Raw genomic sequence first — 282,613 nt, forward strand, 5'->3', positions numbered from 1 at the left:
AGCCTGGAAGGCAAGCGAGCAGGGAGTGGATCTACGAGGGATATAAAAGCCGGCTGAATAATTAAAGAGAGGAGCCGCTCCTAGATGAGAACAAAATGAAAGACGCGTGCGATTTGAGCAGAAATGGCCTTTTCACTTCATTACAAGGAGCTGGTGCCCTTATTTGGTTATTAATATTTCCAGCTGAATTAGCCTGAGGTAAAGATGGCTCGAGGGAATGACGAGAGCGCCAAACTGCACTGGCTTCATAGCTATTTATTCCTTGGGAATTAAACTGAAAGGTCAAGTGCCCGGGGTGCCCCCTTGGAACAGTCTTGTGCCAGCCCCGGGAGATGCACCCAGGGACCTAAATTAGGGTTTTTCCGCTCTCCTCCCTCCCCCCCCCTCCCGGGGCTGTGTTTTTGTGTGAAGTCAGTTTGACATATTCACGGTGGCTTTCCGGTGTCACCTAAAGGGAAAGTGTCTCCGTTAGCACCAGGCGTGAACGCTCTCTGGCAGGCGCACGCAGCAGAGGCTGGGGGCTTCTGAACCCTGAAGCCAAATGCTGCCTTGGCTCAGCCTTATTGGGCATAGCGGCGTCACTGGGAGCGTACGTTAGAGCGGGCATTAGCCTTGTCATGCCGGCTTGTTTTAAGCCAGGGCTGGGGAACCAAAGGCCTGGGGGCCAGATGTAGCCCCCAGCTAGCCTGCATCCAGACCCCCCCTCCCCCTCCACACACACAGTCCCCCTGTGGGGCTGGAGCATACAAAAATCTACCAGCCCCCCCCTCCCTCCAGGCTCTGGTGTGTGAGGGGAATGTGGGGAGTGTCTTTCTCCTCAGTCAGGAGACAAATCAGTGGGGTTTCTTCTTTTTTCTTCTTCTTTTTTCTCACTTGTGTGTGGTCCCCGACTGATTCTTCTGTGGGTCAATGACCCCTGACCCAAAAAAGGTCCCTCACCCCCAATTTCAGAAGTGGAGGGAGGCTTCCCTTGGAACAATTTATTTTCCTCCTCTGTTCCCCCCATGAAACTCATGTTGGGGTTCTGCAGTAAAGGAAATGGACTCCAGGTCTCTGATCAGTGGCTGTCACTAAGGCCACGGGGAACATCCCACAGGAAGTCCCTCTTAGCCCTAATTTAGCAGTACAGAGCCTATGACACAGCTGAGAGCAGTTCTGCTTCTGCTCAGTAGATGGCAGCAGTGCGCACCCGAGTACACACGCTCCTCAAGAGGTTACTGGTAGAGCTGGGCCCACGGCCCCATATTCAATCCTGAATTACCACCATCCCACCGCACAGATTCCTGGACTCAGTGTGGCTGGTGATTCCAACCACAAATATAGGGACTCGTCACCCATTTGAATTTGGAGAATGTGTATCTTCGTTCTCACACTGCTCAAAGCTTGGAGGTCTGTCAGTCTGGGGCATCGGCTGATTGTGGCCTCTCTCTAATTTCTGGCAGAGCCAAGAAGTACTGGAACTCATGAGGAAGCCAGGGCTTGGTTTATTCCCAGCCCAGTTTTGCAGACTCAAAGGAGCTAAGCATCTAGTTTACTGAGCACTCCTCCCTATCCCTGATCGAAATTTCTTTCCCTTCTAGCTTCTCTTTTTGCTCCAGCAACCAAGAGCTCAAAAACCCACCCAAGCAAAAGAGAAAAGAAAGATGAAAGCAGACGCACATCAATAAAGGATGAAGGAGCTGGATGCTGCCTATGATCAGATATACATGACTGTATTGTTACAGTATTGATTGTCTAAGACAACCCTTAGGGGTTCCAACGTGCCCCCCCATCCACATAGGGGGTTCTGAAATTTTAATTGAAAAATCATATCAAAAGGATATTTTAAGCCTTTGAAGTCATCATGAAATGGACACAGCAGCTTGTGCGCCTGTCACTGCTGAATCATAGCCCTGTCGCCTTCCAGAGTGGCTGGCACCGTAATATCTGAGCACATCACAAAAGCCATTAGTGAATTTAAACGCACCCCCAGTGCTGGGCACAAGGGTTTCTTCAAAAACGTGGTAGCGGCAGCTTGTCTTCCCGCAGGAAAGAATGGTTTCAAAATACCACTTTGATCTAGGAAAGACGATAAAAACGTTTCAATTAGTACTAAGTAGCAGCTGCCTTTAATGATAAGATAAAGCAAAGGAGTCTTTTGGCTGTGATGACATATGGCCAAGCAGGAAAGCACACGTGTAAAAAGACAAAGACAAAAATCCAAATCAGTTTTTGGAATTCTAAAATGTCAGTCTCCCCAAACTGAACTTTCCCAGGCTGCAGGAACTTTTGACAATATATGTTATTCTAATTTGGACTGAATCCTTATTTCAAAGTGTCCAGTAAAAGGGAAAGCCTGAGTTTTGTCCAGCAGGAGATTAATTTAAAGGCGTTACCTCACACAGGAAGGGAGTTGAGATCTCCTAAAAATAGATCACTGCCCTGGGCAGAAGAGCATCCTCCCCTAGAAGTTCCTCCTCACAAACACACATGAGGCTCTTCTCTATGGTACTGCATGGCTTTCCTTAACACAGTATCTGAGTGCCTCATAATCTAACATTTATCCTCCCAGCACCCTACAAGACAGGGACTATTACAGATGGAGAGCTGAGAAACCGAGTCACAGAGAGACTAAGTGACTTGACCAAGATCATGCAGTGCATCTGTGGCAGAGCAGGGCCAATTCCTAGAGCTCGAGGCTGAGTTGCTGGTTCCTTAAACAAAATGCGCAGCTTTTACTTTGTATTAAGAACAGCCCCGGTTTCCCTTGGTGGTGGGAGCCATGGAGCAAGGGTGTGTGAAGGGTTGAAATTGACCCCCTTTAGACTTAATCAAGTTTCATTTTTATTTATGTAATTTCAGACAGAATCAGTGTTTCCTAGTGTTTGGACAAATTTATCTGGCATGAATGTAACCCCCCAAGAGAGAATTGGAAAATGGACCCAAGTTACTGTATCCTGGGGCATCTGGAAGTTCTTTCCGCATCCCTGATAGTTCTTGCTGCCTTCTCTGATCTCCTGTCTTGCCCTAAAGTCCCGTTCTTCATTTTTCCAGTCTGGTGTTCCTTTAGTTCAGGCCCATGGTTGCAGAGGATTTTTATACAGATCTATATTGTCACTCAGCTGCAGATCTTCCCAGGAAAAGAAGTAACTCCCCAGGAAATGTTCGTGTACATTTTACTTACGTCTACCAACACATATTGCTGACAGAATAAAGGTACTAACATTTAAAGCAGATCAGCAATTCTATGTAGAAGAATGGAAAAGCCACTCTAATGCCAGCAAGTGCTACTTCATTTGTACTCATTCACTATACATAATTACAAATCATTAAAGACACAGCTATCACAGCTCTTAATCTTACCATTATCACGTCTTAGGGCAATGTTCTGAGTCAGTATCTGAGGGATGGTTATGGAGAAAAACTTGATTCTTTAAATGTCAACGTGTCTTATCTTCATTAAAGATGGATTTTCCCTTCAACGTCCAGTTTTGTTTGTGAATCGTTAAGTGCACTTCATTAGAAATTCCCAGCATGTCTCAGTTTTAGAGTCCTGATATTTATTTGCTTTCAGTGGTACTCGAAGTTATCCCCTCTACACACACTCTTGGAAATATAATGGTTTTCAAAGGTAATCACTTATGGAGTAAAATTGCATATACCCGTGGTCACCAACCAGTAGGTCGCGATCTACCGGTAGATCTCAGGGGCTCTAAGAGTAGCTCTTGAGCCCTCTCTGAACTGCGCACCTGCGCAGTACATTTACATTAGATTTCCTCATGTAATGTGGGCGGGGCTTCAAGGAAGGGGCGGGGCAGTAGATCTTCACCTGTTCTGAGACTTAAAAAGTGATCTTGGGTGTAAAAAGGTTGGAGACCACTGGCATATACCAATGCTTGCTTGCTTTCTTTTCTTTCTTTGTCTGTTCCTTTTGCCAGTCCTTTAACATAAGTGACACATCGTTTCTACCCCTTTCGAGTGTCTGGTTTGTCATGTGCACCCTCAAGTTTCACCTCACTTAAAAACTACTTGCTTACAAAATCAGACAGCAACATATAAAAGTGTCAGAGTGCGCTATTCCTGCAAAAAATTACCATACAAAATAAGCCAATTGGAATATAAATAATGTACTTGCATGTCAGTGTATAGCATACAGAGCAGAACAAACAAGTCATTGTCTGTATGAGATTTGAGTTTGCACTGACTTTGCTAGTGCTTCTTATGTAGCCTGTTGTAAAACTAGGCAAACTCTAGATGAGCTGATGTACCTGCAGAAAGACCTCTGCGTACCCTTAAGGGTATGTGTACCAAAGTGGAGAGCCACGGTTGTAACATACAGTGCATTACAGAATAAAGCATACGCATTACTACAGGTTGAACCTCTCTAATCCAGAACTCTCATCCAAAAACATCCGTCATCCGGAATGATTTTCGTTAGCCGAACTTCCACTTTTCATGGTTCCAGACTAGAGAGGTTCGACCTGTACAATCAACACTCATATCCATAACAAAGTCCTCGAACTAAGCGACAGCTGGATAGTTGTATCTATTTGATTTCACCACCTACTTGATTATTTCATGAATCAGAGAGTGAGAGGGGACCACTATGGTCAGCATTTTATTTTAGCAAAGTGTCGTTTTCATTTAGCAATAGGTATTGTCAAGTTAAGCAGTAATTGCATAGCCTTCGAACCAAAGCTTGGCTGACGTTACAGCATTACTGGTTTGACAGATTTGGGCATAGGTGTAATTTTAACTGGTCCGATGAGTTTCAAATGTACATGTTTGATGTCCCCTCCTGGAAGCGGGCAGTGAAGATGAGCTCTGGGGCTATGTCTAGACTGCAGGCTTCTTTCGAAAGAGCCTCTTTCAAAAGATCGCGTCTAGACTGCAGGCGGATCTTTCGAAAGAGAAATCCGCTTTTTCGAAAGAGAGCACCCAGCGAGTCTGGATGCTCTCTTTCGAAGACGGCCTCTTTACATTGAAGAACGCCTTCCTTCGAAAGAGGAACTTTCGAAAGAAGGCGTTCTTCCTCGTGAAACGAGGTTTACCGCCATCGAAAGAAAAGCCGCGTTCTTTCGAAATAATTTCGAAAGAACGCGGCTTGAGTCTGGACGCAGGGGAAGTTTTTTCGGGAAAAGGCTACTTTTCCCGAAAAAACCCCTGAGTCTGGACATGGCCTAGGGTGATTTATACCACAGCTGGATGGCATGGTCCCTAGGGAATCCTATCAGCGGATCCCTCTGACTTGCCCCCTTGTGCAGCAGTTCATCAAGAGGACTGTTACCATCCCTGTGAGTGAGATACCTGCACACGCTCCTTACCAATGGAGCTTGAGGGCATTGATTTACATATGCATCCTCCTTCGCAATGCTTGGCAGGCTACGTGAGAAATAAATTTTCACGTCTTCTGCACAGTAATGAAGAGGTGGCAATATTATCAGAGGCTGATCTCTGCAATCTAGCTGTGAGACTAGTGCTTAGTTCCAAACCAATTAATGAGGGTAGGCATTCTCCCTCTTTGGATATTGAAGGGGTTTTGAATGCGTATGTGATATATTATTACCCATTGCATGTGTGACCGTGGTCACTGGAGGGGCAACACTGAGAATGCTCAGTCAGCGCAGTCTTCAAAGAACAGGGCAGATGATCCCCCAAACGAATGGCTTATTCTATGATTAGATTTCACTAAGCCAATAACCAAGTGGTGTCTGTTACACTTTACTGGGTACCAAACTGAAATGCAGTTTCCTTTAATCCAGCCTTTGGCTCCCACCCAGACAGCCAAGTCTAAGGCCAGGTGTACACAAAAAGAGAGCATCGAATCAAGATACGTAACTCCAGCTACATTAATAACATAGCTGGAGTCGACATACCTTGTGTCGAGTTTCCCCACCGTCCCCACAGCGGGAGGTTGGGAACCAAACGTTCCCATCGGCTTCCCTTACTCCTCGCAGAAGCAGGAGTACCAGCCACTGGGGGTGGGCACACTCTGAGTTTGATTTAGTGAGTCTTAACTAGACTCACTAAATCGAACGCTGGAAGAGTAAATTTGGCAGCATTGATCTTCTGTTTAGTGAGTTCGATTTAGCAAATCTTAATTAGACTCATTAAGTCGAACTCTGGAAGATGGATCGTGGCTGCATCTATGTTCCATTTAGTGAAGACATGGCCTAATATAGTCAGGGTTACTAAACACGTTAATCACTATATATAAAGTTCTACCAATCCAAAGACATAGGGCACATTACCCACCAGCTCAACAATGAATAGTTCAGTTCTTACCCAAAAACACTTTTACAGCCAATTCTTATTAATTAATCTAAGATTTATTAACAAAAAAAGAAAAGTTACTGTGGTTAAAAGATCAATATACAGACAGATACGAATAAAAGTTCTTAGATCAATTTCATAGCAGAGATGGGGAAGCTGCTGATTTGTAGAAATCCCTCTGGAATTAATTAAGAAATTATAGGCCATCCATGCATACAGTTGTCCAAATTCTTCCATAAGAATTTAGGGCTAACCCAGAATAGATCTGGAGTGCTCGGTCTTGCAACTTGAACTTCTCCTGACAAAGTTGAACAGTTCTGAGACAGTAGAGATCAGGCCTAGAAGATCCTTTATAGCTGCAATTCAGCTGATAAGCATCTTGGTAGCAAATGGCCACAGCGGGCGTTCCTTGGATGAGGAATAGGTAATGTACACTGTTGCTTTGAAGTATATCTCTAGTTCCAGGCATACATGGATAACTAGTTGCATTCATTAGTGTAAGGAAATTAACCAAATAGTTCTTATGTTCTTTACCACAAACTTCAAAGAGAAATAAAGACAGTGATACTATTATGCCACACGTTCCATCAAAATGTTAATATCTCTTTTTAATCTCTGAATCAAAAGAATATAGTAATGAAACATTATGAACAGGAACATGGATTTAGCATCTGCAAGCTAATTAGATCACATTGTTAAACTTCTTGTAATATGTAGGTAAAAACAGATAAATACAATTAATATCTACTTCAGATTCTTACAATACAAGCCTAAATTTCAAAAACTCTAGTTTATTTGACACCATTTTGCTAATTAGCTATAAGGAATGGCCCTTTTTAACCATTTCAACACTTTTGTAATACGTCCTTAAAGGTTGCTTTTAGTTCAGCCAGCCTGCTGGTTGCTTAGCCTATACTGGCTCAGCGTCGCACGTGATTTCCAACTTAACCACTGTTTTGGCTAATTAACCGTGTCCCGTGTTTCCTTTTTCATTGTAACTAATGGACTCTTGCACTTGCCATTCTTGCACTTTGGTTGTGGCATCAGAGCATCAAACTGTCTGTCTCACACCCATGTTTTTGTTTGCCTCCAGATTAACATCAATGTTTTCAGCTGTCACAACCATTGATTGATTACAAGCCAGCGGCCTGGCACAGCACAAAGCAGGTGTTGATGCAACACCATGTTACAACCTGTCATTATTTTAAAGGGAGCCATTCCTGTTCTATTTGGAGTGCCCTGAAGAAGCATCAGTATTCAGGGCAAATCGGCGCTCCAATCTTTTTATTTTCTCTAAGGCATTTAGAATCATAACCTTTAAAGTTTTATTACTTCTATCAGTTCTGATGACTGTGGCTAGGTGATACACTATTTCTGCTGCAGTCTGAGCATTATCTTTCCAGCAAAATGTGTTCACTGATCTGAATCACTTACCCTGAAAGACTCCATCTGGTAAAGATCTGCTCAAACAGAACCTCAGCAGTAGCAACAGCTTTGTTTTGTTTTGTTGTTTTTACAGGGTTTGCATTCACAATGACCGAGGCTTATCGATTGCCTCGGGCTGTTTTTGGCCATTGTCCCGTACAATCAATTCGGGGTCAAATCCACAGACCTCCAATTTGTTGGTGTGTCAGTTTTGTTTTTCTCTGGGCAGCAGCAGAACGTAGCAGACTGCACATGCTAGACAGCTTTTTACATATTGCCCGACACCCGGACACCTTGTCAATCTGCCATATTCTTGCAATGTGTTTTTAACAACTCGCTGCCTTTTAAATCACATACTCTTGTAAATAAAAACTCATTGGGTTGCTGTGTTAATCTGCAACTGTAAAAACTACACAGTCTTGTGGCACCTTAGAAGCTAACAAATATATTCAATCATGAGCTATCAAAGCTTTCGAAGCCCGTGATCTAATATATTGGTTCATCTCTATGGTGCCACAGGACTGTGCGTTGTTTTCATATGTAAATAAAGTTAGTTTTACATTGCTGTGGTAGACTCTAAATCCATCAATCACTGGCTTTGGCTACCCGGATTGTTACTTCATCGGGAGTTATATAATCTTGAAGGGAACTCCATTATATTCTGTTGATTCTGTCTGGGCTCAGTTTAGCAGGATCTTGATTTTGTAAGCTGGCCAAATCAATATTTTTCAACTGAGGTGTAAGAACTCCAATGGGAATCTTTGGCCGTCTCCAGAGCAGAGCACCCACCGCTACTGATTTGGCTGCCTGTCCAGGCCATGAATCACACGCCCACTGTGACTCCCAAAATGACTAATAGGCAATCAGGAAAAAAAAAACACGTCTTGAACTACTGCTGCCAATTCATCAAACTTGCCGAGCTGGTTTCCACCCTGTGTCGTGCTCCCATTCCAAGTTGGCGCTCAATAGCAAACTCCACTTGGGGACGGCATTCCAGATACACCTTCTTGCCTGGTTGTGTTTGTCTGAGGCCAGGCCATCGATCTTCATGGAGACGCACAAAGAACATGCACGCAAGTCTCCCTTAATAGGGTACAGCAATAGCAAGGTGCCAGATGTCTGGTTTGCTGTAACATCTGTAGCCTGTAACAACAGTGCCTAATTGGGTAATCTTGCATTTGATACTTTCCCTTCCTTTTTTTGGCTTGATAACAGGAATTGTATTTTGAAGGGCAGCGAGATAATCAAAGGGGACAACCCCATATTATAAGACAAAGCGTTTTACTGCCCCAACCGTAGCCAGCGTAAATTTCTCATGCCACGAATTCCCCTCCACCGCAGGAGTTAATACCTAAGGAGGCTTAAACAACTGGCCTAAGTTTTGAATTCCTGGGCCTATCCAAGGTAGCTGATCGTGCTCTCGGTGACAGCTAACTGCAACTAGTTAACCTGTGACTAGTGAGGTTGGCTCAGTATGGGGGAGGAGGGGCTAACGCAGTGAAGCAGGTAAAGGAGCAGCTTTTCCTGCATAAACTCCAGAGAAAAATTGTAATTCCTAGAAATTACACTGCCTCTTTAGATTTAGAATGTAACCAGCATTTAGAAAATACTCCAGTAACAAAACCATTTTGGAAAACATTAATGCTATGCTTTCCCCTTTAAACATTTTTAAAGGCTTAATGAGGATTTTCAGATCTGATAACCCTTAGTTGGCAAGTTATAACAAAAGTGTATGCCCTGCCACTCTATTTGATCTGATATTACCCATCCATGTTTTCTCCTGGAGGACTCCTACCGTTTAAAAAACTTAAACAAAAGGTACCCCCAATAAATAAAAAAAGATCTTGCCTTATTGCAACCTAGACAAGTAATCTTAAGGCCTTTGTTAGCCTTCACTAAAAGAGTGAGATCACAAGAAGATTAGTTATGAGCAAAATTAATTTGCTGCACAAGAAATAAAAATTAAGACCTTAAAAATAAAGATCACATGGCAGAACATAAAACATGTAAAAACAATAAGGACAAGTAAGTAGACCTGCTATTTCCCAAAGCACAAACAATGAACAATTTAACATACCAAACTGAGTGGGAAATATAGAAAAGGTTATTGAGGTTAGTTAGTTGTGGGGGTGGACGTACAAGCCAAGTGTAAACAAACAGTTGATTGCCACCCGGAAAAAAAAAGAAAAAAAAGAATTAATAACCACACTTTGGCTTAAATTCATTCGGGAACTTATTTTTCTGAAAGGATTAACAAAAACAAAATCAACAACATGAATGATTAAGAACAGTTTATACATACACTTAATATTTTACCTAAACAACTAAAGAATTTTATACTTGCCTTTTTTCTTTTCAGCGAGCCATACCAGGCTGGCTATTTACCATCAGGTTTTCAATGTTCCCTGTTTGCTTTTATCCTAGATCTGAAGGTAGAAAGATTAACTTAAAAAAACCATGTAACTGTGAAGATAAAGTAAATCAAAGAATCTGACTATTAAGGCAAGCTGATTTTTAGGGACATTCTTTTAAATGCCAATTCATCTCACATTCATTCCCTCTTTGATACTCCTACAGTTTTTCCGGAATATTTTGCAGATTGAGTGAAACCGTTTGGATGTGAGCAATTTAAGTGTGTTGAACTGGGCCGCTGCAGCTTTTTAAAGGTAGACAAGCCCTTACCCACTGGCCATGTCCTTTCTATTCTGTACTTGAACTGTTTGCAGGTTTCTTTAAATTCTTTCAATGGTCCCACAGACACAGCATCATTCGCTTCTTCCATACATACTCCCTTTTCTTGGGGTCGGGGAGGTTATATTTCCTCTTATTCACAACGTTACTCTTTTCACTGTGTTGCAAGGTTCTCTCTTGGCAAGTTCCCCTCCATGATATTAACATATTCCATTATTATTATGATGAGAATTTTCTTTCTTGTCGGGGTGTTTGACAGCTCCCATGTTGGAGGCCAGAGGCACTGCTCCCTATAACCTCCCAAATCTTGTTAAATGCCTGGAGTCACAGTCTCTGAGACCAAGAAGTACCAAAGTGTCTTGGACTCATGCCCATGCAGAGACACCAGTGTTAAGCATTAAAGTTGGGGAACAGTCTCAGGCCAACCCAATTTAGGCTGAATCAACAGGGTGTTGGTGTACAAGGAAGGGGATCACACAACAGGATTGTAGCGGTCAGAATTTTCCTCAGGAAAGGGCCCAGGTTACCTGCCATGTCCTCACCAAGCCACTGCAAAACAGGCCTAGAAGATGGAGGAGGCGGCATGAAGAGAAGACTGTGGCCTGGATTCTGAGACGTAGGGAACCAGGTTTGGGGTGGGGGACAGAGCCCCAAGGAGGAGCTGCTGCCAGCCGATGGATTCTACACTCTCCCCTGCATCGGTGAGACCAGGACCTTTCTCTTCTCATCCCCTCGCCTCATCCTAGAGAGACCAGGAAAGACCGTGAATTTGTAGTGACATAGATGGCCAAGAGATGGACCTGAGCTTCCTGATTCCACGCCACAACCACCACCACTCTTGCACCCCTGTTAGAAACAGAACTAGAAGAATTCTCAGTCCTGTCCCTCTCTTTTGCTAGGAGATGGATGCAGGGAAGAGTTGGCCATGGGAGGTGAAAGGAGGAGTGAATTGCTCAGCTCTGAACTGTGCTACCTTGAAGACAGAGAGGAATATGCCAATCAGGTACCGCTCAACCTTGCTGCTTGAACTTCCTCATTTTATGGGGTCATCACTGACACATTGGATGATACTTGTCCAGATTGTTCCATTCAATTAGTCGGGGGGCACTACCAGGACATCACATGGCAATTTTCCCTTCCTCCCCCTCTGTGACCTCACGTTACTGCCTCGCATCATGTGGCACATGTACCATATGGCATTCAGTGACAGAGCTAATGGGGACACCAGCAAGCAACCATACTGATATAGGCACAGCAATGCAAACCAACTCTCTCTCTGGACATAAAACCATTTCGCCCTTCAACCTCCTGAATGGCACCCGCTGAATTTTTCTTGCAAAATAACATGGAGTGAATTTAGCTAAGTTCTTCATGGGTTGCAGCTTGTGACCTTTACAAATGTGCTCCTTGCAATTGCTTCATGAATAATTTCCCTGAATAGTTGCTATTTGTAATTCACCACACAATTGGCCACTCAGGCAATGTCTACACTGCAGCACTATTTCAGGATCCAGAGTATCCCAAAATAGCTATCCTGCGTCTTCGCAGCAAGCCCGTTATTTCAGGCTCGCTATTCCAACATCCCTGTAAACTTCATTCCATGAGGAGTAAGGGACATTTCAGAATAGCGGGTTATTTTGCAATACACAGCGCCAAATTACAAAATAAGCTATTTCAAAATAAGATTGAAATAAGACAAACAATTTGCGTAGCTCAAATTGCGTATCTTATTTCGAACTACGGTGCAGTGTAGACATAGCTTAAGACCCAATGAGAGGATTTCTGCAGCCCCACTGGGTAAACAGAGTCCCAAACCACTCAGGTTTCCTTTTGTCGGTATGCTTCATATTTGTCTGCCGAGTCGATTGAACATCTAACAAAGAGCTTCCCGTGAAAATATTTTCATGGCTGTTTCCTCATATTCAGACTTTTGCTTTCATAAATCATTCTGTGACTAGAAACTTGCTCCAATCCATGTTAGCAAATAGAGTGAAACAAAGCTGCACGTTGTAGCTGAAAGATTACTCACCAACGGCCTGCATTCAAGTGACATTTCACAAGGTTGTGTTCCATCCTGCTATTTCACTAAATTTTCCTTCCAAGCATCATCTGGAAAGATGCTTAGCCTGAAAAACTGACTGTAAAAACAGCATCATCCTATTCAAGATGCACATATTCAGAGCCAGAGCTGTTGACTTAAGTAACAAGAATTGTTGCTATTTCTTTGTTGTTAGCCAACATCACAGCCATGACCAAGGGAGGGGAACCCTTTCCAGATTCACACATCATCCCCGAAACTATTAACAACTTTGTTCCAGGGCTAACTTTGGCTTTTCGTTCTATCAGGAAACAAACTGTGATGCGCAGGGGTAGCAAAGGCAAAATTCACCCTGCAAAATCTTCACTGAAGGTGACTCTCAAGCCGCAGAGGTGAGTTTGACTTTCAGATGCCAGGATGAACGTGCAGGGCTGGCGGTTGGGAAAAAGGCGGGCATATTTGACCTGGGACCAACACAGGAGTTCCTGCATGAAACTCACTTTTCAAAGCAAAACTGTTCCTCGAACAACATGTACTGCATGCAGCACTCAAGTACCCTATGCTGGATAGTTAGTTCACATAGCCCAGTTGTCTAGGAATGCCTGTAGGGTCCATTTAAGGTCAACATGGTCACCTCATACCAGGTCTCACCTGGCTTTGCTACACTGCCTTTCATATTTAAATTTACAGCTCAGCAGAGCTCCTGCCAGGAGCAAATTTGGCCAGGGGGAGGGACCTGAAATGACCTCCCTCACCTCGGGACCAGTCAGGTCCCAAGGGTGCTGGACCAGGGAGGTCCAACCTATATAGCTTCTGACAATTATATCAGACATGGAGGGGGAGACAAAAAGCAACAACAATGAAGAAGCCCAAAGGGCCCCTAATCAGTAAGTCTAGGTCCCCTAGCTGGGCTTCGTACAACACATAGGCCTGGAAGATTTGAACAGGCACATGGAGGAGTTACAGAGGCGCCACCATGTTAGTCTGGAACGTTAAAGACAACACGCAGTCCTGTGGCACTTTAGAGGCTAACTAATATATTAGATCATGAACTTTCATGGGCAAGACCCACGTCATGAGATCGAACATTCGAGCAGCCAGCTTTCAAGACCTGTAGGATCCTTAAGGCCCACATGATGCCTTACAGAGGGGCGGGTCACCTCACACCAGGCCTCACCTGATTCTGCTACCCTACCCTATGTGCGACATCGGATGAAGTGGGCTGTACCCACAAAAGCGCATGATCCAATGCATGTGCTAAATCTCTACAGTGCCACAGGACTGCCCGTTGGTTTTAGAGGAGTTTGACAACATGTTCAGAGCTCCACGTTTGGAATCAGGTCTTGATAATGCTAACGCTAGCGATGGGGCCTGAGGGGTTGTCATGTTATTGGATTCTAAAGATCACTGTTGCACCTATGGGAGGGGCGGTGTTTGCCCCAAAGGTCTGTACAACGGGGGTCATGTGAGATGTTGAATGAAAGCTTATGTTCTACTGATTCTGTATATGCTATTCATGTACTTGTATAATATCTATATGTGGAGTTATAAATATATATGCTGTGTTAATGCTAGAAAATTCTCTAAGAGAGCAATAGGCAAAGAATGTTCAGCCAGTGGCTATGCTAATTAGCAAGGAGACAATGAATCTCTAGGTGCCAATACACACCTGAGGAATGTGACTGATACCTGCAAACCAGCCAGGGCATAATGGCTGCCAGCATGTGAAACAGAGAGAGGTCACTTGACCATGTGACCTGCTCTGGCCAGGAGGATGCCAGGAGAAGTATGTAAGTGCCAGGTGGCACCCTCCATCATGTCTTCAGTTCAGCTCCTAATCCCAGATGCAGCCTTGCAGGGAACAACGAGCCGGAAAGAACCGTGGACCCATCCTGACATAGGATGTACACCAGAGATTTATAAGATAGCTGTTTATAACATCTCTGCTAAGAGCCTGCCTTGAGAACTGGGTAATTTGATGCATGTAATGTATTTTCTTTAGCAGCCTTACTCTCGTGCTTTTCGTTCTTTAGTAATAAACCTTTAGATTGTAGATTCTAAAGGATGGCTCAGCGTGGTCTTGTGGGTGAGATCCCGAGTGCAAATTGACAGGGAACTGTGGCTGGTTTCTTGGGACTGGAAGAACCTGTTCGGGGTAGGTGGGATTGGGTTCTAAAACCCCTCACCTGTGTGCAGGTCCAGGGCTGACTGGGGCACAGGAAGAGCTGGGGTGTCAGAGGGGGGTTTGCTCGTGAAGCTTCTTGCTGGCGAGATTGGCAGCTGAAGCATTCGATGTGACTAGTTTGTGACCTGTTTGGAAAGTCTCCAGTCTGGGGCTGTCAGGAGCCTCGAGTTTTGAGCAATTTGTCCTGAGTGGACACCCTCAGCTGTGCCCAGACCCGAATCGGTCCATCACAGGGGTGCCAAAAACCACCACCTGTAGGAGCACCAGGCAATTTCTGCACATGCTTTTCCTCCCAATTCAGCCACAGCTGCCGCTTTGCCCCCTGTCGATCCTTGGGGTGCCAGCGTAGCTAATCCTAAGCAGAGAATTAGGCTCATTACCCGGCCGGAGAGCACCATCTCTGCCTCTAATTATTTCTGACAGTAACGATCTCATGAACCATGCTACAATATCTAAGTGGCTGCAGTTACTGTGTTACACACAATGCATTTGCTTAATATGATCCTGGACATTAATTTTCTGCCATCAAGCACCCTCGTAGCCACGAGAGAGCTGATTCGCTGAACCATGTGAACACAGAAGGTCTCTGGTTTGCCAGGTGATCCACAACATCAAATGGTTTCAGAATCCCTCTGCCGGATAGTGGCCGGCAATGTCCTTTTGTGTTCTGCAGACGCCAATGCTTCCTGCTGGAGACTGCAACTGTGCCTGTCCCATCCTCAAATGTTTCCAAATGTAGCCGCCAGGTGAAAACAGCGAGGGTGTGCGTTTCCAAGCTGGGGGGATTTTGCCACATGCCTCTAGGGCTGGGGTAGGAAAATACCAACCCACGGGCCGGATCCAGTCTGCCAGGATTAGCCTCGGATGGGCCCCCACCGCTATATTTGCCTGTGCCTCTGCAGGTACCGGTAATTGTATCTCCCATTGGGTGCAGATCACTGCTCCCGGCCAATAGGAGCTGCAGGTAAATGGTGTCCCATCCACAACTCTTCCCGCAGCTCCTATTGGCCGGGAACAGTGATCCGTGGCCAATGGGAGCTGCGATCGCCGGTACTTGCAGAGAAACAGGTAAATATAGCAGTGGGGGCCCAGTAGGAGCTACCCTTGGCAAACCGCCGCTGTTTTACTGCCCACCCCTGCTCTGGAATGAAAACGCTGCTGGGACACAAGAATTTTTTTTCCTTTCATAACTGATGCGGCAAACCCAGAGGCGCCAGGGCTATGAACTGCCAACCTCGCGGTGCGGGGGTTCAACCCTGGCACAAATTAAGCCCTGCCTGCCTCTCCTTAATGTCAGCGAAAGTCGAGTGGTAACATCCGCCAGTCGTCTTTGAAAGCCGCAGGCCAAGACACGTCCTGCAAAGCCTCCGGATCCCAGCCATGGTTAGTGAAAAGCCATAAACCCAAAACAAACTCGGCGGCAGCTGGAGACAGACCAAGACCGAGCCAAGCAGGCTTTGAACAAACGCTCGGGGACGCTCGCTTTAATACAGCAGCAGAGCAGCCATTAGGGGCCATATCACCGCTAAGATCATTCTGTTTCCATAGCAGCCAGATGAACCGGGTGGCCTCGAGGAGCTGTGACCCTCACGTGCTCCTAGAGAAAGGCGCCTGCTGATACGGGGAGCGGAGTGGAGTTTTCAACGAGGGTTGCCAGGTGTCCGGTATTCAACCAGATAGTCCGGTTTTTGCAGCCTCTGTCCAGTAAAAAAATTCAGAAAATACCGGTTATGTGCAATGCCCGGTATTTTTCGCTTTTCCAGCTGGGCGCCCAATGGAAACCTGGCGGGGGCAGGGGCGGGGGGAGTGGCTGGGGAGGCGGGGCCGCGATCGGTGCGGGGAGGTTCATGTAGTCAAAATATATGATGTAGACTGTTGATTGTTTAAAATAAAGTTCCCATTCAGTGGTAAGCATAGTTGTGTGTGGGGGGGGGGAGAGGGGGTTCTCAACACATTTTTAGCACATGTGTTTGGTATTTATGTTTGTTTTTTTTCTTGACAAATTTTTAGCAAGTGTGTTCGGTATTTTTTGGGAAACCATCTGGCAACCCTATCAACAACTTTCATCCAAACTCAGGATTGCGCTGGGGGTGTTCTCATTCATCCGGTTACGGCTACGTCCACACTAGCACCATCAAACTGGGCAGAAACAAAGCTCGGGGACGGGGATCCTCCCTTTCCTTGCAGAAGCCTCCAGAACAAAGACACCAGGGAACAGAGGCCGCCCCATTCAGCCAAACCCCTCAGACCTCTGACAGCATGGGACCGAATCTGCCCTGGTTTGGGATCTGCAAGATGTCACAGTCCCTTATAGGTGACCTGCGAGAGCCATTGGCCTCTTACAACTGCCAGCTTTGTGCATGGCTAATTGCTAATGAAACAGTCAGGATCTCTCCATTCCCAAGGTATATTCCTTGGACTCTCAGAGCCTGTGACCAACTGGACTGCAGGACAGAACAGCATAGGGTACAGACAGTCCCTACATAACGTCCTATGATAGTTATTTATTTGTATAATGCCTAGGAGCCATAGTAATAGGTAGCAGGTTTAAAACAAACAAAAGGCAGTTTTTCTTCACACAGTGCAGAATCAACCCGTGGAACTCCTTGCCAGAGGATGTTGTGAAGACTAGGACTTGAACAGGGTTCAAAAAAGAACTAGATAGATTCGTGAAGGTTAGGCCCATCAATGGCTATTAGCCAGGATGGTAAGAATAGTGTCCCTGGCCTCTGTTTGCTGGAAATGGATGACAAGAGAGGGATCATGTGAGGATTACCTGTTGTGTTCACTCCCTCTGGGACATCTGGCATTGGCCGCTGTCGGCAGGCAGGATACTGGGCTAGATGGACCTTTGGTGACCCAGTCTGGCCGTTATGTTCTAATAGACCAGAGCCCCGCCGTGCTAGGCGCTGCACAACCAGCCAGCCTTTGCACAAGCTAAGTAACTTACTGTATGTTAACATGGAGCAAGTCTTTGGGAGGTGGAACCCTGTGATGTAGAACAGTATCAGCCCGAATCCTGTTCCGCAGCAGCTATTTAAACTCCCAGTACAAAGTCCTGGCTAAACACAAGTGTAAGTCATTCATGTTTTCCTTGGGGAAAGAATAGCCACAATCAGTTCCAGGAGGGAATTCACCAGCACAGCAAATCTGCTTTCAGACAAAAAGCCTCGATCCATTTGGACCAAAACCACCGCCCCATCCACAAACATCAGAGCCAGGATTTCCTACCAAAAGCAAACCACGCTCTAGGTGCTCCGCCTACTCTAGCATCGACGTCCACCAAAGATACTTTTATGAGAGACGAGCCCAGCCCCTCCCACAGGTTTCATCCTGAGCCCACCGCATGCTGGGTGAGGACCTGAGTGTTTAGGCCATGTGGGCGAGTACCATGGGGGGCCGACAGGGTCCACTGAATTTCTACCTCACTGTGGGATCTCAGAGCTTTGGTCTAAGGAGTTCCCTTAGAGTGAGTAAGTGAGGACATCGCAGGCCATACATCCAGCTCCTCAGAAGGCCCTGTGCTTCCTCCCGTGTGCTACAGGCGTGGTGTTTGACAGCGCTAATTGCCCTGGTAGGAGGTCTGTGAATAGCCCTCCTGTTTGGTTTGCCAGCCTCCATCCCTGGTGGTGCTTGGGATAGGACACGTGGTAGCAGCTGTCGGATGGCCCCTTCCCTTCAGAACATGAGCGTTCCTACTTCCAATTGCTCCACTGGTGTTCTACTGCCCTCCCTCCCGGTCTAAGCCAAGCGCCTGGACTCAATGCCTGATCTTTCCAAAGGCCTTAGCTGCATGGGACTCACCATGCCGCTGCTGTGAAACGCCAGGCGCGGGGACCCATTGGTGGCACTGTCCCAGTATATTTCAGCACTGCTCCCTCCACGGCTCTGGCTGTGCTGAGTCATGAAGGTACCTGGAGCAGGACACGACCTCAAAGGCTGGGCTGTCTGCCTCTTGCTCCTAGCAGTTCTGGGAGCTTTCTATTGCTCTCCTCTCCCTCCAGGGCTGTACCTGGAGCACCCAACAGAGACTGGCCAGGCCAGAGAGCGCGTAGACGGGAAAGAATTCACTTGCCACATTTTCACTCCCAATCCCCCCCAGGGAAAACAAATTTCACAGGAACCGGCTCCAGAGGAGCGGCCGTGTTTGTGTAGCCCCAAATGGAGTGGGCCGCCGTTCGTCGGTGTGACTGCCACATGAGTAAATAACAGAACGCCCCCACAGCCTGGGAAACAGGGCCAGGGCAGGGCTGCCTTTGGAGACACTCTACTGAAAGTAGCTCCTCCTCGGCGCCAGCCGAGCACCCACGGCAAGAGGTAGGATGGTCTTGCAGCTGAAGCCTGGCGTCTGTTACCGCCACTGACTTCCTGAGTGACCTTAGGCAAGGCCTTTACAGGCCTGATTTCCACAGCGGGAGCAGAGGGCAGCTGGCACCGCTCCAAATCTTCCTGCGCCCCAGGCCCGCTGGTGCCCGGGCTTTGGGCTTGCCGGTTTAGGCTAAGCTCATCGGGGCTGAGGGAGAAAGGACTGTCCCTTGCGTAGCCAGGGCCAGATCTCCGCTACAACCACCGTGCTCCACCGTGCTACGCCGTTTATGGGTGACCGCCCAGAGACTGATGGGTTGGGTATGGCCTTAGCTGTGCAAGCAGAAGCAGGGTGGGGCCGGAAGCTTCTGGTCCCTCAGAGCACACAAGAGAAGGCGCCGCTTGATCCGACGTTACCCATTTAGTGCCATTCTCCTCACATGCTGGAGCAATTGGAACAAGCTGCTTCGCTGACGCAGCCTGGGCTGTCAAGGCCTTTGTGGGCAAGGCCTGTCAGGGCCGAAGGCTGGTTTTAGCTGGGGGGCAAGAGCTGGGCAGCCGGCAGTCGGAGGGAGGAGAGCCGTGGAAAGGAGGTGGGGGCGGAGAGGATACACAGAAGGGATGAGACTAACAAAGGAGGACAGTTGGCCTAGAAAACACTGAAGGATTAATCAGGGAGAAAAAAAAGACGCTAATTCGGAAGCGCCGCATTCTTGCTGAGCCCTCAATGAAAAGGCACCAACTGAAAGTGTAAAGTCTACTAAGTGCCAGCCAGCAGCTCCTCTGGTGACCTGCCCTCAGGGCCACTTGCAGGGCCTTCTTCCAGGCCCCAAAATGGCAGAGAGTAGACGTAGGGCACTGCCCTGAGCAGAACCCAGCCTTTCATGACCGGCCCCATGGGACTCCAAACAGCTGCTCAGCTCGCGATGCACGGCCCTTGCAGGGCATGAGTTAGCCCTGTGCAGAGTTGATGCATTGGTGAACGCTCACTTACGCCCCCAAACAGGGTGCAAGAGGTGTCGAGGCCTGGGCTGACCCTGTGCAAAACAGCACCCGGGTTTCCAATGCTGGAAACCTGCATCATCTAGCACAGGGGTCTCAAACACCCGGCCCACGGGAGCATTAGTACGGCCTGCTTTACTGTAGAAGCTAGAGGCTCTGCTGTGCTAGGGGGGCTCTTCAAATTGGGGAGACAGTCCCTGGTTTGAAGAGTTTGTCATCCAAGGGACAAGACAAAGGGTGGGAGAAGAGGAATTTCAGGCTCACCACTTACATCTGGGAGCTCAGAGCACCAATAGGTCTGTCACTGACCAAGAGGATCAGAGACAATCCCTTTCCCTAGGCTTCTGACCGCCAGAAGACAGGGTAGACCGGGGTGAAACCCAGGGCACCAGAACACAGGTTGGGTGCTGGACCCAGGGCCACACCACTCCTAAATAGCCAGAAAGGTGAGCCACGAGGGGAGGGGTAATGAGGAGGGAGCAGAGGGTGGGGCCTTGCGGAAACGAGGTGGTGTGGGGGCGGAGCCTCAGTTTGGGAGCCATTGTCCCCCCCCCCCCACACACACACACTTTTAGGGAGTTTCCAACCCCCAATAAATTGCCCTGTCCTCTACCCTCCCCTGAAGCTCTAGCACAGGATGCTGCTGTAGATAGGCCAGACCCAATATGGCCGCTTGAACACGCCCAAGACCAAGCTGCCATTCTTCGGCAAAGCAGAGAGTTGAGCCAAGATGGCCCGAGTCCTACTCGCATGCCTGGAAACTGCCCTTCCTTTCCCCTTGAGTCATACCCCTGGCTCTGCCAGTCCACCCTCCCCACCTCAGTCCTGAGCGTGGCACCAGTCCAGGTCCGGTCCTCCACAGCCCCAACCCGCATTCTGCCAGCTCGGGGGCTGGTTTTACCTGGGGTTACCTGACTGAGATTGGCAGCATGCCAAGGAGTCGGAGAGCAGCTCACGGATGCACCTGCGCCACAGGAAACAGAGCACAGTGGAACAATTAACCAACAGGGCCCATCCCCCTGCCTGCCGGGAGTCCCAGGCCGGATTGTGCAGTTGCTCTAACTGGGATTAGTTTGAGCCCCCTGACTTAGCCTGGTCGGTGAGACATCAGTTTGCATTTTACTTTTCTCTTGTTTCGTAAGCCACCCTGACTGTTCTGCATCATTACGTGTTATCGCCGCAGCCCTAGCTTTCTGGAGATAATAAACTTAAGCTGGAGATGAGTCACCAGGGTGCCTAACAGCATCTTGGGGTGCATTAGGAGGAGCATCGCCAGCAGATCTAGAGAAGTGATTATTCCCCTTTATTTGGCACTGGGGAGGCCATATCTGGAGTATTGTGTCCAATTCTGGGCCCCCGTTACAGAACACACTGGGAAAAGTCCAGCAGAAGGCAACGAAAATGATGAGTGGGTTGGAGCACATGACCTACGAGGAGAGGCTGAGGGATTTGGGCTTGTTTAGGCTGCAGAAGAGAAGAGTGAGGGGGGATTTGGTAGCAGCCTTCAACTCCCTGAAAGGGGGGTTCCAAAGAGGATGGAGAGAGGCTGTTGTCAGTGGTGGCAGATGGCAGAACGAGAAGCAGTGGTCTCAAGTTGCAGTGAGGGAGGTCTAGTTTGGAGATTAGGAAAAACTATTTCCCTAGGCGGGTGGGGAAGCACTGGGATGGGTTCCCTAGGGAGGAGGTGGAATCTCCATCCCTAGAGGTTTCTAAGTCCTGGGCTCATTTAGTTGGGGTTGGTCCTGCTTTGGGCAGGGGCCTGGACGCGATGACTCTTGAGGTCTCTCCCAACCCTAGGATTGTATGTGTCTATGCCCAGGATTCACCCCTGAACTTGGTCTGCTGGTTGAATAATTCACTTCCCCAGGGCAGGTGCTGATGGGGAGCGTGATGTGAATTGGTGAAACGACTGATCTCACAAGCTGACATGGTCCGGTGGGGGCCGGGCAGTAGAAGACACCCCTAGCTGGGACAGCCGGCGATAAGCAATGTCATTCTGCAATTTGATTCATGGGTGGCTGGCTAGGAGCACTCCACCCTGATCCGGCGGGGTGATTTCACAGGCTAGAGTCTGGATGGGATCAGCAGCAATGGATGCTCTTACGGCACCACAACAGCGGAGGCACTCCTGGTTGGATGACCGAGGCCGCACAGCTGCCCAGCAGCCCAGACTGTACCCTGAAGAACGTCACCTTTCTCAGGATCGACGGCGGCACCGTTGTAATGTCACCGCATCCCATGTCATCACCCTTTATGGGCTGCAAAAGGTTTGGGGCCAAGTATGTTTGGGGCTACAAGACCTGGCCAGGGGAAGCAGAGTGAGCGGGGAAGGTGGCCACTCAGAGACCCCACATCCTGTCGTCTATTCCTGTGGATGCTGGCCAGTCTCCCCCCACCATCACAGGGTATCACCAGTGACTCAACCGGTCATTGATTAGGGCTGGTTAATTGGCACCATCGGTGTCAATTTGCATAAAAACATTCCACCCAACTGGTCGCTAAATTATTCACCCGGTGACCACGTTGTAGGTTCCCCCGGCAGCTGAAGATCTGCACGATGCTCGGGCTTGCTGTCCAGCTGGTGGTGTGCCGTGCCAAGCCCCAGCTCCGGTTCTCACGCTGGGATGAGGAGCCACCTCCCGGAGACTGACGGAGCCTCACGTCATGGTGGAAGAGTCACATCTCTGCAAGTGACCCGGGACTCCAGGGGCGCCCCTCCGTGCCAGCGTTCATCTGCATTCCGAGGAGATTCCCTGAGCGACGGCACCTGACCATGACCGCAAGCGACAGGCCTCCTGCGGGAGGATTATGCGCTTATCCAACAAAGCTTTCCTAATAGGCAACTGATCTGAAATGGAGGCAAGGGCTCTGGCTGGCCCTCAACAGGCCTCGGCTGGAGACCTGGGAGGGCGCAACCCCTGTGGGGAGCAGAATTCCAGGTGTAGTTGGGGTCTGACCCCAATCTCCTTATGGAGAGGCCTTGCCAGCTGCTTCTCAAACACGCGGCAAGGTGAGTTGTGTCTGGATTGTGGTGCCCTCGCTGGGAAACACCCTCCCCTTCCTTCTCCATTCAGTCACGTGCCACCCTCTCTAGGGATCCCGCCCTCCACCTCGTTTTAACCCCAGCAGCAGGCAACCTGTCTCCCCTTCTGTTTGCTTCTCAGCCTGGCCTGCAGTCACCTACACCACGGCGTGTCAGTGTACCGCAGCCACGCACGGAGCCAGCAGGGGGAGCTCGCACCCCGGGGCCTCGGGCCCTTTGGAACGGGCACATTCACCGGCTAAGCCAATCCACAAGTGGCAGGATTTGCATGCGTGGCCCTAATAAGCCGCCCCCTGTGCCACGAGGCCAACACGGGCAGGAGTGTGTCCGGGCGGGAGGCACACATTGTCATGGGAGCGCCAACACCCGCTGAGCATCAGGGACCAGAGCTGGTCTTACCTCTCCTCTTGCCATTGTGGGAATGGGCAAAACCCTTTATGTTACCTTCATAGGTGTCTTCCCTCCAGTGACCAACAGAGAAGATGTCCAGAGGACAACAGAAGAGCTCACGTCCATATCTTCCCTCTGTCCTGCCACCTCAAGACCAGGGATCCGGTAGCCCGAGTTCCATCAGCAGCGTACAAAACACCTGCCAGCGCCTCTCCACAGCTGCCACCTGCAGCCTTCTCGGCAGTCACGGCACGCACCGATCTGCCGCCCTTTAATTACCGCCTCTCACATCCGTGCAGGCCTCCGATGGCTCCAGCCTCCTCCCCAGCCTTGTCACACTCCATTCTTCTGCCTCGTGCGCCATGAGTGCTGGAGCGTGAGGCGTAATCAGAGCCGCGCCGCTGTGTGCGTGTACCAGATGCGAGGGGGACATTTTTTTTTAATAATTAATTTTCCATCTGGAGTTGAAGTGATAAGCCTGCTAATCTCCCTCTGACAGCCCAGCGCCGGCGCTGTGTCTCTCCGGCCGGCATCGCCTTCGCCAGCTGCTGAGAACACATGGGATGCTGCTCACCAGACCCAGCGGAGATCGGGGTGCAAGAAGGCTGCCAGGTTTCAGTGCCAACGGCAGGCCAAGATGACTGCCCCATGTCAACGGTTTATCACCAAGCCTGGCTTTGGTGTTTCGGCCACTTCCGCCTCCAGAGCCAGTCCCCTTGGCAGGGCTGGTCCAGCTGAGCTGAACGAGGTTGGGATGAAACGGGGCCACAAGCCCTCTGATTGTGGCCCACCACGGGACTAGCCCTAGTGTACGGGCCAAGACTCTCCCCCCATCCTTCCCCGCTGGGTCAGGTATCAGAAGCCCTCAGGCCCAGAGGCAGCTGCATTTCAGCGGAGTCGCAGGTGTCATGCGAGAGCCAGCCAGCCGAAAGGTGCGATCTAAATGTAAAATGCTCTTGCTTGGAGACCTTCCCGGCCGGCGCGCATCTTCCTCTTGCCTATGCCATGCGATTGTCTCGTCAGTTTCCTCGTCGATATTGCACTCTGTTTCCTCGGGGGAAATCCATTAATCCCTTTTACAGCTGCTTCGCATGCTGAAACCTTTGTAGGGGGCAGTGTTCAAGCAAGAATCCATATGCTCCTGCACCGGGGAGGATGAACCCCTCTCGCTGCGATTAGCATCTATCTGATGAGCTTTTGTGATGACTGACAAATGTACCGGGGGAGCCAAGAGGGGCTGCCGTGTTTCATAGCAGATGAGCGCTAATGAGCAAAGAAATAACTTGTGCGTGAGGCAAGAGGAGATTTACAGCAGGCAGACAAACGCGTCCGGGGCCGCAGCTCTTGGAGGGAAGCGCTTGGAAAGGTGCAATCAAATCCGAGGAAGCAAACTGGAAGAGCGGCAGGATACCGAGGTCCAAGAATGGAGTCGCTGGGGCTGCTGAAAAACACGACGAAGCTGTGTTTGTGGAGCGAGAGGGGCCAGACATTAAAGACACAGCAGCTCAGGACAGATAGAGAAGGCAAGTCAGACCAGAAGAGCAGGGAGTGGTCTGGGAAGGGCCCGAGGGATCTATAGAGTCCTGTAAAGGTAGAGGACTAGAACACAGGAAGGGCTATTTGATTAGCTACAGTGCTAGCCACACACTAAATCCGCAGCGAGACGTGAAACCAGCCAGAATGTTCCTTTTTGCAGAAATCCAGCTATTACTTGAAATCCACGTCAAGCCAAGACAAAGCCACCCTTGCATGCACAGACAGCACCTGGGACTTTTCCCTGCACGCGCCACAGCAAAACCAATAGGTGACCGACCGCCTGTAGGGCAACCGCCTGTAGGGTGATCCCATCCCGGATGGCTACTCTTTGTAAATCTGGCCTCCAAAGGAAGCAACCCAATTGGCCTCTTTGTGCCAAGGCTGAAAGTGACACGGTGCAGCGGTAATTGACCCTTTGCAGAAGGGGACGTTTGCAAGTGAAGGGTTTGCACAGGGGCCGGATTGGAACAAGTGTGTAGAGGGGGCTCTTAGAGCCATTGGACCAAACTGTAAGCCCTGTATGTGATGGAAACCCCTTCCAGGCAGCGATGTGGGTAGCCCCCCACACACTTAGCCCCAGACAGCCTCTAATGGTGGGGGGCGGGGGAGCTACCCACCCTAGAGAAGCAGCAGCCTCTAATGGTGAAATCCCTTTGCAAGCACAGGCTGCCAGAGTGGTAAGAGCTGAGCAAGGTCAATAGAAGCCATTCAGCTCCTCTATGAATCAGGCTCGTTACCTTCACCTACTTCATCCCCAGGGGGACAATCAGCTGCTCTGCTTCCGTCTGTAGTGCCCCCTCCGCCGCCTGCGTTTCTGTGTCACCCCACTGAATTTCATGGGCTCCCGAGACCCCAAAGGGGATGGGCCATTTGCATCGTGGGCTCGCCCCCAGCAGGCTGTCAGAACCGGAGGACCGTGCTGGATGCTTCACTCTTCAAACAGCCAAGGGATGGCTCCAGATTTGAGTCCCAGTTAATCCAAACTGCCTAAGAGGTCCGGGTGGGAGGGTCAGTGGAGTGCTTCTGGTTTCCCCTCCTCTCGTCCCAGCATGAAGCAAAGTCCCTGTTCCAGTCAAGTGGCAGGCGTGTGGGTTTAGTGGCTGAAAGATTAGGAGTTAGAACAGGATTAGAACCCCTGAAAGTTCAGAACGGAGATTACATTTGCAAGAAACCCAAGCATAGGAAGCTATGGAAATTTCCAGCAAAGGCGCTCGAACCACCTCAGTTCTGCTCCCTTAATGACTCACTACCCTATCCTGCCTCGTGTATGTCCACAGCATACAAAGAGAGGTTGCGTTGAAAGCCTGTCAGAAAGGCTGTTTCCTAGCATCCTGACAGATAACCACACAAGAAGCCCAACACACGCACACACGGCTCCCCAGCACAGAGACAACTCAACCCAGCTTGCTCTAGGCTGGCTTGTTGCAGACTGATTGCCTGAGACCCAGATCGCTTGCCTTGCTGCAGAAACTCCTAGCGGAGCAGGAAAAACCCTAGAGCGTAAAGAAATAGCTTGTGATTTGACAAAGAGAAGTTTTCAATGCACCTAGACCTCCCCCAGCATCTAGCCTCAGGATGGCATCAGCAGAATCCCAGCAAAGATCCCCTCTTTCATTATCTACAAGTCTGGGTTGTGTAGTCCACACACACCTCACCACCTGCTTGCTCATCTCAAACGGCTTCATGCAGAAGAACCCTTCTCCTCTCTCTTCTACCTCCTGCTGCTGCTCCCCGGCCTGGCTGGTAGAGCTCCCGCAAGTCAAAAATAGCTCACCAGGGCCTACAACAGCAAGTTCTTAATTCAAGTGAAGGTTCAGACCCTCGGCGGGGGTAACTCCCTAGTGAAGACCCATGGAGCAACACGGATTTATACCGGTCGTGGCTCAGACCAAGTAAGGGTTTTAATCATGTCGTCACTGGTGCTGGACACAAGAGCCACTTAACTGGCTTTCGTCCCACACTCTCCCACACTTTGCTACAGAGCGAGGAACAGAAAGTCAGTCTGCAAGAGACCTGGTGAGCCCCCCTTTTTAGGGACCAGCTCAGGGACCCCTCAACTGATTCACTGTAAATTAGGCAGGAAAATGTCTGTGGGGCCCAGCCGGAAGCTAGCCATACGACTTTGCAAAATGGATTTTAAGGGAGGGCTAACGAAGAGAAGCTTAACGCGGGAAGTCGGGCACCACTGCGGCTTCGGAGAGCCTCGTAGCAAGAATGGAACTGGGCCAAAGCACGTGGGGACCATCAGTGTGTCAATATGAGTGCGACTGTAGCCTGGTCATGGCAATGCAATGGTGCTTCTAAAATGGTCGGCGAGGGCAGCTTCCATCTAGCAAGGCCTGCAGGAGAACTTTGCAGAAGCCACACAGTCCTCTGAGTAAGGAGACCAGGCAGCGGGTGGGAAAAATGGGGACGGGTGGGGGGAGGTGGGTGCCTGTATAAAACAAAGCCCCAAATATCGGAACTGTCTATAACAGGGCTACTCAGCACACAGCCTGCGGGCCACCTGCAGCCCGCGGCCTGTTTGTTTGCGGCCCGCAGTGCGGTTTGGGTTTACGCGGGGCTCAACACGCAGCCCGCGGGTGGACTCCTTTGAACATGGCCTCCACTGGGCACACGCTCCACAACGGCGAGGGGTCTCGCTGGAGGAGTGAGCAGTGAAAGACGCAAGCGGACGGGCTGGCTGGAGCACACGGGTGCAGGGTGTCGATGTTTCTAGCCCCCAGGGAGGAGGTGCTGGGAGCTCCGGGGCAATGGGAAGTACTTCGTATTCATGTCTGCAAGTGCGAAAGAAGTGATTTGCATATATTTGCATATCTATTTGCATGCATATGCCACCACACTTAAGTTGCGGCCCTCGGCATATGCTGTGAGTATCATTGTGGCCCCCAGGGCTCCCAAAGTTGAGTAGCCCTGGGCTATAAAATCAGGGCATTTGGCCACGCTACCTCTGAGGGCCTCCCCCACTGACATTTCCCACGGGGTCTCTTATCACCATGGCTGGATCTACTCTAAGCTCAAACATCCTCCCATTGGCTCAGCTCCCCCAGCAGCACCAACAGCACACTCAGGACCCGGCCCGGCTCGGAGTCCACATGACCCGTCAGAGTTCTCCCGGCCACTGTGTTCCAGATAACACCAGCGCCCACCATCCCGCCATCAAGGCCGGCCCAGGGAGGTGCGCCAGCAGCCATAAGAGTGAAAGCTTTAGCCAAGTCATAAAAGCGTAGGCAAAATCTACAAGCAGCTGGCCCCACGTGCGTTCCCACTGGGATCCTCACCCTGCACCTGCCTTCGGCCATGGTACAGGAACGGGAGAACTGCAGAGTGGTCCTGATGATGCAGACAATGCGGCCCATGGCCCGCCCGGAAGAGAAAGCAACTGCAGAGTGGTCCTGATGATGTAGACTATGTGGCCCATGGCCCGCCTGGAAGAGAAAGCAGCCTGCTGCAGCATTGTTCACATGTCCTGATGGGGCAGACTCAGGCTCCCATTCAAGTGATTCCTGGAGGACAGCCGGCTGCTAGTGTAAAGGAGAAAAGACGAAGACAGGCCCCTTCTCTCCCCGATCTGCGCTTCAGCTGGGCCTTGAGACCAAGTGGAAACCCACTTGCCGTTCAGCTCATACAGCTCCTGGGACCTTCCTGGCACAGTTTACGCTCGGGTAACCTAACGTCTGGAGTCCATTAGGCAGGGTAATTTAACCAGTTCCTAAGCGAATGCCTGCAGGGATCTTCACTAAGTCAATTCCACAGCAGCTGAATTATGGAGGAAACTTGCGTTTGAATTCTAAAGGGGGAACATAATGACTGCTTCGTAGGCAAGCACATTAAAACCGGCCTTGTTCCAGCCGATGGAGATGCAATATCGCCGGCGCACGCCAGGCGGGAACACTTTGGATCCAGTGAGTGCGCTTAATACCTTTCCTGAATAAATTCCATCAATCAACAATCTGCATTCTTGGAAGAGGGGTTTTATTGCGTCATTCAGGCGGAGGCTTTTCAAAAGCAACTGCAAGATTATTTTCTCCCTCCTGCGTTGCTGTTCCGTTTTTGAAAGGACTTGGCAGTTTGGAGGAGAAGGCTGAGCAGGTCTGGGTCATTACATCAAGGATGGATCTGTGAGCATTCCTGCAAACACAAAAGAGCTGCTGGTTCACTTTGCAGGGGGCTGTGACCCACTTAGCCATCACGAATGCTGGTACAAAGGTGTATTCGTGAGTGTGTTCACAGAAGTGTTCTCATGCCCCGTTTGAAAAAAAAAAATCCGTGTTTCAATCATGCTCACAATCAGCACAAACAATTCTGCTTGTTCCAGAGGAACATGAGAACCGGAGGCAGAATTCCTGCTGTGTAAAAAGCTTGTCATCCAATCAGGAGGTAGCAACAATATGCAACTTGGAAAGCCAGTGATGTGACGCAGCTAATGAAGACTCAAAACAGCCACCTTGGGAACAGCGCGTTAGTTAATAGAAGGCTTGGTACTGATTCGAAGTTGTGTAACTATGCACTCTATTCTGAGAATGCCCTGTCCTTGTACTAGGCTTGCTAGTAGATGCTTGTGAGCAGATAAAACACATAAAAGCGCTGTTCCTGGTACACGTAGGAACTGTCAGAGCCAAGAGAAATGCCCTGTTGAGACTTGCCATTGTGCGAGGTACCACTGTTACAGCATGCGAGGGATACAGCAATGCAGGTGTTTTTATCCCCTGAAAAGCAGGAATGAAACAAGATAAGAAATGGAGCAATGACACAGTGCTGTTTTCTGTTCTAAACAAAGGCTGCATAAACAGAAGCTTAACTGAGCTCCCAATTGGAACGGAGCAGCCCTTCTGCAAGACTGTTCTCCAGACCTGGAAATGCATTTGCCTTTCTGCATTGTCTTGGCTTATCTTGGATTCATAAATTGGCTTGGCCACATTACCTGGCATCGAGGATGGAACCCTTGGCTCGGCAAGTGCATAGTATGAAATGTGTTCATGCGTGGAGGGGAAAGGGAGAGGGGGTATCTGGCATGCAACTTCTGCAAAAGCCAGCAGGGAGCCATTGAAAGAGCTGGCGGGACCTGGGTTGCAATAGGACAATAGGTAGGGTTGCCAGATGATTTAATCAAAAATACCGAACACGCCCTTCCCCCCTGCACCCCTCCAAAAAAAACCCGGGGGGGACATTCTGTTGAGAAGAAAAAAGATGGAGACCAAAGTTGTTAAGCAAAAAAAAAATTTTAACTTTAAAAAAAAAAATCAGCATGGCCCCTTTAAGAAGAGGGTTTTTGCCAGTGGCCATTTTGTTTTTCTGTTCCAGCAACAAGTCCCTGCAGAACCAGGTAAGCGGAGGGGGGGCGTCTGGGAGGTCAGGGGGACCGGGGGCTGGGCCGAGTTGCTGAGTGTGTCGTAGGGTTGCCAGGTTTTGTTGGGTGGCCAGGGAAAAAAATCAGAAAATAGCGGACATTTTAGGTGTCCAGAATTTTCTGAATTTTTTTACCAGACAGGAGGCGAAAATACCAGACTGTCCAGGTCAATACCGAACACCTGGCAACCTTACCATTTGGGCAGCCAATGGCAGGCAAGGAACAGATCCATTAAAGTCAGGGGTCACTTGCTAACATATAAAGGCCACTGTCTATGCAAAATAGCTGTTCACCGAGTCCCCCTCACAATGGGTGGTCGATGGCTGCTGCTGTCTCCCAAACAGAAAGCATTTAAAATACAAGCACAGTGCCCACATTCACTACTTTACCCACAAAAACCACACAAGTATGTGAGCAGCGCAAACGGGACGCGCACAGCACCAGCTTTCATCAGACACCTCGCTTGGTCCACTCTGCACAGAATTCGGGGCAAATGCACAACAGTGGGGGCAACGGTTATCTGTGTTTCCTGATTAAAATCCAATAACGCCACAGCTGCCTTGCTACGCAATCCCCCTTTGCAGCCACGTGTCCAAGAAGCTACTTTTCGTGCCCACCCCTGGATCTCAGGCCACGGCCGAGAGAGCGTGTGTGGGACTGTGGCTCGTGTACCCATAGCTTGCATCTACCTCGCTTGCATCCTGGAGTAGAGATACCACGGCAGCACGAACCACACAAGCCCACCCCAAGCCACAGGTAATGGCTCGAGCAGCCCTTTACATGTTAAAAGTGGACTCTTGTCACTCAGGAAACTCCCTCTTCCAACACATCCAACATTCCAAACAGGCTGGGGACTACATTCACCATCCGTAAGGACATAGGGGAGATTTTCACAGGTCAATCGCCAAGGACAATGCTATTACACTTCACGGGGAGAAACCGTTTTCCCTCCCCCCGTCTCCATGGTGCCCACAGTGGCCCTGACCTCTTGTGTGGGTTGGTTGACCTGATGAAATGAACCGATGGGAATGTGCAGGCCATGTTGGGGAAACAGCCCACTAAGAAAAAAGACCAGAGGCCGTGCGGGTGGCCCACGAGGCTGCCAGCTGCACTAACGTGGAGGCCCATGGCTGAAGGAGTCTGCTGTTGGAGGAAGCCTTCTCTAGCGCCTGCTGACCACCAAGGTGACGAAGTCCCTGTCCAATGACACCCAACAGCAGCGCCGTTCCAACACAGCCAGCCTGCCTGCGGTCAGCAAAGGGATGGGACATTTGAACCCCGTCTGTATCTCTGAATACAGTGACCTGCGGACGTTCTGCCTGCACAGCCAAGCCATGCAAGAGGGGCAATGAGTGGGGCTCCATTCACACCCGGGGGAATCACATGTTCCCGCCAGGAGGAGGTTCCTGCTGAACCCAGCTCTGGCAGTTCATGAGCAAACTCTCTTCATCAGGATTGGGCCCTGCTGCACATGCTATTCTCAGTCAATTTCCCTGAACAGACCAGCCAGACCTCCTAGCCTACCTGGAAGTAATTCTGTGCTACCGTGCCCTATGTCTGCTAGGAGCAGGCACCAATACTGAAAGGTCCTGTACTTAAAGCAAAAGACGGATGTGCGTGGTTGGGTTGTCAGCAGAGATCCAGAATCCCAGAGACCTCATAATCTAAAGCAGTGGTCCCCAACCTTTTGAGGTTGTCGGGCGCCAGGGGGCGTGGCCATTCGCCCGCCGGGCGCCAGGGGGTGGGGACACTTGCGCGCCCGGGGCGGCCCCCCCCATAGCTGCATGCCCGGGGGCGGCCCCCCCCATAGCCACGCACCCAGGGCCGGCACCCCCCCCAAGCGCCGTGCGCCCGGGGCCGGCGTTTCCCCCCCCCCCCCCCCGCCAAGCGCCGCGTTGGGGACCACGGATCTAAAGCGTCAGTTTCTTCTTCTTGCCAAGAGATGCTCAGGAATTTGTAAACCTCTTTATATGACCAGTCACTAGATGGGCACCAAGACCCACACTATTAATATGGTTGGTATCTGCAGGCTGAGTTTCACCACCAGCATTCTGCTGTCTCTGCAGCTGAAGATTTCCCATCAATGCCCGTTTCACCAGGTTTCCTCCAAACCTCAGCCCCACACTGGCTAGAAACTCAGCCAGCAGGCCCCTTGGTCAGGTCTCCAAAGTGCTCTGCAAAGCTGAAACAAGGTTCAAGTTTCTTTAGGAAAATCCCACCATGCGCTAGTCAGTATCTGCTGTGGAAATTTGCGAGGGAAATTTTGCCCTCTACATTCAGTTCTAAGAACTCTCCTTTTGATTTCCCTTGATAGTTTTCTCCCTGCATTTCAGCAGATATTTAGGGAGATTGGGCTGGTTGATCTAATAGGACTTTTTCATCTCTCATGCCTATGATTTTATGATATTGCTACCTTTTTTTTTTTAGCTTTAACCAGAGCCCAGAAGTTATGACTCTCTTATCAAAAGCTGTGCACCATGAGAGGGGCTTTTTATTTTATTTTATTTTATTTTTTTGCTTTTGTTTTTTTTTAAATAACACTTCTGGGGAAAAAACCTGCAAAAGATAGAAACCATTCTCCATCTGCAGCTGAATGTGTAAAGAAACCCATCACTGCTCAATGATATATCACATCAGTGACACATCTGCCATGAATAATTCATGCCCATTTATTATGATGTTTTTATTATCCATGTAAAACTCTCCAGCGAGAGGTGCCTTTATTTGCATAGGCTCCAATTTGGATCCCGGCTTTTGTTCCTACTCCAGTGCTAGCAGGGTGGAATTAATCAGTTTCTCCTCTGTGGCTGTTACATCCACTCCACTACCCTCCCCTGGAGGGAGAGGGGAATTCATTCTCTGGGCCTCCTTTCAGTCCTGGGCCTCTTCCCTCCTCAGTCCGTTAATGAACTTGCCAAAGCCTTAAGAAGAAACAGAAGTGGGACCCTTGCTCGTGCTGCCAGAATTCTGCTGCTGGAGGGAAACTAAATTAAAAACAAGTTCTTGTGCCCAGTACTTAGATCTTACAACTTCAAGCTGATTAATTAAACAGCTTCCCACCTCCTGTGCATATTGGCCCCTCATTTTGCAATTACTCCAGTTCTCACATTCTCTGTGAGCATCAGCTAGAGGAGCAAACATTGCCAGGATAACACTTGAAGCAAACCTCAAGCTTCCTTTATGGCAGGAATAATTTTTGTAGGGGGACCACTTTGCAATGTTTATAGTGGTTGTGGGTGGGTCCCGGAAGGGGCGGAGCCTTAGGCAGAAGGGGTGGTTCCCTCTAGGCACTCTTCTAGACTTCGCACCCTCCCCCGCCCCCAGATCCCAATTTGCCTGGGGGCGAGGGAATGTGCGAAGTCTCCTGCCCTGCCAGCATGCTTGATATCTAGAAGGTATCGCCAGCCGTTTTAAACAGCTGGCAGTTCCCTCAGGTGCCCCGTGCCTCTGTCAGAGGGAGGAGACTTCTCGCACTCCCCCACCTCCTGGGTCTCTACTGGCCTGGGGATGGGAGTGCGTCAAGGCAAGCCACAGGCCGGATGAGGGCCACAGGCCGCATCTTGCCCACCCCTGGTTTATGGCAATCTGCTGACCTTGTTTCCAGGAGCAATGTCTCTGGATCCTCCGTAGCACATTCTGCAGCACTGTTAAGCCAGGACTCCCATTAATCTGTCTGGCACAGCTCAGCCCACCAGACTCTCAGCCCATGGCTATAAAGCAAAAGCAGCCGAAAGAGAAGCCAGTGCAAGGAAGTGAGTGTTAGCATCAGACTGGCTACTGAATGCCTCTGCATTCCCCCATAGTCCTTACCCAGAGATGAATCAGGCACTCTGGCTATTTTAGAATTAGAAAAAGTTCAAAAAAGGGCAACAAAAATGATTAAGAGTTCGGAACAGCTGCCATGTGACGAGAGCGTAAAAAGACTGGGACTTTTCATCTTAGAAAAGAGGAGACTAAGGGGGGATATGATAGGGGTCTATAAAATCATGACAGGTGCGGAGAAAGTGAATAAGGAAAAGTTATTTACTTGTTCCCATCACATCAAAATTAGGGGGTCACCAAATGAAATTAAGGGGTAGAAGGTTTAAAACAAACAAAAGGAAGCTTTCCTTCACACAGCGCACAATCTGTGAAACTCCTTGCCAGAGGATGTTGTCAAGGCCAGGACTTGAACAAACTTCAAAAAAGAGTTAGATAAATTAATGGAGAATAGGTCTGTTAGCGAGGATGGGCAGGAATGGTGTCCCTGGACTCTGTCAGAAGCTAGGAATGGGCGACAGGAGGTGTATTTCTTGATTTCATGTTCTGTTCATTGCTTTGGGGACACCTAGCATAATCCACTGTCGGAAGACAAGATTTTGGGCTAGGTGGACCTTTGGTCTGACCCAGTGTGGCCGTTCTTAAGTTCTATGTTCAGGTTCTTGGCGTTGATTCTCCAGCAATGCTCTGGAATCTATATTCCAAACTAAAATGGCATTGGCCATTTAAAAAAAATTCCTGAGGATTAATAACTGGCTACCTCTGTGATTCACCAGATCCTCCCAAACCGCTGAAATCCCCCAACGCAATGGAAAGAAAAGCGATAAGGAAAGTACACAGAGCAAATCAGATAACCAAGCCGGATGGCGCCATTGGACAAACATGCCACATGCCAGTCCGACCAGGCCTTCTGCAGTGGTAATGCTGGAACGGACAGTAAGTCTTAGCACAGTGGCTCTCAGACTGTGGGTCAGGGCCTCAAAGTAGTTCACAACTCTGCTTTAGTGGGGTCAACAGGGCTGGCTTAGACTTGCTGGGGCCCAGGACCGAAGCTGACGCCCGATTCTCGCCATCTGAGGCAGAGGTTTGAGGGCTTCAGCTCTGGGTGGTGGGTTGCCTGGGACTCTCGACCTCCACACGGGGTGGTGAGGTTTGGGCTTTGACCCTCCATCCTGGGCTATGGGACTTACCCAAGGCTATGTTTCTAGCCCCACTTCTGGGGACATGTCGTAAGTTTTATTGTCTGAAAGGGGGCTTGGGGCAATGAAGTTTGAAAGCCCCTGTCTTCGAGAGCTCCATCAGAAATGATGGGTTTGATGCCAGAATTACTGCCTGACTTCAATTAAGCAGGAAGCCTCTTCTGGCCTTCAAGTATATAAATCTACGAGGACAGTGAGGTAGCCGTATATTTAGAAATCATTTGTGATCATCTAATCTGACTTCCTGCAGAACAAAAGGCCAGCGAATTTCACCCCTTTTCTGCAAATGACTTAAGCTCATCTCTTGTGGTTGACCGACAGTGTATTGTTTAGAAAGATTTTTGATTAATGACTTCAAGTGATGGGAAATCCGCTATAGCCCTCGGTAAGTTGTTCCAATGGCTAATTACCCTCAACTGTAAAAAATTGGCTCCTGAATTTCCAATTCTCTGCTTTTGCACACCGGATCTCGTGATGCCTTTGTCCACTAGATTGAAAAGTCATCCGAAATCTTTCCTCAAGTCACATCTTCACCTTCTCTTGAATAACCTAAAGAGATTAAATGTCATTTTTTAAAACTGCCCTTGGCTTACAACTCACTGGAAACTTGAAACCACCGTGAATTTCATTTCCTACACCCCTGTGACTTTCAGCCATGGTGATCACGCAGCTGGGTGCCGGAAGGAAAAGGGTTACCAAACTTATTAGAAGAATTTAAATTCTTATTTAAATGTCTAGTTAACTAACCCTTCTGGTGGCAAATGTAAATCTGGATGTAAATAGCTCCAGTAATTAGTTTTAGTGATTAAAGAGTGTTTGGAGATTGTACAATGCATGGAGTTTTCAATCAGAATGTATAAATTAAAGTTTCTGCCTGCCTTTTAAATATCTGATATGATGCAATTTATATGCAATGAATGTGCCTGTTTTGGCTACCTATGATTCGATAGACTTAAATAAGTTGGCATGTTGTTTTGTTATTGTGTATTAAGCATGGACAAGGTGCAGATACTTATGTAACAGGGCTTTTGCTGGCAGGTGGGGGCTGCTAGAAGAGATGGAGGATTCTGGGATAGGGTTTCATTCCTAAGGAAAAAACAGGTGGATTGTAAGCAGGAAAAAAAGGTTGAGCACCTCTGCCTCATCTTACAACTGGGCTTGTTTATTGTAGGGTCTCATATATTGCAAGGGCAATAGCTTTAAAGTACAGCACAAGGGAAAAGACCACGAGAGCCACAGATGATGGTGGTTCTCTGACCGTAGGCCTGGGGCCTTGGCATGGAAAGAAGGAAACATTTCCATGCAGGGTTATTTTTCTTGTCTTTTAAGGCAGCCGCACTCCTGCGAGAGCTTTGGCTTAGGGGTTTGGAATAGGTTCCATATGGGGAGAGATGAAAAAGACTGGGACTTTTCAGCTTGGAAAAGAGACAACGAAGGGGGGATAAAATGGAGGTCTATAAAATCATGACTGGTTTGAAGAAAGTGTTAGGCACCCTTTCGTATAACACAAGGACCAGAGGGTCACCCAATGAAATTAATAAGCCGCAGGTTTTAAAGAAACAAAGGAAATGCTTCACACATCATACAACCTGTGGACCTCCTTGCCTGGGGATGCTGTGAAGGCCAACAGTACAACTGGGTTCAAAAAACAAATCAGGTAAATTTAAGGAGATTGGTCCACCAATGGTTATTAGCCAAATGGGTTGGGGCACAACCCCATGTTGGGGGGTGTCCCTGACCCTGTGACTACCAGCCATGGCAACACATGACAGGGGAAGGAAGGGGTGAACTGAATCCCCCTGTTGCTCCGCCCCCATCCTACCCTTGCTTCACCCTTCCCACCCACCTGTTCCCAGCACTCCCCAGAGCGGCAGAAGGGCTGGATTCATCCAGCCTGCACCTTCCTGGCTGCTGCTGCTAGGGGCTGTTAGTGCCATCCCTCCCTCCAGTTGCTGGCCAGGACCCTCAGCCTTGGGGGTGCACATGCCCCTGCATGCACCCCCATGTGTCACCTGTGGGACTGCACAACAGTGGACGGATCACTCAATAATCACCTCGTTCATTCATTCCCTCTGAAGCACCTGGTATCGGCTATTGTTGAAAGACAGGATACTGGGCTAGACGGACCATGCCTCTGACCCACACGTGTTGTTCTTATAGTTGCTCCTGGACAGGACCAGCCCTTAAGCACTGAGGCTGTTTTCTGGTCCCCTGGATTGCTGCAGCAGATGCAGCCAGGGCAAGCATCTAAATCAACTCTAGTGGCTTTGCTGTTGCGAGAGCTGGGATTCCCATCACTCCAGCGCATTCATAAAGATTTGTCTCCAGCCCCGGCGGTTCATAAGACATTATTGCTTTGACAACCCAATGTCTCGAGACACTAGGCTAGATCCGTGTGGGAGGCGCTACACATTAACCGGATGTGTCTGTCTCTCCAAGTAGGGAGCGTGGCTTTCCAGGCAGCGGGCTAGGAAAGCTGCACCCCATCGATCCATTCACGCTCCCACCCCAACAGCAGTGCTGAAATAACTTTTCCGGAGTGCAACAGCAAGAAAATGCAGGATGACGCGTGATGGCTGAAAGCGTGGCCTGGCTCCGAGCAAGCCTTGCATAACTCACACCTTCCTCGCGAGTCAGACGTTCTACGCGCTACCTGGGCATGGGGACGTGCTCCCTGGGTTCTGTTCCCAGCTCGGAAACTGATTCCCGTCCAGTGTTGTTTCAATCTCCCTCTGCCTCGTGTCCCAATCCACAAAATAGGGAGGATATTTACCTACCTCGCTCCCTAGGGTGTTGCGAGCTTCATTCATTCATGCTTTAATGGGGCTTTTGCCACTGTAGCGGAGAAGTGTTGTAGAAGGGGAAAGGATTCATTTCCTTCGGAAAACATTTGTAAAAATCCAGGAATGACTAGGTGGATTTTGCAAACAAAATGGTGAAAGGCAGAATGAAGGCAGTTGGGAGTGAGGGGGAACAGCCAAGAAAGAACAAATGTAAAGTCTCCTACAAAGACTACATGGTGCACAACTCGTCTGTGCTATGCTGCATCTGAATTGAACACAAAACAGCAAGAGACAGCAGGCTTCTAGGGATCTAAGGGGTAATTCATTGCAAAAAAAATAGAGCTAAAACAGCACTGGAAACAGGGATGCCAGCCATCATGAATTTATGCAGGACGGTCCTGATGATTAGTATGCACTTATTAGGGGATGCAGGGTGCAGAGTACTGGACAGACTGGAGATTAGGGTTCTTTTCCCAGCTCTGTGACTCATCCACTCGGTGTCTGTCAGTAAGTCACTGCACTGCTCTGTGCCTCAGTTTCCCCATCTCCCAAACTGAGATAACAATAATGACTTCCCTTGCAGTGCAAGTGCTATGCAAGAGGTACGCCTTATTATTATGACAAGGACCCCCCCACAGATCCCGTGAGTTTAGAAGATGAAACAGAAAACAAGGCCGGTTAGAAACTGTGGGCCAAATTAATGCCTGGAGTCAGTGGAGTTACACCTGGAATGAGCATGGCCCCCCTTCATTTCAAAGGGCTGGGCTCCAGGAAGGACCTGGGTTTGTGGTGGAGAAAAGTTGGCAAGACCCGTCACTGAAACAGACTGATAAACCAACTTGGCTTCCACACCAGCTCCCATGCAAGCCCTACAATATAAACACTCCCCTGAAACCCATTAATCCTCCAGTCTGGCTTCTTGCCCAGCTATTATCAGACATTCAGCATTTGTCTTGCTGTCACGGCCTAGCTTGCGTCCTGTGTGCATCCTGGCCGCCACCAATCAATCCCTTCGTTAATTGCATTGTTTCACTTCATTGGGTTTTTTCTTCTTCTTCTTCTACTTTCAAATATTTATGCAGGAGGGTTCTCCGGAGGCTGGAGCCAATTTCCAAACAGGACCCTGTCCCCAGGCAAGAGGAGGCTGGCAGCAGCCGTGGTCGGTGCAGTGCCTCACACACGTCCCCAACAATTCAATTAGAGAATTCCCGTCACCGCGGTGAGGAGTGAGTGCCAGCCGCCTCTTGACTGAGGAAAGGTCACCGCGCCGGGTTACCGCATTTTAAAAGCCCTATTTAGCAGCGCACAACTGCCAAGCCTCTCCGCCTGCCCTGTCCTTGCAGAGCTATTTTAGCGGCTGTCACCTTCTCGCTTTCATCGCAGCACTTGGCTGGGCAGGTGGCCCTCGGGCTGCCAGAACGGGAGGGCGTCACACACAGAGGTCGGGACTGAGCTGTCCAGCGAGAGGGGGATTCAGACACAGGCAACAGGAATAACAAAGGGGTTGGAGAGAACGAAATAGCCTGGGAAACAGGATAATGGTATCATAAGGACGGCCAGGCGGGTCAGACCAAAGGTCCACCCAGCCCAGTCTCCTGGCGGCCGACAGTGGCCAAAGCCGGGTGCCCCAGAGGGAGTGAACAGAACAGGGACTCGTCACGTGATCCCTCCCCGTTGCCCGTTCCCAGTTTTCAGCAAGGCTAAGGACCCCGCCCACCCTGCTTAATAGCCACTAGTGGACCTGTGCTCTATGAATGGATCTAGTTTGGTTTGGAGCCCTGCCTTAGCCCCCGTGGCTCTTTTCCATCTCCAACGTCTGTGCTTTAAGGGAGCTATAATGAACCAGTCAATAATGCTGGGGAAGGATAGTTCCTCCAGCCCCCACAGGGTAAAATCTTGTGCCTTGTCCTGGGATCTCATCACCGGCCCCTCTTCCGCTGGGACTACTTCAACAGCCCCAACCCCGGGCAGCCTCCAAAAAGGACAAAAAGATGAAAGCGACCTGCCCGCCAGCGTTTCGGTCTTTCTCCCCACGTTGACAGGGTGTGAGGCAAGGGATAAGGATGATCAGTGACAGCCCTGACAGTCCAGCATCTCGCCCTCAGAATCAGAGAGGGTGCGCTATTCCGCTGGGATTGGCCCCTTTCCTGGGGACTCTTCAGTACTGGTTTCTAGCCCTGGAAGGTAGCGAGACGGCTGCCCTACTAAATGCCTTCATTGTTCCAGCTAGAACTGACCTGGGCAAAATACGGACCACGAGCCACCGGATCCGGCCCACGGAGTCAGTGGGGAGCCCCAGGCACAGTTCTGTACGCCGCTCGGAAACGTGGCTGCGGGGCGCTTTCTCTTTATGTGTCTGTAGGGGAGGGGGGAAGATTCAGACGCTGCTTTCACCCCCAAGCACAATCCCATTGGCCGGTTTCTGGCCAGAAACTGGCCAATGGGAGCTGCCTGTTTGAATAACAGGTATCCACGAAGCAAAACTCCTCTCCCATCCGGCTCAATTACTCATTCAAGCACATGGCTGAGCAGGCAGGAACATTGTAAGCTCTGCAGGCAGACAGGCTGGTGGGTAAGTCTCCTGGCCAGAGCCTGTCTCTGGCATCCCAGCCCCTCTCTTCCCAAACCCTCTGCCCCCCACTCCTGCCCCGCTACTCCACATGCACCCATACCCCCTCCCTGATCTGGCACCCCAATCTCCTGCCTGAGATCGCAATCCCCTCCTACCCTAAGTCTCATCCCAAAACCCTGCACCCCAGTCCCCTGCCCTGGTCACAACTACCAGTACCTCCTTCACCCAAACTCCATTCTCCCTCCTGCACCCCAATTCCTTACCCCAAGCTTCCTTCTGCACCCAACCTCCATGCCAGATCCCACACCCCCTCCATTAATACCATGGAAGAGTGTGGCCCTCGACCTCTTTCCAAAATCTTGGAGTGGCCTCCCATCAAAAATTATTGCCCACCCCTGATCTAGAAAAGCAATCATTTTTGTAATGTTTCATTAATTTATTGCTATCAAGATTATTTGGCCGTGTAGAGGAGCAGGCCAAAGAGCAAAGATAAGAGGAAAGAGTGAATCGAACTGGACACTTACCTCCCCTCGGAAAAGTCCTGTCGCATTTCATAGGGCTGCATCCAGTAGAGTTCCACAGACAGAAATAATTAAAAACCTATAGAATTAAACAGGTACCAACTTGGGGAGAGGAGGTCTTATAGCCCATGCTCTTTCACCCAGTGGGCAAAATATAACCAAATCTAGTGGCTGAAAACGGAAACTAGAGCAATTCAAATGCAAAATAAGGCATGGATGTTTAACAAGGACTTTAAATCCAGAGTGGACATAGAACGGGAAGGAACCCCAAAAGGTCCTCGAGTCCAGGCTGCTGCATCTGTCTGGAAACATACTCTAGCTCCCGTGGTCGTTCTATGGCTTGATGCCGAAATTACAAGATGAGATCTGTGGACTACGTGATACAGGAGGTCAGCCGAGATGACCACCTTGGCCTTATACTTTATGGAAATGTATAAACCGAAAAGGTTCTGATGTGTTCGAGAGGAGCTTTCTGTGGGGCGGGGGTGGGGCGCCAGCGCGTGAACACACACCGCTCCCGCCCATTGAGTTTTCACATTTTCCAATTTTCAACCCAAAAAATTGTAAAATAGTTGGAGAACGTCCCCTCTCTCCTCCATTGGTTACCCAGCGCTGCTCTCATCACCTGGCGCATCGCCAGCTGTTCTTGCAAGTGTCCAGAAAGCTCCGGCAGGGGAGGAATTTCCTGCCATGCTGTGGTAGAGAGAGCTGCCGTTGTCCCACATGATGATGGTGAAGCCACGAGGGAGATGCGGACCCAGGTCTTCATCCGAGAGGAATCTACAGAATCTTCTTCCTAGCTGGAAATGGAGGGAGGGCACCTTTAGGAAAGCGCTCTCACCCTGGTGCCAAGCCCCGCCCGAGATTTTAAGGTTGCTTTTTTGTTTCCGTGAACAGTACAAAAGCATGATGGATTCGGCCTTGCACCCAGCATGGAACGTGCTGCTTACAAACTCACCTCCAGCTCTATTTCCAGCACGGGCCACCCCGCTGGGGCTGTGGTCTTTGCCCCCGTACTCACCGGCAGCTAGTGTCTGCTTTTCCCAATTCCACCTCTGGACTCCGCTGCTCCAGCCAGCCCCTCTCAATATAAGAAACAGCCAGAAGAGAGACAGCTGGTGTCCTGCAGGGTGAAGCTCTGTTGGGACACAATTGTCTGGCACGGGTCTGAAGCCTGGGGGCCGTTTCTTGAGGTCACATGCCCACGTCTGGCAGCGCTGTTGCTCTGTCTCTGCTGACCTGTTCTCAGGCCAGGGCTGCCAGTGAACACAATGTGTGACTAGTCTGTCTACCAGTTAGAAACGACCCTGCTGCTAGTGAATGACAAGCAGAAAGGGGCCTGATGAGGAGGGCTTTGGAATCGGGATCCAGAATTTGTCCCCTGCAGCCTCAGCTCTCTCCCTTTGAGGCCTGCTTGAGGGGTTTTTAGTCCCCTCACTATATTCGATCCGCCCTCTTTCCCACCCACCCACTCCGAAGACAATGGAAATATGATTGTGAACGGGCACAGTCCTCAGCCCGGGGACTGATCAAGCCGTCAGAGCTATGTTGAGCGACATGAACTGAGGATCTGCCTCCTCAAGCCAGCTGGAGCGCTGGGGCAACTGGCTCCCTGCTCTCCTGTCATGGGCATGCTTCCAGGCAAGATGGCAGAGTCCCAGACCTGCTGGCCACTTGCGTGGTGGTGTGGCTGCCCCCGGGGGACACTCTGCAGGAGAGCTCTCCCCTGCCAGCTCACTGCCCCCCAGTGGCCACTCTTACAACATGTCCTCTCAAACAGCAGCCCCTCCCTTTGCATATTATGGAAAACAGTCCTTATCCGGGGGCTTCCAGTTGTCCTGGCACAACCAACCCTGAGCTTGTTTTAAGTGAGGAGAAAAGGAAGCTGAATACCAAATTAGGTGGCCTTAGCTCTTACCATTACGGAGTTCTTGAACAAATGGACTTGCAGACAGACACAAGCGCTCTAAAATAGAGAGAGAGATGGTGCAGCCTCGCCCCCCTTTGCCTGTCATGCCTGTTTAGATGATAAAATCTTCAAGGAAAAGCCTGACTTTTATTAGGAGGTTTGTACAGCTCCTAGCACAGGTGCCTGGTTCTGACTAGGCCGCTGCTGAAACATAATAAATAATAATAAAAATGAGGTTTGTGATTCAGTCAGAAAGCCCTGACTCACGGCACAATTTTTTTTTTTTTTTTTTTTTTTTTTTTTTTTTTGCTATTGAGTTGTGTAAAATGACAGAAAGGCTGGGAAAATTGTCAACAGTTAATGAATCATTGGAACAGAAAGAGCCTTGGCAGCAGCATCCCAGGCTGGCTCCCTTGGGGATCCCTTTTGAAGATGCTCCCATTTCTCCTCTCAGAGACATTGCTGCATCTCCTTTCTCCTTGTGCAATTGGACGCAGCAGGCTGCAGTGACAATCAGGAGAGTCCCACGGCGCAGCGTGGGGCTGGACGTTAGAAGCCTCCCAGTGTGTCACCAGGGAAGAACTAGTGTCTCCGCTGCAGAGTGACAGCGCGTTGGGGGAAAGAACAAGAGCGTTACCCGCCCCCACCCGCTGCTCTGCTCGCTGTACCCTAGTGCGCTGGCTCACAGGTACCCTAAAGCCAGTGGCTCCGTACCAACTTCCTAACTGTCCCAGTATGTGGAGGTGAAGGGGAGTGTGAGGCACACAACCTCCACGATTGGAGGTGATTCTGGGCACCTCCAAGTTGTTTCTAGCACGAGTGTCCTTCGAGCACTTTTACATCCTAGCAACGCTGCCAGGCTGCCTTGCACTTTAAAGGGCGTTAGCAAAATTGCCAATTTCTCGACTGCTCCGGAGGGAACCGATGCTCTTTTTGTAGCAAGTTGGGGTAATGCCACAGTTTGTTCCTGTGAGAAACGGGGACGGCTTCAGCCTCTTTGACACAAACACCAGAATCTATACTCACAAGCGGGGTGTTCTTGTAGCAGAATGAAAGCTGATCAAAGCCAGTCCCAGAGAATTTTCATTAACAGGCATCCATTGATTCAGATAATCCATCTGGCTGCTGCGTTCTGCACTCTGAAGTGGGGGATGTGTACGGAGCTGATGTGGGTACTGATATTTGTAGTCGGGGCCTACGGCTCAGCTCAGCTGCTCTCTATGGAGAAGGAGCGTGGTAAGAAAAGGGTTCCTTTTCTCTTCTCTCCTCCCTCCTTCCAGCCACACAGCCCCTTCTGCTGCCGCAGCTGCCAAGAAATAACAACATCAGAGGGCGACATCAATATCGCCTCACGCTGAACGTTTACCCAAAATTCAGGCTGAGCGTTGCCAATGTGACAAAGCCCCATTCGCTGCTCAGAAGAGACTAGAGTCTAACTCCGATGGAGGAGGTGATAGAGCACCTCCAGGAGGAAGATGGGAGGGGCTGTACGTGAGAAGAACGAAGGAGGAACAGGCGGGGGACGGTGGGTATGACAGAGGAGACAGCGTATGGGCACCTGGCCAATGAGGTCACGTAACCATAGATGGAAATGTGTTTGTGGGGGGTTTTTCAGGCCTAGTGCAGCCTTTGAGAGGCACTGAGGGCTCACTGGGGATGTCCACTGAGTGGGGAGAGGGGCCTTGAAGTGATCCAACTCCTTCCTCTGGTATCACCCCCTCAAACGCACTGCAAATGGCAGTTATGAACATACATGAGCATCCTCACACCCCTAAGCAAGGGCAGGCCTGCGGCCTGTTGGACTGAGGTGAATGCAGGGCTGGCCTTACTGTGAGGCAAACTGAGGCGGCCACCTTCAGGGGGCCACTAGGACCCAGAGAATTGAGACCTTTCAAAGTTTTGGCCCAAGTGAGGGGCCATGGGGGCATCATTTGAGCTCCCCGCCTCAGGTGCCAAAATGTTATGGGCCGGCCCTGGACAACTGAGGAATGGCTGGAAGGGAGCTGGATTGCCTTAGAAGACCCTTGACTTTGGAAGAAGAAGGGGAGGGCTGGGATGTGCACGAGAGGTTTGGTAACAGCGAGGCTATCGCTCCATACCTATCCGGAGGGTATACAAGAAAACGTGTCGCCCACTTCCCCGGGGGTCACGCCACACTTCCTCTCCTCTCGCTCCCCACACCGAGCTGCAACCCAGCTCCCCACGCAGCGGCGCCGATGGTGCTGCCCTCTAAACGCCTTTTCCGAAGCAAGGAGAAATGTAATTGCTCAGTGCGAGGACGGAGTGCCAGGCCAAAAGGCCTCCTCGCGCTAATAAGATGGGATTCGTTCCTGCCTGAGGGAGGAGTAAAGGGGACAGATTAATGCTGAGGCACAGAATTTATTAAAACACATAATATTCCTAACGAGGCAGATGAATCGCTTATGGACACACTCAAGGTTTCAGAAGAGAGAGCGATTCCCTGAGTATTAATCCAGGGTGTCCTTCGTTCCCTCGCTCACAGCACTGCCCTGCTTTGCTCCGTCAGGCCTTACTGGATCCGTGGGGATTGTACGTGTGATTCTCAGGCAGGTGAGTGATCCACGCCCAGCGACTGGCTCTCTCTTCAAGCCGTGAAACTCCGGCCGGACCTCTCTCCAGGTGCGAGAGCAGAAAGTGGCCAACGCTAGATGGAGCCCTTCTCTGCGAAAGCTGTTACATCCCTGAGAATAGCCCACGGGCGGGGTCAGTTGTCCAACGGGTGTAAATCAGCATCGCTATTGCTTCCCCCCTGCAGAAGAGCAGGACTCACCTTCGCCAGCTCTAGCGATGAAGGAAGAAGAGAACACTCCAAAATCAGAACGTGTCCACCCACCAGCACGACGGGACTCAGAGAGCCCCGGTCACATGAAGAGCTTTCGCTGTCAGTCCCAGAGGCCTCTGCTGTCTGGTTATGGTCAGCACGGAGTGGCTCCCCTTCTCTGCCAAAAACTCCCCACTCCCGTTCCTGGCTTGGAGCAGCAGCTCTCTCCAGCCTTAGCCAGGGGGTCCCACTCCTGGTGCCTCTGACAAGAGGTCATCAGGGTAGCAGATATAGCCGATTCCCCACTTCCCCTTCCCTGCCCTTGGCCCAGCACCCTTCAGGACACCCCACTGTGAACCCAGCACTTGCCCCAACCAGATACCAGGCCTGTCTCTGGAGGAAGATGACACGGTGAGAGCAGAGACTCGTGCACGGCGCACTTGAATAGCTGGCCAAGGATTTGCCAAGAGCAGGAAGAACCCCTCTGACCACAGCTCCAGGAGTCACAGCACATAACCACGATACAGTCAGACACCTTCACAGACCATTTCATAGGGACCTTCCATTGGACGCCCAAGGGTTGCCCAGGAAACCCGTGAAGGGGAGGAATTAGAACTTCAATGGTGGACTCGCCCCCTCCTCAGCCACCAGCCACGATCTGGAAGATAAATCCAAATTGTTCTGTTTTTAGCCTTCACAAGAAGTTACTGCCCGTGCGGCCCCAGCTAACTACTTCCCGGGGGTTCTCTGCTCCCCACGGGGGCTGCGTCCAGGGAAAAGGGCTGCTTGGCCTGTAAGCCCAGAGAGAGGCTTCCACCCGGCAGCCTGTCTGTCCTCTCTTCCTGACCTGACATCAGCCCTGCCTGCTCCTGCCCCGCTGGGCTCCATCCTCAACCCAGAATCACGTATCAAACCTGATCCTCCCTCCTCCCCCTCCTCCCCACACACACACCTCCATTTGCACCCCTGAGCACCTCATCCTTGTATGTTCATGGGCACTTGAGATGTCTCCCACTGGATCCCAACACAGCCCTGGGTGGCCCTGATCCAGGAAAGCATTTAAGTACCTGCTCAGCTTGAGGTCCGCTGAATTCAGCACCCGCCTAGGTATTTTGGGGGAGAGTTTCTCCAAAATAGGATCAAGACAAATGACAATGTCCGCTTTACTGGAGAAGGCCACCGGAAAGCCCTGGGGTGAAAGGAGAAAGTGAGGGTTCAGACTGAGACGCCTGCTTTGGCCATGTTACTTCCTCAACTCTAGCTAACCTGGAGTTACCACTCGGGGCAATCGCTCTTTGATCTCATAGCAGAACAGGCTGCTCCGTCCTTCACCAGAGAGGTGCACTCCACAGTTCTGGAGAAAAAACTCTTAATTAGGGGTTAGATTAAGGTAAAATGGCCACTTCCTTCAATCAGCCAGATTGTGTTAAAAGGAGGCTGGTTCTGTCTCTCTCAATAAGCGATTCCATGGTGCTTTGCCTACCTGCTGCATTCATTGGACGCTTTCACTGATTAAGGCTCTAAACCAACATCATTAGCCCATGTAGCCATTGATTCCGGCTCCGCCGTAACTGTGATTTGATCATTGTTTAATTCCTAATTAGCTTAAGTGACATTCATAATCGGTGTGGCCTTAACAGCACGCCTGTTTCATTGTAAGAGCCGCTGGCTTGTTCTTTTCAGTGACACCCACAAAAGGTACCGGCATGGGGTGCTTCACTCTCCGGGAGGCAGGCGCCCCCTTCTGGTCAGTCTGGGGATTTGCACACCAGGTCAACACCTCTCCCCTGTCTCCTTGCCTGCTGCCCCTTCCTCACCCCAGGAGCTGTTGAGGCCCCCAAAGCTGCTGACTCTGCTGTCTGGCTAAGTCACTGTTATGTGTCTCTTCTGGGGAGGGGAGGGCAGGGTCTCTGCTCACCATAAGGCTCAGAGGGTATGTCTACACTAGCCCCCTAAACTAGGGGGCTAGTGTAGACATACCCAGAGAGTCTGCTTACTCACTGTCCCACCAATGCCACGTCCCCAGTGGCCAGTTGGGAAATCCAAGTCCACCCTGTGCTCTGTGCTCTGGCTCCAGGACCCTCTAGTCAGCCAGGTTCATCCACTTGTGCCCATGAATGATCCCACAGTCCCATGCTTCAATAACAGTGGTGTTCATTCCAGCCACCTGGCCAAACCCCAACTGGGACAGGGTTTTAAAATTCTCCTGGTGCTTCCAGATGGAGCCATTATCCGTCTTGCTCCCCCTCACGGCCATACAGTGTTGCTGAGGCAGAATGGCTTCTGTGCTTCACCCCAGAAGTGACTGCATTTCCCTGGGTTGGGGCAGGGAGGGGCTAAAGGGTTTGGGTTCCAGTGGAAAGAAAGGCATCTTAAAAGACAGAAATATCTGCCTGGCTGATCACCAATGTACCTGTGTGAGGGCAACCACCTTCTCCGTTGACATAAGGCACCAGGTGCCCATTTCCTTCCGGGGTGCCTCAGGCCAGTGGGTACCCCATCACACAATAGCTGCTCTCCTGTGCACCAGAGGGAACACGGGGCCAAAATTGGGGGCAACTGAACTGATGCAAATTGGCACAAAACTCACATCAACCTCAGGCTCCGAAGTGAACGCCTGCTGAGGAGAATTCACTGTCTGCACCTGGCAGGGCCTTCCAAAATGGCTCTGGGCAGGACCGACAGAGAAGAAACCTCTTGCCCAGAGGGAGATTTGCCCTCATGCTATTCCCTGGCCCAGGCATCCCATGACGAAGCCTGCGACCCAGCCTTGCTGACCCTCACCCTCGGAACAGGCCTCGAGAAGTATCATTGTGGGATGGGTGGGGGGCACTGAGGTTAGAAATAAAAGCAGCCCTTCCCAAGGTGAGGCAGCAGGGAATCTGGGGGTGAGAGAGGCAGAGCCAACCTCTGTCAGTGTGGGGCAGAGGGGGGTCGGGGGCAAGAGGGGCAGAGCCAGTGTGGAGCAGAGAGGATTCTGGGGGTGAGAGAGACTGAACCAGCCTCCTTTTAACACAATCCAGCTGATTCCATGCCAGGTTGTTTCAATGATGTTTGTGTCACTAGCTCCAGCTCTTACCAATCTGCAAAGCCTTAATTAAACAGAGCCCCGGCTTTGTGAGCAGCACGCTCTGGAAGGCCTTTCACAAAGGCAGCCATTGGCGTATGAATTCCCTTGAAATAGCTACCCGGCAGCTAGCCCTCGTGTGGGAGTTATCAGCCCCCACACTGACTATGAGCTTTCCTCCCGCTCTCCTGCTTTGACCCCATCCCGGGACAATTTGTTTGTTTGTTGACTCTGGCTGGAAATTGACTTTTATGTAGCAATCTGTCTGGCCCTGCCTCCTTCTACCCCCCCACTCACACGCCCCCCGCATCTGAGAGTATCAAACCCAGCCAGCCCCTCGGGGGGGCCACCAATGCCTTTGTGAGGAGAGCATTTCGCATTCTTATTCTTCTGCTCCCCCAAGAACAAGCGAGCGTGTGAGATGCCAGCGCAAATGCAGCACCTGCCCTCTTCAAACACACAATGCCACAGAGACCTTCGCTCATTAAATCTGCCATCCAAACCCTGTAATGGTGGAAAAGAAAGATGGGAAGCACAGAGATGCACAGAGTCAATTAGATAGACAGACAGACAGGCTGTGTGGGATTAGACAGACAGATAGATAGATGGACAGGCTGTGTGGTTAGATAAACAGACAGACAGACAGATAGATAGATGGACAGGCTGTGTGGTTAGATAAACAGACAGACAGACAGATAGATAGATGGACAGGCTGTGTGGTTAGATAAACAGACAGACAGACAGACAGATAGATAGACAGGCTGTGTGGCGTTAGACAGACAGACAGACAGATAGAGTGTATGAGGATAGATAGATAGATTACACAATGCCTGCACCAGGTGTCAATGGTGAAGCAGCCGAGCAGACAATGTAGTGCAGGCATCAAAGCAGACCAGCAGACTAGCAAGCCAAGTACGCACCCAGAATCCGCACCAGGTTTGTATGACACGCAGAGGCCTGCCACGTGGCCCACCCCGGGAGGAGCCAGGCAGCCAGCCAGGGCAGGAGCAGCCGGGCAGCTACCCCATGGCCTGCCCTGGTCCCCAGGGCAACAGCACAGCACAGACACACTGCCTGGAGGCTTCCCCGGCCGCTCCCATTGGCCAAATTGCAGTCAATGGGCGCATCGGGAGGCGGTGTTCCCGCATTCCCTTCATGTCCAGATCCTGGAGCCCCATTGTGACGGCGCGTTGGGGTTTTCCCGCCTCTTGCACCCCCGTAATGGCACGAACAGACTCCCCCAGCCAGTAGAATAGGGGGAGTTTATTGCTTCTCCAGGATACAGCACAGCACAGATGGAATCTGGCTACAGGAACTGGGGCTAGGCGTCCTCAGTGCCCCCCCTTGAGATGGGGGGTGGCTGGGCCCTACAATCCCAGCCCCCCTCCCTAGCTCCTTCTCCCCTGTTTCCCAGACCAAAACTAACTTTCTTCCAGCCCTGCCCCCAGCCAGGGGTAGCATTCTACCTTCCTTTCTCTCCCTGGGGGGTAGCTGGTTGAGAGACCCTTGCCTAGTGACTCATCCCCTGTCCTGCTGAGCCGTGCTACAGACAGCAGCCAGTGGGGGTCGCCCACAGCCCCAGCATAGCAACCAGCAAGGTACCCCCACTACGTCACACCCATCTCCCCTCACACACACACACACACAAAGGCCCCCGCCAGCTCCTGCACCCTCCCTCCTGGCTCGACTCTCCACACCCAACGGGGCCACCACACCTCCCCGCCCCCCGTACTCTACTCCCCACCCCAGGCCCTGTCTTCACTTTGATTGTGTCCCACTCCAGCTGGACTCAAACCCATGCACAGCCTTTGCTGGGCAGATCAGTGTCAGAAAAGAACCCTGCCCTTTCCTTCTCCGCCTGTCTCCAGCCAACCCACTCTGCAACCAGCCCACAACCCTCCCCCAAAGCCTGCGCTCTCCTCCAGGCCCGGGGAACCAAACCGAGCGGGGCTTTTAGGTGATGAGAGTAGCTTGCTGTTCCTAAACAACACGGACAACGGCAGCAGATTTTTCAGAGAGAGGAAAAACCAAAACCCTCTCCTCTTTCAAAGTCCCATCCGCACTTTGCAGGCAAATGCTCCAGGGAGAAGCAACACCAAATGAGAAATTTCATGCCAAATGGATTGGTTCTGAGGAAGTGAAGGGCGCCCATGTCCGTGTCAGAGCTGAGTTTGCAGCAGAAAGCTCTGCCGTGGCTCCATTTCCTGACTGCTCGGATAGATTAGCGGGGCTTTAGCTAAACCGGCGAGTGACAATGGGATAAATACAATTAGATGAGATCAAACAGATGAGATTGGATAGATTAGATAACATCGAGGGGGATTAGACAGGCAGGGAACGCGCCTCTCTCAAAAGCAGCTCCGTCTGCGAGGCTCGCGGGTGGCTGCGTGTGCAATGGGAATTCTAAGCTCCAACCACACTGCTGATGTATTTGCGTTGCTTTGCTTAAGGGACTCGGTAATTATCGCTGATGGCTGCTTATTAATGTCGGCTGCCCCCTCTCAGCAACAGAAAACAATGTGAAGGTAAACACAGGCTCCTGCCCATGCCGGCAGAATAAGAATCGGGGAGACGCCAGAGAAGATGGCCATGGGGTGATGAGGCATCGTGCTCTCTCTCCCTTCCTGCACTGTGCTTCTCTGGAGGCTGGCTCCCCTCCTCACTTTCGGCTGCCCCGCCAGGGAGCACCCAGACCTGGCTTCTGGCGAGCCAACAAAGGGGAGAAGAAGAAAAGGCCAGGAAAGAGGCAAGAGCCATGTGGAATGTAAGCAGAGGGGATGCGGGAAATCCACAGGCTGGTTCTGCAGGAGCCAAGCAAGCAAGGAGAGGCTAAATAGAGAGCCTGTTGGACTACTCTGCCTGCCCACTCCATCATCAGGGCAGCTGGAGGCGGTGGAGGCTTCTGGGGCAGATTCAGCATCCATCGGGGCTCTTTAACTCTATCTACCACACGGGTGGTTTGTTAAGTAGCTGGAAGGAGGTGACCTGGGGCATGAGTCTGGTTACGGCCCATCTCTAGCACTGGGACTGGACTCGACAAGCTCTCAAGGTCCCTCCCAGTCCTACACTCCTATGGTTCTATCATCAAAACAGCAGACGATCTGGGTTTCCAGCCGCACCTCTGACCTTTCCAGGATGCATCAGAGGGCCCTGTTCAGCCACCCGTATTGACTCTGAGCTGTAGCTTAGCCCATGACGCATCCCACTGATTTATTGGGGCTACCGACAGAGCCAAGTGGGGGCAGGGGTGATCAAATCCAGCCCTGACTGGACAGAATGGGACCCAGAGCCAGAGGCAATGAAGTGTTCTGTGCAGGACAGATGCAGCAGGGGTGTGTTTGCCCCAGTGGATGGGATGGCACAGGTGTGTGCAGGCAGAACCCTCCCGCTTTACCTGATTCTCTCCTCTCTGTATCTGGCTGGGTGCTACCAAGCAATCCAGCAGCTTTCCCAAACTAGGGTTACACCCCCGAGCCCCATCCAGGGACATAACCAGCCAGTGAGAGGGGGTTCGACTGTGACTTCTTCCCCCGCTATCTGGCTTTTCAGTTCTGCGTTCGTTGGGGTGGGAGGGTGAAACTGACAGGGGAAAGGGGGATTTAAGTCATTCAGGGAAAAATCAACTGGGGTCTGCTTCTGATCTCCCTGGCAGCGGCGCAACCAGCAGTAGCAACCCTGACGCCAATGGTGGGACCCAGCTGCAAGCGAGATTAGAATCAAGACGCACCCAGGATCCATACCAAGTTCCTGGGAATCGGGCCCTGTACCTCTCGCAGTCTGGGGGCTGGCCAGCTGCTCAGTTTCTGTCTGTTTTCTGCAGTTTCTCTGTGTGCCCATCGGTCCATCCCGGCTCTGTTTCCACTTGGGCCCCTGACAACTCCTGTTTCATTAGCCACTCTCCATCCTGCCTCTGCTTCACTTCCACGTGACTGGCAGCCTGACTGGCCATCTCCCACACGCCCACCCATCCCTGGGAGTTCCCTGTCACCTCCGTGTCCAAGCACATGAGTTCCTCCTGAACACACATCTCTTCATTTAGTAGCGGGAACTTATTGTGGCTGCGGAGATGGGCCTTTAAAATCTGACAGTGGTAAATCTGCCAGGTGCCCGCTTCACTTTCCAAAGATTCATAGCTTAGTTCTCTAAAGGTCAATTTCATCCATTCAAGTCAATTAGAGGGTAATTTATCGTCTCACTCTTCTGCGACCTCCCAGGCCATATGCTGTTCATCAGCCAGGATCATTCTCCACGAGAAAGTCCCACACAGCCCAAATCCCAAAGAAACTCAGAGCAGGAGGGAGGCCAGGGGAATGGACAGTCACTCATGTCAAAGGAGTATGGCGGGTGGCATGATCACACCACAGCCCAACAGGGGAACGATTGGTTGACTGCTTGGAAAAAGTGTGTGTGGACTGCACAAATGTCAAGGAACTTCCAGCAATGAGAGGGATATGACTGCACCTTCCATATCCCAGCACTGCTCCCAGGGATACCCAGCACTGAGACACCACTGCATCTTCCATATCCCAGCACCGCTCCCAGGGATACCCAGCACTGAGACACCACTGCACCTTCCATATCCCAGCACTGCTCCCAGGGACACCCAGCACTGAGACGTCACTGCACCTTCCATATCCCAGCACTGCTCCCAGGGACACCCAGCACTGAGACACCACTGCATCTTCCATATCCCAGCACTGCTCCCAGGGACACCCAGCACTGAGACACCACTGCATCTTCCATATCCCAGCACTCCTCCCAGGGACACCCAGCACTGAGACGCCGCTGCATCTTCCATATCCCAGCACTGCTCCCAGGGACACCCAGCACTGAGACACCACTGCATCTTCCATATCCCAGCACTGCTCCCAGGGACACCCAGCACTGAGACGCCACTGCACCTTCCATATCCCAGCACTCCTCCCAGGGACACCCAGCACTGAGACGCCACTGCATCTTCCATATCCCAGCACTGCTCCCAGGGACACCCAGCACTGAGACGCCACTGCACCTTCCATATCCCAGCACTGCTCCCAGGGATACCCAGCACTGAGACGCCACTGCATCTTCCATATCCCAGCACTGCTCCCAGGGATACCCAGCACTGAGACGCCACTGCATCTTCCATATCCCAGCACTGCTCCCAGGGATACCCAGCATTGAGACGCCACTGCACCTTCCATATCCCAGCACTGCTCCCAGGGACACCCAGCACTGAGACGCCACTGCACCTTCTACATCACAGCACTGCTCCCAGGGACACCCAGCACTGAGACGCCACTGCACCTTCCATATCCCAGCACTGCTCCCAGGGACAACCAGCACTTAGACGCCACTGCACCTTCCATATCCCAGCACTGCTCCCAGGGATACCCAGCACTGAGACGCCACTGCACCTTCCATATCCCAGCACTGCCCCCAGGAACACCCAGCACTGAGACACCACTGCACCTTCCATATCCCAGCACTGCTCCCAGGGACACCCAGCACTGAGACGCCACTGCATCTTCCATATCCCAGCACTGCTCCCAGGGACACCCAGCACTGAGACGCCACTGCATCTTCCATATCCCAGCACTGCTCCTAGGGACACCCAGCACTGAGACGCCACTGCACCTTCCATATCCCAGCACTGCTCCCAGGGACATCCAGCACTGCATCTTCTATGTCACAGCACATCTTCCAGGAATCCCTGGCACCCCACATCATGTCTAATACATCACATCACATGCCTGGAAACCCCATTAATGAAACACCACCCTCCCATCCTCACTAAACAGCAGCCATGATCTTCCAGCATTGAGTTATAAGTTCATTCTTTCTGCCACCTCATAGTTCAATCAAAGCTGGGTGCTCCACTCAGGGCCACCTGTCTCTGTAGGGCAAGGGGAATTCAGTCTCCACATTCATCCAAGCCAGATCTTACCCTCTTTCCCTCCCCTGCTCCACCTCTGGAGCTCAGGTGTGACCTGAAAGCACTTGTGTGCTCTAAAAATATACCTGAGGAGTCCCGGCCAGCCAGGGAGCAACGCCAGTGGTCTCGTCTGGCACATCGTTGTTCATGCAAAGCGAGAGCTGTGCACCCAGCCAGCTTTGGGGATGAGGAGAGAACATTGTTCAGTGAGCAGGAAGCACTGCCGGCTGATCCAGGCAGACGGAAAAACATCTCCTCAGGAGCCCAGCTTGTTGATTTGGCTTAGCTGCCTGCAGCATTCCAGAAACACCTTGGTCTCGGCTCCCTGCACACATGTGGCCGACCTCATGCTCCTTGCTACCCCCCCATCAGCCTGCCCCATGTGCCAAGACGCTTTGCAGGAAGGAAGGAGAACTCAGAGTTGAGTGAGCGTGGTATTCTTCCATAGAGCATCCAAATGAATACAAAAAAATCGAGTTCCCTTCAAACCAAACACACTTTGCCATCCAAACTCAGAAAGTTCCATTTCCAATTCGCCAACACATTTTGAGCTGCCTTGCTGCTGGATGGGAGGGGGGGGCGGAGTTTTTTATAAGATTAGGCCATTTTGAGTACCAACAATCTGATGCATTCAAAATCAAACCCACTGGTTTCCACTGAAAAGGAAAAACAATCCCCCCCCTCCAAGCTAGTCACTGAATTCAACAAATCGTTTCAGACGCTGAAAAATGCACCCGGTCATACTCCAGAAACCTGGTTGCTGCTCCTAGCTCTGCCACTGACCTCCGGAGTGACCCTGGGCAAGCCGCGTCCCCTCGTCATGCCTCAGTTTCCCCACCTGTAAAACAAGGATAATGATACTGCTCTTCCTTCATAAAAGGCTTTGCGATCTGCAAGCGAAAAGAGCGGCATAAGAGGAAGGTTTCTTACGGTGCTGCCCAGAGGAGCTATGAGCATCACCAAGCCTCTTTCTGGGAGATCACTGCTCTTCTCCCATATGCTATCAAGCTGCCCACCCCCTTTCCAAAAGGCCCACTCCCGCTGCTCCAAAATAGTTGAGATGGAATGCACCTCACCTACTTCAATTGATTCTTCAGCTAGTTTGGTGGGAACCCAGACTGCCCAGTGTGTGTCGAGTCGTCGCTCTGCTCTCCCCCGTTGCCACTGAAACACGGAAGCGGCGAAGATCAGAAGAAGAAAAAAGCTGCTAATCTCACCCTATTTACGACATGACCTGAACCAGGAAGCAATTGCAAGCCTTTGCCCAGAGCAATCCTCACCCACATGCAGAATATGCAGCTGCATGGGGCACCTGAAAATTTGGGGCACTGCTGGGTATTCATGTTCCCCCACCAGCCTCTTCCTACCCCTGTTCTGTGGTGCTGCTTCCTCCGGAGAGGAGCTAGTGAACTTAACAGTGACCAGCCTGCCAGAGCTCTGAGCAGAACTTGGAACCTGGGAAAGATCCATTCTAGGGGGAATGGAGCCATTTACCAAGCATTTGCCAACCGCAGGTACAGTCGGTCAGTTTCGGAATTTACAGGGTGAGCCGACAGGACCTTGGTTTAAAATTTGTTTTAAAAATATTTCATTAGCACATTGCTGAAGGTTATAAACTCACAGCTCTAAGAAATCCTCGTCGCCTCCCGCCAGGCTGCTGTTGGGCACAGGGGCACCAGTTTAATAGTACTGCGTAAGGTCTCACCCATCCCAAGGACAGCCCTGCCCGTGAATTTTGTCTGCAGAACTCACTACACTTAACCAACAGCAATGAATATAAGACCACACGGGATCAGACCCAATGGCCATCTAACCCAGGGCCCTGTCATCCAACAGCAGCCAGAGCCAGGTGCCCCAGAGGGAATGAACAGAACAGGGAGTCAAATGATCCATCCTATCTCCCACTCCCAGAGTCCAGAAACAGACCAACCCTGCCCATCTTGGCTAACAGACATTGATGGATCTGTCCTCCATGGTCTGAGAAAAGAATGGATTTTTTTTCAGTTCTGCACCCCAGCCAGAACATCCAAACCCAGTTCATTTTGTGTCCAAAACAAAACGTTTCATTCCATCCAGAACTAATTTGTTCCTGCAGATTTTTCCCATTTTGGTTCATTGGGGCTTTTCCCCTGGTGTCTGGTTGTTTACAAAAAATCCAGTTATACTTCAAAAGGGTGTTTCAGACCCCAAAGTGGAAACATTTCAAAAGGAAACAATCTGAATTATCTATTTAAAAAATCCTTTTGATGGCAGGGGGCTGAAATGATTTGCCGCAAATTCACAAATAGGCTCATTTGACCCAAAACTGCATTTGTCACCAAAGAAAGTGCTAGTCTCAAGAAAGTCAAACCCCAGCTCCCACGCTCCCTACCCCCATTCCAGAGCAACTCTGGCACTTTTGAATGTGCCGCTCAGTGAGCTACAAAACCAGTTCTGCTGACTCCCCCCTCTGTGTCTTTTGGGGATTGGGTGCACCTCCGAGAGCTCTGGGGTGGGGAACCTCTCTCAAACCCTTTGGGGCCTCGTTGGGTTTGCAAAAAGCTTGTGCAATAGATGATCCTGCAATTTAAAACGTTTTCAAAGGCGATTCCTTCCAACCTCAGCCAAAGAGCCTGGAAGCTCTGTGTATTCAAGGCTGGCTTTTGAAGCCTTGGTTTACTATGGTGAAATTGACAACAGCACCTTAACAAGAATTATTGTTCTGTGACAACCTTCGCCTACAACCTCCTCACAAGTGCCGGCTTAGGTCTTGTACACATAAGACTTTCCCTGCTATTTGCCTGCAGAGGGATGGATTTAGGAGCCATTACAACTTTCCCCTGGCTTTGTTCAGGAGTAAATTCACTAGTAGGTGGGGAAATGGTAAAAGGAGTGTGTTTTCACCAGCAACTGGAGTGAGCAGGTGGAGTCTGTTTGCCACACAAGCAGGTCAGAGCCCAAGATTGTGAGTCAGTCATTGCTCTGACGGTACTTTTATTATTATTAACTAGAAGACTTACCTCCAGTCCTTCAGGACAGGGGGCTGGCAGGGTAGGGGGTGAGGAGGGGCTCAGGGAAGGGACTGGAGGTGTGGCAGGCTTCTTCCCGGGGGCGGCCCAGGGAGGCACCCTGCCTGCCAACTTCTCCCCGAGGCAGAAGGAGGGGCTGTACACCCGCCTTCTGGCTCCTCCCAGGGCCAGCCAGAATGGGAGGGTGCGCATCCTGCCCACAGGCTTCTCCTCAGGGAGCTAAGCCTGGGTGTGGGCGGGGGGCATGTAGGCCAGCCCTGCTGCTGCTCCCTGGTCTCAGAGGTGAGGGAGGGGACCGTGCAGCCCACCCCCAGTGACACTCCCCAGGCTGATCCTGGGCAGGGGGGCATGCAGGCTGCCGGTGGGGACCATGGTGGGCAGGCCGGTGGTGCTGACATGGGCAGGCTATGGCTTCTCTGAGGGGGAGTGTGGACCTTTTCTCCCCTTCCCACCCCCATTCAGTGGGGGGCCCTTTTTCCTCTCCCCCCCCCCCCCAATCTGGTGGCCTTCTCTTCTCCTCACCCGCCCACCATCTGACCCGCCCACCAGCCTTTTCTCCCCCTCCCATCCAGTGCTGCAGACAAGGGCCAAGGAGGAGGGGCTTGGGGCAGAGGGAACACTGACCCAGTCCAGTGACCAGCAAGATGGTGAGCCCCAGTCCCCAGTGGGCACTCTGCAGTACAGCATCCCGCCAGAGGGATCACTTGCTGATTCCATGATCTGTTCCCTCCCTCTGGGGCACCTGGCACTGGCCACTGTGGGCAGACAGGACTCTGGGCTGGACGGACCTTTGTCTGACCCAGTCGGGCCGTTCTTATGTACCAAGCATCCCTGCCTCACAAGGATGTTGTAAGGGTAAATATATTAAACTAGAGGCTCTTGGACGTCTGCAGATGAAAAACACTATAGAAGAGCTAGGTACGAATCTTCCAGCTCCAAAATGCCAGTCACCCTGTGTCATGACCATGAGGGTTAGCCAGCATCCTGGGGCCTAATATGTCCCTTACCTAAACCAGGTAACAGGCAGCCAATAGAAATGTAGGTAGGAATTTCAAACTGGGACAAAGGAATTTTTGTTTTTTTTCCCTCCTTTGTCTCTGGAGTAGTTTCTCTCCTGCTATTGAAGGGGACAGGATGTCTCCCTCTAAGAAAATACTCTTCACGGTCTGTAAGTAGGATAAAGATTAGATAAATCCGTTAGGTTTTATTGTTTTATGGTTTGGGAAATGGGATCTGGTCTGTGCATTTAAAAATGGGTTTTGCTCTCCTTTGTAACTAAGTTCCTGGCCCATGGTAAATGTCTCCTCCGTGGCTGCGTCTAGATTGGCATGATTTTCTGGAAATGCTTTTAACTGAAAAGTTTTCCATTAAAAGCATTTTTGGAACAGAGCCTCTAGATTGGCACGGACGCTTTTCCGCAAAAGCACTTTTTGCGGAAAAGCGTCCGTGCCAATCTAGACGCGCTTTTCCGCAAAAAAGCCTCGATCGCCATTTTCGCCCTCGAGGCTTTTTTGTGGAAAACAAATCTGAGCTGTCTACACTGGCCCTTTTGTGCAAAAATTTTGCGCAAAAGGACTTTTGCCTGAACGGGAGCAGCATAGTATTTCCGCAAGAAGCACTGATTTCTTACAGTAGGAAGTCAGTGCTTTTGCAGAAATTCAAGCGGCCAGGGTAGACAGCTGGCAAGTTGTTACGGAAAAGCGGCTGATTTTCCGGAAAAACTGGCCAGTCTAGACACAGCCCATGAGTATATTATTTTGTTACTGTTCCATCTAGTCATTGTGCTTGCAATAGGAATATTGTGGGGATAATAAAAGTTCTTTCTCTTTTCTTTTTATTAACCTGGTATTGGTTAAGTTTTGTGTCCTGGTTTGTACTTTGGGGGTGAGATTTCCTAAGTAGTCTCTTCCTGGTTGCTTAATTAATATTTGAGTGGTGGCAGTGGCGTTTTAGTCCCAAAATCTAAGATTTTGGGGGGAAGTTTTATACCAAAGCCTGGTAGAGAAGGTTTTGGGGGACTTTTGCTGTCCCCGTCTTCTGCATTTATAGTGCCAGAGTGGGGAGGGAGCCATGACTCCCTGCATGCCATACGTTAGCAGGAAGGCAGAGGTACAAGCCAAACCAAGCTGGCACAGACTGGCACGGAAGGGGAACGGCCCATCAGCACCATTGATTTGGGCAAGGTCACCTTGAATTCAACGGCGTTTTGCCCCATCCACACCAGAAAAGGATTTGGCCTGGAGCCGGTTCATTCAATGTATCATTGATTTGGGCTGTTGTCACAGTCAGCTCACATGCTTGTCCAGCTAATCAAGGGGTGATGACTAGCTATAGGACGGATCGGGCTGTAGGACCATAAGCCTGACAGCTATTTAGGAGCAATGAGTGCGAATTAGGTAGGTAAGTAAAGCAAGACTGGATTGCCGGGGAGCCGACAGGATCGCCAGGCCCCTGGGCAATATGGGGGAGGCCTGGCTCCATGCCCCTGGAAGGGGCGGGGCCTCAGGTGGAAGGGGCGGGGCTAGGGCAACACACACTCCCACCAACCCTCAGAGCCAGCTGGACTTGGGAGCTCATTGCCCAGCGCTCCAGGAGGCGATTTTAGAGAGTCTGAGGGTCTGGCCACTGCTGCTGCCAGGCACTTTGGATGAGCGGGGCTTCGGGGCAACAGTCTCCTTTGCCCCTCCCCACTCCAGGTCGCCATTGGCAGGCCTGCTGTATTTTAAGGTCTACAGGCTAAATTGTGTAAGATTTCAGCTTAGCTATTCTAAGCTCCAGGCTTAAGGAGACTTGGCACATACGTGGGTGGCCTACCCCTGACCCTGTGCCGAAAAAACAACAACATTACTGCAAAGGATGTGCCTGCCAACTGGTAATGGGGTAGAACACTAGACTGCTGCAGTGTACCCACTTAGACTGCGAGAAACCTGATTGTAACATCCCCGGAAGCCCTATTCTGACAGCAGGCTACACGGGAAGCAGGTTGATGTCAAGGTTAATAACATGCTAATGATGAAAAGGGGAACCAAGAACAAGCTATGGACTGTGGGGCACTGAGAACTGCACGGAGCGTGGAGCACAGCTAAGAGAAAGGAGGTTGGCACCCTCATGCATATGCATAAAGTGGTGGGCGGGGTCAGCACTTCAATATTAAAGAGGTTTGCTACTGAGGTTCACGTGGAGAAATCCCAGCAAGACCCATTCGAGGGCACCCTCCCACTGAGATCTGCCAGACTAGCATATCGCTGGGGATGTGAGCATGAATATGTGGGCTCTCCCAGGCTCTATACCTGGATAAGTGAATGTGGCTTACAATACAAACCAGCTGATTTCCTTGTAAATGCAATTGCGGTCACTGTCTTTGTTCTTGTGCATCTAGGAGTCTCCCAATCTAAGAGCCTCACAAAGGACAACTTTCACCCTATTAAACTGGAAACTGTGGCCGCACAGGCCCTGGGCTCACTGTGTTGTAACACCAAGCGATCACTTAATTCACAAATAAATTAAGGCTTCTGAGTAGTGTTTCCTGTGAGCTGAGCACCTGGTCAGCCACAGAGGAGAGATTCAGGTGCCGCCCAGCTCATTAGCAGAGCACCCAGAGCTGGCAGCATGTGTTTATACTGGTGGTACTCATCTACGCATGCCTTGGTGCTGATAAAATTTATTCCACACACACGGAACCCATTAGAGGGAACAATGCTCCTGACCCTCAGAAAGTGAAGTAGGAGAGAAGAGGTGCCTAAGGATGAGACAAAGAGCTTGCTAACCAGAAAAACCAAACTACAGCTGGTGGCAGGAGCAGAGGATGGGACGGGAGGGAGGGGTGAGAGTATGAGCGGGAGGCAGAGAGAATTAAACAGCAATATAGACTGGGAGCAGAGGGTGGGTAAGTGACTGAAGGAGCCCATTCGAGAGGCGAACGGCAGGATTTATGAGCTCTGCTGTAATGACAGGCAGTTAGCCGTGACCATCTTCAATCTTGTCAGCGGGAGGACGAGCGGGGCCGTCTCCGAGTTACAGATTGGCAGATTTAACGCTACCGTTCCAGAGCGTAATCCTAAAATGATATTCCCCCGCGTGCTCTGCTGCACCCAAGAAAGCCACGGAGCCGAGCTGCCCTCTTGCTGGTGCATTAAATGCTCGTTAAGGACACACACCAGCCGCCCCTGCTGATTAAGTGCCCCAGTGCCCACCTCGCTGCGGATAAATAGCACTGCAAGCCACTCGCAGTGGGGGCTGAGGAAGCGCTGAGTAAGACGGGGAGCAGGAGGCTGCAGGCAGCAGCGAGGAATGCAGCACTGGAGTGAGACTCTGGGCACCGAGAGGGAGCTGGCCTCCCAGGATAACGCTGCAGTGGATCAGAGCCTTCTATAGGGTTCCCCCACGGCAGCTGGGGAGCTGTTCACGCTACGGCCAGAGGCTGCCCTCAGGAAGTCAGCATGGCCATGGGGGAGTGAGCACACAGCAGGAGGGGATGTGCCTCAGTTTCCCCCAGGATTGACCAGGAAGTGAATGTGTGGGGACATTTTCAGGGACCCACTGCACCTCTCAGGGTAGAGCAGCATGCAGTGGGGATACGAGGGGCAGGCGGGAGGAGGGGTGTGTGGCACTCGGTCGCCTGCAGGGCGGGGAAGAGGTGAGACAAGTGGAATGAAAGGGGAGGGAAGGGAAGGGCTGGAGGGAGCAGAACCCACTTCAGTTGTTACTCTCCTAAATCACTCCTTGGAGAGGTGGATCTGCCCAGGGTAAAGGGGAGGGGGTGAAGCGAGTCAGCCAGTAACAAAAGAATTGCAGAGGCATAATCAGCTCCAACACTCTGCCTCCTGGGGGTATCAGCCATACCCCTGCAAACCTGGGAGACTCCATGAAACTCTCTCCCAGCCCTCTTTCCCCAGTTTTGGCTGTTGCTGCTTTTGGAGTTAAAATTGGGGGTGAAAAAGTGAGGGATATAGCTATTTTCTACATACCGCAGTCTATTTACTGAGAGTAAAACAGAACCATTCGCTTGTCATGACAGCAGGGCATTAGCTGCTGTTACAGAGAAACTCATACATACCATACAGCCTCGTGGAGACTTTACGTTAGTTCTTTCTTTCTTTCTTTGTTGTTGCCTTTCATCTAAAAATAGAAGTTTGGCAGGTGGGAGGTATCTGCTGGCTCTTTGCCTGGGGCACAATGAAATGCAGAATTGTGGCAGCGGAGAACGGACTGTAAGAAGCCAGAGAGCTGCAAGAAAGAGAAATGGCAGCGAAGTGCGTGGAGAAAGAGGGCCAGGTTTCGGAAGGGAGATAGGTTGCTATGAGGACATCAGGGACACAGAAGAGAAAGCTAGTGAGCAGGCTGCTCCCATAAACAAGCCTTCCAGTCTGGCACCCGGGCTCTTCATGCTCTCTCTCCTCCCACTCTGCCTACCACATCGCACAGTGCTAATGGAACAGGGGCAGGGGGAAACAGCTGCGAGGTGTTATCAGGAAGAGGGAGAAGGTCACGCGTTCTTCAGAAGCACGCACACCGCCTCTCGGTGCTGGTGCCAGGCTGCAGACAGCTCAGTGGCGAGGCAATCACCACTCTGGTCCTCCAGGAGTAGGGTTGCCAGATGGTCTCCCCAAAAATACCGGACACACAGTATTTTGGTCAAAAAAAAAAAAAAAAAAAGAGCGCAGGATAATAAGTACTGCTCCCCCCACCCCTTCTGATGGGCCCAGACTGGCGATCACGGCCCCGTCTCCCAGCTGGGACTCCCAGGCTCCCAGCGCCAATCGGGTGTCCCAGCTGGGGGGCTAGGCCGCGATGGCTGCAGTCGCCACTGTGGGCGCGTCAGAAGCGAGGGGGACTCCCAGCCACTCCCCCCGGCCCCGCTAGGCTTCTGATGCACCAAGAGCAGCGATTGAGGCCCCGCCTCTCAGCCGGGGAGTCCCAGCTGGGAGGCGGGGCCGCAATTGGTGCTGGGAGCCTGTGACTGTGCAGAAGCCTGGTGGGGGCGGGGGAGTCCCAGCCACTCCCCCCGCTCCCACCAGGCTTCTGCCCAATCACAGGCTCCTAGCGCCGATCGTGGCCCCGCCTCCCAGCCACTCCCCCCGCCCCCACCAGGCTTCTGCCCAATCACAGGCTCCTAGCGCCAATCGTGGACCCGCCTTCCAGCCACTCCCCCCGCCCCCACCAGGCTTCTGCCCAATCACAGGCTCCTTGCGCCAATCGTGGCCCCGCCTTCCAGCCACTCCCCCCGCCCCCACCAGGCTTCTGCCCAATCACAGGCTCCTTGCGCCAATCGTGGCCCCGCCTCCCAGCCACTCCCCCCGCCCCCACCAGGCTTCTGCCCAATCACAGGCTCCTAGCGCCAATCGTGGCCCCGCCTCCCAGCCACTCCCCCCGCCCCCACCAGGCTTCTGCCCAATCACAGGCTCCTAGCGCCAATCATGGCCCCGCCTTCCAGCCACTCCTCCCGCCCCCGCCAGGCTTCTGTGCAATCACAGGCTCCCAGTGCCAATCGTGGCCCCGCCTTCCAGCCACTCCCCCCGCCCCCACCAGGCTTCTGCCCAATCACAGGCTCCTAGCGCCAATCATGGCCCCGCCTCCCAGCCGCTCCCCCCGCCCCCACCAGGCTTCTGCACAATCACAGGCTCCTAGCGCCAATCATGGCCCCGCCTTCCAGCCACTCCCCCCGCCCCCGCCAGGCTTCTGCCCAATCACAGGCTCCTTGTGCCAATCGTAGCCCCGCCTCCCAGCCACTCCCCCCGCCCCCACCAGGCTTCTGCCCAATCACAGGCTCCTAGCGCCAATCATGGCCCCGCCTTCCAGCCACTCCCCCCGCCCCCGCCAGGCTTCTGCCCAATCACAGGCTCCTTGTGCCAATCGTAGCCCCGCCTCCCAGCCACTCCCCCCTGCCCACGCCAGGCTTCCCTCCAGTGCGCAGCCGGAAAAATCAGAGAATACCGGACATTGCACATGTCCAGTATTCTCTGATTTTTTTTACCGGACAAAGAGCGCAAATACTGGACTGTCCGGTAGAATGCCGGACACCTGGCAACCCTACCAGGAGCCCTGCTCTCGCCTTGTTTGGGCAGGTGGCAAGTGACGCTGAACACATCGTACAAGGCCAGGCCTGAGGAAAGCCACAGAGCAAATAAACCCCCCACATGTCTTATCGTCCTGTAAATCGACTGAAGGCGCTCCGTGACCAGCCGAGATGCCAGCCCGCTGCAGGGACCCCCTGCAGCCAGCCTGGGGAGCAATCCTGCGCACTTTCCCTTAGCCAGCACGGAAGTACCTGCGCACTTCCCCTGGCGCTCAGAGCGGAGCCTCGCTTCCTACACCGCCTCTAGCACTGCTGCCTGGCACCAGCCTTCCCTCCCCCGACCCAGCTTCCCAGGGGCAATTTACTCCAGCGTTTACCCTCCCTGACAGGCAGGAATTTTATCCTAATGTCCAACCTAAATCCCGCTTGCTGCAATTTAAGTCCATTGCTTCCTGATCGGGACCTTGCTCTTCAGTTGCTCCCACCGATCTCCCAGGGAAGGCTGACGGGAAGGAATATTTGTGTTAGACAACTTTCCCTTATGAAAAAATATGTGGTCAGCCCCCTGCAATGCACGACCTGGGCTCCCCCCAAATGCACCCTGCCAATGCCCCTCTACCCAGACCTGCAGCCCCTCCAGCTAAGCACCCAGCGCCCCTCTGCCCCGAGTTCTCAATACAGGCACCTCACACCATGAGCAGCTCCAGAGAGAGTCCTACCTTGGGGAGAAGTAGAATCGGTTCTCAGAGGGGAATCGGCACGACGCCGCTGTAAAAAGTGGGCCCCAACCTGACAGAGCAGCTTCTGAATTCCCCCGGTGTTGGGGCTCACATAACATGGGTCCAAACCACCCAAGATTTCACCCAGCTCTAGAATCCCTCTCCCGGAGACGTGCCTGGCCAAGGCAAAAGAGACCTGCCTGGTCCTTGTTTAGTCCTCGTGTCTCTCCTAGGATGGTTAAGCTGAAGAGAACATGAACAATAATGAAAACTCTATTATGCAAATATGATCCCATGTTTTACCTCTAGTAGCCCTTGGCATTTCTGAGACATCCTCCATCTCCACCTAGCAATGTCCCCCTAGCGCTACCTGGACGGCAAGCCCCCCCGCGCCATCCAGAGCATGCCCCCCGCCTCCCACACTACCATCCAGAGCGCCCCTCTCCCTGCCCGCTGGGCCATCGGGAGCATGCCGCCCAGGGCTCTAAGGTGGCTTTGGGGCACATTAAAGTCAGTGCAGAGGTTTAGGGGGGTTAATGTGTCATTCTCATGGGGAAAGGGTTATTTGACAGAGGAAGGTTTGGCAGCATTTCCCAAAGACAGTAGATGCCAGGTTCACCTGGTCTCTGCTGGAAGATTGTTCCATAGCCAGATGCCTCAGCAGAGGGGGCTCTGTCCCCGGCTCTCACACCTCGCCTTGGGCTTTGCGAGCTGCCATGCCCAGAGGTAGACTGCCTCCACCACACGAGCAGCCCGCCTCCCGAAGCCTGCGGAAAACATGAAGGAATTAACCCCTCACAGGCCCACACCCAAGGGAGGAAAGCGTAGAGCTCCCTATGCTCCAGGGGGAAACTGAGGCATGGGAAGGGGATGGCAGTGACTCTTTCAGAGTCACTCAGGGAGCCTGCATGAGAGGCAAGATGAGAACCCAGATCCCCTGAGTCCCAACCACAAAGCCACCCCCTTCCTCCCTCGTCATTAAAAGCAGATAAACAAGTAAAATATCCCAGCAGTGAGCGCAGGATACAAACGCACATATGGAGGGTGGGGTTAACGCTCCCAGCCTCTCTCCATATAAATATTTTATATCCCCCCACCCCCGCTTCCTCTCCAACCCATGGGCTCCAGCGCCAAAACCATAACAATCAGCTCTCGTCCCAGACACTCCAGCAAACAATTCTCTCTAATAATCACACACAACAATTTGCGCTGTGAAATACAGCTCTGGATAATTGCACGGCAGACGTAGCCACGGGCTGCAATTACCATGAGCGTTCCCCAGGGAGGCTGGCTGATCTCACAAGTGGGTAAGAGGAAGACAAGTTTTGGGTGCAGACTGGGGGGGTGGGAGGACCACACTAATTTGGGGTCTTTTGTTCCACCTCCACCTCACCGGCAGACGGGGGTGAGGCCAGAGCCCTGAATCCGTCCATGGTAAATAGGAGGCATACAGAGTACAAAGTACATCCTGTCCCACCACGTTTGCTTGGAAAAGGCCTGCAGAATCATCCATTTTGCCTTCCCAGCACCCACAGACACACACAAGGCCGCAGCCACAGCTGCAGTAATTCGGCATCGCTCTGACGTTGGCAGGGGGAGAGCCAGGCAGTTTACACCAGCTCACAATGTGACCAGAGAAGCTACCCGGTGGTCAATGCAAACATGTCCTCCCCAGGAACAGGATGCATGGAGGGCGCGGTGCCCGGAGAGCAGATGCGCCTTTAAAAAGGGCAATGCGGTAGCACCGCCCAGCAGCGAGGAGCCCTGGGGATGGAAATACCATCCCAGCCTCCTAGGCCAGCTCCTCCTGCACATGGGAGCTGCGCCTTCCGGGACAGGCCGGCAGGAGAAGCCATTCACCCACGCTCTCCCCGGCAGGGGCTGTGTCAACCCACAGGGCATGAAAACACCCCGGCTTCCTTTCAAAGGTGCATGTGCCAGCAGCCCAGTGACTGAAACGCCAGGAAGCTAACAGACAAGAGTGAAAACACGGGGAGCAGAGCACCTGGGAGTGGGCAGGGGATGCTTGGAGAGACGCCCCTTCCTGCTCCTTACATACATTTACGCCACAGACGCTGGGCTCAGACCCAGCTCGGCCACTGCCCTGCCTTGCAACCCTGAGCACGTCACTTCCCCTCGCTGGGTCTCTGGTCCTCTCCGCCCGTTGGAGGGGAACAGGTTAAATATGTATGGTTGATATGGTTACCATTTTAATCGGATCGCCATCTTGGACTGACAAAAGGACAACCTGTCCTCCATCTTGGACCCCCTTCTCCCTCAGGCTGTTGGCCTGTCCTCCATCTTGGCCCCCTTTCTCCCTCAGGCATTTGGCCCGTCCTCCATCTTGACCGGCCCTCCTTCTCCCTCAGGCATTTGGCCCGTCCTCCATCTTGGCCCCCCTTCTCTCTCAGGCATTTGGCCCGTCCTCCATCTTGGCCCCCCTTGTCCCTCAGGCATTTGGCCCATCCTCCATCTTGGCCCCCTTTCTCCCTCAGGCATTTGGCCCGTCCTCCATCTTGGCTCCCCTTCTCCCTCAGGCATTTGGCCCGTCCTCCATCTTGACCCTCCTTCTCCCTCAGGCATTTGGCCCGTCCTCCATCTTGGCCCCGCTTCTCTCTCAGGCATTTGGCCCTTCCTCCATCTTGGCTCCTCTTCTCCCTCAGGCATTTGGCCCGTCCTCCATCTTGGCCCCGCTTCTCTCTCAGGCATTTGGCCCTTCCTCCATCTTGGCTCCTCTTCTCCCTCAGGCATTTGGCCCGTCCTCCATCTTGGCCCCCCTTGTCCCTCAGGCATTTGGCCCATCCTCCATCTTGGCCCCCTTTCTCCCTCAGGCATTTGGCCCGTCCTCCATCTTGACCCTCCTTCTCCCTCAGGCATTTGGCCCGTCCTCCATCTTGGCCCCCCTTGTCCCTCAGGCATTTGGCCCATCCTCCATCTTGGCCCCCTTTCTCCCTCAGGCATTTGGCCCGTCCTCCATCTTGGCTCCCCTTCTCCCTCAGGCTGTTGGCCCATCCTCCATCTTGGCCCCCTTTCTCCCTCAGGCATTTGGCCCGTCCTCCATCTTGGCCCTCCTTCTCCCTCAGGCATTTGGCCCGTCCTCCATCTTGGCTCCCCTTCTCCCTCAGGCTGTTGGCCCATCCTCCATCTTGGCCCCCTTTCTCCCTCAGGCTGTTGGCCCGTCCTCCATCTTGGCCCCCTTTCTCCCTCAGGCATTTGGCCCATCCTCCATCTTGACCCTCCTTCTCCCTCAGGCATTTGGCCCGTCCTCCATCTTGGCTCCCCTTGTCCCTCAGGCTGTTGGTGCCTTTTTCCAGTCTGGCACAAAAGGGAGAAGAAGGTGGCAAGGGAAGTGTCATGGGGCAGTAAATCTGCCTAGCACCCAGAAGGCACATGGGGAGGGTGTCCCCAACTGCGCTGGGTCTCTGGCTGCTGTGCAAGCAGCTCATCCCAGTCGTCCCAGAGACCCGCCCGCAGTAACCTGCCTTACTCAGAGCTAGAGCCTGAGGGAGGCACTTTCCTCCACGCACCGTTTATCACATTGGATAAGACAGTCCCGCAGTCAGCAGGCAGGACAGCGCGGTCAACTACCGAAGACTTGGACCAAGGGGAAATCAACTCACCCGTCCTCAGGTTCCTGGAATTCAGTCCCCAGTGTGCTCCCGTTGTCTACAGATCATGATATACTCTTTCCCTCTTATTCTGGCATCCGGTAAGGGCTGGACTCTGGAGTTCACCCCTTGTGCTAACCACTGAGCCATTATTGTTACGTTTGCAGGGAGCCCTAGTTTGTTTGATGTGTTATCCTCAATAAAGACCTAGTTGTTTTCCACCTAACCTGCCGGTGTCTTAACTACGCAACATACCGAGGATAGACGCAGGGGCAGGGAAGGAGGCTGCTGTAGACTGCCCATCTTCTGATAAGTAAATTAGAGATCAAACTGTTTTGGGCTAATACCCCCCGCCCCCCTTACCCATTAGCCTGGCTTGTGCCGTTAGACTCAAAGCTTTTCAGGTGCTAGCTCTTATGCTGTGACCCATCCACCTAGAACAAGACTCAGCTGGGTGGTCGTTACTAAAGGCAACGAGTCAGGGATTTTAACACCCCAAGGGACTGCTGGATCTAGCCTGACTTAGGGCGCGCAGCCTGTCAGGACTGGGGTGCAAACACACATCTCCATGGCAGCCAGCAACCGTAATACAGCCCCTTAACTCGCTCACCATCCGGGCCTGCAGACATGCCGAGACGCTTGAAAGCCTCTCCTGATGTCGCTTTCCCACAGAAGCAACTGCGGCAATGGCCACTGGCCTGTAATGGGATCAGTGTGATGGAAGGACCAGGGCCAATCAGGGGGCGGGAGAGGCAGGAGGGCCATTTAGCCTCAAGCTCAAAGGGGGCATCGAATTTGGACACTTGTTAATTTTTTGACATTTGATCAGGGTTCCCAGATGGTTTAACCAAAAATACCCCCCCCCCAAAAAAAAAACGGAAAAAATTCTGTTGAGAAAAAAAAAGGGGGAAACAAAGTTGTTGAGCAAAAAAAAAAGGACTCCGAGAGTTATTACGCAAATTTAAAAAAAACAGCATGGCCCCTTTAAGAAATACAGGTGGCAGTCTGCCATCTTGTCTTCCTGCTCCAGGCCAGAAAGCACCCGGGATTTTCGCCTCCTGGCTGGGAAAAAAATCAGAAAGTAACGGACACTTGGCAACCCTACATTTGATAAGTTTCTCGGCTTGTTTTTATGTGCATCCCTATCGGACCAAAGTGTGGCCCACTCTCTCAGCTGCCAACTCAAGCGATTACGAGATGTGAAAAAGTCTAGAAACACATTTGTTAAATACAAAAAATCAAATTCTGTCTCTCTCGTTTTTGGTGCCTTCTTCTGTTTTCATTTTTTTAGTTTTATTATGACGCAACAGCTGGCAGTGGCCTGGGCCTCTCTGGACCTCTGAGGGGGCCTTGGGAAGACCAGTGGGTCTGTGTGATCCCCAAGATTATTCAAAGTTGATAATTTTTTTTGTTAAGAAACTAACTTGCTTTCCTGCTTTGCATTGTTCTCATCCCAAACAGTGGGCTTGCCTGCACAGCGAGTCAGCACACGGCAGGGGGAGAGCCCTCTACATTCTCCACACGCTGGACAAAAGCAATGAAAACAAACCAGTCAAGTCCACTTGCCAGTCAAGTCCACTTACTCACCTATTGACCTTAAGGTTAGCAAAACCTTGTTTTATGTAAAATCCAGTTCCGCTCAGTTTCCCTTGACTGTGAGTTTTCAGTGCAGAATCGCACGTACCTGCCTCCATCATCCTCTAGTGGACTCTCCCCCAACCACCCAACTAATTCCCTGGCAACAACTCTTGTTTAAAACATCCTAATGAAATATTTAAGACCTATATCTTAACCCCAGATAGCCTCAGCTACCTTGTTTGCTGCTTCCTATCCACCCCTCAGCCCACACCTTCAGAAAGCCATAGGAGTGATGTCCAGGCATGGCAAACAAAATATTTCCATATTGATGGGTGGGCGCTGGTGCGGGGAGGAGATTTTTAATGCACTACAGATAAAATCTTAACATCCTTGCTTGCCCCTTGCCATAAGCAAGTGAGAAGATGTAACAAGTTCATGCCCTCCAAAGGACGGGGAAGGAGCATTGCAATTGATTCAAGATGCCAGCATGGAAAGTTTCTCTAAGGGGCGCGTGAAAGGAATTTGTTAGTTAGAAAATAAATTTGTGTGATTAGAATGGAAAGGAGAAGAGATCTTTTTGGGGCTTTCTTTACAGATTCCTCCCAGATAGGAGGGGGAGCGGAAGAGAAAGAAAATGTGCCTAAGAAAAATATAATAAAAGCAATTTTTCACTAGTGTATATTTTATGGCTTTTAGTTCTCGGGCCTAGTGAAACATAACAAAGTCCAACCCCTGAAGGGATTGGGTTTAGTTCTGGATGCAGAACATTAGGTCAAATTCTGCTCTCGGTTGCATCTGGGTAACCCCAATGATTTCAGCATGATGATCACCAACTCCAAGCACAAACTCCGGATGACTGACTTGAATGCACCTTTCACTCTCGGACACACTAGGCGGTACAATTAATCTGATGTGTTTCCTAAGGCACTATTGCTCTATGTGATCACCTGCTCGCTTGTAGGGCTGCTGTACCCCCGATGTACATGTCTGTTTTCTGGTTTAAGACATGAACCTAGGCAAATTTGTCTTGTGGTGTAACAGCATCTTGGAATACAGTATTTCCCTGCATAGACAGCAGCTCTCTAGGTAGAAACACCCTTGTGGTGTGCTGTTACATCTGTGTCCAAAACTTGCCTGCTCGTGTAACCACTTCTAGAAATACCCTATTCTCCAGTGTAGCCAGAATTTCTGCTAACAACCTGACCTTGTGTGAAAATCTCCTTTCTTCACAGTAAAACTCCCCCAGGAAAATACAGCTCACCAAGAAGTAGCTCCTTTATATAAGCTTTCTCCACGTGTGCTGAGGAGGGATATGATAGAGGTATATAAAATCATGAGTGGCGTGGAAAGGCTGAATAAAGAAAAGTTATTTATTAGTTCTCATAATAGAAGAACTAGAGGACACCAAATGAAATTAATGGGTAGCAAGTTTAAAACTAATAAAAGAAAGTTTTTCTTCACACAGCACATAGTCAACCTGTGGAACTCCTTGCCAGAGGAGGATATGAAGGCTAGGACTATAACAGAGTTTAAAGAGAAGCTAGATAATTTCATGGAGGTTAGGTCCATAAAAGGCTATTAGACAGGGGATAGAAATGGTGTCCCTGGCCTCTGTTTGTCAGAGGCTGGAGATGGTTGGCAGGAGACAAATCGCTTGATCATTGTCTTCGGTCCACCCCCTCTGGGGCACCTGGTGCTGGCCACTGTCAGCAGACAGGCTACTGGGCTAGATGGACCTTTGGTATGACCCAGTACGGCCTTCTTATGTTCTTATGTGCTTCATTTCCCTGTGCCAAGTCATTTATTTCCTAGATAGATGGACCCTAGACTGGGTGTAAGCAGCTCTATAAGTAGACTCGTCCCTGGGATATAGTGTGCTCCGAATAAAAAAAACAGATTCCAAGCTAGTCACGCCTGATAAGAGTGTGGCTTCCAGAATAATCCAATCTATCTAATACAATCTTAGATTTCTCTGTAGCAACCTTCACCTCTGTACCTATGCATCTGTGTTCCACCCACTCCTTCTGCCATAGCAGATTCTGGCTTATTTCAATACTCTGCGCACTGGCGTTTCTCACGTGTTTCTCGGCTGAGACCAATTCGTTAAAAGAGGACGGGGTACCTGTGGAGGCCTCCAAACCACAGCGCCGGGCTGGAGGAGGCAGGTCACCCATCGCTCTGCCACACAGACTGCTGGAAAGCAGTCGCTGGCCTATTTGCCTATTTTCCCATGTGTGTCCCTCACACGGCACTCGGTAGATGATCTCCTGTGGTCTCTCCCAGCCCCATGATTCTGTGATCGAGCATGCGGTCCTAGTTCAATCACTTCCGCAGACAAGCTCTGGTGTGTACTGCCTGCCCGCTCCTTCCAGACAGTCCCGCCCTCGGAGTGTGGCCAAGATGGGCACAGCTCCACACATGATCGATTATGCAAAATACTTAACAAGCTCATTTTCATATGTGCAAATAATTCACACAGAGCTTACATTTCAACTTCTAAACCATGAGGGACACTTAGTGCAGGGGGATGGTGTCACCTTGTCAGCCCAAGAGCAGGAGGACGGGCAGGACGCCTGTTTACATACAGGGCGGGAACAGAGCAAGCTTCGGATCCTTACTCCCCTTGTAGGAGGAGAGGGCAGTTCTGATACCTCCATGGCCAACTGTGTAGGAGAAAAGGGACACCAGAAGAAGTGGAAGAGACTGGAAGAAACAGAGATCAGAGGCGGGCCTAGTCAATACAGCCCAAAGACAGACTGATCTGCAGCTCCCCCTTTGAATGGCGGTATTGATCCATGGCTTGCATTGTTTTAAAGCCCCAAGGGCTAACTAACACTGAACACAGCTCTATTCATGATTTAAACAGAAGTGGAACATGCATCCTGTGGAGATAACGGTGGAACGGGCAGACACACTCACTCTCACACACACACACACACACACACACACACACACACACACACACAGGGGGTTACAGGCTTCACCTGCTTCTTAGTGTGGGAGGGAAAGACCTGCCCCCCTTTTGGCAGGCTCGGGTGCCAAGGAAAAGGGGGAAGACGTCAGACAACCCTCCCTCACTTCCCGGCCGAGCAGTCGGAAGAGGCTGTCTCATTTCATAGCTCCTGGGTGGATCCCTGATGTAGCTCATACCTTTTACAGTCCACCAGGGCCTCGGCACCAGCTCTGGATTGAGGGCTCCAACACTGAAACAGACAGGGTAGACTAGATAGAGCAACCAGACTGAATAGACAGGCGTAATCGCTCGTACTTGGTGGGAGTGCGGGGTGGGGGGCGGAAGTAAAAGGCAGTCGAGGGAATGTGGGTTTTCAGTGCAGGAATGGAAGACGGACAGACACTCTACACTGTGGGATGATTCCTAAAGTCAATTCTGGGGCTCTGGGCCTCTTATACCCCCCGCCATGGACGGCAGGTGAAGGCTCAGCTAGGCAAGGCAAGCCCCAGCCCCGCCCCTTCCATCCGAGGCCTGCCCCTAGATTCAAGCCCCGCTCACCCCAGCCAGATATTTCCTGGCTACTCAAAGGGCCGGGACTGCCGTGCTGCGGCCCCAGCCCCCTCCCCGGCAGCCAGGGCGTGTAGGAAATGTTGGGAAGGCTGTGCCTTCCCTTGCCTACATCACCAGCCGCCCCTGCCTGCCACTCGTGAGTAACAATCCCACTTCTTGGGTCTCCAGCCCAGCTCTGCGGCCTCGCTACCAGCTGCCTACAAGCACAAGCAGGGCAGGCAAGAACAGCCCGCGTCTGCAGGGTTGGAGAGAGAAAGGAACAAGTCAATGAAGGGGAAGCAGAAGAGAGAACGAAGCATGGAAGGAGAACAGGGCCCCATGCACACACACCACCACAGCGCAAAGTACAAACACCCCAAAGACGCACCAAGGAATTCTACTCAGGCTACACTGCAAGCTCCACAGCCACAGTGCGAGGCATAGATACCTGCCACCGCGATGGAAGGGGGTTTTCCGTGGCTGGAGTTAATCCACCCCTCAGAGAGACACAGAAGAATTCTTCTGTTCACTTCATATTGTCCACACCCGGGCTCAGGTCAGTGTAACGACATCTCTTGGGGAGGTGGCTTTTTCATAGCCGAGCACCATAGCGAGGTGGACTCATGTTTTAGGGGAAGCCCAAGATATACAACGTACCATAGACACACGGCCTTACCCACCCACACACAACCTCAAGCCTAGACACCGTACGCACGCATACAAACGCAACGGATTTAGCCAGACACCCGCCTGCCACACCCCTGTAATCCTCTCCCCGTCTGTGCCAACAGTCGTGGGGATGGCACACAAGACTCCCAGCCATAGGGGTACTGTGACGGACTGGGCCGTGTCTGGGCACAGCTGAGGGCGTCCGCTCAGGGCGAATTGCTCAACTTCGGGGCTCCTTACAGTCCCCAGACTGGTGACCTCTCCAAACAGGCCACAGAGCGCTCCAGCAGCCTCCTGAAGCCTCCCGAGCAAAACCCCTCCGACACCCCAGCAATATCCATGCCTCAGATGGCCCCAGGCCTCATACACAGGTGGGGGGTCCTAGCACCCAATCCCACCTACCCCGAACAAGTTCTGTCCGGTTCCAAGAAACCAGCCACAGATCCCTGGTCAATTTACCCTTTGGACCTTACCTGCAAATCACGCTGGGACAATCCTTTAGCATCTAACAACTAAAGGTTTATTATCACAAGAAAGAAAAGCATGAGAGTAAGGTTGTTAAAGATTAGTATGTTACATGCATCAAAACTCCCAGTCCTCGATGCAGGCTCTGGCAGAGATGTTACAGCTGCTGGTTTAAAAGTCTTTGTTGCACATCCTAGCATCAGGATGGGTTCACAGGTCTTCCGGGCTCTTCGATCCCTGCAATGCTGCCTCTGGGATGAAGTGCTGAGCTGAGAACAAAATGGCATCGACCACATGGCCTCTTTATACCCACTTCCTGGCCTCTTCTGGTATGCAGCAGGTCACCTGGACAGAGGCTAATCTCTGTGTTCCCCGCTGGCTGCTCTCAGGTGACAGCCCCCATTCTTTAGGTGTGTCCTCGGCCCATTGAGAGCCATTGTCCCACAGGGCCTCACTAATTAGCATGTCCACATGCCCAGCCCTGCCCAATGCTTAATCACATTCAGGGAAATCTTCAGTGTCCATACAAGTACATGCTAATAATTGCACACACAGACATTATACAAACACATGAACAGCGTACATAGGATTATCAGATAATAAGCTTCTATTCAATACCTCACATGGCCCCCTTCTATACCATTTTTGAGGCCAACACCCCCACCTATGGGTGCATCAGTGATTTGGCTGCTCCCCTCAAGATCCAGCAACGTGACAGGTACGTGCACACAGCCCTTCCTCACAGCCCCCTCTCTGACACTGCACACCCTTCACACCCGCCCTCTCCTCTCCTACACAGCCTCACGTGCCCCTCTGCTACCACACACGTGCTTCAGCAAAGGGATGTTGTTTTTAATGCTGCTCCCCCCTCCAGCCCTAACCATCCCCCCGCCAGGATCATCACTCTCCAAGCAAAGTGTTCACAGCCCAGTCTCTCTCAGACAGCACGTTCCCACAGCCCTGAGTACGTCAGGATCTTCACAGCCCTCATCAGGGCTTCTTTGTTATTAGCCATGTGAATTATTTATTCTGTCATAATTAACACAACCCTGCTCGGGTCTGCTGCAAATTTCCCTTCCTCTCTCATCAGCAAATACCCCCCCGCCCTTCCAATCCCATATTAAATAAGTGTCGCCGCAGATAAATGGCCCAAAGCACTGAACTTGTTAAAGAAACTGGCTGTGCTCAAACAGCCATGTCGAAAGCCATTCTGGGCTATCCGGGGTCGAACCTGAGCGGTGGCATGGACAGACCACAGTCGAGCCATGGCAGCAAGGTCCGACACGGCAGCTGAAGACTTGGGTGCTCACGTCAGCTGGTTTCCCTCCAGCCCTGCTAGTGAGTAACCAAAGTGTGGTGAGCGAGACACGAGAAGTCATTCTTCCGCTCTACGCTGCGCTGATTAGACCTCAGTTGGAGTATGGTGTCCAGTTCTGGGCACCACATGTCAAGAAAGGTGTGGAGAAATTGGAGAGGGTCCAAAGAAGAGCAACAAGAATGATTAAAGGTCTAGAGAACAGGAGCTATAAGGCAAGGCTGAAGGAATTGGGTTTGTTTAGTTTGGAAAAGAGAAGACAGAGAGGACATGACAGCAGTTTTCAGGTATCTCAAGGAGTGTCACAGGGGGACAGGAAATTGTTCTCCTTGGCCTCTGAGGATAGGACAAGAAGCAATGGGCTTAAACTGCAGAAAGGGAGGTTTAGGTTGGACGTTAGGAAAAACTTCCCAACTGTCAGGGAAGTTAAATACTGGAATAAATTTCCTAGGCAGGTTGTAGAATCTCCATCTCTGGAGATATTTAAGAGAAGGTTAGACAGACACCTGTCAGGGATGATCTAGACCAATGCTTGTTCCTGCCATGAGGGCAGGGGATGGACTCAATGATCTCTCGAGGTCCCTTCCAGTTCTAGTGTTCTAGGATTCTATGATCCCTAGAATAAACATAGGAAGGTCTGAACCAAGGCCAAGTGAAGTCTGGAAAAACTCCCATGGACTTCCATAGGCTTCTGATCAAGTCTTTGTGTTCCATCATAGCAATTTTGGAAAGCAAGAAATCTAGCAGGGCTGTGTCACATTACTGAATTTGAGGGAAGCAGCCAGATCACTGCTGCACCCCTTGGTGGGGGTGTTGGCCCCAAAAATGGTATAAAAGGGGGCCATGTGGGGTGCTGAATAGAAGCTTACTGTCTGCTAATCCTATGTACGCTAGTCATGTGGTTGTATAATGTTTGTGTGTGAAGTTATAAGCATGTACTTTGTATGGATCCTGAATATTTCTCTGCATGTGGTTGAGCATTGGGTAGAGCCCAGCCTATGAACATGCTAATTAACGAGGCCCTGTGGGACAATGGCACTCAATGGGCCAAGGACACACCTCAGGAATGAGGCCTGACACCTAAGGGCTACCAGCAGGGAACACAGGGATAGGCTGCTGGCCAGGTGACCTGCTGCAGCCAAGAGGGGACTAGGAAGGATGTATAAAGATGCCATGTGGCTGACTCCATCTTGGTCTTCAGATCTGCTTCTGACCCCAGATGCGGCCTCACAGGGAATCATGAGCCGGGAAGAACTGTAGACCCATCCTGCTATAGGATGAGCAACAAGGACTTTTAAGCCAGCAGCTATAACATCTCTGCTAGAGCCTGCATCGAGAACTGGGAGATTCGATGCATGTAATGTATGATTCTTTAGCAACCTTACTCTCATGCTTTTCTTTCTGGTAGCAATAAACCTTTAGATGTTAGATGCTAAAGGACTGGCTCAGCGTGATTTGTGGGTAAGATCTGGAGGGTAAATTGACCAGGGATCTGTGGCTGGTTTCTTGGAACCAGACAGAACTTGTTCAGGGTAGGTGGGATTGGGTTCTATGACTCCTTCACCTGTGTATGAGGCCCGGGGCCATCTAGGGCATGGATATTGCTGGGGTGTTGGAGGGGTTTTGCTCGTGAGGTTTCAGGCGGGCAGCTAAAGCGCTCTGTGGGACTGGTTTGTGGCCTGTTTGGAAAGGTCACCAGTCTGGGGGCTGTAAGGAGACCCTAGTTTGAGCAATTTGCCGTGAGCGGACACCCTCAGCTATGCCCAGACCCGGCCCGGTCCGTCACAGGCTGGCGCACTGAGAGGAAGCATGAGAACACATCTGCATGGAAGAGGCTGAAGAATCATAACACATCACAATAAAGGTGCGATAGACTAAAATTCCTCTGGACAGGACTAAGTCAAGGAACTAGTAATAGCCAACATGGGGCCAGGAGGCTCCAAAATTCACAGGTGAGAATAAAACCACTGCAGGAGACAGGAAAAGGAGAAGGGAGCCAGACAAGAATGCACTGGGTTAGTGAAGGTTTTTCAGGGGAAAGACATAGACCACAGGAATGCAGAACAGCTTAGCATTAGGGAGAGGGATAGCTCAGTGGTTTGCGCACTGGCCTGCTGAACCTAGGGTTGTGAGTTCAATCCTCAAGGGGGCCATTTAGGCATCTGGGGCAAATCTGTCAGGAGTGGTATTTGGTCCTGTTATGAGGGCAGGAGATTGGACTTGATAACCTTTCAAGGTCCCTTCCAGCTCCATGAGATAGGTATATCTTCATATGCTCACTGATCCTACATAGTGCAGCTTGCAGGGCTGAGGGAACCTAGGTGGGTCAAGTGAACAAAAAGAGATTTTTAACAAACAAACAGACACAACTGCACAAATCCTAGAGAGAAGGGAGTTCTGTGGATTGGGGGGGGATGAAATTAACAGCTTTAAAAGTGCTGAGTTAGCAGGTTCCTTTCTAAAACTCTGCCCTTAGGAAGGAAAAGAAAGCCAAATGGTTGGACAATGCAGAAGTAATGAAGCCCCGGCACAAATAAAGTATTGATAAAAAGCAGGTGAGGGAATACCTGGAAAAAAGACCATCTATCAGCATGTCTGGGTCGCTAAGGGAATGGCCTAACAAGCTCACTGGTCATTAGCTTTGAAAAATCATGAAGAGCCAGAGAAATACTTTGTCACCAGCTGGAAACAAATGGACGAAGAAAAGTTTGTTCCCTGCAAAGCCCAACTCCTAATGTAACAAAGGAAGTTGGTGCCTTCATTGTGTGTGTTCTTTTTAAAAAGAGACAGTAGAAGAAATTAATATGCCACCAAAACAACCCGTTTCTACCTCCATGTGGGGCATAGGGGCTCCTCTCCAATAACTCTGTGATACTTCCCCAGTAGTGTGCATGGAAGTCACTCCCCATAGACGGCTTCCTTCCTTTCCTAATTATCGCTCCTTAGCAGGGGAGCCGACAGCCACACCGGATCCCTGGGCAAAACGGGCGACTCTGCTCTCCTGGAAGGGGGTGGGGCCTCAGGATGAAGGGGCGGGGCAATCAATCCTCAGCACTGCCCAGACCACCTCCCTAGTCCTCAGTGCCACCTGGATCATGGAGCATGTCTGCCTCCGCCCAGCTCTCAGCACTGCCAGGGGTGCACCACACAGCACTCCGGCAATTATTTAAGGGCCCAGGACTCCGGGCCCTTTGGAATCACCAGACCCCAGGGCAGCTGATCTCTTTGTCCCTCTCTGTCGGCAGGCCTGCTCCTTAGGGTTATCAACAGCAGTCGTGAAGGAAGAGCCAGCTACAGAGCAAGGTCCTGATCTGTCACTGGATCTGTGCAGCAGTGTTCCCTGTACGCTAAGTACTTGGGCGGCCACCCAGGAGAGAATCCAGTGCCGCACAGCTGATTAGCAGAGCGCCCACAGCCGGTAGCCTGTGTTTCTACCGGGGGTGCCCATCTGTACATGCCTTGGTGCACAGAACAAAATGCATTTTGCACTTAGATGGAAACAATTCAAGGGAACATTGGTGTTCAGGTGGCTCCTTACCCCCGCGAAGAGTCAGACTGACCTAAATGGAACTTTGTGCAGGAATCAAGGGTCTGCCTGCATACCGGGGGGTGTCCAAAGAAGCCAGAAAGCAGCAATGCTGTGAAAATCTTGGAAGTGATAGTGGGCATGAGTTGCGATATGACCATGGCGAAGGTGAATGGGATTTAGGGCGGTCTTTGCCAGGGCATCGTAACGCAGCAGTAGGTTGTATGTTGGACTGAACGCAGGTGCAACTGCTTTTGGGCATGGGCCACTGGGAAGAGAAAGTGGAGGGAGTTCAGGAGCAACAGGAACAATGGGGGCTGACTTAAGGGAGGAAAGGTTACCTGAATATGTAATGTGGCACTTGACGGAGCAGCATTGGGGGCTGGGATAAAATCGGAATACATGGCTGTCAGTTGTGTCTGACGAGAACGTTGTTGACATTGGGTGTGTTCTCTTGTGGCTGTCGAGGACAATCTGCCAGGCAGAAGGCCGTGTGCAGATGTCACACAGCCAGGTGGAGGCTCAACACTTAGCACAACATTGGGCCCATTTTTCAATCCGTTTTTGACATCTGTCTTTCTCAAAGCAGTCACCGCCTTGACTGATAGCGGCTCTCCATTCAGGTCTGTCCTTGGCTGCCTCTTCCAAGCTGCCAGTATTTATGGCCCAGCCGCTGCAATTCTGCTTTGGAATGTCTTTGAACCATGTCCACCGACCACCCCTCCTGAGCGCCTCGAATTTCAGCTCCATATAGATGACTCTTTGGGGAAATCGGTCATCACCCAGTCGGATACCTTAACCTGGCCACCCAGGCTGAGGCTGTGTTAATCGTCACCTAAATACTGCTTGGTTTTGCTCTTTCTATGCTAATATTTGACACTGTCTTGCGAGCAGACGTTCAGACTGGCGTGACGACAGCACACGTGCAATGTGTCTGGTTGCTTGAGGAGTTGGCAATAAACTGTCCATGTTTCACACCCAGCCCAAAGGGGTGATACTGCTGCATTGTAGAGGAGCTCTGCAGGCAAATGGATGGTGTGCTAGTTTGGGCTCCTACATCAAAGTCTTCCAAAAGTCTGACTTGCTGCTTGTATGCTGTTAGATATTTCTTAATCCAGGGAACTGCCAAGGGATTGATGAGCTTTAGTTTTGTACCATCCGTGCTGATGAGGGGGCTGACCTACAAGGACAGGCTGAGAAATCTGGGCTTGTTTAGGCTGCAGAAGAGAAGAGTGAGGGGGGATTTGGTAGCAGCCTTCAACTCCCTGAAAGGGGGGTTCCAAAGAAGATGGTGAGAGGCTGTTCTCAGTGAGGGCAGATGGCAGAACGAGGAGCAATGGGCTCAAGTTGCAGTGGGGGAGGTCTAAGTTGGATATTAAGAAAAACAATTTCCCTAGCAGGGTGGGGAAGCACTGGGATGGTTCCCTAGGGAGGGGGTGGCATCTCCATCCCTAGAGGTTTTTAAGTCCCAGCCTGACACAGCCCTAGCTGGGATGATTGAGTTGGGGTTGGTCCTGCTTTGGGCAGGGGGCTGGACTCGATGCCTCCTGAGGTCTCTTCCAGCCCTGGGACTGGATGTCCGAGAGGTGCGAGGAGAGCTTGCTAGGAGAGAGCTTCTGTTTTTTCAAAGTTGATGGTGAAGCCAAACTGTTGAGTTGCCGCTATCAACCTGCCGGGGATACACTGTAGGTCTGGCTCACTCTGGCTAGGTAAAGTGCAGTGAGTGAGAGGGAGTGAGGTAGCCCAGGGATGAAAGGGATGATGTGGGGCGCGACAGCAGGGGAACAGGTGACGGTTCCGAAATGGACAATGCCGGCCCAATTTCGGGAAATACTTTCCAGCAGAGAGATCAGTGAAGGGGAGAAAACCGCACCACTTGGCGCATTAAAAACCAGGTGAAATAAAGCACCAGACATACATTGTGTGGGATAATCCTGCTCCGGCGGAGGAAGGCACTTAAAGTGACCCTTCTCTAAGCCGAATGCCTCTCGTTTGATGAGCCTATGATCTGAGTATCTCTCCAGCGGCTACATCTATTTCTCTGTCAACAGTGCTCATCGCACTCTCTCTCGTTCTATCTTTAGTATCTGTTTATTGATCTCGGGTTTCGGTCTATCCCTCTAATTCTTTTGTGTTTATTTCCGCCTGTCATTCGATGGACTGCCCCGCGCCTGTCCTGCTTTACAGCGTGTGTCTTTTGTCCGCCTGCTGTCTTTGTGCTCCGCTCAGGACTGAGAGCGGTTAACTGTTTGCTGGCCTGCCGTGCACGAGCAGAGGCGAGGAACTGAAGGAGCAAGGAATCAGAGCTGCCTTCTCAGCCCCCGAGGAGGCCCACAAGAGGTGTACGGGCCAGCCACTGTCTTTCCTGGGCCTGTGCAGAGGATGAAGAGAAAGTGTGTCTCCAGCCCATGCGGTGGTGTTTGTGCATACAAGGTAGAGAATCCTCTTTGCCAGAGGAGGTTGTGGTAACCAAGACTAGAACCGGGTTCAAAGCAGAACTAGATAAATGTTTGGAGGTTAGGTCCACCCATGGCTATTAGGCAGGCTAGGCAGGAATGATGCCCTGGCCTCTGTTTGACAGGAGCTGGGAATGGGCGACGGGGGAGGGATCGCTCGATGATTCCCTGTTCTGTTCATTCCCTCTGGGGCATCTGGTGTTGGCCAGTGTCGGCCAACAGGACACTGGGCTAGATAGACCTTTGGTCTGACCCAATATGGCCGTTCTGTTTTAGCTCTGAGCAGGGCTGGCCCAAGCCCCTTTGGTGCCCTGGGCCCAGGCGCACAGCGCTGCCCCCGGGGCACACGGCGCATGCGCTGCCCAGCCCAGCCCGCCGTCACGGGGGGAAGGGTGCTGCTGGCCGGCGCCGCGAGGCCGGCACTGCGGGAGCTGGGTCCACGGCGCCTGATGGCAGCTGTAAGAGATGCCGTGTGCCCCTTCCAGCTGCCATCAGGTGCCCCCCATCAGTTGGCGCCCTGGGCAGCTGCCCGGCTCGCCCATGCCTCAGTCCAGCCCTGGCTCTGAGACACCAGACATGGAACGCCCTAGCAGCGGAGTGTTCACGGTCAGGAGAGGCCCTAGATGAGCTGCCGGCAACTGGCACCCCCACCTCCAAAGCCCTCAACGGCCAGTTTTCTTGGTACCTAGGCCGCCACTCTTCACGGTGTTCGGTTCCGAATGCAAACTCTGCCTGTGAGGTAAGGCCTTACCCCATCAGGAGGTCTCTCCCTCAGACCAAGTCATAACTAAGCGTAAGAGGGGGAAAGGCAGGAGCAAGCAGTAGACAACAAATCATCCTGGGAGAAGGCGGAAGAGGCAGAGAACGACAGAAGGAAGGAAGGAAGGGTAAATAAATGATGAAGGATGGGGTTGCAGCTATAACACTGAATTTCTTGCCTTTCATCCTTCACAGGGGAGCTGGGAAAAAAAATCCCCAAAACATGTCTTAGCCAAGCTCGTTAACGTGCTTCCACAAGCACCTGGCAGGCAGCCGTGCTGTGAGGAGACAAGCAAGGGAGATTTCTAAAATGGGGGAGCCCGCGAAGGTCCCTTTGGAACACACTGCACACTCCCTCGTGACACACTGGGAGTGGTTTTGCAAACTGCCCGTAAAGATTAATTCCCAAGAAGCGAGTCTCCCCGCAATGCATGGGTCTTAGCACATCTCTCGGGGGAGATGTTCACAGTCTCCTTACACTCTCCCCCCGCCTCCGGGAGAGAACAAAGAACGTGTGAAAGAAAAAATCACACAGGCCCTAACACAGAAGAGCACAGAAGCGTTATTCACATGGCCAATTTCCAGTGAAGTCAATGGGATTTACACCCAAGCTGAAAGAGAAGCACGTGTTTAAATGAGGCTCTACACCAGGGCTGGGGAACTTAAGGCCTGGGGGCCGAATGTGGCCCCCCACTTGCCTGGATCCGGCCCCCAAAGCTCAGGGCTCCTGAGCAGTACTGGGGAGCCTGTGCTGGTTCTCCAGCCCCTTTGCTGTCCCGCTGTGGGGCTGGAGCCCACAAAATCTACTAGCCTGGGCCCCCCTAGGCTCTGGGGTGCAAGGGGAATGTGGGGAGAGTCATTCTCCTCAGTCGGGGGCCACCTCAGTGAGGGTCTATTCATTTGGGTTTTTGCTTCTCAATTTTATGCAGCCCCTGACTGATTTGTCTGTGGGCCAGCAGCCACCGGCCCAAAAAAGGTTTCCCGCCCCTGCTCTACACGTAGCGCCGAATAAAGAGAGTGGTCTGGAGTCAACAACGAAGACCGAAAATGACAATTGGCCCCAAAACAACACACCCTAGCTAAGCACCCCACACAAAGGAGTGTTTGAAACACAGTGCTGCAGCCTCATCACTCTCCTTTAAGTCTCTACATTTGGTTTCTGTTGTGGGTTTTCCTACAGCGCCCATTGCTACTGTGTCTACGTATTTCATCTCACGCTATCAAACGTACACAGTGCTTATTCTGGAATATCTGTGCGAGTAACTGTGCTTAGGGCCGAGCATGGCACACAAGTGCATCTCTTCAGCAAACCAAGCTGAAGGATCAGCCTGCTTTCTTACCAAAAATAGAGCACTGTGTGTCACAGATACATACGGTCCCTGTACTCCAGAAAGTCGTATTTCCTGCACATGCGCTTTCATTACTCACAGCCCTCTTTCCAACCACTAGAGGGCAGAAAACAAAAAATTAGCGTACGGTACTTTTTGGTGGGTTGATTTGAGAGCTATCATCAGAGAAGATAGACGTACATGGTATTTCTAAACCCAGGCTGTCAGGGAAACAGAAGGAAGGAGACGAGAAAGTCGGCAGCACTAAAAGCGGTAGCAGATCAGAGATTCAGGCCTTCAATAAAAGGATATTTTCTCAGTTTCATAATTCAGCTTTGCACTGGAAATCATTTAGATTCATCAAAGCCAGACAGCAGTCAGTGCAGCTGTAAAAAGGCATCAAGAACCTTTGCAGGAAGTCCCTTCAGGTACTTCAGAGAGGAGGGAGAGTGCGAAGGTTTCTTTTCTAGCTCGGGGGACAGGTAGTGAGACTGGTTTCTCTGCCCACCAAATCTATGGTGTGAAGCCAGCCCATGCCTTTGACAGCGGATGGACAATGTGTGGAAAGGAGCAGGTGGATTTTGGTCCTCTTTCCAGTGGGCAGGTGTTCATATAATAAAAACCAGCCAGGCCTCAGAGGAGACACCAGCCCTAGCATGATTGATCACCCCTCTCACCCCAAAAGGTGCTTTCAGGGCCCAGCTGGGACATCCAGGCAGGACAGTGTTGGAAGTGGCTGATGCTGTACCTACGCTGTGTCCAGGAGGTCACCAAAATGGCAGCAGGAACAAACATGGAGTTGGATTTGCCCTCTCATCTGACATCCCTCCCGCCCCATCAATGCTGCAAGAGACACATGAGACCTGAACTGGATGGTGGGCAATCTCTGGCAACCCAAGCAAAAAGTGCATGCAGGCTTGTGTAGCTGGGTTGTGTCATTGCGCAAGTACAAGGGTGAAGTCTACATTCTCAGTTTGGATGGACAGAAAGGACAATTCCCTACAAGGTCCTAGGAATGACCTAAGCAGTGGTTGGTGACGAAGTTCAGGATCAGAACTGTGTGGAGAATTCTCAATCTCCTCGGTCTTTCCTTCCATGAGTAAGAACATCAGATACATCTCAAATTTTAGGCCAAAGAAAGAAACAAGGTGTGTGTGGGTGGGAGGAGAGAAGAGCTAATGTTGCAACTGAGTTTTTCCAAAAAGCTTTTGCAGTGCCCTTCACGTCTGACAGAAGCCAACTGTGACAAGAGCGAGGTTCAGGGAACCTTTGCCACCGCTCTGCCCTCAAAAATATTTCCGTAATTGTTTTTTGTAGGCTATTTTTTCCTCCGTTTGTCTTTCACAAAGGGTCGTTTCAACGAGAGCCGCCCGCGGGCACACATCAATTAAGGATACTGACAAGCCAAAGGAAATGTCAAACCATTATTTGCCTCCCAGATATTCCGGACATTTTTGTTTGTCCTAATGGTGGTGTCCCTGCAAGGTCACCATGCTCTGATAGCGTTTGCCATTTTCCACGAGCCACTCACGGTGCCTTAAACAGCAGGAGAGCTGGTCCCATTGCCACCTCAGGCTGTCCCTCCATGGGTGGATATGCTGCCCAAGCAGCGACCTTCAAGTCTAGCTAAGGAAAGGTAGGGAAAGTAGCCATTGCTCCGACTGATCAGTAGGTGCAGGTGTTTGGAGAGAACCCACCAGGCCCTCTTCTGAGAGAACAGTGGCTGCACCAAGCAAAGGTGGTTCGCAGCAGGAAATGAGAGAAAATCTCCAAGCCCTCTGTCCAGAAAGGGAGCTCTGTCCTCTCAGACACTGCCGGGCACTCTGGGAGAGTTGGCACAGTGAGTTTCTGGGAAAAGACCGGGGTGAGAACTGCTTCTTTCACTGAACTGTGGAGTACCCGCACCCATTTAGAAAACGGGGTGAAGAGACAAAGCCCAGGAATGGAGGCATGGGACGAAGGTGTGGGCATGGCTGAGCATGGATTTCAGCACCCTATGCAGGTTGCTCCAGGAAGGAAGGATGATGGATTGCAGTAAAATAGTAAACTTACCGTGGCTGACCTTGGCCCAGCAGGTTCGAGGGCTGGTAATGCAGAACACTGCTTCTAGAGCCTTCCAGCACATCCCGGACTGACTGCAGCCTTGTGTTGTCAGAAGGAAGCTCCCACATCTTCAAAACAGGCCAGCAAAGGTTGCAGAAGCCTCTGGGTTCCTCAGCAGCCCCTCACCGACACAAGCCTCATTCCACCCACTTACCTGCCGGTTGTCTCTCTGGAATTGGCTCCGTGTGCAGAGCAGGGTGATGGATGGATTCAGTTCCACTCCAAGGAGGTGTCTGGCTGCCAAATCAAGCCCCCGGGGGAAGGAGGGGGCGTTGATTTGTGTGTGCGCTCTTGAAAAGGACCGGGAACCGCTCTCAGCTTGGGCAGGTACCAGAGAAGCACTGTAGGCTTCTAAGTGGGTCGGCCAAGCCTCCCTGCCACCTTGAACAACCTCCCCTCCCTTTTCCCGCAGACGGACGCGATGCCAAAAATGACTTTCCAAGGACTTCTGCGACCTGACCGCCAGAGGCTTGTCTCTGTTTATGAAGGGCAGGCCCCGTTCGCTGGACAGGCCGTTTGTCATCACAGGCACTGACACAGGGAGCTAAAACAGAGAGCGGGGAGAGGACAGGGGAGGAATGACGAGCGACTTGGCAGGGAACAGGGTTACCGTGGGGATGAGATCATAGCATTGCCCAGACAGCGGCTGGGGGAGGGACATGACAGCCATGCTAATGCCGACCCTGGCCAGTCACAAAGCTGAGCCCCCCCGGATGTCTTGAATTCCTCAGTGGGAGCTGAAGACTCTCAGGACCTCTCAGGATCAGGCCCTACGAGGGAACGAAAAAGGAGGCCCAAATGCGGAGGGGGATAAAGGGATGGAGAACACGCTGGCTGTGGAGTGAGAGTGGCCTACGGGGACAATGGGGTGAGAAGGATGGTGATGAGGCGGGTGAAGTGTCTCACCAAGGAGATTAGCACTTCCTAATGGTGCTGGAGGAAGCCAGGGTCCCTTTGGCCTAACAATCTTGCCAGATAGTAACAGCCCATGCTCTTGGCACAACGATGCTCAGGCAGTGTGGCTTGGCCTCTGCCACGGATCTGCTGGATGACTTTGGACACGTCCTCTCAAGGCCTCGGTTTCCCTTCCCACCCTTTGCCAGTCTTCTCTGGTTAAATGATCAGCTCCTTGCAGCAGAGACGGTCACTCACCACGGGCATATTCAGCTCTGATCTCAGCTGAGGATTCTGGAACATACTGTAAATAATAATATGACAGCTTTGGGCGGGAGGTACATATTAGCCAATAATTGTGCTCCTGTGACCCTGGACTGGTTGCAGACCATTACCACTAACAGCATCTCTCCCCTGCTGGTGGGGCCCATCCTCTTTCCTCCCTCGCTCCTTTGGATCCTTTTCACTTGCCTTTCCCTCTCTCTTCTGGCCCAAGCAAAGCACTCGGGCTAGTTCCCGTTTGATCCACCCCAAGCGGGTGCCCAGCTCCTGCTGGCTGTAAGCAGCTCTTGGGCTGGATCAACGGTCTCCACAGAAATGGAGAAAGTCTGAGTCACGCGGAGCTTTCTGGGAGTTTCGCTGCGGCGTGTGGAAGCTTGGAGGAGCCGGAGAATAGAAGAGGGCACAAGAGAGCGTCTGGAAATGAACGCGGGTCAGAGAGGTCTCAGCAGGGCTGATGGGAAGAGGATTCTCCACAGGAGCAGGCTGGGAGTCTCACCGCACAGCAGAAGAGAGTAGTGGGAGGAGCAGAGCAGTGAACATAACTCAGCACCTGACACCATGAAGAATCATAGATTCACAGAGCACTAGAGCTGGAAGGGACTTCGAGAGGTCAAGTCCAGTCCCCTGTCCTCACGGCAGGACCAAGCACTGTCTAGGGCATCCCTGATAGAGGTCTATGTAACCTGCTCTTAAATATCTCCAGAGATGGAGATTCCACAACCTCCCTAGGCAATTTATCCCAGTGTTTAACCACCCTGACAGTTAGGAAGTTTTTCCTAATGTCCAACCTAAACCTCCTGTGATGGACCAGGCCAGGTCTGGGCACCACTGAGGGAGAATTGCTCAAACTCAGGGCTCCTTACAGCCCCTGACCAGCGACCTTCCCAAACAGGCCATACACCGAGGAAAACCCCTCAGACACCCCAATTCTCCCTGTGCCACAATCAGCCCCGGGCCTAACACACAGGTGAGGGGTTATAGAACCCAATCTTACCTACCCTGAATGGGTCTTTCCAGTCAGAAAGAACCAGCCACAGTTCCCAATCAATTTACACTCTGGATCTTACCCACAAGACCATGCTGGGCCAATCCTTTAGAATCTAAAATCTAAAGGTTTATTACTAAAGAAAGAAAAGCACGAGAGTAAGGGTGTTAAGGAAAATACATTACATGCATTGAATCACTAAGTTCTCAATGCAGGCTCTTAGCAGAGATGTTATAAACTATTGTCTTAAAAGTCTCTGGTGTCCATCCTATGGCAGGATAGGCCCATGATTCTCGCTGTTCCTCGCAAGGCTGCGTCTGGGACCAGTAGCAAAATTGAAGGCAAGATGGAGTTCGCCTCATGAGGCATTTTATATCCCTCTGGCATCCTCCTAGCTAGAGCAGGTCACACAGTCGAGTGACCTACCTCTGTTTCACATGCCGGCAGCCGTTATGCCCTGGCTGGTTTGCAGGTATCCAGATTTCCAGATGCATTCCTCAGGTGCGTATTGGACTCTGAGAGCCTTGTCCCTGGAGCCTTGCTAATTAGCATAATCACTGACTGGACATCCTTTCCCGTTGCTCTGTCTCCAACAGAATCTTCCAGCATAAGCACAAAGTACATATTTATAACTCCACATACAGATATCATACAAGTACATGGATCGCATATACAGAATCAGTAGAACATAAGCTTTCGTTTGACACCTCACATAGCCCCCTTTGTACAGACTTTGGGGCAAACACACACACCGGGGGTGCAGCAGTGACCTGTCTGATCCCCTTAAAATCCAGTAACGTGACACCTCCCTTGCTGCAGTTTAAGCCCGTTGCTTCTTGTCCTATCCTCAAAAGCCAAGGAGAAAAACTTTTCTCCCTTCTCCTTGTAACACCCTTTTAGGTACTTGAAAACAGCGATCATCCTCTCTCAGTCTCCTCTTTTCTAAACTAAACAAGCCCAATTCTTTCAGTCTTCCCTCATAGGGAAGGTTTTCTAGACCTTTAATGATTTTTGTTGCTCTTTTCTGGCCTTTCTCCAATTTCTCCACATCTTTTTTGAAATGTGGTGCCCAGAACTGGACACAATACTCCAATTGAGATCTAAGCAGCACAGAGTAGAGCGGAAGAATGACTTCCCAACAGTCCTGTTAACGCAGCCCAGAATAAACCATTGCTTTATTTGCAATGGTGTCCCACTATTCACTCATATCCGAGAGCATCTTGGAAACGTGATGGGAGCCACGAGCCTCATGATCCAGTGGACAGGACATTCCCTGCTGGGCCAAGGTCCGTAGCTCAGCTGCAAAGCACCCAGGATACTGGCAGAAGTCACATGCAGTTGTGGAGTGTGGTCGGTGTTTTGACCTGGTAACAGGGAGTTGGAAAGCAGTCAGTCATGCTTCTGCACTGCTGGCTTTTTGAGAAAGCCACAGATCAACTGCACTTTTCAAGGTGGTTTGCAGCCTCCCGTCTCTGAAGGAGGCATTCCACCCCAGGAGAAGTGGGCGCCGCTGTTCTGCTTGGGCATCGATCTACTTTGTAGGGCGTAACGAGTCTCTCTCAAGGCATCACTGTGCAAGCCCAGGGCAGAACAGCAGGAACCGTGAGGGCCACCTGGCCCAGTTCTGTCTCCTAATAACCTAAGAGAAGATTTTCCCAGCCACAGGCAGCCAATGGTTTTCTTAATTGCTTGCATCAACTCCCGCTGGCAGCGCCTCTCCTCCAGTCTCCTCTCCTCTCTCTGGCGGGCTGGGATTGAGACCAAAAGGAAGCAGTTCTCTGGGATCCACGCCCAGCTTGGCCAGTGTTCCCAAACCCTGACCTGCAGCCTCCCCGTCTGTGCCGGGCCTGAGCCCCCCCCAACCAGGACAGCATGGAGGCCCTCAACAGGAGGCAGACCAGTCCTGGCTTAATGCTGACATGCTCGTCCCTGCAGTTCCTGGCTCTCCGTCCAGCTGTGACAACACCCCCGATGGCTCACATGTAGCACTACACGTCTTCTGGCCGGGGGGCCCTCACAAGCAGCACCTGCCGATCATGCCGCGGCACTTTTTGTGGGTCGACAACGAAGATTAGGCTGAGGGTGAGCCACTTCATCCAGATGTACCACAGGAGCGGGGGGCACCAGTTCCTCATGTCTACTGGGGGATGCCTCGTCTTGTGCTTGCCAGCTCTTTCCACCATGCGTGCTCCTTCTCCTTTCTGGGCCCCCTTCTACAGCGCCATCTCCATGGCAACCCCCTGTCCCAGTTCCTCTGCGCAGCTCTCCCTCCAGGCCCCATGGTCTCTCCCTCCTTTCAGTACCTTCCCCTCTCCCCTCATTAGTCCTACTCCACCACCATCCCAAAGTCTTGACCCTACATCCAATGCTCCCCACGCTACTCCACGCAAACCTGCCCCGCCTCCTGGCTGCCAATCCAGCCCTCGCGTCCTCTTACGCTCGTTCCACCAGAGCCAAGACATTGTTAGGATCTGCTCCATGCCGCTGCCTGTTCCATCCCTCCCTCACCCATCTCCCTCAATCCCAACAGCACTGAGATGGAAGCTCAAAGGAGAAGCCGCCGTGGGCGAGTTGACTCAAGAAGTTAAATTCAGCCCCACAAAGCATGACCCATGCTCTAGGTCAGGGGTCTCCAACCTTTATAAGCACGGATCACTTTTTGAATTGAAGTGCAATCCCAGATCCACCTCACACCCAAATCCCCTGGCCCCGACTCCTTTGTGCCCCTTCTCTGAGGCCCAGCCCCTGCTCACGCCATCCTCCCTTCCTTCCCATCCTCTCCCCCTTTCACCAGGCAGGGCAAGAGGGTTGGGGCACAGGCTCTGGTCTTGGGATAAGGGAGTTGGAGTGTGAGAGGGGTGCTGAGCTAAGCCTGGGTTGGGAGTCGGAGGGGGTTTAGGGTGCAGGATCTGTAAGGGAGTTTGGGTCTAGGGGGCTCAGGACTAGGGAAGAGGTTTGGGGTGCAGGAGGGGGTTCGTGACTGGAGCAGGGATTCAGAGCTGGCTCCAGCTGGGCACTGCTTATCTCAGGTGGCTCCTGGGTGGTGGTGCAGTGGGGCTAAGGTTGGCTCACCCCTGACCTGGCCCTGGACCACTCCCAAAAGCAGCCAGCAAACTGCTTCCATCTCAAGTCCTGTTGTGCTCCCTCTCTGCTCTGCGGAGATAGGATTCAGGGTGGAAGAGGGGGCACCTTGACATCGGCACCCCTCTTCTCTCTCCCCTGCCTTGCACAGTAAACAGGAGGCTCCCAGGGTGGGGGGAAACAGCTGTAAGGCAAAGGGCAGGAGATGCGCAGAAGTAGGGGGAGAGGCACTTGATAGCCTCTTGGCCAAACCTGTCAGAGGCTCCAAGATCTACCAGTGGATCCCAATCTACTGGTTGGTGACCACTGCTCTAGGTATTGAGAAAACATGTCCAGTCTCGGACAACATTACCACCAGCAGAATCATCCATCACAGTCAACAGTGCGGGGCCGGAGGCAGAGTATGACTAGATGATGAAGGAGCATGCCTGAAGAAGCGCTCCTCACCCTAAGGCCATGCTGAATGTTTGGAAGATGGCGTGCATACAGATTTGAAAGGGCAGCGCCCTGACACCGTTCTTGGCGGAGCTTGGGAAGTACGGTAAAAGTCAGACGATAACAGGGCGTTTGCCCCGCACTGAGGAAAAAGAGTTAAAACAGCCCTGGGAGAGGGTTGTGGCAAGGAGCCAATCAGGAGAGGTCTGGAGCCAGCCACTCAGAGCTCAGCAGGGCTGTATAAAAAGATGGCTGGCTTGGAGGAGCACATTCTTGCTCCAGCTCTGGGTCCTAGTGTCGCCCCCCCCACAGTCGGGCACCTGAGGTGGCCGCCTCAGTACGCCTCATGGTAAGGCCAGCCCTGCCCTCACACTGCCATGGGGCAGTACCCTGAGGGAAGGCCACTGTGATCTGGGAGGGACACGGGTCCTGATGAGCAGTGGAGAATGGACAAAAAGGATATGAGACGCCGCCAGGGGAGGACGCGCCGAGGCTGGAGTGAGCTCGTTCCCAGAGTGAGCAGCAGGAGGCGCCATGCCGGTGAGTTACAAACTCACTACAGGGACATTTTCCGTGGCACAGCCAACAGCACCTCCAGCAGTGCTGTGCCGTCCCAAGCAGAAGAAAAGTGGCCCTCAGCCAGGTTATGTAACAATGTTTGCATTCAACTGACCCACGGTAACATTTAACAAAACATTCAGTGTTCATTTGCTTATTCAACCTGGCAGAGACAAAATGAGAAACAACAGCTAATTAAAAATATTGATCCACAGCAATCAAAAGCTGTGCAGCTGGCTAGGAGTTAGATCCTCAGCAAACTTGGCTGTTCCAAGCTACACACGCTCCCTGCTTCTTGAGTAAGGAAAGAGCAGGCTTCTAGGTAAATACCATGGCTGGGATTTGAGTCCTGGTGCTAGATTTAGACGTCCTCTGAGATTCCTCACCAGTGGGGGAAGTATTCATATTGTAAATATCCGGCCAGTACGGGGCAGTCGCACATGAAATAACGAACCACTATATGGTACTCGCCTTATTGAAAGAATAAACTCTGCAATTCAATGACATTTGTTCTGTAAATATCCTGGCATATTCTGGAACCTTGCGTATTTTTATACAATGAACAATCACCCAGGATGTCAAAAGTTCTGAACTAAGAGAAATAAATAAAATCAAAACTGGCCATCTTTCTAAACAAGATGACCAATTTCAACCATAAATTGCTAGATTTGACACAGGAATTACCAACCAAAATCCCCCAATCTGTGCAGGACAGGCTATGTGTTTTCAAGTACCTAAAAGGGTGTTAACAGGAGGAAGAAAAATTGTTCTCCTTGACCTCTGAGGACAGGACAAGAAGCAATGGGCTTAAACTGCAGCAAGGGAGGTTTAGGTTGGACATTAGGAAAAACATCCTAACTGTCAGGGTGGTTAAACACTAGAATAAATTGCCTAGGGAGGTTGTGGAATCTCCACCACTGGAGAAATTTAAGAGCAGGGATAATCTAGACAGTGCTTGGTCCTGCCGTGAGGGCAGTGGACTGGACTTGTTGACCTCCTGAGATCCCATTCCAGTTCTAGGATTCTATGAACATAATGACCCCTTCTGGCCTTTGAATCTAAGAAGAAATGAGCAATGCCCACAGGTAAGTCATCATTGGACTCCTACAGACAGGGTGCACACCAGCCGGTTGTTCAGAAGAGCTTGTCAGCCGTGCAGGCTGGTTTTCTACAGACAGTGCAATGAAACAGCCTATATCTGGTCGTGGCACCTGTGCTCTGCTTGGATAGGGGAGAAGCTGCTGAATCCTCATTTCTGGCCAGGAATAAAAACATTCTGTCTCAATTACGAGGTAAACCAAGTGAAAAGCAGCTTGACAGCGCAGTGCCAATGACAGAGCTATGAATAGACTTAACCACCTGCCCAGGAGGCGAGGCACCGCTGTGCCCTTGTACCATGCCAGCCCGTGCCTCTTGCCCTCTACAACTTACAAACTGCCACCCCAGGAGCAGGGAGAGGAGCCAACAACTAAAGTTAAAAACTTGGGTCAGCCCCTTTTGCTCCCAGCTCCATTGAAGTCTGCTACAGGCGTCCTTTGATCAGAGACACTGTGCACCTTGGTGTAAGTGGGCAGTAGGCTGACTCCCCCCAGAGCAGCAGGATCTAGCAGGGATAGACCATGCCCATGGAGTGATGACTGATGTTCCAGGCTGGAGACCGCACTGGCCCCCTCTCACTTCTGCCCATGCAACTAGCCAAGGCAGATCCCTCAATCACCCTTGTGGTGTTCTTCAGGCATGCGGTCTGCGAGGGCTACCCCATCCCGCTCGGCCAGTCTCTCACCTCTCAGCCACCATGACCACAATATTACGGAGATCAAGGCTCCTGCAAAAGCAACAGGTAATCCTTAGAGTGAAGCAGTCCGGTGAATTCGGACCTGACCTAGCTCCAGGAAGGACATAACACCTCATGGCGTGTCCCCCACCTCCTTCATGCTCTCCAGCTCCAGGAGACATAATCAGGCATCTGGTTTTGAGTGAGTTAGGGATCTGCATGAGATAGGGACGGCTGGGACAGGGCAGAGGAAGGGAAGGGAGATAAAGCGGGGGCACAGAGAGGAAGAAAGAGAGGCCTGTTGAATAAAAACATGCATCTCGGGACAGACCCGGGAATAGACTTACCCCACAATTCTCCCCCCACCGTCCACAGTCACCCTCATACTCAGGGCTGAAGGAACCTGGCCAAGTTCTAGGCCTTGAAATCTGAGTCCTCCCAGGAAATGCAGCACACTGAGGGTCTCCTAACCAAGGGAAAGTTACACGTACCCTGATCCAACCCAACCCAGGCTGAATTTCCTTCCTGACACCCCTTAACTACTATGGCAGCAGCTCATTCAAGCCAAGGTTCAGTCGAGCCCGCTATGACTTGCCTCTTCTGCTCTTAGTTCCCACCACATCCAGCTCCAGTGTGGTTGACCAACTGCTCCTGGGCCTGACCTGTGCTCGGACACCTGAGCTCCTCCTGAAGCACGGTGGGTTTGGATTCAATAGAGCAGGTGCCTTGTCAAAGGGGTTAGCCACCACCCTTCGCTGCAAAAGGGCCAGCAAGCCCTTTTTACTAGCCTGACCATGCCACTCCATGTTGGATGTAGGGGGCTCTGCAGAGAGACGGACACTAGTCGCCTTTCTCTACCTGGTGTAAAGGAAAATTCATGCATGGGGTTCAGAATTCCTGGCACTTGGCTGCTGCTGAGTAGGTAAGTTCCCTCTCCCTGTCAGAACAAATTAGGCAGATAGCTGTGGGGGGCGACCGAGGTCTGCTTCCAGCCCGACGTGCCTGATTCTCCATCCATAGGGATATTTGCTGGGTCAGCAGGCCACAATTCCAGCCCCTGTCATCAAACAAGTCGCTGTTTCTTCCCTCGCTCTCTCAGGAAGGAAGACGTCTCTCCCCAGTTCTCTCAAAAGGCTGCACTGGTTCATTTCCCAGGCTATGATCTTGTTGCCCATCACCGTTGTCATGACAACTCATGCTTTGGTCTGGGCAAGGCCCCAAGGCCTGACTTGTGTTCATTTAAATGACTAGAAAGTGCCCCTGACATTTTGAATAGAAGAGACACAGAATGCGCGCACAAGCCATCCCTGGCTGGAAGGACAGCCCTGCAAGCTCCTCTCAAGCGTGAGTGAACTGGGCTATTTTCCAATGTTATTGTCCCAGGGGCAGGCAGAGTCTCCCTCACCTGGGGGTGGGGGGAGGAAGGGCAGTAAGGTTACCCAGTGCCCTCAGCCCAGTTCACTGCAGCATGACTTGGGGATGTCAGCATGGGACATGGTGAGGCTGCCCCATCACATCACAGCGCCATGGCCAGATCCTGCAGCAAGTCAGCATGACAGAGGGCCTGAGCTCTACAACATCCTGGGAAAGAAGCTGACCTCTGCCTGCCTCCAATAAGAGAGGCAGTGTTGACCAATGGGAAGGGCACTGGACTGGGATTCAGGATCCCTGGCTTCAGTTCCTGGCTCTACCACTGGCCCACTGGGTGGCCTTGAGCAAACAACTTCCCTCACCTCGTGACTCGGTTTCCCCAGGTGTGAAGGGGGTTACAATGATCCTGCCCTCCATTGTACACTGCTCTGAGATCTAAACCTAAGAACGGCCATACTGGGTCAGACCAACGGTCTATCTAGTGCGGTATCCTGTCTGCTGACAGTGGCCAATGCCAGATGCCCCAGAGGAAGGGAACACAACAGGTAATCCCCATGTGATCCCTCTCCTGTCACCCAACAGAGCTAGCTGCCATTATTTAGTACCACACCAGGGGCTGGGAAGCCCTGCAGCTGGCAAGAGGAAGAATTGCCTGGCATGGGCATCATGTAGGCTTGCCGGGATCCCCTCGCACCCTGATACAGGGGGTGTACTGTGGGGAAAGGGGGCCTGTTGGGGCAACAGGTCATGCTGAGTGCTACTGAGAGCCAGTGTCACACCAGAATGCCTCTGGCCCCCAACAGCCTGGGAAGCTGTTTATCTGCACATGTAACCCTGCACCCCCCACCCAACAGGCAATCCAGCCTCCCTGCCCATCTCTCTTTTTGAAGGCAAACTGGCTACATATTTGCTGTCATCCTCTTAACTCTCTCGGGGCTCCGCCTCAGGACTTGCCCACACAGAGGAATTAGGCATTACACTGTGTTATGTCCGCTTGCCTGGGGAGCTGGAATGGGGCTTGTTAAATGAGGCTGCTCTCTGTGTGCTACTGCTAAGGGATTTCTATAGAAATCACCTCCCGCTGAAGAGGGGCAGAAGGAAGAATGTTGACAATACACAGACATTTACTGGCCTTGCACAGACTGAGACTAGACAGGTACTGACACCTGAACAATTGTCTTAGCGTCTGCTGGCTGGAGGTGCTTTGGTGAATGCCATACAGTAGACAGGGTAGAATAGTGATAGAAATGTAGCCGTGTTAGTCTGGGGTAGCTGAAACAAAATACAGGACTATGTAGCACTTTAAAGACTAACAAGATGGTTTATTAGATGATGAGCTTTCGTGGGCCAGACCCACTTCCTCAGATCAAATAGTGGAAGAAAATAGTCACAACCATATATACCAAAGGACACAATTAAAAAAAAGTGAACACATATGAAAATGACAAATCACATTTCAGAACAGAAGGGGGATGGGGTGGGGGGAAGGAAGGTAAATGTCTGTGAGTTAATGATATTAGAGGTGGGGAAAGGTAGATGTCTGTGAGCTAATGGTATTAGAGGTGATAATTGGGGAAGCTATCTTTGTAATGGGTAAGTTGGTGTCTTTGTTCAGTCACCGGGTATTTGTTCATACCCACAGTATGCTAATATCTTTATGGCTGACCTAGAACAACGTTTCCTCAATTCCCATCCCCTTTTACCCCTTCTCTACTTACGCTACATCGATGACATCTTTATGAACTGGACGCATGGCCAAGAAACACTGGAGACATTCCACAGAGATTTCAACAACCTACACCCCACCTTCAACCTCAGCCTGGACCATTCCACACGAGAGATCCATTTCCTGGACACCACAGTACAAATCAACAATGGAAAATTAGACACCACACTCTACAGAAAACCCACTGACTCATACAGTTACCTACATGCTTCCAGCTCCCATCCAGCACACACCATACGATCCATCATCTATAGCCAAGCCCTTCGATACAACCGCATCTGCTCTAATCCCACTGACAGAGACCAGAAACTTCAGGATCTCTACCAAGCATTTATAAACCTCAACTACCCACCCGGAGAAATAAAAAAGCAAATTGAAAGAGCCAAACGAATACCTAGAAACCATCTACTACAAGACAAAGACCCAAGAAAACCAACAATAGAACACCACTTGTCATCACCTACAGCCCCCAACTTAAACCTGTCCAACACATTATCAATAAATTACAGCCTATACTGGAACAGGATACTAAACTCCAAGAAGCTCTGGGAGACAGACCCATAGTCTCCTATAGACAACCACCTAACCTCAAGATGATTCTTACCAACAACCACAGGACATACCACACTAATACCAACCCTGGTACTTTCCCTTGCCACAAACCCCGTTGCCAGCTTTGTCCACATATTCACTCTGCTGATACCATTATTGGGCCTAACCAAGTGAGTTATAAGATCAAGAACACATATTCCTGCGCATCCAGAAATATAATTTATGCTATCATGTGCCGAAAGTGTCCGTCTGCTATGTACATTGGACAAACATCTCAGACACTTCGCCAAAGGATTAATGCCCACAAAACAGATATTAGGCAGGATCACAAAGAAAAAACAGTTTCTTGCCATTTCAACCAGAAAGGACACTGTCTCAATGACCTAATTACATGCATCCTACTCGAGAAGACTTTCAAATCTGCACATGAAAGGGAATCCTCTGAACTGTCATTCATGCTAAAATTCGACACTCTCCGCGGGGGGCTGAACAAAGACACCCATTACAAAGATAGCTTCCCCAATTATCACCTCTAATACGATTAGCTCACAGACATCTACCCTTCCCCACCTCTAATATCATTAACTCACAGACATTTACCTTCCTTCCCCCCCCCCCCCCCGCATCCCCCTTCTGTTCTGAAATGTGATTTGTCCTTTTCATATGTGTTCACTTTTTTTTAATTGTATCCTTTGGTATATATGGTTGTGACTATTTTCTTCCACTATTTGATCTGAGGAAGTGGGTCTGGCCCACAAAAGCTCATCATCTAATAAACCAGCCTCTCCCAGCAGGGGGCACTGTGGGGTGTGCTGAGCTATTGCAGTGCCAGCCTCTCCCAGCAGGGGGCACTGTGGAGTGTGCTGAGCTATTGCAGTGCCAGCCTCTCCCAGCAGGGGGCACTGTGGAGTGTGCTGAGCTATTGCAGTGCCAGCCTCTCCCAGCAGGGGGCACTGTGGAGTGTGCTGAGCTATTACAGTGCCAGCCTCTCTCAGCAGGGGGCACTGTGGGGTGTGCTGAGCTATTGCAGTGCCAGCCTCTCTTAGCAGGGGGCACTGTGGGGTGTGCTGAGCTATTGCAGTGCCAGCTTCTCCCAACAGGGGGCACTTTAGGTTACCCTGGCAGTTCAAAGCTCATCTAGTCCTATTCCCCATTAGCAAACAACGAAGCGAAGGCGGACACGGTGCATTTCAAACTGAACTGTTTTCCTAAGCAAGGGGCTGCCTGGAGCTGCATCGGTGCCCTTATTCTTTTCCCTGCAAACCCGCCTCCATCCTGCTCACGGGAAAACCCGAAGGCTGGCGCTGGTTTCATTGACATTCCCCTCGAGCCATTCGTCACCCTGTGATTTCCTGGCAGGATCTGTCCAGAATTCTTCCCATCACCCGCTGGGATAATTTGTCTAAAAGCTTCAAACTTCTCAAGTGGATTCATCTGTTGGATTAAAGAATGGCCAAAATACACTGCTTGACGCTGTCAGCTGCCAGCGCTGGTCTGTCAGGGCTAATGACCCGAGAACTAACTGGAGCAGCTCCCCACAGCCTCTGTCCCAGTGCTGAAACGTCACAGAGCTGTGAGCTAGACCCCACGGGACTGCCCCAGCATCCCTCTATCCCCTAGGCTGGGACAGCTGCTTTGGTGGGGGGAAGGAGGAGGAATGTGCTCGTTTCTTCAGGGAGCTATTTGGGTGGGGGAGGGGGACGGGATCCAAAGTGCAGAGCTCAAACCTTCACCCACATTCCCATCTCAGCCATGCTCGGTCAGGCCTGTGTGCAGTTCTGCGGTTCACAGCACCCTCTTGTGGATCCTTCCCTGCATCCACAGGCCAACCATGTCCAAACCAGCATCGGCGTCTGTTTCTAGGGTAGGGGCAGGCTGTACGGATTTGCCCGCATGTGCAGTGACACCACAAGAGGGGTACACACTGCTGGGTATGCCACACGGCATTTATCTGGGGGCTGCCCTTAAGAAAGGAGCACAAAGACTTGGGGGGAGGGTTACAAGGAGAGGGACAAGCCGTTCTGTGCTCCCTCCTTGGTCTGTTTCATCTCCTTGCCCAGATGCAGCAGCAACAAAAGAAAGCAAAAGCTTCAGTTACTGCTCTTTCCTGAAGCCTAAAGCAGCTGCCAGGCAGGACCAGGGTTAGTAGAAATACCAGGCTATCCAGGGAATAGTTTCCAAGGGTGAGATCGCAGCTGGGATAATAAGAGACCAAGACGCATTCTTGCGATGAGCAAGACACTTCATCTCGCCATGCCTCACTTCACCCAGAAAACAAGGATAAGGATTCCTCACCCCTCCCCATGCGGTCTGTCTTGTCTGATTAGTGTAGAGGTTACTCTGTTTGTACAGCAGCTAGCGCAATGGGGCCTCAGATTCATTTGGGGCCTGTAAGTCCCCAGTGTGGGAAGATCCAGGAACAAGGGAGTCTGATTTGATAGGGTATGATCCAACTGATCTTACTAGGCCCAGCTGATGTCCATCTTTCACCTGGGACAGGATTCACACAAGGCCTTTTGGCTCAGCCTGAGCCTGGATTCTGGGAAGATAGACATAGCTCTCCCTCCATCACGAGGGAATGACGTGGCGGGGAAGAGGTGTGAGAAGTGATCCATTTTCACCTCCCACTTGAAAACTGGTCATGTCACAAGTGTTTGAAAATTGTCTCCACGGTGGATTCAGGGTGAAATGTGGCCTTCCCTGCCAGCAAATGCAGCTTTTCATGGGGAAATCGAACTCCACGGAGCGGCCGGATTAATCGGGAGTTAGCGTGACGGAAATTGACCAGATATTAACCAGTTGGAAGCAGAAACATCGCCCTCTGCCTGGAAAAAGCAGTCCTCTGATCTGCCAGCGTGCAATGGGGCAGTCAGAGGAGTGTACTGTGATGGGGCTGTGCAGCCCCACATGCTAAACGTCCACCCCAGGAAGGGAGACTGACCCCAAACTAGCAGGACAACACTAAAGAGACGATCGGGGGGGATAGATTCCATCTTCTTGCGTTAAGAGCTGGAATTGGGGTCGCAGCAGCAGGAAAGAGGACTCTGCCCCTTCCGGGGCCTCGTTGATTTTTCAGACCCTGTCCTGCTCCTTGTAAGAGGCAGAGGTTGGCATAAATTCCATTAATTTCAGTGAAGGGCTGAACCTCCCGGAGATGCAAATGGCTGCAAAAGCGTGCCTGGCCCGTGAAAGGAGCACGTTGTGTCGGTGCAGCGGAAAGCGTGAATGGGCCGGGTTAACAGATCGTGCTCCCCAGTGGCGTTTCCTCAGAGATTAGCATCACGGGGACAGGTACGTAGCCTTTGCTGTGGCCACCTAACCATCTAAGCGGCCTACAATTTCCAGGCTGGCGCCTGCCTGCAAAAACCCTGTGGGCTACTGTGACTCCGGTCCTCGGGCAATGGCTAATTCAGTGCACTGGGATGACAGTCCACAGCATCCCCATATCGTGATCCTGCAACTCGGAGCAATTTAAGCGTGCAACGGGAGCCTTCGGGGTTCCAGTTCCCAAAAGGCTTCGTTTGTAACCACGCAGGGTGCAGCTGACCCATGCTGCACAGTAGGAATCCTGGGTATCGAAGCAATGAAATGACCCAGCAAGGTTATTAAAGGGGCAACGTAGGCGAAAACACCCGCTGGTGGGCAGAGAAACCGTTTGGAGGTTCCCCTGGATCACAAAGCCACCTCCCTTAAGCAGAGCTGGGGCCCAAGCTCACCGCTGAAGGCCGGGTGGGCTCAGGTGAGGCATTTGGGTTGGGGATCTCCCTGCGGAAGCTCAGGTGCAAATGCATTTTAAGCAGCAAGCTTCCAGGAAAGGCAGAGGCCCTGCACAGCAGCCTCTTGGGACAGAGCAGAGTGGAGGCTGCTACTAGAGGGAGTTGCCTGGCTGCTGTTTGTGACCAAGGAGACAGCTAGTAAATAAACAGAAGACACGAAGAACACCCCAGGGTGAAATCCCAGACCTGGTGAAATCAACGAATATTTTGCCATAGACCTCAAGGCAGGCAACAATTCCACACACATACACCCCGACACTGGGTCCCCGATTCCTCCTGCAAGCGGACCTGCAAAGCTCCCACTGCCCGCGGGTTAGCCAAGGGGAATGCCACGTAGAAAAAACACATGGGCACTGCCAACACCGTACAAGTTACCCCGTCAGGTAAATTGCAGGTAGTTGGATCTTGTATCTCTAGAGCATGTCATTTTAGTATGGCTGGCACATCCAATCAGGATCAGCCAGCCGAAAGAGACAGCAGGGTATTTTTGCACATGAAGGAACAGGTGCTGTCAGCCATACTATTAATGTTGCTCTAGCCCAAATAAAATTCAAGCCGCTGCTGTATCCACCATCCTCTCCTGATCCAGGCTACAGTGAGTCTGACCTGCAGGGGTACACGGGCCTGGCGTTCCATTTCATGGGACCCTAGATTAGGGCTGGTTGGTCATCTAGTCCAACCCCCTGCTCCCAGCAGAACCAACCCCAATTTGCAGACATACGCAGCTCGGGTGGGATTTTTTCCATCGGGTTTTAGCATCGTGAACATATGGACTCATACGCTGGAAACAAGGTATTTACATAACATAGTGTGTGTGTTTGTGTGTGTGTTATAAAAGCAGATACCAAAATACATTAATGAGCATCTGGCTGATGGTTCAGTTTCTCTCCGGTGGCTGTGTAGAAGGACCAGCATTCCCCCGGGGTAATAGAGGGCAGCCCCCGACCAGCCCCATCACAAAAGGGAGAAGAAACAAGTGAAGATCTTGGCCTACATCACTGCTTCTGCACCCCCACGAAGGCAATGTCGGGTCCCAGAAGTGCCCAGAGTCCCACACACAAGGCACGGAGTTAAGAGAGTCCTGATCGCTAAGGCATGGAGGAGGAAAGGCGGCAAGAGGACGGCTGGTGCCCTGCAGAAGCTCGAAGGAAGCGTTAGCGGCAGCGGAAGTCACTCGCGTGGTTTGACTGATCTGCGAGGTCTTGGATTAAGGCAGCAAGGGGAGAGGAGAGAGAAACCAGCGGGAGAGCTACTGGTATCACCTGAATGCTCTCTACTCAGCTCTCAGTCTTACAAGGCAGCGGCAGCACTTCCATGGGCTTCAGTGCAAGTCTCCTAAGGCAGCGGGAGCAACGTGTCCCTGGAAACACCATCTCAGCACTGTGCAGAACGCAGCCATTGCCGACGTCGGGGGCCCTCACTCCTGCCCTTCTGATTTAGCTTGTCCGTCTTCCTCCAGGGGGCTGTCGGAGCTGTCGGAGAAGAACTCCTGGTTGTATTGCTTTGCCCTGGACTCTAGGACGGTGATGCGCTGTTTGAGCTTCAGCTGGGCAGCATTGTACTCAGTCAGGAGCCGGGCAAAGCGGGTGTGCAGCGTGTCCAAGTTGAACTCCAGCCTCTCCAGCTTCTGCTCTGTGCTCTTCCCTTCCATGTCCTCTGCCGCCGCGGACTCGTCCAGAAGCCCTTCCTTGATCAGGATCTCCCGGCCACGCTCCTCCAAGACCCGCTTGGCATCAGGGTACTCGGTCACCGCTTCCATCAGGTCGTCCTTGGACAGGCAGAAGAGATCGGAGTAGCCAAGGCTCCGGATGTTGGCCGTGCGTCGGTTGCCCATTTTGCTCCCTTTGATGTTGAGGATGCTGATTTCACCAAAGCAGCCTCCTGCAGTGAGCAATGCATACTGGGTCACGCCATCGTCCGCCACCACGGCTAGCTTCCCCTCCTTGATGATGTACATCTCCTTGCCTATGTCTCCCTTCCGGCAAATGTAATCGCCAGGGCTGAAAACCTGAGGCCGAAGCTTCAGCACCAGCTCCACCAGCAGGCCAGCCTCACAGTCCTGGAAGATCCTCACCTTCTTCAATGTCTCCAGGTGGACGTTGATGGCAATCTCCGCCCTCAGTTTGTCAGGCAGGTTCTTGAGGACCTCACGCTCATCCACGGCCTTCTTGTTGGTCCAAAGGTAGTCGAACCACTTGATGACCTTGGCCTCCATGTGCTTGCTGACCTTGCGGAACTGCATGTAGTGCTTGACGGCGTCGATTTTGGCCTGGAACTCGGCCCTGGTGGCATTCATGTTGGAGATCATGGAGCCCACATTCCCCACGATGGTGGCGAAGATGAGGACGCCGATGAGGAAGTCAACAATGACGAAGAGGTACTCCTCGTCACTCACAGGGGGCGGGGTCTCCCCGATGGTGGTGAGGGTCAGAGTGGACCAATAGAGGCAGTAGACATACTCCCTGGCAAGATAGCCGTACTCAGGGTCTGTGATGTTGGGGTACACCCAGGTGTCCGTTCCAAGCCCAATAGCCTTGGAAATGGCATAGTAAATGCAGGCATTCCAGTGGATAATGATCAGGATGTAGAGCACCAGGTTGCTAATCCTGAACATATTTGGGTAGCTGGTTCTGGTCTCGGTCCGGTCAAAGAACTCAAACATGCGGGAAAAGCGCAACAGCCGGTTGAAGCGCAGTTCGGGCTGATGTAACCCTACTGCAAAGTAGACCAGGTCTGTTGGCAAAATGGAGAGGACATCCAGCTTGAATTGTAAGGTGGTGATATAATTATCCCGCAACTTCTTTGGATCCCTGACCAGCAGACCCTGTTCCAAGAAACCTAACAGAGAAGCAAGGGGAAGAATTAGCCTGTTTGTTCTACTGGCTTTGGGGTTGCATTCCACCAACATACACGTGAAGCAATTAAAATATTTCTAGTTCCATCTAATCTGCTAACTCTACAAGCCTTTGCCAGCCCTCAAGTGCTTCATCTGGAAAAAGCCACGTACGGGTATTACTGAGGGATTGACTCTGATGACACAGAGATAGGAGGACACTCTGATGTTTCTGCTTGGCATAGAGTGAATTAACTCAGAGTTCTGCGGTGACAGGCAGAAATTGCGCAGCAGCAGCTACATTCTGGGAACATTACATTCTGCCATTTTTCCATTTAGATTACTCATTAACTTAACAGATACCAAACCAAAGACACAGGCTTAAACCTGGGCTTGAATGCTAATGGTAATGTGAGTAATTTGGTACAATTATTCAGCGGTGAAGTTAAAAGCTGTGGATGATGAATCTTTCATTTTGAAACTTCGTCTATTTCACAGAGCTTTTAATGAGATTCTCTCTCCAGGGGCCAGTTCCTGCCAGCTCCCACTAAGTTATGGATTAAGCCAGGGGCTCTCCACTTCTCCAGATGACTGTACCCCTCTCAGGAGTCTGATTTGTCTTGTGTACGCCCAAGTTTCACCCCATTTAAAAGCTACCTGCTGACCAAAATCAGCTATAAAAACACAGAAGTATCACAGTACTGAAAAAATGCTTCCTTCATTTTCACCATGCAATTATAAAATAAATCTATTGCGATTAGGGTTGTAAAAGGTTAAATGGTTAACCAGTTACCCAGTAAACATTAGCCTTGCTGGCATGCATATCTGGTAACTGGTTAACCAGAGGGCCAGCCTGACCGGAGCAGCCCTCCCCACTACCAGCTGCGGGAGCCCACCAGTCCTCCACAGTTAACCAGCTGAACAATTAAAATTGCATTGTTAAACCGGCTAACTTTTTTACTGGGTAGTTACATCCCTCATTGAAATATTAATATTATACAGGTTGAACCTCTGTAAACCAGGACTCTCTGGTCCGGCAACCAGACCATGGATGTTCCAGGCCCAGAGTCATGGTGGAGAGCTGGCGGCTGGGCTGCCTAGTTTAGCAGGAGAGGGAGCGGGTGAGGGGGAACAGCAGGATCGCAGGGGAGCTGGCTGGGAGGCTGGTGGCCAGTCCAGGGCTGGGAGGGTCAGTACCAGGGGGGCCAGAAATGACCTTCCTGGTCCGGCAAAATGCCTCATCCAGAACCAGTCAGGTGCCAAGGGTACCGGACCAGGAAGGCCCAACCTGTACTTACATTTCAGCGTATAGAGCAGTACAAACAAGTCACTGTCTGGCTGGAATTTCAGTTTGTACGGACTCCGCTCGTGCTTTTTTACATGTGCCCAGGCACACTGCTGGGGGAGCGGAGGTACCGCCCGGAAGACCTCTGCCTACCCCTGGGGTTGAAACCCACGAATTCAGCCCCTCCTCATAAAGGAGCCCAACCCAGGCCAGCCACACCCAGCTTCTTATCAGCTCTCCGGTGAAACATTAGAACGGATCCCTTCACATCTAAGCCGCCTCTTCTGCTCACCTGTGCGCAGCCTGATGACAATGTCAGCAATGTAGATGCAGTCCGAGAGGTAGTCCAGCACCAGCCAGTGGATCCAGTAGAACCTCTGGAGGTCATTGAAACAGGCCCTGCAGGAGAAGCACGTGGCAATAACGAGGGGGGGAGGGTATCAAGATGGCGAAACCAGCTAAGCCCCATCCCCCACTCAATGAAGGCTGATGCAGACCAGGAAGTCCCACCGGGCACCGGCCCTTGACAGTCGCCAGCCATTCCCTCGTGCCTCAGAAACGGAGCCCGTCCTGTACTGAGCTAAGCGGTGAGGCTTCTGCCACAGCCTGCCACGTGCACACAGCAGCCTGCCACTCCACACGCCACATTACCCACCCAGCACTGGCATCCCACCAGCTGGAAGTGGCTCTGCCTTTCCAGAGCCACAGCAAAACCGGCATATTTTTGCCCTTGATGCAATAAGGTCGGCTGCTTTGTGCGTGCCCTTCCGTGGCCAGGATGTGTCTGCCTCAGTTTCCCTCCTTGGACTCCTCAAATTCCCAAGGCTTTCACGGGTCCGACAGCCGCCTTTTGGGGGGTCTGGTTTATTAGCATACAGTTCAAAAATAAAACACAGGGGCTGCGTCTAGACTGGCAATTGCTTTTGCGCAAAAACTTACCAGCTGTCTACACTGGCCACTTGAAATTGTGCAAGAGCACTGATGTTCTAATGTAAGAATTCAGTGCTTCTTGCACAAATACTTTGATGCTCCCGCTCAGGGATAAGCCCTCTTGCGTAAGAATACTTGCGCAAGAGGGCCAATGTACACAGGCCCCTTAATTTTTTGCGCAAGAAAGCCCGATGGCTAAAATGGCGAGCGGGGCTTTCTTGCGCAAAATCGCATCTAGACTGGCCACGGATGCTTTTGTGCAAAAGCACTTTTTGCGCAAAAGCATCCGTGCCAATCTAGATGCTCTTTTGTGCAAATGCTTTTAACGGAAAAACTTTTCTGTTAAAAGCATTTGCGCAAAATCATGCCCGTCTAGACGCAGCCAGGATGTTTGTCACCACCAGTTTATGCTGGGCACTGCCCCATCTCCCCAAGTGTTTCTTAACACTCTCAGAGCCACTGGAAAAGACACAAGGCCTACCCTGCTTTCTTGCCTTCTCCCCAAGATTTCCAACCAGAGCTTTCGGCCGGCCACAACTTTGCAACTAGGGATGTAGAATGGTAACTGACGAGCCAGTAAGTATTCGGCTTAGCAGAATGCTTACCAGGTAACCCGTTAACTGGACCTTGTCCAGACTCCGGTAGATGCTAGATCCTAGCCACATCCAATGCCAGGCTGGTTGGCTGGACCCCAGCCATGGTGGGGCAGCAGGTGGGGCAGCGGTAGGCAGGTGGAGTCCCAGTTGCACAGCAAGCAGGCATGGCTCTGACCACCGCCGCACCAGCTGGCAAGATCCACAATCACATCAGGCTGGCAGGGGGGAAGGCCTACCCTGTGTGGCTGGCAGGGGGAGGCGGGACCCCAGCCGTGCCAGAGCAGGGCCTCAGCCCCATCCACTGCAGGTAAGCTGGTCTGCCGTGAGCTGGCCGGCCAATGGTTAACCGGTATAATTTTAATCGTTTAACTGATTAACAGTGTTAACTTCACTCTGCAGTTGCCGCTGGTTCTCCACTGGCCTCTGCTTTTCTCCCTCCCTTCTGATTTAGACACATGAGCCAATTCATCCTGTACCTGGGGAGGCAAATCAGCTGCAGCACAGGTAGGCAGAGCCCTCCTTTCCTCCGTGTCTTTGAAGGAGCCAGCCACCCCCAGGGGGCCACTGCTGGTCTCAGAGATGGGGTCGCCCTAGAAAGCCTCCTAACTCACCTTACCACAAGCAAGCACCAGTTGTAAAGGACGGGCACTGCAATGACAAACAGCCAGCGGTAATACCAGTCTCCAGCCGGATCCACCACAAAGAGTTCCCATTTCTTCCTGAAAGTGGAAACTGGAAACTAAGGCATCCGAGGCTGCATGTGGTTAACAGCAGAGTGAGCATCAGACCGAGCCCCTTCCATCTAACGAGCATTAAGTACCCGCCTGGCTCACTGGCTCAAGGCCTCCTAGCCATCCTTTATAGGAGGTAAAGTGTGCAGATTGGGAAACATGGAGCCTTTAAGTGACTTGCCCAAGGGCACCCAGCAAATCAGTGGCACAGTCAGGAAGCGAACCAAGGTCTTTTGATGTCCAAGTTGCTGTTGCCATCACTGGACAACAAGCCCTTCCATATATAATGTGGGTCTACTAGGTGTCAGTGAGTTCTCTTATTGCCCTCAGTTAGGGCAGAGTGGGAAACGCAGGGCCATGCAATTAGGGGCCTGTGAGATGCCGTGCTCAGGAAAGAGAGAGGCTGCTGTGGCAGCTAATACTGCGGAATCACCATTCTCCTTCTGCTCTGTGCGGCCTGCAACCTGCTCAGAGTCATTGGGGCCAGATGTATGCGCGGCAATGGCCAGATTTCTCTGAGAGGAGACGGGGAGGAGGCAGAAATCCTGCTTCCAAACCAGTAGACTTGTCTCTCCCTCATTCTGTGCCAAGCGAACAAACTCCCCGCAGCTGCTGAGTCCCCCAAAGTCCCTCCCCTGAGCTGTAAAAACAACTCGCCGGCCAGCAAATGTCACCCGTGTCCATTCGGCAGTTACCAGCTCCCTCCCCTGCGCATGCTGCTTCTGCCCCCTTGGAAACCGCCCCCTCCTGGCCTTTTGTCTACAGCTGTGGTTCAGCCCAGCCCAGGCACTGGCAGCAGGAATGCACTGGGCTTTGGGAATGACGCATCTGGCCGGGCCTGCAGCCCAGGGTCACACAAGGTTTTGGTAGGGCCGCAAAGGGGGGCGGGGTGGTTCTACGTGGCTCAAACCAGCCAAGTGTTGGACTTCTGTTGTTTTCAGAGAAAAGGTCGGACTTCTCCTGTGTCTGCCCATCACGTATCTAAGCTCCGATGCCACACCTAGGCTGCTGGCTCCCAGACGGTCCCCAAATGGGCCAGCAGCAGGGGGGGGTTCCAGTGAACCCTAGAATGGACAGAGGTGATGGAACTACAGGTTCGGGGGGTGCTGCCTCACATACACATGGTTTGAAGTGGTTTCCGTCATATACAGCAGGGCTGGGGGAGCCGCTGACCCACAGAAAAATAAGTCAGGGGTCACACACAAGTGAGAAGTCGTGGCCCCTGACTGAGAAAGGGAAAGACACTCCCCACATTCTCCTGACATACCAGAGCCTCGGGGGGGCCAGGCTAGTAGATTTTGTGGGCCTCCCTAGGCTCTGGGGTGGGGCAAAAATGAGGGGTTAAGTGAGCACAACGAGGCTACTGGGAAATAGGGTTGCCAGGTGTCCACTTTTCACCCAGACAGTCCGTCATTCGGGTCCCCCATCAGGTAAAAAAGAAAAGAAAATACTGGATACGTGAAATGTCCGGTATTTCTTGTTTCTCTCTGATGGAAGCCTTCCGGGGACAATTTTTCCCCTGCCGCATCTTGGGAGAGGGGGTGAGGAGTGTGGAGGGGTGTGAGAAGCGTGGGGCCATTTAAAGGCACAGCACCCTTTTTTTTCCCTCAACAGCTTTGGGGAAAATTGTGTTGAGACAAAAAGGGGGAGACCAGTGGGGTTTTTTTGCAGGGCGTCGGTATTTTTTGTTAAACCATCTGGCAACCCTACTGGAAACAGGCTTTGGGCTTGGGCTCTGCGTGGGAGGGAGAGTGCAGGAGTGGACTGGAAGGGGAGCCCTGAGCCTCGTGAGCTAGATCCGGGCAAGCTGGGGGCATGGCCTTCGGTTCCCCACCCCGATATACAGGGTTTATAGTTTCATTGAGCGGTCCTCAGCACCCCCACTGTACCAGTATGGAGGACACCATTTGGCTCCTCCCATTGTGACCTCACACGTATTCACCTGCTGGGTCCCACAGCCCGGAGCATGCCACTTTGCTCTCTGAACCCCTGGCGTTCATCGTGGCGAGGTTAGCCCCTGGGGGAAAGCACTGCCTAAGGATGCCGCAATGCTGCGTCTCGGCATCACATTCAAGACTTAACGTCATGACAGGAAGCGGCTTGATAGCTGTCCTCCACTCGGCAAAGGGAGCGGTCTCCCCCGAGATCGTGTTGGAAATGGGAATCCCTCACTCGGAGACACCCCTGTGCATGCCAAGTGGCTGGGGAACCCACCCTGAATTTTGTGGGACCATCTTGAATTTACAAAGCCTCAAATGGAGGAATGGCCCCAGCTAACTGGCTAGCGCTTCACCACCATCTCGGCCATCACCAGAGTGGCAACCCCCTGTCCGGGGCTTATTCCTGCTGAAGAGCCTCACGCCACAGCAGCGCCCCCTTTTGGAAATACTCCAGTCCCACCGCTCTGCTCGAGTTCTGAGCCTGTGGCCTCGGATAATTAACAAGACCCCCTTAACCTCGCAGGGCAGAACATTTTCTTCTGTGGCTATTAAAGCCTCAGATACGAGCCTTTGATATTTTTCCTCCTAGAGGAAACAATCGTTTCGCAGTGTTCTAATTACCGTCTGTAATGGAGGGGTCCGGCCTAGTGAATGAGCTTTGCCCTTTAATTATAGCGAGGAAGAATAGCCAGGTTATTGGTTTCCACGCTTGATGTGTGTATGCAGAGCAGATGAAAGGACTGGATTTGAAAGCGCCTTTTAGAGACCTCCCCCTTGCCACATGGGCTCTGGCAGAAGGCCTGGGCCACAAACATACTTTCCTCCCTCTCCAGCAGATGATGAAATGAGCCTTGCGAAAACAGCATCCGCTAGGCGACTCACTCGCTTAATCAGAGTCCCCCGGGAACTCCTTCTGCGAGGAGCTACTGCTCTTGAGAGGTAGGTTGGCCCAGCAGCTCCATTGTGGGTTGAGGAGCTGGGAGACTAAAGTTCATCTCAAACTCTGCCTCAAACTTCCAGTTTAGGCCAAAAATACTGGTGCTTCGTGGGGGATCATGAACAGCCACCCTGCCTGCCCATCTTGCTGCATGGAAGTGGAGTCTCAGCTACCCAGGAGGGAGGTCTTGACACAGGAAAGGGGGCCCCAGCATGGAAAAGATAGCTATCTTTGGTTTGCCATCTCCCCTAGCTTCCTCCTTCTAGAGCCATGGTGTCCAACACGCTAGCCACGTGTGGCTGTTTGGCCGGTTGCGTGGGGCTTCAGAACTGGTTGGACACCACAGATCTATAAGATGAGCTTTGAGACCCCATGGACAAAGGCACGGGGGAGGTGCCAGCCGTGAACACCGTGGCAGATTGGAGTCTGTGCTAGACCCTCCACTTCTGAGAGCACAGGAGACTAGACAGAGAGTAAAGGATACGCACCAGCTCTAGAGGCAGGTGTCCACGTGTGGGCAATGGAGAGAGAACTCCTTGCCTACACTGCCCCTACGTGGGCCCTGTGCCAACTTCCAGGCAGTAACTCACTGATACCGAGCTGATCAGAAAAAGAGTTAGCCTGCTAGGTCTGGTCTGCTGACACAGCGCAGCAAGGCGACCCCCCATCACCCCCAGTTCATGCAACGCTCCTGCTCGTATCAATCACTTAGCCCCCCTCCCTGTGGGGAGAGGAGCACGCCGGGTGGGGTAGGGGAAAGGGTCTACCCCTTATGAGAAACATTTGCCTTTCAGCCAAGCGGTTTTAGAGAAGCTACTTTTTGCGTTTGCTGTCCTCGTTGTCTTTGTCCCCTGGGGCGTTGCCGTCTCCCGCAGTCACCGTCTGGAGCTCCGGCCCACGGAAGCGCTCGAGAAACGAGTCCGGCCTCTGCTCCTCCTCGCGCAAGCTCTTGTTAGCCCAGTCTCGGAGCACCACGACCAGCCGGACTATCCTGGCCGGGGAGAGAAGTCAGAGTCAGGGGTCTGTGCAGGGACAGAACCACGCGTATTTCAGAGGCTCTGCGGGGTGGTCCCAAACACAGCTGCCCATTCTAAACCGTGCACCACTGGAACATTCCCCAGGCCAGGAGCATGCACATGTTCTCCAGGGTCCTGGGTGCACTGTCTCAGCATCCCAGCCCTCCACACATCTGGACACGCTTATGGCATGCCAAGCGAACACGTGCAGAAGCCAGCAAGCTTGACATCTAAGATCAAACCCCTTAAAGCAAAAGGGATCCCGTGGGATGCGAAACATCCCCAGCTCCCGCTGAACATAGTGGGATCGGAGGGAGTTCAGCTCCGTGCAGGGTTAGGACATAAGCCAGGAAAATGTCTCCTCTTTAAGGCACGAATGAAAAGAGAAGTAAGAGAATGTTAGAACAGCCAGACTGAGTCAGATCAAAGGCCCACTGAGCCCAGGGCCCTTCCTGCCGACAGTGGCCAATGCCAGATATCCCAAAGGGAATGAACAGAACAGGGAATCATCCAGCGATCCCTCCAGGCACCCATCCCCAGGTTCTGACAAACAGAGGCTACGGGACACCATTCCTGCCCATCCAGGCTAGTAGCCATAGATGGACCTAGTAGCCTCCATGAATTTATCTAGCTCTTTTTTTAACCCTGTTCAAGTCCTGGCTTTCCCAGTATCCTCTGGCGAGGAGTTCCAAAGGTTGATTGTGCATTGTGTGAAAAATATACTTCCTTTTGTTTGTTTTAAATCTGCTACCTATTAATTTCATTTGGTGACCCCTAGTTCTGTTGTTATTGGAGCAAGTACATGATTTTTCCTTGCCTACTTTCTCCACACCGGTAATGATTTTGTCAACCACTATCACATCCCCCCTTAGTCTCCTCTTTTCTAAGCTGAAAAGTCCCAGCCTTTTTCAGCTCTCTACATATGGCAGCCGTTCCAAACCCCTTTGGCATTTTTTTGCCCTTTTCTGAATGTTTTCCAATGCCAAGAAAGCTTTTTTGAGATGAGGCAACCACATCTGCACACCGTATTCAAGATGTGGACGTACCATGGATTTATATGGAGGCAATACAATATTCTGTCTTATCCCAGTGTTTCTTAAAGTGTGTTTCGTGGCATACCAGTGTGCAGACGGAGGTGTGCCATGGAGAGAACAGCATTCAAAATGGCCACCCTTAAAGGGGCAAGCCTCTTTTTTTTTTTTCCCCCCCCCCAACGACTTTTCCCTGGGGGCTTTTTTTATTTCCCCCTCAACAAAAGAATCCTTGGTGTTCCCCATAAAAAAAAATTATTGTTTGGTGTTCCTCAATCTTAAAAAGTTTAAGAAACACCACTCTATCCTTTTTTTTTAAATGATTCCCAGCATTCTGATTGCTGTTTAATGGCAGCTGCCCATTGAGTGGATGTTTCGAGAGAACTCTCCACAATGACTCCAAGATCTCTCTCTCGAGTGGTAATAGCTACCTTAGTCCCCATCATTTTATACGGATAGTTGGGATTACGTACGTTTTGCAATCTACATTATATCGCATTTATCAGCACTACAAGAGCCGCCTTTGCCCAGTGCGATAGCAAAGGATTGGCCAGAGATGATGGATTAACCCTTCACTTTGTAAGCAGAGCAGCTGGGCCCAGTCATGCAAAGCCCTACACAGCCCCTGCAAAGGCAGCGATGGCTGGACAGACCTCAGTCTCATCCCTTCATCCCGCGTGTGGCTACACCCACCTACCTGGAGAGACCTAGCCGCCCTTGCAAGTTAGACTGGCCTGGCTGATCTGCATCGTCCAATGCAGCCACCCTCTGCAGCTCCGAGGAGGTGTCGTCCTCTGCTGACGGGGCCCTGTGGAAGGGAAGGGAGATTGGGGTCATGCGCTGCGTCCACCGCCAGCTACGTCAGATGAGCTAGACCCAGAGGGAATACGAGAAGAGTCTGTCCTCCTGCTTCCCAGGCCTCTGCTTCTGGACCAGAGCGACTTCCTAGGGTGTCCATGTTCATTCAGACCTGGGCTTCTCCATCCTCCAGCCGTGCTAGAGCAAAGCTAACCCAGTGCACCAGCCTGGCAGGGGGGCAGAGGGACGTCCCCTCTGTTACCCCAGCCCTTGGTTTCCTCCACTCAGCCTGGAGAAGTTGCTCCCGCTGGCAATATTTTCCTGATGTTGCTCTCCAAGTACACAAGCCCACCTGGCTTTCTATGGTAAATAGGGTGGAGGACTGCGAGGGCCTGGAATAAAAGTAACCGGGCGGCTTGCATAATGAGATCTAGATTCCCTTTGGATACTCGCCTGGTTTCACCTGCCCTTGGGGTTCGTTTTCCCTTCTAAGGCCCTGATTCTGAGAGGGGGGGTGGTCCAATGGTTAGGGCGCTAGCCTGGTATTTAGGGGACAAGAGTCCTTGCTCCACCATAGATCGGTGGCGTGATCCTGGGTGAGTCACTTAGCCTCTCCATGCCTCAGTTCCCATCTGTACAATAGGGATAACCGCACTGCCCTGCCCCACACAGGTGCGTGGGTAAAGACATTCATGATGAAGTACTCAGATCTGTACTACTAGAGTACTGAGTACAACTAGAGTACTGTTACTACTCTTCCTCCCTGGCTCTTGAGAAAGAGCAGAGGTCCTTGGCTGCTCACAGTTGGCCCCCGCCTCTCTCTGTCAAGCGCACGTTGACCCCATTAAAGAGCTGTTGCTCAGGTCAGGCCTACACTACATGGGAAGGTTGAATTAAGAGACGCAAGCCCAGCTACATTAATTACCTTACTGGAGTCAATGTGCTTTGATTCGAGTTTCCCCACCATCCCCACAGCGGGAGGCTGATGGGGGCAAACACTTCCATCAGCTTCCCTCACAAGGAGCAGGAGTTCCAGGCACTGACAGGGGTGCCTTCGGAGTTTGATTTAGCAGGTCTTTGCTAGACCCACTAAATCAAACTCCAAAAGAGCGACTGTGACAGCGTCGATCTTCTGCGTAGTGAAGACAAGCCCCAGTGATCTCCCTCTATCTTCCACTGGCTTGGCCAACACGCTGACCAGCACAAAGGTGGCCTTCCAGGCCTGCTCAGCCCACTAGCCTTCCAGCACCCCAACCCTCTGCCCTGTTCACTGAAGCCACTTGGACTTCCCTATATTGACTGGGCTTGGTCCACGGATCTCCTGCAGGTCTCTATCAGATCTTCAGCATGTCATTCTCCTTTACTAGCCTCCAAATTCACCTCAAAAAGTAATTAGCACCTTTCTTCCTTCTTGGTCAGCGCCTGTCTGACTAGTCTTATGTCCATATAAAACTACAGGCCTTGGACATTTACATTTTAAGCTCTCCGAATAGTAGTTTGGGGCTGAAAGTTCTCTGCAGAGCAGTTTCCCCCACTCAGCTGGGCCTCACTTTCTTCTCTCCTTTAATTGTTCTTGGTCATCCCTGCAGGTAGGTTGTGAAAAAGTCTAATTTGTAGCCATTTCAATGGGGCCATGCAAGGATCTAACACGTCCTCCCTCAGAACCAGGTGTCCATCTCCACATACACTGTCTTCATATTGACCAGTGGTTCTCCCCACCGTGCCCGAGATGGCCAGGTGCCCCGGGGAAAAGTCGGAGGCCCAACCATTCTCTCACCCTACGGATAGACTGCCCTTCTCGGGCAAGTCATTCCTGTTCCACACAAGCGCCGCCTGACCTGCTGGGGCTGAGTTCAGTCCGCTCCGGATCATCTTCATTGTGGGTTGTCACAGACAGCCTGGGGGGGTGATTGGCAGGCGAACTCTTCAGACCATTGCTATGTCCCGTCATCCTCCATGTGAGGAAGCCGCCGGCCTGAGCCCTGCCCCAGGAGACAGGAAAGAGCAGAAAAGAATGAAGAGCTGAGAGGAATGGCACACACACGTCACACCAGGGACCGGGCTGTCCCCTGCCCTCTGTACACAGCACTCCTGAAAGCATCTTCTGGTGGAAGAGGATGCAGCTAAGAACAAAGACTTTGCTGACCCAGCTCCTACTAAAAAGGAGATCCCCATTCTGCCTCCAGCAGTGGCTTCTACTGGAGGAAGACGGACATTATCCACAATGCATTTCATCACCAGAGGCGTTACTACAAACCTTGGTTGTGGGGCTACATCAGGTCATGGACTATCCATAGGTAGGTTGGGGTTAACCCACAGGGCGGCAAACAGGGAGCTTGGGTTCTCAGCCAAGTATTGTATTTCTGTGCTCACCAGTTTCCCATCCTAATCTAGCACTAGCTACACTTACGACCCTGCCTTTAGGTCATCGTATAAAGGCGCGTGTGTCTCCTGACAAGGCTGCAAGTGCATATGGGTACAGACAGCTCACAGAGGAGAAGTTGTTTCCCCTTGGACCTCAGTACCAATCTTTCCCTATTTCCGCCCATTTTTCTCTTTCTTAAACTTGGCCTCTCTCTTTCCCTCCCTTCCCCATCCCTCTTGCTCCACTCTGCCTCTTCCGTGCCTCCCTCCCTTCCCCCATCTCCAGCTGCCTCCCTCGCGGCCCTCCACCGTGCTGTGCGAGTGGAAAGATGCCCTGGCTCTAGCGCTACTCTTTGCTGCCGTTGCTGGGGCGACAGCATCAACAAGCAAGGCCCTAACAACAGGTGCAAGCTGCAACCTCAGCCAGGTAATGAGGCCCCCCCGGAGGAAGCGTGCAGGAAGGAGCAGCTCTTTCAACCCCTCCCCCTTGGGGATACTCAAAGGTGATGGAGGCAGAAGACTCCAGGCCATGAAGGAAGTCAAACCATCCTGTCAGTTAGAGGAAGCCAAGGGCCAGTCCTGTAGCAGGGGCTGGGACGGCCTGGTGCCTGTTTGCTTACAAAGAAACCTGGCCTGCCGGGCAGTGCAGCCTCTCAGAAGTTTGCCCCGTGAGCTACATGTCTCCTCAGCCATAAGTTCTCCGCTGCATTTGAAATTTAGGCTCCTCGTTAAAACAGGCCTTCTGAACCTCTGGCTGGCAGCCAACACAGCCCTGCTGCAGGGAACAGCTGGGAAACCATCATGGAGACATCTAAACGGAGAGCTCGCCTCACACACACACACACACACACACACACACACGATTCTGGAACTTCCCCGTGGCAGCGATGGCTCATGTGGAAAATAGCACCCGAGAGAGGTTCAGCCCATCCAGTGCCCCACAGACCAGCTCTGTCTTAGACAGTAACAGCTTCTTTATTTCTTGGAAGAAGAGGGAAGATTTTATACTTCTCTAGAGTAATCCCCCATTCCCTTTTACAATGTGCCCGGGGCTACGCGCAGTCCCCTTGTTCACGCAACGTTGTGGCCCCAGGGAGCAGAGATGACCTGGTTGAGGAGACAGCGGTGGGAGAGTAAAATCCGAGCACACCAGCCACGATGCCTGGGGACCCCGCCAGGAGTGCTTGAGCACACTGGTAATACAGCAGCTGAGTCCTCTCCTGCCCTGGCTGTCTTACCTAGCTGTGGCAGCAGCACCTCAAGCACCCCATAGCCATAGACAGCCAGACACTGGGGCCATCAGGCAACTGCAAACATCTGTCCCTGGAGAGAGAACTCACACCACCCACCTCGGCAGACATCCCCAGGCGAGATAAAGGAGCAACCCCAGCAGCACAGAGAGCCTACAGACGTGTGTAGACACACCCGGAAGCCTGGTGCATCTCCTCCAGGAGACAGCGGGAAAGCAATAAACATCCCATCGAGCAGCGAGATCAGGCCGCTCCTGCCATGCCATTAGGTCATTGACGTGATGTTGTGACACAGCATCCTAATGCAATGGTCTCTCTGCAGGGCTAGCCCACCTCTGGTGTCCAAGAAGGACCCATGGAGGGACAGCTGGAGATCCTACAGGGGGTGAAAGGCCCATGGAGACCCTAAAGTGTGACTAGTGCAAAGAGGTTAGCGAAACCACGTCTGCAGGAGCTGGAGCAAAGGAGATTAGGGGATGACTTTGTAAGATTTCCTGCAGGCTGGAGAGTGCAGAGCAGAGAGGAGCCGTTATGCCAAGTCAGGACAGGCAGGTGGGAATGTACCAGGATTTCCTGGGAATTTCTTGGCACGGAATAAAGCTGCTATGTCGGGCAGCCCGCTAACGGCAGGAAAGGGAGCAATAGGGAAGGATTCATGCCCTATTCAAGGAAGGAGAATTCATGCCGAGTGTGCAATTGCTGCCTGAACAATGAGGTGTGGGGAAGAAGGAGCAGGGAGGGTGGGGGGGGGAACTGGTCTAGTATTTCCCCTGCCTTCCTTACTTCAAAAGCCACCTACGCGCCAGCCAATGTAATTACACCCAGCGGGCCACAAAGAGCAGCCATGTTATGAAGCAGACATCACAAGACTGGCAGTCTCCTGTGAATAAGGTTAGTTGCTAAGCCTCCCGTCACCGGAGTAACGGGAGGTGGTGCAGAAGACTGAGCCGCAATCCGAGGTGTAAAGGGGCGCAGGGCTGGGACTGTGGGGAGGGCAGCAGGGCAGGGCTGAGGGGTTTCCTTGGGGCCAGGGGAGCCTGCACTGGGCCAGCAGGGCTGTGCTGCAGGTCAGGAATCCCATTGGATGGCAGAACCTACAGCACCTTACTGCACCTGGCCTCATCCAAACCTGGGCTCTCTGTCCTAGATTTCTACAGCTCACCTCAGCTCTAGGAACGTGGCTGCAGGAGTCCTCGTCCCTGGGGACTCTGATGGGGGAGGGAGGGAGCTCGCGGATGAAAGATCTGCAGCCTCTGCCACTGCTCTCCCCGACCAGTCATGCCAGGAGCGACACTTGTTCCTTAGGACAAGACATTTTGCAAAGGCCCCAGTCGGGCACTTTGGCTTGACTCAGTAATAACTAACGAACGCCGTATATTCACCATGTCACGGGGGCTAAAATCAACAGCATTGTAGGGAAACAAGCTGGAAGACAGAACAAGCCTCGGGACAAGGCAAACACTTGTGGGCTGTTATAAGACAAAGGCAGTGCCGAGCAGAGAGAGATTAGGCCATTCCTGTCATGACATTAAATCATTAATGTGATGTTGTGATGCAGCATCCTAACGCAATTATCTCCCCTCGGGACTAACCCACTACGGGTGACCAAGGAGGATTTATAGAGGGCACATCTTGACATTTTGGGGGCTCCACCCGCCAAGGAGCCGCCAAGGTGCCTGGGGAGTGAAGGACACAGAACGCCAGCAGAAAAACAGTGGCACTCACAGGATGTTAGAGCTCTAGGTAACAGAGCGATGCACGTATGTAGCCTAGGTGGCTCTAAAAGCCTTTTCTCCACATGATCCATTGCCACTCTTCAGATTAAACTGTACTCAGTCCAGTCATGAGAGGCCACAGACCCCAGAAGGACAGAACTGCAGGAGTCAAGCCGAGTGGACCTGCTGGGTAAGCACAATTCACAGGCTGCTGTCACCAAGGTCCGGTCAGAGAGGGAGACTCATGGGAGGGCCCGGGAGAAGGTGACCCAGGTCCTGAGACCTGAGAAGGTGAACTCAGAATCCACAAAGGGGCCACCAGCCCTGTAACCATGACATGAAGGTTTAAATCCAGAACATGTCTGAGCGGAGAGAGGCCCTTGGTGGCTTCCGTGGGAAGAACCAGCTATTCTAACCTCCTGGGGCCTCGGCAGCTGGACAGGCCACACGCCACGGTCCCTGTGACCAGGCCGTGTTAGACGGCAGATCAAACCCCCTCGGCGAGGGGACAGCAGAGCTGAGCAACTGAAACGGCCACTGCTACTCAAGAGAGACCACAGGTCCCCAGTGCGGCCACAGGGCAGAAACCAAACTCAGGGCTCCTACAAGGAAGCCTGATTTCTTCCTGCCCAGCCCCAAGGATGCTCAGCCAATCAGGGGTGGGGGACCTAAGGTCTGGGGGCCGGATGCAACCCTGGCTTGCCTGGATCCAGCCCCTGAGGCTCAGGGCTCCCCACCCAGTATTGGGGAGCCCGCACTGGCGCTCCAGTCCCCCCTGCCACCAGCCACAGCCCCACAGGGCTGGAGCACCCAAAATCTACTAGCCTGGGTACCCCAAGCTCTGGTGTGGGAGGGGAACGTGGGAGGATCTTTCTCCTTCTCCGTCGGGGCCACGCCAGTGAGGGGTTGGTTTTTCTTTTTCTGCTTCTCACTTGTGTGCAGCCCCCAACTGATTTTGATGTGGGTCAGCAGCCCCCGGCCCAGAAAAGGTTCCCCAGCCTGACACTGTTCCCACGTACCCACTACGGGCAAACTCCTGGGTATCCCACTACACTGCAGGAAACGCCAGTGAGAGGTGGGGCAGAGTGGGCACCCCACACCCAATACGGCTGCTGAAAGAGACACTCCCTGGAGAGACAGCCACGCACACCGAAACGCACAAAGACCCGTGGACAACAGCCAGCAGGTTCACATGCTCACGTCCCCTAAGAGGGATGTATTCCCACAACACCCCAGGGTCCTACATTCAGGGGCATCTGGTCATCATTATAGATACAAGGGTCCCACTCGCACAGGCACCATCCGCTAAACAGGACGCGTGTCGATCATACACAGGAAAGACAACTCAAGACACTTCTGCAGGACGCGGAGGGCGGGCGCGCAGGCACACATCTACACAATGCATTGTGAACGGGCATGCTTTGTCTGCAGAGAACACATCTCTACCCCCCGAAGCAGAGGGGCACTGAGGTTCACACCCCCCACCCCGGACATAGGCATACAGGGCGCCATGCATCTGGCGTAGGGACACATCCAGCGACATGGGAAGGGTAGATTCGTGGACTTTAAGGTCAGAAGGGACCGTGATGATCACCTCGTCTGACCTCCAGCACATTGCAGGCTATACAAACCCACTCGCCCACCCCTGTAACAGATTTCTTCTGCTGGCTGAGCTACACAAGTCCTCAAACTGGAATTTAAAGATGTCAAGTTACAGAGATCAACTATTTACACTAACGCTGCAGAGGAAAACCCCCGGATCTCTACCAGTCTGAGCCAGGGGAAATCCCTTCCCACCTCCAGGGGCAAGATGGGGGGGCATAACCCTCTATGGGCCACTCAGGGGCACACACCCAGGGCAGAGCCGAACAAGCCCTTGTACTTACTAGTCAGACGTCCCGTGCAGCGCAGAGGCTAGTGGCAAAACTCAGCATCGGAGCAGCGAACCAGCCCACGCCACTCGCCCCAGTTGGCTCAGCCTCTCCGGTGCGGCGCTGTCGGGCCCCGGCGCTCGCCTCCAGGTTCCTGGCTCGGTGCAAAAGGGGGGGGTTCAGCACACCACCCACCAACGCGTTACCTCCACGGGCAGGCAGGAGCAGACGGGATTCATCACCCCCAGGAACTCGCCGCACCTGCGAGGACTGAACTCAAGACTTGAACGCCACGGGTGGATTTGAAAAGAAACAGTCCTGGCCCTAGTTCCAAGGGGCTGCTTCTCCCCCGGACTCAGGAGCCTGGCCAGTCGCCCGTGGGGCGAGGCGATAGTTTATAGCCAAGAAATGCAGCAAAAACTTTCAGAGGAAAGAGAGTGGGGCAGGCGACCCCCCAACAACAGCGAAAGGGCCTCTGAGCTGGCGTCTCTCTCTCCCCCTGCTACAGCGTGTGCATCCCCTGCAGGCTCCCAAAGCACTAGGTGTACTCCAGGCGTTAATCACAGATGGCTTTGTGTCTGGGGAGCGAAAGGGGAGGAGAGATGAAAGCTCTTCCCCTCCGCTTCGGGTATCACCGGGCTGAGGCTCTGCCACTACCCAGCAAATTCCCACTTGCCCTCCCTCTGCGTCTGGCTGGGCCCCGCACGCCACCCCCCTGGCCTGCCTGGAAAGGCAACAGGGGATATCCAATTCTGCCTTCCGCCTGGCCTCGGGCGGGCGTTTCACAAGGCATTCAAGGAACAGCGTGGCTGGCCCAGAACAGCCGGCAAACCCCTTCCCTTTGGTCGAGGCTCTCCAAGTACTTTACCAACCTTCCTGAAGGAACCCTCCCAGCCAGGCTGAGCCTCCCAAGGAGGGCCGGTGACTCGGCTGGGGTTTCCCGGAGCCGAGGAAGAGAGCGCTGCGTAAGCTCAGACACTGGCCTCTCCCCAGCAGACGCTGGCCCAGTGAACTAGGACGTCCCTCACCTTGTCACGACGAGCCACCGGCGCACAGGGACGGCGGTGATAAGTACAGGATATAAACAGGGGGAGCCGGGGCTAGGACCCCAGAGTCCTGCTTGGCACGGCAGCTCACTCTGGCTCTCATCAATACCACACAGGATACCACAGCCAGCCGTAGCCCGTAGGGAGGGTCTGGACGGTGCTTGGTCCTGCCATGAGGGCAGAGGACTGGACTCAACGACCTCTCAAGGTCCCTTCCCATTCTAAGATTCCCTTTGTGGTTTTGCCCAGATCATGCTACAGCTGTCACTCAGCCTGGGAATCGCAGGAAAAGGCCAATAGTTTAATATCACCTGCCTCCGTCACCGCTCTGCACACATGCATGCCCAGGAAGTGAATTCTGACCCTCTAGATCCGTGGTGTCCAGCACGCTAGCCACATGTGGCCATTTGAGTGTGGCTAGTTCACTATAGTGGCTACGGCTTCAGAACTGGTTGAACACCACGGCACTAGATTATCCGGGAGGCAAGCAGGTTATCAGAAGGACGGAATTGCGTGGGAGACGTGGAATTGCGTGGGAGACGTGGAATTGCATGGAATTGCGTATTTCACGAGGTCCTCTTTTAGGGGCTATTGAATCTGTTTAGAAGTCACTGTAATAAGACAGAGTGGAGTAGGAGGGTGGTTCCATGTGCAACTTAGGGCATCTACAGCCCTGAGACGTATATCGGGGAGGGGTCTTATCCAATCCCCAAGGATGTTAAAATCACCATAAGCTGTAGTGGCTAATCGCTTGGCTAGACCAGTTGGTTGCCACCTCCTGAGCTGCTCTCATGAGTCTCCCAGTATTTGGGGTTTCTCTGGAAGCCCTAGGCTCGTGAGTCATGTGGTTACATGAACATCTCAGCTTCCATAGAAAACCAAACATTTCTGGTCCTTCTGGTTTGTGAGAGCGCCTTGAAAACGTGAAATTCCAGAAGGAAAATGGGAAGAATCGCAAGTGTGTGATTAATCGATCTCGTTATGGGGGGGGTCTAATTCAGGATGTCTGCAGGCCTCACGTTGGCAAGGGTGCTACCGCCCTGCCTTTGCCCACCACGCCCGCCTCAAGCGGGCACAAGTCGGCAGTCCAGGGGACGTCAGCGCCGATGCCACAAAATGGCGCTGGGCGGAGAGGTGGGAACAGGGCAAGCACCCACCAATCACGCTAAACACCTACATTCTGGTCGCATTTCATAGGCTCTTTTCGGCTCTGTGGGAGGAGCTTGAACAGCTGAGACCAGCCCCTCCCCTCAACTCATTTCATGAGTGAAGGAAGACAGCGCCGCACCAGAAACACGCGCAGCTCTGCCACCCCTTCCTCTTAGATTGGCCTGGTTTCCAGCACCCTGTGACCGTAGGAGTCGGACACACACACACCTCAGAGGCCCTACAGACCGTGGAGGACCACTCGGATGCAGTAATACAGTGGAGGAGAGAGAAAAGGGGAACAGACACTGAATCCACCAACACCTGCAGAAGCTCTAGGGAATTCCGGGGGCCTGTTTGTTTCCATTCCCGAGTGGTGGCCAAGCAACTGCCGACACCCTCCAGACAAATGCCCCTGCAGCTTCTCCTTCCCACCAGCCTCCCAAGCATGCCTCAGGGAGACTGAGGCACAGGGGTCAAGGACTCACCTGAAGCCACTGTGGGAATTGTGCGAGCAACTTCCCCAACGCTCTGGGCAACCGTCTCTTCCGGCCGCAGAAAAACTGCTCCACGCCAGGGGTCAGCTGCTCTTCCCGGCCCGGGGCAGCCCACCCGATGCCCTCGGTTCCTTGGCAGGCCTGCTGGGAAAGGGTCAGCAAGAGCAGCGGCGCAGGACTTACCGTGGTTGAACAGACGGCGCCTTCGCCCAGCTGGTGCCCTGTCCCTGAAGGAAAGGATGCCCAGAGGAGGAGGCGGGTGCTCCTCCCCTGGAGGCAGGACTGGCAGAAACCAGCAGCCTCCAGCCATGAACTCCCCTTGGGCCTCTGGTTGTGGGACTTTGTTTCACCACAGGCCCTGCCACGCTCAGGGGACTGGCGCCTGGAGAAACGGCCAGGCTAGAACCCTCGGCCCCAGATCACAGCCCCGCAGCCACTGGGAAACATTCCTGATAGATACGGGGAGCGGGCTCAGAGGCCTCCTGCTGGGGCCAGGCCTAGTGGCTGGAGGAGGAGTCAGAGCCCCGGGGAAGGATCAGAAATGGGGCAGGACCCGGGAGTTGGGGGGCAGGGTTGCCAGGTGTCCAGTTTTAACCAGACAGGCCGGAATTTGAGTTTTCTGTCCAGGAAACAAATTGAGAAAATACTGGACCTAGAAAATGTCCGGTGTTTTCTAATTAGGTACATTTTGGTATTAGTAGGAGTATTTGTGAGCTGCCTGGCTGGTCCACGTGCTTGCACGGCGTGAGTGTGTCTGCCAGCCAGGCCGTTTGCAACTACGCAAGGGAGAGGAGAGGAGGGGAGGGGTAGGGGGGGGAGGGAATCCCTGGGGCCAGACTCGCTTGTGCTTCGCCGGGACCATGCGCGAGACTGGCAGCACCCCAGGATATGAGTGCACCTGGGTCAGCCCCGCTCCCCGCCAGCTGATTCTCTGCCCCGGCTCTACCCCCGGCCAGCCCCGCTCTCCCCGACCCCCTCCTAGCCCGCCCTGCTTCCCGCCAGCTGGCTCTCCCTTCCTCCTCCTCCTCCTCCTCATCTCCCCCGGCCAGCCCCGCTCTCCCCGACCCCCTCCTAGCCCGCCCTGCTTCCCACTGGCTGCCCCCGATCTCTCCCGGCCAGCCCCACTTCCCACCGGCCGGTTCTCTCCCCCTCCTCCTGCTCCTCCCTCTTCTCTCCCAGCCAGCCCCGCTGCCCCTGACCTCCTCTCCCCCCCGCCAACCTTGCTTCCCGCCAGCCGGATTCCCCACCCCACCCCACCTCCTCCTGGCCAGCCCTGCTCCCCTCCCAGCCGGGCCCCCCCTCATCTGAGATCAAGTGTGTCCAGTATTTTTTTTAAACCACCTGGTAACCCTAGTCAGGGGGCAGGGTCCTACATAGCGGGCAGCAGCCCAGCTGTGCCTAGGGTGACGTGACAGCAAATGGGAAAACTCAGGGCGCTTTCAGAGGCTGGGGAGTGCTTAGCGCAGGACTGGGCAAGATACGGCCCGCGGGCCAAATCCAGCCCACCCACCTGTTTGATCTGGCCCCCAGCCCGCCCTGCTGCTCCCCTGCCCCCAGACCAATCAAGACCTGGGGTTGGGTGAGGGCGCAAAGTTATTCACTGTTCAAAGCAGCATGGCATCTAGAGGGAACCGCCCCTTTCCACCCAAAGCCCTGCCCCTTCTGCCTGAAGCCCCGCCCCTTCTGGGATGGATCCAGCCCATGACTACCTCGAGCAGTGACCCACCCACAGAAATAATTGCCCACCCTGGCTTAGCTGTATATATATATATATATCGCCACCCACGTTGTGCAGACGCTTTCTTGTGCCTCGCTTTGGATTCAAGTAGGAAGCCCAGACCAATCAGCGGTCCCCGTATCCCTCCAATCAGGACCTTGGGGGAGCTATCCCTGATGGAGCTCAGGAGTCATGGTCTTTCTGTAAGTTTCTGGGTGGGCACAAGGAAGCAACAGTCCATCGGGACTCCTACAATCCCAGGGTGGAGAGCTGCAGGGAGGGTTACGACCCCGTTTGCCAGGAGGTTGCTTGTACTCGCCAAACGGCACTGGTTTAAAAACACATTTTATTGAGTGATGGTTCCAGATTGATACACACGTGCAATCGGGACCTATGCCGGATACAGAGAAAATCCATATTGCACCCCTGGTGACCGATCAGCCACAGCCAGCTGAGCAGACCGAACAGACCTGATCCTGCACATTGCAGAGCACCCCTGCTCCAAAATGGTTTCCGCAGGAACGTGAAGGTGCTGGACACCCCACCGGATCAGTCTGCAGCCTGTCGCCCGGCTGGGAAAGCGCGGCGCACATCTGCGAAGCCGGGAGCCACCGCTAGAGCACACACATTTCTGGCAGCCTTGAAGCAGCTTCTCTTTAAATTGCAGGTGACTGGAGTGATACTACAGGGGTAGGTCCCTGTGATCCCTGCTGGAATGGGCAGAGCCGATAGTGGCTCCACCCCCAAAAATGGGAGGAGCTGGAGTGGCAGCCCTGCAGGCGGAAATCCAATCACCGCAGAATAACCCAGGCACAAGCACTACAAGATCCCCACCCTGCTCCCTCCCCAGGGTTCCTTAACCTGGAGATGCAGGAACCACATCTAGACTGACAGCCGACCCATCCCCTCATTTCATATCCAGAACAGTCAGCAGATCTCCACTCCAGCTGTAATAAATCTTGACAGTCTCTTCAGCTCAGTCATTGGCCGCAGAGGTAGAATTTGCACCCAGAAATATTTATGGGTTGATTATTTAGGTGCCCATGTATCTGATTTACAGGTCTGGCTACTTGGTACAACGCAAGTCATATAAATCTCTATATACCTGCGCCTGGAAATTCAGTACTTAGCCACCTAAATTGTATCCCCATATATTTATAGGTGGAATAAGAAGCCAGCTTACACCTGGACTGAAACTCTGTCCCAAAATTCAGGTAGATGCATCGTTACACACTGAAGAACTACCCGGAGGTGTCCCCGTTATGGCCAGGAAGTGCTGAGTGCAAGTAAATAATATAAGTACCCATCCGTCATACTATTTTCTGCATGTCTTGCATTAGCGCATTGTCTAGTTAGACAGCAAACACCCCGGGGCAGGGTTCTCGTCTTCGCACACCTCTCGTGTCGGCGCTAGAGAAATAATATCGTGGCACACAACCACCATTGAGAGCGCATGGCAGGGGAGTTAGATGCTCTACGAAAGACACCCGCCAAACTGCAAGTGATCTGCACATGGGAGCTGAAAGGTTCCCGTTGCCGTTCCCAACCCAAAGATTGCCAAGACCCAGGAGGTAACTGGCAGCCATTTCTAGACTCATCACTTGATGGTTTTTTAGCCAATAATGAGTCAATTGTCCTGGTCAGCTTTTCATGGCCACTTCCATTGCTCAGTAGGGGGATGTGTCAATATGTTCAGGACAGTTGTCCCGAATACAGAGCCTAGACAATTCCTTTCTATCCCAGCCCAACCCCATAGCCCTCCTGGGATAGACAGGCTAGAATTGATAGGCTATTCTATTAGCCAACTGGTGCGTGCTGAGTACGAGATCCTAGGTACCCCCCTTTACACATCACCAGACTCCCAGACAACAACACCTGAATACTGACAGCGATCCCACAAACACCTGGAGGTTATCTATGTGCCTGCCACACCAAGTAGACACTGATTGTTTCAACCACCGCAAAGATGCAGCCTTCTCCACACGGGGGTGTAGCAAGTGCTTAGAAGTGCACAGCCAGCCAACAACAATTCTGGGCAGGAGATGTGGAAGTGCCTAGAGAAAACTACGGGGGAACCTTAAGGAGTCAAAGTTTGGGATTTGGCCAGGAGATCAGGGCTGAACTTATCCAAAAAGCAGGGGGATTTCCGATGGCCACAGGTGCCCAGAACTGCCATTTTATCTCTTCCAAAAAAGCATGAAGCGCTGCCTAGCATCTTGGGGTCTGGCTTCAGTGCCGATGCCGGGGGGGAAAAAGAGGGACCTTCTGAACAGCAAGTGCTACTTCTTGAAGTGCCTCGGCTATCCCTGGAGGATTCCCCTCCACATAGGAACCCTTCTCCTCCACGCACGGACCCAACCAAGCTCACCGCACCCTCGTTAATATTTATACAGCACTAGCAATCTGATACACTCACAGCAACATGGCCACGGGACACCCATTCACTAGTTATAAGTGAGCCTTCCCCACCCCTCCCTGGTAGTCACTGGCTGTGCCGGCAAAAGAACCCAGCCCCGCAGTTCTCATACCCCCCTGCCCCCACTCCCCACCTCCGCCAGCATCATAAGTGCAAAGTGGCCGAAGAGCTCCAGTCCTCAGGGAATCTGCAGGAGGAGAAGCAGGCCAAGCACTTTAGGACGCACATGGAGTTGACTGTTGGAAAGTGCATTAGCGAGGATTCGCCCGTCACGCTCCCCCATGGGCGTGCTCTCGGTCTCTCTCCTGGGATGGGCAGGGCCCTCTATCTCCTTAGCCAAAGCCAGGTGTTGATGAGACACGCCGAGACCAGCGCAGAGTAGACCAGAAGCTCCTTCTGCTGCCAGCTGGTACGTTGCTCCTCCAGAGTCTGCACCCTCCCCAAGATCTTGTTCAACTGCCGGAAAAGCAGCCAGGTCAGTCACATGCAGCTGATGAGGGATCAAAGGGTGATCTAAAGGACGCTGGCCCCAGCCTCCACCAGTAGGTGTCTCTGGAGGGCTGGCGCAGCAGCATGGACTCCCAGCTATGCCAGGTCTCTCCCAGCAGGGGATACAGCCCACAGGAGATACAGCCCAGAGAGGCAGCCCTCGTGTGCAAGGGGCCATCATCTGCCCCACACGAACCCAGCAGGCAGTTGCTTAAGGAAGCAAACTGTTAGGGCCAGCAAAGCACCAGGGGCTATTTAATGTCAGTTACTGGAGTCTGCCAGGGGCTCTTTCTAGGATCACGAAAGTACAGGAGCACTGGTTGCAAGAGCAACACTGATCCCAGTGTTTCCTCTTATCGGGGATGCTCACAAGGGCCAGTGTAAGAACACGAGGTGGAGCCCACTACCAATACCTGCTCTCATTGTCCCTGAGGCCGCTTCCCCAGAGCATGTCTACACAGCAGGGCAAAAAGTCGAATTAAGTTACGCAGCGTCAGCGAAACAGCTTCACTCGGCTTTCGGCGCTGTCTACACAGCAGGGAGTCGAAGGAAGAACGCTCTTCCTCCGACTTCCCTTGCTCCTGGTGAAATGCAGGTTACAGGAGTCGGAGTCAGCAGGCCGCCAGCTCGACGGGATTTTGAAATAACGGCTTGCTGTGTAGACGCGCTCCTTGTTATTCCGAAATCACGTCGGTTATTCCAAAATAACATTCCCCCCCCCCCCCCCCGAGTCCAGTAGCAAAACGTCTCCCTCTCACCTGTCTTCTCATGGCCACCATGTCAGTCATACCCAACTCCTCCAGGGAGCTTTCTGAGGCTGCGCCTGCGTCCTGAGAGCTACGAAGAAGGAAAACAAAGAGATGCAAACGGGCAGACAGAGATCCAGAGATGGAATCACGGGCTGGCACAGGGAGCCCGGAAGAGGGGCGGGAAGGGGAACCCACGCTCAAAGCACACCTGGTGGATGGCACAGAGAAGATGCAGCAGATGTGATTGTGGAGATGCAGCATGTCTGTCACCACACCCCGGCCAAGTAACCCTGCCAAGGTGCAGTGGTCAGCGACCCGCATTGCAAACCAGACAGTGCATGCTGCCAGGGGAAGGTTACTCAGCGATGGCTTTACGGTTAAAATCCCAGCACACGGTGCAAGAGAATAGCGCATGTGCCAAATGGCAGTCCCCCATGTGTGCAGTCATTAGATCGGTCCATGCAAACACCAGAACTGAGGCCTCAGCTGGCAGAAACTGACAAGCTCTGTTCAAGTCCATGGATCTACGCTATTTACACCAGCGGAGGACTTGGTCCAGAAAACTGCCATTTCCCCCCCCCACCACCACCACCACCACCCGTAAAGGGGGTGGTGACTGTCTGCCCCAATGCACCGGCCATGGATCTCTGCTAAAAAGAGGGCTCTCTAGTTACTTTCCATGATCCCCACCAGCGATCTCTGTAAGCTGAGCACTTGGAAAGTTGTAAACACCGCCCAGCTGATTAGCAGAGTGCCCGCAGTCAGCAGCATGTGTTTCATGGTGGTGCACATCTGCACATGCTTCAGTGCACATAACAAAATGTATTCCACACACTGGTAGAAACAATTAGCGGGAACACTGATCCCCAGCAAGGTCACTTCACTAGGCTAAGGACCTTCTTGCCCTCAGGAGAGGTCAGTGTCAGTCCTGCCATTGGCCATATGATAGTCAGAAAAAAACTCCAGCTTGTTCTCCCCTATCTGCATTCATTCTTCAGGGCTAGCGGGAATAGTAGCTTTGTCTCAGGAAAGTCAGCAGATAGGACTGAAGGAGACAGACTGGGTAAAAGGGAGCTGCCGTTTGCAGAGTCAACTTTTCTAATGCATTTCGTTGTTATTGTAAAACCAGATTCTCAGCTGATATGAACAGATGCCCTTCCACTGACTTTAACACTCCCATTTACAGAGGCTGGGAGGAGCAGGCCAAAAATGTGGCTTGTGTCATTGACCATATAAACCACAGGTGGGAAAGCTCTGTGGATTTGGTTTGCAGTTTGCTCTCGGGCACATCACCACACTCCAAGACAGTCCAAAGAGGTTTAAGGAACTGGATGGAGGCCGACCAATATTAAACACAATGACAAGAGTTTAAAAAAAAACAACAACAACAACGTGATGGAACATTGCTGATGTCACCCAAAACAGAACATTAACAACTGCAACAACCCAAAGTTTTTGACTAAAATACACACACACACACACACACACTCACCCACCCAGGTAGAGGTAGTCCTCATTATAGTACAGACTGAAAATTGCCTAGAATTCTAAGCTACTTCCCCCCAATGACTCAACTTTCAAGGAAGTCATCCAGCAGATTTTCCAAAAATTTCTGTCTGGTATAGAGCTGGAGCAAATCAGTGCAATCATTTTTTACTCTGTGCAAAATTTAACTTCTCAGACTGGAAATGGTGCATTTGGAACGGAGTCTGGGCTCTTTTTTCTCTGATCCAAACCCTGCTGGTGTTGTTGAGCAAACTGAGACTTCAAAAAGCAAGCCAGGCTGGAAGAACATTAGTCAAGCAGCTGTAAATGTGTGACTGACACTTTGCGTCTATAGATACGGCTTCTCTTTCCCCTCCCTTTCCTCAAAATCATTAGAATATGGAGATTCCGGCCTGGTGACAACACAGATAACTTGTAACTTGTGGGGCTGCATGGCTCGGCTTCACAAGATTCTGAAAGCATGACGGATTCTAGCCCCTGGTGGAGGGAGGCTGCAAAGCTTATAAACTCTGCAGACAAGGAGCTACTGGATCGGAAACCCACGTCAGTGGCATAAGAGCATAGAATCCGTCGCCAAATAGCTCTGGATTTTATCCCCTTTCCCGTCCTGTATCCATTTAATAAACACCAAGTAGGCAGTGTACGTGCGGTGCCCTAGCACTCTCGTTACATTAAGATCATAGCCAGCAGCACACGAAAGTCCCAGGAGGCATTAGGTAATGTGTTACAGTCAAGGGAATTACAGAGGCAGGTAGCCAGATGCCTGGCTCAGGGAATTCCAGGCTGGCTGCACAGCGGGTTTCCCCGTAGGCATGCGAGGAGTATGCAAAGCGGCGTGTAGGCAGAGTCGTGCGGATTCAGGACCGAAGCAGGTCAGACCGAGTCACCTGGGTGGCACTTGGTCTTGAGCAGACTTCTTAACCCGCTGGAAGAGCAGGTGACCCAGGAATCGCACCATCTGGAAGATATTCTGCAGGGAGTAGATCCTGCTGCCCTGGAGGAACAGAGGGCATGGGGGGCCGGGACAGGGCGGTGGGCATGTGTCTGGCCTGCAGGGCATATACCGAATCACAATAGTTATTCCCTTCTGCGCTCGGCTGCATTTCCCCTCCCTTTTATGCACTAGTGCACCGGAGGACCCAGGACGGGGCTGTTTCATGCATCCTTATGATAGCTCCAAGCTGCGCTTAGCAAGGGTACGTCTCACTTCACCCATGTGTCATGGAACAGGCTATTAGGAAACTAGGTAAAAACAATCTTCAAGAACATATGGGAGACAAGTGAGGTCCCAGAGGACTGCAGAAGGGCACCCATAGTACCAGTCTGTTTTTTAAAAGGGGAACAAAGAGGACTCAGGGGCTACGTCCAGACTGGCATGATTTTCCGCAAATGCTTTTAACGGAAAAGTTTTCCGTTAAAAGCATTAGCGGAAAAAGAGCGTCTAGATTGGCACGGACACTTTTCCGCAAAACGTGCTTTTGCGGAAAAGCGTCCGTGCCAATCTAGGCGTGGTTTTACGCAAGAAAGCCCTGATCACCATTTTTGCGATTGGGGCTTTTTTGTGCAAAACAATACACTGGCCCTCTTGCACAAAAGCATTTGCGCAAGAGGGCTTTTGCCCGAATGGGAGCAGCACAGTATTTCCACAAGAACACTGACAGTCTTACATGAGATCGTCAGTGTTCTTGCGGAAATTCAAGCGGCCAGTGTAGACAGCTGGCAAGTTTTTCCGCAAAAGCAGCTACTTTTGCGGAAAAACTTGCCAGTCTAGACGCAGCCAGGAAGTAATAGAATCAATCGGCCAAACTTCAATACTTTAAAAAAAGGCACTGGACCCAATTATTAGATACTGTAATCAGTTCGTAAGCCCCTTCAAGGCATTGGGGCAAACCAGTGGTTTTCTGTCAACCTAGTGGGGACCTTCAGGGGTCTGCTTGTTGGGCTGGCAATATTCAGGATTTCCTTCATTACTTGGATCAGGAAGTAAAGGATCTATTTTTTAAATCTGCAGAACACCCCTGCTGGGCGGGAGTGCAAGCACTTTAGCAGACAGGATTACATTTCAAAATGCCCTGGACAATTAAATTTGACAAGCTGAAATTCAGGAGAGACAAGTGCAAAGTACTGTACTTGGGAAGGGGAAAAAATGCACAGGTACAAAATGGGGCATAAGCTGATGGCATACCAAGGATCCAGAGGTGACATTCAATCAGGCATTCACTAGGAGCCAAGGATGTGATGCTGTTGCAAAAACAACCCTAATACCATGCTGGAGTGTATCGACGGGTGACCAGCAAAGCCACTGCCCCACATGACCTGGCTTGGAGGCCTCAGCTGTTGTGTCATGCCCAGTTTTACACACCGCACTTCAGAAAGACGTGGGCCAACTGGATGGAGACTCCAGGGGAAAGCAGCAAAAACGATGGATGTTTAAAAAAGCTGCCCAAGGAGGAAAGATGAAAATAACTGGACATGTTTAATCTTGAGACTAGCAGGCGGACGGGGAACCTGCTAACACTCTTCAAATATGTTAAGAGTCATAATAAAAAGGACCGGGATGAATTGGGCTCCATGGTCCACGGAAGGCAAGACAAGCAGTGATCAGCAAGGGAGTATTTCGATTGGGTATTAGGAGAACTTTCTAAGTCGAGGGATGGTGAAGCACGGAAGTAGGGAGGCTGTGGAACCCCGTCAATGGAGGTTTGTAAGAACAGGTCGGACACGCTTGTCTGGGGTGGTCTAGGTGAGCTAGGTCTGCTCTTGGCACAGGGGGTGGATTAGGTGTCCTTTCAAGCTCTTCGTTTCCATCGTTCTATGGACACGATACACAACGGGGCACCAGCGTGGAGCGGTGACCCGTCTGCTTGTACCACCACGACTGTGGTAACTGACTAAGCTCCTGCCAACGTCGTTGTCAGGGACGGCCGACCTTGCACACCAGGCCCAGACAGCCCTTGGCGGACGGAGTCAGTGGCCCGAGCTGGCCCTTGGATGGGCGAGTGTAACGCTGGGGCAACCTCTGTGTGTGCCAGTAGGGCAGAGAGGCTCTGGAGCTCAGGAAGGCTTTCAGAGTCGGACTGCATTGCTGGTGAAGGGCGCCAGATCTTTCAGGTCGACGGCGCAAGAGAAGGACCAACCATCATCGTTCAAGACCAATGAGGGAGTTCAGCATGGCCCATCCAGCCTCAGCCGGGCCAGGCCAAGCAGGCACCAGCCACATCTGTCGGCACAAGCGCGGACCAGGCTGGAGCCGAGAGTGCCTCGTACTGAGGATCACACACGAGAGGCTAGGTCATCCAGTGCTGGGATGTGATTGAGAAAGATCATTTCACTAGAACTTGCCCACATGGGCATGGACCCTTCCTTCCATACCACTGCCTGCCAGTTCCCTTAGAGCAGGGGTTCCCCACCTATGAGTCAGGACCCAAATATGAGTCGCCATTACATTTCAAAAGGGTCGCCAAGTGTCTCTCCAGGTGACACTGCCCCCGCCCCTCCCCGTTTTTGAATTGCCTTGGGTCACCAGGTCTTCCTGAATTGTCCAAATGGGTCCCCATGTGGAAAAGGTTGGGAACCGCTGCCTTAGACCAACCAGGACCGTGCCCCTCACCCCAGGAGGGGGCGTGCCGCAGGGTGCAACGGGCCATCTGACCACAATATAGGCGAGGCTGGAGGCTCAGCATGTAAATTTGCCCTGGCAGGTCTCACCAGTCAGGCTTCTGGCTTGTGCCACGCACGGCCATCGGGGGGGTCGCGCTCGGCGCTCTCTCCTTCCGCGGTCTGCCATGGTGGGTCTGTCCAAACACACAAAATGAGAGCATTAGTATTACACCCTGTCAATCATTCCCCTCCGGCAACAATCCCTCGGCAACCCCCATGCGCTGCCACAGGCAGGCAGCAGCAACAATGCAGGGAGTTCCACAGATTCGCTCTGTTGCGGCCACCTTGTCCAAATGTGCCCTCATCACCACATGGACCCGGACTGGGGTCTTTACTCCAACCAAGAGCCTCTGGCGTCAACGGGAGGTTTGCCTGATGGGCTGTGGCACCATTTTCAAATGCAGGCTCTGCCACTGGGTAGCAGCAGGATACTCGATGCCACAGCATCCCAGCCATTACAGTGTGGCACAGAATAGAATGAGGTCATAATTACACAAAGGCAGTCATGTGACCTATTGTGTTTGGATCCCAGAGCGCATCTCCACCCCAGCCTTGCTCCAGTTGGTCTTGCTCCAGGAGAATACACCAGAACGATACATCTAGATGCAAAAATAATATTCCAAGAGACCCCCTTACTGAAGTGGAAAGAATGCGAGTAGAACCTTGCATGAAGTTTGTTTAATCGCTTACATTTCACTTGGCTCAGCCAGCCTACACTGACCTGTTCATGCCTTGGTTTGATCACGAGCTCACCTCTTGCCTTGGCATATGAGGCAGCTTAAAAATATACTATTGTGGAGGGGAGGGGACCAGATGTTGTTAGAACGTATGACTGGGTCAGACCAAATGTCCATGTAGTCCAGTGACCTGTCTGCCAACGGTGGCCAATACCAGGTGCCCCAGAGGGAGTGAACAGAACAGGGACTCATCAAGCGATCCCTCCCCTGTCGCCCATTCCCAACTTCTGACAAACTGGGTAGGGACACCATTCCTGCTTAGCCTGGCTAACAGTCATTGATAGACCCATCCTCAATGAATTTATCTAGTCCTTTTTGGAACCCTGTTAAAGTCCTAGTCTTCACAACATCCTCTAGCAAGGAGTTCCACAGGTTGATTGTGTGCTGCATGAAGAAAAAACTTCCTTTCCAGGGCACAGGGGCTGGGCTATAGGACCTAGGAAGAAGACACTGGGCTATTTCACTATCCCAGGAATTTTTCTTCTGGAGACCGGCTTGTTATGGGTGCCCGCCGCTAGATACAGTACCAATCGCTTGCGTTTCTGGGCGCCTGATCGGGTAGCGGTGTCCTGAAACGGGAGCTCCCCGAATGCCGTAGGCTGGGTGGAGGGGGCCTGAGGCATATGCACAACAATAGAAGGGTGCTGCTGCAGCTGGTCCGACAGGAGAGGCCTTAGACTCATATCCATCATGTCTACAGAGAGGAAAGAGAGGACCGTTAGAAGCATCTGCCTACGCTCCAGAACGTAACAGCGTCACAGTCAGACTTAGGTGGGGGAGAAAGTGATGTCCAGATCCCTGGGAGAAGCAATCGTGTTTCTGAGGCTCCTGATGCAACACACACACACACACACACACACACACACACACACACACACACACACCCCCGACAGCCACTCTCTGCTGAGTCTTTATCCAACACCTCTTCCAGGTTTTCCCATGAAAATCCTGGAATGGATTTCTTTTCTCTGCAGTAACGACTGAGCTGAAAGTGGGGCAAGCTTCATTAGCATGCAGTAGCCAGCCACCCACCGGCACATGGATACACCAGGCCGGAGTTCTGACACCCACACGGACCCGGATCTGAATGGAGAGGGAGGAGCAAAAACTCCTGACTAAAAGTCTCAGCTATGCTAGGACTTTATTTCAAAATAACCCCCCTTAGGCTGAATTGATAAGCAGAGCGTCCATGCTACCACGCCCGTTATTTCAAAGGAACGGGCCACGTGATATGAAACCTGCGCTCCTGCTTTTCATCGGGAGTAACTCTAATTCTGAAATAGCGGGCGTGTGGACACTCCACTGCTGCGATCTCGAAATAATGACTCCGACAGGGCCGGCTTGAGCCATTCCTGCGCCCTGGGCATGCGACGCATGCACAGCTCCGCCCCCAGGCGCATGGTGCATGCGTGGCCCCGCCCCCCCAGCATGCTGCACTCCTTACAGCAGCAATCGGGCACGCGGCGCCTGATGGCAGCTCTAAGGGGCACCGCGCGGCCAGCACCCCTTACAGCTGCCATCAGGTGCCCCGGGCCCCCACCTTAATCCAGCCTTGGACGCTGAGTAATTCAAACTCATTACACCCTAGTGCTTCCTGGGGCTCTAAGTCCAAGTTAGTGTCTCCCTATTAATAGGGCCTGCCTTGGACTAATTGCGAGGCTTCCCCGTAGCGTGGGCATCGTTTGAGGTCGTTAAATCGGGAGTCAGGTTGAATTTGGTAATTCCAAAATAATTCCCTAGTGTAGACAAGGCCCTGCGGGTCTGTAACTTTACAATCTAAACTTAAAGTGATGTCGATGGCATCATGAGCTTTTGTGGGCCCGGCCCACTTCTCCAGATGAGTGGGGCAACAGATGGAGGCCTTTGCATTTGGTGCCCTCTGAGTTCCTGCCCCCCTTATCTGCTCTATGTCCCAAGGGTGCCAGGTCCATCCATTGCCAAGGTGGTGTTGGGTGACCCTAGGTTGAGTGGGTGGGGCTCAGGCCCTTGGCCTCTAGCTCTGGAGGTGGGTGCCTTTTCCACGGTGCTCCTGGAGGAGCCCCCAACATCCCTGCATTCTGGCCCCCCCCTTATCCGTCCTATGCCCTAAGGGTGCCAGGTCCATCCTTTGCTGAGCTCGTGTTGGATGACCCCACATTGGGTGGCGGGACTTGAACCTGCCCATCACCTGCCAGCGACAGCCTCTCTGGGATGTGCATCCGGAAGGAAGGGGGAAGCGCCTCCACATCTCTCTCCTCAGCCAGCAGCCTGGACTCGTCCGCCACCTTCAGCCTGCGGGGCACCTGCATGCGCTGACTGACAGCCTCCAGGAAGCTCTGGTCACACGGGGCTCGGGTCCCCTCCAGGCCCCAAAACGGCCACATGGTCCTTTCATTCCCAGCCTCCCGCTGGCAGCCTGCAAGGTCACACCACACGCTGCTGAAAGAGAGCAAGCGCCATCCTGCCAAGGTGGGCCCCATGACAGATGCCTGCTCGCTAATAACCCCTACCTCGCATACAGTGCCTTACAGTGGTTGCTCTCCAGCATTTTACAAGGGGGCCTACCTGTGAAATGGGGATCGTGACACTGGGGAAACTGAGGCACGGAGCCGTGACTGCCCAAGGTTCCCCAGCAGGCCGACGGCAGAGGTAATCGATACAGCACAGGCAGGAGGTTTTAAGAAGGCAAGCAACGACACAGCCTATGAATGAGCCCGTGGGAAGAAGGGAAATCGATTCCGCCGGTGATTAAAAATGGAAAATCCTGTGGGCTAGAAGTGTGTTCTCTCACACATGACGCCTTCGGCTTTGACAGTCAGGAAACGAGCAGGACCAAACAAAAAACAAGGTGCCCGTGGGAGAAAGCGCCGCGCTTGTGGTACAGCCAGGCAAAAAATGTCCATCAGGCCTGGTTTTGTTTGAGGGAAAACTGGGCTGTCAACCCAACTCAGAATTTCTCATGAAAAGCACCTTCTGGCCACAGAACATTTCAAGATTTTATATAAAAAAAGTATATAAATATAAAACCCCCAAACATCTCTTTGCTCCCCAGCCCACGCAGGTAACAGCTGCAGGAGAGGCCGTATCGCTTTAATGCACTGGGCACTGGGCTGGGACTATTCCCAGCTCTGCCTGAGTGGCCTTTGGCCAGTGATGGCCCCACCCCATGCCTCAGTTTCCCCTCCTGTAATAATAATAATACAGTAATGACACTGGTCTCCCCCTGAGCTCACTTCAGGCTCCCTCTGCTGGGAAGTTGCCACGTGCTTTGCCCAGAGTGAAGAGGCCTGTGCTTTGTGCTCAGCAGCGGGGCTGGACAACGCGGGGGAGGCGAAGAGCCATGCACCAAACTCCCCCATAGGATGGCACCACTCCCAGCCAGGGGGTGCAGCGCGGCCTCTCCCCAACAGCCACGAACCGGGGAGGTTGCGCAGGAGCGAGGATTGTTTGATAGGCCGCACCCTGAGCAACAGGGGGAGAATCACGCTCCTGACGTGGCCCGCACCAGACCGGAACCCATCCCAGCGACCCCGCTGTTGGCCTGCCCGGCCCCTGCACCCCCACAGGTCCCCGGCCCCGCAGAGAGCACTGGGGGGCGGCAGCACTGTCCTGTTTTATGTCCCAAGCTCTGCCCAGGTGCCAAAGGATTCTGGGCGCAGCACCAAGGCGGCTCGGCGCCGGTATGGGAGGGACGCACGCAGCAGTAGCCCAGGGGGCCGAACACGAATGGGCTCTCCCCACTGCCACGAGACAGCAAGAGCCAAGCTCAGGCCACGGGAAGGGTGACTTTGCCTTTGTAGGCTGGCAGGTGTCATTTCAGACCCTGACCAGTCTACTACAAGACCCCCCGCCCCTCCAACTCCTTCAAAAGCCAAACTGGCTGAATCTTTCCCTGCTCAAAACACAGCCCCAGCAAGGAGGAAAACAACCCCAGGGAACCTGCACCAGATGGGTGCTGAAATCAAGAGGCAAAACTGGTGGCAGGCAGTCACCCCCGGCCGGGTCCTGTTACAATCCGTCCCACCGCCCCTCTCCCCCAGTGCGGATCCTGTCCCTGGAACGAGGCAATTCTCTACACACACTTCTCCCCACAAGCTACCAGCATTCGGGCCTGCCCAGGGAAAAGGACAAGGCAGCTAAGCCACAGCCTGGTGTCTTCGCCAGGCCCCAGCTGGGCAGAGAAGCTGGAATCATTCACAAAAATTAGCCCAGCCAGGCCAGAGCGAATGACTCCAGAAAGGAAACAAACTTTGCTCCATCTCTAAAGCCACAACTCCCCCCCTTGGCGTTAGCCAGTTGTATCCCCTTTCCTGCTCCCTGCGGCTTCTGCTTTTTTGCCAGTTTGTTAATGAAACCTACTAACCTATAAACAGCTCTTCTTCCGGGCCCTCTGTAATCAGCTGGAGGGTGATGTCAACCCCACAGGTCCTGAGCCCTCCCATTTTGGCAGCTCAGGCTCCTAGCAAGCAGTGGGATTGGCTGGATGAGGCAGCTGTCCATCATGCTTTTAAAGAGACAGACGGGCTGGTTAATGAGACATGGCAGGTGGCTAATGAGCACCTGTCTTCTGGTCAGTGGGAACAAGAAATCCACTTACCTTGTTGTGCACACAATGTGTTCGGCAGTTTTTCCTCCAGCCTCCTGTCTGGAGAGTTTCAAACAGCAGGAGTCCCTGACTCTGCAAACAGCGAGAGACTTTGCTTTTTGGACACTATTGTGCCTCTCAGGATCAACAGGCATTTTACAAACTTCAGCCTGGCAGTGGGAAGTAAGTCGCTACCTTCTGCCAGATGAGCTGCAGTCCCAGAGCACATCGCCAACGCGGAGTCAATCGGCATGCCTCCTGCTTTAACCACTAGGCCGTTCTCCCTCCCCAAAGGGCTGTGAGACAATGCTCCTCTGTCACTCCCAGGAGACCACCTTCGGTTCTGCGTCAGGAAGTTATTAGCTGGACTGCCCTAGTGCTTAAACACCCCCGTCCGGGAGCAGGGCTTCATGGGGTCAGGAATGGCACAAGCTGAACAAAAAGACAGTCCCTGGGCCCAAAGAGCTTCCAATCAAAGTGTAAGTGTGAAAACCAGGTGGTGAAAACTCCACCGCTCCGGCTGGGGTTTCCCCTTCTGAAGTGACAACCCCCCGTGTGACGTTGTAAGGTGCTTTCCATCTACACCACCCCCACGCAGCCGGGTGTTCCTGCCGACAGGCACCGGGGGCGCTGGCACCAGAGTGCTCTCCGCTCTGACGCTCAGGCCTCATAGATTGGGACCGTGCGTTGGCCAGAGGGCGGCGGTGGAAAAGAAAAGTGCTCTCTGGGGATGGGATGGGGCTGGCGTCTCACCTCTGTGCTGTATCACGGCTCTATTCTGAGAAACGGGGCTGCCCATCTCCCCCACCAACAAACTCTCTGCCAGGCCAGGAAAATCCTTCTCACCAGTATGGAGATCTTGTTAGGAACGAAGGGGCACGGGCCGGTTAAAATATATGTATTTTTAAATGGGATTGGGCTCTTCGAGCTGCCCGGCCCGTTATCAATAGCAGGGTAGAGCGTGGGAACACCAGAGAATGGTACCCTGGATTTCCTGTGCCCTGGTCGCTGCAATGTGGGTGCTTTCTGCACCTTTCCCCCGGAAGATGAACCGGGGTCAGTTTCAGCAGCACCTCTCCGGTCAGTTTCACCTTGAGCAGGGGCATCTCCTTGGATGGGCTCAGCTGTGGCAGGGAAAAGTCCAATCCAAGCAGGCCTAAGGGGGCCTGATGGAGTCCTTGGACCCATCTCGCCCTCAGAGAGCCTCAGCCATGGGCGGAGGGTGTGTAAGTGTAAGAAAAAAACAAAGAAGGGCCCATCCTCAGCACCACATCAGCCTGAGAAGTCCTGAGACATGGGACAGGTGTGGCCGGGTTCAGGGAGCTCTGAGTCCCCTCCCTGGAATCAGAGATCCAGTCCCTGGCCTCGGAGTCCCCACACTGCCTCCGCCCTGCTGTTCACAGGGGAAATCCTCAACGATGCCGAAGCAACTTGGGAGCGTGAGTCCCACCCACGGTCAATGGGCCTGACTGTTCCTACCTGCGTTCTGGGCCCCTGTGGCGAGCCGACCCCACACTCCCCGGCCTGGGACTCTGCTGGAATGCTCCGGGCAGTGGTTCGCATCTAGGCTGTGATGGCGGCAGATCAGTGCTACCCAAGAGCCCTGTGGGCCCTGCTTGAGGGTCAGCTCCATGAGGCACGGGCGCTGTGTCGGTCCCTGTACAGGACGGGCCATCAGAGAGCACCTTCCCTTCTGGGTTTCGCCCCTGCTGCACTGGCAACAGGGAGGCTGCAGGGCAGGGGTGGGCGATCGTTTTTAAGGGGGCGGCCACTTCACGAATTTCAGAGTGGTTGGGGACTGCCCTGGAAGGGGGGGGGGCTTTGGACAGAATGGGCGGGGCTAGGAGGCTTCACATGCTCCCCTGCCCACAGACCCTGACTGACCTGGGAGCAGGGGAGTGGCAGGGCGGCCGCAGGCCGCATCAAACAGCGTGGTGGGCCAGATCCGGCCCATGGACATTGTCTTGCCCACCCCTGCTGTAGGGGATGGTCGAACAAACAAACAAAAGGATGTTTTACTTCACTCGGCGCACAGTCAACCTGTGGAACTCCTTGCCAGAGGATGCGGTGAAGGCTAGAACTTTAACAGGGTTCAAAAAAGAGCTAGATAGATTCATGGAGGTTAGGTCCATCAGTGGCTATTAGCCAGGATAGGTAGAAATGGTGTCCCTAGCCTCTGTTTCTCTAGAGATGGCTGACAGGGAAGAGATCACATGAGGATTCCCTATTATGTTCCCTCTCTCTGGGGCATCTGGTATAGGTCACTGTCAGCAGACAGCATACTGAGCCGGATGGACCCAGTCTGGCCATTCTTATGATGGTCAGCCGGCCAGCCGATCGCTGTGTAGGGACGCCACTAGGCACAAACCAGAAGAGACTGGGCCAATGTTGGGCTGTACCATGGAGGCAGCACTGCTTGTGTTTCCAGCACAGCAGCCTCTGAGCCGTAAGGACCATTTCGAAGATGAATTTCATGCCATTCCTCCTCCCGCAATAAGCACAGTGCCGGCTCCAGCCCTGTAGGCAGAGTTCTTCAGTCCTTTTCAAGCTGAGTTTAGGGGTCACTTTCATCAAGGGGGAGATAGCTCAGTGGTTTGAGCAGTGGCTTGCTAAACCCAGGTTTGTGAGTTCAATCCTTCAGGGGGCCATTTAAGGATCTGGAGCAAATCTATCAGGGATGGTATATGGTCCTACTGTGAGGGCAGGAGACTGGACTGGATGACCTCTCGAGGTCCCTTCCAGCTCTATGAGATAGGTATACCCAAATAAGAAAGCGAGTCCAGAAAAAGCACATGCAGCCCAGAACCTTCATATCTTCTGTGGCTATTTACAGATGGACCCCCTCTAGTGGTGAATTTGGAGCTAAAGACCAGCACAGGAGTGGAGGCTGTAAATAAACTTTGTAGGAAACTTGGTCACATGCATGGACATCCAGCTAACTAAAATCTTGCCAGACTAGAGACGTTCAAGGCTGGTGAAAAATGGTACTTGTGTGATTTCACACTGCTTCCCCTTGCACTGATGTAGTGACTGCACAAGGTAAACAGCTGAACTGGGCCCACAGAGGCATCCTCCCTTGTGAACGGGTCCTGGCTTTTCCAAATAACTTGGTGCCCACAGGTCCAGGCAGGGAAAAATGACAATGCACAGTTTTGACGGTGGTTTTTTTAATAAATAATGTTTTGGCACAGAAATAGACCAAGTTGTACACAATTCAAACCGCAGGGTTCATCACTGTGACTGTAAGAGGGAGAGAGGGAGGAAGAAATTCCCACCTCTCTCTGCTCCTTTTCAAGTTCCGGTGGATCCTGACCTAGCTATAGACCATATGCCATGGCCCACATGTGGACACAGACCCAGAAGGAGAGGGACACAACACACAGAGTGCAAGCAGCTGCCCCGGCACAGAAATAAGATTTTCTCGCACCCTCAGGTTCCTGAGTCAACCTTTCTGCTGTCGGCTGTTTTCCAACATGAAGGGGTAAGAGAACACGGGGTGTGCTTGGACCAGAACCGGGGACAGCTGAGAGGTATATGTAGTGACGGGCATTTCCAACCAGCTAAAATGTCCTTGCCGGTGCTTTTTGGGGGTGGAGGAGTGAGATTTGTGCTCAGTAACATTAATAGGGATGGCAGTGCTGGACACTTCAATACTTGTACAGTGAGACCACCACATCGCGGGGCTGCCAGCGAGAACAAGGTGGGGCACAAGGGAGGGGGCAGGAGCCCCCTTGCTAAGCAAAGCTCCTTGCAGGGAGGTTGCAGAGCCAGCTGGAGGTGCAACCCAGAGAAGCAACTGGATTGCTTACCAGGAGGGCATGCAACAGGCGGACGGGCAGTGTCATTCCCTTAGCAATTCCTTTCATGCCTATCCTGGGGTGGAGCCGGCCCCGGGGCCGAGTGGGGCCGAATAGGCTACACGCACTACACAACTCAGCAGCACTACACCGTCACCAATAAGCCAGTTCTCCTCGAGAAACAACAGAGCCAAATCATTGCTCGGCTCCAGTAAGCAGTCATCAGCTACTCTCCAAAGCAGCGGTGAAAAGGAGACACCATGAAGTGAAATATCAGACCCTGCAAGACCAAATTAGCCTTCCAGGGGAATAGCAACATTTTGGAGTCTCGAAAGCAAATCGAGTTCACTTTCGGCCATTTGTGAGATTGGTGCACGGCCTGGCCATCCTGCCCTAGGCACTTTCTGGCTCCTCTGCCCTAGCCCAGGGTTGCAGATTTTAGAGTCCCAGGGATGCGGGAGAGGTTTAAAGATTTCGGGAAGGTTTACTGTCACTTGTTTTTGTTGGGTTCACTAACCCTTTCCGTTGCTGGGGTTTCTCTCTGGCTTTACTCGCCTCATTGTGCTTCTATGTTCTAAAGACGGGGGGAGAGAAGGAAAGAATTTGGAGGCAGGCAAAAGCCCACAGAGAAACAGTAACAAAAGTGACGGGAGTCAGAGCCAGATTTGCTGCCGGGGCACAAGAATGGAGTTGTGCCCTCAGAAGAGCAGGAATTGGATCCGCCAATTCATTAAGCTGCTCTCTGTAACTACTGATGAGGTTCGGATCTTGAAGCTCCAGCCCCAATAAAAAGTTAGTGGCTAAAAAAACCCAGATCTTTGAAAAAAGATATTTCACCCCCCAAACCTGACCAGTGAGCGTGGCCCGGCCTCTTTAAAAAAAAAAACGCAGACAAAATTCGGAGAGATCCAGGCCTGCCTACTCCCTCGATTTCTGCACATCCCAGGCATTCTGCAATAGGCCCCAGGACAGAGCCCCAGGACAGAGCGGAGGGAGCCGCGCGGGCAAGCGTGGGAGACGGTCTGACAGCGCGTTCTGGTTTTACTTTGTTCACCCTAGAGCTTGGTGCTCAGCTCAGCCCTGAGGGGAAACCCAGACAATCCAACCCGCATCCACACACCAAGGCCCTCCTAAGCCCCCACGGAGAAGAGTGAAATCTTCACGGCCCTCCGCAAGCCCACACGGAATCTTAGAGGGAACCTTCCTAAGCTCCGCCCCTTTACCCTGCATCCACGGATCTCCAAGCACTTTCCGTGCCACGAATTTAGCCGCAAAATGCCCCACAGACACTGTCCCTCAGAAGCACAGAGAGGGTAAGTGACTGTCCCAACATCTGTGACAGGGCTAGAACCCAGAGCTTCTAGCTCCCAGGCCTAGCCTTCAGCACACCTGCCCCACACCACGCAGACGCCACGCGCGCGTGGTCTTCCTTAGCTCTGGTGGTTGCTTACAAAGCCCAGAGTCCTGCGACGATGGGATCTTCCACACAGAGTCACAGCTGCCAAGAGAGGTAGGCGGCGTCTATGAAACACGCCCCCTACTGAAACTGCTTCCTACCCCCACTTTATTCACAAGGGCAGGTTCCCCCACAATTTCCCTCCCCCTTTCCCTCGTTCCTTAGCTCTGTCCGGCCGGCAAGGAGCAGCACAAGATGTTGACGCACGCCCCGGTGGCCTGGCCCAGGTGCGCCCAGCCCTACGGGTGAGTTCCCCAACTCACAAGCCCAGAGCCTTGGCAGCCGCAGCACGGACCACGGCATGGGCCTCAAAGGAGACCAGTCTCCCACTCTCACCGTGCTAGCTGGCAGGCGGGACGGCGGCCGATGGGGAAGGGCCGCTGCGCCGCATCTGCCTCCAGCCTGGTGAGCATGTTGGGCAGTGCCCCCCCGTTGGGCAGATGCTTCGCAGACCGGATGCTGGCGCACGGTGGGACAAGGAAAGGGATGGAGTCTCCCCTCTGTAACGGCATCCGATTTATGGGAAAGGCCCTGGCAGAGGTCGGAGCTGGTGGGGGAGGCGGAATGGGGCAACGCCAAGGAGGAAGAGACACCCCCACCCTTAAAACGGGGAGAGCCTTAAAAACCTGCCAGGACCAGTCTCGGATTTGGCGTCACACAAGGCAACGAGGCAGACCGCCCGCCTGCCTCAGCCACACAGAGACAGGAGGCCCAGGGCAATCCCAGCCAGAGGGCTCGCTCCCTGGAACAGACACGTCACACGGAGCCGGGGGTCACGGAGACACAAGCTCCAGGTGCCCCCGTCCAGAGACATTCTCCTCACAGGCGCTCACCCGTGGGCCACCCCCTGTGGAGAGAAGACACCGGATCACAGAGCATCTCCCCGGCCGCAGGCCCTTCCCTCAGGAAATGACACCCCCTCAGGCGGGCGAGGAGGGAGGAGACAGAGCTCAACGGCATCTGGCCGGGAGAGCGACTACGTTTCACCCCCGCTGTGCAAGGCCGTGCAAGGCGCACGCACGTTTGACACTCCCACGCATGCCCCGGCGAGGAACCGAGGAGAAGTCGATCCCCCCGAGCGTCCCGGTGCCGGCATGTGCATATGTAGGGGGGCGGGGGGTGCCGAGGCAGCAGTGCGGCTGGTTCCAATCAGGATGACCCGAGTGCTCGGTTTTGGATGGAACGCGCTGAGGAGAATCCCCACAGGGCCAGCGGCCACTCTGCTCCTACGGCACTTCTGGGAAAGGGCCGCCTGGCGCGCCGCGGCACGCCCCTCCCCGCGGCTGAGAGTGCCCCGTCGCTCGGGCAGAAGCGCCACTCGGCCCTTGGGAGGCCTTTGCCCCTGCCGCTCCGCTTCCCCCACAAAACGAAACGAGGCGCGGCGGGGATGCAGGGAGAGGGACGCCCCGTGAGCCCTGCCGGGAGACCCCTTTACCCCGCGATCATGGGCACCCAGGAACTACCACCCGCCCGGGTGCCTCTCGGGGGCAGGTCTCTCCACGCAGGAGGGCAGAGCTCGGGGCGCGTGCCATCTGGCAGCAGGGGCTGCTCCCCACGGCCCCCCCGCCTGGCCGCCGGCGCCCCTCCACACGTCGGGGACAGACATTTTTGGTGAGCGAAGAAGGTAAGGCTTTCCCGTGATGGCAGCGTCTGGTAAGAGTGTGAGAGAGATTTACACCGCAAGGAGGGTCCGGGCGCAGGGGGCTGGCACCGCTACTTGCCCACGGCAGGGGCCGCGCCCACGATCTCTTCGTACTTGGGCGGCGGGTCGTTATAGGAGACGCTGGTCTCCTCGCCGCTGCTGCTGCTGCTGCTCTCCGGGTGCCCGGTCACCTCCTCGTAGGAAGGGGGAGGGGTGGCGCTGGACAGTCTGGAGAGGACGGAGACGGAGTGCTCCGGCGGGTAGAGGGTGCCATCCAAGTGGGAGCCGCCCCCGGCCCGGCCGTCGGCAGGCCCCCGGGCGCCCGGCTCGCGCTGGCTCTGGCCTTCCCCCTGGCTGTGAGAGGTCTCTCGGTACACCATGACCCGGGGGAGGCTGCGGCCCGCGCGGCTGGCCAGGTAGCGGTTCTGGGCGTACGAGGGGCGGTGGCGCGTGGCCTTCTGCAGCTGGCACCTCCAGATGATGAACAGGGCGATGACTATGAGCAGCGCCACGCCCAGGAGAGGCACCACCACGTACATGGCGTCCGAGCGCTCCGTGCCCGGCCCCGGGTCCTTGACGGAGTAGACAGAGTTGGTGTAGCCTTTCCAGAACTCCATCTGCAGCAGGGCACAAAGCAGCCCCCGTCAGGCCTTCGCCTCAGAGCGGCGCCCCTCGGCGGGGGGGCGGGGTACAGCCCGGGGCTGCTCCCTCACAGCCCCACCCTCCCCGTGTCGCCGAGGCAGGACCCATGGGGCAGCCGCTGATGCATCATGGGAACCAACGCGCAGGACTCTGGGATCCTGGGCGCATGGCAGCAAGCGGCCCAATGAGAGGCTGAGGGCCCCCGGGCTAGCACCACCTTCTGCCATGGTTAGTCTGGGGGGCAGAGAGCAGGCCAGGAGCACTGGGTGGCCAGAGGCACAGGGCGGCCGGGCCGGGAGCACATGGGGGCCGGAGGCACAGGGCGGCCGGGCCGGGAGCACATGGGGGCCGGAGGCACAGGGCGGCCGGGCCGGGAGCACATGGGGGCCGGAGGCACAGGGCGGCCGGGCCGGGAGCACATGGGGGCCGGAGGCGCAGGGCGGCCGGGCCGGGAGCACATGGGGGCCGGAGGCGCAGGGCGGCCGGGCCGGGAGCACATGGGGGCCGGAGGCACAGGGCGGCCGGGCCGGGAGCACATGGGGGCCGGAGGCACAGGGCGGCCGGGCCGGGAGCACTGGGTGGCCGAAGGCACAGGGCGGCCGGGCCGGGAGCACTGGGGGGCCGGAGGCACAGGGCGGCCGGGCCGGGAGCACATGGGGGCCGGAGGCACAGGGCGGCCGGGCCGGGAGCACATGGGGGCCGGAGGCGCAGGGCGGCCGGGCCGGGAGCACATGGGGGCCGGAGGCGCAGGGCGGCCGGGCCGGGAGCACATGGGGGCAGGAGGCGCAGGGCGGCCGGGCCGGGAGCACATGGGGGCCGGAGGCGCAGGGCGGCCGGGCCGGGAGCACATGGGGGCCGGAGGCGCAGGGCGGCCGGGCCGGGAGCACATGGGGGCCGGAGGCGCAGGGCGGCCGGGCCGGGAGCACATGGGGGCCGGAGGCGCAGGGCGGCCAGGCCAGGAGCACATGGGGGCCGGAGGCGCAGGGCGGCCGGGCCGGGAGCACATGGGGGCCGGAGGCACAGGGCGGCCGGGCCAGGAGCACATGGGGGCCGGAGGCACAGGGCGGCCGGGCCAGGAGCACATGGGGGCCGGAGGCGCAGGGCGGCCGGCCGGGAGCACATGGGGGCCGGAGGCGCAGGGCGGCCGGGCCGGGAGCACATGGGGGCCGGAGGCGCAGGGCGGCCGGCCGGGAGCACATGGGGGCCGGAGGCGCAGGGCGGCTGGGCCGGGAGCACATGGGGGCAGGAGGCGCAGGGTGGCCGGCCGGGAGCACATGGGAGCAGGGAGCACTCAGGAGCACGGGTTGGCTGGGCCGGCAATGCCTTGCCAACCCCACGGCTCCCAGGGCAGACTCACCTGGAGGGGAGCTGGCGCCGCGTGGGAGAGGTGTGTAAGTGAAAGCTGAGCCCAGGTTTCCCGCTGACATCCAGGAAACAAAGCACCGCATGGGCAGGGCGACCCCCCCCCCCCCTTGAGTCATTCCGCTAAGCGGGCTCTGGGCCCCGCCGCCTCCCCCTCACGTACCGTTTTCTCCTTGTTCTCAAACACCTCCTTGACCTCCTCGTAGCTGCAGATCTCCTCTATGCACTCCCGCTCGATGGTGCCCTGGCGGAACTCCTCCAGGAAGCCGTTGGCGCGGGGGAAGCGTCTGAGGACCGAGTGGGCGTGCGTGGCCCCCAGGAACACTGAAACACACAAGGCAGAGAGGCGCTGAGGAGCCCCGCACACCCAGCCCCCCCACAATCCACAGCCTTTGGCATTTAAGGCTGGTGCACTGCAGGGGGGACCTGGCCTGGCTCACACCAGGTTCCCCTCCCCCCCGCACCCATCACAGGAGACAGTCTTAGGCACAGGGATGAGGAACAGGAACCCCCTTGGCTGCATTACCCGTCCCGCCTTCTCAGCACACCGCCCGGCCACGGTGCCTCATGGGAAGGGCCAAGAGGCTCTCTGTGAGCCCAGAGGGAGGGGCGGGGAGGGAAGGACACACACCCACCGTCCCCAGAAGCTGACATTATTTCCCCCTCCCTTTCTCGAACCGGCCCAGGGCACGCTGAGCTCAGGGAAGGTCTCCCCAGCAGCTATGAAGCGCAGGAGCGCCCCAACCACACCTGTGGAGCGCCCCAGGCCAAAGCCAGCCGCTCCCACTCCTCGGCTGTGCCTCTCAGGCTGCCCCCCCCCCCAACGGCTGGATCTATGTCCCCCCTGAACTGCATGTGGTGCGGGCGGGCCCTGGGAGGAGCAGCAGAACTCCATACAAAGAACAGACGCTTTTCAGTGCCGCAAGGGCAAGACAAGCCTGAATGCGGAAGCACCAGCCCCCGAGGAGGCACATGCTGGTCACCCTTGCAGACAAGGGGCTGTTACCAGTGGGCACTATCTAGCCAGGACAGCTGGTTGTCCCTGGGGTTCCAGGTGGGACTCTCACAATGGCACGGCCTTCCATGCTGTGGGCACCAACCACCAGCCAAGGCAGGAGAGCAGGAGAGCAAATTCATGGATAACCCAGATGGCTGGCTCCAATCAGTGGAATCAGTGGAACCTACATGTGCCAAAGCAAGGGGTCCCCTTTACTGGGAGAGGGGCAGGAGGCCACAGGAAGATCATGCAAATGCAAACACCCTTCCTCCCCCCCCCCCCCCCAAGTGCTCAGAAACACCTGGACTCTTCCAAGCAACCCTACTGACCAGCACAGGCCGTGATGTCTCCCTCCCCGCAGGGGTCACCCCACAGGCCAACCTCAGTTCATGGAACCACTCCCCGGTGGCACAAACCTGGGGACCCGATACCAGGGCAGGGACAGACAGGACACTTGACTGACCACTGTAACAACCACATCTGCAAGTTCATGACACAGACACAGGATGCGAAGCAACTTGCACAGAGCCAGCCTGCTACACACCAAGCAAGTTGCTCATCAGCCCAGCAGGCAGCTTGGCCTCAGAGGAAGGCCCATGCTCTCTGCTAATCACAAATGTTCCTTGTCTTTACCCAAGCAAATGGAGATATACCCATCTCACAGAGCTGGACAGGACCTTAAGGGGTCAGGAAGTCCAGTCCCCTGCCCTCACAGCAGGCCCAAGTACCATCCCTCACAGATTCACCTCAGACCCCTACAGGCCTCTCAAGGATTGAGCTCACAACCCTGGGCTTAGCAGGCCAGTGCTCACACCACTGAGCCACCCCCGGGAATAATCTGTGGCCAACCTGGTGGCACATTTCTCCTTATGTCATCATGTGACCTTCATGTTCCTACTTTCAACTAACCGGGCAAGTGGTGTTACGGATTATCCAACTCCGGAGGCAGTGAGATGTATTAGGAATTACAGCCATGCCGTGCCACGCGCTTTTGGTCAGGACAGGACACGCCTGATGGGTTACTGTAGATACTTTCTCCTCCTCCCCCCATTTATTCATCTTTGCTCTAGGGAGAGAATTGATGGAGGAGGAACTGCTGACAGAGGGAGTGTAATGTTGGCAGCTCATGGAAAGGTCCCCATGTCTCAGCTGAGCACTGATAAATACACAGCTGGAAACAGTCGGGCTGACCTGTGCATGAGCGCTGTTAAAATAGGTGTTAGAATTTAACAGCCTGTTTAGACTTCACTGAATGCTTGTGAGTTGCTGCATGCATTGATCTCACTTTACAAGCTAGGGGGCAAAGGCTAGGAGTAATGCGGAATCATTTGCGTGGGAAGATTCTCTGACACCGTAAATCACCAGACAGGAGAGACATTAATCTCAGGCACAGATCACCAACAGAGGGGTTACGTCCTGGCCAAGAGGAAGGCCCATCAACTCCTGATGGTCTACTGTGGGCCATTAAAGAGAACAAAAGATATTTGTTGCTTTGTTCTCCTCCCCGCCCCTGCACATGAAGATGAGTCCCAAAAGTGGATTCCTCCCGTCAGCTGAGTTCACAACTCAGAACACATGGGGCAATAGGAATAAACACACCTAACACAGAAGTACTGGATCTTTATGCTGCTTGGAGTCTGGACTCAAGGGGTGCATCTAGAGTGGCAAGATTTTGCACAAAAGCAGGCACTTTTGCCCAAAAACTTGCCAGCTGTCTACACTGGCCGCTTGAATTTGCACAAGAACACTGACTTTGTAATGTACAAAATCAGTACTTCTTGTGCAAATACTTTCATGCTGCCGCTCAGGAAAAAGCCCTCTTGTGCAAGAATACTTGCTCAAGAGGGCCAGTGTAGACAGGGAAGAACTGTTTTGCGCAAAAAAGCCCCGATGGCTAAAATGGCAATCGGGGCTTTCTTGCACAAAAATCTCGTCTAGACTGGCCACGGATGCTTTTGCGCAAAAGCATCCTTGCAAATCTAGATACTCTTTTGCGGAAATACTTTTAACAGAAAAACTTTTCCGTTAAAAGCATTTCCGCAAAATCATGCCAGTCTAGACGTAGCCAAGATGTTCCAGGCATAAGCAAAAGATCCGTAGAGCTTGGCCCGGGTTAGCCCTAAAGGACATACACAGCTTGCTTTTTATAGAAGCTTCTATTACCTCTTGAAACTTAACATTTTGCAATTCGTCTGTGTATCTATTTCTGCAGTCTGCTTTAATCTTGTAAATAGCTCCTTTCCTTTTTTATTTAAGGAATCTTTAAATAGTTTCTCGGAAGATTCGTTACAAGTGTTGTCGTCAGTGTGAAACCTAAGGTGCCACTGATGTGCGGTAAATGACTGGTCCTTTGGAACTGGGAGTAACCTGAATGCTGCTGTGATTGTTGTCCAGGACCATCACAAAGGTACACTCACCTGGGTGGCAAGATGAGAGCACCCAGGGCGCTGCCTGTGACGGCGCCTAAGGCAGGGGTGGGCTGTACGTGGTCTGCGTTTCGCTAGAGTTAGTCCCTGGTGGACCACTAGCGCTTTATTTACCTGCACGTTCGCAGGTTCAGTAGCTTGCGGCTCCTATTGGCTGTGGATCGCTGGTCCCGGCCAATGGGAGTTGTGAGAAGCAACACAGTCCGGGACGCTGCTGCCTGCAGCTCCCATTGGCTGGGAATGGCGATCTGCGGCCAATGGGAGCTGCGAATGACCGTACCTGCAAACGTGCAGGAAAATAAAGCGTCGGCAGCCACCCTTGGCAAAGTGCGTCCGGCCCGCGGGCCACTTATTAACCACCCCAGCCTAACGAGTTTACTCTTAATAACTGGTTGGTGAAACCTAAGTACAGAATCACAGGCAGCTAGGGGCTTCTGCCCGGCTTCTTAGCAGCCCGCTCTGAGGCTGGTACTCCTGCTCCTGGCACGGATAATGAAGGCCGGTCTGAAGGATGTGAGTCACACGAACTTTTCTCCAGAACACACTTTATTCTGCATCTGCCGTGCTAGAGCAGAGCAACAGACGTACAAAAGCAGGGGCAACGGAGAGACCATTTGACAGGGTCATCAAGGGCCCCGGCTCTCCTAGTTCTTCACGCTTTGCGAAGGAGCTTCCCGGGCCATGGCTGAGGGAGCAGTCCCGAGAGGAGCACTGGCCAGCTGAGCAGGCTCGTACTGAGCAGGACGCAGGGACCGGTTGCTGGCTCGGCCTTGACAGTCATCGGCTCTTGGGCCTTCGTGCGCTGGGTGGATGTTTCCCAGCGCAGTGGTCTATGCTCAAGTCACCGCCTCTCGTTCTGGAAATAGCCTGGCCCCAGCGCCTCCCCCTCCTGCTTCGGCCCAGCCTTTCTTTCAAGAGCGCCCCTCGCTTCCTCCTCCCCAGCTCCTTTGAGACTCCCTCGGCATTTCCTGAAGGGACAAGGCTGTTCCCTCCTTCTCCTGGACCTCAGGATCGCCAGCCACTCTGCAACCCGGCCGCCTGCCCCATTCCCCGCTCTGGGACATCTGCCGTGCTGTACTGGCTTCTAGAATGAAAAACAAACAAACGAGAGCATCGATAAGGGAAGCTGGGGAGAAACTGCCCAGGGACAGAGGAGGGAAAAACCGAAAAACTCCTTTGTCCCAGTTTGAAATTCCTACCTCCATTTCTATTGGCTGCCTGTTACCTGGTTAGGTAATGGACATAGTTAACCAGGCTGCTGGCTTACCCTCATGGTCATGACATGCCAGACCCACAGCAGCCCAGAGCTTCCTGCAACCAAAGTCTTATTTGCAGACTTAAGCTGTGGTTTGTGTTATTTCATCCCCCCCGCTTGCTTCTCCAGCTCCGAGTCCAGGCACACAGCCCTGCTCAGCAACTGCTGGGCACAGCCACCCTGCCAGGGCGCAGCGGCTGACGCGGCCACAGAGGTGCTGGGCAGGGAAGAGGGGATGGCAGGGGCGTGAGAGAGGTGGGCCCTTCCGCCTCCCGCTGGCACCATACACACAGCAAAGCACTGCCTACCTGGCACGGAGCAGCCCTCGTCTCCCGGCTCCTCCAGCCGGCTCGCTCGACCGCTGCTTCCACTCTCGGCTCCGGATCCCGTCACTCACCAAGCCGATCCCTGGGCTCTCCCAACCTGGCTTCAGAGGCAGGGCTCCCCTCCAAGCCCGCAGCCGCCGTGCCGTCCAGCAGCCCGGCGGGCTGCACACCAGACCCAGCAGGAGGATTCAGCGTGGCTCTTTCGAGATCAGATGCGGGGCGTGGACCCAGCTTTAACCCGCTGAAGCACCGGGCCTGGGATCCGGTCGCAGCAGAGCTGGCCGCTTGGCGGTTCATCTGCACACCGGCTGCAGGGTCACCTCCCCGCCCCAGCTGGCCAGCAGTGCCAGTACTCTCCCGTCTGCCCCTACCATGCTCCCAGGGAACCCTCCTCGGAGCCTGCTGGCAACTAAGTCGACCTGTTGCGGAGGCAGCCGACTGTTGCGAACACCGTGCGCAAAGGAGCAGCACAGGGAAGGGCGCCGCGCAGCGTGGAAAGCCGAGCGGCAGGGACCAGCAGGCTGTGGGAAGGGAGTGGGGTTATCAGGCCAGCGAGCTGAGCCTACCCCGGCTCAGGGCCAGGCTGAACCAGACGTGGATGACTGAAAACGCCCTGCTGGCCCGGGGTGCCTGCAGAAGGGACCGGCAATTGGCCCAACTGCTCTTCTGGCCCACGGGCTCCGAGTCTGCCGCCCGGCAACACGCGGCAAAGAGACGTGCAGCAGACAAAGCCGGGCATTGGGCCTCCGCTCCCAGAAGGGGCCAGGACACGGCCCCACCTCTGTCGCCCACGGCCCCACAGACAGGAGGAGCCCGGCAGCCCTTTCTCACCCCCCCAGCAGGAGACCTCTCCACCCCTCCTGGAGGAAGAAGTGTGTGTGGGGGGGGGGGGAACCTCACTTGCTCCCCCGCCCTGGCCCTCAAGGCCCCCGCTGGGAAATACTTACTTGCCATGCTGCCTTGCTCAGACCCTCGGGGCTCTCACCTACCTGTGGGGAAGAAAATGGGAGCATCATGGAGGGCTCCGAGCCTCAGGCCCTCGGCTCCAAGCCTTGGGTCACACCAGTAGCAGGACTGACCCATGGGGAAAGGTGGATTTTTCTGGGGCCCGCGGCAGGTCTCAGCTGAACTCTCCAGACCCACCACCTCTGTGGGAAGCCATGACCCCCCCCCCCCATACCTCCTCCGGGCTCTTTAGGTACACAGAACGGCAGCTGGCCCTTGCCGGCCCACCAAACCCCCCTTAGCCCTCCCCCCCGCACGCCCATTCGGCCTCTGATCCGCCCCAAGATCTCCCCGCTTCGTGACAGGGCCTGTGAGCGCGCGCAAGAAGCAGGCCGCAAGGCCTACAGGGACTCCCATCCATCAGCTCAGGGAATCGTTGTTCCCCAGGGAACACTGGGCCCCACTTCAGCAGGAGAGGCGAGAAACCCGGCCATGGCTTCTGGTCCATCGCATCCCCACACATCTGCCTTGTGCCATCTAGCCTCAGGCTGGCACGCAAAGCGCTTTACAAACCTCTCCCTACTGCAGCAGACTTCTTAGTTCGCTGCCAGGCCACCTCCGGCACCATCTGCCCGAACATCAGCCACCAAACCGCAGGGCCAGTGCCTCCTACCTGGCCAGGAAAGTTCTGTCAGCCGGTCAAAACCACAGCCGGCATTTGGGAGACGTCTGAGAAGCTACGGCCCATCCTGTTGAGGCCAGGCCATTCACTAAAGTTTTGCCAGAGTAGCCCTGTCAGGCAGGGCTGTGAAAAAAATCCAGACCCCTGACGCAGCCCCGCTGTCAAAACCCACCACGTGCTAAGCCAGCACCTTTCCCAGCTGATGTCGGCTGAGGCGGTGCGTCCACCATTCCGGCCAAAGCGCTCTTTGTGCTGCTGCGTTCGCCTTTCGCGTGTAGCCTCTCAACTCCCTCACGCAGCAGGAGCGGAGGGTGCGCAACCACCTCACAGGATCGGGGCCCCTGGACGAGTTTGGACTCTTGGGTGCCTCCAAACCGCGTCCGTCAAACGGAAGATCAGCCAGGCAGAGGGCGAGAAACAAGATTTCTTCCCCCAGACGAAAAAAGCCGATTGGCAGCACACCCTACAGGCCTAAAAACTGCCCCCAGGCCCCGCCAGCCTTCGGGTGAATACACCAGCCACGTGGAGGAGGAAACGCCCCCTCTTCCTGCCACCGAGAGCCCCTGCCCACAGACTGCAAGCTGTTTGGGGCAGGGACCCACCATTCTGCGTTTGTACAGCACCTGGCGCATCGAGGCCCCCAGTAATGAGCCAGGGACAATGTTCCCTCTATTTTTTCCATCCCTGTGAAGAATAAATTGTGTTGTGTGCACCGAGGCATGTGCAGATGTGCACCACCAATCGAGAGACATGCTGGTGGTTACGGGCAGCAGTGGGTGCTCTGCCAATCAGGTGGGTGGCCGCAGAATCTCTCCTGGGCAGCCATCCAAGCATTCAGCTGACTGGGAATGCTGGCCGGGGCCCTAGGCGCCACTGCCACACAAGTTGAGTAACAATCATATAATAATAGTATCCCCAGCTGCTAGGACGAGAGAAAGCTGGGCAGCACTGCTGGGAGGAGGAAGAGGGGGGAGTTCTGCAGCTCCAGCCATGCCTCCTCCAAATGTATTTATTTTTAAGCCCTTTTCCTCCATGAACAGTTCCAGGAGACGCCCCTGCTGTTCGCAGCTTTTCCACGCAGCGGCAGCAGGACCCAGCTGTTGCGTGTTCCGCTGCCGCTCTGCCTACCAACAGCAGCGGCGCATGTGAGACGAGTCCCATTAATGCCGTGGGGCCGGACTCAGAGCAGCGGGGCGGCCGGCAAACTCGAGAAGGCGGCGCTGCATCGGGAAGGCGAGCTCGCTCTACACGAGGAAATCACATGGCGCGGAAGCGTCTGGTGCCCCTCCCCATCCAAGAGGAATTTCCTCTTCACCAGTGGGTCCTTCTGAATCTAGTCTCCTACCGTTCCACTGTGCCCATCTTAAATCCATTGCAGGAACTCCCTTGGCTTTCCACCCCCCGCCCCATCTCAGACCGGCACAGCAGAACAGTGGCACAATTCCATCTAGGGCAGTGGTTCCCAAACTTTTTGGCATCATGCCCTCCTTTTTGATTTTTGAAAAACCCTCATTCCCCCCATAGCAGCAAAATTTGTCGAGCAAAAAAAAAAAAAAAAAGGAACTGAACAGGGCAGCAAAACTTGATGGGGGGCAGGGAGGCTGGGTCGCCTCGTGCCCCCCCCTGGAATTTCTTCACACACCCCAATTTGGGAACCCATGATCTAGGGGCTCTAGTGACACTGCAAACTAGAGGAGTAAAAAAAATGTGCAGCAGAATTTATTTGTTTCCATAATATAAGAACTAGGGGCCACCAAATGAAATTAATGGGCAGCAGGTTTAAAAGAAATAAAGGAAGTTCTTCTGGCAAGGAGTTCCACAGGTTGACAGTGTGAAGAAGAGGTTTACCTATACCTATCTCATAGAACTGGAAGGGACTTTGAGAGGTCATGAGTCCAGTACTCTGCCCTCATGGCTCAAGTGCCATCCCAGATCCCTAAATGGCCCCCTTAAGGACTGAACTCACAATGCTCTGTTTAACAAAGCAATATCCAAACCACTGAGCGATCCCTAGTCCCCTAGGTTGTGAAAGCTAGGACCATAACGGGGTTTAGAAAAAAAGCTAGATAAATTCATGGAGGTTAATACCCATGAATGACTATTAGCCAGGATGGGTAAGGAATGCTGTCCCCAGCTTCTGCTTGTCAGAGGACAGAGATGGCTGGCAGGAGAGAGATGGCTTGATCATTACTGTTTGGTTCCCTTCCTCTGGGACACCTGGTATTGGCCACTGTCGGCAGACAGGACACTGGGCTGCATGGAGCTTTGGTCTGACCTAGTCTGGCCGTTCTTATGAAGGGGCAGAAGAGGAAGAAGAGGAGAAATCAGAAATAAAAGCTACATTCATCTGAAGTCCAGGATTCACAATACTCAGCTCCAGATCAGTCCTTAACAGACAATTTCTAAGCCCAATTACGTTTAATCCCCAGTGCTACAAAGAAACGTCACGTCTCTTCAAAATCCAGGAGCGCAAGCCTTCCAGAAGCACAAAGCATTTGCCCCCCCACTCCAACGGGACAAGCAGTAGTGATCCTTGCACGTAGCCTCTTTTGGGTTATTGCTCACAGTTCTAGCCACATCAATCTATAGTCATACAGAATGCAAGTTTCAGAGGCCTAAAGCACTCAGAAGTCTGTGAAATACTGACTGCAAAACACATGCTGGAATTCAAGCGAGGACGAAGGAAGTAAGAGAACCGGATTTTACGGTCTACTCTCTGACATACCACCGGGGCTAGGAAGAAATGGACCGATATAGATGCTTCCAACACTGGAAATCTTTTCTAAGCTCTGATTAGCCCAAGAGAGGAAACTTTGGTCCCTAAAACACAGGCATGACACCAGCTGAGGACTTGTAACTATCCAATTGGATCTTCTCTGGACTATAAAGTGATCAGTCGCATCAGCTATGATCAGAGGTTACTTTGGTCTGGCTAATTTTTGCTACGTTCAGGTTTTATTAAAAACCAAAGATGTATGTGACAACAGGAGAGGGTTATAGGCAAACCCTCATCCTCTTCAACAATACTTAGAAGAGAGGTGGTTAGAGCAACAATATGCTCTGATTTCAAATGGGCAATTCTCAGACTCATAGAACACTAGAACTGGAAGGGACCTCGAGAGGTCATCAAGTCCAGTCCCCCGTCCCCACGGCAGGGCTGAGCGCCATACATCATCCTTGACAGATGTTTAGCTAAACTGCTCTTCAATATCTCCAGGGATGGAGATTCCACGACCTCCCTAGGCAATTTATTCAGTGTTCAACCACCTGACAGTTGGGAACTTTTTCCTAACGTCCAGCCTAAATCTCCCTTGCTGCAGTTTAAGCCCCTTGCTTCTTGTCCTGTCCTCAGAGGCCAAGGGGAACAATTTTGCTCCCACCTCCTGGTAACACCCTTTTCGGTACTTGAAAGCTGTTATATTCAAGGCTCTGTCTTATATAGGTCTCAATTACTGCCCTAGCCCCACCCCAATTTTCACACTTGCTATCTGGTCACCTTCAAGGTGGTGCCCTATAACTATTATTGTATCCTCACACACGGCAGTGGCAAGAGCTGGGATTAGAAATCAGGAATTTCAGTTTATAAGGCCACAAGGTATCTCTGATGAGCAGCAGTGTACAACCCGCGCCCCCCTCCCCCCCCACCCTCAGAGAAAATACACTCCTACCTGCAGGAATGCATCTGTGCAGGGAAGAAAGCTCATTTTAAGAAGAGTTTATATCTGAAGCTTCATTAGAAGCGTGGGGCAGGGCCAGCAATACTTGCAAGCGGCCAGCTGATGGGATGCAGGTCATGTGAGGAAGGGGCGCGTACACCAAGCATGAAGGAGTACGGCTATTTAATCCAATGGAACAAACAACCTGGTGGATTTGAACTTGAATATCTGTGTCTATACTACACACGATTGTTGTGGGGGTATCATAGCAGCAGGGGACTTGGATTACATAGAAATGCATTTCTATTCCAGGCATGTATTTCACATTTCTAAACACAGCAGCATTACAGGCACCCATACAAAACACAGCATCTGGAACACAAAACACTCCACCTCAGAGAACACTGAAGAGTTAATTTTTTGTTCTGCTTAAGGATGACAAACAAGCGAAGGAACCCAAACCCAGAACCTGGCCTCACCGCCCACCCGATTGGGTCCCCTCCCTCCTTCACCGAACAGTGTTTTCCTCCTCTATAAATACACCATCAATAGGAGGTTGCCATGGCAATGATGAGGAGGCGTGAGGGATACAGCAATGGGGATGCTGATGCAGTCATACGTTCGTGTCTTCCACACCTCACAACCCCGAGCTCCCTCTCCCGCTCCCCGCAACAGTGATGATGCTGAAGGAGGAAACTGTGCTGACAGAATATGGTGTCCTCTGCCTCTAGCAATATGGGCAGCCTGCGCGTGGGTGTGTGGTCTGGGAGAGGGATGCACACAGCGAGCGGTTAGCCAGAACCCCAGGCCCCTTGCCAGCGGAGGAGCGGACCGCGGGATTCCGTAACATGCTGACGTGTGGAAGCACGTCGGTAGGCTGCCGGATTGCCGGGCGTCATCCCGCCAAGGGGGCCAGCTGCTTTGCAAGTTCCAAGAACTATTTTTGTTTTCAAAACCAAGATCAACACATCGGGAAAGGCTGCACAGGCTCCAGTTCCCACAGACCACAAAGCCCCACGGTGGCCAGGACATCCTCACAAGCCCTCAATGGGGCCAGAATTTGTCCCCACACACCAACCCTAGAACTCACTCGGGCTGGAGCGGTCTGCTCGTAAACACCTGTGCATGCCTGTACATACCAGCCCGGCACCTGCCCCTGTCAGCCAAATCCCACAGTATCCCCACTGGAAACACCTTCCCCCACATCCACAGCACCCACACACCCTGGCAAATACACTTTCTCAGCACCCACACATCGTAGCCGATACTTTCCCAGTTCCTTGGAGCTTAGCACTCAAGTGTTGATTTGCTTCACTCTTGCTATTCCCTCGGCTGCCATCCACACCTCCCCTTCCCATCCCAACCCCCCTTTCCTTCCCTGACATTCCTGCCTCCTTCCGGACTCCCAAAGGCAGACTGAACCCCCTTCTCCTCTACTCCAGTGCCCAAAGCCCAATCCCCTAGCCCAGTACGGTCCCTCAACCTCTTCTAGCACACAGACACCCAGCTTTCTGCCCAGTGTCTACTGCGCCCTCCCCCCATTTCACAGCCCTGGACAGTCTCTGGCTCCTAAAACTTCATACTACTCCATGCTAACCTGCTTCCTCCTGCCCCATTTCTTCCCCCATGCCCTCCACTGCCAGTGCACCCACCCCAGACACCCACCTCATTCTTCCTCCATTCCCTCCTCTATCTACACACATCCATACAGACACTCTCCCATCCCATATGGGTCCCCCTTCCCTTAACCCACTGCCCCACTCCAATGGGCTCTCCTCCCTCTGGCTTCCTTCCACACACCCCCTCCACTAGCCATCCCCCCATCCCGTGGGTCCCCTCCCCATAACCTCCCCTCATTCCCCCGCATCCCATGGTGCTCCTCCTCATATCCCCTTCTCCATCCACCCTCCCATCTCATGGGTCCCATCCCCATACCCGCATACCCCCTCCCATCTCATGGGTCCCTTCCCCAAGCCCCCTCCCCATCCACCTGCTATCCCATGGGTCCTCTCCCCAGACCTCCTCCCATCCCATGGGTCCCCTCCCCATTCACACACTCCCATCCCATTCACACACACCCCATCCCATGGGTCCCCTCCCATTCACACCCCCCATCCCATGGGTCCCCTCCCCATTCACACCCCCCATCCCATGGGTCCCCTCCCCATTCACACCCCCCATCCCATGGGTCCCCTCCCCATTCACACCCCCCATCCCATGGGTCCCCTCCCCATTCACCCCCCCATCCCATGGGTCCCCTCCCCATTCACACACCCCCATCCCATTCACACCCCCATCCCATGGGTCCCCTCCCCATTCGCACTCCCCCCATTCACACCCCCCATCCCATGGGTCCCCTCCCCATTCACACACCCCCCATCCCATGGGTCCCCTCCCATTCACACCCCCCATCCCATGGGTCCCCTCCCCATTCACACACCCCCATCCCATTCACACCCCCATCCCATGGGTCCCCTCCCCATTCGCACTCCCCCCATTCACACCCCCCATCCCATGGGTCTCCTCTCCACCCCCCTTCCCGCGACCCCTCCCCTTTTCTTCTAGCCGCCCGCCCCATTCCCCCGCCCCGCCGGTACCTCATGCCCGCCGCAGCTCCGGGCTCCCCGCCCGCCTGCCCGGCGCAGCGCAGCCCAAGCCTGCAGCCACCAGTGCCCGGTGCCCACCCGCGGACACGGGGCGGGGCCGAGCCTCCCGCCCTGCCCAATCACAGAGCATGGGCGGAGCGAGCCGGCGTCTATGGCCAATCACTTCAGCTTTTCAGGCGTGCGCGCGCCGTCTAGCCCACCCAATCAGAAAACGGGAAGGGGGAGGGCTGCGTCTCCAGCTGTATCCAATCATAGCGCAGAAAAGGCGGGCCTTACCGCCTGCTGTGTCCAATCAGAGGGCGGCCTTGGAAGGCAGGGCCGTCTCGCTGCTGGGTGGGCCTGCTCGGCGCCGCAGGGTGCTCTGGGAGTTGTAGTCCAAGCGCTTGGGTCATGCCAGGACGCTGCTGGGAGCGGGCAGGGAGCCGTGGCAGGCGTCTGGGCTCGCTGCCGCTCCCGTGCGCCCCTCACCGCAGTGTCTGGGCCTGGCGCCCCCGGCCGGGGCCTCGCTGTGTGTGCGGCTGCCGAGGGCCGGGCTCCAGCCAGCATCTTCGGACTCCACGTGGGAGCCCAGCCAGGGCCAGCTGCTGGGGTGGTGGGGAAGGGTCCCGGCTGAGATCTAAGCCCTGTGCCAGGGGCTGAACCCAGGCCCTGCCCAGAGAGCCCAGACCTCTTGGACAGGGCACACGAAGACATAGGGAGAGAGGTTGGGTGCAGCATTGTGGTGCCCCGATGGGGCTGCCAGCTGGGCTCTGACCCCAGAAGCATTCCTGCTGCTACCAACAGAGGAGGACTCAACCCAAACCCCTCTCCCTGCAGAAGTCGGTCCCAGTCCCACGGTGCAGCTAATAAAACCTCAGTGACGATGATGGATTGCTGATGATGTTTGGCACTTCTACAGCGACTATCATCTAACGCTCTTACCCTACCAGCAGGGAGGGAATGGGGATAAACTGCCCACAAATAAACTTAGGCTGGAAATTAGACAGCTTAGGTCTAACCATCCCACGAGGGTGGGTCTGGAACAGTGGCCTGAAGAGACTAGTTTAACATGGAGCTTGATATGTTTATGAACAGGACAATATGACGGAGCTGCCAGCAATAGCAGGCAATGGGACCTAATAGCCAAGGAAGCCCTTTCCAATCCTTAGGGTTGCCACCTAGCCAGGTTTTCCCGGGATCATCTCTTGATCATCCCAAGATCATCCCTAGGGGATCAGTATGCTCTGGCAGTTGTCCAGGTGTATGGATTTAGCCCAAGGATCATCCCGTGGGTCCTGGGTTTTGTACCTCAGAGGAGCCAACCCTACCAGTGCTGTGTTCCTAACAGCACAAACAGCCTGTCACTGATGAAATAGGAGTCACATACGACCCCGCTTGATTTTCAGCCTTCGGATGGAGACTGGTGTGCAGGACATGTTGGCGGGGAGAAGCGATTCTCTTTCTGAGGCCCTTACTGTGGAGTGCAGGAGCAGGGGTCCACACAATGGTAGCTAACAACACATTGATTTCAAGGGGAACAGCAAGGTGTTGCTTAAATTGGGGATATCACTGAGGGATGCATAATACAGAGAACATACGCTGCCTTTTGGCTAGAAATCAACATGTTTCCATAGCTGACTCACGCTGGGAGAGGATCCTGGCTGGTAAGCGAGGGAAGAAAAGCTCTGTGAACTCCACTGGGCTTTGCCTAGGCAAGAGGATCATGGAATCTCAAACTCTCCAGTAAAATGCCAAATCAAGTGCAACATTCCTAAGGTCCACTAGGTGTCAGTCGCTGCTAATATTTGAAAGGGGCCTGCGGGCACAGTAATTGGGGTAGTTGTGCACAGTGGGGCTGGAACAATTGTTAGCGTGAGGGTGCTGAGCTGCGCCCGTCCTCCCCACCTGCTGCAGGGCAGAGTGACGATCCTGCCGTGCTCTTCCCATGTCAGTCCCCTACCCACAGCCCTCTCCCCTGTCACACATGCCCGCATCCCAAGGCTAGATGGATTGCCAGAGCGCCATGAACCCCACTGCTAGAGCATCACATGCTTTATTTCACTCGTCAAGCCCAGCTATAAATTACCCCCCCAACACACAGACCGAAACCCTGAGACCACAGCTGAGCATCAGTGTGTCCTCTCCCCACCCCCGCCCCGACCTGTGGGTGCAGACACCCACTTCGATTCAGAGGGAGCAGGTGGGAAGACTGGCTCTGAGCCAGCTCCCAGGGCTCTGTCTGCTCAGGGCTCTTCTTTGAGACCCCTCCCCTGGCTCCCAGCGGGGCTGGTGCAGTAGGACAAGCTGCCCTCAGCGGGCATTGCTCAGGGGAGCGTATGGCCTGAAAGGCGGGACTCCTCCCCCAGCGGACACGTAGCCCAGCCGCCCCGGCTCTCGGTGCTCACCTGGGACAGGTGCGTGGGCCTCTCGCCTCCAGCAGGATCCCCTGGGAGTTTTGCAGCCCCGGGGTTTGAACTGTGCCCCTTGCCGCAGAGACTGGGGAAAGCTTCTGGACACTCCCGCTGGCCCCTCTTCATGCCCACGCTCACCCTGGCGTCGGAGGGCAAGGGCCGGGGTCCCATGGGGCAGCGACTCTGGCAGGCTCCTTTAACAGCAGTGCCAGGGGAGGTGATGGCATTTATCCCCACAGCTGAGTCTTGCCCATGTACACTGGGCACAGGGTGGAGGGGTCATTTCGGACAGAGCTTTATTGGCTGGCTGGGCCCAGCTCTGCCCTGAGGGCAGCCTGCCTCTTCCTGTAACACAGCCTCCCCTGCCTGCTGCTTCCCCTCCTCTGCCTGCCCTTCCTCGCCCCAGCCTTCCTCCTCCTCCTCCTCCTCGCTGTCCGAGTCCTCGTAGAGGCTGATGGTGGCCTGCACGGGGAAGTTCTCCAGCAGCTTCTCCCCCTCGCTGTAGAGGTAATCGAAGGACCTGGATCGGGGCCACAAGAGTCTGAGGGGAAAACAGGCTTGAGAAATACAGGTTCCTTCGCTTCCCCTGGGACAGAGTACGGGGGTGCACGGCCTGCATGGGGCCCGCACTGGGCGAGGAGGGGCTGCCGGGAGGGAGTGAGGGGCCTGGGCACAGCTGCGTGGAGAAGTGGGGCTTACAGAGAAGAGAGGGCAGGGCTGGCCAAGCAGAGGCACTGCAGGGCTAGAGGATGGGACATCAGTTCACTGGGAGCCCCGGATCCCGGCCCTGGTACACGTACCTGACGGGGTGCCGGAACAGCGCCGCCGCCTTGCCGGAGCCGCCATCCGCCAGCGTCCCGCTGCCGCAGGCCTCGGGAAACAAAGCACAGGAATTGGGACGCATGCCTCCAGCAACTGGCCCCAGAGAAGTCTGCCCCCCAGCTACCGGGGGCCAGCCAAGGGCAGTCTGCCCCTCCGCCTCTAAGGGGCACCACTGGGGCGCCTGCCCCCATGCTCTAGGGCAGTGGTTCCCGACCTGTGGCCCATGGACCCCTGGTGCACCTCGACGATAAGGAGGTCATGGAAAGTTTAAAAGTTGGTAAGGATTGGGCCCACTACAATGAGCCCGATCCTTACTTTGATTTTCCCTTTTTTTTCCCCTCCCCCTGGGCTGCGTGCCCGGCAAAGGGCAGAGTGCCGGGGCAGGAGCTGCCCTCAAGAGAGGAATTTTGGGAGGGTAGAAGGGCAGCAGCCATGCGCTCTGGGACAGGACTTGCTTCTCCCATCCCCGGATGCTAAGGGAGCGAGGGGAAAGTGCTTGTGTTCCGTGCATGCCTCTCACACACCAGCCAGAGGAGATCTGCCCCCCAGCCTCCCATGGGATGTGAATGGAGCCTACACAAAGGATCCCATGCATTAGGCTGCCAGGCCGTGCACTCAGCACAGCATTGCTCGGCTCCCGCGCCCCCTCCTTCTCTGCCCCTGCCCCCAAGCGGTCCCCGTGTGCAGCCCAGCGAGCTCGGAGGTCGGAGGTGGAAAGGGCCAGCAGTGCAGCCCAGCGCTAGCTGCAGAAGGGCTGGAGGGGGTCGCCTGGCAGCCAATCACCCTCCCCCAATCCCACGGCCAGGCAGATTCCCACCATCCCGAGTTCCCTTCTCCCGCACGTCCCATCCTGCGAAACAGACTCCAGAGCTGAAGGTCACCCACGGCCACCTCCCTGGGGAGTGCACCAGCGGGGGGAGGCCGCCCGTGGCCGGCCCGCCTCCCCTACGCCTGTGCTGCTCCACGTTCCTGTCCGCAGAGGCGTAGGGCGAGTGCCCGCCCCGCCTCGGACCCGCCCTGAGCCCCAGAGGGACCAGGGGCCGAGCATAGAGAGGGTGAGACTCACTGTGTCCGTCTGGTCCGTGTGCTGCCGGCTCAGGTCCTTTGCAGGGGGGAGCCAGGGTCTCCAGAGCGGTGGGGATCTGCAAAGAGAGACGAGGCGGGTCTGGAGCGGGCCAGTCGGCCGCCTGCTAGTCCGAGGCGCTATCGCACTGAGACGTCCCCGCCGCGGCATCGCACGAGCGCCAAGGCAAACGCAGGCCCGTGAGAACAGGGCGAGGGTATAAAACACCAAACCCGCCCCCCATCCTTCGGACCGAGACCCGCTCACGTCCACACCCAAACGCAGCCCCCGCCCCAGCCCTCCGCCTGCCCCGCCCTGGGACGAGACCCAGCCCCCAGACTGCTCTGAGCCCCACGAGCCCTCTGCTTTGCAGGGCCAAGGGATGGGGGGGGGGCAGGGAGAGCGATGCATTGGGCCCCAGCTAACCCTCCCCCCAAAGTAGAGGTCAGGGGTTAGGAGAATCCCTGCACCCACATCCTGATCCAGTGTCCCAGCCCCCACCCCCCGGGCCTCAGTTTCCCCAACTGGGTGGTGGGGGCCAGGGAGCCTGTTTCTGAGCCCGAAGGGGAGAGAAGCCCAAAGTCCTTATTAACAATGGCAGTCGCCCCATCTGCCCCACCCCCCGCCCCTTTGCCAACAGCGACAAGACGGAGCAAAGGCTCCCCCCTCGGCTGGCCCCGTCTGCTCCGACTCTGCTGCGCCAGCCCCAGAGCGGGCAAGGGGCACCGTGGCCACAAGTTCCTCGTTACCTTCCGCCTTGCTCTCGGCCCTGCACGGGGCGCCCACAGCCCAAGGCACCGGGGGGCCCCCGGAGCCAGCGCAGGAGGGGAGCGTGGACAGGAGCTTCCATGGCGTGAGCTGGCTAGGCACAGCGAGATCTCTCTCTCCGGCCCCTCGGCTTTTCCTCGGAGCCCTTTATAGCCCTCCCGGCCTGGTGTGGGCTGGGGCAGGGGGGAGAGCCGGAGGTCCCAGTGTGCCCCAGTTGAATAAACAGCAGCTCAGCAGGAGGCTGGGGGGGCAGCGTCAGCTCTGGTGGAAAAACAAAACACAGAAGGGAAAAGTTCGACACCATTTGTGAGAAATGCCCCAGGGGGCCAGGGGGCGGGCGGACAATTAATGAGGGTGATTAGGCGCTTTCTCCCCACGGCCATGAGGGCGGGGGCCGGGGGCAGTGACGCGGGGAAGAAATGGGGCTGCGCTGGCTGTCCACGGGACGGCACCGCTCATGGAGAGGGCTGGGGACAGAGCGGGGGCGGAGGGAGGCGAGGGACAGAGGAGAAAGGCCTGAGATTTCTGGGACGTATCAAAGGGGTAGAAAGGACAGTGGGCCTGGCGAGGGCCCGAGGGCCCCATCCTGCTACCACGGAGCCGGTGGGGCAGGCTGGGCCCTGCGGTGCCAGGACAGCCAGAGAACGTGCATTCGGGCCAGGCCGGGTGCCTGTCGCCAGGCGGGTTTGCCGACTGGGCCTAGGTGCAGGGGAGCAGCCCTGCGAGAAAGCGGCGTGTTGGGGGGCTGAGCTGCCTCCCCCACTGCCAGGGTGCCCCTGGGGCAGCACACGGCGGCCAGGCTGCCCAGGCCTGTGTACCTAGCTCTGCAGGGAGCCCGGGGGGCTGCCCCACCACTGGAGCTAGAACTGGGGAACGACAGGCCCCGCTTCTGTCTCGCGCCGTGCGCTCCCAGACCTTCAGGGGGCCAGGCCCGGGCTCTGCAGGGGGACTCTCCCAAGCACTGGGGTGGCTCTGCCCTCCCAGCCGGCCGGGGGGCTGTGCTGCTCTAGGGGCAGCCCTGGGGGTCTCCCCAGAAGAACCTGGTTTGGGCTGGACGTTGCCAGCCAGGGCTGGGGCGTTAGCAGGGGCGCCCTTGGAATTTCCCTGTCAGACGAGCCGCCCATGGGGTGAGCCTCTCCCCCGCCACTAAGCGCCTGCCAGAGCTGCCTTCTCACACTTGCCCCCCACTTCCCTCCCCCTCACTGGCAGTGCTCAGCACGGGTCCGGGCGGCACCACCTCACCCCTGCTCCGCACAGGGGGCCCTGCCCAGGCCATGAGGCAGGGTCCAGCCCGGCCCATGTCCCATCCTCCCCTCAGAGTCCCCCGACTCCTGCAGCACCTCTGCTAATTAGAGCCCCCCAGGGACCCTAACGAAGCTTTAATGGGATTTGTTATGGGCCTCTTATTAACACCGATTGCCACCCTGAGCGGGACCAGCGCCCCCATCCCCCAACATCTCCACCGCCCGGATGGGCCACGGCCCACTCCCGCAGCCCCAGCTTGGGCCCAGGAGGAAGGAGTCGGAGGGAATTTTCCCTGTCGAGTCAGCTCAGCCCAGCCGAGGCCACAGGGAGGGGATTTTGCCACGGCCCCGCGGAAAGCACCAGAATGGCCGGTCGTTGCCAGCGCTGAGACAGCCTCGTGCTGTGTGGGGGGCGCGGTCTCCCCGCTTTATCACAGCTCAGCGGCCCCCACACTACGCCTCTTCCCCACGTGCTGCTCCCCTCGTGGTGCGGGGCACGTGGCGGGAGCAGGAGGCAAAGTGGGGTCCCAGCTTAGCCCCTCTCCCAAACTGCCTTCAAGGTGGGAGAAGGGGAGAAAATAGCAAATGGTCCCGCCCGGCCTCTGCCGTGCGTCCAGCTGTCCCAAATGCTCCGTCTCTGGGAACGAGCACGGCCAGCTTGGCTGGGCCCTTCGGGAGGACACAATTTGTCGCCCTGGGGCTCTCCTTTGCCCCCCATCTGTGGCAGTGGCTAGGCCTTTGCCTGCACGGCAGCTTGGGCAGGGCTGGTTACATCGTCCCATTTGTTTCTCATTTGGGCCAGGAGTCTTAGAATAACAAAGCGTGGGGAGGGTGAAGGCGGCTGCTGAGCGATATTACAGCCACTCCGGCCAGCTCCCCCAGCCTCCTCCCCTCCCCTCTTCTCAGCTCCAGAGAGCCTGGCAACCGCTGGGAACCAGCCTAATCTGAGTGGGCCCCTTGCCTTTGTTATAAGGGGCGGAGGGCTGTTGTTTGTACGCACCGGAGAGACAGACGGACACCAGAAATGGACGCCATGGTGCGGATTTTCTCCCGCTTCCTCCCTCCCCCGGGCTTACAATGCTGAGGGTCGGTGTTTCGGGGCTCTCCAGGCTGTGCGTGCGTTCACGCTCCTCCCTCCGGCTATTGTGGCTCTCACGTGCCAACGCCGTGTGCACGCGCAAAGCAGGGAGACAAAGTGGGGATAACCGCCCTTCCTGCCCTCCCGGGCGTGCTGTGAGGCGCGAGAGGGCGGATCGGGAAACACGGGCCAGCCCTGGAGCAAGGCGAGCGAGCGCTGAGCCGACACGCCGGGCGGGGTCTGGGGACATGCCTGGCCCACTAGCTAGCAGGAGGTTGGGCTCTGTGCGGGCGCTTAGCCATGGCAATCTCCCCCCGAGCTCTTGCTGCTGGCACAAGGTGTCCTGCCATTAGCGGTGGCAGCAGCCCCTCCTTTGCCCTCCCCCTCGTTTCGGATCCCGGGCGGGCGGCTGCCTTTCTGCGTGTTTTCCAGGAGCCCGAGTTGTTATTGTAGGGCTGCTCGGGACACCCTCTCCAGACCGGATGGATGGGCGCGCCGCAGAGGTTGTTTTGGGCCAGCTCCTGCCTGGGTGGGGGCACGCACTCCTAGTACCATTCCCTGGGAGTGCCCGGGGCACCAAAGCCATCATTCCCGGCCCACAGCGCCGACTGCGACGCCCCGCCAATCAGAGCGCGCAGCGCCCGCTGGAGTCAGCAAGAGACACGGGAGCCCAGCATCATCTAGCCCAGTGTTTCACAACCTTTTTTTATAAAGTACCCCTTTTTCAAAAAAATAATATATATATATATATATATATATATGCCCCCAGTACCTACAGTTTTCAGACACACAAAAGTTTTTCTACTATTACAACATATTTGTTTAAACAACTTAATCGTGGTCAGGTGGACGATTCCATTTTTGGGCGCAAAAAGTACAAAAATAACAAAACGCTGTAAAACTTAAAACAACCATTCCGTTTTCTCCAAATGTCGGTTGTGTTGACGTGCCCCCAGACTTCTCTTGAGTACCCGTAAGGGTACTCGTACCACTGATCTGACCCTCTGTGCTAGCCTTGGGCAGCCAGCCCACAAGCGGGCACTGCCACGCCACAGTGGGCCAGTAGGCGGCGCTCTAGAACGGCACGCCTGCCCCACAGCGCCCCCTTTCTAGCGTGGTGTGCCTCAGCAGCACCCTGCCTCCTATCTCTCCTTTGCACCCCTTATTAACAGGCTTTAGATTGGTCCAGAAATGCCCTTTCTCCCAGTGTCTAATTTGCTGGCCTAAATCACGCAATGCCTAGCCACGAGGGTTCCCTTTTTCTCCCCAGATCTGCTGTCTGCAGGGCTGCATTCTGAGGCCCTCCGCGATTCAGCACCAGCAGAAATAAATGTATTCTTTTCGCAGAAGGGACATTGAATCAATACACCCAAAGGCTTTATCTTCTCACAGGAAAACAAGAGAGGCAATATCATTTGTACTCCCCGAATAAGGACAATGAGCCTTCTTTTCATATGAATAAATGAAAAAATGGGTTAATTTTGTTAGGGAAACTCAACATTTATCCAGACTGTAAGTAAAAGACGTTTACAAATGTTGATTCCAATTTGATTTTCACTACACAACACTGCATTGTTGGGGGGTTTCTTTTGCCCTGCCATCAAAATACTCTGAAGGTTCCCGAAACTGAAGCCAACACAAGTGAATCCTCCTCCAGATCCATTTGACCCAAGTCCGTAAGACGATCCCCTGCTAACTCAGTCATGGGAAGCGCGGATAGCACAGAAAGCAGACAGCCATGTTATGACCAACCCCGGGGGGACCCTGTGTAAGACATCACTCCCAGGATGGACTTGGCAGAAAAGCTTCATGAGTCTGCTGGATGAAGATTTCTCGGCAGTGCAATTATTTATGTATTTAAATAAACAATGAAGGCACAGCCAGATTTTTGCCAGTAGCAGCTGCCGACAAAATGCTGGGGTCGGATTAGGGTATTTTTGTCCCAGATGGGTATATTTTTGTCATTTGGGAATAAACATGTCTATATTTAGAGAGAATCTGCTTTTCCCCATTTCTCCTTTATTTAGCAACTGATTTTGGTAACATTTGGGCCGGAATCCGTGGGGTTTTTCCCCTTTTTTAGAAGCCCCTCATGTGGCGAGGCTCTAAGCCGGGCGTGAGGAGACTTTTTGGGGGGGGGGCGCTGACCCACAGAAAAATCAGCTGGAGGCTGCACACCAGTGAGAAGCAAAAAACAAAACAAAAAGCCAAACCCTTACTGACGTGGCCCCCGACTGAGGAGAAAGACGCTCCCCACATTCCCGTCACACCCCAGAGCCTAGAGGGGCCAGGCTAATGGATTTTGTGTGCGCCAGCCCCGTGGGAGGGAGAAGCAGCACCGGTGCAAGTTCCCCAGTGCCCTACATTCCCCACCCCTGTTCTAAGATGTAGCTTCGTTCGCGTATTTGCCTTAATCCGGCCTTGCCTGACTGCAGCGCTTCCCTGCAGTGGCAGGACATAAGAACGGCCAGACCGAGTCAGATCAAAGGTCCATAGAGCCCAGTGTCCTGTCTGCTGGCAGTGGCCAATGCCAGATGCCCCAGAGGAAGGGAACACAAAAGGTAATCCTCATGTGATCCTTCCCCTGTCATCCATTTCCAGACAGAGGCTAGGGACACCATTCCTACCCATCCTGGCTAATAGCCATTGATGGACCAAACCTCCATGAATGTATCTAGCTCTTTTTTGGGCCCTGTTAAAGTCCTAGTCTTTATAACATCCTCTGGCAAGGAGTTCCACAGGTTAACTGTGCGCTGCAAGAAGAAAAACTTCCTTTTGTTTGGTTTAAACCTGCTACCTACTAATTTCATTTGGTGACCCCTAGTTCTTATATTGTGGGAACAAGTAAATAACTTTTCCTTATCTACCTTTTCCACACCAGTCATGATTTTATAGACCTCTAGCCTCTTTTCTAAGCTGAAAAGTCCCAGTCTTTTTAATCTCTCTTCATATGGGACCCGTTCCAAACCCCTAATAATTGTCTTGCCCTTTTTTGAACTTTAATTCTGCCCTGTCTGTCTGCAGCACCTCCCTGCTGTGGCAGGCCTTGCCCTGCCCTCTCTGGCTCCCATCTCTTCTACTCCCACAGTGTCTGCTGGGTCAGCCTACCTTAGTGGGCTCCATGGACAGTAGCTCTCTGCAGCCCTCCACCTCTTGACGAAGGCCCAAGTGCCTGCTGTTCTATAACCCCACGTCGGCAGTCCCGGTGCACCAACCCCTACTCCCGCTTCTAGGGCCTATTCACCCTGTGACACCTGGAAACCTCCCTCCCTTCCCCGCATTGCCCCATCCAAACCTCCCACTCCTGGCTAGCTTTCTACCCCTCCCTACCTCCCCCCTTAGCCTCCCCGCTCACACTTGTGCCCTTCCCATGCACACACACTTCCAAGCCTTGCACCTGACTCACATTATATTTCAATGCAGGGCTACTCAACACACAGCCTGCAGCCCGTTTGTTTGCAGCCCGCGGGGCAGACTGGGTTTACGCGGGGCTCAACACGCAACCCGCAGGTAGGAGCCCAGACAACAAAGTCATCAATAGAATGGTCTTCTGTGGAGATGCGATTTAATAGGTAAATTCCTGGACTGCTTTGCTCGTTAAAAGTGCTGTCATAGGGGTGGATATCGGGTAAATGTTGCATTTTATTAATATCAGCAGAATGGACTTAAATGGGGCCTGCGTGTTCTGTAGTCTTGCCTTAATCTTTGTATTCATCTATTATCATATATTTGCATATATATTTGCATGGATATGCAACCACACTTCAGTTGCGGCCCTCAGCACGTGCTGTGAGTATCATTGTGGGCTCCGGGGCTGGCGAAGTTGGGTGGCCCTGGTGTAATGCAACCCCCGCGGGACAAACAAGCCAGAAGCGAAGGCCCAACTCAGTCCCTTTGCTGTCACAATTGCAGCCCGTCCCCACTTCCCGTGGCCGTTGCCGTTGGCAGGCGCGTTGGTCTGTACCGGGCTCGCTCTCTCTACAAACCACCTGTGGCCAAAGCAACATGCCCCACTGCTTCCTGCATCCCTGCCCGGCACACCGGGCCCTGCCTGCCCAGGACCGCTCCCCAGGTCCTACAGCTTCTCACTAAGCCAAAAACCTGACAGCCAAGGAATTTTTTTAACACCCCAGCCCCTGACTTTCAGAGATCTCCCCCCTCCCCCAGCAGCAGGTCTGAAGTGCTCCCCAGCACCCTCCTTTGCAGCCTGCCTGACAAGGCTCAGTTTCTATCCTCTCCACCTCCCCCCTTGCGACTCGGTGTCACTTTCACAGCTGCAGCACGAAAGCCCCGGCAGTTTGAGGGGCAGGTTGAGGGGCAGGGCGGAGGCCCTGGGAAAGCCCCCGGCCTGCGGTTAGACAGGCCTGATGTACAGCCGCCCCGGCGGCTCTGTCAGCGCGGCGCCCCTTGGATCCCGCGCGCCCGAAGCCCGGAGGAGCGCTCGCCCCGCTCCGAGCTCGCCCCGCAAAGAGACGGGCAGCAGAGCGGACAGGAGCCTGGAAAGTGTAACCTAACTGGGAGGCTTCACACCTCCGCCTCCCAAATGGTCTCCCCAGCCCTGCGCGCCGGCGACAGCCTGGCGGGGGAAGGTGCCGGCACACTCGGCTGGGCTGTCACGTCTCCAGGCACCAGCACACTTCGGAGTGTGTGGGACAGTGTCAGGCAAAGGTCACAGAGTCACAACCCCTTTTGCCTCATGCCGGATGGGGCTGGATTTCCCACACCCCATGGGGCTGAGAATTTGCAGAGCCGGGGCCTATCAACAGCAGATCTGCCATGGCCCTGGCGACGGAAGCACCAGGTCTGGAGCGGTATCCCTGTGACCCATGCCTGCGGTGGTATCCCTGTGACCTTTGACCTCACCATGCCTGCGGTGGTATCCCTGTGGCCTGTGGTGGTATCCCTATGACCTTTGCCCTTACCATGCCTGCGGTGGTACCCCTGTGACCTTTGACCTCACCATGCCTGCGGTGGTATCCCTGTGACCTTTGACCTCACCATGCTTTTGTGGAAAAGCATCCATGCCAATCTAGACACTCTTTTCCGCAAATGCTTTTAACAGAAAATTTTTCCATTATAAGCATTTGAGGAAAATCATGCCAGTCTAGACGTAGCCCTAGTGTGGTCACTGAGTACTGCAAGTGGCACCTAGACCACTGCAACAGTTCAGCTCAAGTGACCTCTACAGCAGGGACTAGGAGGCAGCTGACTTTTAGCTCAGAGGGTAGAGGCTCCTCTAGTCAGCTCCCGAGGGCCCAGGTTCAAATCCACCTTGGTGGTGGTTACTCAGTGCAAATTGGGTAGCTTATTTCGAGGTAAGGGCGCCGTGTAGACGTACCCGAATTGTGTGTGGCAAGCCAGGCTCTTCTCAGAGCTATTCTGAAGCCTCCTGGGGCGACAGGATCTGAAAATACTGCATGGAGAGATGCAGGAGACAAGTTCTGCCCCCAGGAGGATGGAAAGGTCCCTGGCTTGTAGGGGACTGGGGGACATGGCTGTCCTCTGCCCAGAGCCTTGCTGGGCTGTACACACCAAGAGCGGCCCGACCCCTGGCAGGAATGAGTGCTGAGCTTGGAGCTACGGCATTAAGAAGTTGTGACGAGCAGGACTTGAACAGGGCTCAGCAGAGAGCCAGCTAGATTCATGCAGGTTGGGTCCATCAATGGCTATGAGCCAGGGAGGGCGTCCCTAGACCCTGTCTCTGTCTGGCAGGGACTGGCAGGGACTGGGAGGGGGGGGGAAACACATGACGATTCCCTGTTCTGTTCCCTTCCTCTGGGGCGCTGGCGGCAGACAGGACCCGGACTGGATGGACCTTTGGTCTGGCCTGGCCCAGTGTGGCCGTCCTGCCGTTCCTCCTAGCAGCCCTGACTCTGACTCGGCCAGTGAATGCCAGGCAGGGCCAAGCATGCGCCAAAGGAGAGAGACAGGTCGCTGAGGGTGGGGGCGGCGGGAGAGAGCCCAGGTGCATGGAGACCTGAGCTGCCCCCTCACCTCCGCAGGTCAGGTGGTGCTGGAGGGGCCTTGGCAGGGCTCCCTGGGACAGGGCATTAGACCTGCCCTCTCCCTGTGCGCCTCTCAGCAAAGGGATGGCCGGGGGAAACCAGTCTCCTCCCTGGCCGAGCAGAACCTCGGAGCCGGGGCAGAGGGCCGCTGTCTGAAAGGGTTTTGCAGCCTGGCAGCGCTGCCTCCAGCTGCTTTGCATTCCTGCTCAAGCTCTCTTAGCCAGGGGCTGGCCTAGCACATGCCGATTCCTGGCAGGAGCAGTGGCTGGAGGAGGCAGCGACCCGGGGCAGGGGCTGTTCTCAGACCCAGGGGGCCAGGATCCCCGAGCAGCCCAAAGCGACTCCCTGGTCAGCTTGCGGGCGAGCGTCTCTTACCACGGGGTGCCCCAGCTCAGGCACATGGCGCTCAGGGCGACTCCAGCAGCTGGGTGGAAAGGGGCGGTGGCGCTCAGCGTGGCAGGAGGGGGTGGCGCTCAGCGTGGCAGGAGGCTGGGTTTCGCCAGGCCCCCGGCACAGCGTGACAACCTTGACAGGGTTTATGATCTGGGGGCTCTTGCACTGCAGGATGTTTGGGATGGCAGGGAGGTGAAAGGGTACTTGGCATCTCCCAGGACTCCCTGGTCAATATTTAATCTGCTATAGATTTCTTTCCTTCCAGGGAGTTTCTCCTCCCCTCACTCCCGCCCCCACAAGGACAGCCCCACGGCGCGAGCCTACAAGGAGCCCACACCCGCCAGCTGCTCTCCAAGAGCTGGGACAACAGACCGAGGGGAGCGGAGGGGAGCCGGCGAGGCAAAGGAGAAGCAGGCGGCCACAGTCAGGTGAGGAACGTGCTTGAAGATGGTCTCGGTGGGGCTGCAGCTCGTGGGCTACATTCTGGCGGGGCTGGGGCTGCTGGGCACCGTGATCACCACACTCCTGCCCAGCTGGAAGAACAGCTCCTACATCGGCGCCAGCATTGTGACCGCCGTGGGCTTCACCCGGGGCCTGTGGATGGAGTGCGCCATCTTCAGCACTGGCATCACCCAGTGCGACATCTACAACTCCCTGCTGTCCCTACCCCCCGACATCCAGGCGGCGCAGGCCCTGATGGTGACGTCCTGCGCCGTCTCCTCGCTGGCCTGCATCGTCTCTGTGATGGGGATGCGGTGCACTATCTTCGCCCAGGGCTCCCCTGCCAAGGACAAGATTGCTGTGGCCGGGGGGGCCATCTTCATCCTGGGGGGCGTGCTGTGCTTCATCCCCCTGGTGTGGAACACCCACGTGGTGCTGCGGGACTTCTACAACCCGCTGCTCCCGGACAGCACCAAGTACGAGATGGGCGAGGCCATGTACCTGGGCATCGTCTCCTCCTTGCTCACCATCATTGGCGGCTGCATCCTCTGCGCCTCCTGCCCGCCGCGGGAGACTGAGCCGGCCTACCCCAGCGCCTACCAGGCCAAGCTGCTGGCCAACCCCCGGCCGTCCATCAGCCACACGCAAAAAACAAAGAGTGAGTTCAATGCCTACAACCTGACGGGCTACGTCTAAGAGCCCCAAGGAGGGCCCAACTTCCCAGCAGGCCGTGGGACGGTACCTCAGCGGCCTTGGGGGCCACCGAGCAGGCCTGGGCGGGGGGCAGTCAGAGGCGAGGCCGAGCCCGGCACTGGGGCTCGTCCGACTCTCTCCTGCACTTGTCCTCGAATCCCAGTCCCCACGGACGGACGGACGCTCCCACGAGGCACCTGGCTGCTGGCACGGACTAGGCTGGCTCTAGCCTCCTGCTGCTGCGCGCCACGTGGCAGGCAGCCGAGCCCCGGCCGGGGAGGGGGGCGCTTCTTTGGGGACCCCCACTGCACCGGGGAAGCGCAGCATCGCGGGCACCATGAGATCAGTGAATGCTCAGTCAACTTGGCAACAGAGGGACCCAGCCGCCAGCACCTGGCTCGCACCCAGGGTCACTGGCCTCGGGCCAAGGCCGCCCGCCTGCAAGCGCAGGACGGCGAGAAGGGGACGATACAGCGGCTGGGAGAGCGGCTGAGCCGGGGGAGCTTGTGGGACTGGCTGCCGAGCTCTCGCTGGACTTGGGGGAAGTGTGGAGGGGGGAGCAGCACGTTGGCTGAACAGCCCCGAGGGCCGAGACTGCCGAGGGGCTGCAATAAAGCTGTTTACAGTTCTCCTGACGTGACTTTTCTTCTGTGCCGAAGGGGCTCCCCCACCCCCGCCGGGCCAGGCCACCGTGTGCCCATTACAGCCGCAGGGCACGGGCTCAGCAGGCGGATTTCAAAGGGGCCGGGGAGCCCCAACCCAGCCCCCGTGCGAGCCGGCGCGTTTCTTTCTGTGCCTGGCTTTGAAGAGTCGTGACCTCGGGTATGGGAACGCCACGGCCCCTTGCTGCTGGCGCGGGGGAACCAGAGCGCTCTGAACGGCGCGGCTGGGGAAGGGCTGCTCCCGGCCCCCCGCACCTCCCTGGGAAAACCCTCCCTGGGCTCCCTGCCCCCGGAGGTGACGGGCGCGCAGGGCAGGGAGCAGATACATGAGCGCAGATCTGGCCCTCGGGGGCTCGGCTCCGGCCCAGCCAGAGTCGCAGGGAGCAGAAGGGCAGTGTGGTCCAGTGGACGGAGCAGGGCCCTGCGAGCCTGGCGTGGTCCAGGGGACGGAGCAGGGCCCTGCGAGCCAGGCACGTGTGAGATGAAGCCCAGCTCTGCCTGCGACCTTGGACAAGACTCCGTTTGCCCACGTCAAAGAGCCAGCCCCCGGCGAGGTCAATGCCTGGTGCCCCGAGGCCGGAAGGGTCTCTCCGCAAGCCCCGCAGGGTCCAAAGGCTGTGGCGGGGTTCTCCTCACAGGAGCCGAGACCCTCCCGCCCAAGCCTGGGCAGGCAGCTCCGTGCGGCTCACGAGCCAGCCCCTGCTGTTAATCCAGAGCCCCCGGGCCCAGCGAGGCTAGGAGCAGCCTGGCATGGCCCAGGGGGTCCCCTTGCCCGGCGCTGACCCTCGCTGGGTGGCTGACAGGGCTGCCGGTGACGTTCTTCAGCAGGGGAGGGCGGCAGCTGCACCCAGCGCGGAGCAGGCCTGTGGGCCTGGGGGGGCGGGAGGGGAACTGGAGACCTGGGGGACTAGCCCCCCCGCGGGAGCGACGGCCTGGCTGTCATGCGCCCGGCTGAACGGGGCTTCCCCGGGGCCCGCGCCCGGCTGAACGGGGCTTCCCCGGGGCCCTTGCCCAGCAACGGCCACTGCAGCACATGCCCCTGCCCTCCACCCTGGCCCCCTCTGCCGGGGCCAGCGCCCAGGCCAAGAGCGGCAGGGCCTTCCGCTGCGCCAGCCCGCGGCCCCACGCGGCCCAAACCGGGCTGCCTCCCGCCAGGGGCTCCCCAGGAGCCGAGGGCAACAGGAGACCCCCAGGCATGCAGGGAATATGCCCCCCCCACACACCGCCCCGGCCCAGGGAATACGCCCCCCACCCACACCGCCCCGGCCCAGGGAATACGCCCCCCCCCCACCCACACCGCCCCGCCCCAGGGAATACGCCCCCCCACACACCGCCCCGCCCCAGGGAATACGCCCGCCCCCCCACACCGCCCCGCCCCAGGGAATACGCCCCCCCCCCACACCGCCCTGCCCCAGGGAATACGCCCCCCCCCCCACACCGCCCTGCCCCAGGGAATACGCCCCCCCACACACCGCCCCTTCCCAGGGAATACCCCCCCCCCCAGCCCTTCATACACCGCAGCACGAGCCAGGGAACACGGCCAGGGGCTGCAGAAGGGATCATACAGGTCAGGCGCCTCACAGGACAGGTGTTGGCTCCACCCCCCAGGCAACCCTGTGCATCAGACCTAGCCTTACCCCTCACTGAATGGCAGCCCAAAGCTGGGGGCACCCTCCCTTCCCCCTTCCTAGCCCTGAGCCCCCGCCTCTGAGCCCCTCCATTCGAGCCTGGAGCATCCTCCTGCACCCCAAACCCAGCTGGAGCCCTCCCCTCCCCCTCCCTCTGCACCCCAATCCTTCAACCTCAGCCCTCCCCCTGCACCCCAAACCCTTCAACCCCAGCTCTCCCCCTCCCACTGCACCCTAATCCTTCAACCTCAGCCTTCCCCCTGTACCCCAAACCCATCAACCCCAGCCCTGCACCCCCGCCTGTCCTCTGAACCCCTCAGCCTCAGCCCAGAGCAGCCTCCTACATCCCAACCCACCCATCTCTGGCCCCTCTCTAGAGCCCACATCCCCAGCCAGACCCTGCACCCCTCCCATACCCCAACCCCCAGTTTCGTGGGGTTCATGGCCCTCCATACAATTTCCAAACACTGCGATACAGCCCTGAGACCAAAAGGTCTGCCCATCCCTGCTCTGCACCCAGTGCTGCCAGCAGTTTGCCAGTCACATCGCTGCCCGCCTCAGTTTCCCTAGCTGTAAAATGGGGATAACAGCCACCTCCCTTACAGGCAGAAGGGCCAGGCTTAAATGCTCTGATACCTGCCAAGTGCTTTGCGACCGTCCAAAGAAACGTGCAAGAGGGGAGCCAAGGACCTTCCGAGCTGGCTGTCTCGGGGCCCAGCTGGCTCGTAGGCCGGCACTGGGGTAGCACCTTCCGCGTCCTGCTGAAACCCGCCCTGGGGCAGCAGGGACACGGCCACTACGTGGGAGCAGGCAGGTGTCACCACGCAAGCACGGTAATCACAATTCACTCCCTTGCTTGCAGTCAGGGTAGGAGAGGGCGCAGGCATGGCACTGCCTATGCCCTGTACTTATTTCACTCACACACACACACACAGCTCCCCTGGGCGGCGCCAGCCATACTCGGACCCACGGCAAGAATATTAAACACCCTCCGCAGGGAGCGAGAGACCAGAGGCTGGAATGTTTAATCCTTGAGTCGCTTGCAGAAAGGGAGGGCCGGGTGCACTGTACCAGCCTCAGAAAACCAGGCCAGATGGCAGCGCAAGAGCCTCCACCGGTTACTTTAAAACCCTGAGGCTAGCTCAGCTCGCTCCTTCTGGAATTGCTATAGCTCCCGCAGACACCAGATCGTCCTCCCCAGTGCCTAAAAAGGAGCCGAGGGGAGGAAGGGGTGTTATTGGACCCATTTTGCAGATGGGTAAACTGACAGGGCAGGCCCCACAATGCAGAGCAAGGCCATGGTAGAGCTCGTCTAAACTAGACTGGTTTCCGCGTCTGAGCTCCGCCCACAGGGCTGTGCCACAGCACGCTGGCTCAGCAACCCCCGGGCAAGCCACCTCTTACCGAGCCATGAGGTTTCTCGTTAATCCTCCAACCTGCTGGAAGAGGAGACGGATCATTCTGCACCCGGGACGCTCTCATCCCAGTGCCTTGGGTCTCAGGAGACAAGTTCCTTCACAGAATCGTGTCTGCCCAGGGCATGGTCTGCCAGGCACTGCCAACCCCCTCCGCGAGGTCGGAGCTGAAGGATCTGGCTGACATGCTTATCCTGGCTTTGCTGCATTTTATTAGCGCCGCCGCTCAAAAATGAGAAATAAACTAGTTAAACGTGGCAGCCTGAATCAGCCTGGCATGTGCCACAAGCCCTTGGCTACTGCATTGGAGGCTGTAGAATTAAAAAGCCCTGCACAGGCGTAATTAGCTAAAGCACACCGCCAGGCCCACAGGCGCAGCAATGAAATAAGCGTGTGTGACGATGGCGATAAGGGACGGTCCAGCCAGCCTGGAGCATCGGCAGTGTCTGCAGGGCCCATCCATCATTGAACAGGCAGCTGGTTTTGCCACGGCCCTGCCTTACGCTGCTGAGGCCTTGGGGGGCACTGATGGAGCCCTGAATCGCGGGGCCTTGCAAAATTCTGCAGTCATGGCTGGCCTGGCCAGTATCAGTAGGAACATCTTCCAGCCACCCCCTCTCTGGGGCTGGTGAATGCCTCCTCGCCTGCCAACATTCATGAACTTGGGAGCATCAGGTGCAGTTTTAAAGGTTCCCTACCTGCCCTCCCAGCATAAAGCAATTTAGATTAGCCGGGGGGCAGCAGGTTCATTGCTGAGACGTCACCGTCTCCACCATTAACCTTGCACCAGGGAAATCATGTTTACCTGAAGCGCTAATGCTCCTGATAATAGCGTGACTCATACTTTCTCCCCTCCATGTGTCTTGCAGCAGAAACCCCAGGGACCTGACCCCGGTGATAACAGAGATGCTCGTTAGGGGAGACTGCAGCTCATTGCGAGGTGAAGGGCCTTTGCCGGTCTGGGCCCCGCTTGCTCTGGAGCAAAACAAGTTCTCCCAGTCACTGAAAAGTTTGCACAGAGGACACAAGGGCTCAAAGGCCCCCAAAGGCCAAGAGAGAGAGAGGAGCAAATAGTTGAGTGGGACCAATCCGTTGGCCAACTGTCGGCAGACAGGACACTGGGCTAGATGGACCTTTGGTCTGACCAAGTCTGGCTGTTCTAACCCATGTACTTGGGAACGTGGGTCCCAGTCCAGCTACAGAAGCAGAGGTCCGGGAGAAAGATCAGTGCCAAGCAAAAGCCCCTGACTATGCAGCAAGTCTTTCTAGAGACTGTTCCTTACACAAAGGCACACCTGCACTTGGGTCCGGGAAAGGTGGGGAGTTCATCTGTCAGGGCACGTCTCTGCTGCACAATTATTGTAACCCACAATTATCCTACAGCCGCTGCAGTACTGCACTGGTTTCTGCATGTCCTCTGCAGGCGCGCTGGTACTGAGCATACCATCCACACGGCGCGTCGTGGGAGAGTCGCTGCAGCCAGTAACCGTCGATGTGAGCAATGCAGTGGCTTGGGCGCTGTGTTGAGTTAGCCACATCCACCGTGACTCTATGCTGCTCATGGAGATGGAGTTAAAGGGGCATAGCGGGGCAGTTATGTCGGTGGGAGGGAAATTTTAGTGGTAACACTTGGTCGACATAGGCTGCCTTGTGTTGACCTAACTAGCACAGAGCAGATATCATTCCCACTTACTTAAACCAATTGTAAGTGCTTGCTTCTTGTAGTCGATGCACAACCAAGACTTGAGAAACACTTGAAATAAGAGGGTTTTTTTCCATGCACTGGACATTCTGGTCTTGTCTATCCAGTGTTGCACCACCCTGCTCAAAGCCTCTGCGGATGACAGGAGAAGCAGCAGGGTTATGGAATCATCACTATTCAGAAGAGACCTGACTGCAAAAAACAGCTGATTTATTCAGGCTATTAAAAATTCTGGGCTTTATTTTTTCATCCCCACCCATTAATGCAAATGTCCAAATGAACATCAGAAGTAAAGCTCTTTGTTAAAAGATTCAACACCTCAGCAGCTCCAATCAAGGGCTGAGTTTCCAATGCACAGGACAGGCTGGAGGAAGGACAGAATACGTGGCTGATCCGATAACAAGATGCAAGGTACATGGGTATAAGGACGCCTCCAAGTTGAAAACTCAGCAACAGGGGCACCATTAAGGTTGTTGAGGGTAATGTAACAGGCAGGAAGTACATGCAACCCCGAAGTAGGGTTTCTTGGCACAGTGTGACTTTTGTAAACCTAATGCACTTTTAAATTACCCATTGGAGATTAGAACTTCAGCTTAGCCAAGGCTCCCTTGGAATTTCCTCATTCCCATCCTGTTTGAAGCCGTCCTGTCAATGATCAGGCATGTGAATGAAAAGCGCCGGGGAGGGAGATGCTGCACCCCGAGGGGTGGCTGGAAGTTCACTCAGCGCGCTGATGAGGAGACCCCAGTGCTGTCCAAAGCCCCCGCTCTCCACACTGGCTTAGTTTTCTCCATGTCAATTTCAGGCTAGTGGAAAGTGCCCAGTTAACGGGTTCACCTACTCTGCAGCCCAGGGAACAGCCCCTCTCCTCTGCTCACTCAGCTCAGAGATGCAGTTCAGGCGCCTCTCTCCGGGGGCTGGAGGCCTGTGCCGTTTCGGTGCCCGCTCAGCTGTCAGTGCTGGGCGGCTGCCGTTGGGCCCGGTATCTTGATGGGCATGCTGTTATCAGCCCTCGGAGCCTACTTGGCAGTGCTGGCCGCGCTGCCGGGATCCGCGAGGATGCGCCCAAGGCGAGCAGGTCAGCGAGTGCAGCGCCCTGAGCGAAACGAGGAGCCGGGCCCCAAGGGCACCACAATCAGTGGCCACAGCAGTAGTGGCGCCTGGAGATGTTCAATTTAGTTAAATAACGAATCGACTAGTCGAGGGATTTTCCATCAACGAGTCGATACGCAGGGGAGCCGCAGCGGGGCCAGTTCCTGGCCCAGGAGCTAACCCCACTGCGGCTCTGCCTGTTACTGTCAGCTCTTAGCGAGGCTGGTGTGCAGTGGGGGCACCCGGCCCGAGCCGATAATCAGCTGTCCTGGCTCCGGGCTTTACCAACCACCCCTGCAGCAGCACCCCCAAGGAGAGGAGTCACTCCCATTCCACAGGGTCCTTCAGCCACCTGCCCGCTGGCAAGAATGGAAACCGGAGGGCCAGAGCCCCACATTCTCAGCTGAGCACTGGCCCTGCTTTGATGACTCAAATATTCCCTCACCACAAAAGGCAGCTTTGATTGCCTTATTGCCTGCGTGGTGTCTCAGATCAAACAAGGGGCAATAACATATTAACATGCTCTTATCACCAAGCGCAATACAGGCACCATAAACGAACGAGGCAGAAACCAGCAGCCACACCTGGAGCTGGGGGCGGCAGAATTCAGCATTGGTGCGGCTGCCAAGAGCATTTTCCTAGCTCTCCGTTCCCACTTCACTTGCCATCCCTCCTCGGTCTTCCCCTTCCCTGCCCTGTCCGAAACCATGCCGCCGCCTCTGATGTCTTACGGTGTCACCCGGCATCCGCTGCTCCCCTTCGCTTCACGGATCAGGCAGCCGCGATGACCCAGGATTCAAAATGTTCCAACAGGCAGCGTCATGCTCTCTGCCACGCATGGGAGAAGCGCCCGCAAAGGTCTGCACAGTCAGCCCCCCTCTCACCCCTCTCCTCCGGCATGGTGCCTTCAAACACGGGGCAAAGGGCTAGGCAGCGGGTCCGCTGGGGCTGCAGCATCGCAGGCTGAGCAGTGCCACCTCCCGGGGCTCCTCTCCCAGCCTTCACCTGTCCACTTAGATTGCAAGCTCTTTGGGCCAGGCCCTGTACAGACTCGGGTCCCTGCCCGCCAGGCGCTGCCGCAGTTCACGCTCTAACCCTTACCCCTGCCGCGCCAGCGACACTTTCTAACCTACCTGTGTTGTCGCTCACGTTGAGGCGGCCCTGGGCCATTGTGAGCATTTTGGGGCCCGATCCTCTCCCATTTCACTTCAGTGACAGAAGTTTTCAGGGGCCCCCTTGAGCTCAGGGCCCTGACACAATTGTCCCTTCTCTTCCTCTGCCCCATCAGCCAGATGGCAGTAACTCTCACCCCCGGAACCACACCGTGGCGCTCACTTCTATGGCTAGGAAGTGCAGCATCTTTTCTTGCCCTCCGACCTTGCACCTAGTCACTCCCGGCTGTGTTTAAAAGCCAGGGGCTGCATGGCCACCATTCGCTCGTGAGCAGGAGCGGTGTGCTGCTGTGCTGTCCCTCCGGCTCTCCGCATGGGCTCTGGTTGTGCCTAGCCTTGCTGCCCGCCGAGGACTTTCTATGCCTGCTGCCGCTCCCCATACGACCACCCTGGATGCAGGATTTGGGGACGAGGCGGTGGCCAGCAAGAGCGCAGGGGCTAAGCTGCAGCCTCCTTTTCTTATCTTGACCCGCCCAGGACGTGGCTGCAGAGAATAAAACAGGCTGGGCCGCAGCACGACACAAAGCAACCCCAGCAGGGCAGGCTGGTGACCTCACCTACGCGGCCCCTTCCCACGCAGAACCCAGCCTTCCCCCAGGGTGCACCCCGGGCCACCACGCTGCGGCTGCAACTTGGGCTCATTCCTGATCCCAGAAGTGAGAGCCCCTTGAAATGCAGGGGGGGGGGAGGAAAGGCCAGCAGGGTCCTGGGATCCTTGGGTGAAGGGCTGCTCCTCTTATGCACTTGAAGTTATTAAGCAAGACTCAGGTTTACTGAGCCATTACTGTCCCGCTTCCTGTGCCTCGAAACCTAGCAGCAGCGAAGGCTGCTTACTGATCGGCCAACAATTTACATGAACCCTTCCCCCGCCCTCCCCCCCCAAGCTTCTTTCTATTTTCCACCCTCCTCCCACCGCCCCTGGAAAACCATCTGTTGTCCCATTGCCAGTATCATGTCCAAATGACAAGGCAAGGTGGGCAGAGTGGCCTGCTCGGGAGGGCAGGTGCCCCAGGGCAGGGGACAGTAAGAAACCACTGTGGCTTTAGAAAACAGCAGCCATGCTTCTCCGAGCCCTGCATAGAAGGCTGACGGCAACGAGGGTCAGACATTAAGAACCAAGAGCGCTAGGAAAGGGACCCAAGTCCTTTCTGCTCTTCTCTCAGCCACGCCAGGAATCTTGGGCCGAGAGCGGGGAGCCGGCCGGCACTGAAAAGCAGCCAGTGGTGAAGGAGGGTGGAGGGTTGGGAGTCACAGAGCACTGAATGCCCCGGGCGGAGATGGCTCCCATCACACCATCTTCATTTCTGAAGTGAGAGCCAGCGCCCGGGTTCGAAACTGGGACAGTTTTCCTTCAAACGTTAACACTGGCTACAGCAGCAGGACGTGGGGAAGAGAATCTTTGCCAGGAGAGTGTCACCCCGCAACCAGGCAGCACTGCACAGAGCAGCACTGCACAGAGCACAGCCGTGTAAGAGTTTGGCAGGTCAGGGAGGGAAGCGCTGGGGAATCATGGGATTTAGCGAGGGACAGAGTGTGAAAGTGTGAAAATCAACCAGCATGCCCGGGAATGCTGGGACCCCAGAGGCTAGGTCAACAGTGTAGCCGTCTTGCAGAAAAGCTTATGGAAATGAAGCATGGCGTGGAATATCACTGCACTTCATTTGCATAATTAACGAGCAGCCGTTTTTGTGCAAGAGGCCTTTGCGCAAAAAGGAGCGGAGGAAGAACTGCTTTTGCGCAAGAGGGGGGTTTTGTGTGAAAAAGAGCTGTCTACACAGCTGTGTTGGCTACTCCCAGGGTGGAGACTCCAACCCACAACCCTGTCCTCCTCAAGCAAGTGCTGTATCTCCTAGTCCACCCCACCCTCCCTGCTTTCAGGGGGTCCCTTGTCCTGTGTCTGATTGCCCCTGGGGTGGGTGGGTGCTTGGGCTTGAACCCACCCTCCTCCCCCATGGTCCCTAGGCAAATGCCCTAGCTCCTAAGCCACTTGTGCAAAAACGGCTGCTCATTAATTATGCAAAGTGCAGCAATATTCCACACCGAGCTTCATTTGCATAAGCTTTTCCACAAGAAGGCTAAAGTGCAGACATAGCCTAAGAGACCATCCCAAGGCACAACTCTGCTAAAGCAAGCTGGGGAGGAGGAAACAGCCAGCCCATCTTTAAGGACTGCTCAAAGCCGTTTAGAAAAGCTGCCTGGGACAAGGAAGCAGGAACACAGGCCAGAGAGACACTTAGGGGGAAAAAGGTGAAGGGAGCAAAAGCACAGAACAACCCCACAGGTAGGTAGGGGAGTTATGGGAAATCAGAACTTTTGCAAATTTACGGCAAGGCGCTGAGAGGCTGAGGCGCCCCAGGCTGGAATCAGTCAGGCTCCCCTGCGAGTTAAGAGTCGTGCAAACAGGTGTCAGCATTGCAGGAATGCATTCTGCGGTTAGACGTCATTGAATGCGTGTAAGCTGCTGCAGGCATTACTCTGGCTTAGCAAGGCAGCTCTAGCCCCTCGTGTAAGGCGATCTTTGAGCAGTCACCTTATAAGCCTCTCTCACCAAGTCACCAGGCAGGAGAGAGACACTGACCAATGCGGAGTGCTGGGCTCAGACAGAAGGTGTTAGGCCCTACCCAATACAGAAAGCCCTCCGACACCAGATACGGGAAACATTAAAAAGGACAAGACTTTGCTGCTTACTCTCCCACGCCCATGAGGATGAGTCTGGCAAGTGGACTCCTCCCATCAGCTGAGTTTGCCACTCAAAGCAGAAGGGGAAAGGGAATAAAAATGCCTACAGCAGGAACTAGATCTCACCGCTACTTGGGCTCATAGGACCAGAATACTAGGCATAAGCCAGGGATGCCCATCTGCTTACCCTGGGCCAAATTGACTGCAGCTAGCTCTGCAGCTAACCCATGAATTCTACCCTTGTTGAGAAGAGTAAGGTAAGTCAATGGGAGTTTCTCCCATCAACCCCCCATAGTTTAGACCCCTCAGGCATGTCAATACCAGCAATTCACACAGCTGGAGTTGTGTACTTTAGGTTAATTTTCTGCAGTAGCATAGATGTCAGCTGACTGTTGTACACACGCTTGATGTTGGCTCTTTTGACAGAAGTTTCTAGCATAGACCCAGCCTCAGGAAAACGGGAAGGAACTGGAGGGCTAGAGAAATGTGCCACTGCACCTTCGCAAGGTTCACATCAATCTCTAATAAAACAATGGAGCAGTAAAAGAAAAGGAGATCTAGACAGACTCATTCCTCAAAGATCAACAGACCCCGGAAGCAGAAGGAATTCTGATTCAGAACCTGCAGCATGCAGCACTCCAGAGAAAGCTCACGCTTGGGTTTTTTGTTTTCTTATGAGACTTTTGGTGGACTCCTCAGAATCAGTGAAGACTGGACCAAAGCTTCCACACACTACGGGCTGGAGGTTGTTACCAAGTGCTCTAATTTCCCATTAAGCCTCCCTCCCACCCAAGGAGGTCTCAGAGATGCTAGCAATACAGATGACTTACCCTGTGGGGATTCTTAACGTGATTAGGTACCTTGCTGTATCATTGCTGGAAAAGAGAGACAGCAAACAGTTGCTGCAGGGACAGCTTCATTAAACCAGCCCCTTTCTTGGCAGAGCAGAGAGGAAAGCTAAGGGACTATTTCTGGTGGGTAGTGGGACAGCAACAGCGATTTCTCAGTCAGTCCAAGGGGGAGTCATCCCCGTCAGCTTGTGAACTAAGTTTTCAAGTAACTTAACCCTGGAATTCCTAACTGGGATAAACACCTAACAGCTGGCTAACTGTGCCTGAAATCTTAAAGGAACCGTCACTGCTCATCATGTGACCAGTGAAGAGTTCCAGGACTCCAGGTACCTTTCATAAAGTCTCCAGTAGTTCCCAATGGGTTGGAGAAATTGCCATTAGCTGACCCCACGTTTGTAAGATTTCCTGTTTTGGGGGGGAAGGTGCTACTTAAGCATCCTAGGTTGAGAGGAATTGGATTAATTACCCTAGTTCAGACTCAGCCAGAGGATTTTGTATGTCAGTGAAGAGATAAAACAGGTAAAGCCTTAAATGTCACTGGATCCATGTTTTCTTAAATGCGTCTTCAATATAACAGCCGGTAAGTCGTTTTTCTGCAGCTTTACGTAATCTCTTTACTGTGCAAATATTGCTGATCTTAGCCTTGGATTTTCCACTTTTTCTGGGTTCCTTAAGTTCATTGCAATGGTGCACAGAAGATATTGAACATGCAAGAGGTTGGGGCTGGGGAGCAGGGGTTAGACACTGATAAGCCTTAACCCTGCCCATTAATTATAGGTTTCCTGGTTGGCACGCTCTCCCTGCCCTCTATGCCCCCCAAAACCACCTATATTTTAGCGTCACTGGTAAATAGCCTTGGTCATAGTAGATAATGCTTGTAACGCTTACAGGGAAGTGCCAGCTCTTGCCAAGGCTGCAAGCAATAGCTAAGAACTCACAAATTCATAGCTCAAAGGGGTAGCCGTGTTAGTCTGGATCTGCAAAAGTGACAGAGTCCTGTAGCACCTTATAGGCTAACAGATGTCTTGGAGTATAAGCTTTCGTGGGCAAAGACCCACTTCGTCAACTGAGCTGCAGTTCATCTGCAAATTTGACACCATCAGCTCAGGATTAAACAAAGACTGTGAATGGCTAACCAATTACAAAAACAGTTTCTCCTCTCTTGGTATTCACACCTCCAGATCAGCTGCTAGAAGCAGGCCTCATCCTCCCTAATTGAATTAACCTAGCCTGATTTCTTGCCTGCATATTTATACCTGCCTCTGGAAATTTCCACTACATGCATCTGATGAAGCGGGTCTTTGCCCATGAAAGCTTATGCTCCAAGACATCTGTTAGTCTATAAGGTGCTACAGGACTCTTTGTTGCTTTTGCAAATTCATAGCTGGAGACTAGACTTTTGCTCAAACTAAGCTTATGAGAATGCAGTGTTTAGCGTCGATAGCATGCTTGTAATGTCTGTATTCCATACGCTAAGGAAACATGGATGTTGTGCTTTATAACTTCAAACACATTTGCTCTAAACCTGTGAATTCAGATGGGAAGAGAGTGTTTCTTCCTGCTCCTCCAGAAGCCCGATCAAAATCAGATGAGCTATCAAGGAACACTGCCATACTGACGAATGGTCCCACCACACTATGGAAATGCCACATGCAAGGAAGCTCATCCTATAGACTCACGGGTTGGAATAAGGAAATACAAAACAAAGACAGGAAAATTTGTCATCTCCTTGCTGTTTGAACTCTCATAGGACACACACAGCTGAAGCCAGGGATCCCCAGGAGTTACAGGTCTACCCTGAAAGATGTTTTGAATTGACTGCTCTCTACAATCTAAGATAAAAACTCGTTTGTGTGTAGATGCCTGCTTGCTTTAACACATAAGCAACTCATTATCCCCGACTTCATAAGCCTTTAGATAGAGTTGTGCGTTTTTTTTTTTTTTTAAGAGGACTGGCTAAAGGCCTGGTCTTTCGTGGAAGATCTAGGGTTGGAGTAAGTGATTGGTCTTTTGGGACTGGAAGGAACCTGAATATTTTGTGGCTCAAGCGATCACTAAGCTCAGCGTGCCAGGGTGACAAAACAGACCGGAAAGTCTAAGGGGAAAGACTGTGGCGACATGATACGACTATTATAATGATCCTGGAGTTCACATTTGTTACCGGCTGCGCAAAATCTAATTATGGAACACGCCACCAACTTGGGGTAGGCACTCCTGACTGTGAACCACTCCTACCCGTCTGGCTCACTACAGATGTAAAAATAAATCCTCTGTTCCTTCTAAGATCCATGCAAGGAGGCCTCTCTGAACCACAAACTCTGAATGAGGAGTCAAAGGTAGACGAGAGAAGGAGACTAGTCCCAAGGCTTCCCTCCCATGGATAGAAGAGTATCATAGGCAGTGTTGTCTTCAAGTTGTCATTGTGAAGTCCAAGGCAAGTCTCAAGTCACTACAGTTCAAGTCTGAAGTCGAGTCTTGAGTCGCTAAAGTCACTTTCGAGTCAAGTCCCAAGACTTAATTTAAAAAATGTCATCACTTTTGTACAAGCCATCAATATTGGCATTTTCGGACAATTTTTTCACCAAGTCGATTTAACAAAATTAGCAAGTCTCGAGTCTCAAGTCACAAACAATGAACCCGAGTCAATTCTCAAGTCGAGTTACCTATGCGACTTAAGTCAGACTCGAGTTCAAGTCGTGGGACTCGAGTCAACAACTCTGATCATAGGTCAGATTTAGAGGATGTTAGGCATTTCTCAAACAGATCCTCACAGGGCTGGAAAGCTAACAACCCAGGGCTTACAAATACCTTGATTTCAATTATGCCCCATTGCCTAGAAGTAACACAATCCAGCTACACTATGTTCTCCCTAACGCCTCTTACGTGCCCAGCACCACATATTCACCCCATGAGTTCATTTTAGCTCATGGGTCAACGATAGAGTCTGCCATTAAAAACAGGTTAACAAGTCTTGTTCACATATGAGCCAAAAAGTGAACCCAGAGAATCTCACAACTGTTTTAGCTCTCTAGTGCATATATGAATAACAATGCAGCCAAAAGAACTGCTATGACCAAACACACAGGGGCAGCAAGCATGAAGGGGCCATTGTTATCCAGCCTCTTCAGAGGACAGCCACACTTCTGACGAGTCCACCTCTTCTAACAGATCCCTGTAACAGCACCAAGTACATAGGCCTTGGTCCTGCACTCACGGAAATCAATGGCAGAACTCCCACGGACTTAAAACAGTGCAGGATCTATGCTCACAATAAGCAAATTTCCATAATGGAGAAACTAGTAAACCAACAGGTGCTATGTGTAATTGGCAGGAGAACAGAATTACTCTGTGGCTTTATTTATATTTGGAAGCAAAATGGTCTGTGATTGTTCCAAATGAAAAGACACAACATAATTTAACCTTCAGAAGGAGCCAGGGCTAAAATACTGGACATAGTTGAAAAAGGATCTGGGCAGATGATGCAGTTTATTCCGGTTTTATCTGGGGTAAAATTAGATCTGTTTAAGAGACAAACCTACAGACCTGTTTTGAATAACTGCCTTCCCCTCCCATCCAAGATTCCTGTTAAGCGGTTGAGAGAATACAAAATGTAATGTGGGCACACAAACATTGTAAGGAAATTCAAGCATTCTAATTGTTCAGTGTAAATATTAAATAAGGAGAGAGGAACTGTCTCCAAAATTCTGAATTTGCTATCTGTTTTTCATAACCGTACATCTAATGGAATAGACTTCAATCTACATATTGCTCAAAAAGGGGGGAAAAGTGGAGAGTTTCAGTAAAGGTAAACCAGTCAAAATTCTTATTCTTATCAATATTCTTCTTGCCTGCTCACCTGAGATGGATAGTTTTTGATAGCAAGTTAAATATTAATTTTTTGATGATCATTGAGGTACAAGAATATTTTGGTATCTGAGCTGGTAAATGAGCTTTGCAAAGCTATAACAGGGAACTACGTAGTTTCAAAAATAGATAAGACCGTGTCAAGGTAGCCAAGGAGCTGAGGAGATTAAAGGTCGGTGCTCTGATTTCCTCAGGGCTCTTTCTATGGAAGCACTCATTGCACTAAGCAGAAAAATAACATAATAGAAAGTGGGATTTTTAAAAGGCAACACAGCAAGTAGATAAAGTTGATCTGGTCTTCTAGAAAGATAAGGGAGATAGCTTTAATTTAGAAATAAGTCTGATTTGCAGACTAACATCTACTTTTCATTAACAGGCCTACAAATATTCATAAGGGTGATGGCAAAGAATGTATTACTGAAGAAAGGAGTGAAGAGAAGTTTAACTTCTGTGATGTAGAAATGTACTTAGTAAAGGAATTAATTACCTGCAAAATTAAAAAAAAGAAAAAACACTGAAGAGACCTTGAAGTTTCCTCGGAGGCAGGATGATTGGCTAGATATCTGGAAAGCTGTTTTCAGTTTCCAAAGCATAACATTAAGATTAGTCAGCTAAATTCATTCATGGATTTATTTTTTTTTTAAACCACAATAAGCTTTATTTAACCATAGTAACTTTTGTTATTTTTTCTGCTGGTGAATGGCAAGTCTTGCTAAAGACCAGGCAGATACAGAGCAAGAGACCAGATCCTGGGGGTGTTCTTTCAGAAATGGATACAACCTTTGAATCCAGACCTAGCGATACTAGGAGGGAAAATGAAAACACACAGAAACAGAAGATAGCGAATAGATCCAGGGATAAGAAACTGTTACTAACTTGTTCCATATTGACGTTCTCGAGCATACGCTGCATATGTCCATTTCACTTTAAATGTGCACGGGCATAGTACAATGTTAAGAGATTCTGGGAACCTGCTGTGATGGTGCATATGCCCTCTGCTGCCTCATGCTATGTGTGAGGGTATAAAGGGTAGAGCCACCTCAAACTACACCTCAGTTCCTTCTGATAGGACACACTGCTACAGAGAGGTGCACCGCATTTCAAACAGCAGTAGTTATGGAACAGGCGAGAAACAGTTTCTTCAAGTGATTGCACACATGCACTTCATTTCAGGGGACGCACAAGCAGTTGGATCTAGAGGTGGGACTAGAGTCTAGCAGAAGAACGGACCATCCAAATCTAGCATCATCTCTAGGTTGCCGAGAGATAGCATAACATGAGGCAAAGGCAAGCAGCGAACACTGAGCTGCAGCTCTACAAAATGTCCAGAATAAGACCCTGGACACAGGGTTGAATGCACCAGCACTCTTTTCGGAGTTACGTTAGCTGTGTTGTAGCTCAAACACACGCAAGAAGAGATCCACGAGATTGGAAGTCTTTTCATCCTGTCTGTAACAGTAAAACTCCTGAGTTAGTCCAGTCTCTCCTCACTCCTTATGAAAATGAGGGGTCAGGAAGAAAGTTGGCAAATATATTGCCTGATGGACATGGAAGTCAGAACCTCATCGTTGAGAAACTTCAGATAAGGCTGTAGGTGCTATCTTGTCCTTTTAGGAGACTGTACATGGAGCTTGACTCTACAGCTCATAATTTACCTGCTCTCCCAGCTGAGGCGACTGTCCATTCCCATGTCAAATCAGGTTTTTTAAGGTAACCTTCATGATGACTGTTTGCAAAATCTCACCAACTTGGTCCAACTCAGTTAACAGATAGTTAACATCCTGCAGCTCTAGATGAGGGAGGACTAGCGAGAGGAGCTCGCTGACATTCATATGCAGGTTCTGACATAGGAATGGAAAAAAAGAGCTATTACCAAGTGGAAGGTGGAAAGACAGCTACCAGGTGGAGCCTGATGGAGCTAATGGCTCAACCTTGCCATCCCAAACAGTCCAACAGATATCCTGAAACCCAGATCAGGGAAACCCCTTTCTGTTAGGACCAGATGAAGAATTGCTTCCACTTCATCAAGTAAACATACCTGCTAAACAGGTTTTCTACTATTCAAAAGCATATCTTGCACCCCCTTTGGACAGATCTTCTAAGATGTCACTCTCAAGGCATGCAGGCTGTCAGCTGAAAGGCTTCTAGGTTGGGAGGGAGGAGGTGACCCTGGTTCTGAAAGATCGAATCTGGGTCCCACGGTAGCACCAAAGGAGCCTGGTCTGACAGCACGGAAGCACCAAACGAGCCTGGCTCTGCTTGATTTGTAACAACGTTCTGGGTAGGAGTGGAATAGGAGGGAGCATATCGCAGCCTGTCCATCCAGGGCAACAGGAAAACATCCAAGAGAGCTCCAGGAAGAAAACCGATAACGTTTCCTGTTGATTTTGATTGGAACGAGGTCTAGGTGGGGAATCTCCACAATTGAAAAATGAACCCGGCGGCGACCCCATTCGGGACGGCAGGTGAAAGACCTGCTCTACTGGTCTGCCAGACTGTTCTGGATGCCCTGACGGCAGGAGGCTTTCAAGCGGATTGAGCTGGCAGGCCCCCAGCAGCATTGCCTATGGGCATAGTGAAGTTAACCAGGCCCTTCCTTGATCTACGTCTACACAACCGTGACAGACATTTGCTATAACCTATTAGGCCATTTGTTTCTTACATCAAGACTAATTCTTTTAAAAGACAAATCTCCAGTTAACCCAATGCAATTGCACAACCTTTACACATGGGAGTGGTTGTTTCCACTTGCGATCAGGTGAAAGGGAGAGTTTGTTTCAAAGCAGGAAGGTGAATGGGGCATTATAAGGGTTTTATATCCTTTGGAAATTCCACGTTCTAGGGAAGTAGAATCCCTGGAGCTCCTGTCCCCTCCCAACCAATCAGTCGGTGACCGATCCCTGTACTTATCTGGCCCTGATCATCACTGTCTGGTTTTGCTAGCTTTACTTACAAGGGGCGATAGATGATCTCTGCATTCCCTGCCCTCGAAAGGCAGGCTTCCATGCTGGCTTTGCTTCTGGCGTGCCGGGCACTCTCGCAAGGAAGGTTAGGCCACAAGAGGAGTTTTCACAAAGCACCCTCTGCTGAAGGGCGCCACAGAACCTCATCGCTATCAGTCTAGAGCCTTGCAATCCAACTGGCACAGGACAGTGTCCGAGAGCCACCAAAAGAGGTTCCCTCAGCCACTTGGAATATTAACACTAGTTAAATAATGGGGTGAGTCAGATTTTTCTAACAAATAAACCAAGAAAAGCATTTAAGAGACAAAAACATCCGAGAACCCATCTCCCTGGAAGCTGGCTGGCTTCAAACGAAACAGAGGGATGAACTATCCATGCTGTTCTCCACAGGACCCTACCAACGAGGTTCCAGAGCCACAAGAAAGGAAGAAGGAATGGAAGCCCCAATTCTAAGGAAATGAAACCCTGAGCTAGGATTAAGATCTATGGGTTTATTAAAGAAACTATACAAAAAGGCAGCATGGGAGATGGGCTACTTTGACATCCTGTTAGTCTCCAATACTGTTTGCAAAATCTCATCAACTTGGTCCGACTCGTAGTTAACATCCTGCAGCTCTAGATGAGGGAGGACTAGCGAGAGGAGCTGGCTGACATTCATACGCAGGTTCTTCAGCTTCTCCACAGTGCTGTGGGCAAGAGGAGAAGAGCCACGTCAGACAAACACTGGTTCCAATACGTCTCTTACCCGGTCTTCCTTCCTGTTACCAGTGCCTTGGGAGGCTGGGATTCTCTGCTCTATTCTAACCGCTGTGCGGCCTGCAGATGGTAGAATGGGAAGATCTGGGGGCCCACACACAGGATTGGAAATAGGGGAATGTAACTCAGGTCAACTCTTGTGAGTTTCTCCTGTGACACTGTGTAAATCACTTTGCCTCTCAATACAGCAGTTTACTTCTCTGGAACGGGGGGAATAATACTTACCATAGGGAGGAACTATACTTGTAAATCTAATTGAGGGTTCCATAGCTCAATGGTCACACTTGTTCCTTATGATTCTATTAAGTGCTGTCAGGCCAGAAGCAGGGTTAAACACACGTCCTGGATGCAGACAGTCCCATGCTTGTGGGAGAGTTCAGTATCCACAGACTATTTCCCCCCCCCCCCCCGTCCCCCCCCCCACACATTTTCTTTTCTTTAAGGAAGCCAATATTGTCTAAATGATGCACAGGGAATACTCCATAGAAAGAACCATGGAGGGTACTACAGTAGAGAACCCAGCCCTGGCAAAGGAAGTGTGTGTGTGTGGTGGGGGGAGGGGGTAAATCTTGTAGTTATCTGTCTTCTACTATAGCCCTCTATTGCCCCCCGCCTCTTCACAACCTAACAATCCTTAGTAAAACCCACTGTTACTCATAAAGCATTTCAGTGCATGGGTACCAACGTGCTCTCCCAGAAGGTGGTTTCCGATGTGGAAGTCTCCCACGAGATAACTTATATTTTCCTCCGCCGCTTGGGAGTGGCTGATATTATTGATGGGTTAACCCACAGTTCTGACCTTTTCAAGTCTCCTCTCTCTGGGCTCCTGCAGGAGACGTGTGTCTCCCTAAGCACCTCCAGGTGCAGCTCTGTCTCCTTGAGCCTCTCCTTCAGCTCGGTCTTTTCCTCTATGGTCCTCTCCAGCTGAGCCTTCAGCTCTTGCAGTTCTGCCTGGCGGTAGCCCATGTGTTTCTTGCTCCAGTACAAGCCTTCAGTCTCCTGGGCCCTGAGCGTTGCCACTTCCTGTTGGCTTTTCAAGAAATCGGTCTCCAGGTGGCACTTCTCCTGTTCTAGTTCTTCCATCTGGGTTAAAGAAACAGCAAATACAGGGCATGCACAGGAAGTGAGGTCACACATTAAAAGAAAAAAAGGGGGGGGGGGGGTACTTTCCAGTGGCTAAGGAACAAGCTAATGGCTAGTAGAGTAAGGAAGGAATTCTAACCCCTACCTGTTGTACATGACAGATAAGGCAAGAGGATACTCTCTCCTGGTTAACACAGTTCTGAGCACCCCCTTCCATCCCCTATGGTCATAGAACTTTACCCAGTCTTCTGAAATTCAGAGTCAGGTGCTAATCTTACCTTCCGCAGGAGCAAATCCCGTTCTGCGGAGATGCTCCTCAGCTCCACCAAGATATTCTCCACCGTTCGTCTTAGCTCCTCCTGCTCTACCATGTTCCTCTGATCCATGGTCTTTGGGACCTGCAAGTCTCCTCCTCCTTTACCAGGTGGAGGATCCGCCTGGCTTCGGGCCTTCTCCTCAGCCTTTGCTTTATCAAGTCTCTCCTCCCACGCAAAGGGGATTAGCTGAATGGGAGCCTCACCATCCACAGCAGCCTTTGAAATACCAACAACAGCCACAAAGGGCCTCTTGTTTACTTCCTCTAGGTTCCCACATGTATTTACACAGACACTCTTATCTGCTGCCTGGCTTTCTGCTATTAGGGCCGGCATTTGCTCCTCCAGTTCCACCTGGACCAGGGCAGTCTCTTTTTGCTCTTCTTCCAAGTGACTGTGACTTGCGGGAGTCTCTTTGGTAGGACCGAGTTCCCCAACGTGTGAAGCATGCCCAGCTGGGCTGGTGTCACTCAGGGCCTCCAGATGTTCTATGAGCAGGCGGGAATCTGTCCTTCCCTCTACACTCGTATCGTCCTTGCTGCATTCCCAGCCTGCTTCAGTGGAGCTCTGCCTTTCAAGAGAAGTGTGGTGGCTGGGACTGGTCAGATCTGGGGGGGGAGATTCTATCTGTTCCAGGCATCGCTGCCGCTTCCCCAGCAGCTCTTCTTCTGTGGATAGCTTGTGCTTACTGCAAAGAAGAGGGGACCAGATTAGCGGGCCTGACCCCCACTCTGTACAGCAGCCAAGCAGAGGACCGGGTTAGCGGGCCTGACCCCACTCTGAACAGCAGCCAAGCAGTGCCACCCTCTCTCAGACAGCGAACCTTCGTGTATACGGGGTAACACTGATCTCCCCAAGAGCAGTCTATCGCTTTCCCTCTCCTGCCCTCACTGGAGGCAGGAGGCCACTAGGCCTGCAGAACTGATGACTGCACTCTGCACTGTGTATAGCACTATGAAAATCTAGATACTGATACTCCTCGCAATATCCTCATTTTAGAGATAGGGAAACTTGCCAAGTCAGTAGCAGAGCTAGGATTAGATTTCAAGTTCCTGGCTCCCCACTTCTCCCCAGATTCAATCCACTTGAACCCACTGCCCCTCTAATCCAGGATAGCACAGCTTGCGAATCGTGCGTCCCTGAATGGAAGCCAAGTGCAATTTGCACAATCTCTCATGAATAATGTTTGGTTAATACGTTTCATTAACCACTGCTGAGGGGACGTGGGTCGGGCTTCTTTAAGTTATCAGCAAAACGATACAGTTAAATAATGTTTACAATATACTGTGAAGCATATCTGAGCCATGATCCCAAGTGAAATCTGGGTGTGCCAGTCAATCAGATGGCTGATGAACTTGTTCGCATAAACTGAAAACAAACTGAACTTCAGCCAGGAAGAAGTCAGCTCATGTATAAGCGCCCAGTGCCTCGGCTCCACTGAGCTGAAGCTGGTCGCAAAGCTCTCAGACGTGCTCATTCCAGGCACTTCTTAAAAGAGACCGTCCCCAGTAGGTAGGAACCTTCCTCCCAATCTCACACTGCCTCTGCAATAACTACAGTGCTTGTTTACATCAAAAAATAGCCAGGGCAGTACTAATGTGTTGAACATGCATTTGCTTTAGCACAAAGTGGTTTGCTGCTTGTGTCTCCCTTTACTCATATTTCCGCTGTTTAGTTTTGCCCCGACTGCGAGACTTCATGTGTAGTCAAATCGCCATGTGCTGTCTCCATCCCACACTGCTGTACACGTGATCCTTTCCCTCCAACAAAGAGCAGAAGTTGCCCATAACCTTGGCTAAATTCCACTCCACTGTCCCAAGTTCCCAGGTACAACGGTCAGCCAGAAATTAATTTTCACTTCTGGGCCTGGAAAACCAAAAGTCTGCTGTGCAGTCTGGCTGGTTCAGAACGGCTGCTGAGATCTCCCTGTACGTAGCTATAGCTAAAGGGTTCCTCTCCACGTATAGCCCGCTCAGGAATGAAAGGATCTGTTATGATTGGAAGGTTTGATCCTCCCCGGCAGGAACAGGGGTGAAAGTAATTGCCAGGCCTTACCAGTATGCTGGGCCAGGAGGGGGGTGAGGAGGGGGTGTCCCTGGCTAAGTGGGGGGTGGGCTTTGGGTCTCTGGAAGGGGCGGAGAGATTCCCCCAACCAGCCCTTTATGGCTGCCACTGCCACAGGATCCAGGAGCCCTGAGGCTGCATTCCCAGGGTCATGGCTGCCATCTGAAGGGCCTGGGGCTTACAGAACCTGCTTGTCAGGCCCCAGAGCAGCTATCCCCTTGTGTCGTCGTCCCCACGTTGCTGGTCCTGCCGGAAGGCTCCTTTGCCAGGCCCTGAGCAAGATGGGAGGGAGACTGAGTCCCCAGAAAGGGCAGGGCCTTGGGTGGAAGAGGCAGGACTAGGGGCTAGTTCCCCCATAGCCAGCTCTTCAGCACTTCAGCACTTTTAAATCACCGGGTCCAAAGGCAGCTCCCCGCTTTGCTTCATCCATCAGTGGCCCTGGGGGAGCAATGCTAAAGTTCTGCTACAGCAGCTCTCCCATGGGAGCCGTGAACGGGCTGGTCCTAGTGTAACACAGACATGCAGAACTGAACCTGAGACCTCTGGAGCTCAGTGCAGGAGCCGCTACAGCTTGAGCTAAAAGCCAGCGGGCTCTTCGCTAAGGCTGTAGAGAGAACGTTGAGTCTGCTTGTACTGGTCTCAATGCCACTGCATGGAACAAGGAACCACACCCAGCCGGTGCGGGGCTACACTGGCCGTGCGTTTTTACCAGTACTCTGGACTGGCCAACTGTCACCTCCGAGCAAGAGTTCACAAACTCTTCACACCAGGGAACCTTTCAATATGAACACTCAGACTCCATTTGCAATGGCGACGGCAGTGACTGCTCAGGGAAAAGGAAGTGTTAGGAAAACGCTAAGTGTATTTTCAGTTCCTGGCATGAATTCGAAGCTGGAAACGAAAGCAGCAGGTAAGCAGCACTACCAAAGAGTTCCACTGACCACAGTCTGAGAACTCACGCCACTGCATCATCTCTAAAGCATTTCACGGCCATTCTCACTACCCACGATGTGCATAGAAAATAGCCTTCGCCATTCGAGCGGCTCCTCTTCCAAGCTCCAGGGAAAGTGAACAAATCGTGCCACCAAGTGCCCCGAATGGTGTACTGCAGCACTTACGCAGCACGTGGGTACTGACTTCCCCCATCAGCGAATACAGCTTTGGAGACAACGCCCGGGGCAAGTGAAAGCAGAGGGAAAAAATGAACCTAAACCCAACTGTAGTTCAGATTTAGCCAAGAAGCTTCCCTTAACCAAAGAAGCTGTTCCACCTGCCTGAAGCCAGAAATCAACCGAATTTTCGGCTAGAGCGGCTAAGGACTGGCTTCACAAAGTGCGCTGAATTCCCACCTCCATCTGATGACAGGGAGCCACACTGCCCAATATCCAGAGTGACCCTAGGTGCTGGAGGAGAATCAGAACTGAACCTGTGCAAAGAACTGCTACGGTGAATTTAGGTTGAGCCTCTGTAACGTAGAGCTGTAAAGGTGGTGGCATCAACCAGACAGAAAAAGAACAAAGGTGAAAAGATTAAAAAATAAAGACACGGCAAGAATCTCTGTCCCTTCGTCTATTCCCACCCTACTCCCCTTTCCTTCTCCTAAGTTAAGGTGAAAAATCCATGTGTGTCACTAACTGCAGGAGACTCAGCTGAGAGAGAAACACAAAAGGAAAAATGACTCTGAAAAATAGCAATAGTCCTGAACTCATCTTTTCAGAGACAGGGGGCTTCACGGGTACCCTTGTCAAGGACTGGAGAAGCCCAGCTATGCACGGCTTAGGTACCTGTTAGGGAATTAAGCGAACCAAACACACTCTTTCCCCAGAATACCATGACTCACCAAGTGCTGCTAGGATGTTCACACCAGGGATGTGACTGGTTAACCAGAAAGCATCACCCTTAACGGCGGGTGGGGGTGCTCCAGCCCGGCTGGAGCAGCCCCGCCCACCCCCGTTTAATCGGTTAAGCTTAACATTTAACTAGTTAATTAAATGGGATTTTACATCCCTAGTTAGCAGTGAAGGCTCAGCAGATGCTAGCTGAAGCCAGAATTAAACCAGATGGCCTTGCAATCCGTTTATCAAAGCTCTCAGCGTTCCCATCTCAAGGCCAGCAAAACACTAAAAAAAAAAAAGCAAAGCTGTGTTAAAGGGGCAGTTGTTTGCACCTACCTTACTGTCGGTGGAATATCCTGTCCCAAAGGCCCAGTGGTCAGATAGGCAGCACCAATCTTGTCAAGAGCAGAGGGAGGAGGAGTAAGAGAGCCAGAAATCTCATCAGGCCCCTCTTTGTCAGGCTGTTGCTTCACCACACACGTTACACTGTTATTCTGAGCAGAGCAAAGCTCGGGCGTAGTGGATAATACCTGGCAAGGAATGGAGCATTGAAACAATAAAACAGCCCTTTTCACGTGACAGCGTGACATTGGAAAAAGTTACGTAACCAAACTGAAGGCAGCCCAGAAAGGCGCTTGAATACAGCCTGAGCCCCCATTCGAGCAGATCCGCCAACTGGGAATTAAAAAGTTTCTCCTAGTTATCACCGCTGGGGCTCTGCCAGCTAGGACCAAACTCCCACTCCCCCATCACCAATCTCTGATGGTCAAGAAGTGAATCCACATCACCTTCAGACAAGTCTCTAGAAGTCCAGGACTGACGCATTCCCCTAGCAGTTACCACCTCAGGAGGCTCTGCCAGCTAGATGTTGAACTGCCCCCCACTCCCACAACCATCTTAGCAGGCTTTACCAGCTGAGGACCAAGCCACATGACTGCCCAGTCGCTCTCCCAAAGGGGAATTCCTCTCTCCTCCACTTCCCGAGCCTCTACCACCGGTACAGTTAGCGTTTAGGGCTGTAAGAGTTCATGGTGAATGGTGCTATAGCTCCTCCATGCCAGGAGATGAGGTGTCTCCTGGAGCTTCTGTGAGACCGTCCATGCACAGAAAGACACATGCAAAAGACAGACGCTCTTTCTACACGTACAGACATGCACCTGGGGATTTTGTGGGACGACGATGTCACAAAAGAAACATGAATGACTAATGGAAGAGAACAGGAAATAATGTCACCACTGTGGGAACATGACAAACATGAGTGAGGACAGAGTAACACCCCAGAGACCTCCTTGTTTCACATCATATCAAATGCTCCACAACAGTGATCAAAGCCTCATCTACTTACGTGCTTCACGATACGCATGGCTTATTGAGAGGTGGCTTATGGGGAGGAGAGAAGATGGAAATAAGAAGTCCCCCTGTCCTCACCAAGTTTGTCCTTCCCAATACATCAGGGGAGACTAGTCTAGCATGCGACATGAGGGCATTTTTGGGAAGAGGGCATGCAGCAAGACTAGGCTGGAGTTGGAGGGGGCGGGAAGATGTATTAATACCATGATGATTGTTGGGAAGGAACTGTCCCTAAAGGACGGCCAACCTGATCGCACGCTGCAGTGTCCAGAGCTGCCCGGAGAACCCATCCTGGGCAGCCGTGTCCGAAAGACAGTGCTCCTGAAAATTCAAAACATCAGTCTTTATATAGCCAGTTAACCTAAAAGTTGGAAAGGGCCTGAGACAATCCGCCCTGCGACCACAGGACAGATAGAAGGATCTCACTGACCCCTTCTGTGTTGAGAGGGGGCACGATCAAGCCCCTTGATTAAGGCAGGGCTTGGGAAAAGAGTGGTATGTGAGCTAAAGCTCCTAAGCACTGTCACACTATTAGTAAGGGGTTAATATTGGTTTGGTGTTCGCATGTCCAAGCTGTGCGCACCACGGGGTTTTCCTGTTCCAGCCAACACACCGTGATCCTTGTGTCAACTCCTCTTTCAGAAGACAGAAATGAGAAAGATAAGGGGGAAAGGCAGAGATCTTGCCATCCCCAACAGCACAGAGCAAAGCAGCGTTCCCCACTCTCCAAGCCATCACAAAGCCTCCTCTAATCCATTTCCTTCCTCTCACCTGGTGTTCCAGGTTCTCCAAAGACGAGGATGAGGATGATGACCTCCTCCTCTTCCTCTCTGAGATCGGCTCTCTAAGAGATGGGAAGGAAGAAGGCATTCAGCGTCCACGCTCTGTACCACTCAACCAGGACCTGGAGTTTAGTTCTTCCAGGAGGAACAGCTTGGAGGTGGCATGGGCAAGACTTAGGACATAATGATACCTCTCAACATGGAGAGAGTTTACCGCCCCAGGAGCAGAACACAGCCCTGGCAGGCAGTTTGAACTAACTACAGAAGTCTAGATTTGGAGGGAGAGATCCTAGAAACTGGGCAAGAGAAGAATCGACACGTCATGCCCCCTGCAAGAAAACTGGGAAACGTCACCTGCACCCAGAGCTGCTGGGCAGAGATTCTGTTGTTTCCCTCTCCCACTCCCTGATTGCGTTGAGTTGGCAGAAGCAGCAGCGGACCAACAAGATTGGTTTGCTGTCTCCCTTGGTGCTGCTAGTGGAGCTGCAGGATGGAGTCAGCATATACTTAACTGTTTCCTGAATTTCCGGTCATAGCTGGGGCTCATCTCCTCATCACTGGGCTCCTGCTCCTCAGGGGCTGAGCAACTTCTGTAACGAGATCAGTCTGTCATTTTGGAGCATGAACGAGTCCCGTTTGACTGTCACCTGAGAACTCCCAAGTCTTTAGGATCTTTGTATACAATGTCTCCAGCTGCTCTCTCAGACTCTTCAGCACTTGAGCCGGTCTTATAGTACTTTAGCCTTTGCATCTATTTCAGACCGAGCAAAATTTGAAATATTTAGGGGAAAACAGCCACGTACCTCCTAAAATTACACAGACGAGGAGGCAGAAAGTTAGTGTTGTTTATATCTTGAAGCATGTTTACATACCATATACATAAATAAATGTAACTATGGATAGGATTCACATAAAATATTTAATTCTGCTACGTTTCTGGCCTCCACCGTACCGTGGGGCAATGCGTCCCTCAAAGTAATTATGTGCTACATAAACACTGAATTCTTTTATCATGGTTAAATTTGCCAGGATGTTCCTTGGTTCTTACAAGAAAGGACAAAGAAGAGTTCCCAACTAACCACTTCCACACCATCTATTATTGTGTATACATTAGGGATGTTAAAAATCGTGTAACGGGTAACTGTGTAACCACTGAAAATCTCAGCAGTTACACATGGGGTGGGCTCTGCCTTATAAAGCTTAGTTATCCTGCAGAGTCCACAGCAAAGCCTCCACAGGAGTGGCACCAACAGGCCCTGCCAGCCCAGCTCCTGGGGAGGAAGCGCTGCTGCCCTGCCGCAGCAAAGCTGCCTCCCAAGGAGCTGGCTGAATGTAACCAACATCACTAACCGACAAGCATCAGCGTGCTGATTAAACCGTTAATCCAGTTCTACTCTGACATCCCTAGCATACATCCAGGGTGCCCCGTCTCTGAACTAGTCAGTCCTAATCCTTCTGTTCCCTCTGGAAGTCTTTCCATAGCTCTACGAGTTTTCATTGACCTGTTCCAGAGAATTCAAGACTTGGGCATAGAGCCCACTTCACGCATCTGACGAAGGGAGCTGCAGTCCACAAAAGCTTATTCCCAAATAAAAGTGGTAGAGATGTAGCCGTGTTGATCTGAGGAAGTGGGTCTGGCCCACGAAAGCTCATCATCTAATAAACCATCTTGTTAGTCTTTAAAGTGCTACATTGTCCTGCATTTTGCTCCAAATAAAAGTGTTAGTCTTTAAGGAGCCACAGGACTCCTTGCTGTTTTTGCTGAAACCGACTCCCTCCCGATACAGTGATTTATAAAAAGCATTGTAACAGCCTCAGTAATATTCTTTATCCCTTTATAATGCCTCCCATGTTAACACCTTGATGGCTTTGGTTAGGTTTTTTAAAAACAACAATTATGACACACGGAGCAGATGTTGTCACTAAACTATTAGTTCTTTCTCCCTGAGAGATTACAGTTAATTTAGAAACCATCTGTACATATGAATATCTTAATTATTCTGTCTAACCTGAATTGCTTGGCACTTGTTTGTCTTGCTGCCTGACTACTCAGTTTAAGCAGACCCATCTGATGTTGCTCAAAACCCACTCATCTTCTTGAATGAAATTGAGTCAGATTACAGATGACACCCCCTTTTCCAGATCCCAATTAATATATTAAACAGTCCCTACATTAGTCCAGGACCTTGAGGCATCCTTCTGTTAACCTCCCTCCACACGAGGACCTGTATTTCTAGTGGAACTTTTTTTCAGTTCCTTATCTATATTTTCCAAGTGGTGATAACTAGTGGCCAGGTACACGTCTATACACCAAGGTTTATATGCAGATGCACATGGGAAAAGAAGCAGGGGCCAGCAAAAATGGGGATATCGAGTGTTTGCATTAACAGCGGGAGGCAGCAGGGAGAACGTTCAAAGAGAGTAGTGAGCTCTTACTTGTACTTAGGGTGGGGATGGAGATGACAGAACCACTTCTCAGGTAACGATGCAGGATCAACTTTGTCAGGGAGTTTCCTCCATTTTAAACACTCCTCACACTGCACCCAAGTCTGGTCTGGTCTTCCTCTGGAAAGAAAGATACATGGACTGAACCCCTTGGCTACAAAGCGAAGAACTACCCCAGGCCTGTTTGCTCTCCCATCCCGTGCTGCTGCTGTGTGGCTGGCTGGTTTGGTGTGCAACTTCTAGTGCATGGGCCTAGTTAATTTTGCTTTTCGTAACTGCCCATTCTCAGATGTGCCATTTGCTCTGCAGAAAGTGCCTGTAGAAGATGAGCAGCTCCCTTCCCAACACCACCTACAGAGTCCCTGGGAGAGGACAGAGAACCCTCAGCATCACAACCCTCCCTACCGTCTCCACCCCACACCTTGCCATGCTCCAGCATTGCACACAGCCCCATCAGAATGGACTGCTCACCACACTACCATGCTGCTCACATCAGGGCTATGAAAATGAAGACCCAACTGTATTAGCACCCAATCCAGACAGTGCGGCCAAGCTACTCTATGTCCCAGCCTGGAACACCACATTATCCTAGTCCAAGTGCCCTTAACACATCTGCCAATGCCCCCTCTTTCTCATGCCCTGCTCACCCCAACATTAGCCAATGGACTAGGCTCAGATCACTGAACTCAATACACTAGCAGACTTTGCAACTACCTCTCGCAAGGTGAAGGGACACTAATCAACCCTCTGTATGTTTTGCCCTTTCCCAAACTCTCCCTCCCCTCCTCCCCCCGCTTCTCTGCAGATGGAATGCCCAGTGCTTTTAATGCCGCACTAAAATTAGACCACCGTGTTCGAACTCACACTATCATGTTGGCTGCACTGGAACTGCCCAACTTCACCTCTGCCATCTTCGCCTTCCAGTAAGTGTTGAGTTTTTGTCCCAGGGCTGTAATTGTCCGTCTAAAGAGAAGGGGAGAGCAGTGAAAACCAGGCATATTTCACAGAACGTCACAATAGGTAGCACAAGTAACAGCCCAGGCAGAGAAGCAAACCTCCTTTAGTGCCTGCCTCTGTTTTGCACTACAGGAACCAGAGGTGCTCAGATACGACAGTAGCAGCGACAGAGAAGGAACTCAGACTTGCTATCGTAGGGTCAGCTTGGGTTTTAGAACATTCAGTTAGATTTATACCAGGAATAACCCTGGTGTCTCACCCATCCCACAGCTTCAGTAGTCCTCAATACCATCCTGTTCCTGCTACATTGGGCTCCCAATACTCCAGGGTCTTATTTTTCTGCCACTCTCATTGGAGCAGGATTGCCTTCTTGGTCAGAGTCAGGGTCATTTCCTTTCCAAACCAGGGGAACTAGTACCTTAGTTTTCACAGAGTTTAAGGCCAGAAGAAACTCTTAGGGCCATCTAATCGGACCTCCTCTACAGAACAGACTAGAAAATCTCTTCCTAGAATTTCTGCATCCTTTAGGGCTCACGGTCAGGTGCGCACAGAAGCTTAGGTCACTCATCTTTGGCCCCAAACTTCAGCTACAGCACAAACACAATTTGTACCAAGAAAGGCCACGACCAAACTCAGCAGCTAACTAGTCTTGGCTAGCCCCATCGGAAACCTTGGGGCAGTCGTCCCACAATCTCCAAAGAGAAACCATCAGCTCTTCCAACATTTCCAGGTAGTCTCATCCAGTCATTGGTTGTTATATATGATTCAGGTTACCAATGGAACTAAGGCCAGCATCAACAAACTTCAAACAAATTATATACAAGCCCAAGCATGGGGACTGTGCACAGGAAGAGAGGATGGAGCAAACACACAGTTTTCTTCTCCCAACAGAAAAACAATTTCTACCCTTTGCATTGGGATGAGGCCTGTATAACAGAATAAGGGTAAGTGCAAGTACAAGTGCTTTTTCAGCCAGTCTAGCCATCTCTTACACATTCCAACAGAAAACATCTCATCACACCGATCAGAGGAGAACTTAGAATGAACAGTCACCTGACAGTTAGGAGAAGAGAAAACCTGAATTCTAGAGAGCTGTGTTCAGACTGGAACATGAAGAACGGGCTTAGCCAAAGCTCATCCCAAACTATGGTTTCTCTTGTTCTACAGGCGAGCTTGCTATAGGGATCAAGACTGAGGGATGTGGAGCCTCCCCTAACTTTATGGGAGCAATTAATCATTGAGTGCAAGGGCTGCCTAATCTACCCTATCCACTGCTAAAAACAGGTTTCCTGGTGTCGAAATGACAGCAGAAGCCTCCATCAAGCATCAGCATGAAACCCACACTTCAGAAGGATGCAAGTTCTGGTCAAGTCACTAAACTAGGAGGTTGGTGGGGGAGGGGGGTTAGGGAGATGACAGACCAGAGAGATGTTCATGAATGTCTCACTTCCTGCTGAAACAAAGAGAGCTCTGACCTCAGCACAGGGGCCCAGAGCTCTGGTAGCTATCTGCACTAAGAGCAGCTCACAATCTGCAAAGCAAAGACAAAGGACAGGGTCTGCTCTGACGCCCACTCCCTGCCACTAACCATTGTAAATGTGATCCTTACATTCGTGTGCACATGTTCATCTCTACAGCGCAGCATTTCCCCAAAGTTAAGGGTACACCCAACTAATGGAGTAGCTGGGGGGAGGGATATGGAATGGTGCGGGTGACAGTTTCTCTCACGCTGCCTACTACTCCAGGGCCCAAGGGGGAAAAGATGGCTTTAATTTTCCTGTAGGGCGGCTAGTTTCCAAAACCCTGAGAAACACTGCTTTAGAGAATGAAAAATTGTTTCATTTCAGACATCTCTCTGGGACAATGTTTAGGGTTCTTGGATGGAGACAATCATGGAAACCAGAGCTGAAACAACATGGAAACTACTCCCTCCCTCAATCCAGGAGAGCACGATCTCTCCATGTTTCAGAGAAACATGGTCAAACATTTTCTGGTAGGGGCATCAGAAGGCAGATGGGCCAGCAGGGGGCTACTTCAAACCTGAAGCCCAAACGTAGCAGTAGACCCAGCTGCAGGCCTCCCTTACCGGTATTCTTTGCTTTCTTCAAAGTCCTGTTTGTTGTGTGCTGGTTTCAAGAAGTTGCACTCAATCACCCCAATCACGCCCATGCCATCCCCCTACACCAATGGTCAAAAAGGAAGGAAGAGAACCAATCATTTCAGCCACACTGATTACAACAGAAAAAGAGGCAGCTCCTTCAGGCGAACAATTCCTATTCCCAAGGAATCCCAGAAAAAATGGCAACAAGATTCAGTATCACACATCCCCTCCCTGCTACGGATCTTTATGGTCACATCTCTGCATGCACATGCACAGCAGTAACATGTATCAGATAAGAATGAGTAGTCCTATGGCACTTTAGAGACTATCAAACATATAGGATCATGAGCTTTTGTGGGTAAAATCCACTTCCTCAGATGAGCTGGAGTGGAAATAACAGAATCCAAGGGGGGTAGGCATGTGTGTGTCCATACACACACACGGCTTGACAAACCATGGCAAAATCTACTCGCCGGCCCTGCACTGCGCATGCGCAAGACCCGCATTGCGCATGCGCGCGCTGCCGATGAACAGGGTGACCAGCCAAAATCTACTTGCCTGATTCAGTGATTTGTCAAGCCGTGTGTGTACGTACACCCCCCCTCCTCCCAAAAGCAGTTACCTGTCAATTGTAGGACCCATGTTAATGAAGCTAATTAAGTAGCCTGGATGTGCCCCATTCATAGCTTCTGATGTGAAAATGCAATGTCAGAAGGCAGAGGAAATTAGCATTGACCAGTTAATATCTTTATTCAAGCCCAGGTTAACAGTGTCAAACGTGTAATCAATTCCAGTTCAGCAGTCTCTCTATGTGGTAAAATTCCTTTGTAGAAGAATGGCTACTTTTAAACTCTTTATTGAGTATCCGGGCAGGTTAAAATGTTCCCCTACAGGTTTACATGTTTCCATTCCTAAGGTCTGATTTGTGTCCATTTATCCTGTGTCACAGACACTGTCCAGTTTGGCCAATATGTAATGGCAGAGGAGCATTGCTGGCATGCTGAACTGGAATTCATTTACAAATTTGACCGTGTCAACCTGGGCTTGAATAAAGATGTTAACTGGTTAACACACTGCAAAGCCGATTTCCCCTGCCTTTTGACATTCACATTTTCACATCAAAAGCTGTGAATGGGACACATCCAGCCTACATAATTAGATTCATTAACACAGGTCCTACAATTGACAGGTGACTGCTTTTGCTGTTATACATACCTTGAATTTTGTTACTTTCACTCCAATTCATCTGGTGAAGTGAGTCTTACCCACAAAGCTCATGATCCTATGTATTTATTAGTCTCTAATGTGCCACAGGACTACTCGTTGATTTTAAAGTTAATAAATTACCCTTCTGAGACTAAGTATCAGATAGGAATGCTTGGCAATCTCCATCTCAGTCCTCAGGCGACAGACGCCCCTGGAGATAGAGCAGGCAAGGAAAGGCTTAAGTACAAATCCCAAAGGTTATAAATCTGGAATACTGACTAGCTTCCTTTCTCTGAAAGCCACCAATTTATCTATATCTAAGATGACTCCTAGAAACAAAGAAATGACAGCCAGCTTGCTGGCACAGCTATGCTGCCCCACCACTGCAAGGTGATTCGAGAGAAGCGATCGATCCAGGTGGGCAAAGAGGATGGATTTCATGACTTGAGTCCCCCAGCAGCAGCAATAAATCTCAAAGGGCATGTCTGGATCAGTTTCTAGGCATGTTTGGATCAGTTTCTAGACATCCGTATAATATGGATATATCTTCAGATTGACAGCCGAGTTTCCAAGTTCAAGAACTCCGGCACTAAGCTGTTGAGATCCTGGAGGCCAATGGGGACCTGAGGTAAGGATCTATGGACAGGGCCTATCTTTGGTGAAGCTATGTTCCTTTCGCCTCCCCCTTCCTGAGAGCAGAGAGGAAGAACTGATCACTCACCTTCATTTGGCAGCCCACCTTCTCATAGCACTTGATGAGTCGGTTGTTGTGGTACATCATGATCCCAGAGTGGCTATTGTTCTTGCAATTGAACCCAAATGTGATCTTCACCCTTTTGTTCTGAGAGAAAGATTATCAAGGAGAAAAGCTGCAAGCTCCAAGGAAGAAGCAAGGAGAAGTGAATGGTGTTTTGTGGGAATGCTATTGAGGAAAGGGGGCGAGCGCTGATGGAAAACAGCAGAAGGCAAAGGGTCTCCAAAAAGAGATAAAGCACACAAGTCTTCAATGTCTCAACCTCATGACGTAGGTTGTGTGTTGCAGGAGCTGTGCTGTTTAGATTAAAGCAACACCCTTGCCTCTTTAACAGGAAGCCAGAGATGAGCATTGGCCTTTGTAGAGTGAGGAAGGCCTGGTAGTCACAGCCAAAAATGGTGGATAAGTATCACTGCACCCATCTAAATTCCAACAGTTTAACACAGCCAGTCTGGACAGAACAAGACCATTCGAGAGCAGATTATAAAGTAGTCGAGTTCTGACCAAAGAACCATGATCAAACAGTTCTAACCCAGATGGGGCAGCAAATGAATAAAAACGTGATTAAATTCTGTTGTTTTGCTTTGTAAACAAGACCAAAGAAACCTCAAGAAACAACGAAATGAAGCTATCAAAGACCCACAGAGGTAAAGGAAATTCAGTAAGAAACTGGTTTCAGTTCTGAGCAAAAAAATTCTGCCACTAGGTTTAAAAAAAAAAAAAAAACACTTGAAGCCATATATGAAGCACAGTCTTGTTACACCAGAAGTATCCTTCTGAGGGCCTATCCCTTTAAGAAGGCTCCCACATTTATGGAATGTAAGTACGGGTGGCATATTTTCATTGTATGTCACCATCTGGGGTTATCTTAAGTGTATTCTAACAAACTGCAATCTACAGCGTCAGGAATATATTGCATTTTATTCATGCTGGCTCTGCAGAACCAACACAGTTGCAAGATACGAAGTCAAAGTCCATTCCTTCTTGCACATCCTCATCACTTACTAACCTCCACTTAGGTATACTTACAAACACTTATGCTCAAGTGTCACCAAAGGCAGGATCTAATCTGTAAAATCTTTACTAGTGAGTAGGATGCACAAACAAGAGACTTAGGATGGGTCCTGATCTCTGGCTGAGTATGTAGGGCTGGGATTAAAAATAACTTCCTCTTTCTTGGTCTTGCACATAGAAACGAGGCCTCAGTTTATACCGAGAGTTCTTCCCTATACATTTTTAAGATGCTTATAGTTTGATACAGGTTTAAATAGGCTTGTGATGATAATGCCAGATAAGCGTGGTACTGGAATTCAGCTGCCAGGACTACCGAAACATGAAGATTCCTTCACTGATCTGGACCCCACTTACACTTGAAACATGCAATGGATTCCATACATTAAGTTGGGACATTCTTGCCCACTCCCAACAATTTCAAGGCTCCCTGAACTATTCAGACTGAGATCCAGCCTCTATGGAGGTGAAGGGAGAGGAGAAGAAAAGTAAGTTTTCAAGGTCATTTCAACCCTTTGTTTCCTACTCTACTCCTCCAGCCAACCCAAATCAATTTGGAGTACAGATGAGAGAGTTTATTTCAATTAGAAAACAAGTGATCTTCACTGTGCGTTTCCCTGGACGCAATGAAATCACCCGGGGTCAGAGGCAGCTATAAGGATACTGTAGAGGTAGGTCTGTATACATCATATTCAATACTGGCCAAGCTCTTGGAGATCAGTTGAGTCTTCACTTTCTTCTGTCGCAGAACAATCTGCATGCGGGGCTTCAGGTACAAGATACTACAGTATGCCTGGTAGCAGGGGACAAGGCAAGAAGAAAGGCATTATGGCACAGGCTGCTCTAGAAACTTTTTTGGGGAAAAAGTGAAGTCAGTTGACAACACAATCAGTCCTGTATAGCCAAATAGCCAAGTCCTTTCACAGCAAACAGATACCCAGCTTGAATTCCACAACTTTTAATTCCATGAGATGTGTTACACTGAAGGGCCCTGGCATGTCTGACATCAGCACAGACTCTTAACTCACATTGATCCTTTCCCTGCATCTGTCCTACGCAAACAATCAACTCCACCATCCCTAACTCACCCGTAAGGAGTATTCTGTTTCTGGTGCAAAGGACTCTTGAACCTTCTCAAGACGAGGAGGAACTTTTCTTCCAGCATTCTCTGACTCCTCTGGGCCGAAGTCCGATATTCGAATGTCATGCTTGTCTGTATCAAAGTCCAATTCAGTCTTCCCATCTTTATTTCTGACAAACACAACAAAAAAACCCTATCCAGTCACCCTGTATCAGCAACAGAATAGTTTTATAGCAATCCAACTATACAGCAATGGTCTTTGAACTTTCAGGGTCACCCCCCTTCACCTTCTCTGCACCCCCATCTTCCCCCAAGCTTGAGCCATGAGCTACAGCTCGAAGGAGGGAGAGGGGAGCGGAACCACAGACAGAGATAATGGAACCAAGGCGGGGGCCACAGCTCTGAGGTTAGCTGCAGCTCTGTTCCTAGCCTGTGAACAGGGTGGGGCAGCACCTTAGTCCAAAAAACCTGGAAAAACTGAGCTCCACTATTCAGTTTCCCCTGTTACTAAATTTATTATTTCTCAGCAACAAATTTAAGGACATAATCCAATTAATAAAAAGGGGGGGGGGGGATAAACTGAAACTTCAGAATTAAAAAATTCTCTTAGTGCTTACTCTAAATAACTGGGTGTGGAAAAGAAACGTCAGGATAGTTGTATTGGTTAAAAGCTAAAACCAGAAGTATCATCTAAAAATATTTGACATTTTATAACACCTTCTTCCCAAGCATTTCCTAAACAATATGCATGGGAACACCTCTGAAATGCTGCTACTTTTAGGATATCTTGTGGGAGCCAATAGAGACAGAACACTACACAATAATAGATAAAGGGGAAATTTAGCAAAGAGACGTAGGTAATAGCCTACTCTAATAAGCTACATATGGGATCTTTATATAGCCATGCACCAAAAGCAGGGTCTTGATCATCAAAGTGCAGTTCTACTGGACAAAGAGACTGAAGAGGGCACCATGCAGTTCTGTTATTGGGTCAATTATTTCTGGTTTCCAATGTGCTCAGTCTACAAGTAACATGAAGTATTTCTGAAGGTGATCCCTGAAAATTTTGAAATTCAAGCTTGGGTCTTGGCTCCTCATGTGCCACATGCGCTAATAAAACCTCTGCAGCTGAATTTAGGCCCTCAGTGACACCCGTGCTCAGCCATTTGTTTCAGCACAGTTGTAGCCACTGGAACGTAATCCATTCTCATGATGCTCAGAGCAGACACTCCCGAGTCCAGATGATTCTCTCTTAGCCAGGGTGGCTCTGCAGGGTTAAGAGGAGGAAGGGCTGCAGCAGAACATATTTAGTCACTAATGCCAGCAGATCTGACTGGGATCCTTCCTAGCAGCAAACTTGTGGAGTAAGATGGTGTCATTGTTATGCTTGAAAGAGCCAAACACAGCAAGTTGCATAAAATTGGACATTTGTATCCTGGAAGACTGAACTGACCCTAATGCAAATTGGGCCTGGCTAGGAACCCACTTCTTAAAGGTAATTCAGTAGCCTCTCTCCCCTCAGCCTTACAGAGGGCTGCACCTACCATTTCCCACTCATCCCTCCTTGCGTGCCCTGGCTCCCTGTACCTGCGGATGTTCCAGATGAGAATCCGTGTGCCCTTTTTGCCTGGAATGGCATCAAATTGAGCCAGCAACTCCTCCTCGGTATTGAAGAGCGTATGTTTCAGGATGGCCTCGAGGCTGGACCCAGAGTCTTCCGTAACAATCATTTTCTTTAGAAGCCACAGAGTTAAAGAAAGAACAAAACTGCCCTGTGTTTCGCCCCTTGCCGCTACCAAGGAGACATGAAGAATTTAGATATTACCGCCTAGGCAGGAGATACACACACAAATAGCACCCATCAGGAGCATGACAGAGCACAGTGCCAACACCAGAGGTGTCCAAACAGGAGGTAAAGCATGCAAATTCCTGAGCAAAAGAAGTTGTCGGAAAAATACCATCAGGCAACAATTTTATCAGGGAGGGAGCATGTAAAGTTATGCATTGCTGTTAATGCAAGGAGGTATACCATGCACAACTATTACAGCCCATGGGAACGATGCAATACAGGCAGCTGTGTATTTAAGGCTCCCATCATTACGGAGACAGCACCATATGCAGGTATCACACCACCCAACGAGCATATTAATGCTACAGAGCAGTCAAACTATGTGGGGGCACAGACCACACTACTAGGAAAGAGGCGGCATTCCACAGGAGATGGAGATGTAGTTACTGCAGTGACTACCCAGGGGGTTATGCTGAACGTGGAAATGAGCAGGAGTGCCCACCAGATCATGACAAATTCTGACATAAGTGCAAGGGAATAATATGATGGATGCAACACCAAGCACATTTGCTGTTATGGGGGCTCTCCAAACGCAGCACTGAACTATGCCGTAGTATTCCATAAGATGACGCCTGCCAGAGATGTTAGCTGAGGCAGTGGCACATGCAGACAACACTGTGGGAGCTACCCAGGTATATCCCCAAAAACCCTCAACATCAGAACTCATGTGAAGACACTGTTGCAACAATGGCACCTCATGAAACACGAACCTGTGGACTTCCTCGGTAACATGCTTCTCCCACCCCTGCATCCCTTCCCAGATGATTCACACTGCACAGCCACTCTTGCCTTACAGGAAAGGATATTATTTTGCTGGTTGAACGGTATCACCGGGACAACAACAGCCTGAGCATGGACCCGTTCCAAATAGGTCTGCGAAAGGAGTCCCACGCTGAGCGCACCTCCATTCTTGGTGAAGACAATGGCATCCTTTCCCAGACGCATGGAGCCTGACTTGAAACCATTACCATACACTCCAATGGATGGGTGGTTCTTCTTCACTGCTTTGTCTGTGAAGCCAAAGCTGCAAATCATAGTCAGTCAGTCAAGGGGAAAGCTGTCTGAAAGAGGGCAGCAGGAAGAGGAACAGATGGAGTAAAAAGCAATTTTAAATGTGGAGCTCCCTGGTGGTCACCCAAAGAGCAATAGGCAAATGAATAATACTTGGCTTAATACAGCACTTCCCATCTGAAGATCTCAAAGCACTTTGCAAATGGAGGTTCAGGGAGGTAAAAAGACTAGCTCAAGGTCACTCTAAGCAATGGCAGAGCTGCAATTAGAACCCTGTTCTCCTGATGTCCGGCCCTTTGCGCTAATCATTGCACAGTGGTGCTTGAATGTAAGTTTTATAATTAACATTTCTTTAGTGCCTTCTGCCTAAGGACTTCTAAGCACTAATTATGCCAAAGGCATAAAGATCAGCTGGATGTTCTTGCTGTTGGTTCCTAAAGTAAAAGTATCAAGTAAAAGGTACAGCAGGGAGCAGGGACCCTCCCTCCCCCCAGGAGAGGGGCTGCTGCTGGAAAGAGGGCAGGCTGGGGAACTGGCTTTTAAGCCAGCTCTCCCTAGTACCAGCTCCTGCTTCCCCATCATCCTCTTGCTGCCTCTAATACAGAGGTAGCGGGGGGATGGGGAGGGAGAGAAGAATGCAAGTAGTCAATTCAGCTTCCCGATAAGCCTAAGGCTTATCAACGACTCTTTAAAACCCTACAGAGCACCACAACGAGCCAATGACAATCAGGATTAGACCCCACATGTCTTCTCCTCACTGTGCTCTAAGTACTAGACTATGCTGCCACAGCAGGCATCTGACAAACCAGCATGTTTACCCCGCAGTAGGGATTAGCAAGACCGAAAAGGGTCCAGCCTCCCCTCCCATCAGATCAGACAGTCAAGGCCAGTTCAGGTATCTACCATGCCTGCTTCCCCGATTATCAAGGAAGCATTTGTCTTCACTGTTCACGTTTCACTTCATGAGTTACAACAGACACCACCATGCCTCACTGATACTGCAATTACATCACATGCTACCTCAATGAGATCGGCCTCACACACCAGTAGAGCATGATATGTGAAGTAAGAAAAACGCCAAGATATTGCAGCCATGCAGTTTCAATCAGCAGTGCATCTCCACGACTGAGTCTCCTGTGATCCAAACTACTAAAACCAGCTTGATAAAGAATCAATCTTGACATAAGCCCACAGCACCATTCCATTCCGCCTCTAAAGCACTGCATGTCCCACTCACCTATTAACTTGACACTTAACGGTGTCTAATCAGGAGAGACTAGAGATGGAACCCTGATAATAAAGGTGGTTCCTTGAAATGTAAGCAACCTTTTGGGAGGGAAGGGAGAATGGGGGGGGGGGGGAGATCACGAAATTCCCTTTCCTAGTCTCATTATCTATCCTCCATGTAAGTATCTATGTGCCGGCAATGCTGGGCCCCTCCATCTAATTCTCTTTTCATTCTTTCTTCAATGTGCATGGGTGAGACACCCTCACCACACCCAAATGACAGGAAGGGTGAAGAAGTGATGTAGGAAGGAAAGATGGTTACTTCGTGGCTTTGCCACACCTCATTCTAGCTCACTCTGGATTAGTCTTGCATCAGATTTGGAAAGCATCTCCCTAGTTCTAGGAAAGGATTTTGCAATGAGCTTTCAATGAGAAATTATTAACAGATAAAAGAGGCCTACTACCCTCCCCCTCCCCCAACTCAATTTCACAGTCACTTCATATTGACACAACAGAACCTGAATTAAGAGACCAAACCATTGCTTTCCTCCCTGACCACACAGAACAGGAAGGGGCTAAGGCTTCTGGTTTTCACTTCCTGAACCCCTCTGACTTTTCGGAAGAACTGTGGTTTTGTGTTCACAGAATGTAAAGAAATGATAGATTCTCTGCTTCTGTCCCCCACCTTCTCTTATCTAGCACCAAATTGTTGCAGAGGAACGACCAAACCGCGCACTACCCCAAGTGACTATCTGCTTTGCAGACTGCCTTCTGGAAACAAGGAAAATTATGAATAGGGCTAATGGAAACCTGGAGGTTACATGGCATTTGTTCTGAGAGAAAAAACAGAACAGCACAATGAATGGTGCAGTAGCATGCAAGTGAGGAGAAATTCCCCCAGACGTACTGGAAATGCAACTGAACGAGGGCTTGGTGATGCTCCAAGGAAAAACAGACATGAGCATAAGACTTAGGAAGAAGATGGAAATGTGTGACTGGTCCCAAAGGAACAGACATCTGATGCTCCCTGAACATCTGCAAGGCACAGAGGCATAAAGGAAGCAGCTTGCACAGGAAGATGCAGAAGCAAGTTTTTACTATTTTCTAGCCTGATAAGACTCCTGAAAAATTAACTGCCAGTTTGAACATGCTACTTGCAACGTAGATAGCACTCACTATTTATATTGCTTGGTGTTCAAGATACAGATTCAATGCCCTTCTCCACCCTCAGTAAAGGATGATGATCACATGGCCTCAGTATGAGGAATAAACCTAAACTAACCTCACCAAGAGCAAATAAGATCACCTTGCATCACATCCTGAAGTTTGTTGAATTCAGGCTGTCGCAGACCTAAGTGGAGGGTGGAGACTCTCCTGGGAAAGCCAAATGTTGAGAATTTTACCTTTGAAACCAACTGCAAGAGTATCCAGCTGATCTTTATGCCTTTGGCAGGGGATGGGATGAGAGGTGGTATCTTAAGAATGTTACTGAGTGCTTGAGATAGAAAAGGTAATGTTACACTTAGGCATATTTGATAATCTATGAAAAAAAAAGTACCAAATTAAATTTTATTTTTTTAAAGTTAGTTATATAATAAAAATTGAAATGGACTTGAAATTCCTCACTGAAGAGAATGGGTAAGGTAGTTGGGGTCTTACCAATGAACACCAATCTGACCTACCAGATCCCCCCTGTCAACACAAAAGGAAGAATAATTCTATATGGACTCCCCCTGACGGTTGGAATTACAAAATTACCTATTACAAAGATAGCTTCCCCAGTTATCACCTCTAATACCATTAACTCACAGACATCTACCCTTCCCCACCTCTAACATCATTAACTCACAGACATTTACCTTCCTTCCCCCCCCCCATCCCCCTTCTGTTCTGAAATGTGATTTGTCCTTTTCATATGTGTTCATTTTTTTTAATTGTATCCTTTGGTATATATGGTTGTGACTATTTTCTTCCACTATTTGATCTGAGGAACTGGGTCTGGCCCATGAAAGCTCATCATCTAATAAACCATCTTGTTAGTCTTTAAAGTGCTACATAGTCCTGTATTTTGTTTCAGCTACACCAGACTAACACGGCTACATTTTGTTTCAGCTACACCAGACTAACACGGCTACTAACATGTTCTCTAAAACTGTGAGCCATTTTAACATTCTGAGGACAAGGGGGACAAGATGGGGAACTCATTGTTACCATGTGTCCTCAAAAACGAGATCACGGATTCCTGATTTCATTTACTAACTCCAGGAGACATTTGTTTATTTTATTCCCTGCCCCATGTACTGCAGCATGGACTCTTGCTTAGTGCATATAATTCATGCCAAATGACTTCAGCTAGGCCAGGGACAGGTTGTTACACGAGGAAGCCCATGCATGCAACAGCCCTTAATGTAAAAAGTCAGACGTCCCTGGACCATGCACTGTATGTTTAATAAAAAGCTCATGGGAGGGTAAATCTAAAAGCAGTTATCTTAGTATTTTGCACAGTGTGTGGGAGAGAAAGAAAAGAGAAACCACAGGGAGTGCTCATGTACATTTGAATCAGGATTCCTGAAATCCTGAACTCTGGGTCAACGACAACGCTTGCTTGCAAGATCTGAATCCAAGGTAGCAGAATCATACCAAGGTGAATTCTTAGCTTGTTACCTGAGCATACGGTGAAGTTTGTGAGGTGTCATTCCAGCACCATTATCCGTGAAAGCCAAACAAAGTTCCCCCTTGATCTCCACAACATCAATGCAGAGAAGCTTAGCTGTCACACCAGGATCTGAAGCATTGTCTGTGGAAGGAAAAAATCTGGGCAATTAGGTATACTCATTGCTGACACACAGATCTCCTTTTCTTCGGATCTAAGAAATGAAAACATTCTTGAATCCTGCTTCTCCCAAGTACAGGGAAACGCCCGATAGAGGATACATCATAAAAATGGCCAAAAAAAGGTACATTTAGCTCAATCTCGTGTCTGCCAACAGTGGCCCAGGAGAGGTGCTTCAGAAGGAATAAAGAGAACAGATAATCAAGTGAGCTCATTCCCAGCTTCTGGCAAACCGAGGTTGAGAGCCAATGATGGACCTTACCTCCAGGAGTATATCTAGTTCTTTTATGAACCAGTTGATCCTTGGCTTTCACAACATCCTCTATCAAAGAGATCCAAAGGGAGGCTGTCCATTGTGTAAAGCAGGGTTGGGGAACCCAAGGCCCAGTCCCTAGCTTGCCCGGATCCAGACCCTGAGACCTGGGGCTCCCCCCAACTCCTGCCAGCATTGGGGAGCTGATGCTGGTGCTCTGGCCCTGCAATCTCCCCATAGTCCTCTCAGTGCCAGGCTGGAGTGCCAGCCCTGGCTGCCAGCTGCGAGATGGGGGCGGGGAGTCTCAAGTCTCATGGGCCAGAGTTAGTGTCTGGATCTGATTCACAGGCTATGACTGGCAGGGGGAGGAAGTTGCTTCTGCACCACTCCTGCCCAGAACCCACATCCCAAGCCTGCTTCCAGGCAGCCCCCCTTCCACACACTGAACCCCTCATTTTTGGCTGTGGACCTCCTTACGCTCTGCTGTGCAAGGGGAGCGTGGGAAATGTCTTTCTGCTTCTCTGTTAGGGGTCACGTCAGTGAGGGTTTGGGGTTCTTTTTGGTTTTGCTTCTCACTTTCGTGCAGCCCCCAACTGGTTTCTCTGTGGATGAGCAGCCCCCACCCAAAAAAAGGCTCCTCACCCCTGGGGTAAGGGAATACTTCCTTTTGTTTGTTTTAAACCTGCTGCCTATTCATTTCATTGGTGACCTCTACTTCTTCAGTTAGTAAATAAGGAAGTGTTGTTTAGTCCTTTTTTATTTCTCCACACCAGTCTTACCCTGAACACTCTGCCAGGAGCTCCAGCGCCTCACTCTGACCCCCCAGCCATGGCTACCAGAACCTTGAGCAGTCCGCCAGCACAGCTACCAGTGCTTTGAGCAACACCCAGTGCCCTCCAGCCCCCACCCTGCACTCCACCACAGCTACCAGAGCTAGAGATGTAAGCAATTAGTCCAGGAGTGGATAAAAGGGCCTCTGGGGGCCAGAAATAGCCTGAGAACGCCCTGCCACTCCCCAGATCCATCAGGGCCTGGGGACGGGGGAGTGCGCAAAGTCAACCACCAGAGTTGACTAAGTGCTGCACACCCCTTGCAGGACGGGGACAAGGTGAGAGGAGACTTTGCGCGCTCCCTCCACCCCCAGGCCCTGACTGACCTGGGGGCAAGGGGAGCACAGGAAGTCTCCTTCCATCACCAGGGACGTGGGCACCAAGACTTTATCACATCCACCCCCAAGTCAATCATGGTCTGAAGCAGGGAAGCATGGAAGTGTCCTGGCCCTGCCCCTGCCGGGGAAGCCCGGAGCCACTTCAATAATTTCTGAAGTGGCTCCCTGTCTAAAATTATTGCCCACCCCTGGACTAGTCAAGTAGTCGACTCCCTGACAAGCCTAGATGTATCAGGTAATCGAGTCACTACTCAACTAGCCGCTCCCCACCTAGTAGAGGCAGCAAAGTGGGGGAGAGGAGCCGGCACTTAAAAGCTGTTCACCCCAGCACCGTCTCTGTGGGGGTCAGAGAAGTAACGGGAGACCAGGCAGGAGCTGGGAATCAGCTGTCCCGGCTTTTGCCCAGTCCCAGACGCTGCACTTCTGCTTTTTAAATGTAGTAAGAGCCGGAAGGGCTGCTCAGGGCACTGGTAGCTGTGCTTGGGGGGGCAGAGTACGGGGCTGGAGGGCCCTGGGAAGTGTTCATAGTAAGATGGTGGCTCTGCCTGGAGGCTCTTACTACATTTAAAAAGCAGAGCCACAGCAGGGCTAGCTCTTGGGGGTGGTGTGAACAGGGACAGCTTAGTCCTGGCGTGCACTGCCCCAGGGAGCTAATCCCACTGGGGTTCTGCAGTTTAAATGGGGTAGCGAGCGCCCTTCCCTTACCGACTGATCGAGTAGTCGATGGAAATTCCATCGATTAGCCAATTAGCTGCATTTTAACAACCTCAACCACGGCCCCCAGCACAGCTACCACGGCCCCCTAGCCCTGCCCACCAGCACAGCTATCAGTGCCCTGAGCAGCTCCCAGTATCCCCAGCCTTCTGCCCTACCCCCAGTGCCCTGAGCAGCCCCCCACTGCCTTTCAACCCAGCCCCCCCACACCTCCCAGCACCCCACCGCAGCCCCCAGGCACACCTCCCCACAGCTCCCAGTGCCCCCCCTACCGTAGCCCCCAGCCCCACAGCTCCCAGTGCCCCCCCACCGCAGCCCCCAGCCCCACAGCTCCCAGTGCCCCCCACCGCAGCCCCCAGCCCCGCCCCCCATAGCTCCCAGTGCCCCCCACCGCAGCCCCCAGCCCCACAGCTCCCAGTGCCCCCCACCGCAGCCCCCAGCCCCGCCCCCCATAGCTCCCAGTGCCCCCCACCGCAGCCCCCAGCCCCGCCCCCCATAGCTCCCAGTGCCCCCCCCCCGCAGCCCCCAGCCCCGCCCCCCACAGCTCCCAGTGCCCCCCACCGCAGCCCCCAGCCCCGCCCCCCACAGCTCCCAGTGCCCCCCCGCAGTCCCCAGCCCCGCCCCCCACAGCTCCCAGTGCCCCCCCGCAGTCCCCAGCCCCGCCCCCCCAGCTCCCAGTGCCCCCCCGCAGCCCCCAGCAACCCCCGGCTCACCCAGCAGCTCGGCCATGGCGCTGAAGGGCCGCGTGTGGCTGGTGCTGTTGCTCTGCAGGTAGCGCGGGCTCATCTGCGGGGAGAGCGAGAGCGGGGGTCAGGCCGGGGCTCCCCGCGCCGGGCCCCGCCCCGCGCCGCGCCCCCGCCCCACCTACCGCGCTGAGGCGAATGCCCTGCTCCGTGTTCAGCCTGCGGGCCATGGCGCCGCCGAGCCCCCGCTCCGGCCGCGAGCCCCCTGCTCCCGCAACCTGTATGGCGGCCCCTCCTGCCCCGTGCCGTACGGAAACATGGCGGCCCCCACGGCCAGCCCGCCGCCGTACAGCAACAGGGCGGCCGCCCGGCCGGACACGCCCCTCGGCCCGCCGTGCAGAAAGATGGCGGCGTCCGCGGGGGCACTTCCGCCTCCCAGTGGCCACATGGCGGCCAGCTCCGGCCCTCGCTGCGCGCTCGCCCCCTGCCGCCGGGGCGGGGCACTGTGCTGTGCTAACCCCCCCACCCCATCGAACAGCACGAGCTGTCAGACCCCCCCCCCCCCCATTAGATGCTTTTAAAGGGCCATACCGCGTTTTATGGCCTGACTGGAGTTTTGAAATTACCCCACCCAAGCCCCAGGCATGCAGGGAGCAATTAGCGCACCCCACTTGCCCAGAGGTATTAAGGAAGATGATTTTGGACCCGGCTGGGGGGGCACTCACCTAATCTGCCTGTCCCCTGCCCAGCAGTTCATCCTGTCCCCAAGTCCCACTATCAGCTCCCTATGATCATTCAAGGCTACACACCTTCAGGGAAGCGTGGGCATAAAAGGGGAAAACTGAATGTAAAGACTCACTCATGAAAGGAAACAAAATGGATACTCTGGACTAGGGATATAAAATCTCGTTTAATCGGGTAACTGGTTATTAGCCATTCATATCCCTAATCAGGACCTACCTCTAGCACGTCCCTCTGTTTTCTACTCTTGTCAAGTGGAAGAAAATTCCATCTTCTCTGCTCCCTATGAAATTCAAATCCCTGCCCGTGTTGAGCTTGGAACCATCCCCTTGGTGACACACAAACATTCTGTGACAATGTGAACTAAGCAGAATGGGGCCGCCAAACAGAGTCCCAAAGGAACTCTGGGGTTTGAAGAGTCCAAGAATGCTCCTCAGATGTGCCTAGCGTGTGGCTGTTTTGAAGAACTAGGCCTCCAGGGTTTGCAAGGTCTCAGGGGTTTAGGACTAAAGCCAGAGAGTTCTGTTGTGGTGTGTAGAGCATTCGTCAAGGATGCGTGCAGTAATACCTCTGCATTCTGCTTTGCTCCAAAGTCACCCTCTAGCATAGGACACTGCACATCACTCCCTTTGACGTTTGAACTCAGGCCTAGATTTTGCGCACGGCACATGGCAAAAGGCTAATGAGAGCTGACAAAAGAGACAAGAGCCAGAAAAATCAAACTGACAGGCTAGGGGGAGACTAGACAAGAGGATAAAACAGCAACAGACAGCTGGGTTACTGGCTGGCTGCTAGGGAAAGGAACCAGCTGTTATAGGGACTCCGCATCTCTTCTGGGTGCCTGGCAGGTGTTGCTCAGCTCACCTCTGTTAAAGCCATAAAATCTGGTTCCATCAATCAAAGGGATCTCAAATGCTTCTCTCCAAAGACAGGCAGGTTGGTGGAGAAGCAGCATTACAGTAACCTGCCATATTTATTGACAGAGGATGAAAAATATTCCTGATGAAAAACAGCATAATTCTTAGAAAGCAACTGAACATTTATATCAACAGCAGCTGGGAAGCTAGCTGGGAAAAAAAATCACAAAGGCCACCAATCTCTGTGATTCAGAGCAATAGTGGATCAAAAGTGAGGGGTCGCGAAGTTTTCCCACTCAAGTAGCATAGTACAGGTTGAACCTCTCTAGTTCGGCACTATCGAGATCTGAACCAGAGAATTTGCCGAATCACAGCAGGTCAATATTGCCTCGCTGCATTACCAGCACTTCCACCGCTTACTGGGCTCTCAGAAGAGGAGGTAAATTAGAGCTAAATAAGAGCACAGAACACGGAGAACCAGGACTGATGGCTGGAAACAAATTTTATGGGACCGCAGGAAACTTGGCCACACCTATGTTAAGTGGACATCTGGCAAACTAAAATCATGCTGGACCATGGATGTTGCTGGACCAGACAGTTCTGGACCAAAGAGATTCAACCTGTAAAATCAAAAGCATTGGTGTAGCCAAGTGGCTATGGGGTGACAAGAGGGGCATTTATGCCTTCTTCCGAGCCCTCCTCTGCTATCCACTGTCAGAGAGAGGCTCTCAGACCAGACAGACCATTGCTAGTCTGCTCTGGTACAGTAACTTGTGAGGAAGAAGCGAGATCTCTTATGGTCTATTCTGCAAAGCACAACACATATGGTCCTAAAGAATAGGGCCTACCTAGAAGGCTTCTGCAGTCTCCAAAAAGATCTCCCCTAGGCAAAGGAGATGGTGGATGCAGCTCTCCTAAGGTACTGAGAGGGTGAATGGTTCAAGAGCATCTGGGGAATAGAGACACGCACGAAGCAAATAGAACTGGAACACATTTATTCACATATTCGCTCCCCTTACAGGTCACCACAACAGAGAGAAAACAGGAGGGAAACGCCATCATGTGCGACAGAGGAGATGGCCAGCTGGTGTCCTGTCCAAACAGCATAAAGTTGTGTGATTAAAATCCACACAGAATGGAACACAGCACAGGCCTCATGCCTCGGCGCACGCTGCCCGGGAGGAGTGTTCAAACACACAGCAATTTAAGATCCTCAGGCTCCCTCCAACCAGAGTGTCTGTCATCAAGCCACTCGGCGCAGCATCCCCTCTGCCGCAGGCCGGGAGAGGTGGCCTCTGTTCCTGTCATCCCAAGGGTCACCTCTGCTCACGTGGAGTGAGGTGATTTCTAGCTTTCATCTGGGCCTCACCGGAAAGAACCGAGCTCCCGGGACTCCTCTAGCCTACACTGGGATTCAGCTATCTGAGTGCGGAGCTCAGACTCCGAGACTTACGGAGACTGTCCCAACAGCCGAGTAATGCAGCATCATGTTCCACGCACGCCTCACGGATTACTTGTCCTCTAGCTAGTAGTGGGTTTCTCTGCACGGTCTGTGGCGCACAAGCTGGGGGAGGCAGAGGCAACACTTGACGCCTGCTCCTTGCTTTTCCCAAACTCTATCACCAGCGTCTTCCCCAGCAAGCTGTAGCCGTTCACCAGCAGCATGGCTTCCCGGGCAATCTCGATGCCTGGAACAGGAGAGGCGAGTGAGCTCAGGTCACAGGCACATATAACTGCTCATACAATCAGCTCTGCTGTCCAGCCCACTGGTTCAAGGACAGCCCTCAGGACGAGGATGTCTCCTCCTGGCTCTTTTTGCTGTCTTCTCCGTGCACAGAGCTGTAGTGCTGGGATCTCAGTGTGGGAATGCCAGCACTGATCGAACGTGGGATAAGGAATCCCGCTCTCAGATTCGTCACGCGGGCAGCATGGGGATGCTGAGGTCAGATAGGCATGAAGCCAAATTCCCCCTTCACCCCAGGGAGCATGGCCCTTGTAGCACTGTGCACTGCGGAGTGGACACGGCACCGTCACGAAAGATCTGTGGGATGGAGCAGAGCGACTCACTGGGAAAGGTAATGAAGGCCTGGCCCCTCATGCGGCCACTCAGCAGGCGGAACTGGATCGGTGGGCCGTCCTTCTCCTGGAACCGAGCAAACAGCGAGAGCAGGTCTTTCACCATCACCCGGGCACTCAGGTTCTTCAGATACAGCACCTAACCAGCCCCCAGAACAACGGGGCAGGAAGAGAGAGTCACCTCAGCCATGTGTGAGAAGGGCCCTCTCTCACCCCACTACAGCCCTCCCCCACCGTCACCTTGGCGGCTGTATTTTAGAAAAAAACTTAAAAAACAACCAATAGTCTGGTAGCACTTTAAAGACAAACAAAGCATGTAGATAGGATCATGAGCTTTTGTGGGTACAGCCCACTTCTTCACATGACCGGAGTGTCGCATGTCCAGAACCAAAAATAAATAAGGGAAGGAGGGCAGGGACGGTGGGGAAAGAAGGAGACCATTGGAGGGTGGGGGGAGAAAAATGTCAAAGGGAAAGTGGAGCCAGTCTGTAACAGGAAAAACTGAAAAACAACAAACAGTCTACTAGCATCCTAATATCACGCTATTGGATGGCTGGGACATTATCAGCCAACCTACAAAAGTGCCTATGGTTCTTTATGTCTGTGTAGAATCTAGTGTTAATACTCTTCCTTTACACGGCAAACTAATAGTTCTTATCTGCCTCTTTGAACTATCTAGTCTTTAGGTGCTAATAGACTATTTGTTGATTTTCAGTTTTTCCTGTTACAGACTGGCTCGGCTTTCCCTTTGAAATGTATCTACCCTCTGCCTCTTTTTCTCCCCCCACCCTCCAATTTTTTCCTGCTTTCCCTCCGTCCCTGCCCTCCTTCCTTTATTTATTTTTGGTTCTGGGCATCTGACACCCCAGTCATGTGAAGAAGTGGGCTGTGCCCACGAAAGCTCATGATACCATCTACATGTTTTGTTCATCTTTAAAGTGCTACCAGGCTATTGGTTGGTTTTTAAGTTTTTCCCTGTTGCAGACTACCCCTCTGAAGCTTTTGTGTTTTAGATGACAGTCACATATAGGAGAGCATCTTGCGGCTTCTCTGAAGATCTCTCACACCATATCTACATAGGTTCCTGTTTACTCCCGTTATTTAGATCATGAGCTCTTGCTGGCTGTTACACAAGGTTTACACACAGCATTCAGCAACGGCACATTCAGACTGCTCATGACTAGCTATGGAGGAGGCACTGTGTGTGTCTAGGTCTCCAAGGGTATGTCTAGACTACATGCCTCTGCCGACAGAGGCATGTAAATTAGACTACCTGACGTAGTCAATGAAGCGGGGATTTAAATATCCCCGGCTTCATTAAAATAAAAATGGCCACTGTGCTGTGCCGGCTAAGTTGATCGTCGGCACAGCGCAGCAGTCAAGACGCGGATCGGTCCACAGGGAACACCTTTGTCAACCGCTCCTTTATGCCTCGTGAAACCAGGTTTACAGGATCAGTCGACAAAGGCGATCCCTGTCGACCGATCCATGTCTTGACTGCCGTGCTGTGCCAACGATCAACTGAGCCGGCACAGCGCAGCGGCCATGTTTATTTTAATGAAGCCAGGGATATTTAAATCCCCGCTTCACTGACTATGTCGGGTAGTCTAATTTACATGCCTCTGCCGGCAGAGGCACGTAGTCTAGACATACCCCAAGAGTCAAAGATCTTCCTCCTGCTATCGTCCATCTGGGGCTGGCTTGGAAGCACGGCAGGCAGTTAGGTACCCAGGAGTATTTAGGCAGGGAAATCTCTTCTGCTGACTCCAAATTTCCCCCTTTTCCCCTAGCAGAGACTACTCCTCCTTTGGCTGGGAGGTGACGACACACACCGATTTGGTGATGCTCCATCATTAGCAAGCAGGAATCTGTACCCATTATAGCAGTCTGCCCATGAGCCTTGGCATCCATGAATCTAGCACGGGTGCCAGAACAGCTTCCCCAGAGCTCTGCGTCAGGTCATGGTACAGTAATGAGGAAGGGGAAACATAGCACTTTATTACCTTCAGCTCGGTGCTCACGATACCTTGCTTGGCTCTCCTGGCTTGTAGGAGGAGAACCGGGAGATGCTCCTGATCTCCTCCTCCGAGAGACGATTCTTGCGGATCTCCTCTTCTGGGATGAACTCTACAGGCTCCTTTACAGTTGCAGGCCCTTGGGTGGGTCGCTGGGCCACAGACTCCGGTGGTTTCACCCTGGGGAGACTGGGACCTCCATCTTCTTCTGTCTGCTCTCCCTGGTCTGGAAGCTGGGTGGTATCCTTTACGAGAGCGCCATTTGGGGCCGGGAAACAAGGTAAGCCTGGATCACTTCTTGCAGACTCGGATTCCCTGGGCAATGGCTTTTTCAGCATCTCTTGACAGACACTCTCCAAGTGACCTATGGGGTCCTTCTCATTCACCATCCGCTTCTGAGCTTCGTCTAATCCACAGCAAAGGAATATTAGTGACATGACAAAACCCACCACCACAAGTAAATGAATAGCTCACTAGGGACAGCCACAGCCTGGGCCCCAAAGACAGGAAGTTCTGCTTTGGAGCAGCTCAGTCCAGCCTCTGGCAGGAGTCTGGAAGTTACTGAAAGGCAAAATGTAGGCTGCCTGCAGTGACTGATGGTATTCCAGGAAGAACAGCAACTCTACCACAATGCTTTCTATCAATGCTTTATCAATCATCCTGCAGACTTGATAAGGTGCTAATCTGCCTCTTGATTTCGATATGTTCTAGAGACCAGCATGCGGACTGGTTTCTCTTGCGCAAGAGCCAGTCTTCCTCATTTTTTTTGGAAAAACAGCTCTTGTGCAAGAGGGGGTTTTGCACAAAAAGGAGCCGTCTACACAGCTCCAAAAGCTTCTTGCGCAAAAACAGCTGCTAATTAATTAATTATGCACATGAAGCGCGGCGATATTCTACTCTGTGCTGCATTTGCATAAGCTTTAGCGGAAGAAGGCTGCAGTACCCTAGCTTGGGGAGATCTTTTTGAAGCTCTTCACAGTCTGCTTTGGTCTTAACGATCTTGAGCCGTTCGGTATCATCTGCAAATTTTGCGACCTCACGGTTTACCCCCTTCTCCTGATCATTTATGAATATATGGAATAGGACTGGTCCCAGTATGGACCCTTGCAGGATCCCACCAGTTACTTCTCTCCATTCGGAAAATTGACCATTATTCCTAACCTTTGTTTCCTATCTTTGAACCATTTATCAATCCATGAGGGGACCTTCCCTCTTATCCCATGAGAGCTTACTTTACTTCAGAGCCTTTGGTGAGGGGACCTTGTCAAAGGCTTTCTGGAAATCTAAGTACACTATATCCACTGGATCCCCTGAGCCACATGCCTGTTAACCCCCCATCAAAGAACTCTAATAGATTAGTGAGGCATGATTTCCCTTTACAGAAACCACGCTGACTTTTCCTCTACAAAGTAAGTTCATCCATGTGTCTGACAATTCTATTCTTTGTTATAGTTTCAACAATTTGCCCAGTACTGACCTTAGACTTACTGGTCTGTAATTACCAGGGTCACCTCTCGAGCTCTTTTTAAAGACTGGCGTGACATTAGCTATCTTCCAGTCACTTGGTATACATAAGTTGATTTAAAAGATAGGTTACAAACCACAGTCAGTAGTTCCGCAATTTCACATCTGAGTTCTTTCAGAACTCGTGGGTGAATGCTATCTGGTCCCGGTGACTTGTTACTGTTAAGTTTATCAATTTGTTCCAAAATTTCCTGTAATAACACCTCAACCTGGGACAATTCTTCAGATTTGTCATCTAAAAAGAATGTCTCGGGTTTGGGAATCTCCCCGGTATCCTCAGCCTTAAAGACCAATGCAAAGAATTCATTTAGGGCAAAAGGAAATTCTCTCTCCTTTCATGTAGCATTAATCTAGGCTGCTTCTTGACTTTGTTACGCTGCTCTGAGCTGGGGCGCTGACACCAGAGCGGTCAGTCAGCGGGCAGCTGCACTTCCTGGACTTTGCGGCTGTAGGTGGGAAGGGGAATCAATGTCATTAGACTGTCAGCTCTTAGGGCAAGGGCCATCTCTCTTGCCTGTATTTGTACAGCGCCTAGCACAGGGATCGGCAATAATTTTTTACCAAGGGCTACTTCAGACATTTTTGAAGTGGCTCTGGACTGCACCAGAAGGGGCAGAGCCTCCAGGGGAAGGGACAGGAACAGGACACTGCTCAGCTTCCGCACCCACAGATCATGATTGGTCTGGTGGTGGAGAAGCGAGTGACGTCTTTGCCCCCCACCCGAGGTTCCCCCTAGGTGCCTGTGCCCCTGGCGGTGGGAGGAAACTATGTGTGCTCCCCCCACCCCAGGCCAATCAGGGCTTGAGGCAAGGGGAGTGCATGAAGTCTCCTCCCACCCTGCCAGGAGCCCGTGGCGTTTCTAAGCACCATGCGCTCCTTGCAGGGCAGGGGCCGGGCAGAGGAAAGTTCATGTGCATCCCGCCACCCCCAAGCTCTGACTGGCCTGGGGGCGGGGAGAGTGGCAGGTCCTCGGCGGGCCAGATCAACCTGCTTGGATCCAGCCTGCGGAGACTCTTTTGCCCACCCCTGGTCTAGCACAATCATCGTCACAAAGGCGTTTTTAAAAATAAGTCGCGAGAATCCTGCACTAAGCGGGGAGGGGGTTTACAAACAAAACCTAATTGTTTTGCTTGCAAAACCTGGCCATGATCTGGCATATGATGCAGTTCTGAAGTCTTCTAGAGCAGTGCTAAGCACCACTGCATAAGGGTCCGGCTGTGTGAAAGAATACACCCAAGGGGCAGGAGAAAAATGATGTTCAGGTGAGAGAGAGTGTGGGGAAGTGGAGAGGACACCGAGCAGGGAATCAGGACACGTGGGTTCCATTTCTGACTCTGCCACTGACCTTGCAGGATGACCTCGGCCAAGTCACTTACCCGAGTCAGTGTCTCTCCCACTCTGTAGCTATTTTGTATATTTAGCTTGTGTGTGTTCACACTGCCTAGGATGATGGAGCACTGATTTTGGTTGGGGCTCCTGGGAAGCACAAATAATTAAGAGAACCTGCTTCTATTAAACATACAGGCTGAACTCTGCCTCCAGCGACACCTCTGGCATCCCAGTGAGCCAACAGGGTGGGACAGGCATCAGAGAGTACAGAATTCAGCCTGCTGGCGGGGGCTATCCATTCTGACAGTGGCTCTGTGTGGGCTCATATGTTAGAGATCCCTTTAAACAGTCTGTTCTGGCAAGATGTGCTTAGCCACAGGAAAATAGCTCCCTCCCACTCCTCCACCCCCCAGCACACAGTGTAGAACTGGAACCATTTCTTCAGGGAGAAAGGGCAGGAAGCAAACACTCCAGACTGCCCCAGATCTACATTCATAGAATATTTCCTCCTGTACTCTTCGGTAAACAGTGAGTTTCTCCCACCCTGCCAGCAGCGCAGGTGGCATCGGGGAGCCTGTGTACCTTGATGGTAGAGCGCCCGCAAGAAGGAGTGACGGTCCGTCCCCTGGAAGAGCGCGTTCTCAATCTCCATCTCCCGCCGGCTCAGCTGTTTGCTGCCAGCAAACCTCTGCGGCAGGGACAGGATGCGCTGGTGTTCTGCGATCTTCTCCTGGATGGCCCGCAGCCGTTCCTGCGTGGCTTCCGGGGCTGCCCCCAGCCCGGAGCCCTGAAACACAACAGCAGCATTGCTCAGGAGAAAACCCGCCTCCCTTTCAGAGCGATGCTGGAAATCCAGGCACTGATTAGGGGCAAGAGCTACCCCAAGGGGGACGGGCTCGAGAGCATCTGTTATATCGGAGGAGGGCAGAGACAGCATCGTACTCAACGCTGGGAACACACCACTCGGAGAAGGAAGGTCGAAGCAGCTCATTCGCGCCTGAGCTTCCTGCCAGTTCTGATTTAATTCACTTTGCTCCTCGTTTACAGGGCGTCCCTGCTGTCAGTCGCCCCGGTATACACCCATTCCACACGAAAGGCGCTGACGTTTGTAGGAACGGATGCGTCATAAGTCCTCCCATTCCCCGCTCTTAAGTCGCGCGCAAAAAAAAAAATGGCGCAAACAGAAGTCAGCTGTGGGGAAAAAATTCCTCACTTTAAGCGGTTTCGCTATAAGTCCAAGTTTTTTGGACTGTATCTTGGACTTACAGCGAGGACGGTCTGTATTTGTATCCACATACCCAGTGCTCAGTTAAAGGGAGCCAGGAACATTGGGGTAACAGCTGCACCTGGTTTCCAATTGATTTGTGCATGCAGCTCTCTGGTACGTAGATGCACTGTTAGTTATTCCTTGGTAGAACGCTTAGGGTGCTTTAAAAGCTGTCCGGCGATTTGCACATGCGCAGATTACATAGTTTGTCGAGCCTTGACTATTATTAATACGCTCTGCAGAGCTTTGGACTGCAGGCTCCTTTATGCTCTAGATCAGTGTTTCTCAACCAGTGGTACGAGTCCCTTAGGGGTACTCGAGAGAAATCTGGGGTGTACGTCAACACAACGGAAGCGTGGAGAACACTGCATTTTTTACAGCACTTTATTACTTTTGTACTTTTTACACCCAAAAATTTCATTGCCCGCCCGGCTACGATTAAGTTGTTTAAACAAATGTGTTGCAATGGTAGAAAAAAAAAAGGTGTCTCTGGAAACTGTAGGTACTTATAATCTTTTTTAAAGGGGTACTTTATAAAAAAAGGTTGAGAAACTCTGTTCTAGATGGCTCTCTCAGCTGGGTCCTGTAGCTGGTGGCAAAGCTCCTGCCTCACCTTATCGGCTGCCGCATGGTTCTTCCAGAGTAGGATCTCGGAGTCCGAGAGCCCCAGTTCCCGAAGAGAGGCTGTTTCTTGCTCACTCTCCTGCAGGGCCTGGAACTGCGATAAGGTCAGAGTCCCTGCTGCTTCTTCTCCAAAGGGCTTGTAAAGCGCGGCTGGGGCGAAGCATCGCCGCTTGGACACGCACCTGCAACCCAAAACAGCAGCCCCGCTCTCTACCTGCACCAGCATAGCATGGGCACCGGAGAGGTTGTGCTTATGTCCTAATACCCGAATACATTTGTTAGTCTTATAATGCCACCAAACTTCTTGTTTATGGTACTTCTATAGATGCTGTCCTCTGTAACCTGCCCCTTGTGTTTGCCCCATTCCCAGCCTCTGACAAACAGAAGCTAGGGACACTATTCCTACCATCCTGACTAATCAGAATCTATGGACCTATCCTCCATACATTTATCTAGTTCTTTTTTGAACCCTGCTAAAATACTGGCCTTCACAACATCCTCTGGCAAGGAGTTCCACTGGTTGACTGTGTCACGCTCCAAAGAGTCATGCTCCAAAGCTCAGCACTTGAGGGAGACACAGCACAAAAAGCTGTGGTTGTGCAACCCGCTTCCATCTGTTGGATACTGATTCAGACTCGCCTACACCAATATCTCAGCAGCCGCATGCGACAGCATCAATGCTGCTCCAGAATCAGAACGTGCTCTGTCCGCCAGCATGGGAGGCCATCAGCTACACCAGCCTCTTGTGCGTAGCCGGCTGGTTCAATACTCACTGTTCAATGGAAACAGCAGTCTCAAGCTGATGGTGAAGGAGGCTCTTCAGCTGCCGCTCTCCTTCTGTCTCCAAATCCTCCAGAAGAAGGTCATCACTAGACAGGCTGCTGTTGACCCTGGGCTCAGAAAAAAAACAGCGAGTAAGTCAGTAAGTTGCCGAGAGTGCTTTACTCCCTACACCTCCACATCAAGCGTATTCATATTCTGCTTTCCAGCCCTTTGTTAGAACACAAGGAAATCAGTGAGATAGTCCAGATGGGCTATCCAGAACAAGAGGGAACTAGAAATAACCGGCAAGGCAGAATGCCTCACTGATGTCCATTAGAAAGATGCACAGATGATTTTTAAAATATCCCACAAGCATCATCTTTTTAGTCATCCGTCATCCTGTAATGTTTAGTTACAGAAGATCTACTTTCATAAATGACTCCTGCCTAGCTTCAAATGATTCAGTGCAAAAAGGAAAAAAAAGCAACCTCCAAATCAAACACAAAGCCAGCGGAGACGGTCAAAGAAAGCAGGAAGTTGGCGGCATGCTAGAACGTAGTTACAAACTGGATTAGCAACCGGCCTTTCTTAAGGGAGAACTTGCTCCATGCATGGAATAGTGCCCCACGTTTGTTATTTCGTACCGAATTTTAAAGGCCATTGTTATCTACTGTTCTGTGATTGTTTCCGTCTCTCAGCGCCTGTACCAAGGTCAGAATAGGGGACGGGAAGAAATTGCTGATTTACTTCTCAAGCCCCATTCACAATCTTAAAGGCTGTTTCTGCTGAAGTGGTGAGCAGTGAAATGGTAACAGCGCAGACGTCTGACCCGTATTACGATTTAGGCTTTAATACTGTATTGGTATGAATGAAGCAGCCCACTACTATCTTCGGGCCGCTGTTGTCAGGCTGCCTCTCAGCTCAGGCGGTGAGCCAGGCACTGGGCAACATCTGGGCTTCTCCACAACAATCACAGCTAGAAACTTCCATTTGTTTTGAAATGAAAGCTTCAATTCCGTTGACCCCTAGAGACGCGCTGGTATAAGAGCAGCCACACGGATCAGAGCAATGGTCCATCAAGGCCAATATGCTCTTTCTGACCTTGGCTGGTACTAGATGCTTCAGAGGGAATGAACAAGACAGGGCCAATTTCAATTGATCCAGCCCAGTGTCCAGGCTTTCTGGCAATCAGAGGTTTCAGGACATGCTCATCATGGAGTTGGGCTCCTGATCACCTTGGCTAATTGGCACTGATGGCTCTATCCTCCATGAACTAATCTCTTCTGAACCCAGTTATACTTTTGGCCTTCACAACAGACTTTGCAAACAAGTTCCACAGACTGACCGTGCATTGGGTGAAGACCTACTTCCTTATGTTTGTTTTAAGCCTGCTGCCTACTAATTTCATTGGACGACTCCTAGTTCTTGTTATGTGATGGGGTAATGCCTTCCCGATTCGCTTTCTCTGCACCATGCGTAATAGTATAGACTTCTGTCATATCTGCTCATAGTCATCTCTTTGCTCAGATGCACTGTGCCAGGCCTTTTAATTTCTCCTCAGAGGGAAGTTGTTCCCTTATCATTTTTGTTGCCCTTCTCACTGCTTTTTCCAGTTCTTGTATTCTTTTTAGAGGTGGGGCAACCAGAACTGCACCCAGTATTCAAGGTGTGGGCATATTTGTACAGCTGCATTATGATCTTTTATTTTATCTTCTATTATTGGTTGTCGTGCCAGCTTAGTCTGGAGCCCTGTGTTAAACTGGAACTTCCTTTTAAAAAATCTCTACCAGAGTTTGCCCTTGGGAAAGACGCCCCCGCATCTCACCGAAGCTTTTAGCGTATCGTGTCAAGGGTACTGAAAGGGACCGGAGATGTCCTTGCCCTGTCTTGCTTCCAGGCTTTAAGAAAAACGCTAAGTATTGTGGGATTCGCACAAGATACAATCACAAGTGTTGGCAACGCTGGGATTCCTGTACAAACAGCTGCCTGCATTAGTCTCACAGGAAACTGTGTACAAGGAAACCATCCCCCCAGAGCGCCCTCAACCCCCACTCTTCCTCCCCCAGAGCACCCCCAACTCCACAGCCCCTACCCCCCATCCTTCCTCCCAGAGCACCCCATCCTTCCTCCCCCACCTCCCCTCCGTGCACCCCGAACTCCACAGCCCTCCATTCTTCCTCCCAGAGCACCCCATCCTTCCTCCCCTACCTCTCCTCCCCTGAGTGCACCCCAAACTCCACAGGCCCTACCTCCCATCCTTCCTCCCAGAGCACCCCATCCTTCCTCCCCCACCTCCCCTCCGTGCACCCCGAACTCCACAGCCCCCCATTCTTCCTCCCAGAGCACCCCATCCTTCCTCCCCCACCTCCTCTCTGTGCACCCCGAACTCCACAGCCCTCCATCCTTCCTCCCATAGCACCCCATCCTTCCTCCCCCACCTCCCCTCCGTGCACCCCGAACTCCACAGCCCCCCATCCTTCCTCCCAGAGCACCCCATTCTTCCTCCCCTACCTCCCCTCCCCTGAGTGCACCCCAAACTCCACAGCCTCTATCCCCATCCTTCCTCCCGAGTGCACCCCGAACTCCACAGGCCCTACCCCCATCCTTCCTCCCCCACCTCCCCTCCGTGCACCCCGAACTCCACAGCCCCCCATCCTTCCTCCCAGAGCACCCCAATGCTGCATCCCCAGCCTTCCTCCCCCCGCTGCCCCTCCCCTGAGTGCACCCCGAACTCCACGCTCTCCCCCCCCCCCCCGCATCTCCCTTCTTCCCCAGCGCAGCGCCCGTCCGGCTACATGATTCCCGGAAGCCTCCCCCTCACCTGCGCATGGCTCCGGCCCCTTCCAGCTCAGGGCCTGGACTGCAACTCCCAGCAGCACCGCGCAACCCGCGTGAACGAGCGAGGCGGGCCCCGCCCCATGGGCTTCTGGGAGTTGTAGTACAGTGAAGCTCAGCCCTGCCCCCGTCGCTAACCCGCAGGGGAGTCCTGCAAGCTGGCAACACGGGGGCCTGTCCTCTTCTTCCCTGCGCCCAGCCCTGCTCCCCATGCAGCAGATCCCAGGGGCTTCCTCACAGCTAGATTGGGGTGCCTGAGCCCCAGCATGGCCTGCTATTAGTCAGCATGTTGAGTATGGTGTGACAGGCACCAGCCATGATCGAGCCAAGCGCCATACAGACACCAGCAAGTCCTTCTTACACTGAGGCTGGGTCTAGACTGGCAAGTTTTTCCGCAAAAACAAACGCTTTTGTGGAAAAACTTGCCAGCTGTCTACACTGGCCGCTTGAATTTCTGCAAGAACAGACTTCTTACTGTCTGAAATCAGTGCTTCTTGCAGAAATACTATGCTGCTCCCGTTCAGGCAAAAGTCCTTCTGCGCAAAAGGGCCAGTGTAGACAGCTCAGATTTGTTTTGCACAAAAAAGACCCGATCGCAAAAATGGCGATCAGGGCTTTTTTGCGGAAAAGCCTCTAGATTGGCACAGATGCTTTTCCGCAAAAAGGGCTTTATATGTATAGCAACTGCAGGCCTGTTCCTGACCGGGCACTAGTGTAACTTCAGGGGGTAGCTGAGTTAGTCTGTACAGGATAAACTTAAAAAACAACAAATAGTCTGGTAGCACTTTAAAGACTCACAAAACATGTGGATGGGATCATGAGCTGTTGTGGTCTGAAGAAGTGGGCTGTGCGCACAAAAGCTCGTGATACCATACGTTTTGTTAGTCTTTAAAGTGCTACCAGACTATTAGTTGTTTTTTAAGCTTATTAACCTCAGCAAACATCAGGAGCATCAGCTCAAGTGATGGGTCAGCTAAAGTGATAGGACAAACCAATGGAGAGGGAAGGGTAGACTGTATTACCAGCTCTATCTTGCAATCTTATAAGTCAAGCCTGCCGAACTCGGAAAGCAACAAGGGCCATATTACTCCAAAGAAGACAGCTGCGGGCCACAAGTCTACACTTGGCCCCATGACATTTCGTCTCTCCTTCACCCTATCCCCGCTTGGTGTCTTCCCCTTTCTCCTGACCTGCCCCTCTCCCCTCAGCACAAGCCCCTTCTCCTCCCCTACCTGGCTTCTGCCTTTTTGAATCCAGCGATCACTGACCGTGACATCATGTCACGCCAGCGTCCTGGCATCTGCCAGCATCCCGCCCTCTGGCTCACACCCCGCCTCCTCGCGCCAGAGCTGCACCTAGGCAGCCTGGTGGCGATAATCACACTTCCCGCTCCCCTTCTCTGTCCAGCCAGCGGATCGGATGGGGCCACACAGTGAGCCCCTGCGGGCTGCATGTTGTGCAGGCCTGATGTAGATGGTATCATGAGCTTTTGTAGGCACAGCCCACTTCTTCAGACCATGACAGCTCACAATACCATCTACAAGTTTTGTTAGTCTTTAAAGTGCTACCAGACTATTGGTTGTTTAAGTTTATTAACCTCAGTAAACATCAGGAGCATCAGCTAAAGTGATGGGCCAGCTAAAGCGATAGGGCAAACCAAGGGAGAGGGAAGGGTAGACTGTATTACCAACTCTATCTTTCAATCTTATAAGTTGGCTGGAGACAGTCATTTCTACTCCATGACGCTGAGTTAGAGAGCACTGAGAAGGGAAGCTGCATCTCTCCAGCCTATCAGCATGCCTGGTGTTTGTTTTCTTATTAGTGCAACAGTAAATTCTATACACCTTGTATCTGAGCAAATCTTTGTACAAACTAAGCTCAATCCAGTTTCACCACCTTCCTACAAACAACATATAAATTCAGTCTAAAACAACAAAGAATATAGATGTCCACTGCCACTTGCCCCCATGGTCCACATATGGTATAGAATTCATTGAACACTACAAGTGCTCAAGAATAAGACCCAGATCAACAAATACATTCAGGTTCCTAATTTCCACTGAAGTCAAATATCTTTGTGGATCTGGGGCTAAGTTAAGGTGGACAATAAGCATCCCATGGGCTGAGCCACAACTTTCCCCAGCTCTCATTGGCTGGGAACAGCAAACCATGATCAATGGGAACTGCAAGAGGCCATACCTGTGGACCTGCAGGTAAATAAAGTATCTGGCAGTCTGCCAGAGGCTAACCGTGGCAGACCACATGTGGCCCATGGCTGCTTATTGCCCACCCCAGGGCTAAGTGTTGCTGAAATGCCAATTTTCCTCTGAAGAGACAAGGTGAGTGAAGTAACATCTTTCATTAGGCCAGCTGATGTTGATGCAAGACTATGTTCAAGCTATATACAGTGTGACAGCACGTTGGGGTTTTCCCGTTTCCTGCACCCCCGTAATGGCACGGACAGACTCCACCAGCCAGTAGAATAGAGGGCGTTTATTGCTCCTCCAGGATACAGCACAGCACAGCACAGATGTAATCTGGTTACAGGGCCTGGGGCTAAGAGGCCTCAGTGCCCCTCCTTGAGATGGGGGGTAGCTGGGCCCTACAATCCCAACCCCCTCCCTAGCTCCTTCTCCCCTGCTTCCCAGACAGCCACTAAAGACCCGTCCCTGCCAGCCCTGCCCCCAGCCAGGGGCAGCATTCCACCTTCCTTTGTTCCGCTCTCTGGGGGGTAACTGGTCGAACAGGTCACCTCCCTGTCCCATCAGCTACTCTACTGGGCCGTGGTACAGACAGCAGCCAGTGTGGCTCACTCACAGCCCAAGCCTAGCAATCAGCAAGGTACCCCCACTAGTCACAAACAGCTCTTCAGGTCTTGGAGTAACTCAAAAACTTGTTTCTTTCACCAACATCAGCCTGTCCAATAAAATATATTTATCATCTCACCCACTTTCTCTAACCCTAGGGACCAGGACACCTCCAACAATTTACCTGCAATCTCATGATCTTTGAATCAGAAAAGAAAATGCATAGAATTATGACATCTCAGAAAAGACTGGGATACAAGCATGAAGGGAGCACCCAACTTATTGCAGATGGCAGAATGCAGGCCGTGGTTTCAGAAGTGGAAACAGGCCCAGTTTAGCATGGATTAGTTTAAGTAAACAAGCAGGAACCTTTGTTTTAATTTACCACTTTCAACCTTGTTTTACATTAGTAGTTTAGTTGGTTTGCTAAAGAGAGGCTGATTCTTATTAGAGCAATGTTATGCAACAAAATACACTAAATGTGGTACTTTTGGCTCATCAGGATACACTATTTATACACATTTAAATCATTTTATATCTTACAATAAAAGATTAATATTTACTCAGGTCAGAAAATGGTAAATAGTACACTTCTTTAGTAGATTACATTTTCACATGTGATTGCTGTCAAGCTCTATTTATGGAATGTGGAATTCAATTAAAAATGTCCCCGAACCCCAACATTTTAGTTTTATTTAACCAAAGAAAAAACAAACTTACAAGTGCTAGATACATAAGAAAAGAAGTTTATCAAAACCTGTTTGCATTTAAAACTTATTAAAACAAAGGAAGTATTATCTGTACTTGAATGGAACTATTGCTTCTGGTCACCATCTGCTCACACTTTGTCATAGAGTGGAAGAGAAAACAAGCAGGCCCTGGCTCCACCTCAACTCCCAATCATCTTAACATTTAATGAACTAATCACTGAACTGAAACAGTTGAATAAGCTGAAATGAACTAAATGTTATCTGCACAAGAGGCTATTGCTTTCCAAAGCTGGTTTACCACTTTAACAAACTGGTTAAAGTCACTTTGCCAGTGACTTCCATCAGTTTGATGATCTGACTCAGTGGCAAACATGAAATAACTTTTTCAAAATGCAAGTAATACAATAGCATATGCAAAGCTTAGATCTGAATGTACATCGTCATAAGTCCGATTTTAATGTAATACTGAGCTGGAGAGGTTATCCCTGTCACTTCTTGGGGTTTAAAATATTCTAAAAAGTCAGCAAACAATAACTGAGTTAAATGAATGAAACATATGTACAAAAAAAAATTCACAGAAATGCTGCAGAACTAAGAAGCTCCATGCAATCTATGGTGTGAATCAGTATAGGAGGTTTGACACAAAAAAGCACTTTATTAAAACAAAAAAACACCAAGAGGATATCACAATTTTACTCCATTTTCGCAAAGTTTTTACATAATGGCTATCCAGTAAATATTATAGCAGTAGCGATTTCTTGGATTGCTCAATCAAACGTGATCCGAAAACTGCGTTCCTGTTCCTTTCGGCGGCTCTCGCAAACTTTCGTCACCTCCTCCACTTTCCTCTGCAGCAGAGCTGTTGGGAGAGTGCAAAAAAACCCACAATACATGCATGTTTTTCATAAGAAGCATCCGTGGGCAGTACAGATCTGGAGGAGAGAAGAGTGTCCCAAAGACCGAGGATCAAAGGTTAAGACAGGTTTTGGAAAAGGAAGGGAGATGAAACCCAGCACAGGATACTGCTGATCTGCTCAAAGTACAGTACACTGGATGGCTAGGATGGCAGAAGAAACCAAATGGACAAGCCTAAGAGGACATTTCAGCCACTGCTCCAATCTTCCTTGCTCACCCAACTTCAATTTGATTTACGTCCGAACAACAGAAATTAATTACCTTTTCAGCATTTTTTTTTTTTTTACCAAGTCAGAAACTAAACACTTGCTAAACCTAAGTAGCCAGATCTGGCTCCGTACTTGAAAATACACAAATCACACTTCATACACTATCCTCTCAGCTCCCTTCATGACCTATAATCCATTCTGCTACAATTTTCAGTGGTTACTTAATTAACCGCTTTTTAACATCCCTAGTTACAATTGTCTAGAAAAACTGATTTGTTTTCATGAAGTGGCCCTGAAGGTGTTTTAGGGAATGGGATTTACAAACTTGTGAAGAGTCTCTGATTCTAGAAACTACACTGCACCCAGTCCCATCAATGGGACAAGCCATTTTGGCTGTCAAAGAAGGGGATATGTGATGGATGAGTATAAATAAGAACATTTGTTGAACACCCCAAGGGAACAAAAGAAGCATAAGAACCATTTAAAGGAAAAAAAATACATTTTGTAATAATAACTGCTTCTATCCCTGCTTGAGGGACTTGCCCTACCATACTAAAGTTGACATGTTGCTCTTTGAAACTTGCACATCCCGTAAAATATAGAAACTGGATTATTCAATTAATCTATGATTGAATTAATTGGGTGAACAACCATAATTTATAATACAAGAAAAATTCTCACCCGAGGGAACAAATTGCAACCCCTTTAATAATGATTTTCAAGTGAAGCAAGTAACTGTTTTACACAATGCTTAATTTCCCAGATACTTTCTGCCACTGGATGCACAGATCTGTTACTACAGGAAAGATCCCAGGAAAGCCAAGTCTCATTATGATGGCAAGCACTGGGTACTGAGAAATGAACACCTTTTAGGAATCTGGAAGCCAAATACAGCCCCAGTGTAAGCAGAATTTCTATTCAAATCAAGGGAGTTATGCCGATTTTCCACAGGAATGAGTATAAACCATTTGTTGGGGGCATCTGCGGCTTTGCAGGGTTCAGGGGGAAGCAGAGCTGGTGTACTTTAGTCCTGGAGAGTCATTACACATTACTCTACAGTGTCTCCTTGTGGCTAATGAGGTTAAGTTAAGGAGAGATGCAAACTAGCTAGAATACTCCGGATTTTTTACTGGGAGACAGATGGTTCTTGGTCATGAAAACTGTGTGTAGTAACTTAAGAAAAAACAATTAAACCCTGGAAGCATCCCAATATTTTAGTGAAAAAACCAGTCCCTAGACAGCAATCTTCCCTTTCAGAACTAAGCATAACATCTGTCCAGCATTATCTTTTCAAATTGTTACTCTGCAACTTCTGCAATGTCCCTCAGAACATGGAGTTACTGCATCTGGAGAAAGGGAACATTTGACTTCAGCTAACAGCATCAGATACAGTGTTCCTGTGCTGGAAGTCAGGAGGGGGAGAAAGCATGTGCACTCGCACAGAATAGATACTGAGATAGGAAAGCCAGTGGGGGTGGCCAAGAGCAATTAGCATTTGTGACCCCTAAAGACATTTTTCATAAAGAAAAAGGCTAATAAAAGCCCATAGTTAGTGTCTATCAACAGGAAATCCATTTTCTATGGATACATTTTAAAACACTGTTTTTCTTAAAAAATATTTAGCAAATGGCCAGGAACTTCTTCCAATAGCTACTTGTGGCCTATAGCCTTTAATGGAGCACAAAGAGAGAGGTGAATTCAATGACAATGAACTAGGTACTTGGGGAAGGCTCCTTGTGTATCTTTCTGAACTGATGTATGGTCAAGAAACACACAGAACAGAATTGCACTTAGTACTTTAACGTCATAGCAAGTTATTGTTCTGCTCAGTCCATTACCAGCACTAATCACTATCTAATTGATTTCTCAACCTTCAGTCCTTCCACTAAGCACCGAACAAAGAGGTCAGTAGAGATTGCATTTCCCCTCCTCCTTTAAGGCACCCGGTCTTCCTTCCTAAGTGCAGTTCAGACCTGACATTTTGACCAGTCTATTTCTTTACTTAAGCCGGGGGAGGAGGGGGGGGGGAGAAGACATTCATTAAGGTTCTTACCAGAGTTCTGGTCAATCCACTGCAACGAATCCATATGAGCGTTCAAAATTTTACAGATCTGCTGGAGCTGAAGAAAAATAGATGCAAGATTTTAGGCATGAGTTATTTCACTGTAGTATGTGTGTGGAAGTGAGCAAAAATAAAAGAAATACCAGTTAGACACCAGCCTGGCCTGATCCTTGCTGCAGTAGTCAGGACTAAATGAATTCTCTATACATTAAACAGTCACTTCACTCGAGTGAAGCTAGTACGAAGTAGCACAAAGCAGTATTGAGGACCTCTGGTTTGGAAAGCATCCTTGTGGCCTGGGCTCTCTTAGGCTTAGAGAGATTAGACGTGTCATACCCATAAAAGGTTTACTCTCAAGGTGGTGTAAAAGAGACTGGGAAAACTGCCTTCTCTGCATTGTTCATTAAAAGGTAAATTCTCTACTGACAAGCCAAAAGGCAAAAACTTTGCTGGGGATTGACAGGAAGCAGAAATAGGTGAGAATTCAGATCTGAATTCGAAGACGAAATGTACACCAAAACATGTTTACATACAATGTCCACCCCAAAATCTGATAGGTCTGCAAAAATCTACAATATGGTGAGAAATATTTTCCAGACTTCAAATACATTTATATACAAGAAATACAAAGTAGGCGAATAACTGTGGGAGGAAGTTTTGCACTCTCTGTTGGCAGAGTTTGTAATGTCACCGTGACCCTAGAGTAAACATATGAGCCACACTGGCTTGTGCTGGAACAAGAATTTGGTCAACAGAAAAAAAAACCTACTATAGAAAAAAAATGCTGTAAAATCCTTTTCAAATCCTGAAAATACAAAGGACATGAAGAGCATTCAGAACTACACAAGTTAAGCAGCTTGTAAGTTTTTTTACCACCTGCAGAGAGTACTAGGCTCATACTCACTGGGTCACTGGTATCGGCAGGGCCCCCAGATGTGTTCAGGTGCTCAATGATGTCTTTGAGATCCTGTGCCATACGCTTCAATTGGGCATCTATATTTTCAGCCAATTTATAGCTGCAAAGCACATGAGAGGAGATGAGGTCAGAGCACTTCAAGTCAAACAAACACCAAGCATGCTGGAAAAGTGTTTTACCTAGACATGAACCAGGCAACACCAATGTTCTTCCATAGGAGAGACACATGTGAAGACATTGGAAGCTCTTTATCATTTAAGATTCAAGAGAATATTCTCCTTATCCCTTGCCAGAGAAATAAAACAAGCCAACTGGCCCAGACCCTGCAAGACACATCTCTTGGGCACCCTCTTTGGTCACCTTACTATAATTCACCAGTTCTTGCCCTAAAATGCCTGCATGATTTGAATCATCTCACACAGTGATTCCCGAGCATCCAGGGGACTTCACTTTCAGTACTATTAAAGAGATCATTCTGAAAATTAATAGTCTGTCCTCAAATAGCTACTTGAGTCCACATCTCCCAAAGAATTCCATTTATGCTACCTAATAAAATATATTGACAGCTCTACTTCCCCATTTCTTTATCTCCACTTCCAATATGGGGAATGCAAGCCATTGGGAAGGTTATGCTCCAGAAAAAGCTATTATAGGTTGAACCTCCTAAATCCAAGACTCTCTGGTCAGGCAACATTGCTGGACCAGAAAGCCCTGGCACCTGGGAGCACAAGCTGGTTGGCAGTCCAATGGTGGGGAAGTGCTATCATTGGGACTGGGGAGCCCAGACCTGGCGCGGCAGCAGCAGGGCAGCCATCAATCCCCGTCCCTGGAAAGCCCCAGCAGCTGGGGAGCTTCGCCCCTGAAGAGCCCAGCCAGCTGGCAGAAGCAGGCCAGAGTCAAGCCTCAAGCCTTGTAGCAGCAGGGCTGGAGCCGGGCCAGCAGGAGGGAGGGGCAGTGTCCTGGAAGACCAGTGGCAGAGGACCACTCCATAGTCAGAAAATTCCCTCATTTGGGTCCGGTCAGGTCCCAAGGGTGCCAGATCAGGAATGTCCAAGCTGTATTAGTTTCCTAATCATACAGCAATCACTTATAATCCCTGTACTCCAAGTTTAGTATTTCCTGGTCGCAAATGTTACATTAGCTCTGTCATTTCAAGTGCTTAAGCAGGGTCACTTCCTTACGTTCGCTCTCGCTCCTCATCTGCATGCTGCAAGTAGATAGTCCCACTTTGTTCCTTTACAGACTCCTCCAGAGGAGTCAGCAAATCTTCCAGCTCTTTCTGTTGTGACAGGATGAAATCAAGTTCCTGATCCAACCTGCAAAAAGGCAAAAGAACAAGCGGGAGAGTTTGATGTGCTGTATGAATGCTAAAGCATCATGAAACAGCTGAAAAGAGATGGAAAGAACACTACACCAGGAAAACTAACAAGTCCTGTGGCACCTTCTAGACTAACAAATATATTGGAGCATAAGCTTTCGTGGGCAAAGACCCACTTCGTCAGATGCATGTAGTGGAAATTCCAGAGGCAGGTATAAATATACAGGTATAAGAAAAGAGTTCTAATCAAGAGAACCTTACTTTTGATTGGAACTCTTTTCTTATGCCTGTATATTTATACCTGCCTCTGAAATTTCCACTACATGCATCTGACGAAGTGGGTCTTTGCCCACGAAAGCTTATGCTCCAATATATCTGTTAGTCTAGAAGGTGCCACAGGACTTTTCGTTGTTCTTGCAGATTCAGACTAACATGGCTACCTACCCCTCAAACAGGAAAACTAAAGCACTCAGTTTCTCTCTTACCTCTTCTGATCCAGCTTCACTTTCTCCACCTCTCTGTGTAATGAAGTAATCTAAAAATCAGACAGGAACACAGAATTTAACAGACTATAGCAACAGAATTCAGGGATTATCAATAATGGTATAGGGGTAGAGAGATAGGGGAGAAATTGAGAAAAGACATGTTCTTCACATCCCCCAAAAAACACCAATGTGAGTTCAGTATCTAGATACTTTTGAAAAGCCCACTGGGTGCCTATTTGCATCTTTGGGCACCAAAATACCCGTAAAAGTCTCACCCTATCAGAAAAGCATGCCAGCTTACCTTTTCTCCATTCTCTATCAGTGTCCGATCCCAGGCATTGACCTGTGTAGCCTGGTGAAGAAAATGCTTTTCCTGATCCTCCAGTTCTAGGCTCCATTTATTAATTAGACTCTCCAGCTGGGCGTAAGTCATCACTGGGGGAGCGCTGGGATTGGGGGAGTTGAAGAGAGCATTGAGCATTATTTGAATGAATACAAATTCTAAAATGAAAAGCTATAAAGCTGACACCACAGGTAACATTAAAGGCACAGCCACTGAACTACAAACACACCCAACAGAATTGGGCCAGGATACTACTGCACTCCAATCCCAGCATCGTCTCCTTTCTTGGACGAATCTCCTCTGGTTCTTCCACTCAATATCCAATATACTGCCTGTCTTGGGAACACTCACCCTCAGTACCCACCACAGAACTAAGACACTAGGCAGTAACTCAATTGGCTGAAAGGACGCACCTGGTTGTTGTAGTTGCTATGGTAGCAGTAGAAGTCACAGCACCAAGGGTACCAGTAGTGGTCAGTGGTTTAAGATTCAAGGCAAAGCCTGTGCTAGGAGCAGAAGAAGTGCCTGGAAGGAAAGATGTAATGTCATAAAAAGGGAGGAATGAGTAGAGAGGAGGAGAAGGTCAGTTGTGATCTAGCAATTTGGACTCAAGATTGGAAATTAGGAGACATGAGTTCTATTCACAAATTACCTTGATTGTGTGACCTTAATCACTTCACACTTACCCATTTGTAAGATGTGAATAATAATACTTATCCACTTTAAGATGTTAAGAAATCTTTAGAAAGCTCTAGCCTGTATAAGCAAGAAATGGTGGTTTATTTCTCTTAGTTTTCAAATTATTTAGATATACAGAGAGAATATTGATTATAAATAAATCAATTTTGCTACAATGGACAGGGATGGACTGAAGATCTCCAAGTTCTCTTCCAACCCACATGGCTCTATTAAATGTGAGTCAGGTAATATTGAGAAAAAGACACAATGCAAGTTTTGTGCACACATCTTTCTTCCCAGATCTGCAGTACCCCAACTACTATACTGCTGAATAGCTCTACAACACATGAAACTTGTAATCTGAATCACCACTCTTCTTTTGGAACTGGATTTCCCATGAGCAGAGCTGGTGAACTAAAACATGTTTTTATAATTCTGATTAATATCCATTAATAAACACTTGAGTTATATAGCCCCTTCTGCCTCAGGATCTCAAAGCAATTTATAGCTCTTAAGGAAGCAAGCCCCAATATTTGTTGGGCAATATTATTTCACACACAAAAACAAAAAACCAAGCTATGGCACAGACAGCCAAAGTTTACAAAGGAAGTCACTGGCAGAGCTAACAGGTACTATGCTATTACTAAGTCTAGTCGGATGTCAATAAGAAGTGCAAACACCTCACTGGTTGATGGAAGTAGAGAAAAGGCTTCAAAATTCTGCATTCCCTAAGATCCAGGGCAGGGAGGAGCTAAATGCTGCCTTCCTATTAACTCAGCACTCCATCCTTGTTACCCCAACTAATCCTATTACAGCTCCTCAACCCTCCGTATTTCTCTCTCCCTTCTATCCCCTATGCAACGTTCAGCTGTGAAGCAACATTCCAACAGGACATGCAGCTAGTTCCACAGCCTCTTGAAGTGATGCTACCTATGCCTGCTGGGCAGGAAGGCTGGTGGCTGGAGAGAGAGATGCTGTGCCAGTAGCAGCAGTCCCACGCCAATCCTGTAAAACAGACTGCCAAACTCGGACACTCCCCAGATAAGACCCTTTGTGGTTTCTAGCTGTGAATACAAATCCACAATAGCTACATGGAACTGTGGAGGCAGATGGATCCCAACAGGAAACAGTGGATTGTTTTCAGATCCCAGGTAGAAAGAAACTGAGAACCATGGAGTACACATTAGTTTTAATCAGCCTGGCAGCTCCATCCCTTTCATCCTCTAGTCCTTACTGGTGGTTGTGATGGTTGCAGCAGTTGTCGTTCCAGGGACTTTTAATCCAAATCCAAGAGTACCCAGACTGGTTGTTGCAGCTGAGGTGCCACCAACTGTAAATAGAAGACAATGACATGGCTTCCTGTGTGCCCCACTGGCAAAGCATCCTGATGCCTGTTTTAGCAGTTTGTAATAGGACAGAGGCTAAATGAGAGTGAGGATTGCCAGTAACTCATTATGGAAATAACCCACTGTTGTCAAATATGTCATCCTGGATATGGCAAAACAAACAAAACACAACTTTTGCCAAATGTATTAAGCCTCACGGGGATACATTTCTTAGAAGGGCTGCCAAAATGTAAAGCAGAATTAAGTCATTAAGCTAAATTCACTTCTGGTAGAACTACATTAACTTTGATGGAGTTACACCAAGGACACGTTTGGTCCCCATGAGGTGCATGACTGACTCCACACCCATTGAGATTTTGCAACATGTAATGTAATTTGGCTGATGGGATCTGGCTAGGCTGTGCTCCTGTGAACACAGAGGGTAAAGATCTCAAAATACTGTCTGGTTTCTTCTAATGCACGTGAGCAGCTACTTCTCACTTCGGATGGCCCAGTTTTGCATGTTTGCTCTTATACAGAGAAGGGAGGTGATCCTGAAATTATGTAGTATGCATATTTACTGATGGACTCAACTTTCTGCTTTTGGGTCTTAACATCTGAAATTGCTGGACAATATTCAAACTAAGAATGTTAAGATGTGGGTAATTCACTAATTTTATCGACTACACGATTAGTCAATAAGGGAAGGCTTGCTCAGTCCCAGCTAGCACAGGGTCCAGGAGCTACCCACCCCTGCTGCGCCTCTGCAGTTTAAATGTAGCAAGGGTAGGTCCTGGAGCTGGTGCGAGCCAGGCTCAGTCCTGGCTTTTGCAAGGTGGGTCTAGCAGCCCCTGTCCGCGGACAGCTCCTCGCTGGGACCCCCACAGCTAGGGGCTGCTGCCGGAGCGGCCACCGCGGCCAGGGACTGCTTCACAGCAGCCTCCCCCATCCTCCCTCCCTACTCCATGCTGCTGCCTCCAAAATAGAGGCAGCAGTGTGTGGTGGGGGGAGGCGGCACTGGAGAGATGGTGCTGGGAAGAACCAGCTTTTAAGAACCGGCTTCTGATACAGAGGCACGGGGGGGGGGGGAGGGGAGAGAGAGAAAGAGAGCAAGTAATAGACTCCACTACCGAATAAGCCCAGGCTTATCGGGTAGTCAACTACTTGCTTACATCCCTAATTCAAACAAAAACAACTCTGGTTCACAGGGTATAGCAAGTGTTATATATGAACAAAAAGCTCCACAAAACAGTACAACCAAGGTATACTTTATCTAAAAGGTAAGACATCTAATTGCCATGGTCAAGCCAAAAGACCACCTTTTGAGGCTCTTTGCAAGGGGGGGGGCAGAGATCATGAGCAGTCTGGAAAGCTTATGACCCTATCCTCCCTAAGCAGTTGCAACCCCTCGCAACTTGGTGGTACCCGCAAACTTAATAAGTGTCCTCTCTGTGCCAATATTTAAATCATTGATGGAGATATTGGACAGAACCGGTCCCAAAACAGACCTCTGCGCAACCCCACTTGTTATGGCCTTCCACCATGATTGTGAACCGTTAACTACTCTCTGAAAACAGTTATCTAGCCAGTTACGCACCCACCTTTATAGTAGTAGCCCCATCTAAGTTGTATTTGCCTAGTTTACTGATCAGAAGATCATGAGAGATCACATCAAATGCCTTACTAAAGTCTAGGTATACCACATCCACCTCTTCTCCCTTATCCACAAGCCTTGTTATCCTATCAAATAAAGCTCTCAGATTGGTTTCACATGATTTGTTCTTTACAAATCCATGCTGGTTGTTACCTATCACCTTATTTTCTTCCAGATATTTGCAGATGAATTCCTTAATTACTTGCTCCATTATCTTTCCTGACACAGAAGTTAAACTGACTGGTCTGTAGTTTCCTAGGTTGTTCTTATTTCCCTTTTTATAGATGGGCACGATATTTGCCCTTTTTCAGTTTTCTGGAATCTCTCCTGTCTCCCATGATTTTTCAAAGATGATAGCTAACGGCTCAGATACCTCCTCTATCATCTCCTTGAGTATTCTAGGATGCATTTCATGAGGTCCCAGTGATTTGCAGACACCTAACTTTTCTATGTGATTTTTAACTTGTTCTTTTTTAATTTTATCTTCTAAACCTACCCCCTTCCCACTAGCATTCAGTATGTTAGGCATTCCTTCATCATCAGACTTCATGGTGAAGACCAAAAAAAGAGTCATTAAGCACCTCTGCCATTTCCAAGTTTCCTGTTATTGTTTCTCCCTCCTCACTGAGCAATAATTTTAGACGGAGAGCCACTTCCTAAATTTTTTATACTGACTGGCCTGGGGATGGGGGGAGCGGTGAAGACTTTGACCCCGCCTCCTCCAGAGAGAACTGCCAGCTGTTCTGAACAGCTAGTGGTCCCCTCTAGGTGCTTATGCTCCTGGCAGCAGGAGACTTCACGTGCTCCGCCCACTCCCAAGTCAATCAGGGCCAGGGGGCGCACAGGAAATCTCTCACTCCCTATCCCCACCCTGCAAGGGGCAGGCAGCACTTTCCACATGCCCCCAGTAGGGGAGGAGACTTCACGCACTCCCCCGTCCCCAGGCCCTGACTGGTCTGGGGTGGGGCAGCAGCAATGTATCTGTGGCAGATCAACGCACTTGGCAGGCCGGATCTGGTCCATAAGGCCCTTTGGTCAACACACTGTTTATACTGACCCTGCATCAACCTACCCATGCCTCTTATGGAGGTGGAATTATTAAGTTGGTGCAGTGTGCAACTTATATCAGCAGTAGCAACACTATAGTGTAGATATTTACAGCATTAGGTCAATGTAAGCTGCCTTTTGTAAAGCTGTAGCTTTGTACTGTAGATCAGGCCTGCATTCAACAGCTGTCAGCAGAGTCACTGGTATGTTCAGCCATGACAACAATAGCAGGATAGCGGACACAAAAAATTGCCACTCATCTCACATGTATTATTTTCTAGACAAAATTTTCTGTGCAATAAACAGGTGCAGCACTGATAAGATTTATGCCCGGAAGCAGATAGAGACAAGCTGATACTATCAAAGACTAAAATAGCTGTAGTTGTATCTTATTATGATTCTTCCACTTCAGGAAAAAACACCACCATCGCAGGCAGAGCCTGCCAACCTATCCTTGGACTACTACTCGTTAATATCAGGATTGCAAGAAGAACTGTTTGATAAATACTCTGTGACTTACGTGAGAGGCCTGCGGCAACAGTGGAAGTTGGTGCTGAAGAACCTGCTATTGATGCAAACAATGTAGGCCCAGACGAACCAAGAAGGGAAGGTGTGGTGGTAGCGGCTGTGGATGTTGCAGTCAAGCCTAAAATCAGAAAAAAAAATCCAAACCCATCCTTCTCTGATGCTTCAACACACATGTTCAGAGTGAACAAAGCAGAGAATGGGGACTTTGTTTGACACACTTTTTTCCATTCATCTACACTAATCTGCTTTTTACTGATGTAATCATTTTCTCCTCTGCAGCTTCTGTTTCTTTTTAAAACAATTTTCCAGCATTATGCTTCATCAGTACTTAATATATTTACAGGTTTAACCTGAAAACATCTTTACCCTCACAATCACCCATAAGCGTCTCTTTGTTTTATACTTTATGAAGAATTGTCAGATGCAGTTTTCATATGTAAAACTCTATACAAAGTGAAATTGAGCTGTACAAATAAGAATGCACTTAGAGAACTTACAGTGCTTTCAGGACTCTGACCGAAGAGCAAATCACTGTAAGACATAGTACATGCATCCACTCCTATTTTGATCTGCTCTCCACACCCCAATAAATAGAATCACTTCAGTCAGGGTAGTCAGCCCCCCTTTACTCTGACCCAACTTTCAGGCACAGTGACCTAATCACCACCTACCTCCAAGTTTGGTTCCAAATGATAAACTAGGTCCTTGGATGGTAGTAGCTGTCAATGTTCCTGTGGGTGCAGAAGTGGGTGCTGTCGAGGCCAGCATTCCAAAACTTAAACCTAGATTAAGAAATACAAGAATGAATCAAGAGCAAACAGTTCTTAAGCTGAGACCCAAAATACCAGCAATAGTCAAGTGTGAAAAACAATATCATAATTAGTAGAGCAGAAAGTATCTATTATCAGTTTATATTGATGTTTCTCTGACAGATTTAGAATCAGCACTGTCAAAGGGATTCACTAGATCTAAATAATTTTGCCTACAACAACTTTTAAGATTTGTTCTAATTCACACTAACTGTAACCAAACATCACCCACCTAGGCTCTGGACTCTCCCTTCCACCCTACATCCCAATCATACTTTTTAATGGACAAAAGACTATTACTGTAACTTTGTGCTCACATATCAAACTTGACTGTTTGCTGTCTACTTTGTCCCTGTCCAAGGTACTGGAGCTATTCTTAAATGGCCTAGGACAGGGCTACTCAACTATGGCCACTATGATACTCACAGCACATGCCGAGGGCTGCAACTTAAGTGTGGTTGCATATAGATGCAAATATATATGCAAATAGCTTCTTTCACATGGACAGGCATGAATACAAAGATTAAGCCTTAAGCTGTGGCACTAGACCCAAATGTGGCCAATGTGAGCCAGTCAGCACCTCTCAGGTTCTGTCACAAGGCTAAGCAGCCAGCCCTTCCCACAATGCCCTGGCTCTCCCAGCACCTGCTCCCTGGGGGCTAGAAATGCCAACACTCTGTACCCATCTGTTCCAGCCAGCCCGTCCGCTTGCATCTGTCAATGCTCACCCCACCCCACCTGGGAGATGCTTCGGCGTTGTGGAGTGCGTTCCCATTGGAGGCCGCATGTTGAGCTCCACGTAAACCCAAACCGTACCGTGGGCCGCAAACAACTGGGCTGCACGCAACCCGCAGGTTGAGTAGCCCTGGCTTAGGAAGTATCAGCAATTGACTAATGCAAGGTCTTTTTACTCACAAGGTCTCTTCTTATTTCTGAAGAGAACTGTTTTTACAAATGCAACCAATTTACAACAAATTATTTCAGTCCTTTGATGCCAAGCCCCAACACTTAAGGAAAACAGTTCTAACAAAAGATGTTTATCTATGATGGTCCCAGTACTTTGGTACCAGCCCTTTTTCACATAGTTTGTGGAACTGATCGCAAAGATATTCCAGGTCCTGCAATATCAAGATCAAATCATCCCACTGTCATCTCTGCAGTTTTGTTTCTTTCTGAACTCTTATTTTATCCCATCATGTGTGTGTCTAGATCAGGCATGTCCAAAGTCCGGCCCGCGGGCCAATTGCAGCCCGTGTTCCGGTTTAATATGGCCCCACAGGTAATTTGGCAATATCTATCTTTCATGGCCCCCAACGAATCCATATGTATTGAGATGAATACATTGTAAAATCTCAGTTAATGTCAGTTGGTCTAAATCAGTTATAAATATATTTGGACACAACATGTATACTTGGTGTTATGGTCCTGTTCATATTTTTTGAACTTAAAAGTTGACAGACAACCTTTATTACCAATAATATGTAATGTACTTTACAATGTTCCTGACATATATTTCAGCTTCCTGGATTTTTTTTTCATTTGGCCTTCAGATATGAAAGGCAGAGTGATTTAACACCTGTTTAGATTTGTCATCCAGGTGACGAAATGAAAAGTATGCCGTTTGCAATAAACTTTGCATAAAATAGTTAATTTGCATTTAATTTTAATGGTTCAAAGAATGTCAGGCAAAATGGTCGGCCCTCACGCATGTTCACTTCATCAAATCTGGCCCTCTTTGAAAAAAGTTTGGACACCCCTGGTCTAGATACTCACTCAGAAGATATGAACAAATCAGTAGCACAAGATTTCATGAGATAAGCCTGCAGACCACTCATCACAGCATTGCAGTGTTATAATCCAGCGCTATGAAAAATAAATTTCCTCTGAGAAGTAATCTACAAAAGAGACAGCTGCTCATGAACCAAGCTGGACTAACTAAACCACAAACTGATTTATTGACTCAAGGCATGCTCACACACTATTATTTCCCATTAGAGCAATCTGCAACAGTGAACACTGCTGCTAAAATTCTACTTGTGTGCATTTTCTAAATTTCATGTCTGACTGCCATAAAAAAAAAAAAGAGTTGGCTTTTATCTATGGACATTTAGGATGCAAAATATACTCTATAATTCCGTGACATTATTGAGACCTTCTTCACTGTATATGAAAAAATGTTACAAGTAACTGGTGACTTCAGGAATGTACATATTAGAAAACTGTGTCTTCTAGCACTGGTTCCATTTCACACCAGACTGAAACAGAAGATTTCAGTATCCATTTCTCAAAAGAGCCATCAATTCACTTGCATTATTAGAACTTTCAATGGGCAAATACCATTCTATTTACAGCGCTTCAGAAGTCAGCTGACTAGAGGAACTTTAATATGGAGTAGCACTGTTAACAGTTGAACTCCCAATTCAAGATCTGACACTTACCTGTGGACTGTCCCCCAAGACTGAAGGCAGGGGGGGGTTGTGCAGTAGTTGCAGCAATGGTGGCAGCAGCTGGGGTTGCTCCAAAACTTAACCCTGTAGGTGCTATTTGCTGAGTTGTATTTCCCACAGAGCTGATACTAAAGTTTGGGGTTCCAGTCTGAGCTGTTCCGCTGCTGGCAAAACTGAACCCTCCAGTTGCTCCAGCTTGGGGGGTGGTGGTTGCGACGGTAACGGCGGCAGTGGGGCCAAAGGCAAAACCAGAAGGTGCTATTTGACTTGATGACACGCTGCTAGGTATAGAGCTGGTAAGGGCAGTACTGTTAGCAAGTCCAAACCCCCCTGTGATTCCTGTAGTCTGAGTGGTGCCACTGCTGCCCAAGTTTAACTTTGGTACATTTCCCCTAGACAGGACAAAAAAAACAAAACAAGCAAAATAAACTAACCTGTTCAGGACATAGTCCAGCAGAATGCTGAAGGATAGGGGTTTTTTTAATAGCAGAGTTTCAGGAAGGTGACCTTTTACCAGAATTCTTTGAAGAGCATTAGATTTAATGTCAAAGAGATTGTAGCTCAATTCTAACACGCTGTATAAAAACCCCTGTCATGCCTTAACACCACTTACCTTGAGAATTCCTTAATTACCTTCTCTTAGTAAAAGACTACACTTTCTGCATCATTTGGAATATCTGGAACAACTGCTCTCCTTCTGTGTGTCAAGCACCTATCTTTCTTCTTTTGAATTCCCCACAAGACTCAATCCTTGGCTTTCTATTTGGATTCTCTCCACTATCACTCCCAATACATTTTTTAAAAATTTACAAAAAAAACCCCCAAATCCTCAATGATAGCAACTCATGAGAACAAGAACAGATGTTTCTTCCAGTTAGCTCTTACCCTAAAGAGAATACGTTTCCTGCTGGGGCTGCAGTTGATGTGGCCGGTGATCCAAAAGTGAATCCAGAAGCCTGCGCAGAAGTAGCAGGGGTCGTCAAAGAGAACAGACCCGTAGACTGGGTACTTGCTGGAGTCTGAGTTGGTGTCCCAAAACTGAATCCAGTTCCAGCCCCAGGTGTGGAAAAGGAATATCCTGCTGGTGCTGTGGTAGTTGCTGTCTTTGGCGTACCAAAGCTGAACCCTCCCCCAGCAGAACTAGATCCAAAGTTAAACTGACTCATGATGATTTCTGACTCTGAGAAGAAAAAAATAATAATTAAAAAAACACCCAGTTGTCCATCACATACTGTACCACCCCAATTTCTGTCTGGATAAGGAATTCTGCTGTTTTGTGCAACTACACATCATGGTAGGTGATGAAATGCAGTTAACATGATTCACTTTCAGTGCGCTACTGAGCTGTACCTTGCAGAATAAGGACTATTTCAAGACTTTCGTTTTTCCCATAGATATGTCTACCAGCTACAAACTAATTCACCCCCCTCACCCAAAGGCTACATAACACATGTTAATTTAAGAATCTGACAGTAACTTATAGGCATTACAATCCTGTTTAATTAGCTAACCCAGCGTTTCCCAAACTATAGGCCGCGGCTCGATACCGGGCCGCAGAAAAAAAGTACCGGGCCTCAGTGTGGTTGCTGGGGTGTTCCGGGCTCCCGGAGTGCCTGGTCTCCCAAGCCCTTGGCCGGCCTGGGAGGAGTCTGCAGCTGGATCTTCCGGCTCCTGGCAGATGCTTAGCTAGGGGAGGGGAGAAGGAGGAGGGGAGAGCCGGCTATCAGAGAAGGGGAGAAGGAGGAGGGGAGAGCCGGCTATCAGAAGCAGCACTGGATGGGGGAATCCAGGCAAGCCAGGGAGATTGGGGGAGGGGCAGCTGGCGGAAGCAGAGCTGGGCAGGGGGCTGGCCGGGGAAGATTGGGAGGAGTATGGGAGAAGCGGCCGCTGGAAGCAGGGCTTGCCTGGGGCATCGGAATTGTCCGCGAGAGATTGGTGGGCTGGCGGAAGCAGGGCTGCCGGGGGGCATGAGGTCAGGGGTAGGAGCTGGCCAGGGAAGATGGGGGGGGGGGGGGGAGAGAAGCGGCTGCCGGAAGCAGGGCTGGACGCGGGCAGCGGGACTGGCCAAGGGAGATTGGGAGGAGAAGCAGGGGAGACCTGGCTGTCCGGGAGGGGGCGGGGGGCAGTGGGGCCAGGGAGGCGGCGGGGGGCCGTGGGGCCAGGGAGGCGGCGGGGGGCCGTGGGGCTGGGGGAGACCTGGCTGCCCGGGAGGGGGCGGGGGGCAGTGGGGCCAGGGAGGGGGCGGGGGGCAGTGGGGCTGGGGGAGACCTGGCTGCCCGGGAGGGGGCGGGGGGCAGTGGGGCTGGGGGAGACCTGGCTGCCCGGGAGGGGGCGGGGGGCAGTGGGGCCAGGGAGGGGGCGGGGGGCAGTGGGGCCAGGGAGGGGGCGGGGGGGGCCAGGGAGGGGGCGGGGGGTAGTGGGGCCAGGGAGGGGGCAGTGGGGCCAGGGAGGGGGCGGGGGGCCGTGGGGCTGGCCGTCACTGTTCCCAATCTCAGGGGAAGGGCCGAGCCCGCCATCCTAACGGGGGAGATGAAGGCAGCGACGCGCCCTTGCAAAATGCACCCTGGCAGGGTCCAGACGCGCCGCGACTCGCCCGCAGCACGTGTCCCGGGGACGGATCCCGCAGGTCGCACCTGGGTGGGGGTGGATCTCGCGGCTGCAGGCACCACGGAGAACCCCCCCCGCCGTGAGCCGCCCCATCACCCCGAGAAGCCACGTGCTGGGCCCGTGGCCCCGGGGGCCGGGCAGAGGGAAGCGCTCTGCCCCCAAGGCCAGCCCCCCCCCGGCTGCTGCCAGGCACAGGCCTCACCCCCCCCCCCGTCTAAATGTGACTGTGGGGGGAGGGGTGGGGCGGGGCCGGTTCCCCGCTCGGGCGGCGGCAGGACGCGCGGGGCCACAGGGGCCCGTCAGGCCGGTCCCCGCCCGAGCCCCGCGGCGCCTCAGGGCCCAGCCCCCCACCGTTCTCCGCTGCCTCACCAGTCGCGCGCGCCTCTCCTAACGGGCTGCGCGCGGGCGTGTGACGACGGCAGCGGGCGGCGCGACACTTCGACGTGCGGGCGGCGGCGGCGAGCCCAGCCCCGCCCCTCTCCCGCCCAGCCCGCCAATCCCCTCCGCTGCCTTACCGGGATCTGGCGCGCTACTGGCGGAAGTTGCTGCCAGTCCCCCGCACGCTCGCGGGATTGGCTGAAAAGGGCTACAGCCCGCCCTTTACGGGCCGGAAGGGGCGGGGGGAGAGAAAGCGTGGCCGCTGCCATGGTAACGGGGACACCGCGCTGGAGTTCGGCTCCCGGGGGCTGCAGGTACCGGGCTGGGGAGGGGGGGATCGGGACCGGGGGTGGGACTGGGGTGCGGGAGCCCCCGTACCCGCCCCTGGGCCCGTCTCGTGCGGGTCGGGTCCCCCCCAGGCCATGTCTACACGAGCGCACTCTTCTGCAATCCGTAAATTCGACTTAATCACTCCCGGTTTGTCCGCCACCCCCCCCCCCCCCCCCCCCCCAGCGTGTCCACTCTACTCGCCCCCCCGTGTGTCCGCCCCCCCAGCGTGTCCACTCTACCCGCCCCCCCGTGTGCCCACCCCCCCCAGCGTGTCCACTCTACCCGCCCCCCCGTGTGTCCACCCCCCCCAGCGTGTCCACTCTACCCGCCCCCCCGTGTGCCCACCCCCCCCAGCGTGTCCACTCTACCCGCCCCCCCGTGTGTCCACCCCCCCCAGCGTGTCCACTCTACCCGCCCCCCCAGCGTGTCCACCCTACAGGATTCGCTAGCTGTGCTGCTTCCCACAGCTCCCATTGGCCGGGAATGGTGATCCACGACTAATAGGAGCTGTGAGCAGCTGTACTTGTGGACATGCAGGTAAATAAAGCACTGGCAGCCCGCCAGGGACTAAGCCTGGTAAACCACAGTCCACTTATTGCCCACCCCTAGTATAACATAATGGCTGTGTCTAGACTGGCAAGTTTTCCCACAAAATCATTTTTGGCCCACTGCTGGGGCTCTTTTGTGCCACAATAGTAATAAATAATAATAAGATCACGAGGGCTAAATAAGCACCTTAGAAAGATTTCTAAGTGTCCTGCGTCATAAATAGTGGGATTGGTGAGCGAGCTTCTGCCCAAAATTTATCACATCTAAAAAGTAAACAAAGTGCTTTGTATTGTTTTTAAAAAACAAGGAAATCGCAGTTGTTCTTTCCTCAGCTTTTATGTTTGTTTCTGTGAACAGGTGAACAGTAGATATGGATCTAGACAGCGTTTCTTCATTCTCTTCTCTGCAAGCTCTTGCTAAACTGCTTGCTGACCCTCAGGAAGAAGACAGTGATGACAATGACCTTGGGGTGAGTAACTGACAAGAAATAAAGAACTCTGTAGTCACATGAGGCCAAATGCAGGTCTGGTAGAAAATGGTGCAACTGCTATGGAAGTCAAAAGTTCAGGGGCCTTATTCTCCTCTCTTATACTAGTTTTATATTGGTGTAACTCCACTGATCTCACTGGAGTGATTTTTATCTCTCAGCAGTGTAAGTAAAAAGAGAGTCAAACCCCAGAAGTTTCTTCAGGTGCTAGACTGACTGAAACAGGAGGGAAATTATTGCAAGGTGGCATTTTGCAGAAAGAGAAAAGAAATAGTAGGAGAGCGCCTGCCTTGGGAACAGGAGAGAGATGAAATGCTCTAATCAAAAGGAAATGAAAACATTTATCTAAAATAGCCTCCAATGCAGACTTAGCCCTTTCTTTCCCCAGAGTCTGCCACAGATAAAGGCATTTAGTCCTAGAGACAAATGGCTTCCTAGTAAGAGATACAAAGGTACAATGCAGAATCAGAGCAAAGCTTGTGATAACTGGGAGGAGACAGGGAGCATGTCTATACTAGGAAATTATTTTGAAACAACTACATTCAACTTAACTCCCAAAATAGCTATTTCGAAATAATGTGTCCACACTACAGGGAAACCTCGAAATTAGTCCGAGGCAGGCTCCCTTAATGTGTCTGCACTATCTTGACTCAGAGCCCTAGGAAGCACTGGGGAGTAGTTGTTTCGAAATAGTGAAACCAAAGCATCCACACTACAGCTATTTCAAAATAACTATTTTGAAATTTGCATTATTCCCTGAGGAAAGCAGGAGTACAGATTTCAAAATAAACAGTCCGTTATTTTGACATAACAGGCTTGGTAGTGTGGACACTGCTTATAAATTTGACCTAAAGGGGGTTATTTTGAAATAATGCCATAGTGTAGACCAGGACTAAGTGAGGTAATCCTGTGTGTGTCGGAAACAAATCAATCATTCAAGAACAATGGATATTGTTGAAGGGGATAGAATATGGAGAAGTGAGTAATCATTGCAAGATGAATGGAAAAACGATTAAGGAGGGAAATATCTTTCCATTCCTTTGTGTCAAATCATCTTTGGCTGTTACATGATGATCATGGCACATGGAAAACAGACACCGTGTCCACACTATGCTATTGTCATTGTGTTTTCTGAGTGTGTGTATGGAGTGGGGGTTGTGTGTCTGGGCTAGTTTTGGCTAAGGTAGGCTAAGATGCCTGAAAATCATAACTTACAATGCCTCAAGGAGTCACCACAACTCTTTGATAAAACTAATGATATCCTGTACATGTTCTGTTGTGACATGGATAAAAATGACTGATATCTTAGTTCTCCTTCATGACATCATGTTCACAGAGACCCCACTATAAGAGTCCACTGGCTGGCCCTAAAACCTTTGGGTGTGTCTAGACTACATGCCTCCTTCGACGGAGGCATGTAGATTAGCCAGATCGGAAGAGGGAAATGAAGCCGCGATTAAAATAATCGCGGCTTCATTTAAATTTAAATGGCTGCCCCGATCTGCCGATCAGCTGTTTGTCGGCAGATCGGGGGAGTCTGGACGCGATGCGCCGACAAAGAAGCCTTTCTTCATCGGCACAGGTAAACCTGGTTTCACGAGGCTTACCTGTGCCGATGAAGAAAGGCTTCTTTGTCGGCGCATCGCGTCCAGACTCCCCCGATCTGCCGACAAACAGCTGATCGGCAGATCGGGGCAGCCATTTAAATTTAAATGAAGCCGCGATTATTTTAATCGCGGCTTCATTTCCCTCTTCCGATCTGGCTAATCTACATGCCTCCGTCGAAGGAGGCATGTAGTCTAGACACACCCTTTCTGTGTAGTGGTCTGCGTTTGAGGTTGAATGCAGATCTCTCAAAATCTACCGTCAGTTTTCCTCACCACCACCATCCCTCAGTTCTTCTAGCTCTGCCTTTGACAGCTATTCTTAATCCTTATCATCTTGTCAGAAAAGAAATCTAAGTGATTTTTATGTCTTAGATTTCTTTATAAAATGAATAACACGTCTGCCAGCAATGGCAAATTGCCCACAGTGATGCCCATGAAGTCTGTGTCAATCTTCTTGTATGAAGTGTATTTGTAGCCATGTTAGTTTCAGGATATTAGAGAGACAAGGTGGGGGAGTCAATACCTTTTATTGGACCAACTTCAATAAAAGATATTACCTCACTCCCTTGTCAATCTTCTTGGTAATCTGAAATCTTTGTTTTGATTTAATGTTCTCTGCATGTGAAGCCCTTTTATCAAACCAAAAAATCTTGATATACATACAAATGTTGCACACTGACTGCCTATTAGAATTACAGTGATTCATCATTTTAAATAAATGCTATTGCCTTGCAAGACTGCCAGTGTTAAAACAATTCTAAAGGCTGTGCTGGGACTGCATATAGTACACAGAAATCCGTATGCAGTTTTGTCATGGCAGGCAAAGTAGGGAGTGCCCATAAAAATGATCCCTCGGATGCTAGCTACAGCTAGAAGGCTGTAGTTATGGCATTCTTGTTTAAATGCAGCACATCAAGGCCACTGATTGGTGGATGAGAATGAGGAGGGAAGTGTTAACTAATAGTTAGAGCACAAGACTGTGATACAAAACTTCAGTATTGCCATTGACTGATATGACCTTGGACAAATAATTTAACTTTTCTGTGCCTCATTTTCTCCATCGCTAAAATGGAGAGGATAATAATGCTCACAAAGAAGTTGTAAAAATGTAACTAATGTTTGTAAAGCATTCTGATATAGGTAAAGACTGTAGCTATTCTCTGATGAACCATGCTCTGTAAATGCAAATTATTATTGCTGTTAATTGTTTTTTATTATAACAGAGGCGGGCTATGGGAACATTCATATTGGTTTTATTTGGCTTTTTTTAGTCACATCCTTCTTCTGTTGGTGCTGTGGGTCCTGGGAATATCGGACCAGCAAAAAAAGCAGAGCCCACAAGTAAGTTGTGTTGTAGCAAAATGGGGTGCGCTAAGACAGTGATCCACCATTATGGTAACGCAATAAAATAGCTGTAATAGCAGCTGCCTCGGACACAGCTCCCCTCTGCTATAACTGAAAGTGGTCTCTTTCCTCTGTGCTGAGAGGGGAACAATAATATTTTACATGTGCGTTGCATAGCATGTTTTACCCCAAAGGGTTGAAACACTTTACAAGCTGTGTATACAGTGCCACTGAAATGTCACCACATATGAGATGGAGCATGACAGCCACAGAAAACAGCACACTACCCTATTATGGGGCAGGGGAAATTTCATCCAAATACACCAATCAGGGAAAACTATTCTTACAAAAAGTGTTGTAGAATCTTTCATGCTCACACAAAACAGACAAGAGCTTGTTTTTTAGATCTCATCTCATACAATAAACAGCATGTAACTCAGTGTATCTGCCCAATAAGGAGGAGAAGCTACTAACCAAACATAACCTCCTCCCTCACTCAAGTCACACAAATCCATTTAGGAAAAAGCTTGAAAGAATAACTGAGATTTACTCTCTGCTTTGCAGATCCACATTCCAGGTATTCCTCGTTGAATATGCTGCCTCCAGTCCTCAGTTGGGAAAACTGGAAATTGCAGTAAAAGTGCTGGCAACTCCATTAGCCACATGTAAAGAAAGGGGCAAGCTCTCAGTCAGCTTGAAGGGTCTTGTGCTGTCAACACCTTCAGTTGCATCCAGAAAAAAAAAAGAAGAAAGCAAGCCAGTGCAGTGTTTGCAGAATGGTTGTAATGTCCTTCCGCCAGCTAACATTATCAAACTATTAGGCAGCTGCATTACCCACCAGCTGTAGTAGTTGCATAATCCTCCTGTCATCTGAAGAAGTGGGTTGTACCCACAAAAGCTCGTGATACCATCTACATGTTTTGTTAGTCTTTAAGGTGCTACTAGACTATTTGTTATGTTTTAAGTTTTTTGGATAGCAGTGAGTCATCCCAGATGTGAGAGTGGCATAGAGAACTGTAGTGAAAGCTGTTTCCAGAAGAAACAGTCACAAACATAGCAAAGATGCTTTTGAACACTGTTTCTCTTTAGGAATCCAGAAGCAATTGAGGACCCCAAGCTGTACATCCTTAAGAGAATACTTCCCTTCAATTATGGGAATAGACATCATCCCTGCCTTATTCACTGTCTGCTTTTCCCCAGTGTACATCATCACCTTTGTTCTGCATATTCCCAGTGATGTCTGGAAAGGGCTATGATATATTGTGCTCTTTAGTAAAAAAGAGGAGAAAGGGAATCTCTTTACCAATCATCTCTGCTCATTTAAAATGATATTTAGGGAAGTCTCTATTTTCCTTTATCCTTCTAGATTTCACCCATACCAGTTTGAGAAATGTCTGTTGTTTTGTAAGCCGGAGCACAATGTACCCAGACTTGTTCCTCACATAGGGTGGGCAAAGGACAGTAAAGTTTATGAAAATAAAAACTCTGATGCTTTTCTAAATTCTACTTTTGTGGCCAGGCAAATCCTAGAGAGACTAGAGTCCTAGAAATACCTTGTATCAAACAACACACCATGGTTAATCACAGCAACCCGGGAAAGACAAGCATCCCAGAAGCTGACTGTATCAAATTCTCTTTTTATCCCTTCTCCCAGTCACCCCTCAGGTGAAGGCTGAAAATAGTAAAGATATTTGGAATGCAGAAGAAGTGCCAGAGGGATCAGAGTTTGATGATATCTGGGATCCAAGGGAACAGCCAGAGTAAGTGTAACAGAGCTAAGACTGTGTGCATGGGTTTTGTGTAGCTGAAATCCAGATCCATATTCCATCCAGAAGGGATGTACACTAGGGGTACATCTTAGGGATGTTAAGTATCAGTTAACTAACTAATTGAGTAGTCGATGGAATTTTGCTTAATTCCTAATCGCTTAATTAGGCGATGTGGGACAGAGCCGAGGTGGGGTTAGCTCCCAGAGGTGCCGCAAGCTGAGACAGTCCTGGCTCGCACCACTCCCAGGACCACTGTGGCTCTGCCTCCCCTGCCTCCTTCTGCCCCATGGAGATGGCGCTGGGGAGAACTGGCTTTTAATTAAGCTGCTTCCTGTTTCATCCCTTCCTCCCCTGCTGCCTCTGATATAGAGGCAGTGGGGGGAAGGGGAGCAACTAGTCAAGTACTCACTTGACTACTCAATAAGCCTATGCTTATTGGGTAGTCGACTACTCGACTAGTCGCTTGCATCCCTAGTACCTCTTCACTACAATCTAAACCCTGGTTAGTGGGACTTGAGTCAGCTGATCTATGTTACAGAACCTTGGGCTTTGAGCATCTACATTGTATTTTAACCCAGCGATTCTCAACCAAGGGTCAAGGGCCCCCCTGGGGGGTTGTGAGCAGATTTCAGGGGGTCCACTAAGCACGGCTGGTGTTAGACTTGCTGGGCCCATGGCAGAAAGCCAAAGTCCTACCATATGGGGCCCTGAGCCCACCACTTGGAGATGAATGCAATGTAGCTTTGCAGGGGCCCCTGTGGTGTGGGGGCCAGGGCAGCTGCCCTGCTTGCTACCCTCTAATGCCAGCTTTGGCTTTTATATGCAGAAATCCAGCAGTTGTGACACAAGTGGTCTGTGAAATTTTATGGCAGGTTGTGGGGAGGCTCAGAAAGAAAAGATTGAGAACCCTGTTTAAACCCTATGTTCAGACTCTTCTAAGTGGTGCTCGAACCTTGGACTTTGGCATCCACATTGCAGACCACAGACCCAAGTCAAAGTAACCATATCCCAGAGTTCCCAACTTCCCCAGCCCTAGAACTGCAGTGCACTGTGGGAAGACTTTACTGCCCACCCTGCACATTACCAGGAAGCAGTTTGCTGTGCACAAGGCTTGATAATCTCTCTATTGCAAACCCAGGAGGCTCTCTGGGAGTGGGCGTGGAGACTGGTGATCAGACCAGAATGGGTTAACACCAACCTCAGCTGCTGTTGTTTGCAAAGTGGCCGTGGCTTCCGTTTTCAAAAGAGTGGTTTTTAGATTGTTGGGATAGGCCTAAGGAAATTGTGCCATGATGGAATTGTGGGATACTGACTGCCAGGACCTGCCTGTATCTCCACTGCAAAGCAATAGGGCTCGGACCTGGCGTCCTAGCTTAACTTGGACCCAAGCTTGGACCCTTCTTCCTTGAGGGTCCTGGGCCCCTGGGTCTGAGCCCTAAGTTAGCACAACTGCAGTGTAGACACAAGGGAGCTAGGCTCGGGCCCAGGCTTATTTTGCTGTGTAGTCACACACTGCTGGGTTTGCCTCCGAAGCAGCAACAATTAATAAGTGATTTTAATCTTTTCGGTGGAGGAGACCTTCTAATCGTATTACAAAAATGTGGAGATTGTTTTTCCTGTTATAAGATTACGCCCAATGTCAGATGCTTGTGCAAAGTAGGATTAGGATGGAAAGAAGGCGCATACCAGAATTTATTAGCCTTCACATCTGCCAAGTTTGTAAACAACGTTACTGAGCGTATCTTGAGACAGTGAGAGTTTCATTCTTTTGAAATGCTATACTATGTGGAGAAGGGGTGGGGGAGTTGGATTTATATTTATATTGCAGAGAATTAAGGTCCCCAGAGGCAAATACCTACTGTCTGAGGAGTATTTTACAGGCAGTGTTACTCTTTGAATGGATGGCATTCAGTCAGAGACAAATTGCAGAGGCCAACCTAAAAATAGAAATAGATTTCTTTCTTCTCCACCACAAATAAAGCATTCTTAAGTGGATGCTGTTACATAGTTTAGACTGTGATGTGCTCTGAAGCGATCTGGAAAATTCTCTAGCTCCAACGGGTCAGATCATCCAAAAAGCAACCTTTACATTTATTATCACAAAATATTGCACCCTGAGGGTTGGTGGAAAGTGGAATAATTTCACTGAAGTGAACAGAGCTACACAGTGTACCTCTGTGTAAATCTGGCCAGAATTTCCAATTTTCTCTGTTCATATTTACAATTAGCCACTCAGTTCCTTGATCTAGAAACTGGGATGAGTTTTCACCTTTAAAATTACTGTTTAAATGAACATTTGACAGTGTTCTATTTAGCCTCCCCTTATGCACCGACATACATTTGTACACACATTTTTATTTAAAAGCTCCACCTTTACTGTCCTGGGTAAGGTAAATTTGTCCAATGCTGATAAAAGAACCAAGCACTCTGGATCCATTCAGTCTCTACAGAAGGAGGTGCAGCTTTTCTCTAGCCCTGAGTAATTATGTACTGTGTAGCACAAATAAAATGAGAGTATAAATCTTTGTAGTAGTTCTTCACGTTAATGCATGGAAAAAGCCTTGAAAAGTAACTCTAGAGCTGTAATTATAGACAGATTTTACATTGACTGAGAGATTAGAATTGTATTATATCATGATCACTGGAAATGTAAAAAAGAGCTTCCTTCCATGTAGCCGTAGAACAATCTAGAGAAACTGCTTGATTTATTTTGCTCAATTTACTAAGAACATTACATGCTCTAAATACAGTCTTCAGTTGTGTTTCCCCATTCATTAAAGACCAACAGAAAGAGAACACAGAATTCCAGATTTTGCTGCATTCTCATTAAACAAACTGATTTGGAAAAAAACAAATCAATATATGTAAAATGGAATATAATTAAAATAAGCAGAGAAAGTGATGTTATTTTGGGGCTCCAGGAGCCAAATGATGGACAGGAAATTGTTTGCAAGATAATCATTTGACAACATCCTTTTCATATTTCCCCCTCAGCAGGCTATTTTGGAGGTGTAGGAGGTAAATATCACATTTGCATGGTACAATTTCCAGCCCTAGTGTCTTATTCCCTGGTCCTGCAAAGGCTAATTGTGCTGTGGAGGGTAGACATACCCTAAGAGAGGCAGCAGAAATGAAAGGGACCTGCATTCCCAGGAGAAACAATTTTATCATTTTCTTCTGCCCTCCCTTAATTGGGAGATTCATACAGGCTTTGATGGCCAATTTTGTTTCTGCTAGGTATGAGATTTTATTCAAGCAGCAGGTGGGAGCAGAGGACATGTTCCTGGGGATGAACAGAAAGGACCCGTCCACAGCCTGCTGTGAGGACATGCTGGTGAGCATGGCCCCGGGCCACTTTCAATCCCTTCTGCTTACCCTTTCCTCACTTCCTCCTTCTTTCCCTCTCACTGTTTCCTCCAACGTAGTACATACACAGCAGCTCTATTACTATCTCGATAGTTTTCCGTGAATCGCCCATTGCTACTGACCTGTACTGGGTTGAGGGTAGTCACGCAACCCCCTTGAGAGCCAGAAAACACACAACCTGCCCAGTTCTATGAGCCAGCTTCAGACTGGGTATAAGTGGATGCAGGTCCAAAAAGCTTTTGTACTCACTTACCTAGGACCCTGTGTGACTATTTTTTTTCACACCTGCATAAACTCATTGAAGTGATAGAACAGGTAATTAATTGCCTGTGTCACCGCCAGGTTGTGGGTGGCAAGATCTAGTACTGAGTCCACAGTCATGAGACAGGAGTCTGGTTATCAGGAGGTCAGAGGCTATGGACAAACTGGAAATCAGGAATCTTATGTCAGATGTCAAGGTTATGTTGCTAGAGGAGCAGGAGAAGTTTGGAGCCCAGTTGTTCAGACAGCTCTGCATTCCTGTCAGCCGTTTTGGGACTCCCCCCATTGGTGCTCAGGGACAGTACCTTGTGCTAGGGCTAGATTTTATGTGGCCAAGGTAAGCTACTGGTAGCAGGCTGCCAGAGGGATAGTTGGAGTGTGGCTGCACCCATGAATTTGAGACCTGTGTGAAAGCCCTTCAAGTCACAAGTATCTGATCCTCTCCCCCTTATTCAATGATCAGTGACCTCCTTTGTCTGCAGCATTCAGAAGGGACATCATTTCTGCATGTGTGTTTTTTTCTAGTTGGTGCAAAGTGCTCCAGGCCCCCACCAAAGCAGGGGCTTTAAGTGACTGCAAACTGTGTCCTGTAGGCTTTCAACTCAGGCTTTGTGCAGAGGGTAGGGATACATGCAGAGACATCATGATACCATTACAATAAATGATTGCTACTTCATCTTTCTTCTGGGTACAAATCACCCATGCAAAATGCTGGCTCTGATTCTTTAGCATCAACAGGGTTCATAAGCAGGTTGGCTATTTCCTGTAGACCACAGTACTGCAAAGCTCGTCCCAGCCTCCAATGCATCCCTTTGCCATGGTCTCTCCTGCCTTTCTGTCTTACCTGTACATGTCCTTTCAGATTAAAATCAAACTGCCAGATACAAAGTCTTCCGACATTGCACTTGACATCCAGGACAAGATCCTTGACCTTCGAACCCCCAAAAAGTAAGTGAAGCAGTATTGTAAGTTTTCTGTCTAATGGAGTTTAACAAAGGCTTCAAGGGAATGATCAGCACCATGCAAAAGGGCTGATGCAGATGTGATTATTTAGTTACAAAGGAAAAATACAGATTGATGTAAACTCAGCCATTATTAATGGGTTAGGTTATTAGTGGGCTGGATTTGGGGGCCTAATACTAACATCTGTGGGGGGCTCTATAGACATATCTTCACTACAGGCTAGCGAACGTCGATTTATCACATCTGAAATGCAAACTAGTCTTTGGAAGTGATGCCAGTCGATAAGCAGGTGAAATGCAGTCAGCCCAGCAACCACTGGCTAGGCAAAAAACCCAAGTTGGCAAAATCTGACTTCTGCATATAACACTGCAGATGTAGGGAAACCTCCGCATGCTGTTTCTCTTCTGATCCAGTTTCGTTGGAGAGTCAGGGATTTGCCATACCTTGTTTGCCTCCAGATATTGCAGTCCTGAATCCAGAAAAAAAAAAAGAATCTCAAAAAATCTAAAGGCTTTGTGGCACATCATCTGACCTAGTGTCGATATCCCAAGTGTAGATGCAATTCTGTGCACTATGAAAGAAAATAAAAGACTTCCAGTCCAGAGAGGAAAGGGTACAGAGAAGAGCGACAAGAATGATTAAAGGTCTAGAGAACATGACCTATGAATCCAGGCTTCATGAACTGGGCTTGTTTAGTTTGGAAAAAAGAAGATTAAGGGGGGGACATGATAGCGGTTTTCAAATATCTAAAAGGGTGTCACAAGGAGGAAGGCGAAAATTTGTTCCTCTTGGTTTCTGAGGACAGGACAAGGAGTAATGGGCTTAAAGTGCAGCAGGGGAGGTTTAGATTGGACATTAGGAAAAAATTCCTAACTGTCAGGGTGGTCAAATATTGGAATAAATTGCCAAGAGAGGTGGTAGAATCTCCCTCTCTGGAGATATTTAAGAACAGGTTAGATAGACATCTGTCAGGGATGGTGTAGACGGAGCTTGATCCTGCCTTGAGGGCGGGGGGCTGGACTCGATGACCTCTCGAGGTCCCTTCCAGTCCTATTATTCTATGATTCTATGATAATGTTTTCAAATGTGCCCAGTAAATGCTGCATGTGGCTAATGAGGGAGAGCACAAAAGGTCTGTCCTGGGGCTGGTTCTATGTCAGGCCACTATAAAGTTGCTTTAATTTGCTCTGAACTATTCCAGCTTCCAGTGGTATAATTCAGAGCAGTTTGAGATCAGTGTCTGAATTCTGCCAGCTTCCACATTCAGACTCTTTGTTGTATGGGCTCCCCAGGTATGCTTAATCTTGCCCTGTTTTACACACCACTCATCATTCCATGTCTCAGCAAGGAGATGCCTGTGGGAATGTGTTTTGGGATAGATACAATGGATCTGATTCCAGCAGCCAGGGCACAGGGAGCTCTGATTACATCCCTCTCCCAGTGACACCTAGAGCAGAGGGCTGGGAGAGGTAGGATACTGAACCAACATGACCTTAGAGCCTAGTTTAGAGCAGCCATGAGACTGTGTTGTCCATGCTTAGAGTAATCTTTGGCTGTCCCCTAAGGTCTCTTTATGTCAAGGGGGTGGCCAAAGCCTTGAAGCAGTATGCTCCAATTATTTTTCCTCTGCTGAGAAGGAAAGTTGGTTACTGCTCCCTGTGCTACATTTTCTTCAAACACGTGTTCAGACTCTATGCATTATTCAGATTTTTACCACTGTGACAGCATTGTGGATGTGTCTCATTCTCACTCTGCATCAAAAATGCACCACTATGCAGCAGTAAGAATTGTGAAAGGCCCGATAATCCATCACTGGAAATCTTTGTCAGCACACAAAGCCAAGACCATGTTGAGAGAGAACCAGATTTGGAATAATTTGAGGGCCCAGTAGAGCCAAGCCCAGGTAGTTCAGTGAGTTCCACCACCTCACACTAAATTAATGTGGCCCATCACGTTCCAGTTTCTGAATTGCAAACACTTCCCAGCACTAGTAATTTGCATTCCCTTTTGTAGTGCTTACTTAGGGCTGGGGCTAAAAAAATCCCCTACGTCCTGTTTTCTAGGAAGCTGCTACTGCATCTCCCCCACCCTGTGGACAGCAAGAATGGCAAAGCTTGTTTCATCTCCGAAAAGGAGACCCTGGAAGTCACCTTGAGGATGAAGAGAGAGTTTGACTTCATCAACTTTGCCTAAGGGAAAATGGGGACCTGTTTCAAACAAACAGTGATCTAAATGGCTACCTGATAGCCAAACAATGGCCTATTCCCGTTGGAAATGGTTCAGGATGGATAGATCCTACCACTGCAGCTGCTGGGTGTGTAGTTGGCAGTGTGATGAACCGCTCTATGTGTCTATGGGCGGTGACTAGGAGTCAGAGGTATTTCTGAGCATGTGTAGTATAGCATTTCTATCTCTGAGCAATTCTGTACCCAAGCTTGGGTCCCAGTCTTACCATATACATTCTCAGAACACCAGCTATAATGGCCAATGGAAAAGGACTGAGAGAGACACCTTTTCTGCCTTCGAGATAAAATCCTGCAGAGATTATGGATGGAGATGATTCCATCTTTAGCCTCCCATGGGACTCTAGTGTTTGCTGTGTGGGGTTCCCAGGTTATGCTTAATCTTGCCCTGTTTTACCCAGTGCTCTTCGTTCCATAGCTCTTCATTTCATAGCGCTCTTCATTCCAAGAAAATGCCTGTGGGAATGTGCTTTGGGCTAGAAGCAATGGATCTGACTCAAAACCCATTGAAGTCAGTAGAAACCTGCCTATTGACTTCAGTGATTTTTGGACTAGGCCCTAGATAGCGGGACATCACTTGGTCCAAAGGGTGGGACTGAGACCAGACCTGTATATTGGTTTAAATGATTCATCACTTTTTTCTACATGTTTGTCTACACGCCCTAATTAAAATGTTACTTCTATTAGAACTAACATGCTTGCCTTGACGTCCTGTAAAAAGTACTCACGGGAGAGATTCTGTAACAAAGCACCTCTTTCCAGAGGGCCTGAGGCACTGCAGAAGTTCCTCTGTCGCCCTGGAGTACATTCCAGCGGCACTCCAGTGTGCAACCAAGACGCACTCCTCCCCCACGAGCAGCCAGACCAATAAATCCTTGTACCACTCAGCAGCCACGTGCTGGAGTTAATCATGCAGGAAGCAAACAGGTATCCGCTCACTGATGAGAGGGGAGAGGGCGCACTGGACTCGGGCTTTGATGGATTGGCTCTGTTTAACAACCAGGATCTTGTAATCGGTTTAAAAATATAATCTCTTACGGCTGCATCCTGCTGGCATGAACATGGAGGAAGGTGATTGACTAGCTCGACTGCCACCAGTGCCCATGCAGCTAATTTCTTGACAGGTTGTGTAGGGGAGATGGATCCCTCGTGATGGAGATGACACTCTGCCAGTGATTTCCCATGAGAAGCATTCTCTGTTGGATCGATAACAATTTGCAGCCTTCAATGTGTGTCTCTATTAGGCCGCATCACATCCTAGGTGAAACTGAGGTACGTCAAGACATTTCAACCACTTCCTTTAAATTGGTCCCTTTGCTGAAGTCCAGGTAATACCGGCCAACCTCTGCTACCGTGTTAATATTCTGTCTGGGGCCAAGAGCTGCTCAAACTGTATCTTAGAGCATCTTAACTTGTGGCAAGACATAAGGACCTCCTGAATTTCTATTTGCCAATAAATCACACGATGCACTGGCTCCAATGCTGGGGATCAATGCGTAAGGAGATTGTGCTGGGATCTAGGAAAGATGAGATCATTTTTGCTGGCTGAGCATATACAGACAGCAGCTGCCCAAAGTTACTACCCAGACCCTTGTTGGGGGGGGGAGGGCTGTTAGACAAAGTGATGCTACCTCTGATATAAAACAGGAATTGGATTTACAGTAATGGAATGCTGCTTCAGATATAGACCCATCTGTCTGCCTCACTCGCCATGGTCTTAGTTACAGAAAGCTACACTATTGAAAGTTGTACCCTGTTCTAGGACTTTTCCATACATTATATCATATTGACAGGCCTGGGGACTGAAGCTCTTTATCGACTCAGTGCTGATGTGGAAGAGCCAGCCCATAAAATCCATAACCACTCTGCTAGGACTGTCAGCACACAGGGGAGGTGTGATTGTGCTTTTTCTGACTTCAGCACTCGTTCAGGAGGAGCTGGGTTGAGAACCACCAATTTATTTCAGAGAAGCACTGAAGACCCTTCAGACAATAAAGAATATTTGGCCACTGCCAGCATAGGGCAGATCTGAACTAGTGGTCCAGTGGTGTCCCTAGGCATCGAGGTCTATTTAAATTACTGATTTGCAGGTGCATTTGTTGTTATAAATAACATCTTGGACGCTCAAGACTGTTTTCATGTCCAGGGAGTGAATCTGGACCATTGAATTTTTATTTGCTTTATGGGTAACAGAGCAGATACCTCTTTGTCAGGAGGCCTCTGTGAGCCGTTCATCCCAATGCAGTGCTTTCCTCTAATTATGAGCAGAAACCACTTGAGGTGGCTGTCACATTCTCACGTTCCCTCCCTTCCGGAGGGCAGAGGCCTGCCACTAAGAGATGACATTTTTCCACAACTTGAGTGGAAATACAGTTGTACTGGGGGCAGATGGAGGTGCTGGAAGGCTTTGGGTGCTACCTACCAGAAGGGGGTTTACTTTAAGCAAGGGTGTTAACAAAGTTTAGCTTTGCTGACCCAGGACAAGCAGAGATCTTTCAGGACACAAAGCAGCATTGCCTCCAAATATCACAGCCACCTATCACTTCAGGCATCGTAATTAACCAGACCAGTCAAACAGTAGTCCTAGCCATTATGTTTCATCAAGCTTAGTATCCTGGGCTGTGCCAGAGCTCAGGACTGTGTGTGTCTAGGAACAGAGCCCTGCAAATCCACGGAGATAAAGCGGATATCTGTGAGTATCTGCCTCTGTGGATGTCAATGCAGATATCCACAGCTCATTTGAGCGGACACAGATGTGGATACTAATTTTGTATCCACACAGGGTTCTATCTATGAAAGGGTGGTTCTCACCAAAGGGATGGAGCCAATCAGAAAATACACTGATGGTGCAGAAGGGAGAATTGGTGGTTCTGGCAAGCTGACATGAACGCCTCTTGGAAATGAATCATACTTGGCACGTCCCTTACATCTGTAGATCTCAATGCACTGTAGAGAGAGCCTCCCTAGCACGTATAAATGATCCTATTAGTGTTGGCAATTGGGCAGTAGACTCTCCTGGAATGATCTTGTTCCACGTCTGTGACCAGGCCTCTGAAGCTAGCTCCAATTAATGTGTCATGGGTTTTACCTAAGAACTCCATTTAGGTGATGGCAGGGGGCTGAAGCCCCGCAGCCCCTATGATTCCTAATGGGACACTGCTTGTTGTTGTGTCCCTTTCTGTCCCTCTTGGGGAGTGAGAGGAAAGCGCCCAGTGTGCTTGAACAGCTCTGCCTCTTGGCTGGGGAGGGGAGGGGGCAGGAGCTGGTTGTTTTCCTCTCGCTCCTTGAGAGTGACAAAGGGAAACAGCAAGCAGCATCCTGGTCTGAATCTCAGGGGGGCTTCAGCCCCCTACCCTCCTGAAATAGCACCCTTGCCCTTCTGCACCCCCTATACACACCCCAACCCCCTGTCCTGAGTCCTTCCTTGAACCCTCTAAGTCTGACTCCTGCCCCGCCGCACACCCAGCCTCCTGCCCTGAGTCTCCCCATCATCCACAGAAACCACAACCCCTTGCCCTGAGCCCCTCTCACTCCACTCCACACTTACATTTCTTACGGGTACTGTTGTATCACACTGCTCGGGGAGAGGGCTCGGACAGGGGCTTGCAATACGACAGTACCGGTTAGAAATTTAAGTTACTTCCCCCTCTGCTTAAAAGATATCAGGACACAGGCCTCTGTTGCCGTGGTATCTGAGCACATCACAATTGCCAATGCATTTCTTCTCACAACACCCCAGGGAGGTTTTACAGCTGGAGAACGGAGGCACAGAGAGACTAAACACCTGGCTCAAGGTTTCACACGAAGTCTGTAGCAACGCTGGAACTTGGACTTGGGTTTCCCAGGTCTGAGACTGGTGCCTCAACCACTGGCCAATCCTGCCTCTCATCCACTCGCCACCTCCTCTTCCCAGTTCTTACGGTTGTTTTTAAGAGGAGTGCCGAGATTTGTATTTGTATAGACATTTAAAAACTTGAACCCAAGATTACTACAGGCTTCCCGCTGTGGGTGTGAAATGCTGCTTTCCTGCAGAGAGAGGGGTTAGTTACCGGAAGGTAGGGTGACCACATTCCACTGTGCTGAAAACGAGATACCTGGTAAAATGACTCGTATTCAAGCGAGTTTGATGGCAGTCAGTCAGAATTATGCCATATAAGCCTTCAGATTAGCATCAAGTTGACTGAGCCCCTGCTGAAAATAAATACTGAGTAACTGGAGTCTTTTATTTACCAGCTTATCTTTAAGGTTTGCATGGAGAGAGGTCACACACACATTCCCCTACACGGCTCACGCAGGATGATCCAACCCTCCCTACTTAACATTCTCCACACTCCATGCCTGGCTGGGCCCCAGGGAAGGACCCACCTCTCCTGGCACCTGGTGTTGCATCTTCTTGAGGCAACATATGGGGACACACAGGGTCACAGCCCCTCTCTGAATTTCTGTGAGGGTTCACACCAGAAGATGGCCAGCAGCAGCCTTTCAGCCTGGGGCAAGAGCTGCTTCCAGCCACAGGGGATGGGGTGGAGGGAAGGGAGGACTTGGCTCATGTCTTTGCAGAGCTCAACTTTGGTTTCTTTAATCCTCCAGAACAACTGTCTCTCTTTCTCTTTGTCTCCTTGTCCAAATGGACACTGAATACCCAGTCCCGTCTCTCCTGTGGGGCCTTCTTCCCTCTTCTTCTCCCTCCCCCTTTTTGCCTGTTTCTTCCATTCTTCCTTCCCCTCTGAGCTTTTCATTTCTTACATCTCGTCCTCTCTTCTCTTGTCCTCACTTACTTTCCTTCCGATTGCTCTGCCACTCCAGTGTCTCTCCTCGGGGTCTAATCAGAGCTTATGGCTACAGTACCTGACCTTGACTGGATGTGCTGACTGACCCCTGGTAGGCCTAGGCACGCCCGGAAACCCATCCTACACGCTACTGCAACACTATCTGTATACAACACGCCGTGTGAGGGACATTAGGAAAGCTAACAACATGCTCGGTATTAGTATTGTAAAAGGCACATGTGCACTTGCTATATGAAGATATAAACTCTCTCTTTCTACTGTTACTAGAACATATTTAAGACCAAGACAGAGAAGCCTAGTTAAGGGGATGAACAAGCTCTGTCTTAGACAAAGGAATGTGGGTTTTCCTCAGGGTGCGTGTTAGTCACAAACCAACCTATCATGCTGAACCAGTGTGGGGAGGGAGGTTTTATCTTGAGCCAGAACTTTAGCAACTGAGAAATAACATGGCTCCTAAGAGCCTTCCTGACGTGAAAAAGAAAGACGACCCGTTGGGAATAGAAGAAACAGAGAGACGCCACGTTGATCCTTCACCCTACAGAACCACAACTTGAATAGCAGGTTGCTCTCAGCTCAGGAGAACGGTGCATCTGAAGGGCTTTGTCTGCTGCTGGGCATTACCGAGTTGTGTTGCCAAAACAAGGGGAAAGCTCCAGGATGAGGGAGGCCGGGGAGCTCTAAATTGGGCATAGCTGTTTGGGGGAGAGGCTGCAGGTGAAGTCTGAGGTGCAGTAGGAAAGGGGCATGTCCAGCCACTAAGAGAAACAAAGGCAAAGGTGTACGTGCTGGATGGGGATGGGGAGGGAGCCTGACCCGTTCGGTACAACTGCTAATTGGGAGGCGAGAATACAGACGTCTCTCTGCAGTCCCGGGGCTGGAGGCAAGGGTCAGAGCAGACGGATGAGGAAGCCGAGCCAAGAGGGCAGAGGGGAATCTGATGGCCACTTGGTCTCTGAGAGGAAGCTAATGCAAAGGCTGCACAGATACATCCTCCCCTCCCTAGGAGCCCATCCGCGGTTACCCTCGGCAACTACCCCCGCCAACACTGGAAGAGGAGAGAAGCCCAGGGAATGGTGCTTGTGTGTTCTGAGCCAGAGGGGGGCTCGGAGAGAGGGACCCATATTCATGCACATACACACCCCAACAAAAGCCCTGGTTAGAGTTTCTGTGATATCCTCACGCCTTGTATTTTTTTCTGTCCTGGTTGAACTCGTGTGTGAATTGCACAAGGATCATGGGAGGGTCTCCACCAAGCCAGGGCCAGTGGACACATCCTGTGTCCTGGAACCATAGGTGGTGCACCCTTGCCTCCATTCTCCTTTCCCCACTGAAAAGGGGCCACGTGAGCTCCGGGTCCCTTGGTGACGCAGCATGGGGGCGGCCCCGTTCTGAATGTGTGCGAAGGCCACGATCCCCTCTCCCTCTGCAGAAAGGCACACTCTGCAGAGAGTCCGCTGGCAGGGGCGTGGATGCTCCATGTCCAGTACAGAGTGGACACAGCCACTGAATTTCTCTCTCACGGTCAGGACGGATCTTCCAGGCTGGGAGTGGGCTGCTGCTGCTGCAGCGGGAAGATGCAGCCCTGGACTGGTGGCTTCATCCCATACAAGTCAGGAGAAAGATTCCCATTTGCCTTGGTTCAGGCCCGGAATGGAGAGCGAATTCCTTTCTCACCCGAAGTGAGAAGGCAACAGCACACAATCGCCGGCTTTGTCTCTTTAGCCCCGAGAGCTCTGTCTCCCGCGCTGGGAGTTTATTTAAATCAGACCTTTGCCATTATGGGCAAGCAATTTTGTTCTTTGGAATAAAACCTCTCCCCCAGAGCTGCGGCATCTCGGCCTACTCCTTTCAATCAAGAGAAAGTCCTCTGTGTCCTTGCAGGATGGGGGAATAAGAAGCAGAGAAAGCCAGGAGCCACGGAGGAGTTCATTTGTACGTTAGTGGAGATCGTGCCGGGGCAGGAGGAGCAGGGCTCGTTTCTGGGCAGCGTTTGCCAAGCTAAGCCTCCTTCTGTTGGCACTGCGTTCCCCAGGGAGAGACGGCTGGATGCGTTAAATACCACTTGCGTAACTGGGGGACACGGGATAATGAAACATTTCTTTACACAATGACATCCGGCGTGTGTCTCAAGGGAGGAGAGGGGAGATCCATCATTACTGGGAAGAAAAGATGGGGGGAAATGAAGTGGAAAAAAAATCCATTCCCTAGTTTTGTGCCGTAACATAAAACCCAGCCATCTGTGTGATATGTTCCATAGAGTTTGCCGTTTGTCGCACTGACGCAGATTCCGCCCTCGCTGAAGCCCATGGGCGTCACTGGCCGTGCACGGGGGAGGAGGTTGGCCCATACGGCGCGTTATTTATGTGTGTGCGACCCATTGTCCAAACCACAAAACAGCAGGATGGGATGGGAGGAAATATGCCCCTGAGATCCTGCGGCTGGGAGGGAAGGGCCAGCAGACTGGGGAGGAGGGAGGCGGAAGCAGCAGCTCCTGTTCTCAACAGTGGGGATTCCTGGGGCAGTCTTTTGGATCAGATGCAAGTGCTGGGCATGCTGACCTTGTTCCACAACTGCAGTTTGTGCCAGCTGTTGAAGGAGGACCAGGATTGGGTGCCCAAGCCCTAGTTGGTCTTTTAGAAGCAGCAGGTTATGCACCTGGGTGCCTTGGGAGCTACTCCCAGTTCTGGCCTTGGCCACCCATGTAACTGCACCAGCCCTCAGTGTCTCTGTCTGTGAAATGGGAACAATAATACTGCCTGGCCTTGTCGGGCTGTTGTGCAGATGAGTTCAGTGCCTCATCACACTGGCTGTAGTAAATCCTGTGTTTCCCTCCCCCATCTCCGTGCCCATTCAGGGAGAATAGCCTCCAGGAAGAGAAGCTGGATGATAAGAGATTGACTAAGGTGTGTGCATGTGGCCTGCTCTTGTTTGGACATGTGAGTCAATGGGACTGGGGTGCTGGAGAGAGAATAAATACCCTCGGATAGCATTAACCCTAGCCCCATGCACATGGCCCTTCAGACTACAAGGACAATGCCCCGTGCAGTAACATTTAGCAAGCCCTGCCTAGTTGGTCATTATCAGCCTAGTGCGAAAGGGGCAATGATATGGTGTGACAGTGGCCTGTAATCACAGGGGAAATAACAGCTGCATGGGAGGTGTGTCCTCCTGCAAATGAGCTTCAGGGCAGGCTGTGTAACCAGGCACTGGGCGCTACAGGGGGCGGGGAGAATGGACAGGCTGGCGGGGGAAAACCTAATATTAACAGCAGTTCATTGGCCTCGGAGACCCTCGAGAGCTTGCTGCGGAGTGAGGGAGAGAACGGGGCTAAGTCACACACAACCGATCCTCTTCATGCAGTGCCCCCAGTAAGGGGCAGCCGACGATGCAAGAATGGCTTAGTGACAAATTCGCAGTCTCCAGGCAAGAAAGAAAGACCCTCGCCCCCAGCAGGTGTAAATCAATGCTGTCCTGCTGGAGTCAGTGATGCTGTGGCAACACACACCGGTAGAGGATCTGGCCCGCTCGCTCATAGGCTGAACTTGTCATTTCCTTTTGTTTCCTGGTGCTGGGTGGACAACACCGGAGAGCAGAGTCATGTACACGTTCCCAAACCTGTCACCCCCTTCACGGCTGTTATCACCACAAAGGTTGGAACTCTGTCATCCCACAGAGGCCCGGAGAGGTGATGTGACTTGCAATGGCAGAACCATTCTTCTGCCTCACATTCTGGGGTCCTACCTGCCTCTCTCTGACCCGGAGGGACCATCTCTAACAGCAAGAGGGTAACTCACTCGTCATGACCCACTCAGTTCTTGGACCTCTGCAGAGTCCCACAACTAATGCCCATGTGGGAATGGTTTCTGGGATGTGATTAGGGTCTGAGTGTGTGTGTGTGTGTGTGTGTGTGTGTGTGTGTGTGTGTGTGTGTGTGTGTGTGTGTGTGTGTGTGTGTGTGTGTGTGTGTGTGATTATCTGTGAAGTTGTCCGAAGCAGAGAAAGAAGAGGAGGCATGCCGGATGCAATCAGGTGGAATTCCGTCAGAATCAAGAGATCGCAGGGACGAATTTGGCTCCTATTTGGGTTGCCACACATGGAAACATGCAAGTCACATACATGTGTGTTCCACACGTACATGTTTGAAAGTAAATCTTGTGCATGTGATGCTCCATGTGAATAGCATGGACAGGGCACTGGACTGAGATTCAGGGGTCCTCACTTCTGTTCCCACGTGTGACTCTGACCTTGGTCTGTGCCTGTATTTCCCCTCCTGCCGTTGTTTGCCTTGTGTGTTAGATTGTGAGTTCTTTAGCCTAGGGAATGTGTCTTACTAGATGATTGCTCAGTCTTGGTACCTTGGGTCCCATCCAATGCTGGTGTATGTGGGTGTTCCTGTGCCCAAATCACACCTGCAGCATGGAGGCTGTGGCCTGTACATCAGAACGGTGGAGAAGGTGACTGCAGGGCTGGCACGAGAGTATGGATCTGGGTGACCATGAGTGAGAATCCAAGCACACCACAGACAGTGGGAGTTGGTGGCTCTGAGGAGCCTTTGCATTAGCTTCTTCACAGAGACCAAGTGGCTGGAGAAAGACGGCAGCTGCAGCAGGACAGTGAAAATGTCCTGGCTTCGTGGCCAAGGCAATGTGTGTGTGTGAAGAGCTGGAGACAAATGGAATAATTATCCGTGAAGCTGTCGGAAGCAGACCCTCCCACCATCCTTCATTCCTTTCCTCTCTTTCTGCCCTCCTCAAGTTCCATCCTCTTCAATGCCCTCCCACTCGTTAGCATGCAGCAGGCCAAGGTTACAGTGTCGTCCCAAGGCGGGCAAAGCTGGTAGGGTTGAGAACAGAAGGATCATTTTTTTATAGAATTAAGCGGCCACGTGATAACTGGTGCGTGCGCAGCCCACATCATGGCACCCTCATGAGCCACGGAAAAGACCTGACCTAGTGGGATTGTAACCAGCAGCTTTGTCTCATCTCTCAGTAGACAGTGCAGCATAGAGCGCTAGAAACCTGGCTTCTAGTTGTGGCTCTGCCACTGGCCTGCTGACTGACCTTGGGCAAGTCACTTTGCCTTACATCTGCTGCCGAAATGTTTGCTGCCTGAGGGCCGTGCATGAGTAAGATTTCAAGCCACTTGGTGCTGGGAGCCATCCATGCAGTGTTGCCTTTCAGTTAAAAACAAACAGCAGAGCGGTTTTCTGGCAGCCTGCAACGGTTCTTCTTCCTCTACTTGTTTCTGTAATTAAGCCAGGCGTCTGGTCTACAAGCAATATGGGTCAAACCACTGTCACCCCTCCTCTGGCCAAAAAGAGGCAACACTTCATTTCGCGCCCTCGGCCTTATCTTCTGCCCTTCATTAGCACCGACTCTGTCTGTCTGTCTGTCTGTCTGTGAGGGCTCTCCACATCGCTGGGACAATACAAATATTGCTCAATTAAACTGCAGTGTTCCAAATGTAATTGTTCAATTAACACTGTAATTGAATTATTTCAGTTTAATGACTCCACTAGGAATTGTCTTCCTCCCTCAAGCCTCGGCCTCCCCCCGTGGAATGGCTGCACAATGCAGCATCTGGCCTTGAGAGGAGAACCGGCCTGGTTCAGACACTGAAGGGACACTAATTAGCTTGAGAGGATTCTGACACTCACGTCCCAACCGAGGTGAATATGCCGTGCAGCCATTGGAGGTGCCTTTCCTTCAGCCAGAGAATTCTGACAGGCAAGAACGTTTGTGGGAAGAGGGGAATACTCACACGACTGTGTCCTTGCATGGGAATTGGGCCAGATCCGTTTGGCAGCCATCTTCTGGGGCGCGTGTCAGCCAATAAAACATCAGACACAATGTAATCTGTTTTAGATGGCCAATCACACCATGCCGCTGTCAAACCAGGACTGGCGAGCGCTCAAGCGATGCTCTCTGGGATTTACTCACGACAAAGGGATCGGATGATTCATTCCGAACAATCAACCCATCTGTGCAAATGGAAGTGTCTCTGTAGACGGCTGACAAGCAGAAGGAGGAACTCAGGCGATAGGAGTTGGGCACCGGATTCCCTTGGGCTTCTTCAAAAGACTTCAGCCGAGGTGTGTGGAACGAATTGGCTGCAGGGATTCGTTTTCCCAGCTCCCCCAAGACATTCCAGAGGCTACCAGGACTGGCCTAGTTCTCCCTCACCCCCACCAGAAGCACTGCCATAAATATTGTAATAGATTAGCTCCCTAAATGACCCCATCATTCTGAGTCTTGCTCTCGTGGTGCATTCTAACGAGGAGGCACTTTAAAGCAAACTTCCTTTTTCTCTCTTCTGACCACTGTGAGCTTTTTAGTTTCCAACAGGTCAAATGTTTTGATTCTCCTGGCGCTTGCTCTGGCTCTTACTCTCGTTAATATGGCTCACTTGGAACAGTCTTGATCTGGCTCAACAGCTGAGGGGTTCCTGTCCCATCGACAGCCCTGAGCGTATGTTTAATGCTTACACGTCAGCCTAGCAGGGGTTGGGCTTACACCATTCTGCCAAACCATCTGTGGAGTGAGGGGCGCTAAGCTTCACCCCCAACCCTCTGTCCATGCCCCTCACTTCTCCTTAGGGCTGGTGCCGGCAGCCGGGACCCTGCATGTGGGGCAGGTGGCCAGCAGCTGGGTGGGATCCTGCATGCAGGACCTGGTGGTGAGGGCAGCAGCTGAGTAGGAATTAGGACCAGCCATTAAGACCCAGTGCACGGGGACAGCAGCTGAGTGGGACACAGGCCAGAATGGATCCTCTGGGCTGGAAGTGGGACCAGCGTCCAAGGCCCCATGTGCAGGGACAGAGGCCAGACAGGTCCTGGGGCTGGAAGCAAAGCCCCTGGGGAACAGCAGGCCTGGCAGCTGGGACCTTGGGCAGCACAGGCATGTGGCTTGGTACCCAATTCCTGGGGATGCTGCAGCATCCCACGCCCCCTACTGCCCAGGCTGCGCTGCTCGGAGACACACTGAGGTCTCTCTGGCCTTTTCCTTCTGGGAAGGAGGAAGAAGAATTAAGCTAGTTAACCTCCCTGGGAAACTAGGTCTCTGTGTGAGGCAGGGTTAAGCACATGTGGGCTACTGTGTTTGCCTTCCTCCCTCCAAACACACCCCTCCCACATACTTTGCCTGGATATCCCCTGAACTTTGAGTTAAGATAAGCTCAATGACAGGCAAACCTCCCATCCGCAGGAAGGGAATACACCATGCGTCATGCAAAATGAACGGTGCGGGGTTGTCAAGTCCCCTTCTCCACCCCTGCGAAGCTGGCAGACTACGGTACGTTCCAGACAGATGGGGCCATACCCCCTGCCCGGCTGTAACTCCAGTCACATCCGTGGCATGGCATCACGGATGCATTTAGCTCATGGGGCCAGGCTGCGTGTTTTAATCTCCTACG

General features: G+C 51.8%; 9 protein-coding genes across 19 annotated transcripts; 2 read left to right on the forward strand and 7 right to left on the reverse strand.

Annotated features, from left to right (window-relative positions):
* Positions 1–102,693: 102,693 nt before the first annotated feature.
* Positions 102,694–123,523, reverse strand: CNGA2 (cyclic nucleotide gated channel subunit alpha 2). Of its 2 annotated transcripts, XM_014580174.3 has the most exons (7): positions 121,521–123,523; positions 116,144–116,287; positions 114,205–114,315; positions 112,278–112,451; positions 108,464–108,571; positions 106,619–106,725; positions 102,694–105,046 (listed from the first exon to the last, which is right to left on the reverse strand). In XM_014580174.3, the coding sequence occupies exons 2-7, from the start codon at positions 116,254–116,256 to the stop codon at positions 103,626–103,628; spliced, it is 2,034 nt and encodes a 677-aa protein (XP_014435660.2). In that variant the 5' UTR covers positions 116,257–116,287; positions 121,521–123,523; the 3' UTR covers positions 102,694–103,625. The 2 variants fall into 2 exon arrangements, with proteins under 2 accessions (XP_014435660.2, XP_075752807.1); XM_075896692.1 differs by lacking the exon at positions 121,521–123,523 and having other exon boundaries at positions 116,144–116,559.
* A 5,036-nt stretch (positions 123,524–128,559) lies between these two features.
* Positions 128,560–139,949, reverse strand: LOC102455523 (mitochondrial fission factor-like). 3 transcript variants are annotated; one of them, XM_006136290.4, is made up of 7 exons: positions 139,811–139,949; positions 137,636–137,863; positions 135,996–136,162; positions 134,780–134,865; positions 131,959–132,120; positions 129,575–129,653; positions 128,560–128,783 (listed from the first exon to the last, which is right to left on the reverse strand). In XM_006136290.4, the coding sequence occupies exons 1-7, from the start codon at positions 139,887–139,889 to the stop codon at positions 128,652–128,654; spliced, it is 933 nt and encodes a 310-aa protein (XP_006136352.2). In that variant the 5' UTR covers positions 139,890–139,949; the 3' UTR covers positions 128,560–128,651. The 3 variants fall into 3 exon arrangements, with proteins under 3 accessions (XP_006136352.2, XP_075752808.1, XP_006136353.2); XM_075896693.1 differs by having other exon boundaries at positions 137,636–137,886; positions 139,811–139,868; XM_006136291.4 differs by lacking the exon at positions 131,959–132,120 and having other exon boundaries at positions 139,811–139,948.
* Positions 139,950–144,808: 4,859 nt separating this feature from the next.
* Positions 144,809–161,957, reverse strand: PRRG3 (proline rich and Gla domain 3). Its single transcript, XM_075896694.1, has 4 exons — positions 161,816–161,957; positions 154,883–154,924; positions 149,095–149,255; positions 144,809–147,544 (listed from the first exon to the last, which is right to left on the reverse strand). Exons 2-4 carry the CDS (start codon positions 154,887–154,889, stop codon positions 146,999–147,001), a joined length of 714 nt encoding a protein of 237 aa, XP_075752809.1. The 5' UTR covers positions 154,890–154,924; positions 161,816–161,957; the 3' UTR covers positions 144,809–146,998.
* A 1,883-nt stretch (positions 161,958–163,840) lies between these two features.
* RIPPLY1 (ripply transcriptional repressor 1) lies at positions 163,841–175,797 on the reverse strand. Of its 2 annotated transcripts, none has more exons than XM_075896707.1 (5): positions 175,570–175,797; positions 166,849–167,128; positions 166,103–166,178; positions 165,015–165,085; positions 163,841–164,734 (listed from the first exon to the last, which is right to left on the reverse strand). In XM_075896707.1, exons 2-5 carry the CDS (start codon positions 166,947–166,949, stop codon positions 164,494–164,496), a joined length of 489 nt encoding a protein of 162 aa, XP_075752822.1. In that variant the 5' UTR covers positions 166,950–167,128; positions 175,570–175,797; the 3' UTR covers positions 163,841–164,493. The 2 variants fall into 2 exon arrangements, with proteins under 2 accessions (XP_075752822.1, XP_075752821.1); XM_075896706.1 differs by having other exon boundaries at positions 163,841–164,755.
* An 86-nt stretch (positions 175,798–175,883) lies between these two features.
* CLDN2 (claudin 2) lies at positions 175,884–177,350 on the forward strand. Its single transcript, XM_006139578.4, has one exon. The coding sequence runs from the start codon at positions 176,035–176,037 to the stop codon at positions 176,722–176,724; it is 690 nt and encodes a 229-aa protein (XP_006139640.2). The 5' UTR covers positions 175,884–176,034; the 3' UTR covers positions 176,725–177,350.
* A 17,875-nt stretch (positions 177,351–195,225) lies between these two features.
* On the reverse strand, positions 195,226–222,571 carry MORC4 (MORC family CW-type zinc finger 4). 2 transcript variants are annotated; one of them, XM_075896695.1, is made up of 17 exons: positions 222,412–222,571; positions 222,257–222,329; positions 219,240–219,372; positions 215,143–215,361; positions 214,076–214,222; positions 212,496–212,658; positions 212,072–212,200; positions 210,364–210,483; positions 208,422–208,513; positions 206,243–206,341; positions 205,370–205,498; positions 203,446–203,523; positions 202,923–202,995; positions 201,138–201,331; positions 196,867–197,590; positions 196,305–196,588; positions 195,226–195,435 (listed from the first exon to the last, which is right to left on the reverse strand). In XM_075896695.1, exons 1-17 carry the CDS (start codon positions 222,454–222,456, stop codon positions 195,282–195,284), a joined length of 2,856 nt encoding a protein of 951 aa, XP_075752810.1. In that variant the 5' UTR covers positions 222,457–222,571; the 3' UTR covers positions 195,226–195,281. The 2 variants fall into 2 exon arrangements, with proteins under 2 accessions (XP_075752810.1, XP_075752812.1); XM_075896697.1 differs by lacking the exons at positions 219,240–219,372; positions 222,257–222,329; positions 222,412–222,571 and having other exon boundaries at positions 215,144–215,282.
* Positions 222,572–224,804: 2,233 nt separating this feature from the next.
* RBM41 (RNA binding motif protein 41) lies at positions 224,805–236,383 on the reverse strand. The gene is made up of 7 exons (XM_006137458.4): positions 236,243–236,383; positions 233,433–233,549; positions 232,649–232,841; positions 231,351–231,555; positions 227,927–228,321; positions 225,892–226,039; positions 224,805–225,512 (listed from the first exon to the last, which is right to left on the reverse strand). Exons 1-7 carry the CDS (start codon positions 236,248–236,250, stop codon positions 225,346–225,348), a joined length of 1,233 nt encoding a protein of 410 aa, XP_006137520.2. The 5' UTR covers positions 236,251–236,383; the 3' UTR covers positions 224,805–225,345.
* A 3,356-nt stretch (positions 236,384–239,739) lies between these two features.
* Positions 239,740–257,609, reverse strand: NUP62CL (nucleoporin 62 C-terminal like). 3 transcript variants are annotated; one of them, XM_075896698.1, is made up of 14 exons: positions 257,486–257,609; positions 256,078–256,195; positions 255,395–255,689; positions 254,501–254,901; positions 251,925–252,035; positions 251,246–251,371; positions 247,934–248,029; positions 246,435–246,546; positions 245,980–246,124; positions 245,679–245,728; positions 245,057–245,191; positions 243,864–243,975; positions 242,951–243,017; positions 239,740–240,632 (listed from the first exon to the last, which is right to left on the reverse strand). In XM_075896698.1, exons 3-14 carry the CDS (start codon positions 255,673–255,675, stop codon positions 240,541–240,543), a joined length of 1,728 nt encoding a protein of 575 aa, XP_075752813.1. In that variant the 5' UTR covers positions 255,676–255,689; positions 256,078–256,195; positions 257,486–257,609; the 3' UTR covers positions 239,740–240,540. The 3 variants fall into 3 exon arrangements, with proteins under 3 accessions (XP_075752813.1, XP_075752814.1, XP_075752815.1); XM_075896699.1 differs by lacking the exon at positions 257,486–257,609 and adding an exon at positions 257,143–257,396; XM_075896700.1 differs by lacking the exon at positions 256,078–256,195 and having other exon boundaries at positions 257,486–257,586.
* A 72-nt stretch (positions 257,610–257,681) lies between these two features.
* DNAAF6 (dynein axonemal assembly factor 6) lies at positions 257,682–271,888 on the forward strand. 4 transcript variants are annotated; one of them, XM_075896705.1, is made up of 7 exons: positions 257,682–257,808; positions 258,731–258,842; positions 261,739–261,808; positions 263,466–263,571; positions 266,818–266,914; positions 268,070–268,155; positions 271,538–271,888. In XM_075896705.1, exons 2-7 carry the CDS (start codon positions 258,744–258,746, stop codon positions 271,587–271,589), a joined length of 510 nt encoding a protein of 169 aa, XP_075752820.1. In that variant the 5' UTR covers positions 257,682–257,808; positions 258,731–258,743; the 3' UTR covers positions 271,590–271,888. The 4 variants fall into 4 exon arrangements, with proteins under 4 accessions (XP_075752820.1, XP_075752816.1, XP_075752819.1 ...); XM_075896701.1 differs by lacking the exon at positions 271,538–271,888 and adding an exon at positions 270,234–271,102 and having other exon boundaries at positions 257,685–257,808; XM_075896704.1 differs by lacking the exons at positions 257,682–257,808; positions 271,538–271,888 and adding exons at positions 257,833–257,947; positions 270,234–271,102.
* The last annotated feature ends 10,725 nt before the right edge of the window (positions 271,889–282,613 follow it).

Source organism: Pelodiscus sinensis, chromosome 13, assembly GCF_049634645.1.
Source record: "Pelodiscus sinensis isolate JC-2024 chromosome 13, ASM4963464v1, whole genome shotgun sequence".
Lineage (NCBI taxonomy): Eukaryota > Metazoa > Chordata > Testudines > Trionychidae > Pelodiscus > Pelodiscus sinensis.

Coding starts and splice junctions, on each gene's coding strand:
- MORC4 (XM_075896695.1), bottom strand. CDS start 222,456: ATGGCCCGCAGGCTGAACACGGAGCAGGGCATTCGCCTCAGCGCG. Junction 208,514..210,363: donor AGGTGGGCTGCCAAATGAAG/GTGAGTGATCAG, acceptor CCATTGGTGTAG/GGGGATGGCATGGGCGTGAT. Junction 203,524..205,369: donor CATCCCCACCCTAAGTACAA/GTAAGAGCTCAC, acceptor ATCTCGTTACAG/AAGTTGCTCAGCCCCTGAGG.
- DNAAF6 (XM_075896701.1), top strand. CDS start 258,744: ATGGATCTAGACAGCGTTTCTTCATTCTCTTCTCTGCAAGCTCTTGCT. Junction 258,843..261,738: donor GTGATGACAATGACCTTGGG/GTGAGTAACTGA, acceptor GGCTTTTTTTAG/TCACATCCTTCTTCTGTTGG. Junction 261,809..263,465: donor AAAAAAAGCAGAGCCCACAA/GTAAGTTGTGTT, acceptor CCCTTCTCCCAG/TCACCCCTCAGGTGAAGGCT.
- RIPPLY1 (XM_075896706.1), bottom strand. CDS start 166,949: ATGGAAGCTCCTGTCCACGCTCCCCTCCTGCGCTGGCTCCGGGGGCCC. Junction 166,179..166,848: donor GGCCGAGAGCAAGGCGGAAG/GTAACGAGGAAC, acceptor CTCTCTTTGCAG/ATCCCCACCGCTCTGGAGAC. Junction 165,086..166,102: donor ACACGGACCAGACGGACACA/GTGAGTCTCACC, acceptor TTGTTTCCCGAG/GCCTGCGGCAGCGGGACGCT.
- LOC102455523 (XM_006136290.4), bottom strand. CDS start 139,889: ATGGGAGGGCTCAGGACCTGTGGGGTTGACATCACCCTCCAGCTGATT. Junction 136,163..137,635: donor AGAGAGGCTGTCGCTGGCAG/GTGATGGGCAGG, acceptor TCCTCTCTGTAG/ACATGATGGATATGAGTCTA. Junction 129,654..131,958: donor CAAGACCAAGTGCCACCCAG/GTGACTCGGTCT, acceptor CCTTCTTCGTAG/CTCTCAGGACGCAGGCGCAG.
- NUP62CL (XM_075896698.1), bottom strand. CDS start 255,675: ATGAGTCAGTTTAACTTTGGATCTAGTTCTGCTGGGGGAGGGTTCAGC. Junction 245,192..245,678: donor GTGAAGCTGGATCAGAAGAG/GTAAGAGAGAAA, acceptor GCCTTTTTGCAG/GTTGGATCAGGAACTTGATT. Junction 240,633..242,950: donor GTGGATTGACCAGAACTCTG/GTAAGAACCTTA, acceptor CTCTCCCAACAG/CTCTGCTGCAGAGGAAAGTG.
- PRRG3 (XM_075896694.1), bottom strand. Junction 147,545..149,094: donor TTGAGAACAAGGAGAAAACG/GTACGTGAGGGG, acceptor GCCCTGCTGCAG/ATGGAGTTCTGGAAAGGCTA.
- CNGA2 (XM_075896692.1), bottom strand. CDS start 116,406: ATGCTTTCAGGAGTGCTGTGTACAGAGGGCAGGGGACAGCCCGGTCCC. Junction 108,572..112,277: donor GAGGACAGCAAACGCAAAAA/GTAGCTTCTCTA, acceptor TTCCACTTTCAG/GAAGAAATGGGAACTCTTTG. Junction 106,726..108,463: donor TGGTGCTTGCTTGTGGTAAG/GTGAGTTAGGAG, acceptor CTTCTCCTGCAG/GGCCTGTTTCAATGACCTCC.
- CLDN2 (XM_006139578.4), top strand. CDS start 176,035: ATGGTCTCGGTGGGGCTGCAGCTCGTGGGCTACATTCTGGCGGGGCTG.
- RBM41 (XM_006137458.4), bottom strand. Junction 232,842..233,432: donor ACTGCTGTTTCCATTGAACA/GTGAGTATTGAA, acceptor TTTGGGTTGCAG/GTGCGTGTCCAAGCGGCGAT. Junction 225,513..225,891: donor GGCCTTCATTACCTTTCCCA/GTGAGTCGCTCT, acceptor CTCCTGTTCCAG/GCATCGAGATTGCCCGGGAA.